The sequence below is a fragment of the Carassius gibelio genome, chromosome A19, assembly GCF_023724105.1.
Source record: "Carassius gibelio isolate Cgi1373 ecotype wild population from Czech Republic chromosome A19, carGib1.2-hapl.c, whole genome shotgun sequence".
Classification (NCBI taxonomy): domain Eukaryota; kingdom Metazoa; phylum Chordata; class Actinopteri; order Cypriniformes; family Cyprinidae; genus Carassius; species Carassius gibelio.
The window spans coordinates 7,804,405-8,092,762 of record NC_068389.1 but is presented as its reverse complement, the minus strand read 5'-3'; the positions used below and the strand labels follow the sequence as shown (position 1 = coordinate 8,092,762).

The 288,358-nt window shown below is 38.7% G+C and overlaps 14 protein-coding genes across 18 annotated transcripts in view; 6 read left to right on the top strand and 8 right to left on the bottom strand.

Moving 5' to 3' along the window:
- Nucleotides 1–15,150: 15,150 nt before the first annotated feature.
- Nucleotides 15,151–17,474, top strand: LOC127935579 (perforin-1). The gene is made up of 3 exons (XM_052533581.1): nt 15,151–15,307; nt 15,488–15,999; nt 16,119–17,474. The coding sequence occupies exons 1-3, from the start codon at nt 15,305–15,307 to the stop codon at nt 17,314–17,316; spliced, it is 1,713 nt and encodes a 570-aa protein (XP_052389541.1). The 5' UTR covers nt 15,151–15,304; the 3' UTR covers nt 17,317–17,474.
- A 29,753-nt stretch (nt 17,475–47,227) lies between these two features.
- LOC127935575 (uncharacterized) lies at nt 47,228–52,123 on the top strand. The gene is made up of 5 exons (XM_052533577.1): nt 47,228–47,386; nt 48,079–48,158; nt 48,653–48,808; nt 48,949–49,077; nt 50,424–52,123. Exons 2-5 carry the CDS (start codon nt 48,079–48,081, stop codon nt 51,934–51,936), a joined length of 1,878 nt encoding a protein of 625 aa, XP_052389537.1. The 5' UTR covers nt 47,228–47,386; the 3' UTR covers nt 51,937–52,123.
- Nucleotides 52,124–54,441: 2,318 nt separating this feature from the next.
- Nucleotides 54,442–56,481, top strand: zgc:64022 (Ras-related and estrogen-regulated growth inhibitor-like protein). Its single transcript, XM_052533688.1, has 4 exons — nt 54,442–54,627; nt 54,710–54,763; nt 54,854–54,930; nt 55,239–56,481. The coding sequence occupies exons 1-4, from the start codon at nt 54,513–54,515 to the stop codon at nt 55,653–55,655; spliced, it is 663 nt and encodes a 220-aa protein (XP_052389648.1). The 5' UTR covers nt 54,442–54,512; the 3' UTR covers nt 55,656–56,481.
- Nucleotides 56,482–82,106: 25,625 nt separating this feature from the next.
- Nucleotides 82,107–85,616, bottom strand: pex11b (peroxisomal biogenesis factor 11 beta). The gene is made up of 4 exons (XM_052534095.1): nt 85,332–85,616; nt 84,120–84,235; nt 83,719–83,920; nt 82,107–83,633 (listed from the first exon to the last, which is right to left on the bottom strand). The coding sequence occupies exons 1-4, from the start codon at nt 85,388–85,390 to the stop codon at nt 83,213–83,215; spliced, it is 798 nt and encodes a 265-aa protein (XP_052390055.1). The 5' UTR covers nt 85,391–85,616; the 3' UTR covers nt 82,107–83,212.
- Nucleotides 85,617–86,752: 1,136 nt separating this feature from the next.
- Nucleotides 86,753–99,395, bottom strand: LOC127935871 (GTP-binding protein Rit1-like). Its single transcript, XM_052534073.1, has 6 exons — nt 99,214–99,395; nt 96,085–96,174; nt 94,033–94,089; nt 92,714–92,787; nt 89,177–89,368; nt 86,753–87,592 (listed from the first exon to the last, which is right to left on the bottom strand). Exons 2-6 carry the CDS (start codon nt 96,164–96,166, stop codon nt 87,362–87,364), a joined length of 636 nt encoding a protein of 211 aa, XP_052390033.1. The 5' UTR covers nt 96,167–96,174; nt 99,214–99,395; the 3' UTR covers nt 86,753–87,361.
- A 1,779-nt stretch (nt 99,396–101,174) lies between these two features.
- Nucleotides 101,175–128,796, bottom strand: LOC127935899 (synaptotagmin-11-like). Its single transcript, XM_052534117.1, has 4 exons — nt 128,539–128,796; nt 114,137–115,026; nt 104,631–104,751; nt 101,175–104,516 (listed from the first exon to the last, which is right to left on the bottom strand). The coding sequence occupies exons 1-4, from the start codon at nt 128,570–128,572 to the stop codon at nt 104,206–104,208; spliced, it is 1,356 nt and encodes a 451-aa protein (XP_052390077.1). The 5' UTR covers nt 128,573–128,796; the 3' UTR covers nt 101,175–104,205.
- A 6,644-nt stretch (nt 128,797–135,440) lies between these two features.
- Nucleotides 135,441–156,920, bottom strand: smad10a (SMAD family member 10a). 2 transcript variants are annotated; one of them, XM_052533744.1, is made up of 12 exons: nt 156,582–156,920; nt 154,230–154,475; nt 149,897–150,071; nt 149,706–149,729; nt 147,500–147,718; nt 146,471–146,677; nt 144,922–145,017; nt 144,771–144,824; nt 144,355–144,538; nt 140,178–140,346; nt 139,026–139,164; nt 135,441–136,979 (listed from the first exon to the last, which is right to left on the bottom strand). In XM_052533744.1, exons 2-12 carry the CDS (start codon nt 154,464–154,466, stop codon nt 136,768–136,770), a joined length of 1,716 nt encoding a protein of 571 aa, XP_052389704.1. In that variant the 5' UTR covers nt 154,467–154,475; nt 156,582–156,920; the 3' UTR covers nt 135,441–136,767. The 2 variants fall into 2 exon arrangements, with proteins under 2 accessions (XP_052389704.1, XP_052389705.1); XM_052533745.1 differs by having other exon boundaries at nt 154,230–154,470.
- A 1,595-nt stretch (nt 156,921–158,515) lies between these two features.
- snapin (SNAP associated protein) lies at nt 158,516–160,266 on the bottom strand. Its single transcript, XM_052533746.1, has 4 exons — nt 160,093–160,266; nt 159,755–159,801; nt 158,906–159,024; nt 158,516–158,824 (listed from the first exon to the last, which is right to left on the bottom strand). Exons 1-4 carry the CDS (start codon nt 160,206–160,208, stop codon nt 158,717–158,719), a joined length of 390 nt encoding a protein of 129 aa, XP_052389706.1. The 5' UTR covers nt 160,209–160,266; the 3' UTR covers nt 158,516–158,716.
- Nucleotides 160,267–161,826: 1,560 nt separating this feature from the next.
- chtopa (chromatin target of PRMT1a) lies at nt 161,827–166,435 on the top strand. 2 transcript variants are annotated; one of them, XM_052533294.1, is made up of 6 exons: nt 161,827–162,125; nt 162,915–163,006; nt 163,968–164,118; nt 164,539–164,716; nt 165,337–165,471; nt 165,636–166,435. In XM_052533294.1, the coding sequence occupies exons 2-6, from the start codon at nt 162,942–162,944 to the stop codon at nt 165,833–165,835; spliced, it is 729 nt and encodes a 242-aa protein (XP_052389254.1). In that variant the 5' UTR covers nt 161,827–162,125; nt 162,915–162,941; the 3' UTR covers nt 165,836–166,435. The 2 variants fall into 2 exon arrangements, with proteins under 2 accessions (XP_052389254.1, XP_052389253.1); XM_052533293.1 differs by having other exon boundaries at nt 161,862–162,125; nt 162,915–163,287.
- Nucleotides 166,436–167,301: 866 nt separating this feature from the next.
- On the top strand, nt 167,302–178,222 carry matcap2 (microtubule associated tyrosine carboxypeptidase 2). The gene is made up of 7 exons (XM_052532642.1): nt 167,302–167,566; nt 170,672–171,339; nt 172,888–173,031; nt 173,414–173,546; nt 174,680–174,985; nt 175,342–175,439; nt 176,320–178,222. The coding sequence occupies exons 1-7, from the start codon at nt 167,539–167,541 to the stop codon at nt 176,476–176,478; spliced, it is 1,536 nt and encodes a 511-aa protein (XP_052388602.1). The 5' UTR covers nt 167,302–167,538; the 3' UTR covers nt 176,479–178,222.
- Nucleotides 178,223–181,433: 3,211 nt separating this feature from the next.
- On the bottom strand, nt 181,434–201,805 carry LOC127935838 (endonuclease/exonuclease/phosphatase family domain-containing protein 1). Its single transcript, XM_052534026.1, has 7 exons — nt 200,719–201,805; nt 191,699–191,750; nt 185,636–185,746; nt 183,202–183,336; nt 182,529–182,664; nt 182,188–182,382; nt 181,434–181,903 (listed from the first exon to the last, which is right to left on the bottom strand). Exons 1-7 carry the CDS (start codon nt 201,549–201,551, stop codon nt 181,707–181,709), a joined length of 1,659 nt encoding a protein of 552 aa, XP_052389986.1. The 5' UTR covers nt 201,552–201,805; the 3' UTR covers nt 181,434–181,706.
- A 4,302-nt stretch (nt 201,806–206,107) lies between these two features.
- On the bottom strand, nt 206,108–242,505 carry LOC127935588 (septin-7). Of its 2 annotated transcripts, XM_052533592.1 has the most exons (14): nt 242,473–242,505; nt 241,131–241,233; nt 232,307–232,413; nt 218,730–218,830; nt 218,447–218,581; nt 216,456–216,573; nt 216,106–216,198; nt 213,150–213,246; nt 210,329–210,380; nt 209,913–210,038; nt 209,551–209,571; nt 208,138–208,273; nt 207,907–208,052; nt 206,108–206,943 (listed from the first exon to the last, which is right to left on the bottom strand). In XM_052533592.1, the coding sequence occupies exons 1-14, from the start codon at nt 242,488–242,490 to the stop codon at nt 206,907–206,909; spliced, it is 1,290 nt and encodes a 429-aa protein (XP_052389552.1). In that variant the 5' UTR covers nt 242,491–242,505; the 3' UTR covers nt 206,108–206,906. The 2 variants fall into 2 exon arrangements, with proteins under 2 accessions (XP_052389552.1, XP_052389553.1); XM_052533593.1 differs by lacking the exon at nt 209,551–209,571.
- Nucleotides 242,506–248,925: 6,420 nt separating this feature from the next.
- Nucleotides 248,926–251,731, bottom strand: LOC127935526 (heat shock factor-binding protein 1). The gene is made up of 4 exons (XM_052533469.1): nt 251,499–251,731; nt 251,322–251,388; nt 249,218–249,308; nt 248,926–249,109 (listed from the first exon to the last, which is right to left on the bottom strand). The coding sequence occupies exons 1-4, from the start codon at nt 251,541–251,543 to the stop codon at nt 249,073–249,075; spliced, it is 240 nt and encodes a 79-aa protein (XP_052389429.1). The 5' UTR covers nt 251,544–251,731; the 3' UTR covers nt 248,926–249,072.
- Nucleotides 251,732–258,269: 6,538 nt separating this feature from the next.
- The window catches only part of LOC127935525 (solute carrier family 66 member 2), a 35,726-nt gene continuing 5,637 nt past the window's right edge, over nt 258,270–288,358 (top strand). Inside the window, exons 1-4 of one of the 2 annotated variants that reach the window (XM_052533466.1) lie at nt 258,270–259,215; nt 260,190–260,323; nt 261,915–261,965; nt 274,464–274,680. In XM_052533466.1, coding sequence (XP_052389426.1) covers nt 259,013–259,215; nt 260,190–260,323; nt 261,915–261,965; nt 274,464–274,680 — 605 coding nt within the window. In that variant the 5' untranslated portion in view covers nt 258,270–259,012. The remainder of the gene's footprint in view (nt 259,216–260,189; nt 260,324–261,914; nt 261,966–274,463; nt 274,681–288,358) is intronic. The other variant, XM_052533467.1, reaches the window with a different exon arrangement.

The following is a 288,358-nucleotide window of genomic DNA, read 5'->3' as shown; positions in this document are numbered from 1 at the left end:
CTCATTAAATTGAAAACATAGAGGTACGTTATTGAATTCTGCCGTAGTAGAGCGACCTCTGGAGTTTGAAGAGAGGCTTACATTTTCAGGACCATGGACAGCAGCTGGATCATTACTAGCAAACGCTTTAGGGCAAAATGAAGCCTTGTGACCGTGAGCGCTGCAAATGGCGCAAGTTAAGCTTTTTTGGCCTCCGAAATGGCGGACGAGCAGTTCGGTGTCGGTAACTGACCAGTCTAGTCTTGAATTAAAAAGTGAGATAAAGGAGGCAGATTTCGCTGAGAAGGACTTGTTGTACTCATAAAATAGAGTTCCCCCGTATCTTTGACTGAAGTCCGCCATCATTGATAGATAAAGATCTAGCTCTTCCCTTCTCTCGGGGTAGGTTTGACACAGAATGTCTCTGTAAATACTGAATGCAATGACGAATTCGCCAAACGAGAGATTTCGTTGTAAATGGGGATCGGAAGTTTTAAGAAGTACTGCCACGTCACCACAGTCAACCATTTTCCTGTCGGCGGCAGGCGAAGGAAGCAGTAAGGTAGCAAGATTGATGTCCTTACCTTGGATGATATTGCTTCTTAAATGGTTAGACACTGTTGCGGTGGCTGGTGGAACAAAACGCCTACCGAATGCTTGTGCTGGAGTTGCTGTGGAAAGGTTGAAGTTTGAGGAAGCCGGTGAAGCGGAGACATTTTGAAAATTGCCTATTATGCAAAAAAATTATTATTGGAGCTGGCTTCTGCCATCTATTTGGAGGATAAACTGCTTAGGATGATCTTTGGATAATTATGTTTTTTGGATATGTTTGGATGACCATTATATTCCATGTTACCATGGAATACTAACAACTGCTCATTGGAGCCTATTTACATATATGCCTATTTACATTTTTACTCAGTCAATCTGCTCTATCATAATACAGTGCAGGCTCAGCCGCTGACCAGAGTCAAGGGCAGGTTCAAAGCTGCCGACCATAGTCCAGTGCAGGCTCCAGCCACTGAGCACACTCCATATTTACCCTCACTCCAGAGCTCAGTCATGATCCCACTTTCACCCCAGAGTTCAGCCAGGAGTCCACTCCTGTCCATGAATCCATTCCAGAGCCTGCTCCAGTATGTAAATCCACTCCAAAGATTGCACCAATCATCTCTCACTCCAGAACCCGCTTCAGTTCCTCCCGAGGTGGTGGCTTGTACTGCAGAACCTCCCGAGGTGACAATGTCTGCTCCAGCTCCTCTCATGGTGGTGGCTATCAATTATGAAATCTCTGCCTCTCCTGTTATGGCCAAGAAGACCGTCTGTGAACTCTGTTTTTCCTGCCATGACCAAGGAGGCAGTTTGTGAACTTGCCTCGGCTAAGGTGGTTGTGTGTGAACTTTCTATGCTTCCCCTGCAAACATATCCTTGTGGGGCCCATGCTGGATTTTTGTGGGCACAGTGGGCTAGGGCCAGCCCACACCAAACCTAAACAGGCCTAGTCTGGGCTTGCCCAGGGGAGGCCCACAGCTTTGTGCTAACCACAAGCTCTTTGTTAGCAGCCTGCATCATGGCAGTTTACTTCCTTACCACTAGGGATGCTAGAGTGTTTTAGGTTTCTTTAAGCAAAGCCATGTGGTAGAGAGAGAGGTTTTGCAATAGCAAGCAGCCACACCCAGCATAGCTCACCTGCTGATCGCATTGTGCTGTTTCTTGGTTGGGAAATTTAATTTCAAGCCCTGTCTTACAGAGGGTTTTGTTCTATTCAAAAGTGTACATAGTCTGGACTATTTTGGATTGTTACTGGTGAGGAAGAGTCTGGTGTTTGTGAGCTTGTTTTCATTAAAAGAGGTTGGATTATTAATTTGCTATCAGCCAACTTCAGCTATGGACAGTGTTTGGGAATTGATGCACTACAGACTTTCACACATCAACTTTCACATGACGATATCTTGCAGTCTTACATTACTTTGTTAGCTTTTTTTGTTTTACTTTTGTATTTACATTTTTGGCTATATGTTGCTGTATTAACCTGAATTGGATGTTTTCTACGTTGTATCTAATTAATACACAATGATTTGAAATCCCTTTGACTGCTATATTTTTTACAACATAGACATTAGTTATGTGGTGACTGCATCCATTTCAGATGTATAATAATTGTTTTACCCAAAGACTTAAGTTATAGTACCTGAAAAGTATTCAAAAAGGAAGCAGATTGAAATTGTTATAGATCAGGGATGCATCCTGTTCCTAGCTATCTACCTTTCTAAATTCTACATTCTAATTCAGTTCCAATCCTGATTAAACAAACTTGTCTGTAATTAACAAGTGCTCCTTCAGATCCTAATTAGTTAGTTCTGTTGTATTTGATCAGGACCAGCTTGGGCACCAGCTTGTTGTAGATTGAGGGGGCTTTCACACTGGCAGTTTAGTGAGGAACAGGGCACGGTTCACATGAAAAATCACTAATGTGAACGCTGTCATTGGACACTGGTGCGCACTAGGGTGCCGAACCCGAGACTACCTGGAGAAGGTGGTCTGAGTTCAGTTGCTCCCGAACTGTGACACGGTTCACTTGAATGTGCAAGCAACACGGACTCAGGTGCGCACTTGTTCAGGAAGTAAAGTATCCTGCACATGCGTAACAATGTCGATATCATCGTCTCCTCAACACACAAGAGATTGTGGTTGGTTGATTCCACACACTCCTAAAAGTTAACATTCAATTAATTAAAATTAAATAATTAAAATGATTATGCTGTGCATAATAGCACCAAAATAACAAAAAAATGACAAATATGCTCAGTCACGTTGTGTTCTCCATCCGTTTTTTGTGTATGTTTGCGATGACGTAAGGTGACTGTCAGAAACTGTCAGGAAACCACAGAGAAAGATCCAATTGCGGGTACGTCTTTATTTAAGGGCAAATCCAAAGAATAAACAGTCCAGGCTGGGGTCAATACCAAACATATCCAAAACAAGTCATGGCCTAATGATTAGAGAGTCAGACTCTCAATCAAAAGGTTGTGAGTTCGAGTCCCGGGCCGGCAGGAATTGTGGGTGGGGGGAGTGCATGTACAGTGCTCTCTCCACCTTCAATACCACGACTAGGTGCCCTTGAGCAAGGCATCGAACCCCCAACTGCTCCCCGGGCGCCGCAGCATAAATGGCTGCCCACTGCTCCGGGTGTGTGTTCACAGTGTGTGTGTGTGTGTGCACTTCGGATGGGTTAAATGCAGAGCACAAATTCTGAGTATGGGTCACCATACTTGGCTGAATGTCACGTCACTTTCACTTTTTCACTTTCAACATCACCAAACAAGGAGACAAGGCTAGGACACGATAAATGATGGACGTGAATTAAACAAGGACTCCGTGACACATACTAAGACAGACCGGGTATAAATACACAGGGAGAGACAAACGCTAATGGGGAATTGACAGAGTGTGATGACTGATTACCAGTGACAGCTGGGTGCAATGATTTAGGCAGAGATGTGAGGAATGTGGTTAATGAAGTGACAGACACCATGGGGAAGGAAGACATCTAGTGGATACCCAGGGAACACAACCCAGACACTGTGACAATACCCCCCCCCCCCTTTACGGAGCGGCTCCCAGACGCTACAAGACACATAACAGAGACCAGGAGGAAGGCGGACAGGTGGAGGCTCAGGGGGAGGGACGGAGGGCCAGGAAAACAGAGAGGAACAGGGACAGGAGTGAACACAAAAACAAAAAGCAAAAAACAACAACCAAAACACAGGAGATCAGGATGTTCAGGCACACCGGGTGGAGCAGAAGACCAACACAGCCGTATGGTCAGGAAGAAAGCACCCCAGGGCAGAGCAGAATACCACCACAACCATGTAGTCGGGACGGACGCCCCCCAGGGCGGAGCAGAAGACCAACACAACCGTGTGGTCAGGGCGGAAACTCCCCAGGGTGGAGCAGAAGACCACCACATCCGTGTGGTGGTGACCGGAGTCCCCCAGGGCTGAGCAGAAGACCACCACATCCGTGCAGCCAGACCAACAGGAGGACGAGTCTGGTTGGGCAAGTCGGAAACAAAGAATCTGAACAAGTTAAGAGTAGCCTCCGTGGCCACAACAGGATCAGTCGAATGCTCATAGAGTTCAACTGGGACCTGACGAGGCTCTGGCAACCCTGTGGTGTTTAGACTGGATTCCAGAATATCAATGCTGACTTGACTTGATCTTTGGTGGTCTGACTCTGCTCATGAAGATCATTGGTGACTTGCATTTGTTCATGAAGATCATTTGGTGACTTGCATTTGTTCATGAAGATCATTGGTGACTTGCATTTGTTCATGAAGATCAATGTTGACTTGCCTTTGTCCTTGAAGATCACCGGTGACTTGACTCTGTCCTTGAAGATCACCGGTGACTTGACTCTGTCCCTGAAGATCACCGGTGACTTGACTTGACTCTGGAAGGTCAACGGTGACTAGTCTTGACTCTGGAAGGTCAGCGGTGACTAGCCCTGACTCTGGAAGGTCATCGGTGACTAGCCCTGACTCTGGAAGGTCATCGGTGACTGGCCCCAACTCTGGAGGGTCATCGGTGACTAGCCCTGACTCTGGAGGGTCATCGTTGACTAGCCCTGACTCTGGAGGGTCATCGGTGACTAGCCCTGAGTCTGGAAGGTCATCAGTGACTAGCCCTGACTCTGGAAGGTCATCGGTGAATAGCCCTGACTCTGGAAGGTCATCGGTGACTAGCCCTACCTCTGGAAGGTCAATGGTGACTAACCCTAACTCTGAAGGGTCCATGAACCCCTGACTCGACTCTGGATGGTCCACGAGCACCTGACTCAACTCTCGAGGGTCGACTGGAACCCGACTCAACTCTCGAGGGTTGACTGAAACCTGACTCGACTCTGGAGGGACAACTGGACCCTGACTCGACTCTGGAGGGTTAATAGGAACCTGACTCGACTCTGGAGGGTCAATAGGAACCTGACTCGACTCTGGAGGGTCAGCTGTGGCTGTCATCCTGTGCAGCGGCGCTGTGCAAGCAGCCATCTTGGGCCATGACTCTGGACAGGCAGCCATCTTGTGCTGTGGTGCTGGGCTGGCGACCATCTTGTGCTGTGGCGCTGGACTGGTGGCCAACTTTGGCATTGGCGCTGGGTTAGCGGCCATCTTGTGCTGTGGCACTGGGCTAGCGACCATCGCATGCTGCGGTGCTGGGCTTTTGTCCATCTTGCGTTGTGACGCTGAGCTGGCGGCCATCTTGTGCTGTGGTACTGGGCTGGCGGCCATCTTGTGCTGTGGCGCTGGATTGGCGGCCATCTTGGGCCATGACTCTGGACCAGTGGCCATCTTGGGCCGTGGCTCTGGACCAGTGGCTATCTTGGGCATTGGCGCTGGGTTAGCAGCCATCTTGTGCTGTGGTGCTGGGCTGGCGACCACCTGGTGCTGTGGCGCTGGGCTGGCGGGCATCTTGGGCTGTGGCGCTGGCTCAGCAGCCGTGACGTGAACAGTTTTGGGAATCTCTAGGATCTTTGACAGCATGGAGAATTAATCCAAAAACGTGTCAGCGGCCATTTTGGGCGTTGGCGCTGTGCTGGCGTCCATCCTGCCTCGTGGCGCTGGCCTAGCGGCCATCATGGGCAGTGGCGCCACCATGTCAGACGTGCGCTTCGTCTCCCCTCTCCGTCCGCCATGGTGAGACAGTGGCTCTGATCCATTCCACACGAGCCCCGGGTCGAAGGGAGGCCATGGTTGAGAACGATGCTGAGCCTCCTCTCGACCGCTCCCTCATCGTCGACCTCCCCTTGTCCCCCGCTCTGTGGCTGGGGAGGAGACATAAGCAGACATACCGCTGGTTCTTTGTGTGACGGAGTCCTTCTGTCACAGCCGGAATACAGGAAACCACAGAGAAAGATCCAATTGCGGGTACGTCTTTATTTAAGGGCAAATCCAAAGAATAAACAGTCCAGGCTGGGGTCAATACCAAACATATCCAAAACATCAACAAACAAGGAGACAAGGCTAGGACACGATAAGTGACCGACATGAATTAAACAAGGACTCCGTGTCACATACTAAGACAGACCGGGTATAAATACACAGACAACTACTTACAAACGCTAATGGGGAATTGACAGAGTGTGATGATTGATAACCAGTGACAGCTGGGTGCAGTAATTTAGCCAGAGACGTGAGGAATGTGGTTAATGAAGTGACAGACACCGTGGGGAAGGAGGACATCTAGTGGATACCCAGGGAACACAACCCAGACAAACGCTAATGGGGAATTGACAAAGTGTGATGACTGATAACCAGTGACAGCTGGGTGCAATGATTTAGGCAGAGACGTGACGAATGAGGTTAATGAAGTGACAGACACCGTGGGGAAGGAGGACATCTAGTGGATACCCAGGGAACACAACCCAGACACTGTGACAGTGACTGCAAACTCACCTGAGTTTGATACAACTATTGAGAGTGAAAGCAGACCAACACTGCCAGCGGCGCCGGAAATAATCGGGCTCGGACCGCAGCAAACCAGCCCAGTGTAAAAGCCCTTTGATAGTATGAGCTAAGTGAGGGCTGTCCATGCAGGGCCAGCATTTTGCCAATGAGGACAATTAGATTAGATTAGAGTAGATTCAACTTTGTCACTGCACATGTAAGGTACCAGGCAACGAAGTGCAGTTAGCATCTAACCAGATGTGCAATAAGCAGTAAGTACAGAATATACAAGGTCTACAATATGTACAATAACTATACAGATAAGTATTATGGACATACTTTACAGATTTTAAATACTATCAGCATGATATACAGAAAGGTTCTATGAACATACTATACAGATGGATTATGCAAAAGTATATGTACACTATAGGCAGAACTCTGAACATATGAACATAATTTACATAATATTTCAGTGTGCAAATTGATTATTCAGTGTTTCTGGATGAACAGACAGTAGTGCATGTAATAACAAGTTTACTGTTTTTAGCTTGTTGTAAATAAATAGTAATTCAGTCAGATGTAGTCATGAAGAGGGATGAAGAGTCTGTGTGTATGGTGTGGGGGGGGGGGGGGGGTGTCAGAGGGCAGAGTTCAGCAAGGAGACAGCTGCAGGGGAAAAGCTGTTCCTGAATCTTGTGGTCCTTGTCCGGAGTCTCCTGAAGTGCCTCCCGGAGGGCAGGAGGTTAAACAGTTCATGGTCAGGGTGAGAGGAGACCTTGAGTATGCTACGAGCTCGACATAGACAGCGTTTCCTCTGGATGTCCTCAATAGCACGAAGTGGTGTCCCTATGAAGCGTTGGGCAGTTTTTTACCACCCTCTGCAGTGCTTTGCAGTCAGCCACTGAGCAGTTCCCATACCAGACTGGGATGCAACTGGTCAGGATGCTATCACTAAGTCCTTTGTCTTACTGGTGTTAAGGATCAGGTTATTGTCAGCACATCATGTGGCCAGGTGCTGTACCTCTTCCCTGTAGGCAGTCTCATCGTTGTCACAGATAGGGCCTTCTCTTCCGGGCAGCATTTACATTTTATATTGATTTCAGTTATAATGCATATTACAGGTAAATACAAGTACACTGCAAATTTATGTTAACATTGTTTTATTTTACAGGTTTTTACAAGAGCTCATTAAATGGTTTCATATGCTTGGGTTATAGTCTACTTTTTCACATGGTAAGTTGTATTAAGTAATGTTCATAAAGGGTTAGTTACGCCAAAAATGAAAATTATGTCATTAATTACTTACCCTCATGTCATTCCAAATCTGTAAGACTTTCGTTCATCTTTGGAACACAAATGAAGATCTTTTTGATGAATTCTGAAAGATTTCTGTCCTTTCATGTACAGCGACACAACTGAGATTTTGATGCTTTAATAAGTTCGATGTTCGAGAGTATGATGAACAGATTTAATTTAGTCTTTTACTTGCATATAAACATTGATCAGCAAACATAAACGGAAGGTCAACTGAACCTGCTTGATGCCCAAAAACGGAAGCTCAAACGTGCTGCGTAACGAGAATGAACCTCATTGGTTCTCGCATGTCAAACAAACATGCTTGAGCTTCCGTTCACCACAACTGACGTGCGAGTTGATGAATGTTTATATGTGAATAAAACCCAAATCTAAATCTGTTCATAATATAAAGCGAGTCTTCAGAAAAATGTGACTAAACCACTCAATTTATATGGATTCATTTTATGATCTCTTTATGTACTTTTTGAGGTATCAAAGTCTCAGTTGCATAGCTGTTTATGGAGGGACAGAAAACTTTCAGAATTCATCAAAAAAATCTTCATTTGTGATCCAAATATGAATGAATGTCTTCCAGCATGATACGAGGGTGAGTAATTAATGATATAATTTTTATTATTGGGTGAACTTTCATACAGATGTATGTACTGTTATACTTGGTTATCGATATGCTATGGTCAAATAATCAATGTTTTTGTGCCCTTTTTTTACAGAATAACAGCATAGACATGGAAAGAGAATGCATCCTCAAAGCACTGTGTGTATACTTAAAGGAGGACCATCTACAACTGTTCAAGGAGTACAACGTAAGCAACTGCTTTCTCTTCTTTCCTTTCATGTTTACATTATGTTTTGTACACTTGTTACATTTTTCATACTAGGGGTGGAATGGTTCTCTGTAAAAAATCGAACCGTACCGTTCTATTTGCGGTTCGGCAAGCACTTGCACCACGGTCCACCTCTAATTCTGTAGGCTAATATGGTTTGTTTAAAATAACAACATGGAAAACATACAGGGCTCATATAAATGTATGTTTCAGTCGATGGCTGTGCATTCTGGCTTTCCAAAACGTTACAACACTCTTTGTAAACTTTGTTCAATACGAGTGCCGTATGCTGCTCTAATGTCCAGTCATGAATGCTGTTGCTATCTTTGTTTAAACGAAACTCATTTAAGCCTTGCTAACTTAAACATTCAGGAGCAAGACGCAAAAGAGAACTGTGAGATGATTTGTGAGCGCGCACATGCTTTTTTCAGAAAACATGCAAATACTGAGTTCTCTTTCAAGTCTTGTGCTTCAGAGGCCAAATTCATACAAAAATTATATCAACATGCCTGTCTTGGTGAGTATCCTAGCAAACATAGTCTGTAATGTCTTAAGTGAAGTTTTATTAAAAGAGAAAGACATTGTATGTGTAACAGTATGTACTGGATCGTGAAAAAAACTATTCTCGCTGCCTGTGTTTTAATGTTAAATCACACAAAAAATGTCAAAGAAATTACTAACTGCTCTTGACTGACTAGCTTATGTTACTTTAATAATGATTAATCTTTAATTTTTCAGTAAAAATAATATGCAGTGTTATTTTATATTTGATTTTCTGTACCTAAAAAAAAAAACTACCATTAGATACCTGAAAAAAACTGAAAAGCACTGTTTATTTTATTTGAATCTTTGATCTATTGTATTTATTTGTAATGTTGTTTGTAGTTTGATTATTTGTTATTTTCTTAATTTTTATTTTACAGTAGTCCTATTTTCCCTGAACATAGCACATACTGAACCGTACCGTGATACGAACTGAACCATGGGCATTTTGAACCGTTGCACCCCTAATGTTTACTGTCATTAATAAATATTGTTGTTTTATACATGAAACACATTTTATTTGTCTTGCCCAGGATTGCGACTGGATGAATGCTAAAGAAGCCATAGAGCAGATGGTAATGGGGATCTACATCGTCCAATCCGTAGACACCAACCAGGGGATAAACCTGTGGACGTTGGTATCCTGATTGAAGGGACTGAGGTTCTCTGTTTTTTGAAGAATGTAGCTGTAGCAGTGGCCATGCTGTTTGGACTTACTTACGCCTTGAACCTCAGCTACCCACAAACTCAAGGCTACATTTGACGTCATCCAGAAAGTGTTCTTTATCTTGGATGGACAAAAACTTTCACCAAAGGTACAAGCCCTCAAGAACAAGATACTGGAGTAAGTTACCTAATGTGTGTATTCTCAAAAGACTAACTCTTGACTCAAGAAGGTATTAGCTGTGCATATACATTGAAATATCAATATTGTTCATCTTGGATGATATTTTTTGTATTTTTTCACCTGAAAATTTGCCTTGAAATAAGAATAAAGAGAAACTTGTGACATTCACTTTGAGAACATTTTATTTGTGCATTAAATTAAATATTGATAGACATGTCAATAATTAAACATTTGTTTGATGTAAATAAAGTTGTACAATTAACTTAAAGGTAGTAGTTGACAAAATATTTCTGGTTTTCTAAATTAAGTGACTAAGATTAATTGGCTCAACAAGATTAAATAGTTTATAGTTTATAGTTTACAGATAAATTCCGAAATATGATTCAAATGAAAATTATTTGATCTTGTTGGTTCAAAATGAATTTTGCTCTTGGGTTCTATTTGCCTAAATTAAGTTGAGACAACACCATTCAAATATGTGGAAATAGGTGTCATAATTATATTAAGTTAGACCAACGATTTATTTTTTTGACTGTAACAACCACCCAATAAAGCATTACAATAGCCTAAACTTGCGGTCATAAATGAATGGATTAACATTCATGGATTAATGCAGAGTTTTTAGGTCCTATAATTTACAACTCTGCTTTTTCCAGAATTTAGCAGTAAGAAATTACTAATCATCCAGTTTTTTATATGGACTATGCATTCAATTCGTTTTCAAATAGGTGTGTTTCACCAGGCCACGAAGAAATATAGAGGTTAGTATCATCAGCATAACAGTGAAAGTTAACACCATGTTTCCTGATGATATCTCCCAAGGGTAACATATAAAGTGTGAAGAGTAGCGACCCTAGTACTGAGCCTTGAGGTACTCCATACTGCACTATGTGGCTCAGCACACAACCCTGTGGTACGCTGGTGTTAAGTGTGATGGTGGTAGAGTGGGTATGGCTTGACCTAACATGATGAGGCCTGTTGGTCAGAAAGTCCATAATACAGTCGCCGTGGGAGGTGTTAATGTCCAGGTCTCCAAGTTTTATGGTCAGCTTGGAGTAAATGACAGTGTTAAATGCTGAACTGAAGTCAACAAACAAAATCCTAAAATGCGTGTTGTTATTGTCCAGGTGTGCACTGTGCATACTGTATCCTCTGTGCTCCTATTTTTGCGGTAGGCAAATTGGTGTGGGTCTAGTTTGGGTGGGAGGCAGTCTTTGAGGTGTGCTAGGACCAGTGTGCTCAAAGCACTTCATCATGATGGGTGTGAGTGCTATGGGGCGATAGTCATTCAGGCACAATGGATGTGGACTTAAAACATGTTGGCACAGTTGCTTGGGTGAGGGACAGGTTCAAAATGTCTGTGAAGACCTCTGCAAGCTGCTCTGCACATGCCCTAAGCACACGTCCAGGAATGCCGTCCAGGCCAGCAGCCTTGCTTGTGTTGGTCTGGCTCAATGCAGTGTGCACATTTGTGGAGGTCAGTTTGAGGGTTCTCTGCTGAGTGTGTAATTTTGGTCGCCGTCTCCTTGCTGTCGCTGTTGAAATGAGCATAAAAGTCCTTTAGCTTGTTAAGGAAGGAGTTGTCCGTGACCGCTGGAGAGGAGTTGCTTGACTTGTAGTCACTGATGATCTGGATGCCCTGCCACATGCATCAGGGGTCAGAGTTGGAAAAGTGTCCTTCTACCTCCAGCTTGTAGCAGTACTGGGCCTTTTTGACACCCCTTTTCAGGTTTGCCTTGGATTTACTGTAGGCCTGAGCATCATCTAATATGAGGCAGTGTTGCGGGCTATCTGGCAGCCCACTAGGGGACCTTAGGCTAGCCCTGAGTGGGCCTGTAAAGGGTTGGTTCAGGCGTGTTTGCAAGGTCCTGTCCAAGAAGCTCATACTGAAATATCTGTTCCTTCCTTGGCCCTTGGGGCCATAAACTCAGTAAACATAAACTTCCATTCCTTTGGGATCTTTAAATTGGCCATGGTTTCCTGCTCCTCTTGTTCAACCCTCAGTCTGCTTGTTTGCTCAGTGCTGTCAATAAACACTCATTTCAATAAACACCCCTTTTGCTGTCTCCAAGTCTACAACAGTTTGGGGACAAGCATTGTTTTTACTGGCATATTTCAAAAAGATTAATGATGCAGAAACATTATAATATTAAAACATGATTTATTGTAATTCATAATTATAACACTGTCGTTTCTTTAGCTCCCTCTATTGACAGTATTACTTATATTTTTAGTTGGTTCAGTAATGATTATATTAATCAATGTTATTTGATGTTTTGAATAAAAAACAAAATAGTTAAAATTCAAAACAGTCAAACATGTCAAAAGATTTATGTCCTGTGTTAAAGTATCTGTGCACAAATCCGTTAAAATCAGTGAGAAAAAAAAAGAGCTTGTGTGCATTGCAAAACAAAAAATTCAGAGAAAATAACTGCATAATCATACACAGATTCAATAACAGGTGGGTTATGATATATGCTATTGCTAATAAAGAGCTCTTGATAATGAAATTTTAAAATTCAAAATTGCTGATTTTAAAGATTTTAATGCTAATTTGAAGGTCAATGGTCAAGTGCCCAAATCACTATGATGGTGATTTGAAACAGACCATATAAAATAAATGGTTTATAATAAGTTAACTGCAAGTGTCATCACTAATGGTCAATTTTGTAAAGGGAATCTTCTTTATTTCACTACCTTCTTCAGTGTTACTTCTAATGTATAGATATGAAAACTGAGCAGTGTTTATTTAACCCAGAGGGTTGTGCTATGCCATTAAACATGTAACCAGCATCATGTTTTTCTTATACTTCCTTAAAATTTATTTTAAGTTATTTAACTAAAAACACACAATAAGAAACATATTTAATAGATGCATGAGTTTTGTTGTTTTGCTGAGATCATGCCATCCCCCATGCCATGCAATTAACTAGTTCGCTCTGCAGATAATAAAGTGGGATAATTGGTATGCATATTTGGTGTGCTGTCTTGGGAAAGGGCTCCGAGCTCAGCAATTTCTCCTGAACCTGGGTACTCCCTTCCCCATTACTGATAAAGTATTGGCCCGGTGAATTATCTGTATGAGCTTCACCCAAACTTTATTAATACAACATCATTAGGTGAGAATTTTCCATATTTTCGCATCAACAAGATTATATGTCCACCTTGAGTTCTATCATCTCAAAGATTTTCCAATGACACATCATTAAAAACAACAAAAGAACTGTCTGTTCCCAAATTCTGAAATTTCTGAGCCACTTCTTTTGAATTTAGTTTCCTGGTAAGCTTGTTTGCATCATGCAATGACTGGATAGTAGCATGTTTTATGGTAGAAGCAAGGATAGATGTTTCACACATTATGTCTGGTCTTGTCTGTCTTGCAACTCTCAAAGTATGGCAAATCTTAGACCTCAGCATGTACATGAGTCTGAAATGATGCACATTAACATAAATACCTCTATGTTTCACAAAAATCACTGCTCTGTCCTGGCCGATGATGACACCTGGACCTTTACATTTTGCACAAAGTGCATGCTTGTAGTAAACTTTGTCCCCAGTCTTATATTTTTCATTCCCTGGTCATAATTATTTGCATAGAATATTTTGAATTCTTTCAGAAAATTCAGCTTATGTAAAAGCTCTTCTTGGCGGAAGGTGCTGTTCTACCCACATGTTAACATTACGTCCATAACCTTCCAGGGCTGCTGGCTCGAGCAAGCCGATATGACCAAAAGCCATGAACATTGCGCATATATTATTTTGCCATCAGAGCCCAATCTAGTGCAGTTTTCCAGTCACATCTACAGTCATCTTTCACTTTAATAGTATGGTTCCTGGTTGTGTCTCTCTAAAAACCCATCGCTCCATTGACTATATCCTGCTGTAGTCCTTACTTAAGTACAGAACTTTTCTGCCATGTCACCAATTTCTTCATTGTTAAATTCTCCACCATTGTCACTAAACAGTCTCATGGGAGGTCAATGCATGCTAATAGTAAATAGCAGTTTATGCAGTTTCAACAGGAATTATGTCATTGTGTTCTCTGTCAAAGTAAGAACTTCTTCAGCATCACATGACAGATCTTTGGATCTTAGATTCACACAATAATGCCCTGATGCGGTAAGCTCAAGAGTGACAGGGTGCTTGAACATTGTTGCTTTGTCATTCTTAAGTCTTACTCAAAATCAATGGAATATCTGCTAGAACTTGGGAAGTCGTGGCCTAATGGTTAGAGAGTTGGACTCACAATCGAAGGGTTTGAGTCTCAGGCCGGCAGGAATTGTAGGTGGGGGGAATGCATGTACAGTGCTCTCTCCACCTACAATACCATGACTTAGGTGCCCTTGAGCAAGGCATCAAACCCCCAACTGGTCCCCGGGCGCACTTCGGATGGGTTAAATGCAGAGCACAAATTCTGAGTATGGGTCACCATACTTGGCTGAATGTTACTTCACATTCAACTACTTCAGTCTGAAATCTTCACCCAGTGACGTGCTTTGCCAGTACACACATTTGTATTGTCTGCCTTATCTTATTCCTGCCCGAGTCTTTGTTTGCTTGTCAAGGATGACTTGTTCTCTTTCTAACTACAGTAAAATATACATAATCATCATTAACTTGACTTCAATGCATGTGGTTTCATCAAGCTGTGGTGGGAACTTGTAATTTTTAGCAACCATCATCTGCTATCATGCTAAGAACTGAACAATTACACATTTCTTCCATTTGAACACTTTAATAATGCTTAATGACTGAATACTATACACAACCATCTTCACCACACAACTTTGTGGTCACGAAGTAAATAAAAAACCATTAGTGCCCTCCAGATTCAAGCGATCCAAAACTTAACACACTTGGGCGTATTTGAAAGATTCTATGGAAACATTGCATATATTTTACATACTTTTGAAAATCCAGTGTTTAGATGTTACTGATTGTCACAGGTGTAAGCACAACAGCTTTCTTCTAACATGAGGGGATTTCTCAACAAGGCATCTTGGTTTCCAGGCAGAACGATAAAGAACATGCCACAAGTCTCCCAGAAATCCTGTATAATTCAACCATGACGACAAAGATAATGACTTTGAAACTCCCAAAGTGTTTCCATTTTGTGTGCCGTATGCATCATACATTCTGCCAATGGTCCATGGGCGTGATGTCTAAGACTGAGACAAGGGCGAACACATCTAGAAAAACTGATTAGAGTGGAACCCTAACACTCATAACAATGCATATCATTTGTAGCTTCTACAAGTCTTTAACACCCACAGCTACACAACCATCATATGAAATGAGCAGTTAGAGAGAAAACATATTTTATTTTGATCTGTTCACCTGTAAATTAAAATGGTAAGAAACTATTGAAAAAATAATCAAATTAATCATATGATTTAATTGAAACCATTAGTGTTTTACAAAAAAAAACATTTTTTTGATTTTAATCAATTGTATGAAGATGTTTATTGTTATGTAAAATCTGACAACATTAATGACTCAACATAAATATTGCATTTTCTTCTTTCATTACAGATCATGCAGGTTCACCTTGCTTTTTTCTGGACTTTACTTCTCATGACCATTTCTGGAGAGGATGAATTAGGTGCATCAAAAGAATGTAAGGATGCTCCCTTTGTTCCAGGATACAATCTTGCTGGAGAAGGATTTGATGTTGTAACCATGGAGCGAAAAGGTTCTTATGTGATCAACACAGAAAAATGGGATTTAGGAAAAGGCACTTGTAAAATTTCCAAAAACAAGTACATGAATGGAATGAAACAGAAGATACCAGTAGCAGTTGTAGATTGGGGGACCTTGCCAAAGTGTTCAATGAAAGTCTCCAGTCAGATCTTTGAATCATGTGAAGCACTGATCAATGATTCGTCATCAGCTCTCTCAGATGGCTGGAAAGTTGGTTTAGATATCAATGCAGGTGGATCTGTAGTTGGAAGCACTCATTCCAGGGAAGCAAAATTTGCAATGAAAAAATCAAAAGAAGATCAATACAGTTTCATCAAACATGATGCTCGGTGCAATTTTTACAGGTTGTTTTTCCTCACTCATTCTGTTAAAAAGTACAATGACTATGAAATTAAAACTTTAATTGCAAATTGTTTCTTCTTTGATTCCACTAAGTTTAAATGTATGTATTGTTTCTTTAAAGATATCGTATAGCTGAAAAGCCTCCTCTTCATGAAGATTTTCTTCAAGCAATCAAATCACTCCCTGCATCCTACGATCCAGACGCCTACCGCAACCTGATCACCACATATGGCACTCACTATACCACAAGTGTTAAGTTAGGAGGGCAAATGAAAGCCATAACCGCGATCAAATCCTGTCAGGCTGCAGTGAGTGGACTTACAGACACTGCGGTGAAGGATTGTTTGGATGTGGAAGCTTCTGGTTCACAGAGCACATCGACCGTGAGTGAAAAGAAAATGTTTTGTCGAGAACAGAAAAAAAAGATGCACACAAATGAAAAGTTCAGCTCCATGTTCAGTGAGCGTCAGACAGAGATTATTGGAGGAAACATCAATGGAGAAGATCTACTTTTTTCTGGTTCATCACACCCAAATTCCATAAAAAAATGGCTTGAGTCTTTGAAGAGTCTCCCTGACATTGTGCATTACTCTCTTAAACCGCTTCATTTCTTACTGAGTAATAAACACCCTGCAAGGAAAGGACTGAAGAAAGCTATTGAAGAATACATCATTCAAAATGCCCTCATGAAGGTTTGCTCTGGTCCTTGCAAGATTGGCAGGAAGTGCAGTGCAAGAGACCGATGTGTTTGTGTTTGTGAAAGTAGTGAAATTATAAAGTCTAATTGCTGTCCAGCTGGAATAGGACTTGCCACCCTGAAAGTTTACAATCTCAGTGCCAAAGGTCTGTATGGAGATGTAGCTAGTAAAACAGATGGTACTGTAACTGTTACATATGAGAAACAAATCAAGCGCACTGAGACCATTAATAATAATGATAATCCACGTTGGTCAGAAACATTTGAGTTTGGACCTATAAAGTTCAAAAAGACCAATAAACTAACTTTTAATGTATATGATGCAGACAATAACTGGAACAGTGATCTCCTTGGTTCATGCTCTTTTGATCTTAGAAGTGGAGTTGTGACTGATGCTTGTGTTTTCAAATATGGCACCTTCTTTTTTACCTATGAAGTGAAATGTGCACCCAGTCTGCAGGGCCCACAGTGTAAAGATCACAAACCTTCTCCAATGGCTGCCCATCAGGCTGATATTTTCAGCTCAAGAAATGGTGTTTTGGTTAAAGACCTACCGAGGCTTGTATTAGCTCTCAATAACTCAGATAAGTTCAATTTTAAGAGCACTTATGGAAAGCTGTGACCTGCATTTTGAATTCATCCTTTATGCTTGAAAAATAGACCTAATATAGCCCAACAGCACTTTCATCTGCTAGAAAAAAAGTATATCTATAACTTTTGCTTATGTATAATCCCATTTCCTCTCTGCGTTCTTGCATTAATAAAGCATTCACAAAGACAGATCTGTGTGTTTTTTTTTTGTTTGTTTGTTTTTAAATGCAAAACTTGTGCTGCAGGCAGTGCCTCAAATTATTTCATTTTGTACATTTGCCATCAACAGCTTCATTTGTGTCCTTTGCTGTAGTTAACCAGTATTTCAAAGTTCAATTGATGAACTGGCCATCTCTTCCTGAGATGGCTCCAGCATTCCTGTAACAAAACATGGGACAAGCAGTCCGGAGAATGGACACATAGTATCATATAGAATAGGTCAAAATAGCATACTGCCATAACTATCGGTGCAGTATAAATATGGGTAGTTTGCTAGAGTGCCATTTTCAATTCAGCTATAGACTCAAGAGTTCTAATGCTCAAAGAGTTCTAATACGATACTATCCATAATAATAAAACATCTTCTCATGGGATCATTCAAAACTGCACATTAAGCAAAGATGACAACCTTGTGCACCTCTCCTCCGATGCGTCACCCAAGAAATTGTTATTTAGATGCAATTGGAATGCTAAAATATGTCTCTCTTCAAATATTTTTAATTTCAAAGTGAAATACAAGAAGTTAATGTAAGGAATAATTGACAACTGGCTGCTGAATTATCGAAAAAATAATGCAAAAACAGACGTAATGCAACAGCACTAATAATTTGGACTGAAATCAATTATTCTGCCAATACCATTGTTACAAGCACTCAAGACATTGTTGAGATATTTTATTTCAAGGCATTTGCCAGGTTCTTACAAATCTCATTTCACGCCTCATTCCAAATAAAAAAAAAAATAAAAATAAAAAAATACATTTTAAAGCTAGTAACAGGCTTGAGCAATTCATATGCAGAGTGTAGTTATTAAAGAAAGATTAATTTTTTGAATTTACATAAACTTAAAATGTTTTGGCAATACTATAATACTGTAAGAACTCAGGTTGTAAAGCACACATACGATTAGGAAGATAAAGGTAATCCAAAACTATCTTAAATAAATCCACAAGTAAATCCAAATAGAGAGAGACAACCAAAGCATAGACACAAACAATACCTGACAAAGTGAAGGAGCTAATATACAGTAGGAACTTCAGTACTAATGATGACGAGTGTACACACCTATAAAAAATAACTAATCAACCAAGTAACCATGACAACAATTTTAAATTGCTTTCAAAAAAGATGGTCATTTTTAACATTCATCCTTTTTTTTTTGGAGTTTTGACTATCTTAACACATTTTGTGTTAAATGAGTGTTAAAAAGAAAAAATGCAACACAGTGTGTCAAACACAAAATGTGTTAATTATCAGTCAATCACATTGCTGCTTGCAAGTTTCGTCGTTCTTCAACTTTTCATAATTGGTTATATCTTCAATATGTGGAGGTAAGAAAAAATCTTTGTATTATAAACATTCCAATTGTCTTTTGTGATCATTTGTAGAGGTCATGGGGCATTTTACACATATACGAGGTTGCCAGAAAACTGCTTGATGAATGGCAGTGTGAGCTGCTCCCATGTTAACACCACAATTTTGGCAGTGGGAATTTATTTTAGCAAGCTTTACGGTTAATTTTGTTACATTATTGAGTGGAATCGCTTTTAATTAATCACTGACACATTGTAGTGTTTCACATAAGGAAATTCATGCTATTAACCTTTCTCTCATTTTTAAAATGAATAGGGCTAATGGTGCCTCATATTTTCTAAAATGCCCAAAGAGATTAACATTATCTCTGATGTTTACATTTGATTTGGCTTTCTAACCAACTGTAATGATCTCTAGCTGAGGTGCCTATGAACAACACCATAGGCACTCCACCTCTGACTCTTGCCAATCTACCCCAGACTACATTTCCCATAATCCTTTGCCGGAATCATCCTCACTGATTGCCTTCACCTGAATCTCATTACCTCATCAATCTCACCCTATCTAATCCTGGTTCTGCATACACACTCATTCCTTGGTATTGTTTGTCTGTGGTGTTTCATAGTTTCTTAGTTCCCTTTTGCCTTGCCACGACCTTTGTCCACGACTGTTTTCTTTGATCTGATTGTTTGCTGCCTGCTCTGACCTTCACCTGTTTTTTGGATTACTCTTTTGTCTCAACTTGAATTATACCGGTTTGCTGTTGATTGACCCTGTCTGTTTTGACCACTCTTGTAAATAAAGCCTGCACATGGATTCCCAACTCGGTTGTCACACATCCCATTACATCAACATAAGCTTTCTATATTCCTTCTGTGTAAAAATAAAGCTTTGAATGGAAGATGGCCCTAAAGCGCTTGTAACAGTTATTAGCTGGGTTTCCATCCAAAGGTGCGAATTTAACTTATGCACATAATTGGAATATCGCACATAACATTTTCATCTAACGATTTAAAGGGAACAAAATTGCCACTTCCTGATAAACTGGCACTATACATCACTAGAAGCTACTGAATATAATAATTTTCCTAAATCAGGGGTTCTCAAATCCAACCTTTTTTTTTCCTCGTCTCAAAGAATATCCGCGTCCAGATGAAACCACAAAACTACTTAGTATCATAGTATACATGCCAGACCAGCATCTCGCGCTGTAATTCTGCCACACAGATACACTTAAAACGGAGAAGAATACGATTAACCGAATATGCTGGTTCCCCTTCTAGGAGACGCGGCGTCGGGGGAACCGGAGTAGGCGGATTAATACGTGCATAAAACACGGGTTTAATTTTGGACACATGAAAGGCGGGGTGTAGTTTGAGGCGGACTGTCACCGGACTAATGATCTTGGTGATAGTGAACGGGCCGATAAATTTGGGAGCTAATTTGTTAGAAATGGATCGCAATGGAATGTTACTGGTAGAAAGCCACACTTTTTGACCCACGACGTAGATGGAAGTCTTTGACCGGTGGCGATCGGCCTTGGCCTTAGTGCGCTCCCTCACCCGGAGCAGAGTCTCACGGGCTCTGGTCCAGGTGCGGTGGCACCTCTGGACAAACGCGTGAGCGGAGGGGACCGTGACTTCAGATTCCAGACTGGGAAATGCTGGTGGCTGGTACCCTACACTACACTGGAACGGAGAGAGGCCCGTAGCTGACACTGGCAACGAATTGTGGGCGTACTCCACCATAGAGAGTTGTTGACTCCAGGAAGAAGGATTCTTGGAGACCAAACATCTCAACGTCCTCTCTAAATCTAAATATAAAAGCTTGAATATTTTATGTCTCCCTTTATTAATAAAACATGATGAAATCATTCAGAACTTTAGCCAGTTACAATAAAACTATAAAAATACTCTGTAAATGTATTTACAATCTGTAATTACTGTTATTATTTTTAGTTTAATTATTTATGTACATTAATAGGTATTGAATAGAATTATTACAGAAAATGAAATGCAACCATAAATTGTACCTTTTTTTATTTAATGAAAAATAAGACTTTACAACATTAATGTAACGCTGAGTCGGAGACGTTATGATCCATAAGCAGCTTTATTTCAATGATCCACAGAGTAAACAGAAACAGGTCAATCAGGGGCGTTAGATACAATGTAGACAGATCACAATCATAAACCTTGACAGAGCATAGAATCAGGGCTGGCGGCTGGCAGGCAGAGGCGAGAGAACAAGGCAGAGGTCGATAAGGCAGGCGGCAGAGAATCAGAGTCCAATGAACAGTCCAGGTCATACACGGAAGATCCAACAGTGGGAAAACGCTCGGTAATGTCTGCATGGGCAAAACAAGACTTCGCGTTTGAGTGAACAGGGTGAGTTCCTTAAATAGGGGATGAAGATGAGCGACACCTGTGCAGGTAATCAGCCCCAGGTACGGGGTGTATGGGAAATGTAGTTTGAAGGAGGTTAATACTCAGGTGACGGTTCCCTCTGGTGGTGATCGGAGAGAGCCACAGAGGCTGTGTTTGTGACAGAGCCCTCCCCCTGCGAGCGGCTCCTGACGCGATGAGGTGATCGTCGCCGGGGTCTTCCTCGGGGTCTAGGAGCGGGTCTGTCGGGATGATCTCGATGGAAGTCCGTGATAAGAGTGGGATCCAGTATGTCATCAGCATTGACCCAGGACCTTTCCTCCGGACCGTACCCCTCCCAATCAACCAGATACTGTAGGACTCGACCCCGGCGACGTGAATTCAGGATTTCGTGTACCTGATAGGCCTCCTGGCCATCGATGATGAGGGGAGGCGCTCTCTGGTCACCAGCCTCCTCTAGGTTCTCCGATCCTCTCGGTCCACCAGCGGGCTTGAGCAAGAAGACATGAAAAGTGGGTGAGATACGGTAATGAGATGGGAGAGATAGTCTAAATGATACTGGGGTGATTTGACGGAGGATTTTGAAAGGACCCACGTACCTGGGACTAAGTTTCTTGGATGGTAGCCTTAGGCGAAGATCCCGTGTGGACAGCCAAACCCATTGTCCGGGCTGGTAATTGGGATGAGCTCTGCGGTGTCGATTGGCCTGAGTTCTGGTCCGACGAACTGCTCGGAGAAGGTGAACATGAGCGCTGTTCCAGGTCTCCTCACAGCGTCTCAGCCAAGCATCCACTGCAGGTAATTCGGATGGTTCGCCAGACCATGGGAAGAGAGGAGGTTGGAATCCTAGGATGCACTGGAAGGGAGTCATGCCAGTGGAAGGTTTTTGAAGGGAATTTTGTGCGTACTCGGCCCAGAGCAGGAAGCGGCTCCAATCATTTTGATTCAGATTGCAGTAGGAGCGGAGGAAACGGGAGAGCTCTTGGTTCAGGCGTTCGACCTGTCCGTTGGATTGTGGGTGATAACCTGATGTGAGACTGACATTGATGCCCAACTGTTTGCAGAATGCCGACCATACCCTGGAGGTAAATTGGGGACCCCTATCGGAGACAATGTCCTCCGGGAGGCCATAGAACCGGAACACATTCTCACACAGTGCCTCTGCTGTTTCGAAGGCTGTTGGGAGTTTGGGTAATGGGATGAAGCGGCAGGCTTTGGAGAAGCGGTCGATCACGGATAGGATTGTGGTTTTACCCTGTGAGAGAGGCAGATCAGTCACGAAGTCGATGGCTATGTGGGACCAAGGACGTTGAGGAATGGGTAATGGTTGAAGAAGGCCAGCGGGTAATTGACGGGAGGATTTGTTAGTGTTGCAAGTGATACAGTTTCTAATGAAATTGATGGTGTCAGTTTGCATTGAGGACCACCAGAAGCGGTTAGATAGGAGCTGGATGGTGGCGGTTATACCCGGGTGTCCTGAGCTTGGGGTAGAGTGGACCTGGTGTAGTACTCGTTGTCTCAGTGTTTGAGGGACGAATGTGCGGTTCTGGGGAGTCTCAGGAGGTGGAGGTTCGATGCGTTGGGCCTCAATGATCTCTGTCATAATGTCCCATTGGATGGGTCCAAGAATGATCGTGGAAGGAATTATGGGTTCGTGGTCTGGAGTTTGGTTGTTGTATTCGTAGAGACGAGAGAGTGCATCTGCTTTGGTGTTCTGGGAACCCGGACGATAAGTGACTTGAAAATTAAATCTTGTGAAGAAGAGTGACCACCTGGCTTGTCGGTGATTCAAGCGTTTGGCAGACCGGAGGTATTCTAGGTTGCGGTGATCCGTAAGGACTGTGAAAGTGTGTTTAGCCCCCTTTAGCCAGTGCCTCCATTCCTCGAAAGCTGCTTTCATAGCCAGGAGCTCGCGATCTCCAACATCATAATTCCTCTCGGCTGCGTTTAGTTTTCGAGAATAAAAGGCACATGGGTATAATTTAGGTGGATCTCCCTGACGTTGTGAGAGTACAGCCCCGAGACCCGAACTTGAAGCGTCGACTTCCACAATGAATTCCTGCTCTGGGTCAGGATGATGTAAGATGGGTGCTGTGGTGAATCTATCCTTGAGGGCTTGGAAGGCGTTGAGGGCGGCGGAGGCCCAGTGGAGACGTTGAGAGCCCTTTTTAACCATCGAAGTCATAGGTGCTGCGATGGAGCTGAAGTCGCGGATGAACCTTCTATAGAAGTTAGCGAAACCCAGAAAGCGTTGTAGTTCCTTGAGAGTCTGGGGTAGGGGCCAATCGACTACAGCGCGAACCTTCCCCTCCTCCATGGCTACTCCTCCAGCGCTGATTACATAACCCAGGAAGGAGATAGTCTGCTTGTGGAACTCACATTTCTCCAGTTTAGCATATAGTTGGTGCTGGATTAGGCGTTGGAGGACGGCTTTGACCTGTTTAACATGTTCTGTATACGTTTCGGAGTAGATGAGGATATCGTCTATGTAGACTATGATCCAACGATTCAACATATCCCTGAATATGTCATTCACAAAGGCTTGAAACACGGAAGGACTGTTGGAAAGGCCGAACGGCATGACCCGGTATTCGTAATGCCCAGTGGTGGTTGAAAAGGCCGTCTTCCACTCATCCCCTTCTCGAATTCGGATCAGATTGTAGGCGCTTCGGAGGTCCAACTTCGTGAAGTACTTTGCTCGGCGTAGTTGTTCTAGAGCCGCCGGGACGAGTGGCAAGGGATATCGGTACTTCACCGTAACGTCGTTGAGGCCACGGTAATCTATACAAGGGCGGAGGCCTCCGTCCTTCTTTTTCACGAAGAAAAATCCTGCAGAAGCTGGTGAAGTGGAAGGTCGGATGAATCCCTTGGCTAATTCCTCCTCGATATATTCCTTCATGGCTGTGGCTTCGGGTTGAGATAACGGAAATACTCGGCCCTTGGGTGGTTGAGCGCCTGGTATCAGTTCAATGGCGCAATCGCCAGGTCGATGAGGAGGTAGCTGCGCAGCTTTGGTTTTACTGAAAGCCTCCTTGAGATCGTCATACTCTGGAGGCAGTGGAGAGGCCGATGGGGAAGTATGAGTGATCGTGGGTCGGGTGCAGGATTGGAGACAATGTTTTTTGCAATAATCTGACCATTGTGATATCTGTTTCGTGGACCAGGTGATGATTGGATTGTGTTTTTCCAGCCAGGGCAGTCCCAAGATGATGGGGTTATGAGGAGATTGGAAGCTGTAGAGGTGGATCTTTTCAGAATGGAGAGCCCCGACGGTGAGTTCTAACTCCTCAGTGATGGTTTGGATGCGACCGGAGCCCAGCGGTCGTCCATCTAGGGCTGCCACTGCCAAGTGAGAAGTACACGGGATACAAGGGATGTTATGAGTCTCCATGAAAGTGGTATCAATAAAATTTCCCGCAGCTCCAGAATCAATCAAAGCCCTCACCTCGATGTTCACTCCCTTAACATATACCCTGACTGGTATTTCTAACATAGAAGGAGAGTTAGAGGGATAACTCACCGCAGCTGGATTTAGCGACGGTCGAGTGGGGCATAAAGTCCGTAGATGTCCAGCCAAGCCACAGTATAAACACAGGTTGTGTTGTCGCCTGCGTGACCTTTCCTCCTCGCTTAATCGGGTAACTCCGATTTGCATGGGTTCTGGATCCGGATTTGAATTGTTGACCAGGGTGAATGATGAGGTGCGGTAACGTGGCCGACGTGCCCGAATCAGATCAATCAGATCGATGAGTTGTTCGAGGGTTTTGCCTTCGTCTCGGCAGGCTAGTTCGGTCTGCAGCTCAGCATCCAGTCCCCTCCTGAAGTGCAGGCGTAACGGGTCATCTGGCCAGCCAGTTTGTGCAGCTAGGGTGCGGAATGAGAGGGCATAATCTGCGGCCGATCTTCCTCCTTGACGGAGTGCGATAAGCTGTTCACCAACCTCCTTTCCTCCCGCGGGGTGGTCGAAAACCTCTCTGAATCGGAGTAGAAATGCTGAATAGGTGGTGAAAAGTGATCGATCACCGTTCCAGATAGCTGTGGCCCACTCTAGTGCTCTCCCCGTGAGCAAAGAACACACAAACGAGATTCGGCTGTCCTCCGTGGGATATAGCGAGGGCTGCTGGTTAACGAACATAGAACATTGTAATAGGAACCCCTTGCATCTGGCTGGTGAGCCATCGAACTTCTCTGGGAACGCCAAGCGCGGGCTTATTGAAGCGGGAGGTGTGACTACGGCGGCGGCCATTTGCTGAGGTTGAAGTGCGGCTGGAATGTTTCCCTCCGGGGCTTGCAGGCGGAGTGCTTGGAGGGTTCGGATCATCTCTTCGGTGAGAGAGGTGAGTCGATTCAGCTGCTGCTGATGTGCTGCCAGCGCCGCGGCTTGAGCGGATACTTCTGCCGTGATCTGGAAGAAAGCCGCTGGATCAATATCTGGCGAAGTCTTCTGTAACGCTGAGTCGGAGACGTTATGATCCATAAGCAGCTTTATTTCAATGATCCACAGAGTAAACAGAAACAGGTCAATCAGGGGCGTTAGATACAATGTAGACAGATCACAATCATAAACCTTGACAGAGCATAGAATCAGGGCTGGCGGCTGGCAGGCAGAGGCGAGAGAACAAGGCAGAGGTCGATAAGGCAGGCGGCAGAGAATCAGAGTCCAATGAACAGTCCAGGTCATACACGGAAGATCCAACAGTGGGAAAACGCTCGGTAATGTCTGCATGGGCAAAACAAGACTTCGCGTTTGAGTGAACAGGGTGAGTTCCTTAAATAGGGGATGAAGATGAGCGACACCTGTGCAGGTAATCAGCCCCAGGTACGGGGTGTATGGGAAATGTAGTTTGAAGGAGGTTAATACTCAGGTGACGGTTCCCTCTGGTGGTGATCGGAGAGAGCCACAGAGGCTGTGTTTGTGACAATTAAGAAGAGTAAATATTTGAGCAACATTTTTTTTGTTAACAGTTGTACTGCTTATTTTCTTTATTTTATTTTAGAAACTGGATTTCATTTAATTTTCTTTGAATAGAAAAATAAAAACAAGTTGATTCTTTGAATAAAAACAAAAACAATTAAAAAACATTTATCTAAAATAGTAACCTTGTACCTTTATTTTATTGTAACTGTTCAAAACACTGAAGGTAACAATGAAGCTCTGAAGAACTCTACTGCTGGGTGCTCACAGTGGGACGTTCCTTGAGCTTCCCCTATCAGCTGCCAGGCTGACCCACTGTATTGTGTGTTTTGTGATTTCTTCATCAGTGGCGGCACGTGATACATGGCTCTTTCTCACAGCACCTGTAATACACTAGCAGATTTTCATAAAAAAAAAAAAAAAAATCATTCACATTGAAGCTACCAGTTTTTTTTTTTTTTTTTAAAGGATACACATAACCACTGCCTTTAAAACAAAAGTGTACAACCTGCCATTTATTAGGTACAATATGCAACTTTTGGCGCTCTACAAACAATATTATATTGAAACAATATTATATTGAATTGCGATAAAATATGTCGATAATGAGGAGAAGCCCTAGGCATTTTTACCCAATCATACAGCAAAAATATGCGACAACAGCCAATCAGCATGCAGCTTTAAACGTTCATGTTGTAGGGGAATTTACAGTTAAAACCCAAGGACCAGATATTTGGCAATGAAGACCAGGAGTCAGAGATGAGTTCAATTAATAATAATAATTGTACTTGAAAAAAAAGAGTTTGCAATTTCATCAGCAGAAGTCAGCTTCAATACTCTCGACGGAGTTCGTAGGCCGCCCCCCGTGCAACTAAAAATCAACCACAGTTATACCCTAACAGAGGATACTCATTGCATCAATAAATAAGTCAACAAAATTCTGATTGGTTCCAAAACCTAGATTAACTCTCCAAAGACGTATATCTGATACGCTGGACACTGGCAGTTGATCGTTTGTCCTGGGACTGTCTGAGCTTCTCCCTGTACAGACAGATACTAACACACATACACAGAGAACTTATCTAAAATTCAAGGCTTTCTAGCACTGGCAAGTGTCTTATCATAACGGTTGGATACACACACATAATATGTGGACATTAATCTTGAGGAAAAGAAATACAGCACACATAAGGTTACACAATTCACTCTTGCTATAACTTGATTAATAGTCAAACAAGAAATCATGTAATAATCTCATTTCCAATAACAAACACAACCTAAGAAACAGCCTAAACTTTTAACCTTGTATGAATCTTTTGAAATCAAATGGCACGTGTATTACATGTTAAAAGTTGTAGTGTGGACCATTATAAGTAGGGCTGGACAATTATGACCTAAAATCAAAACCTCAATTAATTAAACATTTTACCTCAATTATTGAGCATGAGCACCGAGCTCGATATAATACACATCGGATCATATAATCGTTTGAATGTCTAAACTGGCAAACCATTGGCTAATACACATAAACCATAAAACACATACAACTGACAGTTTAGTGAAGACGCAAGGCTCACTGCTTGTGCGCCGTCTCTGTGTTTTACATAAATTGCGTCGGTTAGAGGTTCTGAATTTTGGGTTTCGAGTACTTTGATTAATCGTCCAGCCCTAATTATCAGTATTTGACAAAATAGCTGGCTAAATAAGTTTAAAACAGTTTTTAATCTTACTTTACTCAGATGTTCGTTTAAGATGAAATCGAAAAATGCAATACTCCAAAAACACACTGGTGGCACTTGAATGAGCTGTAAGCTGCAACAGAACACAAACACAAACAGTAACTTATTAATTCTGAATTAATATGGTAAGAAATAATGGTATGAATCTTTTGAAATGGCACATTTATTACACGTTAAAAGCTGTAGTTGAGGACCATTATCAGTATTTGACAAAATCAAGTTTAAAACAGTTTTTAATCTTACTTTCCTCAAATGAAGATGAAATAGAAAGAAGAAATACTCCAAAAACACACTGGTGGCACTTGAATGAGTTGTAAGCTGCAACAGAACACACACACACACACACACACACACACACACACTTATTCATTTTTATACACATGGTAACTTGTTAATTATGAATTAATATGATATGAAATAATGATCTGAAACAACATTACATTAGGTGGAGAATAGTCATAAAAATAGACTAAAACAACTAGAAGTTCAGTGAAAAAAACTGATAACTTTAGGCCTAACATTAGCTTGCCTGCTATTTTACTTGAAAGGAGTGAAAATGTGCGTTTAGGTCACACTGGACTGAAACCTTATTTAAAAAGCTTATTAAATCGCCCCCTCCCAAAAAGATAAAGAAATTATGTCCAAATAGCGTTTTACTCAAAAGGTTATTTGCCAAATTACTTTTTAATCAAATCTGAGTTAGCGCTAATGACTCTGAAGAGCTAACTTGGCCACAGTCATTTTTTTAAATTACAAACATTCAAAAAAATCAATTAACGGTAAAGTTACTGGATACAACTGTTCAAATAAAGTATATTTTAACTATTCTTACAGTGTTCAGTCTTCACCGACCTGTCGGCTCCAGCTTTTCCACGGTGAGGAGAAGGATTCAGTCAGTGACGACGATAATTGAAAAAGGCACGTCCGGTTAGTGAATCTGCCCAGCGTCTGTGACGAGTCCGCAAACTGACAGTGCGCTGAGCGGAGGCGGGGCATATTCTGTGCGCGTTGTCGAATTGAATCCGATCGTAGAGCGGAGCAGGCGACTTGAAAGCGGATTCGCCCCGGAGTCTGTTGCTATCTGGGATATCTCTCAACACGTCATTCACGAGTGCTTGGAAAACCCCGGGCGAGTTGGAAAGCCCGAACGGTATAACCAAATATTCAAAATGCCCTCTAGGGGTATTAAAGGCAGTTTTCCATTCATCCCCCTTCCTGATGCGGACCAAATGATAAGCGTTACGTAAATCCAATTTTGTGAATACCGATGCTCCCTGCAACCTCTCGAAAGCTGAAGACATGAGTGGTAATGGATAAGTATTCTTAATAGTAATGTTGTTCAGCTCCCGGTAATCAATACAAGGTCGCAGAGAACCATCCTTCTTACCCACAAAAAAGAACCCCGCCCCCGCTGGAGATGAGGAAGGACGGATGAATCCAGAGTCTAGGGAATCAGAAATGTATTTCTCCATGGCCTCCCTCTCAGGAATACAAAGAGAGTATAACTTGCCTTTAGGCGGAGATTTACCTGACACTAAGTCTATGGCACAGTCATAGGGACGATGCGGAGGAAGAGAAGCAGCCCGGGACTTACTGAACACTTCCTTCAGGTCCAGATACTCTACGGGCACGTTTGGCAACGCCATGGTCTACTTCTGAAAGACAGACACAGGAACAACAGGCAGAAACCAAACAAGACTCATGACAACTTTCACTCCACAATGTGATAGTGTTCGAACCCCATTCCACTCGTGGATTATGTTTGGACAACCAGGGGTGACCTAAAACAATGGGAGCAACAGGGGAGTCCATGAGAAAAAAGGATATGGTTTCTTGATGATTGCCGGATGTGATGAGTGTGATGGGTTCAGTATGATGGGTGACAGGAGGCAGTTCCTGGCCGTTGAGTGCGGTGACATGGATGGGGAGAGACACAGGAAGGACAGGAATGTTCAGGTGATGTGCAAGTGAAGAATCAATGAAATTACCTTCGGCTCCGGAGTCCAGAAGAGCTTGGCATTCATGATGTTGATTCCTCCACCTCAGTTTCACCGGAAGGAGGGTCGATGTTGTGGGTGAGGACTTCTCGGCGGAGATCCCACCCGATAGTAGCCTCAGGTTTACTATCGGGCTGACTCTTTTACCGGGCAAGAGTAGTTGTTATGATCAGCGCCTCCACAGTACAAACATAGTCCTTGGGACCTCCGCCGTTCCCTCTCCCTCCGGGACAGCCGAGCTCGACCCACCTGCATGGGCTCGTGATCGTCGACAGAACCGACCGTGTTCTCTCGACTCAAGCGCCCCCTACCGGAAGAGAAGGGTTGTCTGGAGGGACTGTGTTGACGGCCCAGGCGATTAAACCTGGCCTCCACCCGCAACGCCAGGTCAATGAGTTCGTTGAGGGTAGGAGGCAGCTCGAGGAGGTAGATCTCCTGCTGAACACGGTCGGATAACCCATGCAGGAATCTATCCCACTGCGCCACCTTGTTCCACTGGCACGCGGCCGCCAGGGTCCGGAACTCAATGGAGTATTCAGTGACAGATGAGTGTCCTTGTTGGAGTTCCGAGAGGCGATGGGCGGCCTCCCTGCCGGTCGCGGCCCAGTCGAAAACTCTCTTCATCTCTTCAGATAGGAGGTGGAACGAGGCACAGCACGGATGTTGATTCTCCCACACCGCCGTTCCCCATAAGGCAGCCTTGCCTGATAATAGTGTGAGCGTGAACGCTACCTTGGATTCTTCTGCGGCGAAAGTGCGGGGCTGCAGGGCAAGATGCATAGAGCACTTGTTAAGAAATGTTCTGCAATAAGTTGGCTCACCAGCGTAATTCTCCGGTGCCGGAAGTCGCGGCTCAGGCCGGAAGTGGTCCTGGGGAATCCCCGGGGGAACGGTCGGCGTAGGCGAGGCGATGGGCGCAGTGGGAGATGTGAGCTGATGGATCCGCTGGGTGAGCTCGGACACCTGTGCCACCAGCGCTTGGACAGCGCGTCCGGTGTTCGAGATGCTCTCCTGCTGCTGATCCATTCTCTTGACGCTATGGTGCATGAAATCGGTGAGGGTGTTGGTGCTCGCTGCTTCCATGTTGGGTGAGATCGTTCTGTGATGGCTGGTGAAAGACAGTCCGGAAACAAATGCGAGTTAACAGGATTTAATGAGATGAAGACAAGTAGAACAATGACACACAAACACGATGGGACGATAACACTCCAGGGAGACGGTGGTTGGTGAGAAATCCAGCCGGAAGTGGAGTGTAGGTGGGAAGTCCGGGTCTTGGTGGCGTGAGGCAGCAGGAGAGAGTGGCACAGGAACTGCGGGGAATAGAGCCGAAGGTAAGTGTCCGTGGCTGAGTGATCGTGCGGAGAGTGGATGAGGTTCTAGGGAAAAACACAGACATCCAAACGCAAACTAACACTAAAGCCAGACGGGGGTAACACAACGACATGAAACAACGATCTCACAAACACAAGACGTGAGACAAGCCATTATATAGGAGATGGGTAATGAGTGGCAGCTGTTGCTGATACAATTAACGGAGACGCCCACAACTAATCAGTGCAGACGCAGAACACACAGAATTCACCACAAAGTGTAAACAACCCGAGATCACGGTTTACCAACCGTGACAACATTGCTATATTGCCTTCTTTGCTGGTTTAGGTTTATTGATTTGATTGATGAAAAAAACATAGAAACTCACATGTACACAACATTTTTTGCTGAATTTTCTTTTCTGATATTACACATTAATGTAAGCTGAGCATTTGCTTTGATATTCTTGAGTATGCAGTGTGTTTAACACAGTCAGGTTCAAATGTGGGTGCAAAAAATCCATTAAAACTCCAGCAGAGGTTTGTCAGAGCATTGCCATTGTGCTATTGCCTTGTGGGCAAGTGAGAAATGTTAAATAAAGTAATGGTAAAAAGATGAAAATGACTTGATTTTACTTTCAATTCCTTTTACATTCTCCAAGGTATTAACATTTTTCATAACTCCATGTAGGACCATTCTGTACATAAATGTAAGCACTGGGGCAGTAGTAATGCAATATTTAGAAAATGTACTCTTGTACTCAAGTACTTTTAAAAACAAGTACTTCAGTATTTTTACTTAAGTACACGTTTGACTGTAGTACTTTTACTTGTACTTGAGTAAAATTTAGCAAGGGGTATCTGTACTTTTACTCAAGTAATGAAGCGGAGTACTCTGTCCACCTCTGATAATAATAATATCAAATGTTATTCCAATAAAGCAGTCAAGAGTGTTTCATATTAATTTATCTCCATTGGGATTTGCATTCAGTGGACATTTTGTTCAAATTGAGCTGAAGTGCTGTTTATGTGGTTAAAACATACTGTTTCCAAAAGATTTTTGGAGTGTAAGGTTTCTTTATATTTTTACCAGAATAAGTAAATCAGGATAAACTCAAATCATTCACAGATTATGATCATTCACAGATCTCAAGTTTCATGATTATTCTCTCTACACTGGCTGCAAGTGGCACAAAGCAAACAGAACCCATTACAATTAGTGAAACTGTTAATACAGGAAACAATGAAGGACTGCTGATTCATACATTTGCTTTGATGTGTCCAGTTGCTGTTGCCGTCTGGCATGGGGCAGCGGCAGAACCTGATTTTACCAAGTGAGACATGTTCCTGGGGCAACATTTTTGTTGTCCCTGGAACAACATTGTGATTAACCAATCAGATTTGAAGAACCAGTTAATAGATTTTGTGAAGTTTACGCTTAAAATCAATGTTTGGTGCTTGCACATCAGTGTCATTCATCTATCATTTCCTCTGATCTTAGGGATTACTAATGGTTAGGGTTAGGTTTAGGTGTAGGGATATGGTCAAGAATATATTTTTGGAGTAAAATGTTGTTCCAGGGTCAACAAATTATGTTGACCTAGGAACACATCTAACTCAGCAACACAACAGTAGTTCTCAGAGTAGACAAGATGTAATAAGACCTGCCACAATGACTGATTTTTTCTTTGAAAGCACAATCACAGTGACAAACATAGGACATAATACCATGTGTAATATCAAATATTGGCCCAAATGTCTATCAGTGATGGGTACCAGCCTCAGCATCACTGCAACGTGTACTGGGGTTTTGTGAATGGACAATGCAAATAAAAACCCAAATGCTGAAAAAAATGCATCTTTGCACTGATTTTGAATGCTGTCAAGTAACTTTTACAATCAAAAACTATTAAGTCTAATTCATATGAAACATTTTGATTAAGAGTTTTAACCAATAATATACTTATCTCTTGTTTTACGGACATTTAACTATCATTTGCATTGTATAAATATAAATTTTCCACTACACAGAATTAGAAACATTTTGTAACATCGCTATGATTTTGCCAAGTAAGACATATTCTTGGATCAACATATTTTGATGATTCTGAATCAACATTATTGTCCAAAAATATAGACTTAACCCAATCCCTACCCCTAAACCAAACCTTACCTATAATTAATTCTTAAAATCAGTGCGTGATGATAGCTGAGCACCTAACCCTGGTTTTAAATTTAAAACAGATATTTCCTGAAAAGTTATATCTGAATTCTGATTGGTTGATTGGAATGTTGTTCCAGGATCAATGAGAATGTTGATCCAGGAACATGCTGTACTTGGTGAAATCACGCTCTCCCATTTTGTAATACATTTAATTAATGTTATGAAAATGTTAATTTTAATGCTTTATAGATTGTTAGATTGACAGATCTGCCGATATCCACTCCTTATATCCACTCTCTAGGAAATGGTTGGCTGATGTGCTATACACTGGATATTGACATATCAATAGAAATGTACAGCACTTTTCCCTCTCTAGATTTTATTTGTGACATTGTTGAGCATCCACTGTGGGAAATCTTACCTTTTCACATTTCCTGAAGTCCCATTGGCTCACGTTCAATTGAGTAGCCAATTATTGCAAATTATGCAAATCGCATGCAAATACTGATGAGCTCAAGAGGCAGTATAAAATGCGATGCATGTTACAATTATGCCAGAATATCTTAATTCACGTTGGCTTCTGCATAGAGAATGAATATAACGTCCTACTGCAGTATTTGCGTGGGACCCACTAGTCCGCCAGACAAAAATGATTTGATGCATTGCCTGCATCAAGTCCAACTGCGCAAACCTGCCAGTGCCCATACTTAGGACTCATCGTTATGTGACTAATGGCCTTTTTGGAGTCTGCAATGTTAGTAATAATAACGTTACCTGCTTGACAGAAAGGGTTGTCAGGTGTTCACACTAGCCCAAACTAACCACGTTTCGAGGGGGCCCCCTCTGGTAAAAATCTCAACAAATGTTATATTTATTGTCCCAAAATGTTAAATGAAATTTTTGCCCCTTTACCAGAGGTGAGAGGGAATGGCCTGGCGTGAGGCCACCATCCTCCATGATCACCTTGATCCACAGTCACCTTCTCGGATGGTTCACCTCACTGTTTTTTTTAAAGCCATCTGGCCATCTTGCCAGCAATGCCTACTCCAAAGGCTGGGGAAGGAGCGTCCAGCACAAATATTTAAAGAAAATTTGTGTTTACATTAACAAATGTTTACATAACAAGTGGAAACCCAGCTGGAAGCCAGTGTGCCTGTAGCTTTCTCTATTTTTGTTTTATCATGTGATAGAAAGTCTGAGGCCTTCTCAAGCCGAAGGGATAACTCATTTACTATTATGCATCAAACTAAGATTGCTATAAAGACACAAAGCACTGCCATCGAGTTAGCATTTTTAAACATATTTCACTAAAGAATAAATTATTTTAATCATGACTTAATAACCACAAACAATCTGGATTTTATGTTTCTGAATGAAACATGGCAAGAAGCAGTGCAACACTCATTAATGAAGCAACCCTTCCTAATTTTATTAGTGTCTGCATGACTGTTATGAGAGGTGGAGGTTTAGCAATATCAATGCAAGCGTCATATGGTCAATACTTGTCTTTTGAATATATAGGGTTTGTGTTGAAAGGTGCTCCATGCTTTCTGTCTATTATTATTTACAGGCCTCCAAAATACTCCCCAGCCTTTGTTGAAGAGCACACAGAAATATTATCAATGATTTAATCAGAGTTTGACTGTATTGCAGGGGATTTTAATATTCACATAGATAAAAATGTGAAAAACAAAACTACAAAAGAAATTATAACTGTTTTAAACACTTTTGACCTGATTTAGCATGTGAATGGACCCACACACAAAGGTGGACACACTCTAGATTTAATCATCAGAAGGGGTCTAAACATTTCATCCATTGTTATTAAGGACGTAGCACTATCTGATCACTTCTGTATGTTCTTTGATATTTTGATCTCTGCTGCGACTGAATCTAGATCTGTCTCTGTCAGAAGGAGATGCATTAACGAGAACACTAGTGTGATATTTATAGAGGCTATATCTGTTACACTTTCTATGAAGCACATATTTATAATATATTATAAGGGTATTCTTAAGGCATTATAATGAATGCATAATGCATTATAAAAAAACTTAGAATATGTTATATCAACTCATGAATCATCATAACAACACTTATAATACATCATAATTCTCACGTATATGTGGTTATAAGTTTGAGAGTATGATTATTTATAACACACAATGAACACCATATTAAATCTACTTCATTTACAGTATAATGGACTGTATTATATCTTGTTTAAGATCTGCACAATATCTTACTACAGCTTGTGAGTGGTTAGATGTTGAGTGTTATTTGATTATTTCCTGTGAAGCTAATGTTAATTTATTCATGTGGGCTAAATACTACTGAAAAAATGCAATGTTTTGTATGGTTCCATTTTATTTTCATGATCCCCTTAATCAGTCGACTATAAGCAACTTTCCAACTACATGCCAACTAACTCTCATTAGATTATTAGTATGGTCAAGAGTGGTAGAATCTAGTATGATAGTAAAAAAAACATACATTTACAGTAGACATACTAATATGCTTATGACCGCTAGTTGATATGCACTTGCAGAGTTACTTAACAGTTGTCTAAAGGGTACCATCAAAATAATCAAATTGATATTGAGATTATACAACATGTTTGTAAAGATATTTAAAACTCCATATACATCGGGAAGAAGGAGGCGGGAACCGGCGCACAATCAAAACATAATTTTAATATTCAAAAATAAACAAAACAGCGCGTCAGCCCCTCACGGCGACTGACGCGCACAAATAAAAAGCAAACATAAAATAATGTCCCAGGCCTGGTCCTCTCTCGTCCTTCACGGTCGTCACTCCAGTTTTATATCCTTCCATCTCCTACGTGGGACTCGATACTGGCGGTGGGGCGCAGGTGCAGCTCATCTTCAATCACTACACCTGGCCTCACTCCTCGTTCCCACGCCTTTCGGCCCCGCCCCACTAGCCACATTCTCCCATCGCCCCTGGCAGGCCGGGGGTTACCCTCGAGACTGCGCTCTACTCCTCCACCCCCCACCCCCCCCCTTCCCTCCGGGGGGGACCGCTCACGGGGACCTGCAGGAACCTGGGGGTAGGACAGACGAGGCGAGAGAAAAGGAGATGGAAGGAGGAGCGACAAGGACGAGAGAGGGGAGAGAGAAAAAAAAAAAATCCGGTTCCCAGACGCACTGCTGCTCGGCCCTCCACCAGCTGGGTGATCTCCTCCGTGGTGCCTGGCGGTGGCACTGGACGCCCCTCGGCGGACGGCGCGACACTCCTCCGCCGCCCGATGGACGGCGACGGCTCCTCCGGTTTTGGGCAGCCGGCAGGAGTCCCCCGTTCCCTGCCCCTCCGGATTCCTTCGCGGAGGCGGCAGGCTCCGGCCCCCTGGCGAACGGCGCCGACTCCTCCGCTCCCTCACGGACGGCAGCCACCCCTCCATATCGTGGGCAGCCAGCAGCGAGCTCGCCCGTCCCCGGCAACTCGCTCCAGCCCACCGCCTCGAGCGTCCCTGGCGGCACATACCAGCTTGAGGGCACCGCGGATTCACCACAGTGGCGAGGGATCTTCAGCAGCGCGTCCCTCCTTCTCCCGGGTTTCGGCACCACTGTAAAGATATTTAAAACTCCATATACATCGGGAAGAAGGAGGCGGGAACCGGCGCACAATAAAAACATAATTTTAATATTCAAAAATAAACAAAACAGCGCGTCAGCCCCTCACGGCGACTGACGCGCACAAATAAAAAGCAAACATAAAATAATGTCCCAGGCCTGGTCCTCTCTCGTCCTTCACGGTCGTCACTCCAGTTTTATATCCTTCCATCTCCTACGTGGGACTCAAGACCGGCGGTGGGGCGCAGGTGTAGCTCATCTCCAATCACTACACCTGGCCTCACTCCTCGTTCCCACGCCTCTCGGCCCCGCCCCACTCGCCACAATGTTATAATGTTTTTTTATAATGCATTATGCATTCATTATAATGCCTTAAGAATACCCTTATAATGTATTATAAATACGGGCTTCATAAAAAAGTGTTACCACTATGGGCCCTATTTTAACGATCTGAAACGCAAGTGTCAAAGCGCGAAGCGCAAGTAACTTTGTGGGCGGGTCTCGGCGCTGTTGCTATTTTCCCGGCGGGATAAATGGCTCTTGCGCCCGGCGCAAATCTAAAATGGGTTGGTCTGAAGTAGCTTCATTATTCATAGGTGTGGTTTGGGCGTAACGTGAAATAAACCAATCAGAGCGTCATCCAACATTCCCTTTAAAAGCAGGTGCGCAAGTTCCATTATGGATTGCTATTATTATGGCGTATTTACCAGGCGCACGCCAGGAGCGGTTCACAGCCGAGGAGACTGATGTTCTTGTAAGAGCAGTGAAAGACAGAGAAGTTGTGTTGTATGGGGATGGGAGAAACCCACCCAAAATAGCGTCGGTTAAACAGGCGTGGGAGGAAATAGCCACAAATGTTTCATCGATTTTTTTTTTTCCTGGTTCTTGACGGACAAACCAATTTGTCAGATGTCCTTATACATATATGACCTCAAACAGGTCTGATCCTTAATTACTACAATTAGCCTGAATAATTTGTAAGCTAGATTTATGCCTATTTTTTCACATCTTCGTGGCACACCACAATGATTTCCGTCATCTCATGTGTTAATATTTTTTTAGTGTAACAATTTATGATTTGCAAAAATAACTGTTGCATCTGTTTAGATTACATGAGCAAAGTGTATGCGCGTTGTGCACGCTATACATTATGGTCAAGCATGCGCCCTTAAAATAGCATAATGAACAACGCGCAACGCGCCACTGACTTTAGACTAGGTTTTTTCTGGTCAGTGGCGTAATTGTTTAATGGAACAGCAAAATAGCACCAGGGATTGTTTGCGCCGGAACACGCCTCCTTTTTTGCGCTGAACCGCCCAGGGAGCGCAAGTTCATTCACTAGTTTAGCGACGTGCTTCTGTGGAGGGAAAAGTGCGCTTTGCGCGGGTGCAAAATAGGAATGACACATGCGTCGGTGTACAAAGTCAATTGCGCTGGGTGCAAGATAGGGCCCTATATCTTTAACACCAAGCATTTCTGCAGACTGTGTTGATTTTCTCCTTGATTCCTTTAACTCAAAAGTAAAAAAATTTATTGAAGATATTACTCCTGTAATAGTATGAACACTGGCAGACAGACACCAGATTGGAGAAAACCAACAGTAGTTCAGAGTATGAAATGAGAAAGTGCAGAGAAGCTGAGCAGATGTGCCGGAAGATGAAACTTGAAATTCACTTTATCATCTATAAAGATAGCCTTCATGCCTTCAGTGTGGAACTATAGATGGTTAGACAGGGTTTCTTCTCAAACCTTATAAAAAGTAACTTAAACAACACTCACACTCTTTTTGCTACTGTTGAGAGACTAACAAACCCCCCAAGTCAGATTCCCAGTGAAATGCTCTCTGACAGCAAATGCGATGAGTTTGCTTCCTTCTTTTCTGAGAAGATAGGAAGGCGATTAGCATATCCTCAAATTTTGCAAAGGTCAGACAGATTGGGCCGCAATATCAAAAAGAAGATACTATGTCTATTTTTGAAGTAATTGATAGCAAAAAAAAATTGAAGAAATAGAGCAGTACCTAAAATCCTCAACCTGCTATCTTGACACACTTCCCACATCTTATTTTTCAAAAATGTGCTTAACTGCATAGAAGCACATCTCTTAGAAGTGGTAAACACCTTACTTCTTTCTGGGACTTTTCCAAACTAGATGAAAACTGCAGTTGTTAAACCCCTTCTGAAAAAGAGAAATCTTGATGACACCTTTTTGAACAATTATAGACCAATAATATTAAATCTTTCTTTTTTGGGCAAACTTATAGAAAATATAGTTTTTAATCAGCAAAACAAATACTTAAACTGAAATATATACATGGACAAATTTGCTTAAATTCAGATTCTGGCAAAATATCAGTGCTGGTACCACTACATCTCAGTTCTGCATTCGACACTGTCGATCATAACATACTGCACTTCTACAGAGACTGGAAAACTGGGTCAGGCTTTCTGGGATGGTACTAAAATGGTTCAGGTCAAATAGTACTTAGAAGGGAGAGGCTATTATGTGAGTATAGGAGAGTCTAAGGCTAAGTGGACGTCCATGACATGCAGAGCCCCACAAGGCTCAATTCTTGCACCGCTCTTGTTTAGCCTGTATATGCTCCCACTAATTAAAATAATGAGAAAGAACTAAAATTGCCTATCACAGCTATGCTGATGATACCCAGATTTACCCAGCCTTATCGCCAAATGACTACAGCCCCATTGACTCCCTCTGCCAATGAACTGATAAAATTAACAGTTGGATGTGCCAGAACATTCTTCAGTTAAACAAGGAAAAAGCTGCATTGCATTTGGAAACAAAGTTTCTCAAGGTGAATGCATACCTTGACTCTAGGGGTCAAATAACTAAAAATCAAGTCAGGAATCTTGTTGTGATTCTGAAGCATACCTGTCAACCCTCTCTTTTTACCGGGATTCTCCCGTATTTTAGCTTGCTATCCCGCTATCATCCCATTTAAATATTTTCCCGTATTTCTCCCATATTTTTAATATTTCTATAAAATAAAAAAATAAATAATAAATAAATACTAATAATAAAAAACTGGGCGCAAAACAATTAAGCAGAAATCCCGCCCTGCAAGCTAATTTTATTGGTTAGGCTTACAATGATGGGTAGGTTTAGGGATCAGTGTTTGGTGTAGGCAATCAGTACTGTGATTCACATGACCAATAAAATCTTTACAATCGACTTCTGGGCGGCCCTGAAAATGTCCCTTATTTTCAAATCTCAATGTTGACAGTTATGTTCTGAAGACAGAGCTTAGTTTCAGTAGTCATGTCAAAGCAGTAACTAAAAAAACATTGCAAGAATTAGATGTTTTGTTTCCTGTCCATGCCTTTATCACCAGCAGGGTGGACTATTTTAATGGTATTCTCAACAACCTTCCCAAGAATACCATTAAAAAGCTGCAGCTCATCCAGAACTCTGCTGCCAGAATTCTGGCTAGAACCAGAAAATCTGAGCCAGTCCTCAGGTCTTTACAATGGCTTCCAGCCAACATTTAAGATTGATTTGAAAGTATTTAAATCTAACAGATCAGATCATTAGGATTGAGTCACACAAAACAAGGGGAATCTGCTTTTAGTTATTATGCCGCCTGCAGTTGGAATCAACTTCCAGAAGAGATCAAATGTGCTAAAACATTAGCCACTTTTATCTGTTTAGGTGTGCATTTATTGAATGAACACTGTGCAATTTCTGAACTGATTGCACTGTATTTGATTAATTGCACTGTATTTTATGCAACCCGAAATGATTGCACATTGCCTTATATTAATTTTAAATCGATTTTAAATCATTTTCAAAGTTTTAAAATTCCTTGTTTTATTTTTGTGATCATTTTTTTATAATTATTTTACTTTATGTAAGGCACTTCGAATTACCATTGTGTACCAGAGGCACCTGTGGTTAAACCTGACCTCAAGGACGCAGACCGTAAGGTGCTCCTTAATGCACTTATCACTCCCTCCGGCCTCTTTGGTGATGCTGTGGAGTCTGTCTTTGAGAGATGCTTTGAGGCTAAAAAGCGCACCAAAGCCATGAGCCACATCATGCCCCATTGTTTTATGTTCATCTTTTTACTTTTTTTTATTTTTTACTTTTTCTTTATTTTCAGTTTTAGTATTATGTTATATTTAAGATTATTTAATTTTGTATATTCTTTTGCTCAATACAATGTGAGTTTTTGTAGTTAACGTAGTCTTGTGTAGCACCATGGTCTGGGAGAAACGCTATTTGGTTTCACTGTGTACAAGCTGTATAGAGCTGAAATGATGACAAAGCCTCTCTGACTCTGACTCTGACTCTGAGTGACACCAGGCCACCCCTTGGTCTCCAAGTCATCTTCCTCTTCCTTTTCCTGTTGAGAGGAGGCTTCCATGTGCCACAGAATGCTGCCCCAAGTTCAACTGTGCAGTGTTCAAAATGTTTTTTATGTGTGACCGAGTCAATAGAAATTCTTACATCCTCACAGAAAGAAGTCTTTCCTCCTCACTCAATCAATATGGCTCCACTCGCCCTGCCTCAGAGCAGTGCAGAGCTGCCAACCAACACTAGCCCGTGCGTCCAGCAACCAAGCAGCTTTTATACTGCCTATCGCGCTCCTCACTATTTGCAAACGATTTGCATACTTTATGACAATTTCTGTATCTGAGAATGCATCTGGCCTCATATGCTACAGAGAGAGAAAGAGAGACCCTGAGACGTGATGTCACCCCCGCAACTCTGTCTAACAACACACAGGACAAGCCGAAAGTGTGGTTACATTTCTAGGGCCATATGGTTTCTGCAAAAACGCAGACGGGATATAGGCACTATGTATTGGCATGAACACAACAACTTAATCTCCAGCTGCTGTTAAAGCACCTTCGTGAGAATTTTACAGTTTAATTTGAGAAAACAAACAAACTCAAAAACTTAATGGCAACATGTCAAAATAAAGCAATGCAATCATATCTTCTTTCGGCTTCCCTCTACCAGCACTGGTCTCGGCCAATGTCGCTGCTTTAACAACAACAACCCTGGAAGAGCTCTGCAATTTCCATCCCCAGTTGCAAAGTCTTGTGTTTATGGTGTATGTGCTTTTGTTGCTGAGGTGTTTTTTCGGTTCCCATACTGTACTCCCAAAAGTACCATAGTCTGGGTGTTGTTTTTTTTCTCCTTACTTCCCTAATGTTATGCTGTATTTCTTCCTCAATTCCCTGTCTTCCTGTTCTGTCTACCCCATTGTATGTATGTTGTGTATGTATGGACAGGCTGATGGCTAATTTAGCTGGTATTAGTGACTAGTGACAATAAAGGGATACTACTACTACTACTACTAAATGTGTGTTGCATTAATAGATAGGAAGTCATCTACAAATGTGCAAGAAGTGATTTACATAAAGTAAGCCAGTAAGTAAGTAAGCCAGTTATTTGTGAAAGCCATAATTTTTTATTATTATTTTATAATGTTCTCTGAGGTTTACTTATAATGTTAGTGTTATTTTAAATAAACAACATCATGATTAAGAAGTCATAGGCTATTTTATATCCTGTATTTGGGCCTCTCTGCATAAACAGTCTGTTTATATATGCAGGGGGCATTTAGAACTCAACACCCTCTGCTATGATTGACTAACTGTTTCACTTATTAAAATAACAGATGGATGTTGCTGTGATGTACTCTGAAAACAACATCGTCAGTTGGGTTAAAAAACTTATTTAAAAGACGATGCAATAATGTTTAAAGCACGTTTACTCACACTTCTGTGTTACAACATTGGATCCACTCTAGTCAGACTCATTTGCTGCATCATCACTTACCTTTAGTTTCTCAGAGAAGCCTGCATCATACTGTCTCGTTTAAAAATGAATCCGTAGCAAAGTATGGACATGATCTGGAGCTCTTTGCTAATTTTACCCTGTGTTTACACCGGGCGTGACTATAGACAACAGAACCCATTATAATTTGGCTATTTTAACTGAAAGAGAAAATGATTCGAAACATGACGCAACAGAGCTCGCGTCCGATTCTAGATATGTTACGATCACAAGGAAGGCAATTCAACTATTTTTCACAACTTCTCTACACAGTGTCTTGTAATCTTGTAATGTCATCTGTATGGTTCTGTTGATGGATTAATCCTCTGTTTTCATCTCTCTAGTATTTCCTCTCCTCCTACTACAGGTACAAATAAATGGGCGGGGCTAAAGAGGAGTGATGTAGGAGCAGACGTTGATCTTCTCCTGCGGAGGCGGTGCTTAGCCACACTACTACATCATAAAGTGGCACATTCCAAAACATTCCATTTTCTGAGCTTGGTTTCAATTAAAGAAAATTTGGAGTTTTGAAACCTACAGGATGTGTTTATACATTGAACTATTAAATGTCAAAGGATTCTTTTCAGTTCATAACCCCTTTCATTCATGTTTATGTAACATATATTTGTGGATCTCATTCTATATATTTGTGAATTTGTTTAATTTTTGTGAATCTCTTTACATTTATTTGTGGATCATTATCTATTCATTTGGAATAATGGAACATCAATAACCCTGTAGTTATGGGTATTCTCTAACTGTTGAGTGCACAAGTAGTAGTACACTCGTTATTGCATTATGGGATTGAATGAGTGCACTCGATAACATCCACTTTCATTTCACAGCCATTGTCTTAAGCTTTTTTTAACACTCGTTGAGCATAAGAAAAAACATTTGTGGGACAGTTCATGTCAGATTGTGTTTCTCATTTGAAATATGTAATTTAAACATGAGAGTGGCAAGCAGTTTTTGAGATGTCAGTATTTCCCTATTCAAGCAGATAGGACTTGGTCTTGCAGGCCCTAAATAACTGCCCGGAGGCGTTGCAAATATTACCCAAGTGAGAGAGACAGAGAGACAGAGAGAGCTTTGCATAGATACAGAAAGGTAATTTTGTTGTGTTTTTTTATTGTATTGTTAATCATTGTCTTTGTTGGTTTTGGTTCTTTTGCTGCTGTAGGCTGTAAGGAACTTTGAAATAACTGAAATATTTTGGTATAGTTGTTGTGGCTGGCAGACCTGGAACTACTTAAACCTGTACTATAAACTGCATACCTTATAATGTTCTTCAACCAATCAAAACCAGCCCCTCTGGTATAAAAATGTATAATATCACAAATGTATAGATTATTGTATTTAAATCAATCAAGGACAGTAATGTGTAAACTGAAGCACCATTCAGTTCTTAAAGATCCATTCTCTTTGAAGCATCTGAATTTGAAAGGATGAGCATGGTTTGCTATCAAGAAGGGCTTTATTTGTTCCATTCCAGCATATAAATGTGTTTGCTTTATGATCTTTAATTTGTTTATCAATAGTCACATTAATATATTTAGTAAATTATGTTTTATAATTACGCTTAAGGCTTAAGACTAAATATATATAATATATAGCATATGACTTTGAATTTGTTTTATCATCAGTGCAAGAAAAATTTAACTGTCATGCAATTGATAGGCTACTGCTTGCTTATATTAAAGCTCCAGGAAACTACAGTATAGCCTACATTTCCTGTGCATTTCTTAGTAAGCCTATTGTTGTGATATATTAAAGTGTCTGTGGTTTGTAAGTATGTTTCTGAGCTTCAGCATTTCACACATCAGTTAAGATGAAGTGAAGGGCATTTAGCACTTTTCTCTACCATGCACACCATTTTGGGACTTATCTTATGAGAAAATCAAACATTCTTTAGCAATAACCACACCCTTGTGAACACATTACAACCAACAACATGTATGTTAGACCCTATACCATCTAAGCTTCTAAAAGAGGTGCTTCCAAAAGTCATAGATTCTCTTCTGACTATTATTAATTCCTCATTGGTGGAACAGTCAAACTGACTGTTAAGTCTCTCATCAAAAAACCACAACTTGACCCCAAAGAACTGTTAATTATAGACCAATCTTGAATCTCCCTTTTCTGTCCAAGAAACTTGAAAAAGTGGTATCCTCACAATTATATTCCTTCTTAGAGAAAAATGGTATATGTGAGGATTTCCAGTCAGGATTTAGACCATATCATAGTACTGAGACTGCTCCCAAATGATCTGCTCTTATCATCTAATCGTGGGTGTATCTCTCTATTAGTTTTATTGGATCTTAGTGCTGCGTTTGACACAATTGACCACAACATTCTTTTGCATAGACTTGAACACTTTGTTGTCATTAATGGAAGTGCATTAGCATGGTTTAAATCATACTTATATGACCGCCATCAGTTCGTAGCAGTGAATGAAGAGGTATCATATCGATCACAAGTGCAGAATGGAGTACCTCAAGGCTCAGTACTAGGGCCGCTACTCTTCATGCTCTATATGTTACCCTTGGGAGATATCATCAGGAAACATGGTGTTAGCTTTCCCTGTTATGCTGATGATACTCAGCTCTATATTTCTTCGTGGCCCAGTGAAACACACCAATTAGAAAAACTAATGGAATGCATAGTCGATATAAAAAACTGAATGACGAGTCATTTCTTACTGCTAAATTCTGAAAAAACAGAGGTGTTAAAAGGACCTAAAACTCTGCATTTAATAACCTAGAACACTGTCTAAGACTTAATGGCTGCTCTGTCAATTCTTCATCATCAGTTAGGAACCTAGGTGTGCTATTTGATCGCAATCTTTCCTTAGAAAGCCAAGTTTCTAGCATTTGTAAAACTGCATTTTTCCATCTCAAAAAATATATCTAAATTTTGGCTTATGCTCTCAATGTCAAATGCAGAAATGTTAATCCATGCATTTATGACCTCAAGGTTAGATTATTGTAATGCTTTATTGGGTGGTTGTTCTGCACGCTTAGTAAACAAACTACAGCTAGTCCAAAATGCAGCAAGAGTTCTTACTAGAACCAGGAAGTATGACCATATTACCCCGGTCCTGTCAACACTGCACTGGCTCCCTATCAAACATCATATACATTTTAAAATATTGCTTATTACTTATAAAGCCCTGAATGGTTAAGCACCTCAGTATTTGAATGAGCTCCTGTTACATTATAATCCTCTACGTCCGCTACGTTCTCAAAACTCAGGCAATTTGATAATACCTAGAATATCAAAATCAACTGCGGGCGGCAGATCCTTTTCCTATTTGGCGCCTAAACTCTGGAATAACCTACCTAATATTGTTCGGGAGGCAGACACACTCTTGCAGTGACCCATCTCTTTAAGCTGGCTTACACATTACATACTAATATGCTTTTAATATCCAAATTCGGATTTTTAGGCTGCATTAATTAGGTAAACCGGAACTGGGAAACACTTCCCATAACACCCTATGTACTTTCTACATCATTAGAAGAATGACATCTATGCTAATATTAGTCTGTTTCTTTCTTATTCCGAGGTCACCGTAGCCACAAGATCTAGTTTGTATCCAGATCAGAGGGTCACTGCAGTCACCCGGATCCAGTACGTATCCAGACCAGATGGTGCATCAGCACCTAGAAAGGAACTCTATTGCCCTGACAGCGGAGACCAGGATAACTAGAGCCCCAGACACAGATCCCCTGTAAAGACCTTGTCTCAGATGACCACCAGGACAAGACCACAGGAAACAGATGATTCTTTTGCACAATCTGACTTTGCTGCAGCCTGGAATTAAAATACTGGTTTCATCTGATCAGAGGAGAACTGGCCCCCCAACTGAGCTTGGTTTCTCCCAAAGTTTTTTTTCTCCATTTTGTCAACGATTGAGTATCGGTTTCTTGCCGCTGTCGCCTCTGGCTTCCTTAGTTGGGGTCACTTCATCTACAGCGATATCGTTGACTTGATTGCAAACAAATGCACAGACACTATTTAAACTGAACAGAGATGACATCACTGAATTCAATGATGAACTGCCTTTAACTATCATTTTGCATTATTGACACACTGTTTTCCTAATGAATGAAAACAGTGTGAATTCAATGATGAATTGCCTTTGACTGTCATTTTGCATTATTGACACACTGTTTTCCTAATGAATGTTGTTCAGTTGCTTGGACGCAATGTATTTTGTTTAAAGAGCTTTATAAATAAAGGTGACTTGACTTGACATTAATATTGCTATTAGTAGCCTAGCTATTAGGATTTGTTATTTTATATATAATATTTAATTGTTTGTTTGGTCATCGTTTTTGTTGTTGTTGTTGTTGTTTATTCATAATGCAAGCTATGATGGATTAGGCTATGCTTATATCTTCTTGCTAAAAGTGCACATTTTAAAACAACATTTAAAAATAACTTTTTTTTTCTTTTGTTTTGTTTATGTTAGGTTAGTGACTAAAGAAGTTATAAAACTAAGATATCAGCGTCATCCAACCCTTCCAAACATAAATTTGCGTCCTCTCGCGACGTCACTTTAATTCGCCGTTGTGATTGGCTGCTGCAGAAGGGCGGATCTAATCTACAGCGCCTAGGAAGAAGCAGACGGCCATCTTCGTGAGGTCGCAGGCCTTTGTGGTGAGTTTTAAGGGTGATTTTGAAGAGAGAAATCGCTGTATATTATTTTATAGAAATGTATTCAATAGCCTGGGTTTATATTGGTTTCAGATGCCCAGCTTGTTATTTCCCGCCGTAGGTATAGTCTGTTTTAGTAGCCTGATGTGTAGTCACCTAAAAACGACGCTGAGTTGAGATTAAATGCTATCGATATGAGCGATCGGGTGTTTGGGAAACTAACATCACAATATATGGCACTTTTACCATCATATGAACTGTCATTAAATAACTGCCACGCAATTTTAAATAAATCAACACGAAAACGTGTTCTGTCTGGAGGACCAGTCTGTCAAAATCTAAAATAAATAAATAATAAACAAATATATTTTTATTTATTTATTTAAGTTCTTTATTTAAATTATTATTATTGCAGTTGGTGTTTTTTTTTTTTTTTACATTATTACAATGTTAGTATATTATACAGAATTTCTATAATTTTTTTGTTTTATTTTCTTTTAGCTGGATCTTACTGACAAGTGATAATAAGATTTAATTTAAACTAATTTAATTCATTAATAGTACTGGGATGAATATGTGTGATTAAAGAAAGCATCTATGGAGGGGTGTGATAAAAATCAGCCACCCCTGTAGTGCGCATGTGGTGTTATTTTTTACAAATTTGATTAAAAATTTTTTTTTTTTTTTTGCCCTAGATGCCAAGACACTGCTCTGCTGTAGGTTGCAAGTCACGTGACACAAAGGACATTCGGAAATCTGGAATCACTTTTCACAGGTGCATACAGATATTTCCAAATCAGTAGTCAAATTTACTAATTACCAACATTTTATTATTTGCATTTAGCATTTTATTTCTCATGCTGTCCCTGACTGTATCAGAATAGACCCATGACCCATCAGATATGAACCACCATGCTACAGCATGTTCAGATTTCCACACGTTTAGGTGGTTTCATTATGATGAAGCATTAAGAAACTCATTTTCATAGTAATATAAAAGTTTATTTAATGACTCTATTCTACCATGCCCTCTGAATCAAAATGTGTTCTTTTGGTCAGCTCAAGACTACGGTGATTAATATCTGCCTCCTGGTGACCAATTCACTGAACTACTTGTTTATAATAATTTGCGCTGGTCTAAACACATTGACATAATTTGTGTTTTGTGTGATGAAAAGCAGTGTAAATTAAAAATGTGTCGCAGCAGTAGTTGCTGAGGGGGTTTTTAAATTATCTTAACTTGTTAATATTGTGTATTGTGTTTTCCAGATTGCCAAAGAAAGGAAACCCTCGACGCACAGCTTGGATTATCAACTCTCATCGCAAAGGCCCTGAGGGAAAAGGCCAGTGGGACCCCCAAAGTGGTTTCATCTATTTCTGCTCTAAACACTTCACCCCTGATAGCTTTGAACTCTCCGGTGTCAGGTCTGCAGATTATTACACGCTTAACATTTCCTTCAGAATCACCGAAGCAATGACCAAAACAGTTGTGGTTTTCAAACACAGTATGTTAGAAGGTGCAGATAAATATATAAAATCAGTCTTTTTTGTTTTTCTTTTTTTAGTGGCTATCGCAGACTGAAGGACGATGCGATTCCCACTGTATTTGAAAATCAGTCTCAGGAAAGAGGCGCTGCTGCGAAATGTGCAACAAAACGGAGAGGCAGACCTCGAAATGTGGACAAAGATATCAGGTATTTCACATAGAGCTGCAAAAAATCACCTCTTTCTCGTGTGCTTTCTCTTGTGATTCAGTGTGCACTTCGAACTGAAACATGACTAGCACACCTTCCAAAAAAAAGTGCACTTTGTAAAAAAGTCAAATTGAAAAGTTCACTTTAAAGTACGCTTTATATTACTGTGTGTTAATTTTTTGTTGTACTTTAAAGACTAATCTTTATGTGTTGTCAATTATACTAAAGCACATGTACTGGATTTTAACTGTAATGTTATTTGATATTACATTTAAAGTTCATTCAGTATATTTTAAACGAACTAAATTGGAACTTTGTCTTTACAATGTGTAATTACAGATATATTCAAATATATTTGAACTCTTTCCTCGCTAAAGTCGAGATTTTACAGGCTTACTGTGTTTCACTGTTATACGTTCGGGGTGCTTCTGAATGAGACCAGAATCTCCTGATCAAATCCACAGGGGAAAAATGAGTGATATCATATGTAAGCAGATGCATATGAAAAATAATGCGATTGTCAACAATAAACAGCATGTCAATCAAAATTGCCTGATGTTACAGAGTGAAATGTTGATCCTGAAAGTGGTAAAGGATTGTGAAGCTTTCTGGGTGTTGATGGAAGTGATCTACTAATAAGCATCTTTGCTTTGATCACATGACTGAATATGATCCAGATGTAGTCTTTGATAAAAATCTGATTTTCTTAGCTTTATTTTTCTTAGCAAGGTTTTTTTTTTTTCTTTTTTTTTTTAACTATAAATAAATTATGCTTGAAACTAGAATAAAATTGTTTATTATTATTATTATTATTTTAATTATTATTATTATTATTATTTAAAATAAAAGCTCTGATTTTTTTTATATTTCTATGCATTGCATATTCAGATATTAATACAACTAAATATTCTGTGGGTCATAAATATTTTGTGAAAATTGTCAAAAATGCCAATGGTGGCTGGCAATTTTTTTTTTTTTCAAAAACGCCGGCAGGAAAGGAGTTAATAGTTAAAAGTCGGACTTGTCAGTAAATTCATCAGTGCACCTCAACCATATTTCAAAGACTAAGTTATTAAAATTACTCATAAAGATATACTTAAGTACTGCTTAAATGGGTCAAAAAAGCATTCTTGAGGTGATCTAATTGTATTCAAACTATAATACATTTTCATTTCATTACAAATAACATGCAATTAAACGTAACATCTAACTGTATTCTATTAGTAGTTTATTTCCAGATACATACTGTTTTTAAAAAGTGTTTTATGTTTCTTTTTTGTAGCGTATGTATGTTTTTAACCTGTTTTAAATAATTAATGTCTATATTTTAAACCAATTCTCCCCAGTCTCAAGAACTCCACCAATAATGAAGCCTCAGAAAACCAGGAGATCTTCAACCGTGAGACTGTGGTGCAAAAAGTAGCAGAGAATGAGTGTGAAGAAGGCGAAGGGGAGGACAAGCATGGTCAGCCTCCATCTGAGGCTCCTCAGACCTCTGAAGAGACGTCAGTAGATGACCAACCGCCTGCCCCCTCTTCTCCTCAACCTCCTCCTCGTCCACCTTCTCCATCCTGCTACATGAGGCGTCTCCCCCCGCCTCCTGGCTTTTACTTGCCGAAAGAGCACAACTACGCTCAGCTGTGCCCTCTAGTGTGGCGCAGGCGCTACGACAAAGCCATCGACAGCTTGGAAAAAGCTCTGCGTCTTCTGAGTGCCGCCCGACGGCGGGAGAACCGCCTACGCCACGCGTTACTGCGCCTCAGAGAGAACCGACTCAGAAGTACCCTGTTACGCACACGAGACGGAGCCAAAGGGAAGGAGGCCCGAGGAGGCAGGTGTTCAAGCTGGGCTGCTCAAAAGGGACAGGGGGCGACCGTGGAGAGAGGTCGCAATCTTGAGGCTTTGGAGGAGAGCGCAGCTGATGAAATAGACCTTCTGGCCGAGGGCTGGACCGGACAGGTGCAGACAAAGGGAAAAGTCACTGGGGAAGAGGAAGAAGGCTGCTGCTTTTATTGCGGAAGAGACAATGAAGGAAACAAAGTAAGTGTGATGTACAAAGAAGCAACTGCAGGACCTGATGAGGCTCTAGGATCCCACACAAGACGTAAGCCTAACAGAATCCAGGAAATCAAAAGGAAAGCCAAAGTGCTCAAAGAACAAAAGTCAGAGACCTCGACGACTGATGTGGCACCTGTGGAGCAACAAAGCTACTATTTGTATTACTGCGAGAGCGCAGAGAACGAGGACATGATGCAGGTGGTCACCATGGAATTGCCCCCGCACCAGCTGAGCACCGAGCAGGAAACCTCTCTCGTGCTCCACAATAATGCTGAAGCAATCCAGCAGCTCGCTCTGCTGCATCCACAGACTGAGATGCAGACTGCGCCCGGGTCTGTTCAATACTCCACATCACTGCAGGAGACGTCTGCTCCATTCCAGCTGCAGCAACTCCAAGTGCTTGAGCCGCACCAGGGACTTCTGCTCTCTGACCTCGGCACAAAGGAAAAGAGCGGCACGGAGCAGGAGCAGCAGTTCTTCTGGGTTCAGGAAGGGACTGATGATCACGTCCTGCTGATGCCGGTTCCTGCCGAAGCGAGGGAAAGCAACGGGGTCGACGTCGAGACTGTGATCGAGACCGTGCAGCCTCAGGTGATACTGGAGAGATATCAGTCAAAGGACACTGAAGAAAGGGATGGACTGGCTGTGAAGTGTGATTCCACTGTGTTGACGGCTATGGCGTGGGAAAACGGTCCGCTCACACACCAGTCGGACCTGAGGCCCACGGCAGACGTCAGAGAGAGACTGAAGGAACATCTAGAGGGGTTTCAGCTTCAGCTCAGCAGCGAGTTTATTGACTGAACCGATCAAAACTACATATTTTAATTAGATTTTTTATCCTCCACTCACGCACAGACACTTCACTTGGCATTTTTCAAAGACATCAGCATCATTTTCATATTAAGGCCAGTCATGGTTAAAATGTATTATGTTGGTATTTTAATTGAAAAGCAAATTGAAATTCAATAAAACTCTTCAGTTACTAAAATGTGTTTGGATATGCAGTTTTTAGTTAAATGGATTCACTAATACAGAAATGCATCATCTGAAATCACAGTTAGACTATGTTCACAAATGCACACTGTAAATAATTGTAATTAAGTTTGAAACTTACTCCAACTTATCCTTCCCTGTCTATATACTCACAATTACTGGAGTGCTTTGAAGCAACTGTTCGTTCCCTCAACCGTGAGGATTGAGTTTTCCTTTCATAAAGAACAGACAAATATTATCTCCCTTGTCTTTTTAGAAAGTACTCCAAAGCTTCAAATCATTATCTTTATAATTTTTTTGTCCTACCAAAAGAATTGCAATAACACACATTGCGTAAGTTTATAAATAAAAACATGACTATTTTTGCACATATTATAAAACTAGTTCATGTTTTACATATGGACATAGTTTAAAATATGTCCAAAAATTGATGGCCTTCCCCTACTGAGTTCCTTTTTATACCATCTAACTGCACTACCTTCAGATGTTTGGAATCAGAAAGATTTTTTTTAAGGGATTAATTATTTTTTCAGCAAGGATGTATTAAATTGCTTGAAAGAAAATGGCGGAACAGCTGTTGTCAGCACTGAAAATAATAACAAGATATATAATGTTTCACCAAATCATCATATTAGAATGATTTCTGAAGGATGATGTGATTTGAGTAATGATGCTGAAAATTCAGCTTTGCATCACAGGAATAAAATACATTCAGATTGTAACATCATCAAATAAATGTCTGCAAGGGGAACATAAGAGACTTTTTTCAAAACATTTAAAACATTGTGTTTGGGCAATAATTTTGAGGGGGGAAACAGTTGTGCGAATATAGATTAGGGGGACTTTATTTTCAGGTGACTGTTTTAAGACTTTTGAAGATATATGTTGAATTAATTGATCTTCAGTTTATTCTTCTTTAAATTAAAGAAGGCTGTTGCAGGGGGCAACCATGGGCACTCCAGGAAATGTCAATTAAACATAGTACTGAGTGCTCCAAATAACAACACCATGATACTTTTGGGCGGGGGTTAGCTGAGTAATTGGAAGTGGAGTTTGATTCTGTCACTTTAGGATTCTGTGAATGCGTATCTCTATAATGTTCACCTGTGCTGGCTGGAAATGAATTGTAAAAGCGTTTTGTAAGGCTCAAAATGCATTTTTATTCGAAATGCAGCGTTTCCATCACTAGATTATGATGCGATACTTCAAAATGTTCTGTTTACGTAATTTGTAACCTGTGCTGGATTGGCCCTTCGGGGGGCGCAGTGCGATAGAGGCGAGAAAATGCATTTTAAAAACCTACAAAAAAAAAAGTCATTACAAAGAGATCCAGGAATCCATTAAAAGAGGTTTTGATGATGGTACGTGATTAATTGTCCATTTGTAAATTTCAAATTAGGCAATGTTGATGTCTTTTAATTTAGAGGGGACAAATGCCTTGGCCAGAATAAATGAAAAGGGTAGAAATGTTACCTGCGGCCACGAGGCGTCGCTCTTTGTTAATTAATAGAGTATGATGTCAAAAATGGACTCGGATTACAGCAGAACGATATCATTATGTATAATATGAACACAGCTGTGAAGTTTACAGCAGGATCTGAAGAACATGGTGCACAATTTAGCGGGAAAAATCAATGCAAATTTAAATCAGGAAGGCAAAGGCCTTTTGCATCTCGAGAATTACTGGAATACTACAGTATTGTCATGAAAAAACATTTGCCATGACAGCTCAAGAAGGCCTATATGTGTCAGTGTTGAATTGCTAATTTAATGTTGTGGTAAGTAGTTGCTAAAGACATCCTGTCATTTAGAGGAATTTGCAATGCATAGCCCTTCGCTGAATTGGTGTCATGCCTTGGCAAGACTGTGGGTCTTGCCAAGGCATGACACCAATTCAGCGAAGGGCTATGCAGGGAGTTACAACGTTACTAAAATGTGATAAACACTGAGCTTTTGTAGTAGTAATAATAATAATAATAATAACAATAAAAATTTTATTTGTGAAATAATCTAGCTTACACTATATTTTTGACATTTTAAGGAAATGTCACAATCCTTTTCCGCTTCATACAAATATTCCAAATATTTCCCAGAGTCATATCCCCATAGAAGAGTGTGGAAAAAAGATTTTTTTTTCTTCTATTTATTCATTTTAAATATTGAACTTAAATAAATAAATAATTATAAAAATGTTTTCCTGTGCGTTAAAAATGCACCGTGAATTAAAGCTCTACCAGCAGACGCTCGTCGCTCTGATTGGTCCAACTGAAGAAAGCCCCGCCCATAAATATCAAGCCTATTTAAACAGCTCTCTGTCTGCGCATCTCTATGTCCAACACTTGCTCACTGTGGGACTCTTAACCAACAGACTTTACTACCCACCAATGGTTGTTCAAGTGAAACCTCGCAATCGCTACAGCAGCAAAACCATGGAAGGCAACCAGCAGAAAGTGGAGGCTAACATTTTGTTACTTGGAGCTGTAAACGTTGGAAAGTCTGGTAAGTTCTTCGGCAAATGTTGCTTGTGGTCTTTATGCATCTAGCCTGAATTAGAGCAGTAACAATCTGTTCTTCTTCACAGCTCTCACCGTGCGCTTCCTAACCAGGCGCTTCATAGGAGAATATGGAGATATAGGTAAACGACATCACTTAACGATCTTGATCTCCATTGTGTTTTGCAGTAAAATAGCCTTCGTTTTCCTTAACGGTTTATTTTCATTTACAGAATCAATATACAGCCATACTGACAAGATCGACGGGCGTGATATTTGTTTCAACATATGGGACTCACTTTGCCCGCAGGTAAGCATCTTTTTGCACGTTTCGAGATAAAATAATGATTGAAAGTCATGTTTTGCATGACAATATGGCAAGCTATTTTAACATTACCTTTTATCTATTAAGAACATACATTTTATAAAGAAAAAGCCATTGTAATAAGTACTTAGAAAAATGAAAACTTCATACTAATAACATTTGGGGGGGTTTGCTAGCAACTAATAAGTACTGGTACCTCACGTGTAGTTGCTTGTATAGCACCAGCAACAATTGAAATGCATGCTTGTGAGAAGTGAATAGAAGCAGGCTAATGCATAAATGTCTTGTTTCAGAATGGAGAGGTGTCCAGATACATCAGCGACAGACAGCTGCAGTGGGCGGACGGTTATATCCTTGTTTACAGCATCTGTGACCGCGCCAGCTTCAACGTGGTGCGGCAACAAGTGCAGTGCATACGGCAAGCCAAGCAAAAACTGGCCAGCACAGCTCAGATCATGATTGTGGGGAATAAGAGAGACCTCCAGCACCGACGTACAGTGTCCAGTGAAGAGGGGCGGCTGCTGGCGCTCTCGACGGACTGTGGGTTTTTTGAGGTCTCCGCTGCCGAGACGTACCACGGTGTCCTGATGGTGTTTCACGAACTGTTTGAGCATATCAGAGAGGCGAGGGCGCTCAAGAAGGGCCCTGTGGGATTCAAAGGTATCGTGAGGAGCGTGTCAGCAGTATTTGGGAGGAAGCGGACTGAATAGTTTCACATTCCCCCTCAAAGCGGTGGAAGAATCAGGGATAAACCCTTTATGAAATCCATATTGGAGCAAAGACTGATTATTGATCTCAACTGGATTTTTGCAAGTTCAAAATCTTACAGGCTGTTCACATAGCAATCATCTGTGCTGTATTTATTTGTTGGAAAGACATCTTTGGCCATTGCATCGCTGTTTTTTATGGGGGGGGGGGCATCTGATGTCATGAGTATCGCTACTAAGGCACTAGTCAACGTATTCTTTGTGAACAGTCCATTATTCCTGAATGTCTTAAGAATGTTCAAATTAGATTTAAGTAGAAAAACAGTATTGTGTCTCATTGCTCACTGTTTTTCAGTATATTGTGAACTGTCAGTTCTCTCTTTGTACTACCATCAGTTTTACTGTAGCTAATAAGTGCAATTGGTGGCTCAATCCTTCTTAGTCCCTATGCAATTAAATGAGACTTGTCATGAGACTTGTCATTAATGAGATTTTAAAATATGGCCTCTAACACGCATGATTTATGAATATTGTAACAATGTAGCATTTCCTTGTGAAAATATTCATATTTAATTTGTTTTGCCTTAGTTAAAGACTTCTTTTTTTATTTACAGTCGTAAATTTATGTGGTAGAATGTTGCATTTCATAATGATGCCCACTTTTGCCTTGGTTGATCCTTAACTTTGCTGACAATAATGTGGTTTTAAAGTCCTTACTGTTTTATTTGATGCATTGGAGATATAAACTGTCAAACACAGATTGTTGTATATAATGTAAGTGTAAAATCATATGGTTATATTGTTTTATAATAAAACATGAGAGATTTTATTTTCTCTGTTGCTTGTTTAGGTACTTAAAGTCCAGTGAGCCATTTAAGTGTGTGACAAACAATACATTTTGTCAAATGCATTAAAAAGTAATACTAATAGCAGAAATGCAGCCATTCAAATTTGCATGTTGCCTGTGTTTTAGTTTTGGGATTGGCCTCGTTGCTCCCAACTAATAGTTCACTATTCAGACCACTGGCAATTGCATGTTTTACTATATTATTTATGTAAATTACTTTACTGTTCCCACAAGAAATATGACTGATCTACACATACATTGTGACTTCAACAAGTGAAAATGTGTATAATATATACCAGACTGTGGCCAGTGTATTGGCTCATATATCTGAAACCTTAAGCAAGTGCTTATGCAGATTTTCTACATTTCAGGTGATTTGAGGAGGCAAAACAGGACCATTTAGCTGGATAATTTGCAATTTTTACTAAACTGCATAAGAATAAATGAGAGTATGGCTATCTATCTAGGCTCATTCCTCAGTATTTTAAAACAGAAACAAAAGAATTAGAAAGGAAACAGACTGAGAAAGTGAAAGGGGCAGATGGGTCTTTCTGACAGTGGGCGCTTTGCGGGGGTTGCCATGCGCACCACAATGACCCTCGTCAGCGAGTAATGACATCAATCACACAGATGTGTCTCCGTCCACATATCGCCTCAGTGACACACCAGGCTGGATTCCTCCCACAGTCATGTGTACGCTAACGTTTACACACAAGCACACGCATGAATATTCATGATGGGCCATGGGGCAGAATAATCTGCCATATTTATCATGATTTCACAGCAGAGACAACAATAAAAGGGTCTTTCTCAGGAAACCATGCCATCTTTAACATTTAATGATCTCATCAGAAAAGGTTACAACAGAGTTTTCAGGAAATCATATTTCAACTCCTCAGGCATAAAATACCAGGGCTATAAATGCCACAGACATTGGAAGTTCAACTCAGGAGGCACAAAATGAAAATTCACCTGTAAATGTGTGTTATAGATTTTATTGTGAACCGTGCATATGTGTTTATCCATATATGTGTTTCTTTTTTTTTTTTAAAGACCTAAAATTTAAAGTAAAGTCCCCATCCTGTTATGCCTGGAATTTGCATACTAAGAATTGTGAATATGTAAAATAATGCTGGCCTATTAGTTTTATACTCAATCAAATTTTATCTGAGAAAAAAAGTTTGTAACATTTTATGTCAATCATCTCAGTGTTTTAGGGTTGAATGTCAGTGCAAAATCTAATATCATAGCAGACTATGATATTAGTCCGAAAATATAATTCCACCACACAAGATTGATTATTTTACTTTGTTCCAAGAGCAATGTTTTGTGTTTTCTAGTAAAAATCACTATGGTCACTGATGAACTTTCACAATATTTTAGTTATTGTTAAACTTGATGATAGTATCAATTTATACTGATAAAGATCATAAAAGGAACCTTTTTATTATTCAACAATAGTAAAATTGTTATTTTAATCAATATAACATAAGAAAATGGGGATACACAAATTGACTGATATTGGATAAAAAAAAACAAATATTTAAAAATAAAACCAATGCTTTATTTTGAAAATAGTTCAAAATAATTATCTAGTTAAACACTTCAATATTGTATTAATGATATATTAAAATAAATTCATAAAATATTATAAAGACCCATAATATAATGGAACCGCCCTTTTGATCAAAACAATATTCAATTAACTTACTTGTTAATGACTTTCTATTTATTTATTTATTTAGCATTTTGTCAGTGTGTTTAGGTTTTGACCTTAAACTGATAAAAGGAAATCTCTCTCTACTAAAGAAAATTCTCTATTACAAGGTCATGTCTGTCTCCTTATTTGCCTTTATGTGAGATAACATCTCGAGGTCTTGCAGAAGCAGGGGAACATGAAGATGTTTCTCCAACTCTATCTGTCTTTCTCTCTTTCTTTGTCCTTTTGATGCTCTTCCTAATTTCATTTGAAGAGATAAAGAGTGCCTTCAGGCTTTTGGTGGTCTGGTACCATACGGTGAAGTAGGTGAGGTGAGTCAGGGACATTGTGGGAACAGACAGGCTGTGAACGGTGCGTACATGTGGGATTCTTCACGTACGGATGTGATATACTCAGTTGCTGCATGTCAAGGGCTCTTCAACGAAGAGTGTTCAAATCGAGCACAACAGCTACTGCTCATAGAATGTAGAGTCTGTCACCATTTATTTGAGGATGATTCATCATACATGCAACAATCTAAAAGAAACATGATTGCACGAACATCTTACCAAATAAATAAGCAGTGCACAATGTAAAATAGTTTGTGTAAATTGCAACAAACCTGGCCAAGACTACAACGAGCCAATATTAAAACTCAGATTTTAGGGGAAGATGGGCTGAAGAAACGGGTTCATATAACTGTATAATCAAATATAACTATATGTTCATATAACACAACAGGATGCAGAAAAGATGTGTGCAGTGCAGATATTTGATTTGAACTGTTTGATTTAATTAGATTAATGAGATCCGAGAGTACTTTGGGTGACCAGCCACTGATTACAATGAGGCGTCATTACTGGATATTGTGCTCCAATATAAAATATCTTACCTAATGCTAAAGAGAGAGAACAATCTAAATAGATCAAGAAATTATGTGTGCATAATTTCCTTTACATGCTAATGAATAGGATGAGTAGGATAAGTAGGATGTGTTTTAAATGTCAGCTTGCCTGAAGGCAAAATTTTTGTCCCCATGAAATCAAAATGGAAGTTCTTTTTTTGGCTTTTAGCCTTATGGTTATCTTTATGCTGGTGTGCTCCAAAACAATGACAAAATTAAAATTTTTAAGATATCCACCAAATTTTTCAATAGGGAAGTAAGCTGGTTTTTGCAAATGTGTGAAAATGTTCTACTTTTTTATCTACCTTCTCTCGCTATCAATAGTCGATAAGCTAGTTCATCCTGTGCACTCACTTAGCGCTCTCTTTTCTCTTTCATTACTAGATACGTCCTTTACCCTTATGGCTGCAAGTTTGCTTTGGGACTTGCTTTTTAAATCTCTCAGTGCACCTTTAATTATATCACTCCTTGTTATTTTCCAGGTAGAACTATAATTGTTCCAACGACTAAAGATAGATTCACAAATAACCTGTTTCACTCTCCACTGATTTGTGTACCAATAAATGCACATGAACTAGATGAAATGACTAGCAATATGTGCAAGATGTGTCTTCTCTAATACATTAGAAGCTGTTGCCCGCGTCAAATTAAATAAGGTTACAAAAAAATGTACTGTGCCATGGAACAACAGTAATACCAAATCTCTCAAGAAAGAAACTCGTAATCTTGAGCACAAGTTTTTACTTGGAAGTTTTTAGAATTGCGTGGAAAAACAGTATTTCCAGCTATAGACAGGCTCTAAAAGCTGCCAGGGCCAAGCATATCCATAAACTCATAGAAAATAACCCAAACAATCCAAGGTTTTAATTTAGCACAGTGGCTAGATTAACAAATAATCAGATGTCACCCAAACAGAATATTATTTTACAGTTTAGTAGTAATGACTTCATGAATTCATTCACTGATAAAACAGATAACATCAGAAATACAATAACAAATGTAGAATCTTCAGTGTCTTGTAATTCAGCTTCATTCATTGCACCCAAAAATAAATTGCAGTGCTTTACAACAAAATATACTTATCACTGCATCTAAATCAACAACATATTTAGATATTGTACCCACTAAATTACTGAAATAGTTTGTTACCTGTAGCAGAAGAACCACTTCGTAATATTTTAAACTTTGTTATCTCTAGGTCAGGTCCCAAATCTCTTCAAACTTCAAGATTCTTCAAGCTTTAAAATGGTTTAGATCCTACCTGTTTGACAGTTACAATATTGTTTATTTAAAAGGGGAATCATCTCAACTAATCCTGGTAAAGTATGGAGTGCCTCAAGGATCTGTCTTAGGCCCTCTGCTATTTTCAATATATATGTTGCCCCTTGGTAATCCTTAGAAAATATGGGATTACAAATTTTTGAAAAGTGAAAGTGACATGATGTGTAGCCAAGTAGGGTGTTCAATTCTCAGAATTTGTGTTCTACATTTATCCCATCCAAGTTCACACACACAGCACTGAGTACTGAACAAACACATTCAAACAAACCATGAGCACACACCCAAAGCAGTGGGCCACCATTTTTGCTGCAGTGCCTGAGGAGCAGTTTTGGGGGTTTGGTGCCTTGCTCAAAGGTCTCACCTCAGTCCTGGTATTGATGGTGGAGGAGAGTGCTTGTCATTCATTCACCCACCATCATTTTTGACTTTCATGGCATGTCTTAGGATGGCATAATTACTCACATAACTGTGTACACGGTGTATAAAATCATGTCCTACACAGTTCTACTTTCTGTCTGAATCAGCTTCTCTCGCTGCAAAAAGTTTTTTTTATGTTTGAACCCCATTACACCACTTGGTTTATTGCACATCAAGTCTTGAAATAGTTATGTGCTGCTTCGATCTCCCAGGTGTGACTGTAGGAAACCTATTAACTCATTTACCATTGTCCTTATTTATCAGCATGTCCTTGAAAATGCTGGGCTTGATGATTTATAGTACACTTCTGGCATTCTCTCTGACGCCAGCATCCATTTGTCTGCATACATTGTTATATGCCTGAAGAGTGGTCGCCCTCGCAGGACTGAATATGTCCTGGATGGAAGTCCTACCATTGGAATGAACTGCCATGAGCTGTCTGCTGATGTCATTCAGTGTGGTGTGGAGGTGGGGGTGGAATGGTGTTCTCCTGTGCTGCACTATGGATAAGGTCAGTTTATCCGGTAGATGACATGTTCTCCTGCCAAGTTCTTCACTAGAAATGTAAGCATCAATATGCTCAAAACACACCTGACCTCACTGTCCTCAATGTCCAGTTCAGTTGTGTCATGTCCAGGTATTGTGGCTGTCATACAATATCAAAAGCAGCTTAGTTGTGATATGAAATAAAACGCTATTTGGCTATTTAAAAATGGTTGGTGCTGCTCAATATGTCCCGCCCTGTCTTCCTGTTTCAGTTAAAATTACATCAACACATAAAACACAGAGAGTTTCAAGGCACTTCAGTGAACATTTAATTTAATTTACAGTGTCCTTGTAAAGTTACATGTACTTAATATATTACTTAAAGTATATTATGCATAATTGCATGCAATAACCCTAAACCAAATCCTTATCTGACCCTAACCCATTAGTTAGAACATGTTGTTAATCAATAATACTTAAACGTACAATTGCACTGTAATAAGGACACTATAAAATAAAGTTTATCAAAACCTTCACTTGCAGATCATATTAATGGAATAAAAAGGTCACTTAAGTGCACTTAAGTAGAGTTCTCTTTTTTATGATTTTTACATACACTTTGAAATAATGTTAAACTAATTGCAACTACATTATAAATGCGCCCTGTATGGCAGCGGCTACTCCAGCTCCCAGTAACGATGTGCGTTTTATGTTAAATGTGTTGTCTGATTCGTCTCAGTCTTGTACAAGAAAAGTCTCTGAATATCTAGTTGTACTTGTTTAGTGGTGTCCTATGTTTAGTCGTATGTTTAGTTTATACTCAGTATGTGTCAAATCTTGTTTTAATATTGCACATTGGAGTATGGGAGAAACGCAATTTCAGTGTGCTGCGTAATGTACTGTTGCATGGTTGATTGACAATAAAGTTGACTTGAACTTGAACTTGAACTAAATATGTTTTTGAAAAGCACCTATAGTATATTATTTCCATAAAAGTAATCTTTTTAAAAGTATGCTAAAATGTTCTTTATAACAAGGGTTTAATTAATGGAGTAAACCATGCCCAAACTAGTCAAGTGTTTGCTTTATACCACTCCTGAGTGTTTAGGGTCATTGCCCTGTTGGTAGACCCATGACCTTTGACAGGCAAATGGCTTTGTGATGCCGGGTTTAACCTTGTGCTGCAAGGCTTCAGGCTTTATGAATGCCATCAATATATGAATGATGGCATTCATATATTCAAGGTAACAATAGCCGTGTCTTGATTCAGGGGTTGCATGCGTAGAAAGCCACAAAGATTGTACCGAGCTTTGTTAAATGGGACAGTCTGGTCTACAGAGGATTGCTCCTGTGGGTAGAAACTGTGACAGATGTCATTGAAAAGCACCAGTAACAAGTAAAGTAAGTTTGAAATGGGATGTCTTCGTTGTGCTGCTGTGATGTATTCAGGCTTCAGAAGTAGACTTAAAAGGATGCAGTCTCTGAACTGTGACACAACTAAGACTGTGTTTACACTTGGCATTAATAAGCAACCTGTATCTGGATGTTGTCCACACATTAAAAAGACAAGTTTTTACGCACTTCTGATCCGAATGTTATCCGATCAGTGTGTCCTGCTCCAGAGGTACTCAAGGACACATTGTGATCGGGTCTCAGTGCCAGTGTGTCTGCATTCGCAGGACGACGTCACACAAATCCCCACCCCCTCTCTCCCGAACTGTCAGAAGTGTGACAGTGCCATGTCCTGATTGACTGATGAGCCAGTCTGCACGATCGAATCACAGTGATCAAATGTTATTGCCAAGTGTAAATGCAGCCTAATATTTACTCAAAGAACTGGTAACTGAAGGTCACATTTAAAATATCGGCACCATTTCTAAATTAGCGATATTTGGAAGTCCTATATATGATCAAAATAACTGTTTGTGGAGTGTAAATCTGATCCTAGTTCTCTAAGAGGCTATGAGACTTTAGCCCTGACCTTTGAACCCAAGTGGGAGCCATACACATGTAAACCTTTTCACCTTTGCCTGACATGTAGCCTACATACCTTGACTCACAGGTATGTGACAGGAATTTTGACTGAAGCTGACCAAATCAATCGTTGTCACATCATTAGTGATGTACTTGGGCTTGGGTTTTTGCTTTGTAGTGGAAAAAAGTACTCAAAACTTGTGTGTAACTCATTAACATCCATCTGGGGGGGGGGGGGGGGGGTGTAATGGACTGGGGTGGCTTGGGAAAAAAACTTAAACTGATTTTGTAGGCAAAGAAAAACTATTTTAATTTATGAGTTAAGCTATATTTGAGTTTATTGTTGGTACTTGAATACACAGCTTTATGACTGTCTTTCTATGGTAATATTAACTGTTATCGTGGCTGCATTTCCTCGTTCCAGTTTGTTGCAAAGATTTTAGAAGCCCGATTAAAACACAAACGACTGAGGTAATCAGGAAATAAATATACATTTAAGGTCCCACAATAATGTTTCTGAATATAGGAAGTCATCTACTCAAAGCCATGGTAAATCACTGAAGTTCATTGTGCATGATTCAGCTCTAAATCTTGGCCTCCCGAGAGTGTGATGGACCTCAAGGAGCGTAAGCTAATGATTAAACTCCATGCTAAATCCTGAGGAATGCAGCAGTCAATACGCAAACACGGCACAATAGCAAGAAACAATTCAGTCAAAAAAATAGAACAATCTGCATACTATTAAATGCTACATAAATTCCTATTTCATCCCTTTGTTTATAATTAAAAACACAATTGCATGTACAGTTGGTAAAGCTTTAGACATATTTAAACTGGAACATTCTTTTAAGTTCTACAGTCTACTAATCATTTAATTGATTAAACTTTAAAACACAAATTTATTTGCAAATATATAAATTGGAACAAATCTGGGTATGCAAGAAAAAACATCATTACTAATGCCACAGTGGCCTTGTCACGGGTCACAAAGGATATACAAGTGTCTTCATAAGTCTCAAGCTTTCTATTTTAGATTTGATCCTTCCTCTGCATCAGTGTGGTGTCTATTCTTCAGGATTCCACTGGGAAATCAGACAGGTCTGAATGAAAAGAGGGATTTGGTTTCTTTATCTTTTAATACTAAATCTGCCCTCATACAATGTAACCAGCATTAACAGTGACCATCTCAGTGAGCTACTGTCAGGAGCCTCACAATGGGATCTCTGACACAGCAATATAGTCTTTATTTTTCAGTTAAGTTTGTGTAAATTGTTGTATTATTTTGGAAGTCTGATCAAATTATCAGTTAGGAATGAGATATTAAAGGATTAGTTCACCCAAAAAAAAAAAAAAAAAAAGCATTTTCTGAAAATATACCTGCTTGTCAGGCCATCCAAGATTTGTTTCTGCATCTGAACAAATCTTGAGAAATTTACTTGCTCACCATTGGATCTTCTGCAGGGAATGGGTGCCGTCATGAGAGTCCAAACAGCTGATAAAAACATCACAATAATGCTCAAGTAATGTAAGTTATCCACACAAGCTTCATGTTTGTAAGAAACAAACCCATTATTAAGACGTTTTTAACTTCAAAATGTTCTTTATGGCTAAAATAGGAGTCCTTTCTCCGTAATACTGATTTCTCCAGTGAAAATGTCTTATCTGAACTCAACCAGGAAGGAAATATACACAGAAAAACCACAGTTTGCAAGCAAAACAGTCTAAATCAGTTCTAAATTAATGTATTGGTGGATTTTGATGTGAAAGGACAACAGGGGATGGACTTTTTTTTACAAGAGGAAAATTGTTGTTGTTGTTGGATATGAACTGGAATTTTAGCCAGAAGCGATCATTTTAAGTTAAAAAATTATAGATTTGTTTCTTACAAACACGCAGCTCTCTTCTCACAAGACATTAACTGATGGACTGGAGTGGTGTGGATTACTTGAGGATTATTGTGATGTTTTTTATCAGCTGTTTGGACTCTCATTCTGACGGCACCCATTCACTGCAGAGGATCCACTGGTGAACAAGTGATGTACTGCTACATTTCTACAAATCTGTTCAGATATATCTGTTCTGGTAAACTTTTCACTTTTGGGGGAACTATTCTTTTAACATGAGATATTAACCATGGCTGATATTATTTCTTGGTCATTTATTGCACTGTAAAAGGAAGATTGCATCAAGCGCATTGCATCCTGACATACAGTATTGTGTGCAATTTCCTTTCTTGTTCAACTTGTCAAATTAGGCAGGTCATAGGTTTCTTTGCATACAGAAGACGTGCATACTGTAGTAACATAAACACAATTAAAACCTCCATACTTCATGAAAGAGAAGCTTCTCAACGAAGGCTCACCATGAGAAGACAACTTGAGTTGAACTAATTTTAGTGGGGGTTGGTCATTTAAATAAATTCAGCATATTCCTTGGTGTCCCCTTATTAGTTTGAACAGTGCTATTTTCTTTCCTATAAAATCTAAACATGGAACCTGTTGTCTATGATATAAAGTAGATAAGCTCCAGCTAACCGTTTAAGTGTTTTGTAAAGGAGTGACTCTTTTTGCCTCAAAGAGGTCATAATGATTTGACTTAAAATTGAAAACATTCCATTCATTCCATTCTCTGCTGCAATTCTGATGAAACGTCAAAGCCTTCATCTTCCTTTTGGCCAAGGGCTGCTGTATTTTGCCACCCTTTAAACTACGCAGGGGATCCAAACATTTAATGATTACAGTTTGACCAAGAGATTAATAACCAACTAAAAACAGACTCTCAGTCAAGGTTTAGCTCCCTGACCCTAACAAGGAATAACACCATTAAAACTACAGTTCCCTCCATATTATTAGCTTACACCAACACAATGAAATCAAAGTCCAGAGCAAACCAAATCTCAACCATACTTCCTTGCTGAGAAACAATGAGTATGACAAATATTAAAGTCCTAAACTGTGACTCATTGAGATGGCTTTATTGTACTTAAAATCTTAAAACTTGCATATGTAATAAATAAGATACATGTTAAAATCTTTTGCAGTGCTTTAAATTACACTAACTTCGATGTGTTGATTAACATGTAAAATACTTGATTATAAGTTTACTAAAGTGTGTTATTTGATATTGCATCTAAAGTTTATATATTTTAAATGTAATAAACTACAACTCATTACAAATCATTACAAATGTGCAGTTACAAATATATTTAGTTTATCATAAATGCTTGTCAGTACATTCAGCAGTACATTTTAATCGTATTCCACAGAAAATTGAAGTAATTATGAAATTACACATGATGATAAACGTAAGTCCTACTTGAGTGGTTCAAAAAAATCACTCTACATTTCAGCTTATTGTATTTAAAGGGGTCATATGATGCCATTACAATTTTTCCTTTCTCTTTGGAGTGTTTCAAGGTCTTGGTGCTTGAAGAAGATCTGTAAAGTTACAAAGACTAAATTCTCAAATCCAAAGAGATATTCTTTATCAAATTTAAGACTCTGCCATGCCCCCTAAAACTGCTCATTCAAACACACCCCCACATGTCTACGCCGCTGTGTGGAAATTTGTGGATGCACAAATGCTCACGCAAAGAAAGAAAGTGTGGTTTCAATAACCACTGTTGAAGCAGCCATGTCAGGAAGATGCTGTGTATCTAGCACTTTATTTGGTTTTCAGAAAGTAGATGCATTTAGGGATATTTAAGATCACTGACAACAGAACAGCAATGCATTTTGAACCTAAGAAAGGAGGTAATTCCGACTTTGCTATGACTATCTGGCGCCTCTGAATAAGCTATTGTAAGTATGTTTTGTTATTAATTTAATTAGTCCCGCGATAGGCAAACACAAAACCAAATGCCACTTCAGCACATGTTTACCAGGGTAAGACACACAGTAAACGAAAACGTAAGTGCTAGTAAGTAATAGTATTAGTTGGTTAAGTGTCGGCAGTCCTGTGGGCGAAAATGCCTTGTTGATGCTGGAGGTCAGAGGAGAATGGGCCGACTGATTCAAGCTGATAGAAGAGCAACTTTGACTGAAATAACCACTCGTTACAACCGAGGTATGCAGCAAAGCATTTGTGAAGCCACAACACACACAACCTGAGCATTGTTTCTGACCATGTCCATCCCTTTATGACCACCATGTACCCATCCTCTGATGGCTACTTGCAGCAGGATAATGCACCATGTCATAAAGCTCGAATCATTTCAAATTGGTTTCTTGAACATGACAATGAGTTCACTGAACTAAAATGGCCCCACAGTCACCAGATCTCAACCCAATAGAGCGTCTTTGGGATGTGGTGGAACGGGAGCTTCGTGTCCTGGATGTGCATCCCACAAATCTCCATCAACTGCAAGAAGCTCTCCTATCAGTATGGGCCAACATTTCTAAAGAATGCTTTCAGCACCTTGTTGAATCAATGCCACGTAGAATTAAGGCAGTTCTGAAGGCGAAAGGGGATCAAACACAGTATTAGTTTGGTGTTCCTAATAATCCTTTAGGTGAGTGTATATATATGTTCACAAATATATTATTTAAAAGTAATTATTTCTGCAATAAGTTCAATAAATGGTTCTCAAAGGCTAAATGGATGGCTATTTCAATTTTTTTAATTAACCTTTATGTTCTGTTTTGAACTGCTTTGATAAAAAAGACTAGAAAAATATATAGCTGGGAAAGAGCACAAAAATTATCCTCTGGGCTGTGACCTCCTCAATATTCACCGAAACCGAGATGTAATGTTACTGCAGATTAAAACACCCTACAGTAGGTGTTCTCACACAGGGGCACTGCAGGCAGGTGTGTGCTCAGATGGTATTTGAGAAGGGCATTCCTGGCATTCCACCGGGCACCTTGTCCCCCTCCAAACCTGGATTCCACTCACTTTAGTCCGAATGCAGTACAAGGAGAAGCAGAGCAGCACAGAGCTGCCTCTCACCGGCCCTTGCACCTGTTCAGCATGACAGCACACTCCTCCATGCACCTGTGCTGCAGATCGCTGCCGCTGATGGCTAAATTAAACTCACGTGCGAGATGTCCTCCTGCTGTCTGAGATTAATCTGAAAGAGAGTGACCTGTAACAGCTCAATCTGTACTAACTAATAAGCAACAGGCCAATATCAGCTCTCTGGAGAGGTAGACAAGTGAACCACATGGCTCCACGTGGTTGTTCTTGTGGCTCAGTGGTAGAGCATTGCGTTCGCATTACAAAAAATTGTGGGTTCAATTCCCAGGGAACATACACACTTAAAAAATAAATAAATATATAGCCTGAATGCACTGTAAGTTGCTTTGGATAAAAGTGTCTTCTAAATGTAGATATGGCTCTGGGGGTTAAATTGGGTCCCTCTGGCATTGGACGTCGCCTCCAGTTTATACGTGGCAAACTAAACACAACATGCAAAACGCTGCTCAACAGCGGAGAAAACTCAGGATCTTCAGTCAGGCAGGTGTGTGATGGGATACTGTCAATGTCCTCGTCGTCTTCGTCTTGTAGTTGTTCCATTCGTGACCACATTTGCTCTCCACTTCTGTTGGCATCTCACAACACTTGCTACTAAAACACCACCAATTTTGAAGAGATCCCTGTCTCTGAGGCTTGAAGAAGTGCTGCTGCAGCGGATCGCTCCTGAGTACTTGGTCTGTGTATTCTGGTTCAAATAAATATGGTTTGAAAAAAATTCAACACTGTTTGTTGATATATCGAAATCGTCTTCCATTGCGATTTCCTGTACGTCTAAATATGTTTAGATCTTCACAGTATAAGGTACACTTCCGAAATCTGTGTAAACAAGACAAAACGCATGCAAACGTCACACACAAGCGCACGCACCCTCAGATTACTTGGACGTGGTTGTGTACAAGACGTCCCCTTGGAATTATAAGGTTCTATCTGACATTTTTGTCAAAATTTAGTTATTCACACATTCTTATTCTGTGACAATTTATTTACATTATGTGATATTTTATTTTAAGTTGTGTACATTTTGGGATTTTTTTATTGAAAAAACAAAAAGGTTCTATCTACAGAAGTCTATGGAACACAAAAACTTTAAAGCTCAATATCTTAAAACTAATCAGAACGCAGATAGAACCTTATAATTCCAAGGGGACGAAGAGGTAAAAACAATATAAATACTGTTAGTTTTCTTACACAAACCACTCGTTTCGTGTCTTAGGTCATCAATGTGTACTTACAATGGGGAATTGTTTAATTTGGACTCCTCTGTGCATGCTCTTTTGAGGTGGTGACTATAGACCTGCATTATTGAGTCACAGACAAGAACGGTTTGACCAAAAAATATTAAAATGGGAAATACTGGGAAAACAAAGACACCTACATCTTGGATGCCCTTGAGGTAAGCTAAAACATACCAAAATTAAATTTGAAATTGAACTATCCCTTTAATAAAAACATTCTGAAGCTAATCAATGTGTAAGAAAAATATCCATATTTAAGACTTTAAACCATAATCTCCACCTTCCATTTACTGACACAGGATGTATCTTGCATTTTATGCTAAAGCTTAGTTGAGGCAAAGCTATTGTACATGACTCTTGATGAACAATAAGGAATCTATTCACTAAACTTGTCTCTGTCATACTTTGTGTGATTGTCTTCTGAATAAAATTGGCAGAGGCTATTTGCAGAAGTGAAAATAATGCATAAATGCTATATAGTTAAGGGACAGATTTACTAAACAGGGTAAATTAGTAAATATTTTACAAACATGGAGAGCCAATGATAATCAGGTGCATGTAGTATACTAACTGTGCATTCATATGGGGCGTCTCATTTAGTTTAAATGGGTGACGTAATGCGTTGCCAAACTGAATTGTTGTTATGCCAGTGACATTATGCAAATACCCTGCAAATTTGATTTTATGTGACACCCTATATGAAAATACGGGACCCACTTTATATTAAGTGGCTTTAACTACTATGTACTACATTTTAATTAATAATTTAGTACAATGTACTTATTGTGTACATACATGTTTTTACATTGTACTTATATTTAAAAAAACTACATGTAATTACATCTGTATTTAATTTCTGTAATTACATTTATAATTACACTTTTTACCCATACTTTACACCTTAACCCACCCTTAAACTTACCCATACCTCCAACCCTCTCCCTAACCTTATCCCTATCCCACCTCAATAGCAGCAAAAGTGTTTTACAAAACAATATGAACACAATAAGTACATTTAACTATTTTTTTATGCAAGTACATAGTAATTAAGGCCACCTAATATAAAGTGGGACCAAAATACGTTAACAGTACAAGTGCAAAATGGGTTTAGACATGCTTTTCTGGGCATCAAATAATGGTTCAATTACCAGTAAATTGACTAGCACAAACTTTGATTAATCACCTTGCATGATTCATTTAAAGGTTCCGTTCTTCATGATCGCATGTTTTAAACTTTAGTTCGTGTGTAATGTTGTTGTTAGAGAATAAATAATATCTGTAAAATGATAAAGCTCAAAGTAAAAAAAAAACGACCCGTTTGGACTACATCCCTCTAGATCCTGTAGTAATGACGTCACTAGAACAGGTTTTTGACTAACCTCCGCCCACATGAATACACAAAAGGGGGGCGTGGCCTTGTTGTGCTCCCACGGAGAAGAGGAACAGCTGCATTTGTAGAGTGTGTTTGTGGCCATGTTGTCGAAACGCTGTTAATTTCATCTCGTCCAATCATCTTTGTTTGGGCTTCACAGGGACGCTGTACTTGGAGATGTGTTACAATTTATGGTTAATGTGGTTCCCGAAAATTATAATCCACATGTAAAACTATGTGCAGCACATTTTGCTGAGGACAGCTTCCTCAATCTCAATCAGTTTAATGCCAGATTCGCACAAAGATTATTCTTGAAAGATGGAGCAGTTCCCTCTTTGTCTGGAGAAGGTGTTGTTCATGGACCACAACCGGTAAGTGTATTTTATTAAGTTTGTGCGTTGAACAGTTTCTGTAACTTATTACACAAAGGGCAACGCTGTTTAGCTTTGTTAACTAGATGTTAGGGCTGTGCAAAAAAATGTAATGTGATTTTCATGCGCATCTCATCAGTAAAAACGTTCCTGTGCTTATAAGTACATTTCCAGCGCATGCTCCTGCCCACTTGCTTCTCAAGACTAGTCCAATCACGTTACCAGGAGGGCAACGTGCACTAAGCTGGTGTCGAATCACAACACAGGAACCGCCGGCCCAATCAGAGCTCGTTACGTATTTCTGAAGGAGGGACTTTATAGAACAAGGAAGACATCAGCCCGTTTTTATGACAGTGAAAACAGCGGTATACAGATAGGTGAATTGTGTGAAAAATACTGTTTTTACACGTGAAACATGAACACATGTTATATTGCACACTGTAAACACAATCAAAGCTTTAAAAAAACACAAAAAATGGGACCTTTAAATACTCTCCCCCCATAAATTTTGCATCTGATATGGACACTCAAATTCAAAATGATCAGCCACAAAATTAACTGTCTATGGCTTTACACCGCTAATATTTCATTACGTGTCTTTAGCATATTCTGACATTAGTTTTTTAATGCCAAAAGATCAATGGTACAAAGTGATAGATATTAAATCTGGCCCTTAGTGTAGTACACTTAGTCTAGTAACAGACACTATTTGCACAGCAATATGCAATAAAATAGTATGCATACTTCATATACTGCACATTATATACTTAATTTTTATTTTTAAAAAATAATAATAATTTACTATCCTGTGCAGCTGCACTGCATTTGGACAGATATGTCTCAACGTGTCTCCAGCTGGAGAACAGAGATGGCAGAATTGATAAAGCAGTGGCTGGCAGATTTAACATTGCATTCTCTCTCTAGATTGACACTTTTGGTTTTCTCAGCGCGTCTTACAGGTGCACAACGTTCAGTGCCAGGCAAAATCAGAGCATACTGTCCTCGGTCTGAAGAGCTCTTGCAGTCCTCAAGAGAGAAGGGTCGTCTACTGCATGTGCTTGTTTTGCTCACCTAGGCTTGTTTAATATGTTTCTCTGCTGAACTCCCAATCTTTCCTCATTTCTTGTTAAGAAACCTTAGATGTACCTCCAGTCACTTTATTTCCCCATCCATGTGAAAAAAAATAATGATTACAGATATAATTTATATTGTTCCCATGGGTGTGGAAGCAGAGAAAACCTTTTGATTCAACAGGACGATATATATATCCCAAGGCATTCTTGCTGCTGTAATACTCCCAGCATAAGTTAAAGGAGAAAATGAAGGTAAAGAAGCAGTTTTTTAATTCTCTTAGATATCTAAGTGTTTCAGACATTTATCCAAATTAATAGCTCTGTATGCTCTGCTAAGCATCACATAATTTAATTCCATTTCATTTTTATTACATATTATTATAAATGTTGTAAAGCTGCTCATAGGGAAGATAAATTTGATGGGTGAAAGTTTTTAGCAAAAGCCTTGATTCGTTTTCTGGCTATTTCCCACACATACAATGTTTTGGCAAATCATAATTTTGTTGTAGAAATTATAATTATGACATGAAAAGTCATAATTCTAAGATCCTAAGTCAAAAGCATGTGATAAAAAGTCGTAATATAATTATGAGATCCTAAGTCACACTTATGAGATAAAAGGTTGAAATTAGGATATTCTAGTCAAAACTATGACAAAAAAAATGATTAAATACTGTCACATTTTTGAGAAAAAGTACAATCTATGAGATACAAATTGAAACATTATTACAAAGTCATAATTATAAGATAAGACAAGTTAAGTCAAATTTATTAGATAAAAGTCAAACTTAAAAAGTCAAAATTCTTGAAATAAAAAGACAAACTTAGGAATCTAAATTATGACATAAGTTAAATTCTGAGACAAAAAGATATATCTAATTATAATTTTGACTTTTTGTCAGTTTGTTACTAGTATGTCATAATGTTGACTTTTTTTATAATTCAATAAATTAAATTCCTCAAATATGAGTGTTCACTTGCTGTTTCTTGAAAATGGTCCCTGGATTTTAATAGATGTCAGCTTTGTTTAAACAAAATGTTTCCGTTCAAAAACAAATGGAAATGTAACATACAGTGAGTCATTTCTACTCTGGTGTGCTAATGCTATGTGATTAGTACAAAAAAATATTTCCACAAATGGGCGACATAACTCTCCCCATTAACACCAACTTCTTAAAATAGTTTCACAAACACATCAAAAAGATGTGTATAAGAATTGTAATCACTTTAGTCCATATTATACAGTATATGCCATTGTTGGATATCTTCAAATTCACACTACAGAAAAGGGTACAGAGCTCACAGGGTACAGAATCACCCAAATAAGCCTTGCAGGAAAATCTGGCATTGTATGACAGAAACAGGGTCAGGTAGGGCGACACTGGGAATCTGGGTTGAATAAGGGGGCAGCCTGGATCATGGGAAAGGAGCAGTTTTTGTGAGGTCACCCTGTGTTGCGATTAGAGTACAGGTTTACACTGCCTCTTAAAATATACACCAGTTTAGATCTAAGTAAATGACGCTGAGTCTGGAAGAGTGGAAAAAGGCACTTCATTCCCAGGAAACAGAAATACATCCCAACTAAAAATAATGGAGACGTGTGTGACGTTTGGGCACTATGAAGTACGTGTCTGCTGCCACTGCTGCCAGCGGAAATGAGCACTTGTTAGAAAGAACCCTGGACAAATATTTGTCAATTTAAAAGTCATTGGGGTCCAGTGTTGTTTTAGACTCGTTGTCTTATTGTATAGACAAAAACAAATTAGTAAGTTAGATTGATTGTGTGTGGAAAAATCAAGCATTGACAATAATCAGTCGTATTGGCCCCCAAATAAAACTCTGCTTAGGGCTCCATAAAGGAGTGTGCCAGCCCTGTATCAGCTGTTTGGACTCTCATTCTGACGGCACCCATTCACTTCAGAGGACCCACTGGTTACCAAGTGATGGAATGATACATTTCTTCAAATCTGCTCTGATGAAGAAACAAACTCATCTACATCTTGTTTGGCCTGAGTGCGAGCACATTTTCAGTAAATGTTCATTGTTGGGTGAACTGTTTCTGTAAGACATTTGTCTTGAGTTCTGAGTCTTAATGACCTCCATAGCTGGACCACCCTCATCTGAGCAGTCCTGTATAATGTAATCAGTGACACTCATTAGAGCCACCAGCCTCCTGACCTGCATCTCTTGGCTGGTTTTCATCGTTTTCATTACTGCTCCCAGGTGTCCAGTGGCTGCCAGCCTTGTTTTCTATAAGCTGAGCTCTGGAGAACAAGACAACAATGGCTTTTTCTGTGTCCCTGTGTAACACGGAGAACAGCAGGCAACAGCACATTCTCAAATTGCATGAGATTTTTTTGATTTGTGCTATACTGAGTGTATGTGTGTGTTACTGAGATCCAGACCTCTTTGCTGTTGGTCCTGTTAGGGCTTTCTGCCAAAGTATCTGTGCATTCAGTCGTGGTGAGGCTGAACCGTGTGGAGCTGAGTTAAGCAGACAAGAAAAAACAGCTATGAAACTAAGGAAGAAAGAAAGAGAAAATGAGAGAGAATGACATATAGGGCCCTATCGTACACCTGGCACAATGCTAGTACACATGCTAAAGTGTACTTCTTTTTTTCACAAGGGTTAATCAGTTTTGTATCCTCAAAATCAAGCAAACCCCTAGCATTTAATTGGGCCACTTTTATATTGTATCAAATGATCTAAGCTGCTGTTTTGTTAAATCAACAGTCATTGAGCATCTAAACAGCGTCTGTGTTCAGCTCAGCGTGTCAGTGGCTGTGGTCTGTTATCTCCACATCTCTCCTCTCCTGCTTTATCTCAGCGTCTCTGTTGGACAGCGCTGAGCCTCAGACCTCACGTAGGCCGAGAAGAGCTTCATATCGAGCAGTGGATCACTCTTCACCCTCACAGACCTGCGCTGTTTATCAAGATTAGTGACAAAGGCCAGCTGGATGCACAGAACAGCGAAGCATCCACTGCGAATATGACTGTATTTAAAGTCTATAGTAAAATCGACGGTGAAGCACATGAAAAACAAGATATTTATAGATAATATTCTGTTGTCTGTTTCCATGACCGTTTCTGCCCTTTGAAGTGCAGACACTGCGTCCAGCCCTACACAGTGTGTCCCAGAGGATTGTGGGACATGCTGCACTGGAGAAGGAGGCTTGGCGGGCAGCACGTAGCTGAAGTATTTTTACTCCCCACTGACAGGAGGACAAACAAGGCTGGGCATATTTGGTCTTCACTCCCTTTCTTCGGTCCCAGAGGGATCTGTACTGCAGACCCTGGCCCACACAGACACCCGAGGCCATTTCAGAAGACTGCTGCACTCGTAACACACCGAAAACACACATAACAGCGCTGTTAGTGTTTGAATGTTTCAGCTGAAAATATTCAGCATAATGACTCTGATGTAGTCCAAGAAATGAAGTGAAATGCTTGTTATGGTGATATATATTCAATAGGAAACAATTTGAAAGGTTTCTTTTGTTTCGGTCTAAACATGTCATGTTATGCCATTCAAAAGTGGCCCAAAAATGTCTGTAGAAGATGTTCACAGTTAATGCACTCAGCATGTTTTGTTTCCAGATGCAACTAAGCCTGATTATGTTTTATGTTTCTACTTTGAAATATCACTTTTATTTTAATGTGTTACTTTCTATTTATTTGCAATTATTTATGTAATTTACTAACAATTTCTGAGTCAAAGTAAATTCCACAGCAATTTTATTATTATTATTATAATTATTATTATTGTTTCCAGCGTAATGCAGTGAAATGCATACTGCATATTGTACGTGTGGAAACCCTTTTGGAACAACACTTGTAATCTATGTGGAGTAGTTACTTTAAAAAATATATAATAATAATAATCATAACAATACTGTGCTGTGTGCATCAATGTATAGTTTCGGATAATATTACTTTTTTCATATATGCTACTGTTCAAAAGATGCTCATCAAGGCTAAGTTTATTTGATCAAAAAATAAACAAACAAACAAAAAACAGTAATACTGTTAAATATTATTTACATTTTAAAATGACTATTGTCTGTTGTAATATATTTTATTAAGTAATTTATTTTTGGTATCAAAGTTGTATTTTCAGCATCATTCCTCCAGTCTTCAGTGTCACATGATCTTCAGAAATCAGTATAATATGTTGATTTGCTGCTTAAGAAACATTTATTATTGTCATCATTGTTGAGTTCTGTTGTGCTGCTTACTATGTGGGAAACGTGATTAATAAAACTTTATAAATGTATTTACTGTCACTTTAATACATTGCCACTGAATATACATTTTAATTTTCTTTGTAAAAAACAACAAGCTGAACAAACTTTTGAATGGTAGTGTACTGTACCTCATACACAACCTCATTTGGGACGCTGGAGCACAAAACCAGATTCCAGTATATTCCAATATAGTCCGATCCTAATGAACCATACATCAATGGAGCGCTTATTTATTCAGCTTTCAGATTATGAATAAATCTCCGTTTTGAAAAACTGACACTTAAGACTGGTTTGGTGGTCCAGGGTCACATATTAACTGCTCAAACTACATTATATAAACCCTAAACATGACATTTTGACCCTTCCAAGATGTTGATACTGTATCTGTTTGTAGATGAGCTGAATGTGGCAGGGATTCATGTCTATGCACTTGACCTCACGCTCTCTTTGTCATTCAGAGTTTTGTACAGTGCTGTCCTGATAAAGCCTTTTTATCTTCTGCATTGAGATGACAGAATGTCAACCGTGAGCTGTGCCCCCCCTCCTCCCGTATCCCATCAGCCCCACAGCTCGTATCTGGTTCATATGGCAGCACAGGACATGAGGGCCGATAATCACCGCACACATCTGATAGGATTGTGTGCATAATAAACACACATGATCCGTCTGCTGTATAACACTTTCTGTATGAATCATCTGTCCACAAAAGATAAACCACAGACCTCAGGGTGGATTATTGTTCAGAAGGGATGGATAATATGGCTTTATAGTACAATGTACGGTGTGTGATGGGGAAGTGCATCATCTCAGCAAGTCCCCTCTTGGGACTTCGCAGTGGTTCTATCAGCACTGCAGAGAGCTCCCTTCGAACCCTTGCTCTCAGTAGAGCTAAGGTTTTTATCTTTGAAAACTGCGCTCCTGACAGCTTTGGTTTCGGTGAAGAGGGTCGAGGACCTGCAGGCATTTTCAGTTGACGAGGCGTGCCTGGAATTCGGGCCGGCTAACTCTCACGTTATCTTGAGACCCCGGCCTGGGTACGTGCCCAAAGTGGTGAACTTGCAAGCGCTGCCCCTGGAGGAGGCAGACCCAGCCCTGGCGCTGCTCTGTCCAGTACGTGCGCTCCGCACCTACGTGGACAGAACTCGGTGCCTTAGGACCTCAGACCAGCTCTTTGTCTGTTATGGAGGCAAGCAAAAGGGAAAGGCTGTCTCCAAGCAGAGGTTATCCCACTGGATAGTGGATGCTATTGTCCTGGCTTATCAGGCTCGAGACCTGCCATGCCCCCTAGGGGTGAGAGCTCACTCAACTAGGAGTGTAGCTTCCTCCTGGGCGCTGGCGCATGGCGCCCCGCTAGCAGACATCTGTAGAGCTGCGGGCTGGGCAACACCTAACACATTCGCAAGATTTTATAATCTCCATGTAGAGCCCGTGTCCTCCCGGGTACTCGCCCCTTCGGGCCAGTAAGGACCTGCTCGGTGTCAATCCGCTTGCTGCGCCATTCCACTCCGCGGACTGGATGCGTGCGCTATTCCCCTCAGGTGAGTTCCTCAGTCAGAACCCTGGGTTCCTCCAGCACTGTTGATGTCCAAAACTTGCCTTCTGTAAGTCCTCCCACGGGCAGGCAGCCTGCTAGCATATGTCCAGCTGGAATATGCTACCCAGTGTATTCTGTGCGAACTATAAGCCCTCACTAGTGCTGGCCTCACGACAGGATGCTATCACTCACACGGGTTGCAGGAAGACAGCCATGTGGCGTTTTGAAAGGGAGCCCATTCGTAACGTCGAACGTGATTGACTGAAAGGGAACGTCTTGGTTACGTATGTAACCCTCGTTCCCTGAAGGAGGGAACGGAGACGTTACGTCCCCTTGCCACATCGCTGTTCCGCTGAATGGCCGGGTCACTGGCTCGCTCCTCAGCGAAGACTTGAATGCGAGTTGCTCACGTTGCTCCTTATATACCCGCTCTGCGGGGCGGAGCTCGCGATGCAAATTCCGCAGACCAAGGTACTTTGTGTACCATTGGCTCGTTTTGTACCATTCGAAGGTGATTGGGCTCTCGGGCGAGATCCCATTCGTAACGTCTCCATTCCCTCCTTCAGGGAACGAGGGTTACATATGTAACCAAGACGTTATTTGTGGTTACTGGAGAATTATTTTAAATAAATAAATAAATAATAATTGCATTGACAAAGCGCAATTTTCTAGATGATGAAATATTAAGTTCCGTAACTTCCGTAAAAAAGTTAAATATAAATTATTTTTATATTATAGATAGATAGATAGATAGATAGATAGATAGATAGATAGATAGATAGATAGATAGATAGATAGATAGATGAGTTCAGAGACAATCAGTTGTCTGTTAACACAGTGTTAAGCTTAGTTTGGCACAGACTCATGAAGAGACACGCTCTGTTGGGACGCACCAAACATTACTCATCCTCTGTGTCTCTTTCAGAAGTAGCGTGGGTCCTGGTATAATGTTACTGTCTGCAGCACCGTGTGTGTCCAGAGCTTTCTTGGTGGAGTCCAAACGTCTGAGACCACACTGAAAAATATCTCAGACCTGGAGCCACTGTCACAAAGCCATTCAGTATCTCCATGACTGCTAGATTTTGGGAGCCTTATAAAGAAGAAGAAGTTTCTGTTCCAGTAAAAAGAGAGTTGCTTGAAAAAAAAGGATTTCGAATAAGATATAAAGACAATCACAGGGAGTTGAGAAAGCCTCTGCTGTGGGTGAAACTTTCCCATCCTGCTCTTCATTTCTGTAATTCACTTCCTCCTGAATGCACTTGAGATTAATACAAAGCCCAACAGGCACGTATAACTAAAGCATTTCCTATTATAACTCCAACAATGGGCTCTCTTGAGAATCAGGTGCCCAGTATTGCAAACACTCTACTAGCAAACATGTGCTGGATAATTAAAAGTAACTTTGATCCTGACCGAGAGAAGAGAGAGGGCTGGGGGTAATGAAAACACATGTACCCGTGTGGGAGTGACACCGAGCATCTGAATCAGGGTGATGTAACTGTGATGAGAGAGTAAGAGGAGCACAGACCCCCAGCACTGCTCAGTCACAGCAGGAGATTATGTGCTCTCAATCTGTGCCATTAAACACATACAGTACAAATAAACTCAGGGTCCATGCACAAGCACGTCATGCTTTTTGATTTTTTTTTAGTTTTAATAACTAATAAGCTCAGTTCAGGACAGTGTTTGCCATTTATGAATGCAGGCTTTTCTTCCGGTGTCTTTACATGGCATGCACATGTCATCCGAGTACTTTTTGCCTACTCTTTTATGAGTACTGTGAATCTGGACATGCTTATTTTGTCACGTTCTGTTTTTCACTTTTTCTTTTTATTTGATGATTATAACTGACAACTAAGAAAAATCACAAATTCAGTATCTCAGACAATTAGAATATTGTGAAAGGGTTCAGTATTGAAGACACCTGGTGCCACACTCTAATCAGCTAATTAACTCAAAACACCTGCAAAGCCTTTAAATGGTCTCTCAGTCTAGTTCTGTAGGCTACACAATCCATAGGGAAGACTGCTGACTTGACAGTTGTCCAAAAGACGACCATTGAAACCTTGCACAAGGAGGGCAAGACACAAAAGGTCATTGCAAAAGAGGCTGGCTGTTCACAGAGCTCTGTGTCCAAGCACATTAATAGAGAGGCAAAGGGAAGGAAAAGATGTGGTAGAAAAAAAAAAAAGTGTACAAGCAATAGGGATAACCGCACCCTGGAGAGGATTGTGAAAAAACCCATTCAAAAATGTGGGGGAGATTCACAAAGAGTGGACTGCAGCTGGAGTCAGTGCTTCAAGAACCACTACACACAGACGTATGCAAGACATGGGTTTCAGCTGTTGCATTCCTTGTGTCAAGCCACTCTTGAACAACAGACAGTGTCAGAAGCGTCTCGCTTCAAAAAGGACTGGACTGCTGCTGAGTGTTCCAAAGTTATGTTCTCTGATGAAAGTAAATTTTGCATTTCCATTGTAAATCAGGGTCCCAGAGTCTGGAGGTAGAGAGGAGAGGCACACAGTCCACGTTGCTTGAGGTCCAGTGTAAAGTTTCCACAGTCAGTGATGGTTTGGGGTGCCGTGTCCACTGTGTTATCCAAGGTCCAAAGTCAACGCAGCTGTATACCAGGAAGTTTTAGAGCACTTCATGCTTCCTGCTGCTGACCAACTTTATGGAGATGCAGATTTTATTTTCCAACAGGACTTGGTACCTGCACACAGTGTCAAAGCTACCAGTACCTGGTTTAAGGATCATGGTATCCCTGTTCTTAATTGGCCATCAAACTCGCCTGACCTTAACCCCATAGAAAATCTATGTGGTATTGTGAAGAGGAAGATGTGATATGCCAGACCCAAGAATGCAGAAGAGCTGAAGGCCACTATCAGAGGAACCTGGTCTCTCATAACACCAGAGCAGTGCCACAGACTGATCGACTCCATGCCACGCCGCATTGCTGCAGTAATTCAGGCAAAAGGAGCCCCAACTAAGTATTGAGTGCTGTACATGCTCATACTTTTCATATTCATACTTTTCAGTTGGCCAAGATTTCTAAAAATCCTTTCTTTGTATTGGTCTTAAGCTATATTCTAATTTTCTGAGAAACTGAATTTGGGATTATCCTTAGTTCTGTTATAATCATCAAAATGAAAAGAAATAAACATTTGAAATATATCAGTCTGTGTGTAATGAATTCATATAACATACAAGTTTCACTTTTTGAATCGAATTAGTGAAATAAATCAACTTTTTAATGATATTCTAATTATATGTCCAGCACCTGTATATAGTGGAGAAGTATGCAAATTCAAATGCAGCCATCATAATCGATCTTAAGGTGGTCACATACTAACTTTAAATGTTAAATTAAAGTAATACTACTAAAGATCAGCTTATTAAACCATAAACATAAAATAACATATACGTATATTAAGTTTGTGAAAATGAAAATGTTCGCTAGCCTATAAGTAAAAAAAAAAATAAAAAATGTGAATTCAGTAATTTTTTTAATTGTTGTATTTTTTTGCGTTTGATATTTGCAATATTTACTATTTACATTTTTTTCACAGTTTTTTTTTTTTTTGGTATTGTATTAGCCTAAACCTAGGGTCAAATGTCATTGCAAATATGATTATAATTATTAATCATGATATTATATTCGATCCACAACAAAACTATCCCTCCTTTTTAATTCATAGATAACCACAAGTGAGATTTAAAGGTTATTTTATATTTATACACACACAAAGCTAGGATTTAATCATAGACAGTAAAAGAAAGGATTTAATTTTAGAAATCTGGTCACCTATACATATTCCCTTGTCAGAAAGATGCTGACAGGTAAATGTAGAGTCGTGTTTCCCTCTAGTGGTGAGATGCGGCACAGCAAGACAACATCCGCGCGCACTGACCAGAGAGACTGCAAATAACAGCCTTGATTCTTCACAGACGGTTTGACAAGTTTCTGATTTGATAACGTTATATAAAATGAGTGAGATCCTAATTAATGCACATGGAATATGATGAAAAATCAGAGTAGATATTCAAATCCAAGGCATTATTTATTAAGTTAGATTCACAGCTCCATCATGTCACCATTCAGTAACCCCAGAGATGCATAGCATTAACTTTCAATAAGTTGTTACATTAAACTCTATAGCTCATGTGTACACCCATTAAAAAAACTGCATTATAGCACTGTTAATGATGTAGTTTTGATTCAGTTATGAGATCAATTAAGCAAATATCAGTTGATAACGTTATCACTTAATTGTTTCCCCAAAACCTTTTTGGTTGATCATTTATTAATCATGGCAACAACAAAAAAAAGTAAAGTACTAGTTTTGAAATTATTTTGGTAACACATTACAGAAGTCCACATCTCAAGTAACTGAGAAACAAGAAACGGCTTCAAACATAGATTTAGATTTAAAAATATCAATTGACCATTAATCAGAACTAAACAGTACAATAACGTTTGATTAGCAAGTCTGACACACACACAAAAAAATGCTTTATGTTCAATAAAATGCTATAGTTTAAGATACAGCTTATGGAGAAAAAAAAGCATTATATATTTGTGTTTGTGTGTGTGTGTGCTTTGACATTTTTAATCTAGTAAAGCTATATTATAATTACTAAAATACAATTATTTATAAAGGTCTCATATTTGTTGTACATTTCAGTTTTTCCATTGATTTTAGGGTGAAATTTAACCCTGACATTTTCACCATCAGGAGAAAATTATGATTATAAAGTAAGTTTACCAGTAGCCCTGTGCTGAACTGCAAAAGCACTTGAACTCCCCCATTCTGAAAACTACTGCATTATATGGGGTAACATGAGAGGACAATCTTAAAATGTGGCCAGACTAGGACATTTTCAGACTTCAAAAAAACAATGAATTAAACAATCAGACTCGCACAATTACATTTGCAGAAAGCACATATTTTAACCTCAAAATGAGCCTAGAATGCAAAATAATAAGAGATTGGCTTACAGACTTAAATTACTGTTAAACAGAGCTTTTGTCTGTTTTTAATCAGATCAGGTGAATTAAACTGGAACGAGGAGCAAAAATTCTCCGTTCCACTCTCTACACAAGCTCAGGAGAGGACAGCCGCAGGACAGGGGTTCTCACCCTGGGACTCAGGGCTTGAGTTTGAGCCAGGGGTGAACTATAGTGAGGATGGACAGGACGGAGGACGTGAGGCCGCAGGCTCCCACAAAGCCTGAGCCGGTGGGGTACAGGCCCAGCCGGTCCAGCGGGATGAAGACGTCACACAGGTTCTTCAGCAGGTCCAGGAGCAGCGGAGGGTTGCTGCGCAGCACCGTGATCAGCAGCTGGAGCTGCTTGTTGAGTCCGGCGGAGATCATGGGGAGAGGAGACAGCGCTGAGGAGGGCGAGGGGGTCAGAGGGAACTCTCCTCCCATCTCTGGGCTCGGCGTGAGAGGAGACGGACTGGAGCCGACGCTCTTAGCTGCACTGCTGCGGGACTCTCTCTCCATCAGCAGATGGATCTCATACACGTCTCGGGTCAGATTCAGGATGAGTGCAAACAAGTAGTATCTGTTTACAGGAAGTGAGGGATTAGTAAGTGTATTAGTAAAACCTGCTGACTTCAGCGAAGAAAACTAATGAATCTAGCTCTCACCTAAAGGACCTCTGGCTCCATTTGTTCTGGTCCAGTTCGGGCAGCAGTCCCGTTTTGCCGGCCCACAGTACGTTATCGCAGGCAAAATACATGGCTCTGTTGAGATGGGCCACTGTGATGCAGAGCCGCAGCACACAGTCTGACAGATGCACGCTGCGTTTGGCTGCTTCCAGCGCTTCAGCCGAGTTCCCCAACCGCATCACTGACACAAAACACACAGTCAGACCGTCTTACGGTTTATACCGTCTATATTGCTCTGCAAAACCTGCGCTGGGCTTTCTCTTATGAAAATGTACCATTGTGCTGCTTTAAAATACAATTCAGTAAATTGTTCTCCTGCCATTCTCAGTTCATCATCCTTGTTAATTCAGACTGACTTCAGCAGAAGATCTTAAACGTACGTTTTCTGGTCAGGCTCATGTGAGCTTCCAGCTGTTTGATGGTGTTCAGCAGCTCTGCTCTCGCTCCTCCTCTCTGCAGCGTGTAGCCCAGCAGTGTGCAGGCGTACTGGGCCGCCCTGATCAAACACAGTCACATTACACACGTCTCTGAACACTTAGACTGACATCCGAAGGTTTGGGATCAGTTTGACTTGTAATGTTTATATAGTTTATAGTTTATATGAAGTCAAGAAGTCTCTTCGGCTCATCAAGGCACATTTATTTGATCAGAAAAAAAAACTCTAATATTGTGAAATAATATTGCTATTTCAAATAATAGTTTTCTATTTTAATAAACTTTAAAAAATTAATTTATTCCTGTGATCAAAGTTGTATTTTCAGCATCATTCGTACAGTCTTCAGTGCCACATGATCTTTCAGAAATCAGTATAATATATTGATTTAATATCAATGTTGGAAAGTTTTGCTGCTTAATATTTTAGAAATCTTTTGTACTGACCTCAAAATACTGATCCAAATTAGAATGATTTCTGAAAGATCATGTGACGCTGAAAACTGGAGTAATGATGCTAAAAAAATCAGCTTTGCTAACAGGAATAAATTACATTTTAAAGTATATTAAAAAGGGAAACTATTATTTGAAATTGCAATAATATTTCACAATATTACCGTTTTTTCTATATTTCTGATCATTGCAGACTTGAGCAAAATTGAGACTTCTTTAAAAACATAACAAATCTCACTGATTCTAAACTTTGAAATCCTTACAAATGAATGGATATTGATGCATCAAATCATAAAAACACACCAGAGCAAGAGACATCAGCGCTCAGATGTCTGGTTACTGAAAAATATGCTGGATCTATCCTAGTAAATGATGCTTTAATAACCAGACAATCCCTTTACATATTATTACACATATTGAAAGTATGTAAGGTGCTAATTTTGACATGGTACTGACTGAATGGGTTTGATACCCATAAACAATATTTACATGGTAAGTTGCTCAGAGGCACTTTAGTAAATACTATAAAACCTGAAACATGACTGATACTGTAATTTGTATTACTAACTGATTGTAAAGTAGCTGAAAACAAAAACACTGTCAATTAGCAAAAGTTCCAATACAGCACAGGCTGCAGAACTCATGCTGTCACGGACACTAACTAGTGAGCGAGTGTGTGAGTGCAGTGAGCGAGTAGTGTAGTGTACCTGAACACGCGCTCTTTAGCTTGACTCTGCGCGCTGAATCTCACCCATGACTCCATCATCACACACACTCGCTGGGCCTGCGCCTCCTTTACGCGCTTCTTCGCTCAGATTCACGGCCAGACACACGTTTAACAAGCTCACGGTGAATGTCCTTTATGTTTTCAAAGAAAACCCAGTTCTGTCTGTAGCCTGGTGCTGGAAATAAGTAGCATACTTGTTCTGTTCTGTTCTGTTGCACTTGATGTTTTTGTCGCTATGACGCTTGAATCCGCGTACGGCAGACGAAGAGGGACACGCCCGCGTGTTCGCGTTTGAATAAACTGGAATAGCGTCTTAAAATTTTCCCAACGAATCACGGTTTGACTGATGTGTTTCATTTGTAATGAGATTACACAAAAATAACAGAATATTGTCAGTTTATTTTGTAAGAGACTAGATAACTTTAATATGTAACGACGACATCATAAGTTCAGTGAACTGCAATAATGGAGACTAGCAATAAACAACCACCAGGGGTCGCCAATAAACTAAAAACTACAAATGTTATATTACTGAGAATAACTCCAGCTACAATAAATTATCAGGCTAATCATAATAATAATAATAATCAGACTGTTATAGATTGGTAAAGTGAATTTTATTTGAGAATCTCTGATGACAATAAATAAAGGAAAATAAAGAAAACCCATTATGCTTTAAAAAAAAAAAAAGAAAAAAAAATCTAATAATCACAAGAAAACCTATGCCATGAAGTTGCATGAAAGGCCAAACTGAACAGACATACGATTCAAAGTTGATTCATAGCGAGTGCACAGCATGTGTAAGAGAGGAAATCCACATCATTAGACAGATTAAGGTCTTCACTTCCTACACACTGACTTCAGAAAGCACTAGAACAGAAATCACCCTGTTTAAAAAAGAAAACTATTTTTTTTTTCTCATCATAATCAAGTTGGTCAGTCTGTTAATGTGCTTAAAGGTGGACCTGAATATTTCTCAGCAAGATTTTAAAAAATAAAAATCATTCATACAGTGTATTTTAACTAGTTCATACAGCTCAGTGTCCATCAAACACATCCTAGTTCACCTAATGTCACTTTCCCAAGTCATATTTCAGGTCAAAATATAATAAATCCTATTTTGATTTAAGAACAGCGCATTTTTAGGAGCATTTTCTTTTTGCATCATTTTCATGACAATAGAGCGACCCCACTGTTAAATCTGCATTACCATAAAACAAATTCCCATTACTGTTTAATGAAAAATATGTTAGTTAAATAGTAAAAATATTACTGTATTACAGTTACGATAATCTAATGAAAATGTGTGAATGACGAAAACTCAAAGGTAAAACATTCCATTATGTTTAAGAGAATCTGAGGGTGAAATGTGCTTCCAGTTATAATGAAAATATTTTCTTCTTATTTATTTTTAATGAAAAGAGGGGTGAAATATCACCTGGACATGTTATTCACTCCGTTTTTGAGAAGAGGCTAAAACATCTACATCAAGGGTTTTTAAAACCCGTCTGACAAATTGGTTTACAGTACTCATTATACCAGCAGATCGATATTTCTACTGTAAACCCTTGCCCTTTTCCCCACCCTGTGACACGTTTCTTTCTTTTCCTTCTCATGCTGTCTGCTCTCTTAAACTCATTCAACCTTCTTTTCTTTTTTTTTCAACAACAAATCTCTAAACCAGAGTCTGACGTGACCTTTTCACAAAAAACACATTTAGCCAATCCTTCTTACATTCCCCTCCTTTAAAACACGACATTCACAGAGTTCAACGTGGTCCAAAAATGAAACAAGAACTACTGTCAAGTTTAATAGTTCTTTCCTAATCCCTAACATCAGAAAATCAGCCCACGTCCCAAATGACGACAGCGAGCGTGTCCTGCACAGTGAGGGCTTAGTCGAACTCAAATGACTGGGAGACGATCAGACAGAAACTATAAATGCAGTTCTCACACCATCTGAGGGAGATGGGCCTAACAGAGCTGCGTGGTGTCCCATCATGCCCCTCTCTCAGTGCTCGGACTGCTGTTTCTTCTGGAAGGGGGCTTTGAGGCGTCTCCAGAAGGAATGGCTGCGTCTGGTCTTCCTCTCGCTGCCTCGCAGCACCTCGGCCTCGCGCTGGCGGATCTGACGCACCAGTGCAGCGAACACCTCGTCGATGTAATAGCGGAACGCCGCCGAGGTCTCGAAGAAGGGGCACTGGAACTCCCTCGCCAGCTGTTTGCCCTCCTCTACAGACACCTGGACGTGTGAAGACAAAACAAACAGCCCTTCAGTCCAAACGCCTTCAGTTAGCTTGTGCCTAGCGAGCCTCCAACATTAGATCATGATCAGACATGAACAAATAGTGGATTATTAATCAATAACATATAACATATATAACATATAAATCGCGATGGACTATAAGTCACATTTATTTAGAACAAAGAACCAAGAGAAAACATCACCGTCTCCAGCCGCGAGAGGGCGCTCTATGTCTTCAGTGTAGACTACAGGAGCACTGAGCAGCATAGAGCGCCCTCTGGCGGCTGGAGACAGTGATGTTTTCTCTTGGTTCATTTCTCTCGGTTCATTTCTCTAGGTTCATGTTAAATTTATTTTTTATAAATAAGTCGCACCTGACTATAAGTCGCAGGACCAGCCAAACTATGAAAAATAGTGTGACTTATAGTCCGGAAAATACAACTTTTGACCAAATGAATGCATCGTTGCTGAATAAATTTCTTAAACAGAATGAAATTCTCAATTTATATATATTTTTATAGGTTATCATTATATATTAAATATATTACATATGCATATTTAATTCATAATAATTATAGCAAAATATATATAATTAAGAAATATATGTAAAATTATAACAATAATTATAGCCTTTTGATGGACCTAAATAAAACGGCATCACGGTAACACACTCCAGTCAGGTTTAATTCATTAACATTAATTATTATGAGTTAACTAACAACCAAAACAGATTTTAATGCAATCTGCGTTAATGTTAATTTCCATAACCGCGATCTAGAACAAGGTACATAAAAAATATTTTCAAGACACTTTATATCTCCCAATGCACACACCCTGTGGCTAAAGAAATGTAGCACAACTCTGAATGTGAACGAATTGGGAGGCATCCTTCAAAATCATGTGTACAGCCAATGATAACCTTTGCAAGATCACCTACGGCGACTCTGAAGAAGTTACAGATCTCCATGACAGAGATGAGGACTTAAGATTGAGGAGCTTTGCATGAACCGAAGGCATGTGAAAGAGAGAAGGGAAATGAATGGAGCTTTAAATCGAAAAAAAAGACCTTAGGAGCAATGACTTTGAAAAATGACTTTCATGAAATGTATGTTTCATTCCACAACATAAAATACATCAGTGAAGTATAGCTTTCACATATCAAGCGTCTAAATGTGGTCACTTTCACAGCCTCATTGTGTTTATAATCCCGCTATTGCTAACTATTCTAACTCAAACCTTCAGGGAACAGGTTTTGGAATAAAGCTAGAGTAGAGCGTAGAGTTTCTTGATGTAGTTCATTTACAGCCTGCATTTAGCTTTTTACTGTGTTTAGACTTTAAAATAGGCTTCAAACATTTGTGGGTCACAGAGCTTATTTTCCACAGTAATCACAAATCCAGTTTAAGGGAATCAGGCTGATACTAAAGGTTGGCCTATAAAAATATATCATCACGGTGGTATAAAACTGCTTAAATGTCACATTATAGACTGTAGTACTTTGAATGGGATGCATCTTGGTTCAATAAGGTTATGCAATATAATGCAAAACATTGTTAATATTTCTGAGGTGAAGCGTCCCACCTGTCTGAGATGGACCAGGTCAGACTTGTTCCCCACCAGGACGACGGGGGTGTCGACGGTGCGCCGCACGCGGTAGATCAGCTGCTTGAAGTGGCGAGCCTCCTGGAAACTGCGGCGGTCCGTGATGGAGTATGAGATGATGAAGCCTTCACCCGCTCGCATGTACTGATCACGCATGGCTGTGAACTCCGCCTGGGGTCACACAAACAGATCGTTTTAACTAACTCACTACAGTTCTTACAGGATTTATCAGATTTAGTGAAAAAACAGCCAGTCAGTGCATATCTCTAATAAGTCTGCATGTTGTGTGTGTCTCTGTGTGAATGAATGGCTTGGATTCGTCTGATGAGTCTCATGAGTTGCTTAAAGCCTTCCACTTCCAACTGCTTAGGGGTTTTTTTGGCAATGAAATTGATTTTAATATTTTATCCATTCAAATAGCCTACAAAAGTAGGGCGACCATATGAGCCATTTTCCCAGGACGCTTAATCGACCAATCGTGGCGTGTAGGTGAGAAGGTGAGATCTACAGAAAACAATCAAAGCGATGCATATACACGTACATGTTAGGTGTTTGTTCGTTCATTCATCTTGAAGCGTCGCTGTGCACCGATCATTGTATGACACCAAAGTACCAATAGAGTGATTATAATGCATAAGGAGCCGTCTGCTCTGCTCTCTATAGCGCTTACAGCCAAACATCTGGAAATTTTAAACAATATAAAAATCCTGGCAAGGACGCGTCCTGGGAAAATGGCTCATATGGTCACCCTATACAAAAGTGATCCCAGTTCTCCACATAAATGCAGCATAATTGATAATAATAAAAAATATATGAATATTGAATTTAAATGCATTCATGCCATCACTTGTTAAACACTCTATAAATATTGCTTTTTGCCACATTTGTGTTCTTCTTTGCCACCTCTGTAGTGCAAAGATGAATTAAAAATTAAGTGACAAAAGTTGATATATATATATATATATTTTTTATATACACTTTTTAAAGAAAATGCAAATCACTTTAAGGAGTCAAATATCGCCTAAGGTTAATTTCTGTCATTGATCAGAAGGCCCTCCTAAATTTTTAATGTTTTTAAGTAAGAGCACTAGTGCTCCTGAAAAGAAACGTAAGTGTGGAGTTAATGTTACCTTTCACAAACTAATTGCAAATGTTTATGCAGAGTGTAAACTATTAAATATATTAAATAAAAAAGTGTTTTATGGAGGGCTTAGCTAATCAAACAATTACTAATCATTCACATTTTTTTACTAAATCATTCTTATATTTTATATTATTATTAGTAGTAGTAGTAGTAGTAGTAGTAGTATTAAAACACAATGTATCTTTAATTTGGACAGAACTGCAGGGTGCCTGTCTTTGTATCCAAGAAGTTTTAATGAAAATATAAAAAATTTAAATCCGTCCCTCGGGGGTCATTTTTTAAGATTTCTTTACTTTTGTCACACTTGCACTGGGAACACACAAAAGTGGATTCGAGGAGTAAAAAAGTAAAAAAAGTAACAAAAGTGTCCCTCGCAGGTCATAGGAATGAATGGAATTTACGAGAAAACTGATTTTATATATATATATATATATATATATATATATATATATATATATATATACACACACACACACACACACACACACACACACACGCGAAATCTAAGACAATCCAGTAGAAATTTACACCCAACGAAGGGCTGAGACTAGAGAATATCCCCAATGCTGAAAAAGCTCTCTCTCACACACACACACACACACACACACACACTCCCATAGAACACATTATAATATGTTTTTAGTTTGTTCTGGGATATGTCATTTTTCTTCTTTTCTGACTTAACAGTTAAATTTGAGAGATGTGGTGGAGAACATACCTATATTTTAAAAAAATATATTATTTCTTTCTTCCATATTGATGAAATTGTATGAAAATACATATGTTTAGGTTATAATTCAGTTATTTTTCTCTTTTTTTTTTTTTACAAAATATGGATTTTGTAATGTTTCAATATATATTTGAACCCATAAACAACCAAACTGAATCCTCAAAATGATCTAATTTCTCATGTTTCACTTGTTCTGCTCAGTTAAAAGTCTCCATAGGGCTCTATAGGCTCCTCTAGTGGCTGTAATCATAAAATACAATTTTATGTCATTTTTTTCCCACCAGATGGCATTAGAGACACTCAGTGACTCAGTTCCACTGCCATCTGTTGGTTTTTTATGAAAATGACAGAATTATTTTTTTTTTTTTGAAATAATTTACAAAAACTGCTCATTTGCTTATATATGTATATATATATATATATATATATAAAAGAAAATTCAGAATAAAAAGGTAAATATAATAAAAATCACCCAAATAGTATAACATAAATAGAATAATATAAAAACCTACATAAATATTTAGAAAAAAATAAAAAAATTATATATAACAATGGATCAATATAAGATTTCTGTCCAAAAAAAATAAAAATAAAAATGTATTAGTGTCATTATTAGCCTTTTGGTATTAACCCACGAGGGACACTTTTGTTATAGGTTTGGTGAGGGACGGATGAGGGATAAATACATCCGAAAGGTCATCTAAAATGACAAGCTTAAACTAATATATGATGATAAAAAAATATGACAAAAATTTATGACGAGTCTCCGTTAATAAGATTTATAGGTTATTGTCTTGTCCTTCAAAACATATGTCCCTGTCACTGCATTGCAGATCAATTTATTATTTAATATTTACAGATCAGTGTATCGTCACGAGCCACAGGGTTTAATATGGTTTTGTTTGTGTATGTTTTTATTTTATTTATTGTATGTTTTAGCCATTATTCCTATCCACTTACATTATAAAACTGATAAACCGCAAAGCTTTGAGCTAAAAAATCTTGATTTGTGTTCCACTGAAGAAACAAAGTGTAAGCAGATAAACATCATACTTTCATTTTCGGTGAACTATCCCTTTAATAAGTGATCTCACCACATTAGTCTCTTGTTCAAATACAATCTCACATATAGGTCTTGTGGCTATATTTCTGGTACCACAATGCATTCCTATAAACAAGGTTTTTGTTTGTTCTAAAAAAACAAGAGGTCAGTTTAGATTGGTCAATTTTTTTTTTTATGTCGTAATCAAAATTATACCACAGATGAATTATGAAACGCTCTTTGAATGGTTCAGCAATGCTCCCAAATGAACCTTAAACACTACATTATTATACTGTAGGCACATTTTCAGTAAACTCGTGATGAGATGACTAATGCATTTTATAACACTGCAGAGTGATCCAGTGACGGAAAAGCTGCTGATTAAGAGAGAGAAACATTGTGCCTGTTGCGTGTCTTGTGAAGTGACAACCGCAAAGACAGAGACAGGAAAAGGGAAGTGAGACACATTCGGCTGAAGAAGAAGGACCTTATTATAGTCTGCAGAATAAAGTGTTACGTTTACCACGGACAGATTTTTGCACTTCACTGTTTGTCTGACCCTTGTTGTGTTTTCCATGTGTCCTTCGTTAATCTGCCTACCTGTCCTGCTGTGTCCAAGATGTCCAGGTTCGCTGGCTCATCGTCAATGCGGATCTGTGTTTTATAGGCATCCTCTAAGAGCAGAAAAGTAAAGACACTGAAGATGCACTAGTATTCAAAGGCTTTTTAAGGAAACAAATCAATCAAAAGTAAAAGTGAAGACATTTATATTCTCATGAATTTTATTTCAAATAAATGCTGATCTTTCTATTCATTAAAGAATCCTGAAAAGAAAATTCCAAATATTAAGCTGCGCATCTTTTTTCAACATTGAGGACATTAGTAAATGTTTCTTGAGCAGCAAATCAGCATATTAAAATAATTTCTGAAGATCATGTGACACTGAAGACTCGAAACACCTGAGAGTCTCAAGAAAAATCAACGAAAACGGGTTAAAGAAAGACAGACAGAGAGCATGGCATGTAAAAAATAGATATTTACATAAAGACAAATTGTAAGATAATATTATTAGATCATTATTAAATAATATTATTATATGAGATAAATTCTACAATAGTAACTTAAAGTGTCATTTCTGTGCAACTACTGAAAAAAATGACTGTTTCCAAACAGGTTGCACATTAAAATTAGCTTTAAATGTCCTCACCCTCATTCAAGATTTAGAGGAGTTTGTTTCTTCATCTGAACAGATTTGGAAAAAATGTATCATTCCATCACTTGTTCACCAGTGGATGCTCTGTAGTGAATGGGTGCCGTCAGAATGAGAGTCCAAACAGCTGATAAAAACGTCACAATAATCCACACCACTCCAGTTCATCGGTTAATGTCTTGTGAAAAGAAAAGCTGCACATTTGTAAAAAACAAATCCATCATTAAGACGTTTAAATGTTTTCAACGTTTAATTTAAACGTTTGTTTCTTACAGAATGATGCTTTTCACTTCACAAGACATTAACTGATGGACTGGAGTGGTGTGGATTATTGTGATGTTTTTATCAGCTGTTTGAACTCTGATTCTGACGGCACCCATTCACTGCAGAGCATCCACTGGTGAGCAAGTGATGAACATTTCAACATTTCAACAAATCTGTTCAGCTGAAGAAATAAACTCATCTACATCTTAGATGGCATAAGGGGTGACTAAATTTCAATAATTTTCATTTTTGGATGAACTATTCTTTTAAATCTTGGATTGGAAAAATAATTAGACTAAGATTAACCGGGCCACATTTTGAAAGTCATCCTGAATTCACCCAAACTCTTTGGTCATCTATACTTGTGACACAAAATCACAAAAATGTAACGCAATATCAATCTAAAATGTAAAAGACTAGACTGATGAGTTAATAGTCTCCTTACCGATAGTGGGGTCATGATCCTCTGGAAATCTGTGACTTATAAACTGCATGATGATGGCTACGAGACAAAGAGAATAAGAGTTCTTACATAATTGTGGCACCATGAAATTCAATGAGAAGAGTGCAAGCATCTCCCCCTTCCTTCTCCCTCATGTGGAGTAAACACACCCTGCAGTCGGCGTGCATGTGCTCTGTGCTCTGTTCTCATGGAGACAGCCATATAAAGAGAGAGTATCAGTCACCTTAAAGAGCCTTCTGCAGTGAGCACCGAGCCAACACCCACACTTTTATTGTCAGCCTGTGACTGTACGTCTAAGGCTGAGAAACCAGCCCTCGGTCTGACCACAATAATGGGCTATGATGAAAGAAAACCGTGTGAACTATCCCTTTAAGGACATTTTGCATGGTGCCATTATTTCAAATTGCTTTAAATTAAGGTATATATAACCATCACATTTTCATGGGCAAATGGATCGTGCATTTTCTTTTTCTTTTTTCATTATACTACATGACGACTCGTGTTATGCTGTCATTAACATAGTATGCATGGATAAATATTAGTCAATCAGAGGTTGTGAAAACTGTGGTTTTGCAGTGCTTTTGACATTGCTGTCAGTCTGACCAAAGGGGTTCACAATCTGGAGAGAGTTATCCATTAGCATTCTCAATGACAGCTGCATCCCTGCAGGAGGATTTCCAATCTGCCGTCTTTGCTCATGGGAAACACTGATGGCACTACAAAAACACACACACCGTCCTAAACTCTATTATGAGCAGAAGGGACAAAGATTCCCACTTGATTGAGGACTGTGGGCCAAAAGTAAAATCTGCTTATTTAAAGCTATGTTCATTTTTTAATCAAATGTATTTTGTAATTCTCTACACCCTAGTGAATTATTATTTAATTGTGCATTTATTTTGTGCTATATTTCCATATTTATGTGCTTAATAAAAATACCCTGCAATTGTAACTTTAGTATACTAAACTGTTATACTTTAAGTCAGCTAAATAGGAACAACTAATTTTGTACTTAATGCACTTCAGTTGTGTGGAAGTAGTGCTGAGGCTAACTAAAGATATTCTGAAGTATATCTGATTGTGCTGAGGTGGAACTACTGCAAGTATACTTCAGGTACACTTTAAATATCTGGCATTTAAAGACTGATAGATCACACAATCCTTATTAATAGTGATATTAAAACACGTTTGTGGCGAGTGGGCGGGGCCGAGAGGCGTGGGAACGAGGAGTGAGGCCAGGTGTAGTGATTGGAGATGAGCTGCACCTGCGCCCCACTCCTCGTTCCCACGCCTCTCGGCCCCGCCCCACTCGCCACAACGTTTTATACATAATTTTAAGAAATATGCACTGTGCAATAAAGAAATACTCCAAATAAAGATTAATTATAATTTTATATCAGTAAGTCTTACGTGATATGTTAATGGGGTTGAAGTGGATGGTTTTTTACTAGGGCATTTCAACAAAACAAAAACAAGCATTAATGAAAGTAAAAGATAAATAAGACATGTAGATATTTATGTTATATGCGATATGTTATGGCAGGCCAAATCAGGTGATTAGAGGTGGACAATATGATCAAACTCTTTACCATGATATAAGTCATTTTCAACCGGTTTATAAAGACGGACATCATGTATAGTAATTATTTCTGAAATTTGCCTTGTTGTGACGTCACCAATCGAAATAAAGACTTTTCAACTGACTATACTTATTTGGGCAACAAAAATATCTTCTTTAATACTTTCTGAGAACTGCTCTTATAGTTGCATAAAATATAAATTTACTCTATGCATTCAGTAAATGCATGATATAACATCCAATACATGATTAATCCATGTCCATGTTAAAACCTTGGATGATCAATCCAAATTAAATCATTCAATCTTCTGTTGACAATGACAGATGCAGACTTGGGAATGGAAAACAATAAAACCAATAAAGTAACATTAACATCCGAGAGAGAGAGAGAGAGAGAGAGAGAGAAAGAGAGAGAAAGACAGAGAGAAAAAGAGAAAGTAAAGTACGTCACTCACCACTTTTGCCCACACCCCCCTCTCCTAACATCACCAATTTGTACTCGCGGGAGTGACCCCCTGTGCTCCGCGAGGACTCCATCCAAAGAACTGAAACACACACACCACCAAACAAAAGCAAAACCTGTTTACTATAGTTTTAAAAACGATTGTAAAAAGTTTTTAGTTTAGGTTTCAAGAATGATTGACAGACTGATGGATGAATGGATGGTGGACAGATGATTGGATGGACAGATGGATGGAGGGATGGATGGATGGATGGAGACATGGATGAATGGATGGTGGACAGATGATTGGATGGACAGATGGATGGAGGGATGGATGGATGGATGGAGACATGGATGAATGGATGGGTGGACAGATGGAGGGATGGACAGATGGATGGATGATGGGATGGACAGATGGGTGGGGGGAGGGATGGATGGGTGGACAGATGAAGACATGGACAGATGGAGGAATGGACAGATGGATGCAGGGATGAATAGATGGGTGGACAGATGGAGGGAAGGACAGATCGATGGAGGGATGGACGGATGGATGAATGGATGGGTGGACAGATGGAGGAATGGACAGATGGATGGATGGACAGATGGATGGAAGGATGGATGGATGGAGGGATGAACAGATGGATGGAGGGATGGACAGATGGATGAATGGATGGGTGGACAGATGGAGGGATGGACAGATGGATGGAGGGATGGATGATGGATGGACAGATGGAAGGACAGACGGATGGACAGATGGATGGATGGATGGGTGGACAGATGGTGACATGGAGAGATGGAGGGATGGACAGATGGATGGAGGGATGGGTGGACAGATGGAGGGATGGACAGATGGATGGAGGGATGGACGTATGGATGAATGGATGGGTGGACAGATGGTGACATGGACAGATGGAGGGATGGACGGATGGAACGATGGATGGAGGGATGGATGGACGGATGGATGAGTGATGGAGGGAGGGATGGACAGATGGATGGATGGATAAAATATGAAGCAGCACAACTTTTTTCAACATTGATAATATTAATAAATGTTTCTTGGGCAGCAAATCATCATATTATACTGATTTCTGAAGGATCATGTTACTTGGTCAACATTAGACACTTCTTTCAAAAAACATTGAAATATCTTAACTCTAAAACATGACAGTCTCAAGTAAAATCAATGAAAATAGATAGAAAATATCAATGAAAGAAAAATCTATGAAACAAGATTAAAGAACGAACGAAAGAAAGCATGTAATGTAAAAATAACAAAATTTACATAATAAAAATGGATGTTTACACAAAGACAAATTGTAAGATAATATTATTAGATAATTATTCAATAATATTATATGCGATAAATTATACAAATTATTACAAAGTGTCATTTCTGTGCAACTACCGGAAAAAAAATGACTGTTTTCAAACAGGTTGCACATTAAAGGAATAGATAGATAGCATAACTATAGATAGATAGATAGATAGATAGATAGATAGATAGATAGATCAGGCCTGCAGCTGAACACAGCAGTATGAGACTGACTGCACACAGAAACACAGCACTTGTCGAGGCTGTGTTAGACACCAGAGCTTCAGTTTGATGGAGAAGAGGAAGTGAGTCATGCTGTCGAGCTATTCATGTGACCGAGCGAAGCATCCACAGGGTGTGTTACATTAAACATGGTCAATATTAGATTATCTGCCAGTGTACCCCTGCCTGATGTGTTTTCCATTGTCACAGACTGTGATGCTGCATTAGATACTTCAGAGCAGCATATCTACGGGATTTTCAATGGAAACAATTTCAGACAATGAAACAGCAATGCTGAGTGGTGTTTTCAGTTATGAGCAGCTCTTTCTAATTATGTATCTTGTATGTGTGTTTTATATATAATAGTAAAATCATTTTAGTTTCTTTGATTTTTTTTTTTTTTGTTATTGTTTATGGGACACTTGAAGAAAATGTTCTTCACACAAATAAAAAAAAATTCCATTGTTTTTGTTTTGTTTTTGCAATAAATCACTGTTTGTTTGCAATAAATGGATTTATTAACAAATAAATAGCAAAGGGTTTAAATCATTCAAGCGGACACAATCATTTATTTATCATAAATATTCACAGTATTTATTTACTTCATGCTTATTGCTAGAAAAATAAGAGCTTTAAACAGTATTTAGACGTCACAAAATCTTCCAACACAAAAACTACAAGGTTGCAAAAATGATATAGCCCATATATATCATAGAAAATTGTAGTAAATAAAGCAGATAATATAAAATCTACTTTTACCTCTCGCTCAGCGTGTCCATTTGACAAACAATTTGTAGTAAGCATTTCAAAGTACTGTAAAATAATAATTAATGAGGGATCTTTTTTAAACATTGTCTAAAGCTTTCATAATATTTGTGACAATTTATTGTTAAGCTTAAACATATTTAAATGACAGTGTGGCTTTTATTTGGCCAATTCACCACACATTTAATGTACTTAACAGCATTACCTGTAATAAATAGGTCACTATGTTACAAGTTTAAAAGCCAGTTCTTTTAATATTAACGTAAGGCCTTGTGTCATTGCGTGGCAGCTGCACCGAGAAACCACTGATTTAAAAAAAGTGGAGAAGGAAAACTAGCATGACCTCAAGAAAAAGGATTTTACATCACCCGAATTGCAATAGAAGTGCATTATTATTTCATAGTTTGACACGAACAGACTGACAGAACTAGATTAACTGCAATTAAATTATAGTTTATGTTTTTAATAGACCGAACGCGTCGACGACATGCATTGAGTTAACTTCTGAGAATACATACAAAAAAAAAAAGATGTATAAGACTAACTTTATTAGTTATATAATCAAAGGATATTTTATAAACTTTTAGTGATCACCAAAAACCCTGCAAAAGTTTTAACACTCTTTTGAAACTGCCCGGTGTTCATCGATGTGAATGAGTATTGTTAGGCTTGTTTGTGAAGCGACAGAGTTGCATTAAAGCAAACACTCGAGTCGATAAAATCAAATAAACGGGAGAGACATAGTACCGCCGCCGTTACAGTCATTATATCAAAGAGTGTGATTCTGATTCTGTACGTGATAAAGCTATGGTTAGAAGCCGACTGAGTCACTTGATGGCTTACCTGTGTCACAGGATCTCTATCTCCATTGGGACTTTTGTGTCGATGCAAATGATGTTTAAATATTTGATGTTAGAAAATTCCTGCCATACAATTCTCACTGTAAACACACAGAGCCATGGAGGACTGGAGCAGCACGGGTCCTAAAGCCCGCGGGGTTACATTTAGCCCATGGACCTTTCCCTCTTTTCCGGGTTTCAGCAGCGGAAGTCGTCATAGTTGGGTTAACTTGGAGAGCAGTGAATGGGAGAGTACCACAAATATATATATATATTTTTTGCATTCCAATTAGCTTTAATAGCAAAATGAAAACTCCACGATAGTGTTTTCATGACTTTCAATAAAAGGGATTTTTTTTGAAAGAGACTGATAACTGCAATCAGAAGAGAGAACGATGTCAAATTTACGGTCCCTCCTGTAGACGCTGCATTTGAAACACCCTCGCATTAGCGGTAACTGTTTTGTGTGTGTGTGTGTGTGTGTGTGTGTGTGTGTGTCATTTGATGCAAAAGTGATATGATACAAAGAATACTGATTAAAGGTGCAAACATTTTTTTTAAATCCTTTCGAGGATTTACGATGATGATGACTATAAAACACGTCATCACAGTCTTGTGAAAAGGGTCCATTGAAGAACAATTACACTTACGATATATTACCAGAGTAACGTAAGCTATATAATTAAATACAAATATTAATATAATAAATACATTTACATAATTCACTTATATAGTTAGCACAGTTATTGTTTATTACTGTAAAATTACTGTAAAAGTGCATGTGTAAGAATGCAAAAAATAAATATATTGAGAAATACATGAATATTGTAGAATATCCATAGTAAGAAGTCTTCTGAATCTTTTTTATTTTGTATAATTTGATTTAATGGCTAAAATACTGTGTGGGTACCATGGATAATATAATTAACTACAGAGTTCACGTACCAACTTACGTCTATTTTGCTCTCTTGATATTCTAGTGTCACCATGTCTTTGCTGTACACTTTTTTTTTGCATCTTGAACGTTTTGTAGATTGTACACACACAAAAAAAAGAAAAAATCCTCTGTATTTTTGCGTATTTTTATATTTTACATTTGCATATTCATTTCCAATCATGGCATTTCTGACAGCGAACAACACAAATGTGGTTATTTCTTTTAGCTTTCTCAAATCAAGTCCATGATTTTATTTTATATTTATATTTTTTGTGTAAATTGAACGAAAACAGACAGAGCGTTGGTGGTAAAGCGACTATTTAGTTACTACAATACAAATTTCTAACCAGAAAAAAGTTGGTCAAAAACCTATATTTGGACACAAACTGACCAGTAACCACAACTTTCAGATGCCATTTTTATTTTTAGCACATGGAATTGAACAGACAGTATTGTGGGATATAGGATACATGCAGTGAAGGATACATCTATGCTGCCTTCAGACACCAATCAGATGAAGGCATCTCAGAAGTGAAGCTAACATGCAGAAGTTTGGAGGGGAGCGTGGAAAAGGAACAGAAGCCATTCGCCTTATTACAGTCAGTGTACCATCAGAATGATTCAAGGTAAAAATGTAGTTGCTTTAAGTGGTGCTCAAATGTAAATACCATAAATACCATGCATTATCATAGTGCTTATCCAAAAAAAAGCTGTGTCAAAAGAACTTGTCTTACCAACTGCTAAGGGGAAAACAGTACCAAGGGGTACTATTTTATGTATCTGGCTCAAAAAAGTTATGACCTTAAATGACTAACTTGCAAGACTAGTTTTAACAGTTTATGGAACCAGCCACAGTTCTGCTTGGCAAACTAGTCCTATTTTTGGATCTGTCACATTATCATGGAAAATTTGCAGATGGAAAATTGAGCAGGGGGGGGGGGGTGGGGTGGTAGGCAACAGCTTAAAGCTCAAGTTACAACTTGGTTTTAATTAATTTTCTGAGGAGAGAAAGAGGGGAAGGTCTGATCTAGTGTATCAGTTATTATTTTATTTGCACGTCCATTGTGTTAACAGTTTCAACATACAGTACAAGTCAGCATTAGTGTAACATACTGTATTTAGCGTAAACTCACAGCAGTATGCAGATATCTTGCCCTCAAAAGCATTACATCTCACACTTTATGTTAGATGTCCCTGAAGTTCACGTAGTGAAATGAGCAGTATTAACCTGGGCATATAAAGTAAATGTCATTCACTGTACTTACATTATACATAACTTGCTTGTACTTACAAATATTGAAAAGGCCAGGTCATCTAGGTACAGTGGTTTTAGGGACACCTAAAATAAAGCTGAAACACTGCACTTTAACCATATCAACACTGTGGTATCCAAATGGACTAATATATTCATTGCAATGATTTTCTTCTCATCTCATTTTGGTCTTTTTTAGCATTCAGTGTTTCTGTACAACATACAACAGCACAAAAAAAAAAACTGAGGGATTGTTAGGGACAAGTGGCAGGGCAGATAGCGCTCCAAAAGAGGAGGTTTACACAAAAGAAACCATTTCCATTTCCAAAGTTAAACAGTTAGATACAAGAAGAGCAGAAAGTGCTACTGCCCACCAGTGCATTGTGGAACAAACACTCATTTACAATTGGTTATATCCATCTTCATGTCTTTTGTTATTGATATAAGACAAGCTTTTTATGCCCAAAAGATCAAAAAAGTTCCAAGTAACACAAGGAGCTGAGGGTTAAAATAAAAGAAAAAAACACAAGTGTATCATTTCACTTAGGTTACATTTTGAAGTTTGTCGTTTTTACAAAATTGGGTTTTGCTGTCATATAAACCACTAAATCTGTAATATATACACCAGTTTTGAAGCAGAAATTTGAATAGTGAATCCATGCAGGGTAAAAAACATTACAGAGGGTGGAAGAGTTCACCGTTGGAAATGTATAGCTTGGAAGTGAAATAGCTAGATGATGGCCACATGGTTTCTTAATTTTCTTAAAAACGTGATTGGGATTTTTTTTTTTTGCTAATGAACAATAGTAAATCTCATTATGTGCACTTAATGACTCAAAATGAGCTTGACTGCAGATATCGTGGAGAGAAGGCTTACCATTTGCTGCTATATTAATTTCACGTTAAATATGAAATATCTCTAATGAGCCAGTCGTATCTTTTTTTCTCCTCTCCCCTTCCCACTTTCTGCCTTACCAACTAAATATGTGCCCATTCACACTGTGAATAATGCATGTAATCTGTCTCGGGCTGTGGGCACCAAATAACATCAGTGGGATCACATCCACACGCATTTTGCATGCCTTCAAACATGGACTCAGAGGCCTGTCTGAAGATGCAGTGTGAGCAGCTTCATCGTGGTCACCAAAACTAATTTCACTCAGGGGTGAGATATCCACAACAACAAAAAACGTTGGTCCATCTACTTTGGTTAGTTTTCGACAGCTGCCACTGATTGATGGTTACTGGCGCATGCCAAAATCCTAACTTTGATTTGGTCAGTTATTAGTCCTATCATAGATATTAGGTTTTTGATACATATATGTATATATATTTTTTTTTCTTTTGAACACAAATCATAAAAATAAATACAGTACTCTAAGAAAGTGCAAAAACTGGTCTGAATCTGCATATGTCTCAGCTATAAGTCCAAGAACAGACATGCTTAAAGCCAAACAGGTTATTGAAGTAACTATGATTTCTAAATTGGGGTGGCTAAATTAAGTTATTTCCATGACACCATTTGTGTCAAAAGTTCAAATGTATATCTGACGATATTCAATTGTACTACGAAAAAAGAAACTAGAAGAGTACTAGTGTTACGCCTTATGATACATTATGTACAGTACATATTGACCAAAGAAGTTAAGAATGAGTTTTATGGCCTTAGGAATTAAGTGTGGCCTTAAAAAACACATTTGATGGTAATAGAAACTGTGATGTTAGGTAAAGTACACTAAAAACGCACTAAATATGCTAATATATGTCACATTTGGCTTTGACTGTTATTTAAATGATGTTTCCCTCCAACTTTTTTGACCAAACCTTCCCTGATCTATATGCTATGGTAGCACAGCAACTGGGTCAAAACATCCTTTGTGGTTCAATGGAAATGTGCATAGATATGCATAAAAAAAAGGAAAAACCAAATTGAATTTGAATCTATGAATAATAGATATGTTGAGATGTGCCAACAACACGGAGAAATGAACAATAATGTATAAGTAGAGCTACAAATAAATAAACAGCTACAGCATAAAGACGGGGAAAGTGTAGACTGGCTTTATTATGTAGAACATCAGAGCGTTTTCATAAATCAAATTCATTTTTAATCCTTTAACTTTAATGTTCAGTTGGTGGTTGGCTGAAAACTTGGCCTTGACGCCAGGTTTTGTTTAACTGACATTTTTAACAGAATTCTAATCTCAGTTTCAGCTGGATATGAAAAATAGCCATATTTCAACCTTGTCTTCTGTGGTAAGTATTAGAATATTAGCAAAAATGCTCATGATGGTGTCCCCTTTCATCCATTTTTATCCTACACTATCAAAACATTATTTCTTTTTTTACAAATGAATTTAAAACTCACTTTTTCTTACAACCTTCCTTCATCCTAAAAATAAAAGTCTCTCAATTTCTAGCATGCGGCTAATTTAATGTAGTGTATGTATATTGTGAATATGGCGATATACTGATGAAAGGCTCTGAGGATACTGTGGTATAACTCTCATCCAGGTATAATTCGCTTATGATCGACTTTTGTCAGAGCCAAAAACCACACTGACTATCATTTATTTCTTTTTGCTATGATGTATAAGTCTTTTTTGCTATTAGTTTGTTAGAGAACTTTCTAAGTTTCTTTTCTATTAGACTGCTCCTGGTCCTACGTCCTGACACACACACATCCTCTCATTCACTTATCTGTACTGGGAAAAGGAGAGATTGTTAAATGGGCTTCTTTCTATAAAGGGGCTGACAGGAAGGAAGTGGTATAATAGATTTTGCTTTCCCGATGTGTTAGCCAGACACTAGTACTCTATAAGGTTATGCCACTTGGCGATCTGCCGCCTTGGGTTGTCACAGACTTCCCTCCAGTGAGTCACCCCTGATGGAATTGGGCTTTGACCACCCAGAACCAGGCGACCCACGACCTCATTCTTCGTGGTGCGGTCAAAATCGATGACCAGAAACTCCACAGAAATGTCTGCCATAAGCTCAGCGGGAACATCATAGATAAAAGATTCATTGAAAACGGGATTGAGTGTGCACTTCTTCACGTGCGTCTTCTTCTTGGCTATGCGCTTGCGGCCGTAGAAGACGTTTACTTTAACATAAGGGTCTGTAGAGGGAGAAGGGAAATAAAGACATGAGAATTTGGTTAGTGACAAGTTGTTGGCATCATAAACGGGATCATTTGAATATGTATATATTTGTAGGTGTGCTGTGTACTTACTGCCGGACAGGCCTGTTATGTCCATGGTTGGCAGGTGTTTGGCCTTAAGGACTACTGCATTAAGCCTGTGAGTAACAGGCTGGTAAGACAGAGAGACCAGCAACTCCCCACGACTTACACACTATGGAGAAACAGAACAGAAATTGAAGAAATGGCACACAGATGTTTATAAGCATGAACAAAAGTCTATCATGCAAATGACTAAGGTCATGATGATGAGCCACCCTGTGATCCTCTTTCAGACTCTCTTCAGAAGTAAAGAAAGTCCATGCATCACTTCCAAGAGTAGTGGCGGTAAGGGAAACAATACCCATCACCTAGTGTCTTAGTCGAGACCAGCTATTTAGAGTCGAGACCTGAGTAGAGTCAGAGTAATAATTTAGACCAGAAAAGGTCAAGAGGGTCCGAGTCAAGTCAAAGACCTGAAGAGCATGTGAGCAATTCACAAAGTGTAAAAAAGCTTTCCTTTTAGGGTGAATGAAGTATGGTTTTGCTTCAATTTCACACAAACCTCTGCAGCACACACACAGCGGGGGATCATATGAGCCCACAAAGTACCCACACTCTTGTAGTAATCAAGACTGGTCTGTCCAAATGCTCCCAAGGTTATTTAAAGATCAAGATTATCTTGTCGTGAGTACTACTGAGTACTGCTATCACTCTTGTCCAAGGGTCTGCAGTTGCCATTATAGCCAACTCTGTTTCAAAATGTTGAGGGACCTAATGGTATCCCTGATTCTGGGAAGGTGGGGTTTGCAAATTATAAGATTAAGAGCTGAGCAAGTCTTACAACACAACTCTGTTCTCCTGGCGCTCCTGGTTGCTGGGACAAAGCCTGACTAAAAGTAAGATAGTGGTGTGTTGTATACCTCGTTTTTGGAAATTATCTCTGGATTGTCCTTTGGCCAAGAACAGGGGTGTCCAATTCTTCTTGTGGAGAGCCAATGCCCTGGTCCATTTCCTGGTTGGAGTTTAGCTCCAACTAAATTAAACACACCTGAACCAAGGTAAACGTCCTGGCAGGTACTGTATGTTGGGATAAATTGCAGCTAAACTCTGCAACACCTCCTGGCCCTCCAGGACCTGTATTGAACACCCCTGGCCAAGAGGAACAACAGAATGACTGCGGGATACACTGCTGGTGTCCGAAATATTGTCAAGGCACCTTCTGGCATTAGCAAAGTCAAGGTCCTTTAACAATCCAGAAGCACTGGCAGTGCAGGGCCTTTCCTTTCGGTACGCATGGAAAACTTTCCTTGTCCCATCTGATGTAACTCAGACTACCTGGATGAAGTCATTATCCACTCGGGGCACTGGAGGAACATCTACTTTATCTCCTGGACAGTGAAATTGACCATAGAGGAGGAGAGAGCATTCACTCCATTTACACCACAGTCTGTCCTGCTCACATGGGACATTAAATCGCCACTTATTCCCCAGATGGACAAGTTTGAAGGAGAACTGCAATGGTGAGCCATCTGTGCACCTGTCAGTTCTCCCTGTTCAATTGTGATCATATGGTCATGAGGGTAAACAGGGGGGAATAATCAAAGGCACCTGTCCACTGTCACAAGAGAAGAGGACAAAAGGAGCGTTGGCATCTCTGCAAGTTATGGTTCAGCTCCCAAAGAACAGTGTTTTCTAACCGTCTCTTGTATCCTGACACACATGAGCACTGAAACCTTCAACAACCACTACCTAATACAACATAAGGTGACATTTAACCTGACTCTTCACAGGTTTTTTAATGTCTGTGAGGGTTTGTGGTTTTCTTTTTAGCTGTACATGGAGGTACAGTCTCTGCAGGTAACTGTGCTTCTCATATGCCTGTTGACTTGTGGAATTTGACCATAGATACATTGGACCAAGTTAATCAAATATTGTGTAACTCTTATGTTTAGGGACAGATTTTATATTACTTTCAGATATGAATAGCTTATTGGCTAATTATTAGTACAAATAAAGCACATGTTTAAAGCTGCAGTCGGTAACCTTTGACGCTCTAGCGGTTAATAAACAGAACTGCTTGTGTCTTGCGGAAGAACGTCGCAGCCGGATCTACTTCTCTCTGTTTATGTCTATGAAGAATCACAAAGGTACTGGGTTACTCCCTCGCGGTACCCCTGAAGCAATCTAAAATAGTCAGAATATAAACACTTATTATAGGTGCACCCTAGTGATTCAGGGCAAGCTAAAAACATGGTTTGGAAAATGGATTCATGGTGTACTCGCTTATTATATATATTTTTCTACATTTTGAACACAAACATAGTTACGGACCGCAGCTCTGATTGGTTGTTTCTTACCGGGAGCGATGGAGTTTCTGCAAATGGCAATAGGACACTGGGAGGAGCCAGAGGAGCTTGATTTTTTCACAGATTATCTGTCTCATATTCAGGGTTCTAAATTAACACCCGCCAAATGCGGGTTAAAATTCATTTTGGCGGGTGTTAATTAAAACTTACTAGCCAGTTTGGCTGGTGATGCATGACATGAGGTTCTGTTCTCGGTCATTTATCCCCCTGGCAGAACTTCCTACATTTCCCACGAACACTGTGCTGTAATGCTACGTGATGACGTTTCATATGCTCATTGGCTGCACGCAGTTTGCAGGGAAACCAGCGCGAAAAAACATGGAAACGAATAGCGTCCATCAGAAAACACAAGGAAAAAGAATGAATGGAGCCAGAGCAGGGAGCATAGACTGAAAGAGGAGGGAGTTAGCTATTAAAGAAAAAATTAAGATTAAACTAAATGCGGCGGTGGTTGGGACAGATTTCTGGGGGCGAAAAAGAAGAACGAGGCAGGGGATGAGGATATGACGGAGAGCCCCGCACGTCACCTGTAGGAGAAAAAAAAATCAATCCGTGACGACGGTTTTGCAATCCGTCCCCTCAGTTTATAAACCGTACTCACAAATTCATAAACTGTTCCCTCGGTTTAACAAATCGTACCCAAGGATTAACAAACCGTGCCCACGAATTCCCAATCCGTGCGCTCAGATTTTGTAAACCGTACCCTCGGTTTTTGAATCTGTACCCACGAATTCATAATCTGTGCGCACAGTTTCACAATCCGTTCCCTCGGATTTGTATTTTGTAAACTGACACGCATTTGTAGCTCCGCCCCCACCGGCAGATTCATTTCTGTTTATTAAACATTATTTTTCATAGTATCCAATGAGTCCACGATCAGCATTCACAAATAGTCTTCTTTTTAGCGTTTATTTTAATAGCGATTATTATATTAATCACCAATAGGATAAGACACAGCCGTCTGTGTTTTATGACCAAAAAAAATAAACACTAAAAAGAAAAAGAAAATAAGGGTAAAAAGCAATACAAAACAAATAATATGGCGGTTATGTTTTCATTCCTTTTCTCTCTAACTGAATGCAATGTTATTTTCGGCCTCATTATTTATTAATAACATTAACAGTGAAACATGCATCTAACTCAGGCAGGTGGGGTGGATGGAGCTTAGTATAATAAAATCACAAAAATAAGTCTTCAAGCATGTTAAGAAAGAATTGTACACAAGCATTTACAAAACTGTCAAAGTTTATTTAAAAATAAAGCAATTCATGAATTATTTTCTTGTACTAATTTATTTAGCCTACAAATTAAAATTATAAAAATAACTTTATTTTTATCATTATTATATATTGTTATACAGGTTATGCATAAGAATCTTTTATCCAAAACAATTTACAACAGAGGAAAAAATTACTCCAGAGTTAGTCACAATGACAGGTTTATTGTACAATAATAATCAGTTGCTATTATAAGATTATTCCTTTATTATTATTAAACCTATTCCACATAATAATATTCAATAAAACTGTGTGTTAACAGGAGCTTGCTGCATGAATCCGTGAGTACGGTTTACTGATCCGTGGGAACGGATTGCGAAAGCATGCGCATGGATTATGAATTTGTGGGTACGGATTCAAAAACCGAGGGTACAGTTTACAAAAACTGAGCGCACAGATTGGAAATTCGTGGGCACGTTTTGTTAAACCAAGGTAACAGTTTATGAATTCGTGAGTACGGTTTATAAACTGAGGGGACGGATTGCAAAACCATCGCCACAGATTTATTTTTTTCCTCCTACAGGTGACGTGCAGGGCTCCGTAGGATATCGACAGAGAAACAAAGAAAAGAAAATTAAATGCCAAATGGCTGACGGGTCATGAATGGCTTGTGTTTGATCACAAGAATGTCGTAGTGCTTTGTCAGGATTGCCGCATGTAAGTTACGCGAAAGAAAAAAAACAAAACAAGCAATTTCGTGGTGGGAACTAATAATTTTAAATTTAAGTCAGTGTATATTTTGTTGTATGCTTTGTACTTTATATGTGTTTTTCATGCCAACAATGTTAATAAAATGATCAAATGCATTCAGTGGCACTCATAATTTTTTATTTTTACCAGAAAAAAATGGCTAGTGGAAATTCTGATTGGCTGGTAACTTTAGAAAGTAACCAGCCACATTGGCTGGTGATCAAAAAAGTTAATTTAGAACCCTGCTCATATTCTACTGTCAGGACATAATGACAGGTTTAACAAATATGTAAAAAATATATTTTTACAAAGGTTCCCTACTGCATCTTTAAAGTCTTGTTGTGCATGACTATATTTGCGATCCCTTAATCCTACCCCATTACTACACTTAACAACTACCTTCCTAACTATTAATAAGCAGCAACTTAAGAGTTATTTAGGCATAGTTAATAGTGGGAATTCCTCCCCAAACTAAAGTGTGACCACATACTGAACACACGTGCATCTTTATATAGATTTATAAAGATACAAATGTTATTGTTACACCATGCTTCACTTGTATGTCATACTTGTAATCATCCAATTTACCCATGGCTGAATGTAATGTGTAAATAAATTATCTTTTTAAACAATATTTATCCATAATTTATGAGATTTGGAGGTAATGCTTGAGTAAATTTGAGGATTTGTTGTGCATCTCTAAAGATGCACGAGGGATTATGCTTTAGATACAGCCAAGCTTTTACATTTAAGAGTCTTTTCAAAAGTATAAAAATGCACATGAACACTTTAATACAGATACCTTTATATGAATGAGATCATTCTGTTTTCGCCTCTGCATTAACAAGGCTACTCTTATACCACATACACTCATTTTCTTCATCTTCCATGACAATGTTCTTGAAGAAGAGCTATAAGAAAGCGTAACGAGTATGGCGCTGCCGCAGTATGTCACTCACTCTTCATAATCACCCTTCTCTCTCTCCCAATCTCTCTCGACACACAGACTGCACCCCATCTGTTTCCTTCTCTCCCATAATCCTCTCTCTCTCTCTCTCTCTCTCTTTCTCTGTCTGTCTTTCTCTTAGCTGAATCAATTGTCCACCACTCCCAGCCAACACCCTAATGCTCCTGTCTTGTGGAGCCATAGGCACTGATTCGATTTAAGATGCTCTCTCTGTAGAAGAATATAAAGCAGAAAGGAAGTTCTTTGATTTGAACAAGCTTACTCTGCATATTTTCTATACTGATTTATAAAGCCATACACGAGAGGGAAAACAAGCTATATGGAAATATAGCAGCGTATTAGGCTATGATTACTTGTTATGCAACCACTTTTAACAGTGTTCAGCTTGTGTTTGAGAGCAAATGGATGCCTTCCTTATAACACTCTCTATTTCATTGGGTGTCATTTCAATATCTAGTATAAACAGGCGTAAGAACTACAGAAGCATAGCATTTTAAACTTTAAAAACTTAAAAAAATCTTAGTAACCACAAACATTTTGAACAGTAGTGTTGTTAAAGGTGTGGTTCACCATATATTGTTTTTCTAGGCTTGATTGTGTTTATGAGGTGCAGTCTAGCATGTTTATGCTTTAAAGGTTTTTTTAATTGTTGGGATATATTTTAGCAATAGCCAAAAAAACATTGCCTGGGTCAAAATTATAAATCTTTCTTTTTATGCCAAAAATCATTAGGATATTAAGTAAAGATCATGTTCCATGAAGATATTTAGTAAATTTCCTAATGTAAATACATCAAAACTTAATTTTTGATTACTAATATTCATTGCTAAGAATTTCATTTGAACAACTTCAAAGGCGTTTTTCTCAGTATTTAGATTCCAGATTCCAGGTTTTCAAATAGTTGTATCTCGGCCAAATATTTTCTGATCCTAATAAACCATACATCAATGGAAAGCTTTCAGATGATGTATAAATCTAAATTCATGGTCCATGGTCACATATGAACAGCGCAGCATGGCCTGGGTTCGTTATGTCACGACCCAGGAAATAACTTGTTGTAGTCCCTACCAACCGTTTTTGTAGGCATTAAACGGACAGAATTTTAAAAGAATATATCTCTGTTTGCTTTGGACTTACAGATTCGTAACTCTGCCGATACTGTGTATGCTCAAACAGCAACATTACACACTTTTGTTAAAAAAGTTCAATCGCAATCAACCACCCCTTTAAAAAAACAGATACAGTGCAGTATAGTTACAAAACCAGACTCTCCTGTTAAAAAACAACCACAAGTGGTTACAGGAGACACATTTCGCATCAACACAATTCCTCAATATCACGTGTAAACAGGCGTAAGAAACTACAGAAGCATAGCAAATATCAATCATTTTGATTGATTAACCCCTTTGCGTGCAAACATCGCTGACGGCCCCAGTTTATTATTGTTTCACTTTCACAGCACATTAAACATCACTGTCTTACTTCATCTGGACAAACTGTGCATCAATGGAAAGTTTAAAGACTCAAGCTTCGATATTTGACCAATATTTTGATAAAACATTGTTGCAGTGACAGATATTTAGTGATTTATGTCAGGAGTGCAAAATAATAAATCCGTATTATGCCACATTTTGAATAGAAATTCACAACTCACGTCAAGAGCGGTTTATTTGTGTTCACATAGACTCACTGAACAGCGTCAATAAGGATTTATAGACAAAAGATGCATATCTGCGGAGATATATGGATATATTTACTGATGTTTACTTCATATTTCTTCAGACAGAATCGTCATTTCTATTCATTTTCCACGGATTTACGCGATCAGATGATAAACAGCCTCTCCCAGCGATCTCTGTGTGCGTGCAGTAGTCACAGCTCGTGCGGTGTGTGACTCAGACTCTGATTGGGTCTTTCAAACATCAATCTTAGAGTTTCATATCTGGACACCGCCCCATCGTGTCACATGCTTCCTGCACACTTCCTGGTAGTTATCTGGCCAAAACAACACTGAAACACCTCTGTACACACAAAATATCCGAATAATAAAGCCGCTGAGAATTTCTTGAGATCTGGGGCGTTTTTATAAAAAAAATCGAAAATGTACATCGGAAATGCTAACTTGTGCAGCGATGAAAAAGGCTACAAATAACATATTTTTACAACAGTAAACGACCAAATTCCACCCCTGATCCCTAAAGGAAGTTATTATAAACACTCGATCGGGGTTTAAAGTGAGTTTTGAGTAAAAGTGTACTAATAATTTCATAAATTGTCAGATGTAGCTTGATGCTAACGTTAGCACCAATGCTACTAATAGCAGGTGCTTTTCTTCTTCATAATGCATTTTTGTCTCAATAATTCACGTAAGGTCGTAAGAAAATGTTTTGTTGTATTTTTATAGTAAGACTTTTGATAAATAAGGGCTAAATGCAAAGAGAGACTGAAGTGAGATCGCTGCTTTGTTGCTTTGTAAAGCCTGAAAAACCACAATCAAGGCTAATAAAGGTGGAATAAAAACAAAAGAATAATGATAAAAGAATAATGCGGATAATGTGTCATACTTGGCGGAGGTGTGAAAGAACCGTTTGGTGAGAACAATACAATCATGATTCGGGCAGTTTTCAACAGTGAAACATACACAAAGAGCACAGGAAAGTTTACATGTGAGATCTTACAGAGATGACAAGGGCCATAAATCAATCTGATTAGCCTTCTCTAAAAACACACATGACATGGCCTTAGAAAATATTTCATAAAATTCACAGTTTTACAGATTCGATTATGAAATTTTTTATGAAGTCTTGGAAGACTTGTGGCCTTAGCTACACTGTGTTTTCAAACTCATTTCCTACATCAACATTTTTTTAAATACATTTAAAACATATGTTTTTAATATTTTTATTTTTGTTTTTATGTTTGAGCTTATATATCTCTATTATCATAACAGTCTGAGTGATTCTGATTCCTGAACAGTAAACTTTAAAGTGTCAGCTTTGTGAACAAAGGTTGATTATGTATCTAGTCAGAAAGAATCATGAGCAGAAACCTTTTTATTTTGGGTATGTAATTTCGGTCTCCATGCCAAAAAAGGGGGGTTACTAGTAAGGGGTTAAATAACTGAAGAGATGTTTCTCGTTTGGTTTGTGTGTGTCACTGCTAATGATGTGAGAATAAGCACTAGTTTCCAGATGGATGTACTGATGGATGTCCCGTCTGCAGACAGTGGCCTTTATGGCTGCACTCTCTGTCTGCAATAATGCCACTTTAATGGCTCGTGGATCAATAGACGCTCTTACAGCCCAGACGTGCAAATAAATGTGGAACAATATGGTACACGGCTACATAATATAACATCTATATAATTAGAAAGAATGATTTCAGAAAAATATGATTGATATGTTTGAGGTATCATGTTATAACATTGTAGAACATGCCATTATTTAGTAACTTAGGGTTTTAGGGTAAGGGTGTTGCTCGTCTGAACTTGAATGCCACATAAAACAGTTTCCTCTAAAAACATATATTTGTAATCTCACAGTTAAAGCCTTAAAAATCACAAGTCGAGAGCTAATATATCATCTTAAATGCCAAAAAAGGTTCAAAATGTCAACAGTAATGTGCCTCGGTCTGGAGAAAAGCTGTGGGATAATAGCTTCACTGAGCTGGAAGTGATGCCAGCGCCGCTGCTCTGAAACTGCTCGTATCAATCACAGGAACGCTTAACCTGCGGCAAAAGAGCTCAAAATCTTTTCTTTTACCTCATTTCCTAGATCAGGTTTGTGTCTAGAGAAGCCGTAGGAAGCCTTTCGCCCACAACGGCTGCTGCTAACCATAAAACATCTTGGGAGACCCATAAAGGTTCGAGCAGCATCTCATGGGAATGATTATATTTAATGATCACTGTGGTGAATCACAGCAGAGGAATATGATGCTGTTCGCAGGCCCATGTTTTCAACATTAACGAATGATGTAAGCTGGTTTTATAAAGATTGTAGTGAGGCATTGAAATTTTAGCAACTGGAAATATTTGGTAGGAATAGTTTTGCATGGCTGAAATCATTGACCGAAACTGTGACGTGTAAGTATTTTTTTCAAAGGTGCACGCAAAGGTTTACTTGGTGCACGCAATGTGGATAAACGATATTGATTAACAATATTGATTTCTGATTTTTAATCTCGATAGAATTTTCCTTTCGCTGCATCACTAATGATAAGAAACCTCTAAGATCCTATGTAAGGTCAAACAACACTCACCTGCGGGTTCCTCTTGCTGATTTGCTGGGTCATGTGCGCACGTCCCGTACTGGGGTCCACACCCACCAACGGCACCACCGCCTCCCCGATCACATCATCCCGTGCGAAGCGATCGAAGCTGAGCACCAGGAAGTGCAGCGAGAGCTCGGGCAGCGAGCTGTAAGGGATGCCGTAGAAGGTGAACGTCTCATCGAACACGGGCTCCAGAGTCTTCCTCAGGACACGCGTCTTCACCCGGTGCTTCTTCTCGGGCAGGATGGTCATCTTCACATAGGGGTCAGAGCTGCCCGCCTGCTCGTCCACTGCAGGGAGCCCCTGTGCTCCTACAATGGTCACAACAAGGGCCTTCTTGGGGAAGTTGTAGTCGATGGCCAAACTGAGTGTTCCCAGAGAGGGGGAGTCGAGACTGTGGGGCGACGGCGTCTTACTGGGAGCCTCGCTGCTGCTTCCTGAGCTGCTCTCCATACAGCAGTAGTCAGCCCTGATGGGCAGCGCCCTCTCCAGTCTGGGAGGTCCCACAGGCGGTACCAGGTGGTTCATCTCTAGGTGTGGGGTACCACCTTCAGGATCCGCATCCACAAGAAGCACGTCACTGTTTGGGGACCCACGACCCCATTCTCTAAACAGGGAGCCCGATCCTGAGCGCCGGCCCACCCGTACGATCTTCTTGCTGTTGCTGAGGCTCTCGGGGTAGATGCTGATGCCTTTGAGCATGTGGATGAACTTGTAGGGAGGGTCAACGGGTGGGTCGTAGGGGCCGCTGGTCAGCTTGTACGCACCTGTCATTTGACGATATCGCCGCTGACAGCACGTCCACAGAAAAACAGTCACCGTCACAGAGACAACCAAGACCCCTGCACCCAGAAAACCTGCAAGTACTGGGGAGACATCTGAAAGAGACAGAGGCAGAGCATTAGTACACTTTACTAATCAGCATTTATGCTAATGTCAAAATGTCATTATACTGGAACTTGTATGTCAAGTATATACAGGGATGCACTGTATATAAAAAAATGCACTGAGTAAACAAGTTTGCGTACCGACATGGTTTAATGCACAATCACTGTTTTAGATCAACCAGCTGTAATACTGTATAAGATTTCCATTCCAATCGAAAGCATAAATCTAGGCTATGCGCTGCCAGTTTCAGAGCAAAATGCAAAACCGAGACATATTGTTTATGATATGCTCTACTATAACCTATATCGGCAACACGCCAAAATTGAAAGCTTTCTGATTTTAGGTTTGAACATGTTAAAAATTCAAAAAAAAAAAAAAAAAAGAATGAATATGTAAATATTTGCATTGTAATTTTTAAGTGTGCTATAAAATAATTGTATTTTTACTTAATAGTAATTTTTTTATATATAAAAAAATAGTAGTATTATAACACCTTTGTTATTATTTTATTTAAAGGAAAAATGCTAAATATAAATGTGCAATAATACTAATATAACTGTTATTATTATTATTAATGATTTTATTTCTTATAATTGCATTTAATAGGCCACATTATGTGCAGTGTGTGCTTAAAACAATGACAAACGATTTTGCCAATATTGCAAAGTCTCTCGACACTCTTTGTCATGATCACTTGATGCCATATTCTTTAGCATGGAGGACCATAGCACACAATAAGCACACAGCCTCATTCAAGGTAACGAAACATCTTTATACAACATACCACAGCAAACTGCTTTGTGTGACCTTGAACAAATACATAAAACTAGATCTCACAGCAAAGCACAGAAAGATTTTGCATGCACCCACTCATATAAAACGTCAGTTTCTGCCCTCAGGCTGCAGGTTTGAGTTGCCAGAATATTACAGAAATGGAGCAAAGGGATCATTCACACAGCAAGCGATTGAGTTGCAAAGTAAATAAACTTGGGAACAGTTTAAAGCCATCATCTTAATTTTTGTGTTTGCATACAGTAGTGTGTGGTTTGTACTTTTAAAATGTATTTTGGACATGCAATTATAGAAATTATTTGAATTTATTACGGATTTTCAAGTTGTCTTGCCTTTTTATCTATATATGCATTTTTATATACAAAATAAACATGCAGGGAACATCAAAAATTTTAACATGAATGAATAACCACAGAAACTAATTTCATGCAGAATCTTCAACAATCATTGCATATCAAAAAGAAAGTATTTTTACATTTAAAAATGTCTATTCTGTTGCATAACAAATACTTAACACTGCGCACAAGTCATTTTCTTCATAAATCAGTTTCATTTGGATGGCGACCCACATTCACTAATATGATACAGGATACAGGTTTAACTCTTTTGAAATACTTCTGCTAAATGTTACTCTGTCAGACATGCAAAAGAAATCTAATGTATCTCTTGCTCTGGCTACTGTGTATAGACCACCACAGTGGCTAAGTTAACAAATTACCAGACGCCACCTGATTCAAATATTCCACCAACGTTAAATAGTAATGACTTTATGAATTTCTTCACTGATAAAATAGATAACATTAGAAATACAATAGCGAATGTAGATTCTACAACATCTAACACTTCAGTTTCATCCATCGCACCCAAAGATAAACTGCAGTGCTTTACAACCATAGGACAGGAAGAGCTAAATAAACTTATCACTGTATCTAAACCAACAACATGTTTATTAGATCCTGTACCCACTAAATTACTGAAAGAGCTGTTACCTGTAGCCGAAGAACCGCTTCTCAATATCATAAACTCGTCGTTATCTTTAGGACACGTCCCAAAACCATTCAAGCTGGCGGTTATCAAGCCTCTTATTAAGAAACCAAAACTAGATCCTAGTGTACTGGCAAATTATAGGCCTATTTCAAATCTTCCATTTATGTCTAAAATTTTTGAGAAAGTTGTGTCTGCTCAATTGAGCACCTTCCTGCATAAAAATGATCTGTATGAAGAATTTCATTCAGGTTTTAGGCCCCACCATAACACAGAAACTGCACTTGTTAAAATTACAAATGACCTGCTCCTTGCGTCAGATCAAGGCTGCATCTCATTTCTAGTCTTACTTGATCTTAGTGCTGCGTTCAGCACCATACATCATGACATACTCATAGATCGATTACAAAACTATACAGGTATTCAAGGGCAGGCTCTAAGATGGTTTAGATCCTACCTGTCTGATCGCTACCATTTTGTTTACTTAAATGGGGAGTCATCTCATTTATCATCAGTAAAATATGGAGTGCCACAAGGATCTGTCCTAGGTCCTCTGCTATTTTCAATATACATGTTGCCCCAAGGTAATATTATTAGAAAATACGGGATTATTTTCCAGTTATGCTGATGATACTCAGCTATATATCTCAACGAGACCAGATGAAACTTCCCAATTATCTAAGCTAACAGAGTGTGTTAAAAATGTAAAAGATTGGATGACACACAATTTTCTCCAATTAAATTCGGATAAGACAGAGATACTAATTATTGTACCAAAAAACACTACAAAGAATCTTGTAGATTACAATCTGCAACTAGACGGATGTACTGTTACTTCCTCTACAGTCAGAAATCTGGGTGTTATATTAGACAGCAATTTGTCTTTTGAAAATCATATTTCCAATGTTACAAAAACTGCATTCTTCCATCTTAGAAACATTACCAAGCTACGAAACATGTTATCTGTTTCTGATGCAGAAAAGCTAGTTCATGCATTCATGACCTCTAGACTGGACTATTGTAATGCACTTCTAGGTGGTTGTCCTGCTTCTTCAATAAACAAGCTACAGGTAGTCCAAAATGCAGCAGCTAGAGTCCTTACGAGGTCAAGAAAATATGATCATATTACCCCAATTTTACAGTCTCTGCACTGGCTACCTATTAAGTTCTGTATCAGTTACAAATGATCATTACTTACCTATAAGGCCCTAAATGGTTTAGCTCCTGCGTACCTAACTAGCCTTATACCACGTTACAACCCATCACGCTCCCTAAGGTCACAAAACGCTGGACTTTTGGTCGTTCCTAGGATAGCAAAGTCCACTAAAGGAGGTAGAGCTTTCTCTCATTTGGCTCCCAAACTCTGGAATAGCCTTCCTGATAATGTTCGGGGCTCAGACACACTCTCTCTGTTTAAATCTAGATTAAAAACACATCTCTTTCGCCAAGCATACGAATAATGTATCTTTTAAATTGTGAGTATAGTTGCATCTGATCAAAGGTGCATTTTTATTCATTAGCTTGGGTTAAACTAATTTTACTTTGTTGGATCAGCAGCTATGCTAATGATGTCTGTATTTTGTTTCTATGTTTCGCCACGGTAGGATTTACACAAGCTCCAGTCTGGATCCAGAACACCTGAGAAGAGATGATGCTGACCCTCAGAGGACCTCAGATGATGCTAACCTTGAATCAACAAACAGAACTAACAATTATTGCTAAATGTGTGACTGAATCATATAATAACTTAATTATTAATATTGATAGTTCATCGTCTAGCTGACTACGTCTTGTATTATTATTATTATTTTTATTTTTTTTCCAAAATCCTGTCAAATGTGCACAAACTACTAGCTACTACTAAATATTGTAGAAACATAATTTTCTGTAAAGTTGCTTTGTAACGATTTATTTTGTAAAAAGCGCTATACAAATAAACTTGAATTGAATTGAATTGAATTCACAGAGCTGTGGGTGATAAAGAGTGGGATGATGTTTCTAGAGAAAAACATCTGGTTTCAAAGTGAATTTAACAGAACAAACACGGCCAGCGATGGGATCAAACTGAGGTAAGAGACTGACCCAGTTAGAAACAGAAGAGAGAGAAACATAAGAGAGAGCAGAAAAAAACCTCAGGTCAGTTCAGACGAAGGCAAAAAGGACAACTTGAAACATTCACAACTAACCCATCATACTTTAATAATGTCCTGCTTTGATGAGTGAAAGCGGATATTCAGCTACGAAAATGTGGAGTTTGGGTTGATTTTATTGATTGGTAATTGGTTTGAACATGAAAAATGGATGTTCAAAATAACTTGTATGGTGGGGGGGGGGGGGTGCGAATGCCAACCCTGGTTCTGACTGGTCAGTCGTGGCATTCAGTGGTCAAATATTTCACTGTTGTACGTCATAATGCTATATATCAGTCCACTCATCCAGTTAACTGAAGCCAGTGCTACATTCATAACTGCCTTCATCTAGAATCTCATGGTGAGATCAAGTTATGGCAGAAAGATTGTATTTGTATCAGTTGAACGCCCATGAACATCACTACAAAGTTGAGTGGAAATGAGTGGGAGTCTCATAACTCAAGAGTTTCTGAGTTGGGGGCATGTCAGTGATAAAACATGTCAGACTCAATAGACTCAGTGTGTGTTTTAATGGTAAATTCAATTTTTGTGCAGTAGAATATAGAACAATTTGATTTACAGCATCTTCATCATTTGAATAAAAACAAGCAAAATCTCACCCAATGCACATTCTTTATTAATCATTTTGTAAATGTACTGTAGAGTTTAAAAATGGTCGGATTTCAGGTAGAAAAGGTAAATTGCGATCTTGCTCTAATCAAAGTGATCTGAATGTGTCAAACGTATAATCATAAACTTCCCAGGAGGAAATCGTAGTAAATGACCTTCAGCCATTACTGGAGGATTGTTGCAGTATTTATCATATTTGTAGGTCAGTTGTTGTTGTTGTAGTTTTTCATTTAAAATAACACGTTTTAAGCTTATATACAGAAAACACTATAAAATTATAGATATTTCCCGGCCACGTATTCATTAATATGCATTTATTGTAGTAATTAGTTTTATGATGGCAAAAAGCAAATATATACAATATCACAACATTTAAAGATTTTAATTAATATATATATATATATATATATATATATATATATATATATATATATATATATATATATATATATATATATATATATATATATATATATATATCAATCAATCTCTGCAATGAAATTCATATTTATTTATATATTTATTTATATATTTTATATATTTTCTTTTTACATATTTCTATATTTACTAAAATAATAATTTAAATATCTGCAGGTGAATCAATGTGAAAACAAATATTTTAATTTGATTAAAATCTGTAATATAGATGCCCACTAGAAGATGTCTGTCAAAATAAAAGTCCCTCTTCCGAAACAAAAACTCATACAAATGTAAACAGCTGCTACGATAATTAAACAATTCCAAGTATCTGTAACGTGCTTCTCAGGAAAGACACAACATTATAAATAAACAGATAATTATTAACTGAAACAGAACAAGTGTCAACTAATTAGGAACCAAGGAAACTAAGGACGACAGGAACAGCACACAGAACACTAAAACCAAACCAGAACATAACAGAATATACATGTGATGGTAGCAGCTAATAGTGACCGCAATAACTATTGAACAGAATATTGAAAATATGAAAACATTAGCCTAAAACAAACAGCTATGTGGGAACTGATCAACCAATTAGCTCGCACGGCCTGGATGACATCATCAGAAAATGGAAGTTGTTTTAAAGATGAAGCATTTCATGTTGACTTTAAGAAACTTCTCATTGGTTCTGTGTGGAGCACAGTCAGTCCTTTCCACTGGCTCCATTTTCTTTGTCATTCCCTTTCTGTCTCATCCTCTTTCATTTCTCCATTTACTGACACTCTTCCCTATTCTCTCTTTGTTAAATTAATTTCACACCCTTCTTTCTTCGCCCCCTCTCTCCTCCCCTCTACTTCTCTCATCGCCTCTTTTCTCTCGCCAAACTCCAGGGCCCGGGTGGTGAAGTCCTCGGGTCGCGGTGGCAACAACAGGTCCCTCTCTTTGCTCACGGCAGCCAGAGCTGACTGGAATAATGAGTCGGGCCCAGCTTCAGTGAGCTGATGAGAACAGGATGTGCTCTCCTGCCCCGCACAACAGCCTCCTTAAGAAACGCCAGCCAATGGGAACGCAGAAACCAACCACATGCCCGAGTAACAACATACAACAATAACGTCTTGGGAGACAAGCCACCAAAAACACTTCCAGCTGAAAGTGTAACCTTAATGAAACAGTATGCCACAAAATAACAGCCAAATGTGTTCTTTGACAATATATTTAATATATTTAAACTGAAATATATTTCAGTTTAAATTCATGTTTTATGCATGTTAATAGTTTTTTTGACCCACTTAAGTAGGACTTCAGATCATCATTTTCTGTAATCGCTTCATTACGTCTGCTGTCTTTGAAATATTTGGTTTACTGTCCTTGTGGGGACTCTCTATAGGTTTAATGGTTTTTATATTGTACAAACCATATATTCTATTGACCCTACACCAACCCTACTGTACATCTAAACCTACCCCGACACAAAAATGTATACATTTTTACATTCTCAAAAACTAATTCTGTATGATCTATAAGCGTGTTTTTCACCTGGTGACCTCAATTTAGATCCCACGACTTCCCATGAGTCCCCACCGGGATAGAAAAACATGTACACACACAGAGACACACAGCATTAGCCACATTTCCGACAGCAAATTTAGCTGCTTTAGTGTAAAACATCAGTAACGCTCTGCTGTCTATTACTGCAGATCATCAAACACTCAAGAGTGACCCTACGGGTTTACTGAGACCTCAATTAAAATAATGTAATCTAGGTTGTTAGTTCATGAGTGAGGGTTGTTCATGAAACTCTTTTAATCTGACATTTAATCTAAAAGTGTATTTAAGTGTGTTAAGAAACATAGTCATGGAAGTGGACTTAAGTAGCCTTTTATTTCGTTAATATATAATCTGCAAGTTCTATTTATTATACATGTATTTTTAATATTTTAAGTACACTAAAAGTGCACATTTAATAAAATTAGATGCACTTATTTTTCACAAGTGTATTACTTTTCACAAGTCACAAGTATTGGTTTTTTAATGCATTTTATCAAAAATTGGATAGGAAATTAGTGGGACAAAACAATTTCCCACCTCTTCTCAATAAGTCACAGAATTTTGTATCTTCAGTATAGTTAAAATCCCTAAAGAAAGAGCAATAGTGATATTGATGCTTGCATTAAACATTAACGTTATCATTTCTGGTAGCATAAACCTGCTCTGCACTGAGAGTAGTAAGAAATATACAGCCATTTTAAGACAAAGAGATGAAAAAAGAAGGAATGATGTAAGGTGTAAGAATATATCATATAAAGATACCGTTTGACACAGAAAAAAGAGCAAGAAGTAATGCTAGGTTAAAAAGAACAGAGAGACATAAGACGTTTGAAACTCAGGTTTGAAAGCAGCATCTCTGATACTAAACTCAAAATAAATCCTTCATTTTTCAGTAATGCATTACTCTGACATCTGCCAGCACAGCTGTTTAATACTACACTTGAAAGTTCAACCCCATTGGCTTTATATTTCCTGTCATTTAACCTAAATTATTCTGGCTTTCTGTTTTTCCCTCTTTTATCTATATTTCCCCCAGCCTCGGACGACTCCACCCTGCTTCAGTCCACACAAAGGCCAGACCGTCCCCGACTGGACACTCTCGACCCCCGAGGGACTCACAATCACATGAGGTCTCTTTTGGCTACATGTTTAAAAGCCGGCTGCTTCGGTTGCTTAGGAACGACCCCACTGAGAGATGAAGAGCAGGGGAAAAATCATTTGGTCCAGCCGATACACTCAGCTCTCGCTCTGGTAATTGTTTTAAAAAAAGATAAATTAGTGTCAGTATTCAAACTGAAATCTGACATGGAAGTTACAAGGAAACAACTCTGAATACTGTAACTATTAGCAGTCGATGCTAGGGCTTTTACTATTGCTTATATTTATTATTATGGATTGAGCAAACATTTGACCATAAGTATTACATGTTTCTGCTACAAACATGAATGAGGCCTCAAATCAAGTGTGCTGTTACTTTTCAGTTATAGTAAAGTCATTCAACTTTTGTCGTGTGGATTAAAAAAGAAACTGGTACAAAAATCCTATAGACTTGCATAAAAACCATAACCTTATGTGAAACATAAGTGCACTTAATTGCATTGAACGTGCACTTTTAGTGTATATTTTATGTGTAAATAGTTTATATATAGTGTATATAAAAGTATATTATATATAATCCTCATATATAAAGTTAATTCAATAAAAAGCTAATCAAGAACACTTGAATAGAGACACTTTCTTAACACACTTAAGTGGACTTTTAAAATGTGCATAATGTCAGATTAAATTTACTTTAAAGCCCATTTTAAATCATTATATTTTAATATTTTGTCATTGTTAAAGAAGTACATTTATATTGATGTGTTGGCTAATATACTAACTAAAGCACTTCAAGTATTTGATTATAATTTTAACTGCAGTGCGTTATTTATTATTACATTTCAAGTTAACATTTAAAATGAACTAAGTTGTAACTTCATCTTTATAAATGTGTAATTACAAATACATAACACACAAGTTTCAATAGAAATTCCATTAAAGTAGATTTTAGTTAAAATAATACATTATTGCCAGTACATTCAGCAGTACACCATTTTTCAAAGACAATAGAAGAAATTGATACTTAAGTCCTACTTAAGTAGGTCAAAGATGGCTCTTAATTTCCACTAATTGTATATATATATATATATATATATATATATATAAAAAAGAAAGAAAATAACAACACATTTTCATTTAATTGCAATTAACTTTGTGTCACAGATTGTTTCATTTAGTTTGAACTTAAGTATATTTCTTTAAAGGTATATTATTTCCATAATTAGCGCTTTGAGTGTCTAGAAAAGCGCTATATAAATGTAAGGAATTATTATTATTATTATTATAATAAATACTCTTTTTAAACAAAAATACACTTAAGTGTACTTTTATTTCACAAAGGTCTACAATCCAGAATATCTGGCCTCTGATTGGTCAAAAATTCCACTTAGCAACAGACTAAAATAACTCTTAGCAACCAGCACAGCATAGTGAGAGCAAATCTCTTCTATTTTAAATGAGCCGTCTTTTAATGCTCACGAATGTGCACCGGTCATCTCGACACATATTAATGTACGTCAGCACAGCTCATTCCTCAAAATACCAATAATTATCTACGCCAAACGCACACCTCTGATTATGACACACCACATAATGTGCTCCAGACACACAACCGGGAGCCCAATAGGAGTGTGTATGCATGTGGGCACACATGATTAACAATAAGCAGGACTAAATGGCCCACAAATGAGAAACGATCCCATTGTCTGTAGTCACCGCTGAGCTGGACAGCAGGGTGGAGCTCATGGTGACTACAAATGAAGAGAAAGCAGAATGGGAAATCATGAAGTTAAGAAAAGATGATCACGGAGCGGACAGGTGTGAATAATGAGGCTCAGCACTGCGATGCTCTCGGCTTTCACTGGTTCTTTTGATTTCGCTAATATGCCGCCCGCAGTTTTGTTCTCTGTTCAGGATCACAAAGAGGTTTAGTTAGCTGCCATGTGAGGACGATATGACAGCTTCAGCTGAGTGAGAATGAGGATCAGCAGCAGTCGTGTTGTAGAGAGACACTGTGTGCTGGATTTCAGCGGGGACAGGGAAGACGTGTCACTCTGACACCAGTCACATGCATAAATCAGGCCATTGTTCAGTCACTGCAGCTTCACACACACACACACACACACACGAGAGAGAGAGAAAGAGAGAATGAGATGTATACATGTTGCTGATATGTGTGATAAACTGAGATCAAATATAGTCAAGGCTAGAAATTTACTTCAAAGCCTCTTCGGCTTCAAAACCAACTCTTGAACTGAATTATTAATAGTTTTTAACTCTGCAGTAAAAAGAGTTGGAAAAGGATCAGTTTTAATCACTTTCTAACAGTCATGTAATAAAATAAGATAAAATAAAAGTGACAAGCTGTTCCTTACACAAACACACACACAAACACACACACACAACTAAATCTGTCCACAAGACATAGTTGTGATCAATGAATCGATGAAACCTCCATCTAAAAATGTTAATATAAAAATGTGTTTCTTGTGTAAATACGTTTTTATACATTTAAGGAAAAACAACACAGAATCAAACTAAAGAATTTACTTACACAAATAAAACAAAGCAATATATCAATAATCTCTTTAAGATAAAAACCGCAGGAAACCAGAGAAAACACTACACTGCATAAAAGGCTATTTCAGTTTTTCTATACTTCAAACTTTCACATTTAACATTCATTTGTAATTGTGAAATTAACTAGCAGTTTTTGAGTGAAAATCTTTTTTTACCAAATTTGTTTTTGGTGAAACACATTGAATTAAAGATGACATTTTTAAGTAGAAATGCTAAGCTATTTTCGTGTAAAAAAGCTCCAATATTCGTTGTTTTATTTACTTTTTTTTTTTTTTTTTACAGTACGTTACAGTGTATAATGAAATTCTAAGATAATAATTACCAAATTTTACCAATAAAATGAGGTCATTTTTAATCGGACTCATTCAAGAAGCATGACGTCACCCTATCTTCTTCTGCTGCCAACATTAGATTCTCCATTAAACAAGCACAAGAGAGCTGCTAACGACATTTGAGACTTGACCTGGTCACCTCACTTCCTGAAAGCATTTTCTTGGTCCTATTTTGCTCATAAAAATGATGTCCTGCAAGCCCAGTCGACTCTTTGCTCAATCAATGACGTCACTGTTATCTGAGAGGACTTGACATTGGATTAATATTGATACAGACTCAGAAACCAGCTTCTAGGTTCACTATTTGCAATAACTGACACCCTTAACCAACTGTAAATTGTCTTTGCACACTGAAAGCTAAAATGATACAAAATCTGAGCATAATAGCTGTGAAACATACAGTATCATACAGTCATATTACAGCGTGGGTGTGGCTATACAGTGTAAATAGAAACATATCAGGCAGTGTGTGGCAGTAATATCTGTCTTTTTTTTTCTTCTTTTTTTATCATATGGCACCTGGTTAAGGTACAGTGATATGCAAACTTGTTTTATTTCATATATTAACATTCTGGTAAACAATTTGAAGTGTCATAACCAAGTTATTAATAAAATCAGCCCAATGCTTGTGAAGAAAATGTCACTTTAGAATTGTTAAGAAAGATTACGTATTATGGAAATAATATACTTAACTGAACTGCTTACTCAATATGTTTTTAACACTTTGTTGCAGTAGTATGTAGTATGTCAGCATATCAACTGCAGTTAAATGAACATTTAAATGAAGTTTACAGTGATTTTAGACCCATGTAACAGGAAGTACATGTAATTTCATAATTACTTTGAAATATGGTTAAAGTGGACTGCTGAATGTACTGACAAGCTTTATGGTAAAGTAAAATAATGTAATTTCTACTTTTTTATTGAAATTTGTATGTGTGTGTGTGTGTGTGTGTGTATATATATATATATATATATATATATATATATATATATATATATATTTGTAATTAGACATTTGTAATGAGAAAGTTGCAATTCAGTGTATTTAAAAATATATTACATTTAAATGTAATATTGAAAAACACACTACAGTTAAAATTATAATCTTTACTTGTGCTGTAGTATGTCAGTCAACACATCAAAATAAGGGCACTTCTTTGAAGCATGACAAAAGATCATTAAAACGTAATGGTTTTAAAATGTACTTTAAAGTGAAACTATTATTTTGATCATTTGACATACTTTATAAAAGTGTACTCAAGTGTGTACTCAAGAAACAGACTTGAATTGTCTTTTAATCGATTAATATTATATTATCTGCAACTAGAGTTTTATATATATTTTAAGGATTTGAAGTACACTACAAGTGCACATTTAATACAATTAAGTGCACTACATTTTGGTTGCATTCCATTCCATTTCTGTGCTGGATAGCTCCGCCCACAGTTAAATCTCATTGGCCAAAACCCCACTTCACATAACTGTACATGATGCACATACATCCAACATCGTCCTGGTTTTCTATTGTTCTGTCACATCAAACTGCATTTTCGCTTGAAGAGTAGACAAACAAATCACTTGTAATACTGAAGAAGCAAAGGGTTTAATCTTCCCTCACGGCTTCTGAAATCCCAAATCTGTGTTTATCTGGCTGACTGGTCCTGGTTATTTTCCTCTCGAGGGCACATCTTGCTGCTGATTCTGCTCCTACGCACTGAATTGTGATCCAAGATGCCTCAGACGTGTTCCTAAAATACCTGACCCAAACTACATCACACGCATTCACCAGGAAACGCGTCAAAACCGTACACCTCCCCCTGCGCATGACATAATCCCCATAAAGACGAACAGAAAACAGTGAATATATCCGACCGTTGATGAACAACTTATATTGGTTATAATTAGGAACTTGATGAGATAGCCCAAATAGCCAGTCCACTATTTACAGTATTTATATAGATATATATAATTCCTATATTATACTGAGTTGGCTACTCAGTAATAATCATTGACAATTTTTGCTATCCAAAAATGAGTGGTGTATTTGATCTATCACATCATACCCATTCATTTCTGTAAAAATCATCTATGCTCTGTGGTGTAAAAAAATAGGACCAATAATAAAACAGTGATATGAGATTGTCACAAATTCATATAAAGTGTATTATGCATAGATAATGTCTTATAATACACCCTATTATCACCACACTTATTATATATTAGCATGTAATAGGCTACTTATATAGTAATATACGGAATATAGTAGCTAATATATGATCAAAACGTGTTCATTATGCTATTTACAACTGAATAGCCTAGTTTGACTTTATTTTTAAAAAGATATCGGACTAATAACAATAATGCATGTTATATGGCATTAGAATGCAATGCTTATTATAATGCATGATATTTTGATGTTTCATGTAAAGTGTTATCTATGTGCCAATGGTGAGGAATACACTGAATAAAGCAGCAGCTGGTGCTCGTGCACTCAACAGACATGACGTCATGCACGCGGTGCCACAGCAGAGCGAGAGTTTAGTTGATCTAAACTTGCCTTTTCTATAACAAATGCATTTATTCCTGCTTTGGGAATCTATTTTAGATGAGACCAGTCATCAGCTGACACTGCTCGTGTGTAGATGAACACACTTCATGGTCTGTCAGGTCAAGCGTGGAGGCTTCATCTGCGCTTTTTACACTTCATTGGTGAATATTAAGATGTTCTGCTTATCTATTTTATACTAAGCCATTTCCATTTCCCATGTCCTATTCCTAACTATAATAGAATATATCATAAACTGATTTAAATAGTTAATACTGTAAACATAATGCGAATAAAATATTGCTCGGAATATTAAGTGGAAAAAAAATAATCCCATTAATCTAAAATATGATTCCAATATTAATAAAGTCCAAATATGCAAGTATCGAATCATTTATGCTAGTGATCTCGCTTAATGTAGGATCAAAGATGTTCACTCACCATAGCTTGGTTTTATATTAGTCATCTCAGCCATTTTGAAGTCCGGTGGCTTGGCTGTGATCAGAAAACAAAAAAATAAAAAGCCAAGGGAATGAATTTCTATTTTATTTCCATGAATTTCTCCAGAGCGATCCTCCAGCTGAAATGGGTGGCCGAGCTGTGGATGTTTTCTTCTGTGCCTGCGCGCTCCTTAAGGATGCGCTCGGTGACGCGCCCGCGCTCCCGCCTCCTCCTCCTCCTCCGCTCCAGATGCGCGTGTGATGATGAAGATGCTCAGGGCGGATGCAGCGCCTACTCAACCTAAAATCATATACAAACCCTTCAGCTCCACCTACAGTCCTACTCTATTCTTACATTATAGCCTAACATTATGTCATATTTAAATGTACATTATTTAAAATGGATAATATTTTTGTGAATAATTTAATTATTTATTTTAGAATAATAAGCACGTTTAAAATATACCATACTAGTTTTTTCATTGTATAAAACTAAATATTACTTGGATATTTATATAATTTTTTCCACGAATATAAATTTATAATTTTATAATTTAAATGCGAACTTTCACTAATGAATAAATTTCCAGGTCTTTTCCAGCTGCTTTTGATGACTTTTATTTATAAGTAAATGATTCGTAATTAAATTGAAAAATATTATTTTATATATATATATATATATATATATATATATATATATATATATATATATATATATATATACTATTTCATTTATGTAAATCACCTTTTTAATTAATTTACATGTCTTTTCCAGCTGTTTGATTGCTTTTAATTATAAGTGAATCAATATTATTATTATTATTAAAATTGAAAAATAAATGATATACTAATTGTTTTATTTTCATATATAAATATTTACTAATTAATGCATTTCCATATCTTCTCCAGCAGTTTGATTACTCTTATTTAAAAGTGAATTATTATTATTATTATTATTATTATTATTATTACTATAAAAAAATCTATATTCTAATTGTTTTATTTTTATATACTTAATAAAATATTAATTAATTTCCATGTCTTTTCCAGCTTTTTGATGACTTTTATTTACAAGTGAATTTATTTTTATTATTAAGACTGAAAAAGAAAATGATATGATAGTTTTATTTTTATATATCATGTTTTATTTATATAAATATGATTTTTTTTTTACTAATTAATGCATTTCCATGTCTTTTACAGCTGTTTTAGATTATTTTTATTTATAAGTAAATTTTTAATAATTAAATTGAAAATTTTAATAATTTACTAATTGTTTTCATTTCTTTATAAATCATATTTTAATATAAATATGAAATTATTAATTTCCATGTCTTCTCCAACTGTTTGATTAAGTGAATTATTGTTATTATAAAAAAACAAAGCTACATAATTATTGTTTTGTTTTTATATATCATGTTTTATTTATATGAATATGAACATTTTATAAATTAATAAATTTCCAGCGTTTCCAGGTGTTCATGATTACTGGATAAGAATTTTTTTTTAAACTCGTTTTATAGAGACTGCATTTGCTTAGAATTCCTTGATTTAATATTCTATTAATTCAAGGCATCTAAAGCACTATTTTGATATTTCTAGGTTTTCCGTGACTGCATAACCCTGTTTTTATTTACATGAATAAATACCATGTAAAAGCATAATTTGACACAAAGAAATACATCACAAAACATATCTGTATCAAAATGATTTTTTCTTCTTTTCTTTTTTTTACTTTGGTGTACAGTCAACATACAGGAGCAGAACGTCCTTTAACAATAGAATAATTATAATAACAACAAGAATTGAAGTGACAATATCAATAAAATAGTCAATTCAAATATATTCACACTGGATAACATACTGATAAATACTTGTAAGAAATAGTTTTCATATATGGAATGCTGTTGATCTGAATTCCAGTTGGGTGATTGTCATGTGACTGACACACATTATCCTCACACAATACAGTATGCGCCCATCAGTGGAAAAAAAAACACATTCTAGGCCACGTATTTTTGAGAAATGAAGTCATCCTTTGGAGTTGAACAAAAAGTATTTTCTAAATGAAAATCTAAATTACAGTGCAGAATACAGAGAAATAAAGTTACTCTACAATGGAAATAGTAACTGTACGTCTGTCACGATGACACATGGGCTTCATTGTAATATATTTTCATTTTTAAAGCAAAATAAGCTGCAAAATGACAGAGAACCATGTTATATAATTGGCGATCGGTTTTAAACCAGTAAAATGTTTTGAATTATACCTGTAAGTCTATCCACTGAAGTTGCTAATGACAATTAGTCACCTGCCTATATATCTATGTTATGAATGTTTCTATCTTTAAATACAACAAATATGTTTTAACACCACTAAGGTGTGTATGGGATGTGTAATGCGAGAGCTTAAATCCATTTCACCCAAAATAACCTCATGATAGCATACAGGTTTAACGATAACTCAACACTGATTGCGTACATTGCAAAGTGCCTTTGAAATCTGTATTAAAACTACAGCTTTACTTTAATTAGCATTATGTATGTATATGTAGCATGTATCCGATGAAATACAGCACAAAGGCACTCATCGAAACAATGAGTAAACCTGACATCTCAACTGAATGTTTTATAGCAACCGTCAGTCAAGAAAACTAAAGAAAACAAGGCATTATTCTTTACCCGAAAGGCTCATAAATCTCAACGTGACCTGAGCCGATATGAACAACCCTGCAGATGAAGAGTTTGCATCTTTTGCATCTCCCAATTTACAAACATCATGTGGGGTCAAAACGAAGCCTGAAAACACTCTATGACTGTAAGACGACTGAAACATCCCTGACATACTTCATTGCTTAAAACTACAGGAACATTTCAGACCAATAGAAGGTTTGCAATGTTCATAATCAACGTGAGAATAACTGGGAAGGGCTTTTTAGTAATTGCAGAATCTATCTATGAACAAAGGAGCACAAAGGAAAGGCACAAAGATTATTACCATGGAAACACTATTTGGAACGCAGAACATCATACAAGCCTCTACTAAATAAATTAACTTAAGTTGTGACTAATCACAGATAACACTCAAACACTGAAAATAGAGAGGATGTGATTAAAGTCAACATGAAATGGCATTTGCAAAGCATTTACTCCTGTCATATTTCAACATAACATATTTCACAGCCACATGCTGTAGTAAGTGTGTGTTCAGAAGTTTGGGGGATGGTAATATTTTGTAATGTATTTAAAATAAGTCTGCATTTCTTTGATAAAAAATGCTGTAAAACTACGGAGCCCCTATAGAGACATGCTGAATTGCTGATGGGAGGAAAAAAAAGATTTCAATGCTTTTTTAAATTTCTCTTGCTAAATTTCTGCAAATGTTTTGCGAGCAAAACCAAAATTTATCAGAGGAACATAATAGTTTGGCGGTACAACGCAAATGTTTTGTGGGGCGAAAGCAAAGTTTCTCAGGGGAACGCAATAGTTCGGGGATGTAACGCAAATGTTTTGCGAGCGAAAGCAAGGTTTCTCAGGGGAACGCAATAGTTCGGGGATATAACGCAAATGTTTCGCGAGCGAAAGCAAGGTTTCTCAGGGGAACGCAATAGTTCAGGGATGTAACGCAAATGTTTTGCCAGCGAAAGCAAAGTTTCTCAGGGGAACGCAATAGTTTGGGGATGTAACGGAAATGTTTTGCGAGCGAAAGCAAAGTTTCTCAGGGGAACGCAATAGTTCGGGATATAACGCAAATGTTTTGCGAGCGAAAGCAATGTTTCTCAGGGGAACGCAATAGTTTGGGGATGTAACGCAAATGTTTTGTGAGCGAAAGCAAAGTTTCTCAGGGGAACGCAATAGTTCGGGGATATAACGCAAATGTTTTGCGAGCGAAAGCAAGGTTTCTCAGGGGAACGCAATAGTTCGGGGATGTAACGCAAATGTTTTGCGAGCGAAAGCAATGTTTCTCAGGGGAACGCAATAGTTCGGGGATATAACGCAAATGTTTTGAGAGCGAAAGCAAAGTTTATCAGGGAAACGCAATAGTTTGTGAATATAATGCAAATGTTTTGAGAGCGAAAGCAAAGTTTATCAGGGAAACGCAATAGTTTGGGAATATAATGCAAATGTTTCTGAGTGAAAGCAAAGTTTTTCAGGGGAACTCAATAGTTTGGTGATATAACAAAATGTTTCGCGAGCGAAAGCAAAGTTTTTCAGGGGAACTCAATAGTTTGGTGATATAACGCAAATGTTTTGCGAGCGAAAGCAAGGTTTCTCAGGAGAGCGCAATAGTTCGGGGATATAACGCAAATGTTTTGCGAGCGAAAGCAAGGTTTCTCAGGGGAACGCAATAGTTCGGGGATATAACGCAAATGTTTTTCCAGCGAAAGCAAGGTTTCTCAGGGGAACGCAATAGTTCGGGGATATAACGCAAATGTTTTGCGAGCAAAAGCAAAGTTTCTCAGGGGAATGCAATGTTTAATGAGACATTGCAATTGCTCTATGAGATTGCAAATATTTTACAATAAATGGCAAATATTGTGCAAGAGACTGCAAATGTTGTGTGACAGATTGCAAACTTTTTACGAGATCACAAATGTTTTACGAGATTGAAAATGTTGTGCAAGAGATTGCATGTGTTACGAGAGATGGCAAATTTTGTGACATTGCAAATCTTTGCAAGAAATTGCAATTGTTTTACGAGAGATTGCAAATGTTTAACAAGATCACAAATATTTTGTGAGTTTGCACATTTTACGAGTTTTACGAGAGAACACAAATGTTGACCACAAATGTTTTTTCAAGGTTGCACATTTTTGCGAAAAATCTGTTGTTGTTTTTAAAGGGCAAATTTTGTGCAAGAAATTTCTATTTTTTTACAAGATCAAAATAGTTTTATTAGAGATTGCAAATGTTTTGTGAAACAATGCATGGTTTCTTGATGGAACGCAATTCTTTTGCAAAAATATAATTTTTCCTCCCATCTTCATATTTTCTTCCATATGCCCTGTGGCTCCATAAAACAAAAATAACAATTAAATATTTTTACAATTTAAAATAACTGTTTTCCATTAAAATATATTTGAAAATGTAAATTATTCCTGTGGTGTCAAAGCTGAATTTTCAGTCTTCATGCACAATAAGATCAGCAAGACGTGTTAAGAAAGTAAACAGGATAATTCTTGATTTCATGTTGACTTTAACATTCTATAATGACGTTCCACTTTTACTATTAGATTTACTAAATATTTGCATTTGTACTGGATGTACATATGAAAAAAAAATGAAGGGTCTTTCAATAATGCATAATTTCCTGTAAGTGTACAGTAAAATATAGACATTTCAATTTGGGAAGCCAGCAAAACATTAATGTTCATTGTTCGAAGCCTGATGTTTAGATGTTCTACCCGTTTGCAAAAGGTCATAGTGGTATGGGGCTGAATTTTGGTCACAATCCAGACATGAGTTTCTGGATGAGATAAAAGCTAAAGCTGAGTTAGTGGTGTTGGCAAAAACCCGTTGTTTGAAATCGGTCAGTCGGTGCATCAAGAGTCTACATTCGGTTCAAGACAGGCCCTGTTTTGATTTGGTTAAAGTATGAGGTGAGCATGACGTCCAGAAAGTAGAAGATTCCAGACACATTTTGGCATAAAGAAAAATCCACTGGGTTCATGCTTGATTATCATGAGGTAATCTGGCTTCGGTGAGTTACACCACATGGCAAATGATTTGGTTACAAACACCGAACTGCTTCACAATACTAATACCACCATTTTAAAGCTGAACAATTTTTTTTTCTTCTTTTTTTTGGTATGAAAATAAAAGAGCTGGAAGGCTATTGCAAGTCTAACTAATAAGATGCCTGGATAGTAAGCTGCATCATAGCTGAGTTGAGGTCCACATGTCGAGGAACACAGCACAAGCACAGAGATGATGAGCGTTTTGTTTTGACAGTGTGTCATGTTATCTGTACGGTTCAGTATGTCTCTCAGAGTCAGGTTTGCATCTACATCAGTTGCTCCTTTCCAACGCTTCCTGAAGTGACCAGCGGCAAAATAGAGATGTACATTTGCTCCGAGGCATTTAGTGCTACCAAACCCGTGGATCTCAAGATATTCTGAGTTTATGCAAAAAAACTTGGTTGGAGGTTGAACAGTCTCTTCCTCACTTGAGCGTGTTGTGTGTATGTGTGTGTGTTTGTGTAACACCAGAGCGTAATAGAGCACAACCATATGGTTCCAGGAGTAAAAATAACATTAATTTTCTCCACAGATATTTGAGTCAGTCTCTCTACCCAGTATTTGAACAAATCTTTTGCAATAAACTTCAAATATAGAGTATACAAACTCATTTAATTCAAAATGCATATTTTTTCTAATGCCGATCTTGTAGCTCAGAACTCTTGAATGAATGGAAAAATACTTCTGGAACCATTAGTTATTGTTGCCTTTTGTGTTATGTTCAGACATTGACCCATAAATTCTTGCAAGGACAAATTTTAAGCTTTTTCTACCAGTATTGCAAAACTATTAGGCCCTAATATTCTTAGTATAACTGCATGATGTGCAAAGCTAGAAAGGCATATGAACGATAAAGCTATTTCCCTGAACTTAATCTGCAATCAACCCTGTGTAAACTTGCATTCATTAGTAGACCTGTAGCGCTAAGGTATTTACATCTAATCTGAACGGATGAATCTCACAAATCCCATCAGCAACATTTCCAGGTCATATTTCACCATAAAAACAAGAAAAGAAAGAAATAGAAAATGAAATTCCGTATAAACAAAAAAGCTTTTTTTTAAATTGTACATAATATATCTAACCTAAAGTTTTTTTTATTATTCCTGTTAATTATATATATATATATATATATATATATATATATATATATATATACATAAAACACAAAATATTTAATGAAAAAACTACTGTTAAATAATACTTTAATTTAAAAAAAATATGAATTGTTTAATTGTAATTATTATGATATATGTTGGACCTCCTTTCATTTATGCTCAATTTATCAAAACAATTTTTTTTTTTTTTTTATAAAAATATACAGTAATCTATGAAAGAGGATTAGGGCTAATCATAAAAAAACAAAACCATCTTGAGATTAAATTCATTATTATGCAATATTAAAGATATAGAAAAATAGGGAAAAAAGCCTAAATAAAATGTTGAGAATAAAGTCATTGTTTCCTGAAGAAAAAAAAACAAACAAAAAAAAAAACACTGAAATTAAACATTTCAAGGAAAAAGAGTCCAAATAAAATGTTGAGAATAAACACACTTGTGTAATGTTCATTTGATCTCATGGGACAGTGTTATTTTTGCACCCTGTTAATGTACAACAATACTAAGGTGCAAAAGTATCCGTCACTAAGTATAAATATCATCTAATTACTATTTACACTTATTGCAAAGATCCTAAAGTAAAAGCTTTTTACTTCACAAACACAGACTCAAACTCAGAAACTACTCCCTTAACTTCTCAAAATCTACTGTTTATTCTCAATATTTTATTTCAAAATTTTCTCAAAGTTTTTTTCTCAAACACAAACACTTTATTCTCAAAATCTAATGATTGTATTCTCAACCTTTAAAAAATACATGTACGAGTTTAATTATGCATTACAATGACTTTCATCAAAATATGGTTTAATTTTTTTGTATTTTTGCTTGATCCACTTCTGTAGTAATCTGATAAGAATCACCTTTGCATAAACAAACTCAAAACATCTGGAAACAATTCAGTTATTGTGGCAGGAATTATTCTGAATTTTGCAGGAAAATATGCTTCATTAATTAAAATAAAAATGTCATAATTAGGGCCGCAAACGAACAGAAAATGTTAATTAAATTTCGAGAAACTTTCCAGACATTTTGTGAAATGTTTCCGCCGCTTTGCAACCCTAGTCATAATGCAAAAAATACTTTTAAAAAGATGTTGTTTTTTCCATTCTCTTTAAGCCTTTTTTTTTTTTAGAGCAAGATATGACCTAGACATGTTTTTGCGAGATTCACCCAAAAAGAAATGCAACATTTCACTACAGAACAATAAAAAGCACTGAATATCTTTCAGAAACATGAATTTTAGAGTAGTGTTTTCTGTGGTGTTTTCACTGGGATTCTAATGACTGCACACTGTAGCAGGTAATACGCCTCGCACGCTTACTGTCGTGAGTCCAGTATCTGTGTGGTGAGTGTTGGCTGTGTATTGTTGGCTCTCAGTTAGCTGGTCCAGGATCTGCCAGTGGCATAGTGTGCAGCACCTCGTCCAGCAGCTGCAGCGCCCGGTGCAAATGCACCTCCACCCAGCAGGGGGTGTGCTTGATGCTCTGCCGGGGGTAGTCAGGACCCCAGCCCTTCACGAAGCTCAAGCGCAGGATGCACAGCCTCCGGAGATCATCCACACCAATCCCTGCTGCTGCCGAGAGGCCTGGAATCAAACACTCCCAAAGTCAGCATACAGGACTGAAAAAGTCTATTAAAGAACTAAGTAAATCTGATAAAACTGGACAAAAGTAGTATTCTTTCCAGTAGTGTTGTCACGGTACCAAAATTTCGGTATTCGGTACTGATACCAGTGAAAATCCAGGGTTCTCGGTACCAATTTCGGTACCGAAGCAAAACACAAAAATATGCTAATTAAAAATAATTAATAATAAAAAATAAAACCAATGCCATTCTTTATTCTTCTTAACAATTGTTTTTAAAGTTTTTCTACAAGTAATATAATTATGAAAAACAGTAAACAAGTCTTTTAATTAATGAAATTTAAACATTTTATTTTTTGGTATATAAAGGGGATTTGCTATTAAAATTTAAACATGGAAGAAATATTGTGTGATTTATTTCTTTAAAAAATAAAGTTTTATGAATTTTTTTCAACAGTAGTAGCAGTATCACATACATTCTAGTAAATAATAGTATTTCTAGCATAATGCCTTTATGTAAAAACGAACTTTTATTTTGACGGGTTCCCGTGAATACCTTTAAATTGACACTGGTTTTACTCAAATGAAATGGTAAAATGCTTGTGAAGTGACTCAGAACAGTTCTGGTGATGTTGTTTATGTATTTATGTCCTCGTTCAGACGGCAGATGCTGAAATTACTGCAAGCGTCACGCTCGTAACTTTTTTTAGTACCGACTTGTTACCGAAGTACCGGGTCTTAGGACAACACTACTTTCCAGTATTGACTTATTTCCTGTTGAAACAGGAAGTCAGATGGATTTGATGACCTCAAAGCTAACAAACAAAGGCCATGTACACTATAAAGTTTCAGAAAAAAAACTATCAGTTACCTTGGACTCTTTATTGCCTCGTTTCCTTATCACACATTTTAGTAATCAGCAAAATTAAATATGAAAGCTTAAACATTCATCCTGAGAAAAACGCTTTGAAATCTGTTCATTTTACAAAATATGCTACATGTTTTGATCAAAACTTTTTCTAATCTTGAAAAAACACATGGTTAGAAACGTCTCCAGGTTCCATATTTGGTAGTTATTTTGTAACAGATTTTAATATTGTGACAGAAATGTATTAATTTGTGCCAGGAAAAAGCATTAAAAAGTTTAATAGATTTTGGGTGTCACCTGGTGGCTATTCTTGGTATAATGTCTGAAAAAAATCTCACAGGAACATCAATTGTTTTAATGTCAACTTCAAATTTGGAACATAATTTATTTAGACACATGGCTTTGATTTTATAGCCATTTTAGATTATAAAATATTTTGTGAAATATTTCTTTTATATATATATTTAAAAATGGTACAGTATATTTTCTTTACAGTAAACTTATTTACACTTAAATTTTTGTTTTAATGCTTTCACTTCAATAATAATATGCTAATTGTTCTTTAAATAATTATTTCAAAAGAGACAACCCTTTTCTTGATAATACATTGACTGTATGTTTGGAAAGCTTCTTCACAGAGCACGTTCTTGAAGGCTTGCCATGTTTACTTATTATAAGCAATGATTATTTAACATCTTCGGGATTGTTGTTTGGGCTCAAGTATAAAGCGACCCAGTTTATTGAGTTAACAGATGTGCAGGTTGAGATATTTTGGTATGTGGCGCATTTCCAAGATTTGGTTTATCATGAGCTTGTTCTTATTTGCTCTTTTGGTTCGACGGAGATCTGCCAACACTAATAAGCTGAAATGTACCACCGCACGCAACAAACAACACAACACAGATATGTGTTTAAATTCATCATGAACAACTAGTTGTCCAGTTTGGTTCTGTATGCACTGTCTAGAATTTCTGTAAATGCATTTTTCAGAAGTAATATCAGTTGTAGAAGGCAGTTGTCACTCTTATAAATTACTGAACCAGTACAGAACAGTATTATGTGTGTACGGAACAGAATTAAGCATTAAAAGGTGAATTCACAACCAAATTTAACTGCAATGTGTATGTGTGAGTCCCAAAACCCTCGTTCTGACTTCACAGTGAATACAGCAGACACTCACTGACTGCAGGAGCGATTCCACCAACACTTCCTGGTCCTGGGATATTCCCAGCCACCGCTGCGGCCTGTGCTGCCGCTGCCGCCTGCGCCGTAGCCGCCTGCTGCTGCATCTGCCTGTGGCACTGCCTGAGGTCAAAGACCTGCAGAAACCAAACAATGCTCACAGACAATGACAAACACAGACCTCGCTGCCGTGTCCTAAAACAACGGCTGACAAGAAGTCATTTGGACAGGCTTAAAAACAAGTCAAGCTCTGGATCAAGCAAATCTAATGTGACAGGAAGCAAAAATACACACAGAGCTTTCAAGTGCGTAAAGGTCTTCACTGCTCATCGAGGTTGATATTATAAGGGTCATAATAGTATAACTTTTCCTTGATTTATTTTTTTTAGATATGAGTAATTATAATAGCATGACTGCACTATCATGTACTATGAAAACATACTAGGGTGAATTCATTAAACACTGCAGCACAAAGCGGCATTTCAAAAGGAAAATAAGGAATTTAGTTTAAATATATCTATGATTTATTAAAAGTTTTAAAGGGGTGGTTGATTGCGATTTCACTTTTTTAACATTAGCTAGTGTGTGCTGTTGCTTTTTGAGCATAAACAGTATCTGCAAAGTTACGAAGCTGGAAGTTCAGCGCAAACGGAGATATCGTCTTGTACAAAAACGGCTGGTAGGGACTACAACAAGTTACTTCCTGGGTTTGTGATGATTATTGGCCGATCTATCGGTGCATTTCTATAAATTACTATTAACCATAAATTAAATATATTTATTTATTCTTCATTTGGAAAGTGATTTAAACAAGCGTTTTTAAATGTGTGTATTTAATTTTTTTTTATATACTTTTTTTTGTGATTTATTAACAATAAGATTTTTTTTATAACAAGTAAAATGTAGATAAAATACAATAAAATACGCAAATTTAAACTTTTATCAAAGATAAAAGACTTTTTCAAAAATATAGCCTTCATCTAATTCCTAGCCTAGTTTTCTACAGAAGTCGATGCTATTTGACTGGCACTATAAACGTTGCATAATTTCCTCCCATAAATAATTTTTTTAAATATGATGAACCCCTTAAATGCATTATTTCTGAAGTCTACAATCTGCATGGGTTTAAAGCAAAGCTGGTAACTTTTACCTTTATGTAGGCCCCTGGGTAGATTTTATGCACCGCATCACCTGGCGCTCGTCCTGCTTCTCTGTCCAGGTAATAACTCTGCACAAAGACGGCATGATCGCTCATGCAGCGCATCCATACATCCCCCTCTCCTCGACACTCCAGCTGCACTCCTTTACCAATGTGCAACCTGCAGACAGAGACACAACACAACTGGAGAATCAGTGACTGAATCTGCACTGCCTTTACAACATTTCTCCTTCCGTCAGATAGTAATGTAACACAAATAAACACATGCCACCAAGTGTCATAACCAAAGCCAGATGTGCCTTTAATGTCTTGCAGTCCACTTCATCAGTTTGTTAAAGCCAGCTTTTCCTGGCTGTTATTCTCACATAATCTGTTGTTTATTATTGTTCATCACAGTGTCAATCTGGCACAGTAACGTGTGTTAAAGCAAACATAAAACCTGTGAAATTCATTTAAACACAAATAAATAAATATAACAAATATAACGCCTCTATAGGGCCTGGAAAATATAGCTTGATATATTTCAGCCTTTTGATGATTTTCATCATTGCAATATTTAATGGTAAAAAGTATATATATATATGTCATGATTCTGCCCTCGTGTCCTTGATTTTTCCTAGTCTTGAGGCAGGATCATGACAGACCCGTGTTTTGTGTACAAGCACATGGCCTTGTCTTTGGGCCATGTGCTTGTGTTGTCTCGTTCCCTTGCCCCGCCCCCCTTGTTAACCTAGTCGTGTCTTGATTGTCCCATCTGTGCCACCTGTCGTGTCTTGATTGTTTCCCCTATTTAGGTCTCCAAGTGTGCTCTGTCTTGCGTCGGTTCATTGTGATTTGTGTACCTCATATGTGTTCATCGATTGTGAGTGTGTGTGAGATTGTGCTGTACCCGCTGAAGTCCTTGTATTACCGTGAGTGTTTATAGTTAGTATTTAGAGTCCTTGTTTATCTTGTTAGTCCAGTCCTGTTTTAGTTATTTAGTCTTTACCTTGCTCCGTGTTTTCCCCCTCGTGGGTTTTGTTTTCCCCTTTTTGTAATAAACCCTTTGTTTGAGAATCCCTGTCTGCACCTGAGTTCCTCCCTTACCAAGATCCTGACAGAATGAACCGACCAAGAAGGAACTCAGCAGGCAGGAGGTCCTCCGAGCTCCAACACCTGTTGGAGTTCCGGAGGCAGTGCTGGATGTCATCCCCCCACAGACAGGAAGGGGGTCACCCTCCCATACTCGCCCGAGGGGGAGTGGATCCTCCAGAATTATGCCCGGCTGTGGGAGAGCCTCTCCCAGGAGGAGCCACAGAGGTCCCCACCTACCCAGCTGCCGGCGATCCCGGAGGGTCGTGTCCTGGCCGTGGCAACCCTGGGGGGTCAGTCAAGCCCCTCCCAGAGTCCTGAGGTGCCCTCCTCAGCCAGCAGTCTCCCCATGAAACGAGGGAGACGGTTTTCATGGGAGTCAACTTCTGAGTCTTCGGCGTCCGAGACTGCCCTGCCCGAGACCAAACTCCCCCAACCCGCCTCTGACCCAGCTGTGGCCTCTGCACCGCGCCCAAGGAGGAAGAGGAGGAAGAGGGGGCCTGCCGGTCCTGTGACCCTGTCTCCTCCCGTGCCAGCAGCGGAGAGCGCTGGCGTGCCCGTGCCAGCAGCGGAGAGCGCTGGCGTGCCCGTGCCAGCAGCGGAGAGCGCTGGCGTGCCCGTGCCAGCAGCGGTGGGCGTGCCCGACCCAGCAGCGGTGAGCGTGCCCGTGCCAGCAGCGGAGAGAGCTGGCGTGCCCGTGCCAGCAGCGGTGAGCGCTGGCGTGCCCGAGTCAGCAGCGGTGAGCGCTGGCGTGCCCGAGCCGGCAAAGAAGAGGGCAGTATGCAAGTCGGCAGTCGTGAGAGCGCAGGAGAGTGCCGCGGCCGACTCTGCAGCAAAGACTTTAGTTCAGTGTATCTCATCTCGTAAGGAGATGCCAATTGTCTTAGCGGCTAAAGCCTTTTCTGATTATTTGTCTAGTCTTGTCCGTATCCTAGAAGTCCCCGTCAGTCCTGTCTTGTCCTCAGACCCTGTCCCCAGAAATCCCGAGTGTCCTGATGTCGTCTCCCCGTGTCCCGTAGATGTCGTCTCCCCGTGTCCCGTGAGTGTTGCCCCGTGTCCTGCTGATGTAGTCATGTATCCTGTTGATGTGGCCCCGTGTCCCGTAGATGTTCCGTGTCCTGTTGTCCCCCCGTGTCCAGTAGATGTTGCCCCGTGTCCCGTAGATGTCCCGTGTCCAGTAGATGTTGTCGTCCCGTGTCCAGTAGATGTTGTTCCCCCGTGTCCAGCTGTCGTCTCCCCGCGTCCCGTAAGTCTTGCCCCACGTCCCGTAAGTGTTGCCCCGCGTCCCTTGTCTGCTCCTATCATGTCCCCTGTCAGTTGTCCCGAGACCCCTCCCCGCCCCTCACCACCCAGACCTGCCCGTACCCCCCGTCGTCAGCCTTCGTCCTGTCCTCCTAAAACTCCTGCCCCACCCACTCACCCTGGTCTGTCCCCCATGAACTTTGTGGTCCCGCCTCCTCCCCTTCCCTGTTTGTTTTTTTTGATTTGTCACCCTAACCCTGCCGTCGTGTACTCATGTTTGCCTTTGTTGTTATTTGTCATGTCCTGTTGGTTTGTGTCTGTGTCCCAGTCTGTCATGTCAGTCGTGTCCCGTGTTTGATGTTCCCTTGAGGAGCGTCTGGAAGCCGCTCCTTAAGGGAGGGGTTCTGTCATGATTCTGCCCTCGTGTCCTTGATTTTTCCTAGTCTTGAGGCAGGATCATGACAGACCCATGTTTTGTGTACAAGCGCATGGCCTTGTCTTTGGGCCATGTGCTTGTGTTGTCTCGTTCCCTTGCCCCGCCCCCCTTGTTAACCTAGTCGTGTCTTGATTGTCCCATCTGTGCCACCTGTCGTGTCTTGATTGTTTCCCCTATTTAGGTCTCCAAGTGTGCTCTGTCTTGCGTCGGTTCATTGTGATTTGTGTACCTCATATGTGTTCATCGATTGTGATTGTGTGTGAGATTGTGCTGTACCCGCTGAAGTCCTTGTATTACCGTGAGTGTTTATAGTTAGTATTTAGAGTCCTTGTTTATCTTGTTAGTCCAGTCCTGTTTTAGTTATTTAGTCTTTACCTTGCTCCGTGTTTTCCCCCTCGTGGGTTTTGTTTTCCCCTTTTTGTAATAAACCCTTTGTTTGAGAATCCCTGTCTGCACCTGAGTTCCTCCCTTACCAAGATCCTGATATATATATATATATATATATATATATATATATACTTAATCTTTACAGATTTTAGTAGTCAGTATCATTTTAGCATGATTCACTTATTAATATTTTGAATGAGCTTTTGCTTCAGCTTTTTTTTAATGTAATTTTTTAAAAATTCGTTTAGGTTCTAGTCATTTTGTGATTTGCTTAAGTCCTTTCTATTAGCTTCAATAACGTTATTATTTTCAATTAGTTGCGAATGTAACAATTCTAATTTTTAGGTTTTAAATCTTATATTCATATTTTATTTTAGCTGTATAAAAAAAACTGTTAGTAATTTAACACCCCTATTCTAAATTATCCAGTGTTGTTATTGTCAGGTAAAACTAAAACTATTTATTTAATTGATTTCAATAAAGCTGAAATAAAATCTCAATATTAAATGAAAAAAATAAAGCTTAAAACACTGAATGAAAATAAGAAATGTTGCTTTGGATGTAACTGAAATGTTAAATAACCAAAATAACGAAAACTAATACAAATGACAAAAGCACTTAAAATTACTAAAACGTAAACTAGAAAAACGTCAAAAATGTAAAAATATAAGCTGATTCAAAACATCATTAAATTTATAAAATACTATAATTGTGTATAAAATAACACTGAAATAACACTTATTTCTCCTCCTTGCTCTAAAAACGTCTTTCTTCAACAGCTTGAAACTTTCTACATCTGCACCAAGAATCAGTGTCTGATGCCCTTAAAACTCTCATTTTAGCGCCTTCATTCAAGCTGTGATAAAAGAAGAAATATGAAACAAGTCTACTGGCATTGGTATTTAAAACTTAACAGCTGAATAAAAACAAGATTACAATCATTGTCATACACACAATGTTGGTTTTACATCTACTGAGTAAATGGTGGATGGCTCTGATAAGCACACAGAGCGCACACACACACACACATACCTGGCGCGCTCGCTGGCGTCTGTGCGGTGCACGTTACTGAGCTGACCCAGGCAGAAGCGGTCGCCTCCTGAGGGGTCCACATACCCGTCAATCGTCACCACCGGACAGCTGGACAGCACTTTAAACATCTCCCCCACCTGCACATCCATCTCGAAGTATGAGATGGAGCACCAAAACTCGGGACCTGTGGTTGCAGCGCAAACTGAGAACACGAGCAGACACTAAAATACATATTTACCATATTATGTGACTATTTCATGTTTTTGTTGGAAGTCTCTCATCTTCACCAAGGCTGCGTTTATTTAAAAACAGTACTATTGTGACATTTTATTACAATTTAAAGTAGCTGTTTTCGATTGTTATCTATTTTAAAATGCAATTTATTCCTGCAGCGTAAAGTTGAATTTTTTATAGACCTGGATGGTTGGAGACTGGAGGGGGGAAAGACGCTGAACTGTGATGTTGAGACCCTGATAGAGAAAGAAATAATAATGGATTAATTCAGTTCTATTAAGAATAATGGTATATTTGCATACATGTTTGTAGCAATGTTTAAGGCGAACATACAGAAGTGTGGGTGATGGAGAGGAGGCTGGTGACCGCGTCCGTTTTGCTGGGGTCCTACAGGAGTGTAGGAGGCTGTGCTGCTGCCTGTCCAGGCTGCTGCAGCAATTTAAGATTAGAAATGTTTAGTGTATGAAGCAATGAAAGTATCATAACAGCTAAACAGGCATGACATGACAGGTTTCCAGTGACAAGTATTTTATCTTTCAACACTGAAAAAGGAAATGCATGCCAAACATGCCCAAACCATGGCCAATAAATGTCATGTTAGATATACAGCTTTGAGGAGTGCAGTCAATGAGATTTCACTGTGGGCGGGGCTACAGAAACAGAAACCAAGATGTTATTATTAACTAATACTAAAATTATTTAGTATTATTAAAAGTTTTCATTAATTTAAATAAAGCTGAAGTAAAATCATAAATGTCGATGAAACTATCCTTGGCAACTAACTGAAACTAAATAAATGCTGACGTACTAAAATTACTAACACTAGAACAAAAAAAAACAAAAAAATCGAGCTAAAGAAAAATATTAAGTAATAATAAAATAACAATTTTTTCAAAAACACAAAACAAAATTACTAAAATGTAAACTAAATTTAAATATGAAAACTGTAGCCTACATTTAAAAAAAATCAAAGTTATAAAAATATACTTTAATGATACATTAAAATAAAATAATCATGATAACAACAATAATAATAACTGACAGAAACAGGTTTTATTTATCAAATAATACAATAGCATAAAAAAAAAACTCTTAAATAACTGATTACTTCAGGGTTACTACTACAGTTTTTTGCAAAATACAAAAGTTTTATTAAATGATAAACTTCACATTGAAAAAATTTTAAGAAAAGAGATGAGTCAAAATTATCATTTATAATATTAATATAAAAACAATTATAAATTAATTAATTATTTTATTAAAAAACATAAATATATCTTAGTGTCTTAATAATTTAGATTTGTATAATGATTTAGCATTAGCTTATTGTCGATCCACCAGTTCGAGTGTTTCGATTTTCACATTGGTCTGAACAAAAACAGCAGACGGGCTTATTAAAAATGCACATTCTTTCTGGAACCACAGAAATACAGCAGCAGCACAGCAGCTGAATTTGTGAGCATCCCAGTGCCCTCCTCCCTTTGAAGGGCAGGGCCATTGAAGTGTGTTCTTTTTAGGGGTGCAGGGCATTACTTTCCTCTCAATTCTCTTTTGGTTGGAGGGGTAGGGGAAAGGGGAAGGGCCTGATAGCTCTTCAAATGATTTTTCGGGACCACACTTCAAACTAAGGTGTATGAATGGAAACATGGCTGCTACAGCGAACAAAAAGACACATAAATGTAAGCTTTTTTGGCCTAAATAAAGATTTTAACGTAAAGTAATCATTTGTTTTATGTTACATTCAATTGTGAGTTAATATTAACAGTCATGTTAGTGCCACAGCATATGTCTGATCAGGGCGATAACTGCCGTAGACACTGATTTAGTCACAGGATTTATCACTAATCGTGTTGTGATTGTTTAGGTGATGGTGAATACTCACTGTGAAAGGAGCCTTGCGTCTGGGAGTGTTTGGAGCTGTTGTAGCCGTTCTGGTTGGGTGGAGGCTGGGGTGGGCCGGGGGTCTGTGGGGGTCCATGTGTGGGGGTGGAGGGGGGAGGTGTAGGGGTCATGACTTGACCCTGAGGAGACGCAATCTGAAGTAAGCCTTCACCGTGACCTCCCTGCATCGGCATCATAGAGCCAGAAGCTGAAAGACGACATTGGAATTACAACTAAGCCTGTCACAACTGCGTCGCGTAATCTGCAAATAACCGGAAGTAGCGCATTTCACAGACGAGAATCCATGGAAATCATTATTATTCCAGGGCTGCATGTTATATTAAACCCATTTTAAAATCACACATCAATTCACAAATGCTGCGATTCAATTAAATAAACATGTGAGGCCAGGTTCGATATATGCGCTTTAATCATTTACATGCGCGTAGATTATATACGTGTGTCTCAGAGCGGCTCCGTTCACAGTAAATGCTACTCCACACAAACTTCTAAATATTAATTTACATGCGTAGAGCATCTCAAACTCCATCTCTACATATATCTGAGAGTTTGAGTTATTATAACTTTTATCTGAAAACACAATGTGCACCATTTCATCAGATTTGTATGGTTAATCATTTATAAACCTACGCAAACAGGAGAACACATCAATATCTTAATCAAAATGTTAACTGTTCATCGCAATTTCTAAAATAAAACCCTCACGTTTTGATGTCCACATATTCAAGTAATTACAGTGGCTGTAGCTTTTCTTCGTAAAAGAAATGGGCAAATATAAAATGTTAAGTAGAAATTTGAACGAAATTTTGTATAGTCGATATTAAACAAGAATAAGATCTTAATGCTATATGTATTTAAAGTAATTTTTTATACCACAAAAAATGTTAGTATAATTATCCGATTACCCGGAAAGAATAATGGACTGATTACTCGATTACAAAAACAATCGTTAGTGACAGCCCTAATTACATCAGCTATGAGTGGTGCGTGTCCAGCGGTCAGCTCTTACCGGTGGGGGAGAGGGGTATGTTGGAGTAAAGGGAGACCGCTGGGGGCGCTCGGCTGGGCTCTGAAGGCAGCTGTAGAGGAGGCAGTGGCTGGCCGTAGTGGTCCGGAGGAGGGAGTTTCATCGCCCCCTGGTGGTCCTGCTGAGGAGGCAGTCCCGGGGGGACGTCCATCTGGATGCAGTCGTGGCTGTACTCTTCCTTTATCAGTCTGCCAGTGGGACCTAGATACCAGCCAGAAGACCAACTTTAATCATTTTACTGAATCCGTTAATATAAAAATAGATAAATAAAAAATACATCGTAAAAATATTATACAAAAAAAAAAAACGAATCAGAAAATAATTTTTGAACCTGGGAGGAATGGTAGTCTTTTGTATAAAAAAAACTTAAAATAACACTGTTTATCTTCATTTAATCACAATTTCGTAACTTTATCTGTTCATTAATAAAGATTTAAATAAATGAGATGTAGATGAGAGAACGTATGAAAAAAGTAATGCAAAAAAGAGTTCGAAATAATTACATTTTTAATCATCATATTTCTTGAAAAGCAGGAAACAAGATCAGCATATTAAAATGATTTCTGAAGTATTTCATTCAGCTTTGTATCACAGAAATGAATTTCATTTTAAAATATTTATTTAACAGTAACAGTTATTTAAAATTGTTATAATATTCAAAAATATTACTGTTTTACTGTGTTTCTGATTAAATAAATGAGGCCTTGGCGAGCATAAGAGACTTCTTTCAAAAACAAACAAAAATCATATTATTCCAAACATTTGAACCGTAGTGTATGTGTGTGTGTGTGTGTGTGTGTGTGTGTATATATATATATTAGGGTGACCACCCGTCCCACGTAGCGCGTGCGCGAACAGCGTTTGAAGCCCAATTCATGCGTCCCGCAAATTGAGACTGTGTCACGCATAATCAATGCTTGCTCAAAAAAGGTTGATGGCTATATCCTCGAGCCCCAGGCAGCCAAACGAACATTCCTTGACAGTTCAGCACTTCTGCGAGAGCGGGAGCGAGCGAGTTTGAATGAGAGATGAAGTTTACATCTTTATTATTTCTGTTTTAACGTTTTTCCTACATTATTTATATTAAAATATGTTATGTAGGCAATAACTCAGTTTACTATTTGACTAATTTACTGAGGTGGCATCGTTAACTTAAAAAAATGATGATAATTTGGTGGATAATTTAAATTTTTCCATTAATAACAGGTAGTGTATTGTGATGTAAAATTAACGGTCGCCTGAGGACGATCCACAACCATCTTATCTGAGCTCAAAACGCTGCTGGCAAGTGTCAAGATACTAAAAGTAATAGATACATAATTAACGTTTATGTGTGTTTATTTTTGTTCTCAGTACGTTATTTTAATAGCAATTAATGATTATGAACATAAAAGCATTACAAAAAAACATACATATATATATTATTATTGCAATACCATCGATGAAACCACAAAGCTGACGCGGAGGTATGTATAACTGCAATGTAAAATAATTTTGAGTATTATTGCTATTAGTTGCCTATTTTCTAAAATTAGGTACATGTAATATAAAGTACACATGGCAATGTTTTTGCAACAGCTCCAAGTCTCACGCGCAGTGTAGGCTATACGTCACTGTCTGAATCCGTTCACTTATTTATTTGTTCACTCCTTCCTTATATAGTGAACTGCCATACACTCTATATGGATTAGTGAATGAGTGAATTCCCTTCCCTTGAGTTGTGATGTTAGACTTTTTTTTAACTGTTCCTGTGGTGTTGAGCAACTACAATTCATTTTAATCCTATACATTTATATTATAATTTATTTAAAGTGTATAAATTGTAATGAAAAATAAATAAAATAGCTAAAGTAAATCGTAAGTGGAAGTGCATCTGTCAATTCTGTCATGAGCATACATCAGCAATAACACATGTTTAGGGGAATATGGCATTATTAATATACTGTACCATGTAAGGTGGTATGTGCTAGAAATGGGTAAACCACTATCAGTGAGTCTGCCCATGGGGTGGGGGCACCACCGCGCAAGGTGTCCCACATTGTACCTCAGAAACATACCCCTTGTCCCCCCTTGGGCTTATTAGCAGGTGGTCACCCTAATATACATATATATATACACACACACACACACACACACACACACACAAATATTTATATACATATACATATATATATGATTCTTTTCTTACCTGTGTTTTGAAGACTGAGACCAACTTGAGATGAGAGGGGAAAAAAAGACAAAATAGAAAAACATTTTACAATATGTTTTGCTGCAGTGATAAGAAAGCAAGAGACACTATTCTTCCAGACACAGGAAGTGCTGCACACAGCTCAGTAATGTCTCGGTTCATGCTGTTGAATGAAAGGACAGCAGACTCACCGATGCCTGGTGACACCACTCTCTCATAATGGTAAGGGTTCACACAGACATTATCGTATTTGAGGTCAAATGCGTACTGGCAGAACTTCACATGCTTGAGCTCGTTCTTGTGAAGGTCGGGCCAGCGCCACAACCGCGCGTAGATTACATGAGGAAAACCTTTCCGACCGGCAACCTGCGGGAAGAACACATGAGAAGAGAAGAAAGAGGATGACTCATACTGAAGGAAAAATAATCATGTGCCAAGCATTAATATTAAAACATTATTAGTGGTTTAAATATTTCTCACAGCTAAACACAGTTCAATTCAGGTAATTTTCTAAATTACTGACAAAACGATGCAGCATGAACACCATGATAGTGGGTCATAATTTGGTTTAATTTGATTATTTTGGTACATTATATACATATACATATATATATATATATATATATATATATATATATATATATATATATATATATATATATATATATATATATATATATATATATATATATATATATATATATATATAATTATAATCTATTACTAAATTATTGGATCACAACGGTGTTATTTTACTATTATTTATATACTACTAATTATAGTTTAGTAAATTAATAATAAACTATAATAAATTATAGTATTTTATATTTATATTTTTGGGCTTATGTCTTATTATTATTTTTTTCCGTTTATATATTTTATTGTTGTATATATTTATATGAATGAATTTCCGCTATTATTACATTTATTTCTACTTTTCTTACATTTCTCATCAAATATTTATATTTTATTTCAGCCTTCTTTCAATAACTTTCAAAGCTAAATTTCAAAGCTAGTTTTAGTTAACAATAATATTCCATTTAATGTATTTTAATTATGCATTTAGATATTTTAATCATATTAGAATATTTAAACTTTGTATATGCATTTTAAAAATCACAAATAAAAAACAGTTTTATATAATGCAAGTCATTCTGGTTGTCCATCGATTCCTCACACTCCTCAGCAAAGGCGTAGTTTTAAATGTAACTTTTGGCCTGTATGTCTATAAACGGATGGGAACTGAGATCAAAGTCCTGCTAAAGAAGCACCAAAATGACCCAAACGTTTGAACACAGCAGGTAGTGACAGGACTGCAGTAGTATGACAAAAGAGCGTCACATGATCCTGAACGCACGCGGAGCACAAGGTCCTGCGTTGAGTTTGAGAGGGCATCACAGCTGCAGGACGTGTGTGTGATATGATAATCCTCTGTAGATTAACACTAGAGGCACAGGGATACATCCAGCTGTCAGTGTCATTTATGCACACACAGACACTAATGTGCTGGGGCTGCTAACCTAAAGTCCCAGGGTTCGAACCCACTCAAATCAGGTGGACATCTCCTTTACATTATACAACTGCAGAAAATAACGCTGAAGTTGTTGTCTTTGAGCTTTTCTTTGTCTTTATAAAACCTACATATTAAAACACATCTGACAAACGCTGGATGAATAATATATCAAACATCTAACGCAATAACCATGAACTAGTGATTTTACTGTGGTTTTGGGATGTTGTTGCTTTACAGAGCGGCTTAACTTAGAGATATGTATCGGGAGGGAAAATCCACAGTATTCCTTATCCATTAATAGTATGAAACAGCTTGATAAATATTAAAATCAAAACCAGAAAGAGTCCAGAAAAAGTCCTTAATGTGGGAAAATCTGTGTAAAACATGCCCTTAAAATTTAGTGCAGTGTAAAAAAGTAGTACACTGTAAAATAAAATACAGTATCATATAATATAGTATTTGTAAAATATTGAATAATGTAACATTTTCAGATACTTTGTTGCATGTTAATTGCAATTAAATGAAAACATAGTTTTACTTTACATTAAATGCAATTAGCTGAATATTAGTTAATTAGGATCTTTATATGAAATTTCATAATTACTTCTATTGGCTTTGAAATACTGTTAAAAATTGAATAACATGCCACAGTTAAAATTATAATCAAGTACTTTCCGTGTGCTTTAGTATGTTAGTCAACACATCACAACAGGTGTTTTATATCATCTGCATCTACATTTTTTTAATATCCTTAATATTTGAAGTACACTTAAAGATTGTAAAGATACATACTTGGTGCCAGGTGAATTTTACAATAGTAACGTCATGTCTCTGTTTCTCCATGCTCTCTCTGTCTATGATAAGCTCAGTAAAGGTGACACATCATGTCTTCACTCAGTATTTCAGCTTTACTGCACCAGATCCTCTGTTACTGCACATTCATGGCTTTTTTCACTTGTGTTGCCTGTATATCATCACATCTCGTGTGTAAAGAATAGCATGTACCATCTACCAGCAGCCCATCTACACAGAGGAAAAAATAGACGGCCTTAAGTTAACCCGGCCCCTTTCCTGTGTTTTAGACAAAACAACCTTCCCAGCCTGTCCTCCACCCCTCCCTCTAAATCTGCCTGTACCAGAGGGTGGAGAAACTGTGCAGACGCCGTCCTTCTCCATATAAACCACCACTTTTACTTTGAGGTTGTTGAGGTTTACAGTCAAAGGCCTTGGCTGTCAATCATCTCGTGTCCATGCAGACCGATGCTCCAGGAGGGAAGCTGTCAGGATTGGCTGAAGCTGCGGCTAGATTGGTCTCCATCTGAAAGCCGTAGGTTCAGATGTGTGTGGTGTGGATGCGATGAGCGCCGGGCCTCAAAGAAACACCCAATCACTACGTTTATTCAACGGACAATGCCTTGATTATTTACATTGTCTAGCTTTATTTATCGCAGGATTCCCAAATAGATTAGAGGAAACACAATTGTGTGAACAATGCAGGAAAACACACTTTCCAAGGTTATTTTAGACTGGGGAAAGGGAGTTTATAGAGTGGCTGACCGATATGAGTTTTTAAAAGGGAGATGCCAAAGCCGATATCTAGAGAGCAGGACAGACGGTGAATTTCTACAATCTTTTTTGTATTTTCTAGGCTTGGGGAAAATCTGTGGTTTGGATTTAAACATGGTAGATGTGGTTACTACATAATCTATTAATTATAACTTGCATTAGCCATCGATATAAGTTATTTGAGTGGTTTTATGGAGGTCGGTGTGCTACTGATGAACAATATAATAAAATACACTATCGTTTAAAACGTTTGGGGTCAGTAAGACGTTTTTGAAAGAAATTAATACAATACAAAATACTGATTTATATTTCAAATAAACGCTGTTCTTTTCAACCTTCTATTCATCAAAGAATCTTAAAAACAGGTCTTTGAAGTCAGTTCAAGGAACGAAAACAACATTTTGACCGGAACATAACCAGAAATAAAAACAAAATCAAATTTAATATTTCCGAACAGAGACGCTTATTTGAAACGGTCATTACTGGTTAATCGTTTTGTTAATTTTGCAATCAACCAAAAATGAATTCAAATGTGACGTTGACGCATCAAATGAGTGACATCTTGCACCTGTGCATTATCAAAATAAAATACTGTTAATGAAACTAACTTTTGGTCCATAGTTCAAATAGAACATTATTATTTTAAACGGTAATATTTCAGAATATTACTCTTTATGTTGTCTTTTGCTCAAATAAATGCAGCCTTGTTGAGAAACGTCTTTCAAAAATATAAAAATATTCTACCAACCCCAACCTATTTAAGATATTAATGTACTGTATATATAATGCAATTTCTTAACACTAAATTAGATGGGAATTAAAGGGTTTATTTTACACATTGTTTACTCAGAAAACAGAATCATTCTGCCACAGCTTGCAACAAATTCAAAATCGTATTTTTTTGCTTGCATGCAAGTTTCATTCATGTGACATCTTTCGAAAAGGAATCACGACCTAATTGTTGCTATCGCCATAAAATATTGGATTTCTTTAAAGTCTGAAACAATCCAAGGGTTTGTTTATATTAATGCTATATTTACTCAAATCTCTGAAAACAAAAACAATCGTGCATTATGCATTGAGAGCACTCTTGGTAGATCTGACACTACCTATTCTCTCTCGTACAATACTGGACATGGTTACTGCACAATAATCCCAAAATTATCAATCTATCAGTCGACATCCTCACCGAACAGGTCCCATGAAACCCTTTAAACACATTTACCGTTGTGTCATGTCCAATCAAACCTTCACATTGACAGAATGACACCCTAAAACAGCAATCCGGTGCCTGTCTGAAGAAGCCATCTAACACAAAGTAAAGCAGACAAGAAAAAAGCCAACCAGAAATGACTCATCCATTCAGCATTAAAAAAAATTGGAGGGATTCCTGTAATACACTGCATTAAAGCAAATGAACGTGAGTTACTGTAAGCGTGGTTCACCTGCAGGCGTCCGTCCAGCGTCCTCTGGATGGTCACGCACTTGCTGGGATGGACTCCGTTGGTGGTGATGGCGGTGATGAGGGAGTCCAGCTCGTCCTTCTTCTCCTTCAGTTTCTTGACCAGGCTCTCGATGGCACGCTTGGCGAAGCCCTCGTTTTCACCGCCCTGCCTGTGACACATGAGGCTGTGCACGATGCTGAGGCAGGCGTCATTACTGTTGGGAGGGTTCACGGACATCCTGCTGCTCTGACAGATGGGAAAACAGAACAGCAGCATCAACACACGACTCTTACACGCTGCATCTAGTGTGCCAACACACTGTCAGGGCTGTAGTAATGCTTCATGGACATCAGTGGTAGTTTCCTAATAGTGTATATTTACTGGCATTAAAGGAGATAATTCATATTTCCAAACTGGTTTCCCAAGCACTCACCAGCTCTGTCGGACATGGTTTGGTCAAACAGGTTTCATTGATTAAGGCGAGGGTGTTATTTTGGAGCAGATACATTTAGATGGTAGACCAGTTGAATATGGAGCAGTAGCTATACAACTTACACTGCCTACTGTTTGCTTAATATGGATTTCACAAACAGTAGGCAAACCTGATGGCATCCAGTTTTTAGATTGCAAATAGACTGTTTGGTTATTTAAAAAAAATGTAAGTCTTTTGTCGTTCGATCAAATAATGAGGAAAAAAATGGGAATGGAAGTGGAGTGCATTGGCGTGTGCTTTTGTAAAATTACAGGACATTGTAATAGACCATCTTCTTCATGTATACAGAAAAACTGCTTGTTTGCACAGCACTAATACTGCAGAAATAGCAAATGGTTGTAGATTGGTATGCAATTCCAAATTGTTTTTAAAAAAAGCCAAAAAGCAATAAAACAGACAGTAAAAGGACGGCAAACAAATGGCTTTATTCTGCCTTCAAGTGCACCTGGGAAACTCGTCTCGTGCTCCCAAGTCAGGGACACGTTATTATGAATTTGCATTTATGTCACAAAGCCTGAACAAAACAAAACAGATGTGAACAACATAAGGTCCAATAAGTACATCCGAATTCACAATGATAACACAATTAAAATACAGCATGTCAAATTTAAGAGACTTGCTACATTTTTCAGTAGTCACTGCAGAATTCGATTTTCTGCCCTCATAAATATGGCTTACGATGATGAACATTTCTGACTTCACCTGAAGGCCACATACTCACAGTTTTCCATGCACAATGAACTGATATAGGGAGAAAAAAAATGTAACTTCATAAGCTGTAAGTGACTGAGTTGGTTTGAACAGCTGTGATGAATAAGTATTTGTGTTCTAGAAGAAGCAGAACTTCTCGCTGCTGTGATGAAAACCCCTGTGATCTTTGCATGAGATGCTGCAGGTGCGAAAGAGCAGGATTTCTAGAGCGCAGTGGTAACTGAGAGCTGGTGACGGATCCTGACACTTCAGATCTCTGAGCATCATCAGCTCTAATCTGTGAGGAGCGTCTCTGAGACTCAGCGATGCCCTCCATGTGTGCACAAGTGGCCCTTGAGGCAGAGCACCAGAGAAACAACTGTACATTAAGACAATATATATACACAATGCCATCAGAAGGAGTATCTGATATTATTTGAGAAAGAGGGTTCTTTTTAGTTTTTTTCTCAGTGACACACTCATGCATTATTCCTCCCTTGTTATCTGGGGTGTATTACTCGGTTATTTCATCATATATAGTACAGTGTATTTGACTAAAGCATGGCAGCCTGATTCAAAAGGACAATCAGATCCAACCCCAGCTTTAGACATCTCACAGTACGACGAAGCCACAAGCTTTAAGGTCATTAACAGGTTTAACACGCACTATTGCATGAAATAACAATGATATTAGGCCTAATTTAGAAGAAAGCCCTAATACCTTACCCAAGCAGGATAATACTGCAGCTCATATAATGTCATGCAAAGTTACAGACAAACTGTTGACTGCTCTGCAGGCAAACAAACGCATAATCGGTCACATGACGTCATCGAGTCCGTCGTCTAAAGACTTCACGAGCTCCCGCTGGACACGAGAGATGCAAACCGAGCACGCATTCCGACTAAATCAAGGCGAAGTGATGAATGAACACAAGAGGGGGGACATGCCAGGGTTTCGAGGCTCGCTATACAGTTACGGAATATTTCAAAGCTCAGACAAGGGTAAAGATGAGCTATTACGACACGGCCAGGCACACCTTCGGCGTAACATGCTTTTTGGCGAGCGAAATGTATCGCTGAATCCGCTCGGTTTCTTACACGGTCTCGAATGGTGCACCGTTGCATTTCAAAATTAATAAGAAAAAAACACCAAAAAAAATAATACTCACACATCGGTCGTATTGTTGCAGAATAGCGAAAAGCTGTCTTCTGGACAAGGACGGAGAGGTAGGAATCCGCGCCCCCTTCCCCCTCCAACATCTAATCTGAGTGTATGGGAGTCGATAGCGGACTATCAGGCTCTTCGTCTCCGTCCGCGCATCCTGACCGCTCGCTACAATAACAAAAGCGGGGAGACATTGTGCGCTGAGCGTCTCGCCCGGCTCCAGCCAATAGGAGAGCTAGTCTCAAAAGAACGGCGGCGCTCAGCCAATCAGGACGCGGCTCTCACGGCTGGGCCCCCGGGCCGAGGTCTGTCTGGGTCGCGTCTGGACTGACATATCGGCGCGACTGTTTTTTTAAGGTGGCGCCGCTGAGATTGCTCCGCCTCGTATCGGCTCACCCCGCCCCGTTCATCCCTCCTCAGTTTCCATCGATGATTGAAATCTACAACAGCCAGTGATGGCTACTTTTAGACTCGCACAGGAGAAACATGTATCATGCTCTTATTAATAAAGTACTCAAATGGTGCCCAAATGTCTGAAAAGCAGCTTGAAAATCTATGGTTTCGTTCATTTGAACCTTGAAATAAACAAAAGGTGTACGGTTATAAAAACAAAGAAGTGAATTTAAAAAAAAGATCAGAGGTTCTAGCATTTTTGGACACAAGATAGATATATTTGACAGGAACAACATACAGTAGCATGCATATTTCAGCCAAGTTTGCATATGTAGTGAGCATCAAATATGAACAGACTCCAAAAGCAGTCTTTAATCATCAATGGATGGACTTCTAAGAGGCCGGTCATATGATTCCAACTTCCTCCTTGATAGATTCCCTCCCTTGACCTTTCACCGGTACTGAAAACATTTTCTAACCCTCTCCCTTTCAGCTAAAACCAGAGGTCACCTTCATCTGCCCTTTCACCTATCCTCTTACAAAGCATCCATTATTTACATAAGACATGTGCATACCTAAGATTTTACTGCTGATTCAATTATAATGCAAAGCCATGCCGCAGATGCCAGGGGAACTTCACCTCCCCCCTAAAATTGTCATTTATGTCCACAAACCTGTATTGGCTTGATCTGTGACTTTTATATATAATTCTTTCACTCTTAAATTAATGAATGAAAAGTTTTGTTAATGAATATTATTCTGTCTTCCAAGGCTAAATATCTATATGTGAAAAGTAAAATGTATGTCTTTAAATGGATAGTGCACACAAAAATGAAAATTCTGTCTAGCTACCCTCTGTATGGCATTTTAAGCAGAAAAGACCTTGCGACATCACTTGTTCACCAGTTGTCCTCTGCAGTGAATGGGTGCCGTCAGAATGAGAGTCCAAACAGCTGATAAAATCATCACAATAATCTTCAAGTAATCTACATCACTCCATTCCATCAGTTAATACCTTGTGAAGAAATTAACTGATGGACTGGAGTGGTGCGGATTTTTAATCAGATGTTTGGACTCTCACTCTGACGGCACCCATTCACTGCAGAGGATCCTCTGGTGAGCAAATGATGTAATGCTACATTTCTCCAGATTTGTTCCCACGAAGAAACAAACTTGTCTGCATCTTGGGCGAGGAAATGTAAATTTTTTGGTGAATGATTCGTTTAAATACTTTATAAGTATATTTGTAAAAGAAAATAATTAGACAAAAATGTCTATAGAGCCTAAGCCTTAAATCTGGTAAGAAAATAATACTCTGTCTGTACTGTTAAGTGGTTAATTTCCACAGCTCAGCAAAAAAAACAAAAAACAATTACAACAATAATCTTTCACTAATTAGATCAAGACTGAAAGCTGATTATTATTGGCCAGGTACATTAGACTAGATATTTTCTTTGACACTTCTGATAAATAAGAATAATAATTCATATCCATTTCCAAACAATTAGCAAATCCACAGCGTTGCATTTTTCAGCAACAGTTAAATTCATACAGACAAATATTTTATTAAAAAGTCACATGTTCAGAAAAGAAATGAGTGTGTATTTAGACTTCTGTCCCCCTGTGAACAGACATGAACGCTGCAGTGTTCTGCTAGCAGTGCTTTAACGATGTGAGGAAGAGTCTGGTCCTTGGCATCGAGCACGGAGTAATGGTGCATCTCCATCCCATGTGAGATTTCAGACATCATGGTTTGCTGGGAGAGCGTGGGGGAAATGCTCCAGATGCCTCAAGCATGGTCTTCCTGCGTGCCGTCTCCTTAGCAACATTATGGTTCAGCCTTCGCAAACGCTCCTGACACAAAGATTGTAGAAGATGAAGAGGAAAACACCAAGCAGTACAGTGCACATTGACTGATGCTTAATATTCTCTTACCTGTGCGTTCTGGAGTATGTTGTTGACAAGCACCACTCTTCGCCTGGCATTAAGCAGTTTTTTAACATATGGGTCCAAGTCTTGTGCCACCTTCTGGTGTTCGTTGATCCTACTCAGCTCTGCAGAAAAAGTGCTCACGTGAGATAACAGTATTCATGAATTCTGCAGAAAGGAGTAGGAGAGTTGCATTATATATAGTTTGCAATGTCGACAGATTACTAAATACTTACTAACACTGCAAACAGACATACAGTCACCTTTTATATTCAATACCAAAAGAAGTTACAGTCATAACATGTTACTTTTTTCAATCTAGGAAGACAATATGTTCTATTTTTCTATTGGCTGGGTTTTCTAATTTGCCTTTGCATGCAGTGATTGGTTGATTATGTACAATGCATGCACACTATTGGTCAAGCTTCTTTTCAGATATTATCTTCTGCAAGTATTAAAACAATTGGCAATTTATAAATCCCAGCCAGGACAAATCTTGCAGAAAGAGGATGTATGGTCTTGTTTTTTAAAGAGTTGTAATGATCTGAAACTATTGCATCATCCAAAACATGCAATCTGTGCTTCAAATCCTAGTTGTGTCAGTAATTTGGCCAGTGCCACCTAAATAATGTTTTTCTCATTGGTGAGCTGTACTGATCAAAATTTTTGGGGTTCCACCACAAAAGTCCGTATATCCATATATATGCTTTGTTGATTGGTATAATTGTGATTCCTATTTTATTACTATGGCATGTCATTTGCCAATTTAGTAAACATCACAAATCTTCCGAATTAAGCTATTTGCGACTTTAAAAAACTATAAATGAATAAGTTAATCACGTCAGACCAACTTACCAGACGCCAAATTATCAATGTGCTCCCGAAGTTCCACTTGGCTTTCTCTGTGAAGACAAATATACGGTTTATAAACGATGTAGCAGTCCGTATTCATGCACGCTTTAAAATCCATGACAGTTTATCATATCTCAAACGCAAGAGTCGTGCAACACTGCGAAATGGTAAGAAAATAAATAAATAGATAAATAGTTATCGTTTGACATGACGCCGCATCTCTGAGTCACGAGACCTGTCATGTTGACAAGCATTAGCATTTTAGCAAACAGAACTGCTCGTTTTGCACGTTTCTCGGGTAAAAAAAAAGAAGAGAGAAAACGTTTCTCAAAATGCACTACCTGACTGAGTGCACATGTACGTCGAGCTGCTGTACAGCGGGTCTCAGGAGGTCCAGCAAACCCTCGGCGAGAGCATCTTTCCCTGATGGGGTTTCCACCACTGCTAGCGCGGCCATCTTCACTGAGCGCTGATTTAACAACACTAGCGTTATTCAGTGCGCGCTACAGATATTAGGACGAGCGATGTGCGATGATTTATAAATCAGCGAATCTCCAAACGCGCGCATGTTCTGCGTCACACATACGGCTGTGTTCGAGCAATGCTAGCGTACTGCATACCGTCTCCGACGCAGTATACATTGAATGTGAAACTAGCATATGAAAATATCTAATTTTTACTGTGAACAGCATGCATAATGCAGACCGTAGAAATAGTGAGTGCTTACACTAAGTGTAGAAAAAAATGTAAAAAATAAAATTAAATAAAACCAATGTAATAATGTTAAATTAAAATAAATCAATTTAAAAAGGGTTGAAGAAATTAATTAAAATAAATAATAAAAGATTAAAAGAAACAAACAATGCATCAAGTATATTTGCGAGTAAAAATGTGTAATTTACTGTAATAGAAACTAAATATTTTCAACATTATTATAATATACATTTTTCGCAGTATAAATTTGTGATTTATGCATGAAAATAGATAGAGTGGCTGTCTTTTTAAATTCAAAGGATCCTCAAATGAGGATGATCATATTTGATGGTCCATGGCATATTACCATTTTAATTTAAAAATATAATATAATATAATATAATATAATATAATATAATATAATATAATATAATATAATATAATATAATATAATATAGGCTGAGTTGAGCCTGTTTTTATTCATGCCATGTTTAAAGTGAGCACATGACAGTAATGGGTCCAACTTAAATACGTACATAAATTGTGGTGCATTCTTGGGAATAATCACTTTGGATAAACTGCCTTCAAAATATGGCTTTCTGAAAAGAAAAAAAAAGAAAGAAAGAAAAAAGTTGTCTCTTGGCTCAACTTGCCCCCACTGAGTGGTAAATTGAGCCTAGGGAGAGGGTAAGTTGAGCCACATGGAATTAAACTGTGCCACTGATTATGCTGAATTAAAACAAATTAACACCTCAAAAGAAGAGAAATTCAATAAAAATGACCTCTTAAAATCTATGTGCGAGTCCTGTGTTTTTCTCTACTTGTGACTCAAGACGCTCCCCATGACCCTTACAAGAATAAAGAGGTTCGGATAATAGAATGGATAGATGACTTCTTAAAAGTTGTATTTAAAGATAGATGTCACAACTTTGAAGGTTTTTATTTTTATTTTTTTATTTACAACAAAATAAAGTTCAAATTGAAGAATTTATTTAAAAAATAGACTGCAACTGATCTTACAGAAATGGGCAAACACTCTACATCCCACTTATGAATGTTGTAGTGAAATACAGTTTAATAAAACTTGAATGACCAATTTTCATAAACAAGGACTATTTAAAATGTTCAAACCGAAAGTGCAAAACGAAGAACAAAATCAAACATGTCTGGTCTAAAATTAATGAAATATAATGTAAAATGACAGTAAAATAATACTTTATAATCATAAAAAGGGGTGGGTCACTGGCTCAAATTACTTTTTTTATTATTATTATTATTTAAAGTACTTAAAATCTTAATCCATAGTGTTTACGCACGTGCCCTAGTCCTAGTATGGTAGTAGCTATTTTGGCACACAGCCTCTCACGATGAAATCTCGCGATATTTGAAGCAGTAAGTAGCGCTCCATTTTCCTAGCTCTCGTAGTTGTTAGCACCATTTTGTGATGAATGAGAGCAGTGAGGCCGACAGAGCTGCGGAGTAGAAGTAGATTGGTGTTTTTTTTTTAAACCAGTTTAGTTGGATATTGCTTTGTTTTTAAGTTCTAAGATATATTTGGAAGAGGGGCAGTAGTTGTACAGTTCTCGGGCGTCAAGTAGAGAAGTTTGAATTTGGTCGAGTCGAGCGTCGTCGAGCTAAAGCTACACGGCTAACAAATCTACACGAGTCTTTCAAAGAAAAGGTAAGGGTTCACATTTCAAATGTAACATTAGATTGGTGAATATGTAAATACGAGCGAGTTTTGTGTGAGTTACGGTGATACTGAAGTACAAGAGCGGCGAACAGTCAGACTCCGTTACGTAACGTAAAGTAAATCCATCTGCTAGCCGAAACCGGTCAATCTTGTTGTTTCTCCATTATGTTGACTCCTGGTATGAACAACATAATGTTTTAAAACCTACTGGGCATTTTTGGCCGTCGTTTTAGCAAGGATTTCCCTTACATTAAGAGGGTTCATGTTTGGGGGCCCGTGGTATCTAAAAGATTGAAAGCCCTGATTTAACCTGTCACTGTCCAAATGCCATTACATGTTTTAAACAGTAAAATCTTAGTCTGAACCTAAAGAAATCTTGACAAACTATATATCATTGGAAAGCCTAAAGACTGTAGTTTTGATATCTGGTGACTTATTTTTGTAAATATTTTACAAAGCAACTGTAACTTATTAATATGGAAGAAGAGTAGTCATCAGAGTCAGAGAGTGCGTTCTGGCCTTTACTTTGAAATAGTGATGTATTGATGAAATCATGAAAAATCTGTAAAAATCTTTATTCATTTTCATGGAGAGTGTTTCAAAAGATAACATCCACTGTATTTTTTGTCTAAAAGTGTTTTGAATATAGTGTGTATTGCCTTTTTTATTACATCAGATTTCTCCACTAACTTTCTTGTTTCTCTCTGTGAGACTTTCACTTTCGTTTCACGCAGTATAGATACCTAACATCTGTATTCTGCTGTTTCTCTCTTACAGAAGAGATCCCCGCAAGTCTGAAGAAACATGAGCGCCCCTTCTTCTCAAAAAGTCGTGCTGAAAAGCACCACCAAGGTGTCCCTGAATCAGCGGTGAGGCGCTACGCATCCTGACAGCATTATCTCAAGGCCAGGGGGAAAAGCATACAGAAATAACTAAGGCATCAAGCCTCAAGACGCGTGTACTATGGAGGTCATTGAGGGGGAGACATCAGACCTGACGCGGACGCTAGACCGCCCTCGCGGTGTGCGCCGCTCACCCAACATGACGGCGATTACATGATTGAATGTTACAGATCTGATCGCGTGCCGTGTTTGGTGAGGTGTCTCTTGTGTAAGCGGCGCACACCTGGAGGTGAGAGGGTAATGGTGAGGTAAGCCGACTGCACTGCAGAAGAGCATCCTCAGCCATGGGAATAAGATGATAATGCAGGATGGTGTGTGTGCCATCTGTTTCTCTTGCCCTCTCTAACACAAAAACACACACACTCTCGCTCTCTCTCTCTCTCTCTCAGATGAGTTTTCTGCTCCTCCTCTGCGTTTCTCTCTTTCTCTCTGGCTGTCTGTAGATTAAGGTGCTCAGTCCGTACCGAGACGTGACCTGCCCCCCCCCCCCAAAACCCCCTTCCCTTCTTCTCATCAGAAGCGTCTCTCAGAACAGTGTGTCGGGTCACGGTCTTGGTTGTAAGTGGCTGGGTGTCCAGACACCCCTCTCTAGCCCTGGGTCGACTCACCGCGTGGTGTATACATGTCGGATGATGGCGGCCCGTAAGTGGCAATCACTCAGAAATCTCCCCTGCCTCTTCTCTATCCCTGTCCTCTCTCTAAACCACATCGTAGACGTTAAAAGCAAAGCTAATATGTTGGGGTGTCTTCACATGTAACCGAGAGAGAGAGTAAATGAAAGCAGCTGTGGTCTAAGAAGGGCATTCTCTAGAGCTGCGTCCATGCTGTGTGAAATGATTTGATTTGGAACCCTCCTTTCCTCGTATCCCCCTTTCCCTCCTCTCTCTCTCTCTCTCTCTGTCCTCCTTCTTCTGTTGTGTCCCAAAAGCTTCACGAACATGCTGAAGAACAAGCAGCCGACAGTGAGTAGCATCCGGGCGAGCGTGCAGCAGCAGCACGCGGCCAGTGCGAGGAACCGTCGTCTCGCTCAGCAGATGGAGAACAGGCCCTCTGTGCAGGCTGCCCTGCAACACAAACAGGTAAGAGAGGAACATGTGCAAAGATGAAATCAGCTGACTGGGTGCGCGTGAAACAATTGTACTTTCAGCTGACGAGCACGAGCCTGTTGATTCATGTTATCCAAGAGTCTAGGAATTCGGTAGTTCAGCCGGACGTACTAAAGATTTGCAAATGGTTTGCATGGTTATTTAATGTTGGAGAACAATGTTATGTAACGTTCATGACAATAACAGTAAGACATTACAATCTAAAGACACAAAACTGCAGACTTGCAGGTCAGATCTGGCATCATTCTGGTATGAAACATACACTTTTCGGATGGGTAAAAACAAAGTTTCATGTTGCATATTGTTACAAGAGTTATTTCATGCTGACTTTATAAGTTAGGCGTACCACATTTAAGCCCAGAGAAACAATCACTTTATTTGACCCACCTGTAGAGCCTGAAGCAGCGACTCGGGAAGAGCAACATCCAGGCCAGGCTGGGTCGTCCCATCGGCCCGCTGATGCCGGGCAACGCCAGAGGACGGGGTTTTCCTGGAGGACTGCGTGGAGCTGGACGAGGACTGCGGGGAAGAGGGAGAGGTGGAGTCATGAGAGGAGCGCTCTCTCTTAGAGGTGACACTCTTTACATGTTCTCCAGTGTACTTCTCACACCACTGTCCTGCAATTAATAGAAACACAGGCTGCTGCAGTTCTAAATCAGAAGAAGAGATAATTAGATGCATTCCAGTGTATTTCTGCTGAAAGTACAGTGTGTGAGTTACTTAACATTTCAGAAGACGGCTGTGCTTCATCTGGAGTTGTCAATCACTGCAGTGTAGCTGGTGCGTTACACGGTTCTTTACACCTACCCTCTGGACTTCACAGTGTGCTGATTGGTCTAAGCTGTTGTTTTATGGCTTTTCGGAGACCCCTGGTGTGCTACAGGGCTTGTAGCTCCTGCACCTGTCGTGAAGCCTCTGGGTGATAACCGAACGAGACCGCCTTGGCCTGCCTTACTAGTCAACGAGTGCAGATGATCAAAGGGACCTCATATTGGCATTTACTCGGCTTCTTGTTGTTCCAAATATGTTTGACTTTATTCAGTGGTACATAAGTAGTAAAAAAATTTCTTGAATTATCTTTCAGTTATTGAGAGAAGTTAACCGTAAAAGAAAAGCCAGTTCTTTGCAAGTACTCTCTTGTGCATTAAGGAAGTGTTTTCCTCTGCTGAAAGCATTGTTTTGATGTGTTAGGTGCCGGTCAGATGAGAGGCAGGGGTGGTCCTGGACGCATGGGTCTCCGTCGAGGCATGCGTCAGCGTGGAGGAGGTGTAGGACGAGGTGCTCTGGGAGGCCGAGGAGCAGCACGTGGAGCAGCTGGAGGAAGAGGTGAGAAATACCACCAACAATTAATCAAGTACTGCCGTTTTGCTCCTATATACACACCTCAGTAAGGAAAAAAAGACTATTGAAACTTCTGTTTTAGTGAGACTTAAAAGTTAGGTTTTTCTGTTTTGTGCTTTCATGCTTAAGTTGATGTTTGTCTCTCTTAGGCCGCGGGGGTCTGAGAGGTCGTGGAGGGTTTGCAGGAAGGGGTCGTGGACGCGGCAGAGGCCGAGGAGCAGGACGTCCCATCGTCACACGAGAGCAGCTGGACAACCAGATTGATGCTTACATGTCCAAGACCAAGGGCCATCTGGACGCCGAGCTGGACGCGTACATGTCCCAGGCAGACCCTGAGAGCATGGAGTAACCAGAGACAACAGCCCCCCGAAGATCTGCAGATAATAGACTGATTGACAAGATGCACATTCAGTTCCATTAAAGCTGTTGCTCTTCCACACTCCCTGAGAAGACGTTTTAAACTTGAAGGTTGTACAAAGTTATGGTTCCATCCCCGTTATCTTCAAAGATTTGTGAGTCGCCACTCGCGTTTGTCTAAACTGAACTCTCTGTATCATCATAAAGCCTGACCACAGTTCTGAAACACAGGTCCTCTTAGAAAACACTGGGCAATAAAGTGAAGGGAAAAAAAAAAACATGTTTTCCATTGAACTATAAGAGAGATGGTGCGTGTTTTTATTGGCTGAAAATGTCCCAATGTAAGCAGAACTGTAAGCAGGGACATTTGATCGTCTGGTGTTAAAATGTGCTTTATAGAGATGAACAGACTGCCATAATGTTCTACAAATGAAACTGTATTTTTATTGTTTTAAAGGGGAACTTTTATTCAGTATACACAATCTTAAGGCTTTTTTTGTCTGTCATAAAAGATGTTTAAAAGTATATTGTAACCCACAGCCTTTTTTTTTTTTTTTTTTTTTTGCTTCAAATAAATCTTGGCCAAAAGATGCATATGTTTCCATTAACTCCTTGATCATTATCATCAACATTAACTTACTTACAAGCTTCAAATGTTCATTATTTCCACAAGAGGGAGATATAAAGCTGCGTGTGGCCCGGGTTTTATTTATTTATTTCTTAATCATTTAGATGTGTATAATTCTAATATAAATGTGTAGGATGAGTAATGAGAGCTGGGATGTCTGTGCTAGTGGCTAACGCTGTTCAATGGTCTATAAATATCAGAAATTATATTAAATGTTTCAATATGCTGAACAATACAAGGGGTTGAAACGTCAAAAACATGAACTCGGAGGTTGATCTAAAGTGTTTTTTTTTTATAGCATCGTTAAATAGTAATCATAAGGTCCTAATGCCTATGTTTTTTTTTATTATTAAAGATAAAAAAAAAGGTATTGCTTAATTTACAATAATAAAAAAAAAAAAACAAGGAGCAAGGATGAAACCAAAGTTGTAGTCGATTAAAACAAAGAAAAAATATTAAATAATAGATATTTCGACAGAGAAGCATAACTTTTCAGATTTTCTATTACATTTTTTGAAGCATTTGAAGCCCTGAAACCTTAATTATAGATACATTTAAGAGATGCAATATTAATATAACTGTAAATGTAAACATGCTTAACACATTTGGTCCGTTTTAAGCATTTAAATGCGTTAAATTATTTGGCGTGATGATGAAATGCATTCTTAAACAACTGAATTTACGGGTTACTTAAATATATCACTTGTATAAAAATAGCAATTCGCAGATTATAAAATTACAACGATAACTATTTCACGACTCGAGCCTCTTCGAAACGGAACTGACGTCTTGGGGGCTGACGTTGACAGAGCACCATGGAAACGCGCTTATGCGCTGACGCTCGCTCCAGCGTCCGGACAGAAGCAGTTGTGCGGCGGAGATTGAGCGCGTTCAGATCCTGCGAGCGGAGATTTGCAAATTACAACATTACTCTGCGCTGTACATATGTAAAATACTATAACCGCGTTACTGAGCATTTGTCGTTTCGTTCGTGCGTTTCATTATTTTATATAAAAAAAAACATTTGCTTCACGGCTGAAAAGTTGAGGCTGCACAGCGCGAGCGAGATGATGCTTGAATCCATTGAAGTTATAGGTGAGTGAGTCTGAGTATTCAGTTCTTCAGATTGCATAGACATAATAACCTACTGCGCCAGGGCACTGAAGTGGGTATTTAATTAAAACGAGACTCATTAGAACTAATTACTGAGACTTCATGCTTGCATCTAAGTTACTGCTATACTATTAAAACTAATTGTAAAAATGGCTCCAGGAAATAAAATGAGTTAACTTTTTCGTGTCCTATGCATTGGCATGTTTAGTGTATCCAATTGTACTTTATGCATGCTCCATTATAGAATGGAGCCCTAAAGATCTTAACATAGACAGACAGTTGTATGTGCTTCTTCACTTCTGTGGCTCTCTGGTGCTGAGGCTGTGGTGCTTCTACTTCAGTGCACCTGACAGAGCTGTTCTCTCTGATAAGGCCTTGGATCATTTCACACAGGCACGTGGACTAGTGGGGCCTTGTGTGCCACAGAGTTGCCTGACATAACACAGATATATTATATGTATCCTAAGTCTATCCTCCTGAGATGATGGAGTAACTAATTACAGTATTACAGTACATTTATTCATATAGCAGATGATTTCAGCGGATGACGGGATTACGAAAGCTTGCAGGATCATTCATTGCAGGGCATGACTGTCAAGCAGTACCTGTCATGCTGAATGGGGAATAGTATTTGTTTTGCTCTGAAAAAGGATTAGCCTGGTCTGTGAAGTGAACTCACTAGACTGCTTCCAGCATGCTTCATTTCACTGTGCAGTTCGGATCTGTTTCTCGTCTTTTGTTGGAGTCAAGGTTAAGTGGGTGAAGGATATTTTGTTTCCAGGGAAATGGGGACGCAACACTGAAATGACAATTGCGGGACTGGTCTCAAGTTTAAGAACAGCAGTATTTCCATTTCTTGAAATTCCACCTGGTGCACTGTTATCCCATCCTAATATATGTTGATATTGTCATGGCAAAAAGGTCTTTTTAGATTAGCAATATAGTATTATAGAGTAGTATAGAGGTCATAGTACTCAAGGCCGAACTCTAAAAACTTGATTTGAACGCAGCTCTCTTCTGGTCTCAAACTTGACTCGAACGCAGATCTCTTCTGGTCTCAAACTTGACTCGAACGCAGATCTCTTCTGGTCTCAAACTTGACTCAGATGCAACCTTCTTCTGGTCTCAAACTTGACTCGAACGCAGCTCTCTTCTGGTCTCAAACTTGACTCGAACGCAGCTCTCTTCTGGTCTCAAACTTGACTCAGATACAGCCCTCTTCTGGTCTCAAACTTGACTCGAACGCAGCTCTCTTCTGGTCTCAAACTTGACTCAGATGCAACCTTCTTCTGGTCTCAAACTTGACTCAGATGCAACCTTCTTCTGGTCTCAAACTTGACTCGAACGCAGCTCTCTTCTGGTCTCAAACTTGACTCAGATGCAACCTTCTTCTGGTCTCAAACTTGACTCAGATGCAACCTTCTTCTGGTCTCAAACTTGACTCGAACGCAGATCTCTTCTGGTCTCAAACTTGACTCGAACGCAGCTCTCTTCTGGTCTCAAACTTGACTCAAATATAGCCCTCTTCTGGTCTCAAACTTGACTCGAATGCAGCTCTCTTCTGGTCTCAAACTTGACTCGAATGCAGCTCTCTTCTGGTCTCAAACTTGACTCGAACGCAGCTCTCTTCTGGTCTCAAACTTGACTCGAACGCAGCTCTCTTCTGGTCTCAAACTTGACTCGAATGCAGCTCTCTTCTGGTCTCAAACTTGACTCGAATGCAGCTCTCTTCTGGTCTTAAACTTGACTCGAATGCAGCTCTCTTCTGGTCTCAAACTTGACTCGAACGCAGCTCTCTTCTGGTCTCAAACTTGACTCTGATGCAGCACTTTTCTAGCCTTAAACTTGACTCGAACGCAGCTCTCTTCTGGTCTCAAACTTCACTCAAACACATCCCTCTTCTAGTCTTGAACTTGACTCAGATGCAACCTTCTTCTGGTCTCAAACTTGACTCGAACGCAGCTCTCTTCTGGTCTCAAACTTGACTCAGATGCAGCCCTCTTCTGGTCTCAAACTTGACTCGAACGCAGCTCTCTTCTGGTCTCAAACTTGACTCAGATGCAACCTTCTTCTGGTCTCAAACTTGACTCAGATGCAACCTTCTTCTGGTCTCAAACTTGACTCGAACGCAGATCTCTTCTGGTCTCAAACTTGACTCGAACGCAGCTCTCTTCTGGTCTCAAACTTGACTCAAATACAGCCCTCTTCTGGTCTCAAACTTGACTCGAATGCAGCTCTCTTCTGGTCTCAAACTTGACTCGAACGCAGCTCTCTTCTGGTCTCAAACTTGACTCGAACGCAGCTCTCTTCTGGTCTCAAACTTGACTCGAATGCAGCTCTCTTCTGGTCTCAAACTTGACTCGAATGCAGCTCTCTTCTGGTCTCAAACTTGACTCGAACGCAGCTCTCTTCTGGTCTCAAACTTGACTCGAACGCAGCTCTCTTCTGGTCTCAAACTTGACTCGAATGCAGCTCTCTTCTGGTCTCAAACTTGACTCGAATGCAGCTCTCTTCTGGTCTTAAACTTGACTCGAATGCAGCTCTCTTCTGGTCTCAAACTTGACTCGAACGCAGCTCTCTTCTGGTCTCAAACTTGACTCTGATGCAGCACTTTTCTGGTCTCAAACTTGACTCGAACGCAGCTCTCTTCTGGTCTCAAACTTCACTCAAACACATCCCTCTTCTAGTCTTGAACTTGAATCAAACGCAGCTTTCTTCAAACTTGACTCCGATGTACCTTTCTTCTGGTCCTGTACTTGACCAGAATATGGCCCTCTTTTAGTCTCAAACTTGACTTAGACTTAACCTCTTCTTGTGTCAGACTCAAAGTGGCCCTCTTCTGGTCTCGGACTTGGCTCAAATGGCGCTTTTCCACTACGTGATATGACTTGGCTCGGTACGGCTCAGTACAGTACAAAAACCCTCCAAAAGTGAACCGTACCGTGTTGTACCATACAGTGGAAAAGTGCCAAAAGGCCTGGAATTGAATGAGCTATCCTCAACTACAAGACAGCAATTTACTGTGGTACATCCTTAAGTATAAATCCTATATGAATATTGTTTTTTTGTTGTTTCATTTCGTTCCAGAACGGCTCCATTGGCCAGAGATGGAAATGTCTAAGAGTTGTGTCCTAAGTCCGATGGAGAAGCCTGTGAGCCCCAGTCAGCTGCGTCTGGAGCACATATCCTCTGGTGTTCTGAAGGACCTGTTCAACACAGCCACCAGCAGCTACAACACACTGCTGCAGAAAGAGTCAGATGCTCAGGAGAGCCCTAAACACTCCTCCTACAAGTGCCCCAAAAGAGTCTCCACGGCAAGGCATCCCAACATGCCCTTGCCGACCCTTGCACCTCTAACGATGAGTGGCCTGGCGTTTGGTTGCAGAGACAGCAGGCATTCTCAGTCGGTGTTCTCCTGTTTCTCCACCAGCAGTTCCAAGCAAACTAACAGCATCACCGTGCTGGGGAGTGCCATCCGCCTGGCCCCCGGCCCCATCCCCAGACCAAAAAACTGCTACCCGGCCAGCACCAAACTCCCACAGCTGTCCAGAGTGTTCCCTGCTGCTCGTGATGGAGAGAACTCAATAAAGAAGCTCTGCATCCTCACTGCCATAAAACCGTCTAATGTGGAGAAAGAGAAGGCCAGGTTTTTCAAATCAGAATTTAAATGCAACCCTCAGTTTGAGTACAGCAACCCTTTGCCTCCACAAGTACTAGCAAAGCACAGCACCGCTTCAGACCGCTTCCTCACACAGGTGAGTGTCCATACCGGATGAGAAGCGCATTGCGTGTCTAGAACAATTCATAAAACATGTATAGCACGACTAAGCTTGGGGCCGCGGACAGATGGCGCCACTAGCATCAACATCTAGTAAATTCCATTATCCTAAAATTCACCCAAGACATACATTCATACTTTGCCACTGTTTACATCTTTATCATACAAGTGTTGTGATGCCCTTATACTACTCTATGTAACTGGATAGAATGCAAATTGGGGTGCAACCTATGAGTAATTAACAAATGCTTTTATGTCAAATTGTTTTGTTTACATTTTATTGCACACTGCATTGCTTTAAAAGGGACTTGGGAGAGAATTAGCAAATGTACATAGAGATTCGGCCATGTGTGTCTGAGAGCTGACCTGGCCTGAACCTGGTTTAAGAGCTTGAAGACACAGCAAATCTGCCCTCAAGGTTTCTATTTGATTCTCTCTCACGATTGCCCACATGTATCGTTCATTTGCCTTCATCATTTTTTGTGCTGAAATCTTCTCTATGGGTTTGTGTCAGTTATTTTCATTCACACCCCATAATCCAGCTCCTGGGGGGCTGCAGTTCCTATCCTCCTCTAACACACATACCAGTAGTTTGCAAATAACCCCTAAGAACTTGATTAGATGGATCAGATGTGTTTAATTAGGCTTGAAACTAAACTCTGCAGGGCCGTGGTCCTCGATAGAAACAGGTGCTTTACCTTTACCACACAGCTCAAAGCAATGTGCTAAAATTGTATGTGCTGCCAAAAACACAATCAGACAAATAAACCTCCTTGAAGGTTAAAGAGTTCATCAATTCAATTTAATTCAGTTCCCTGCTAGCTATTAACAGAGCCAACACTGTACAGAGCACTTTGTACAGGGCATCAGAGATCCCATAATAGTTTTCCTGGCCTAAAAAAGCCAACAAAAACAACATACCAAGTTATATTTTACCAGAGAGTTGGATAATGTTTAAATGAACATATAGCAGGATATAGTGGCTGTTTTAGAGCTTTATGTGCTGCAGCAAAGGAGAAATGCATTCATTTCAGTCCATTATATTGATTATCTCAGAGTGCCGAGCTCACTGTGGATCAGCCTCAAGCATATCCTGACATATCACAAATCAGTTTTCATACATCCACACCACACCAGAGCCCCAGCAATGGCCTAGTTATTCACTGAGGTCTGTACATTCATGACATAACAATTGAGTGTTAACTGAGCTATGCCTCTGCATTACACAGCCAGAGTTTATCTCAAAGCACAAACAGACCCAAATATCAGTCCTACTATCGTACATTTCTACACAAGGGAACCCTATTGGAATAATTGGGAAGCCAACATATACAAATACATGAGTTATTTAATATTGAAAGGATTGTAAAGTAAAACATTTATATTAGAATCAAAAATCTTAAATGCAATGGTATCTGTTTTAAAAAGAATGACCCCTGGCATAAACAAAAAATTTTTTTTGCTGTGCTGAATTTGTAAAAGTTGTGTTCTATTGCTCATCTTTGAGTGTTTGCTGTGGTCTCAGGCTGTGCGCATCATGGAGTTGGCCGTGCAGAAATACGGCTCCTATGAGAAGTTTGAACAGGCTACTGGAGGAAACCTCCTCACCAAGAGCCGCATCTGGTACCATGTCAAAAAATACATGGAGAAGGAAGGGTGCATGGGAGAGGTGAGACAGCGAAATCATCACAAAGAAGCATTATGTATATTATTCACATTTAACTCCTTTTAATTCAACCAAAGAGAATCTCATGAACATCAAAAAGTAGAGAAATATACAAAATAATGATATGTTTGTGGTCAGTAAGATTTGTTTAAGTCTGTTATGCTCACCAAACTTGCATTTATTTGATCAAAAATACGCTAAAATATTAAAAATATTATTACAAAATAAGCTGAATTTTCAGACAATCCTTCAGAAATCAGTATAATTTGATGATTTGCTGCCGTTACTGACCCCAGTCTTTTGAATAGTAGTGTAGTTGATTGATATTTTTATTATTGTGAGAGCTTTATGACAATTGAATGTAGAAATTCCTCTGTCTCTGCAGATTGTGGTTAATCTTACTGATGACCTCCTGTCCAGAGCGTCTATGACTGTGGTGAACGGCAGACCTACACTCACCATTAACATCTCTACTGCCAGAGAGCAGTGGCTGGAGGGGATGCTGAGGCACGAAATCGGTGCGTGTTTGTCTGTATCAGCATCTCACAGTCCGTTGAGTCTCGCATTAGAGAACTATTCAAGTCTTACACGATCCACCAGCTCCAGTCTCTTGTGTTCTGTACTTTGGATAATGTCTCGGTCACCCCAGGAAAATCAGCCGTCCGTGTCGGCAACAGCTTGTGTTCCTGCTGTCAGGGACTATTACACCCTGAGCGTATCAGAGCTCAGTGTCAGGCCCCCAGTAATTACACTCCCACGCTGTGTGTTCTCTCTCCTTCACTTTCTCTGTTTGTCTGTTCAGAAATCAGGGGTTGGCTGCTGGAGGCATGACCTGCCAACTATTTCCAATGTTTTGGTAAAGATATGTTCAGTAGTCACAAGCGAGTCCCTTGTGAAAAAGAAGTGTGGTTAAATGTATTATTAGTGCACTTGTAGTGTAATTCAAATATTAAAAGTGCATTTAAACTCTTCAAGTTTACTTAAAGAGAGACTTTCATGACTTTCTTAAAACTTAAGTACATTTTTCAAAAGGTCATTTTATAACCATGTCAAATTGCAAGTTTAATTTAAAGTGCATTTTAAATAATTGTTTTAAGAATCTTTTGTCATGCTTTAAATAAGTGCACTTATTTTGATGTGTTGACTAACAGACTAAAGCACATGTATATGAAATGACATAAAGTCCTATTTAAGTTGGGCAAAAAAAGCTAATTGCATTTGATACACATTTAAACTATTATACAATTTCATTTTTATTGTGGTTAGCATTCAGTTTAATAATCTTACATTTAGTTTATTCTTTTAAAGTATCTCATATTACAATATATTTAAATATATTTATATTTTTTCTGTAATGAGTACTGCTTTTTAAAAGTATTCTAAAGTGTATCTTTAGTGTGCTAAAAGGATATCATAAGAAGTGTGACAATGGCTTGTAATCGTGAATGAATTGAGCTGCTTTATTTAATTCATGCGTCATCTACACACCATTTCATTTATTTATTACAAATAACACATGAATCCACAAATTATTCATAGTTATTGTAGTGGTTATAAATTCTGATTGACTTTGATCTTCTGGTATGAAGTAATGAATCCATATTGTTGTGATTTGGTTGCTTAAGTAAACCCACCTTCATCTTTCGTGCAGGTACACACTACTTCCGTGGCATCAACAACAGTCACCAGCCGTGGAGCAGCGGTGGCGGCAGGAAGAAACACGGTCTGCGGCCCATCAACCCCACTGAGGAGGGTCTGGCCAGCATCCACAGCGTGCTCTTCCGCAAGGACCCCACCCTGTGGCGCGCCGCCCTGCTCTACTACACCGTCTACCAAGCCAGCCGCATGTCCTTCTCACAGCTGTTTCACAACCTAGGCCGGTTTGTCCACGACCCCAACACACGATGGGACTACTGCGTCAGAGCCAAACGAGGACAGACCGACACAGCACTGCCAGGTACAGCACTTCCTCCTGAGTACATTTGTAAATTATTAAAATTAAAACAATTTTTTTTTACTTGATAAATTAATCTGTGAAGTAAAAATATTCATTTAAATGGCAATGATTCTATATTACAGTATTTTTCACAAATAAAGCAATTGTTACAAATATGAATAAAAAGAAAGGAAAACAATGTAACCAGCAATTTCTAAACAGAGCTGATATTTTTAAAAAAATGCTGATTATCAACCGATATATCGGTATATCGGCAATATATCGGTCAACCATTATTCTTGATTCTCAGACTTAATGACTTACAGAGTGATCATTGTGTTTATGCATGTAAATAATCCAATATTTTTGTCATTAAGGTTGTTTCAGTAAAGACCAAGTTTATCTAGATGGCATCCTGAAGATCCTCAGGCACAGAGACAAGATTGACTTCCAGCTGCTTATGGCTCTGGGCAAGGTCAATTTGAAGTCAACATGTTTAAATGTTACTTTACTGACACACTTTATTTTTTTAGCTTTACTTTTTTGCTGCATAATGAATCGAATTGTAACCAAAATCACAATAAAAAATTTAGTATATCAAATTTTTTGACATGTAACTCTAGATGATGCAGACCAATCAGGGTTACCAGTAGCTTACCCAATAGCTTTCAGAGGATTTTTGAAAGGGGATCCTCCAGTAAAATTCACATTCCAGGGGATAAATTTTATGTCATTATGATTGCGTTAACCTGCAAAAATGAAAAACAACTCGTGGCAACAGTGTTAAAGTAACCCAGTTCTGCAGGAAAATCGTAGACTTGGCAACACATATGCCAACAGGTTCTAATTTAGTCTGATATAATCACATTATTATTCACACAGCACATCTGTTTGGTTTCTTTTTACATCAGCAGCCAATGAGCGTGCTGCTCAACATTATTGTATAACGTTATTATACTTGGCTAGTGCTCGCTGGAGCAGTTGCAGCGCACTTCAGAAACCCTCCACCTTCCCCAGCTCCACCTGTATAGATCTGCTACACGGTGATTTCACTTATATTATATGCGCAATTTATTTCATATATTTTATTTGAGCAGCAGGAGTATTTCCTACATGCTCACAACAGCATATATATTATCATGCTAAAATGACAAACAGAAAAAGGGCTGCATGATAAGACCCATGCAATATTTAATGCGCATCTTGTCAGTAAAGATGGTTCTGTAATCACCAGTAAATCTCCAACACCTGCACGCTTTCACATGGAGCAGCATTAACTACACAGACTTGCACACTAATCATGGAGCCCTGTTTTACTGTGTGTGTGTGTGTGTGTGTGTGTGTGTACTGTGCAGGTGTCATATGAGGACGTGGAGCGTCTGAAGAGTCTGGCTCTGCTGGAGCATGTGCGGATTCCTCACTTCCTGCAGGACCAAGCGCGCTACACAGAACAGCTTCATAAAATCATGGAGGTCAACCAGTTAACCGATGAGGAGCTGTGCACACTTATCTGAACTTATGTGACCTCCGACCAGCAGCATGATTCTCACAAAGCCTGTCCAGGTCATACATTACCATTCATAAATAAAAAAAAATTAAACATGTCCAGGTCATATTTCACTAAAAACGAAAGAAAGAAAGATTAAATTACTTTTTGCATAAAAAAATAAGCATTAAATATTTTTTTTAATTTTCTATTTATTTTAATGACACTTAGGTAGGGCTGCCCCCTAATAGTCAACTAACCATTAGAGGAATAGTCGATCAATATTTTCTAAGTGGCTTCGTTGGAACAAACGAAAACAAAAAAGGAACAAAAAAACCAAAAGAAGTGTTGAAGTCACGTAGTCTGTGACGGACAGATTGTTAACAGCTGGTCTATGTGGTAATTACAGTACATCGGTCAGGATATCCAAACGCTTGTTTCGTTTGGGACCTTAAATGTGGCTTATCATATGAAACATGTTATTAGTAGCATCGTTACATGGCTGCTCGCTTGTAGGTTTAGGAGTAGATGTGGGGGGTTAGGGTTAGGCAGTTAGCGACTTCAACGAGGGGTGCATAATCTGGCAGGGGTGCAGAATTCACAATATACAATCAACAAAACATTGTGCTTTTGTAAAATTCTGAAGTTAAACAGGGTGCACTTTCTGCCGTTTAGGTCTCTGTGAACTTGAACGTGTCAAAAAAAAAAAAAAAAGAGCCGATACTCTGTGAGATAACAAAGACAAAACAAAATGTCTACTTTTAAATGAACCAATTCAAATGGAAAATAAATATTCTCAAATGATGTAATCCGTATGAAACGTGAATGTCTGTGGAGATGACAAGTCAGTGTCGTAGACTTCATCACTGCAGCTGAAAATACAGAAAACACTAGTTTATCAATGAAGTATTATTATGTTAAGGCAGTCTTGCAGTTTTTTCCTAGACTCATTTATAATCATTACTTTTGTGGTGTGCTGTGGCAAGCTAGGCTATAGGCAATTAAAGACTCATTATTATGAATTATATGGTTTATAAATATAAATGTGCAATTAGCCGACTAATTTCTTTAAGTGAACAACTGTTAGTTGATCAGAAAAATTGTTAGTCGAGGGCAGTAATACACGTAGGGCCTCTCAGCTCAGATTTGTGTAATTCTTGTATCTCATTTAGTGTAAATTTACAAAAATCGTATTTTGATTACTGTAATGTGAAAATATATTATATTACAGTCATTAATCATTACCAATATTACAAAATGTAAAAACAAATGACCAAATTATAAAATGTTATGATGTAAAAAACCTTCATGGTTTTAAAACATTTTTTAAATTTTTTTAGCATTTAATTTTTGCTCTAAATGTTTTTGTTTTGTTTTTTCTCGTGTAGCAGGATTGGATAATATTCTGCACTCTATATAGGAGCCTATGGAGCTTTATTTGTTTTTCTCTGGTAAAACATAATTTTGAGGGGTTTTTTTTAGCCAGTGCAGTGCATTAAGCCCCCTGTAGTTCTCAGGACATGTGTGTTCTCTTTTGAGGGGATACTGAGGGGCCAACTTACCATCAGTTACAAATTGCCAAACATTCATATGTACTACAATTCCTTAAGCTGTTTATTTCCTGAATTTTTATAACACTTTAATCTGGATATTTTATAAACTGCTTAATACACACACACACACACACACACACACACACACACACACACACACGCACATACATATATATATTCTTATTTTTACTTCTTATATATATATATATATATATATATATATATATATATATATATATATATATATATATATATATATATATATATATATATATATATATATATATATGATGGCATGTTTTTAACAATATAACTTTTAAACCAGTGGTCCCCAACCATATTCCTGGAGCACTTTTGGGAAGCACTGTTAAGTGCCAAAATGTTAACCTTTGTTTAATAAGTGTCCTTTATGGAAGCAGACAATCATTTGTGTCTTAAATGTCACATACTATACTGCATATGAATAATGTCTCACTAGCACAACTACTTAACCTTGACTGTATTGTTGATATGTATGACCTTTGACCTTGCTCTGTTCTTGCCATTTTCCCATTGGTCAAAAAAAAACATTTTAAAAGTTGCCTATAAAATGTTTTCATGGCCCATGACAACAACTCAATATGATCTTTATATATCTAAATTAATCAAATATATGTATGCCTTGCATTCAGACAAGCTCTGTTTAGATGTTAATTTTAAAGCATGTTAAATTGAATTAAAATGAAATTATATCTGACATTTTTCAAATATATTGTATTATCTCTTGCATACAGTAAGCGTTTGGTTATGAATCATCTTCCTAATGACTCTTTCCTAAAGTTTGGTGAATTTTAGACTGAGCAGTTTTAAAAAATAATGTTTTAGTCTTATCTGAGAAGCACACTGATCAAGCTCAACATAATAATCCTTTCCAAATATTTCACATTCTAGCTAATATTTCCACTCTGTTACATGACATCTTTACAATGCAGTGTGTAAGTATGGTGGACACTAGCTAAAAAAGAACAACATGCTAGCAGATGATTTAACATTTAGGATGAATACTAATAGATATATGACATCTGTTTTCATGTCCAGTACAAATAAACACAACTGGATAGACATGTCATGTTTTAATGAGGAAAAGTTTATGACTACTACATGCTTTGTTCTTGGAGTTGCTTTTCCTTCAAGGAAATTATGTCACATCTAGCAAGTCATGTGATTCAGGGTGTGTGCTTAAGATTTGTAAAGGGTAAGCAGGACCAGTGTAAGATCTTCAGACTGGAAATTGAGAGACATAAACTAATGGCTTTACATAGCATTTTATGTAAAATATGTATTATTGATTCACGGGGAACATAAAATCCACTGAACCATAGAAATGACATCAAACTGCATGTAAGCGCAGGACACTCAATCTTTAATTATGTCCCTGACTTTCGTCAAAGTAAAGTATGCTCATGGTTTACAAGTGAGCAATGATCAAGCTCCAATCCCACAATGCCCTCTCAAACACACGGTAAGTGATCTTTTGGCAAACTCTTTCCACAGGTGTCTGTTCTCGCATGTCTTTGTAACCTGATCACCGGCTGATTGACACCTACAAGGACGGACAAGCAGGACAAAGGGTTTCTGTTTTCGCCTGTGCTTCCAACACACACACACACACACACACACACACAGGTGTGTGTCGAGGCTCAGTAATCTCTATGAGGTCTTAGCTTTCACACTTCCTGCAATCTGTAGGATTAAACTGGGATTGTGGTGTCATGTGGACATTCATCAAGCTGAACATTGCAATAAATGTTGACATGCAACATATTTTTATTGAGATTTAAGAGAACTTGATGAGGATGCGTGTGGAAATCTGAGCATTATATTTATCTGCCACTTCTGCTCTGCGTGGAGATGGGTTATACTCAAAATCACATAATAATAAAACTATAAAAGCATCCCGTCCTTGTTACATCAGCATTAATCAACGTTGTATAAAAATGCAAATGTAATCAAAGGCATTTGAACTGAATAGAGGATGAGTTCCACTTCAAGATAGCTGATTATTTTAATAAAGCAATTTTTATAAAGCTAAATGTAAATGTTAAAAGTTGTGTTTAACTATAATATTAAAAATCCTACATTAATAAATCACATATACATACATTTTATTAATTTGCCATTTAGTTCTGAAATGCACATTTAAGTTAAAGATAAGTGTCCACTAGAGGACACACACGGGCAGCTTTACTGAAAAGAAAAGAACAAATCATGAATCATTAAACAGGATAGCTACTGTATATTTGATTTGACCTGATTTACTGAAGATGGTCTTTTGATCATGTGTAGGCCTACATGAAAATCTGAAAGATAAATTAACCAAAAAGCAAAAGTGCTTGGACTCAGAGCAGTGCATGGATGACTGAGACGGTGTCCAACAGTGTTTTTGACTGTAGCTGTGAGGATCATCTGCTGAGCGTGTAACGTTCACTGATCATGTGTGTCTGAACCTGCCGTTGAGCAAACAGGTGAATGTTTGCTGGATAAACAGCAGAAGTCTAAAAGCAGATAGACAGAAGTATGAAAGAGGACTTTCATCTTTAGCCCGTTTTTCTCCTGCTACGCTACCAGTCAAAAGTTTCTGATTTCTGAAGGATCATGTGACACTGAAGACTGTAGGAATGATGCTGGAAATACAACTTTTATCACAGCAATGAATTCCATTTTTTTTATTTTAGATAGTAAAAATATTTCACGATAGTACTGCTTTTGCTGTATTCTGTACAAATAAATGCAGGCTTGTTGAGCAGAAGACTTATCAAAAAAAAAACAATAAAAATCTTACTGTATAAAACCTTTTGACTGGTAGTGTACATGCAACTTCTCTAGGCTTGTGAGGTTCTGTTTAAAACTAAAACTTGAATACAAAAATACAAACTCATTTAATAAATAATAAGTAAATCAGTGTCTATGCCAATACAATAACACTGGTCCTAACCCCAGTTTGATTGAAAAAAGTTCACCTAACTTTAAACACTAAAGCAGAAAAAACTTGTTGTCTTATAAAAGAATTATTAAATGAATATAATAATAATAATACAGAGAGAGTCACAGTTTTAGAAGCATGTCAACCTGTTTTTCTTGCTAAGCTTTATAACCTGAGTCATGATGTGACCGAGCCAATCCAGCACATGAAAGAGGAAACAGGTTTGATGACAGCCGGACCTTATTGTGTTAAAAGGGGAAGCATTCGGTCTACACAAATCCACAATCCTCCGACAAGATGCCAACACAGTGACAAGACACGTGCAATCGAGAGTACAGGGGAATGGATGGGGAAATTAGCCTCTGTTCCTTGAACACTGGGACAAAACAGCCAACAGCACAGCAGAAATAAAGGGCACACTTGGGTTATACCAAGAGATTATTCTGAAATTCGAGACACAAACTCAGGTTACTGATAAATATCGATTTATTGTTCTCACTTAAAAAGTCCTGGCACACTTGTCATTTGTTTCTCATTGCACTTCATTGTATGTACACGTTTAATAAATCAGCGTTTAAATATGTCTCATTATATAGCTCTATATTAAAATCAACAGTCTCTTGCTATAGGATCTCTACTGTGAGACAAGACAAAGGCAATCATGGTGCACTTCTCGCTCTCTTCATCTGTATTCAGACAGTCTTTGTGTTAGTCCACGGTGGCCATATAAAAGGTCGGAGGTCACCGCTCGTGTTTGGACATGGTGTCTCCTCTCTCCACCACCGCCAGTCCGTTCCCTCCGCCCGGGTGCTCCTTCAGCATGACGTCCACGAAGAGCTCGGCCACGACGGGACAGTGTTCAGACGCCACCCCGCCCCACGACCAGTTATCAGGGATCCAGGGGTTGGTCAGGCCCTCGCGCACCACCCAGCAGTGACCTGCAGGGGGCACCACAAACACATGCAGGTATAGCCAACAGCACTAAACTGAGCAAACACGCCAGGAAACTTGACCTTTCTATTCAGGAATAAATTACATTTTATAATATATTTACATAAGAAACTGTTTTTTTAAATTGTAATAATATTATACAATATTGCTGTTTTTTATTTAAAAAAAAATAATAATAAATGCAGAGCAGAAGAGACTTCTTTCAAAAGAAAGTAAAGTATGTACATTAAAAAAATGTATATTTCTCCAGCCCTAATGTGTTCAATCTTACCTGTGTAGATCTTCTTGAGGGAGCGACTGGTCCAGATGTTGTCCAGACAGCGGGATCCCTGCGGGGCGCGGGTGCTGATGTTGGTAAAGACGGACGGCGCGAGGAGGGCGCACAGTTTCTCTTTCCTCAGGCACTCCATCTCAGGGCTGTCCGGAGCCATGCCAAAGTGTCCCAGCACCAGCAGCTCTCTCTCACCTACATCAGCAACACCGACACAGAAACATTCAGGGCTGCTGACATCACGTTCAGTGTTATTTCATTTCTGAACGCACAGAATCAGTCCGGACACAGCACAAACACGTCAGCACAGAAGATGAGTCCTGCAGTGATGGTGGACAGACCTTTGAGAGTGTCCTGGAGAGCGGCGCTCAGTCTGTGAGCCTTGAGCTCATCACATGAGCCTTTTCTCTTCTGTTCTGCCGGCGACGGTGCTGCCGTCAGGTGCAGACTGACCAGCGTGAGCTCAGACGAGCCAATCTAAATACAGAGACAAGCCAGAATTATCATTTGCATTATTAAACGTGAACACAAAACCTGTCATACAATCAGAGGAGACGAAAGAGACTTATGATGAGATGTTGGGAGTCAGTAAGAATGTTTTCATGTTTTCAATCATCAAGGCTGCATTTTTTAATAGTTAAAAATACAGTAAAATTGTGAAATATTATTACAATTTAAAATAACGGTTTTCTATTGTAATATATTGTCAAATGTAATTTATTCCTGTGACGAAAAGCTGAATTTTCAGTCTTCAGTGTCACATGATCCTTCAGAAATCAGTCTAATATGATGATCAATGTTCAAAGCATTTTTTTCAGGATGATTTATGAACAGAAAGTTCACCGTCTATTATCATCAATTTAATTAATCTTTTATGAATAAAAGTAAAAATTCCTGATCACAAAAGTATTGTATGTGTAACTTAAATAGCACAAATAAAACCGTATCATGAAACAACTCTATAAAACAATAAGCTTGGCATCAATCACAGATACTAGAGAGCTGTTTTCTTACGTAAAAATGTCCCATGTACGGCTGAGTGTGAGGATGCTTTCCATTTCCATTAGTCGCAGGGTTTTCCAAGACAGTGGCATCCTTCATTTCGATCCCAGAAGAGCTGTCCCACAGGAAACCTGAGTATTCGGTAGCCTACAGGAATACAGCACAGCCTCAATAATGACCAGGATCTGATCAATAACATTAATAACATAATGATAACTTGGGTACCCTTTCTTTCTGAGAGTTTAAGAGCCTGGACTCTTCTGAACAGACTGAATTTAAGTCTTAAGGCCTGTTCACTCCCAGAACAATATCATTAATAATGACTGTTATGACAGTTATATCCGCATCCAGAACGCACACTTTTGTTTGGTTTATTATAGTCCGGTTAAATGCTCAAGCTTTTTAAAAGCAGGATGGATACTGATTGGCTGGCACAGTTTTTGTCGTTCATCAGCTGGAAAAAGAATCCGTTTGAAAGTGATTCCACAGATGTAGTTCCTCTGTGTCGTCATCATTACAGTTGTGACGTTCTATTAATTTAAATATAAAATGGAATGTTCCAGCTCTTGATTCTGATTGGTTGAGCCGTGTTTGAAGCTGTTCTTAATGACTCTACAAACATTCAGCTTTGTTTACTTCTGTGTGTTGCCCGGCAAGCACATTGTTGGAACCACAACTGTCTCTGAGGAACTACATTGTTTGGTGGAAGAATACTGTTTTTAATAATACCATTACGTCTGTAATTTTATGAAACTATGTATGTGGGATAACCGTTTTATAAAAGCAATAAGCACCGTGAAGCCGTGGTTTACAGTGAATTTATAACAGCTAACGGGGTCGTGCCTAAAAATGCTCCTCAGCTGTTATAAATTCACTGTAAACCACGGCTTCTCGGGGCTTATTGCTTTAATTTAGAATCATTTTTCAAATTATATGGAAAAGCAGAGCCAAGACATTCTGCTAAATATCTCCTTCTGTGTCTAAGGAAATAATATAAATCACACGGGTATGGGGCTAATAATAGCTGTATTTCCTTAATTTAATTAATCCAATACAATACAAACTATTGAAACCTGAATTCTATTAACTAGTTAAACTATTTACATTTGAATTCTATTAACTAGTTAAAATAAAGCAGAAATCAAATATAAATATTAGAGGAAAAACGTAAGCTTAAAAAAACGTTTATTTCAGTTAGTTTTCAAGGCAACATTTCTAAACTTTTGCATTTCATTATTTTATTTTATTTTTTACAAATAAAAGCTAAACAGAAATATAAACAAACAAAAATTCAATCACAAATGCACATGACAAAATTACAAAAAATAAATAAAATTAAAACGGGAATTGAAAATCTAAAAATAAAAACTCATTCACATGTACACAAGTACTATAATAGTAAATAACAACACTAAAATAACTCTGATCCATGAAAGAGAATACTTTTAATTAAATTAAATTGATTAAAATATTGTGTTAAGTTTTTTATGTAAAAAATACAGTAAAATTGTAAAATATTACTACAATATAAATTTTAAAATGAAAATGAGAAGCTAATTCAAAATGTTATTAAACAACATGGTGGCAAAGTACAACACTCCAGAGCTCTTTGAAACAATGGTTGCCAGATCGGACAAGTGAAGCGTTTCCCAGCAGCACAAGACACAGAGCCTGCAGATTTGCATAGATAGAGAGCGTATGAATTGGGGTTTGTTCATGTGACTGTGCGTGTTCAGCTAAAGGCCACTGGATCCTTGTGTATCAGTTTAGTTTTTACCCTTTGTGTCTGATGTCCATTGATATGTGCAGAGAAAGTGCAGATAAGAGATCAGGGGGAAAGTACACACCGCTCGTGTGCATTACAACAGATCTCTATTGAAAATGTCATCAGGTGCAGGTATTGAAAATGAATGCTGATTGCGCTCACTGAGGTGGAAATGATTCAGGATTCAGCCCACACAAACTTCTAAAAACAGGAACCTGAACCTGAAACTTTCTTTCTCTGAAAACCCATTGCGGTAATAAGTTATCACCCATTATTCAACTAGAGGAATATATCCGGTCTAATACATCCCTCGATTCTTCTTTATATTTACAGTAGTGCTCTGTGATGAAGAGCAGGCCTGTGTGAGTGGAGACGTGCGAAATCTCTTTCATTTGTCCTACATGACAGCTCAGTTTCAGTGGTGTTTATATCTGCCACATGTTTCCTGTGTGGGTAAACAGCACTATCCAGAGAGCAGCTAGTGTTCAGACTCCTCCAGACATGGCCAAGATCTTGAACTATTGGTGAAGTGCTTTGGCTTCATTCATGTTCTTCATCCTTAAAAGGCAAGTAAGTGTTGCACGGACTGTCTGTATGCTGTAGCAGCAGATATTTGCTACTTAAATATTTGTACGTTTGCGTATATGTGTGTGTATAGGTGTTGCAGGGAGCCAAGCTTACGTTACTGGACTGTCCGGTGGGTTTCTCTGATACGGCACATTTCCACAGGCCTCTGGCGCTCTTCCACTTGCGTACGCTGCAGAGAGACGGCTGATTCAGCTCTGCACAAAACTGACACAAACAAACACAACGCACAGCTGATTAGCAGTGAAACATGATAGAGCCTTACACTTCCTTGTGGGGATGCCCCTGTAAGCAGCTTTGGCCCAAAACTAGGAAAAATACATACTTGATATTGCATTTTATGATGATTTATGTCGTATTTTTTTTTAAGACATCTGTAAAATAATACTGCAATTGAAACCTTTGTTATTCACGCATGTATTTCTTTGGTTTTCAAGGGGTCAAAACAGAAAAGTCAAATAAAATATGAAATAACTTTTCTATTATTACACACATAGAAAATCTTTTTTTTTTAAATGTACAACATGGCTTTTAGATATTATAACTGGTATTCAGTGCTTCAATAGCCCTCAATGACACTCCTACTGAAAATGCATGATACATATTGCATACTTATCTATTCAATAATCATGTTTAAAAGCTGAATTTGTGTTAAAAACTACATTTCCAATGATGCTGTACAAAAAAATCCATCAATCCGAGTGGCGGAGAGTAAATCTAAATGAATGTTTTGCAATCAACTTAAAATATATTGTTTCTATGGACATAATCAACACATTTAAAATAATATTTTTGTTTTTTGTTTTTGATGAGATCGTCATTCTCAGTGCTTCCTGGGATTGTAGTTATTTCTACCCTCACTAAAGCTTTTAAGTACACCGTTTTATACCATTCTCTTTTGTCCATGTCCCAACTGATGACAGAATTATAATTTTTCTGTGAGCTAATCTTTTCTGTGGGGTTTAGATCTGCAGTTATTTCTAACCACCTCCGTCAAATGATTGTGAAACATTCCTGGAGTTTATGGTCACCTCCTGCTGGAGGACCTGAAGAATCAGCTTTCTGGTGCTGGGCCTTACATTTTGGGCACCATTTAGACCTGGTATTACAAAGTGGTTTGGTGGATCCGATCGAAGTGGACAACGCTATAAAGGTGTGAATGTGGTGCAAGACCTTTTCCACTTCCGACCACTTTCAGAAGTAGTCAAAAATGCGAATGTGAATGCGTTGGAAAGTCCACTTCCACTCCACTGACTGAGCTAATTCCCAAACGTTACGAGGTTCACTTCCTATCAGTTACTTGACAAAATTTGAATGTTAAATTATATCTAAATTCAATTACAATGGTAAGTAAGTGTATGTGGCCCATTAAAAAATTATGCATAAACAACAGGAGAAAACTGAGAAAAACGGAATAAAATGACAAATGATAGAAATAGAATAAACAGGCCAACAAAAAATAAATGTTTCAGCTAAATAATTAAATAAAATAAAAAAAGTCTGACTGGTTTCATTTTTATGGCTGCACCATAAGGAAACAGAGATGGGTGAAAGTGCATCCTGTTTGTTTTCTATATTTTACAAAAGCACAGTTTTGTTCATGTTGTGAGTACACATCAATAAAAGCCTCTCTTGTGCACACATTTTGATGTTTATAGGCTTTTATTGTTGAAAAAGGAATGCCATTAAATATAATTTTTCAGCACAATCTTTTCTGATTACACAATATTTCCTGATTTTTATCTTATTCTTTGTGAATACTGGTGAAATATAAAGGATTTGCTGACAAATTATAGGTGAATATAACTTATTGTTTTTTTCTCTCCTTGTCTCTCTGTCCATCTCTTTCAAAGCATAGTTTTGACTGACTTGTGTAGCAGATTTTTATCCACGCATTAAACATCTTAAAATAGCTTTAAGTATATATATATAAATGTAAATTGCACAGTGGACAGAAGAGACAGATTAAAACACCAGGTGTGAATGGGAATGTCTCTCCCTCGTCTACTTGTGATCCATTTGACCAAAACACACCTTAAATTCAGGTATAAACAGTGCCTTGATCACCTCACTTCAGAGAAGCCAAACCCTTGGTAAGATTTTAAACAGATCTGTGAATCTTCTAGCAAACCCAAGCTGGCGTTATTCTAGCAAAGAGTATGTGTCCACATGAGCTGGGAAATCTGATAACTACATCTGACATTCCCATTACCTCCTGTTCTGTTCTATAATTAACCAGGAGAGTTTCCTGCAGGACACCAGGGGACGGAGCCAGAGCGTCATTATCATCAGCTGATCGGTAAAGAGCGCCGGAGGAATGTGGGCTCAACAAACCTCTTCACTGATGTCAAAACAAACCAAAATCAAAACAAAACCCTCCAAAAATGACCAGCGGATGTCTATGCGGTGCCTTGTCTGTTGTGTTCTGCTGGGGATCTTGTTTAACAGTAACTCTGTAAACAGCACAATGAGGCACAGGTGTGCATAAGTTACTGTGACTAAAGACAGGTGATGACTGGGCTTTGGCGCTGTGTTCATCAATGACTGGTACAATCTCATTCACACTGAGAGCTAACCAAGTGAAGCAATCGATTCCCACACATGATGATGATGAAGATGGTGAACACTAGTGAACATGAATCATCTGTGTTTACACTAAAAGCTGCCACTCTTAAACTCTGAACGCTGCACAAATAACAGTTCTAGTGCTAAAGTGGGTTTTAATAGTTTGAGTATTGGTGAAAACATCTACACTAACTAAAATCCTGAAGAGAGAACCTGCTTATTTATTATTATTTAAATGCTGTTATAAAAATATTTATATTCAGATTTCCAAATATAATCGTAGTATTTATTAATATTCTGAACCAGCTTTTATTCACTGCAAAAGAGGTCAGCAGGAATCGGTCAAGGCCTAGTGAAAAATGTTATTGAATCATTCTCCCTACACTCTGCTAAAATATTATATAATATATATATATATATATATATATATATATATATATATATATATATATATATATATATATATATATATATATATATATATATATATATATATTATATACCTTTGCAATGAACTATAATAAATACATAAATATATATAAAACATTTAAAAAGTTCTTATTTTTAGTTTCTTGTTCATATCATTCAAAGAAATTAATTCACTCCTAGAAAGAAAGTTATCATTTTTCCCCCATATATAATATGTATTTTAATGCTGTTATTCTTCTCAGAGTAGGTTAGTATGGTTCATGATTTTTTTTTTCATAAGTTTTTAATAAAGTATCTTTCCTCAAATGTTTATTTCTGAGAGAAAAAGAAAAAAATAAAGAAATAAAATTAATAAAAAGGTAAACTTCCAAACCAACTATTGAAATTAATGATTGAATAGATTCATTTAGATTTTAATTTTGATTTAACTATTTATATAAATAGCTTTTAGCACTCCATGAAACATTTTTATAATCTGCATTGTTTTCAAAGTGAAGGTGTCACATGGATCAATTGAGGGAACTTACTTTGAGATATTTTGGGGAAGTCTTCTGATAATGCTTGATAGATTGGGACCATAATATTTCTATATTACTGAGAGAGACATGCAATTACAGTCTAGATATAAAAATATTGATGGTGTCTCTGAGTCATTGGTTCTTTATGCCACCTACACATTGACCTCAACCAGGACACAAGGATCAATACTGTTCTCATACCTTTAGAAAGAGAGAGAAGGAGACCTACAACAGATTGTGGCTGATGCAAAGAGCTGCAAATGATTGACCGTTTCCATGAGAGCACGCAGCGCAATATTGTGAAATATTGTGATCTAACTGAGAGAAAGAGACACAAGCTTTGCTGGTCTTTCAAGGTTTTTTTTTTTTTTTACGAGAGGTCTGATTTGCCCTCTTATAAACTCAATGATGACTCACAGCTACGATGTCTGAGGGAAATCGCTTTGGTCACGAGTAGTTTAGTGGAAATGTGCATTTATAGCAGAGCAACAGCTAAACCACTAACTCCATGGAAACCAAGGCAAGCTATAAACAAACAGCACAACAATCACCCGGCGCTCTTCAGATCGAAATCTACTTGCTCAAGTCTGTATGCTTCAGCTTTAGCAGTAGCTGTAAGATGATGGGTTTGTTAGGCTGTGGCCTAAAACTAGATATTTATCAAAAAATAAATAAATAAGACGAGCCTTCACTAGGTCCCAACTTCCTGTTTCAACAAGAAATATTGATATCAGTTCCTCAGTCCATTCCATGGATACCGCCTGTAATACCATCATTTCACAACAAGAGTTAATGTCAGACTGAGTACAGAGAGGCAACAAGCCCATGCCATTTCATTCTGGGTCGAGTTAGAGAAATGTGCCTTTCCGTCTCTGTCCATCCAGTCAGCACTTGCAGAAAACAGTCTAGAGGAAAGAACATCACGTCGAGTTCAGACAGCAACAGCAGTGCTGTTAACATCGTTCATTCATGCCCCATATGACTCGCAGCCGGGAGAAAGAGAAACAAGCTAAGAGAAGGAATAAACATGAAGGATGCAAACAGAGCACCAGGCACTTTTATCCGAAAGCATTCTACACTGTCATTTTTGTTCTTTATATAAACCCATTAAAATTAGTTCCCAGACGTTTACTTACCCACCTTGTTTTGCAACATGGAAGTAAGCTGTTTTCTGTGAATGTGCAAGACTTCTGACTCTTTAGCTGCTTTAGACACATAACTAGAAGTGCATTTCATGTTATTGCTATTAGAACAAAACATTAACATAATATGATAACAAATCTTTTGTACAGCCAAAAATAATTGATGAGATCAGAAGTCTCTGCGCTGGAAAAATAGGGTGGACAGCAACTATTTACATTTTACAGACTGAACTTAAACATACACTTACATTTTTTTTTACAGAAATATATATTTTTTCACTGAAAAAACACTAAATGTGAGCTTTTACACAAAGAATTAAAATTTATGTTTCCACTAAATTATTAGATAAGTTTTTGTTTTTTACTTCCAAACTGCACTTTTTAATGTATTTTACTGTTTAATTACACTACATTTCCCATTAAATATATTACAGTTTTGCCATTAACCAATTAACAGGTTTACACTGTCGTATCTTTTACAATGCTTTACCATTAAATTTATGCTCATTTAAATATTTTTTACTGAATGATTAAATTACTGTGCATTTCCATGAAAGCTGATCTCAGGTTAGTAGCACTGATAACAGTTACTCATGTCACCTCATATTGCCTACTGTCATTAAAACGATTATTTTAGGGCAAGTTGTTATTGATAATGGCAGTCGGTGCCTATGCACCCCTCACAGGGATAACCGCCCTGGACCTCAAGGGCCCAGTGGTGATCAGGTTCACAGCTCGCACCCTGCGAGGATTGAACCAGCAACCTTCCAATCACCAGCCCTAAGGTTAAACCACTATGTCACACCAAATCAGTATGGCGTGTCCCAGAAAGACGAGCAGGACGGTAAGAAGCTCTCTCTACTCTGCAGTGAGAGAAAGAGAACAGAAATAGAGTGTGATTGAAAGAGGAGACGGTAGAAATATGGGTCGACTCTCACTGAATAACTGCTGCTCTGCTAACCTATTTTACTAGTCTATAACCAGCATCAGGCAGTGCGGAGAAGACCCCAAACACAGCACACACACACACATCTTAAAATAGAAAAGAATCATGATTTTAATAGGTTAGGTAGAAACGAAAGGAGAGGGAGGATGACGTAAAAAATCTGGTTTATAAGTTATTGCTAAAAATCAGTTCCCCAGTGGTGAAAATGAATGGGATTTTTACCTCCGGAAACAGAAAGTTGAACATTATTCGGACATCTGGTCTATGTAATTGTCAGTTTGAACGTCTTTAACAGCCAGCATCAAGTTTTCCAAAACATTTGCGTGCCAACTTGCACCGAACTGCCAAAATGACTTCAAAGCGCCAGAATGAGTTTGAAATGATGTCACACGTTTCATTCTTCGATCTGAAGTATAATGGGGCTTTTTAACCACTAAACCACACAAAATTAACAAGGAGGATCAGGTGGTTCTTATAGAGACAAAGCGGACACATACGGATGTGAAACACCAGGCTAGTGTGTAAAAGTGAAGAGGTGTGTGTAGAAATCTGACACTACCTTGTCTAAAGCCTCCCGATCCACCAAGTCTTGAACCGCTAGCAGCTTGATGCTGGAGAGAGAGAGAGAAACAAGGCATGTGAGACTCAGTTTACACCGGGTGACGACAGCTGAGGTAATGACAATGCTCTGTTTTCAGTCCTAATAACCGTTGAGCTGTTTGTAAATGATTTCTCAAACACACAAGTAGAAATGTCAGAGCTGCTCTTTTCATTAAACGATTGTGTAAAGTTAAGATGACAGATGATATGAAAACCCCACACTTCCCTCAGTAGTGCTCTTGTGCATCGGGGTCCTCTGGGAGCAATGCTAACAAAATGTTCAAGAAGGTCAGCTCCATCACTGGACTCATCTTTGACAAAGTCAAGATCTGCCTGTCCTCGGGACTCCCCGAATATCTCTGCTCCGGCACACTGAGAACAATATGCCTAGGTTTTGTTTCATGCCATATGGACTACACAGACTACTCTCACTTCACCTTTATTATATTTGCATCTAAATACGTATAAGCCTTTCTGAGGAATTGTTTTGACCAGGACAGTGTTATTTTATTATTATTATTATTATTATAGCATTTACTAATATTTTCAATTAGCTTCTATTTTATTTCCAGTTTTCATTTTAATTTAGCTTCAGTTTTAGTCATTTAAAAAATAAAAAATGGTTTGTTCTTAAATATTCTTAAAATATTTAAATAAATACAAATCTGGCAATGGAATAATTCATCTTAATCTTATAATTAATTTAATAATTACCAAAACAATTAACCAATTATAGTATTAGTTTTGGTTAACGAGATCAACACTGGTTCTGGAGGACTAAGAGCAATGTTTTAATTAAATCTAATAAAAATGTACAATGATGAAGCAGACACTACATATTCTGGACTCTATAATAGGCCATCTCACAATGTTTGGAGACACTCTTGACAGAAGTCATTAGAAAGCCCTGCTAAACTCTTCTTCGCACCCCAGCAGTCCCTCATGAATATTCACGAGCAGACTGAAGCTCTGCTCTCGGTGGAGGACTGGAAATGTGGCAGAGTGTATAAGACATACACATTCATTTTCTGTTCCAAACACACACTGTATATTCCAGCGGACATTACTGCCGTGCATAGCTTCATTTTGACCTCTTGTGAGGTGAACTGGAGAAAATGAAAGCCATCCTCTCGACGGGGATGTTTATCTACACTGGAGCTTTACAACTTCAGACTGGAGCCACGAAGTCGGCGTGAAATAGAAGAGCTCAGAGAGCGACTATAAACACAAATCAATTGTACTGTACTGTCAGGAGGAACAGAACAGTCCTGCAGGTTTCCCAGAGTTCACAGCATCTCACTACACGGCAAAACTGCTGAAGGGAGTCACTTTCTCCATGTTAAAATACCTTATTCCTACTCTAACTTATGCAGCCCTAAAACAAGGTTTTGTGGTGAAAAATCCTATTGGCCTTTTGTTCAGGGAATCAGGGTGATATGTTGTCTTACAAAATACATCACACAGCACTTTTTTTCCATTCAATTTGTGTATTTTAGGTCCATATTAAAAATAGTTAGAATAGCAGAATCAAGTTGTGTGTCTCTGATCAACAGTAAAGGAGTCAATAGCCCATTTCTCACTAAACTGCCTTAAAATGGGTGGAACACCTTTACCGGTAAATACAAAAGTGCACTGTTCACACAGGCGTTTTACACATAAAGCACCCTTCACACATCAGTTTGTAAACACCAGGACATTCTGTGACATCACTGACCGGAAGTGACCTCATGTAAACATGAAGGGGTAAACACGCTCAGTGTTTTTGTTGGTGTTTCATTCTTGTGCCAAGAGTTAACAATCATGCAGCTGTTTTTTTTTTTGCCCGAAGACATCATATTAGACGACTTTAGACATTTCTTTGACTTCCGTAAACAGCGTCATCAGCGTCAGAGTCTTATGATCGGCTCAGAGCAGATATTTGACATCAGTGTGTTCATACACGTACTCATACTGCTCATCTAGTTCTGCGTTCACACAGAGCACATTACTGCGTGTTTACTGGTAATGTTGCAACATATCATACTGGTAAATTACTGGAACAAATTTACCATTGTTTTTAAAAAGGTCCAGTTCACACGTGATCTCTTTACGGTAATTCACCTGTAACGACTGCATGTGTGAAAGGGGCGTAAAGTCTCTCACTTTTACCCACTGGGTTAACAATGTAACCTGCAGAAAAAGTTTATTGAAAAATGAAGATATCAGAACTCTGACAGACTTTTAAAGATTTAAAGATGTCTATAGTAAAACTGTTTCAGTGGTCTGTTAGTTTCGGGTTAGTTTCCTGATCATCTCCACACAGTAACACAGGCTCAACCAACGCAGTGGATTGGGGGCGGGACTAGCTGTTTTTAAACCAATGGGAGACAGGGGGAGGGTTCATTAAACCTAGCTGAAAACTCTTATACTTGCCATTCTGATGCTGCTAGTGAAGAGATGACACGCTTCACTTTATCTCTGATAATAAAACCTTCCTGGCCTGTGGACACAAGTTGATTTCAGCTCAAAAACCGTTCAAGAAAGACAAACAGAAAGATAGAGGAGAGAATCCATCCTTATTTTTACAGCTAAGGCTGAAACTGAGGACACAGATCCTGTTTACAAAACAAACAGTCAGCCACCACCCTACGTGTGTGTGTGTGTGTGTGTGTGTGTGTGTTCATTTGATTAGTTGGTGTTTATATATGTGTGTGTGTTATTAAAATTGGGATCAATACGCTTCAACACTGAAAGCCAAGCAGCTGCTCCCTCATAAAATAATAATAATAAAACCCCATAAACATTAATAGACATTAAACAAACACAGAGTTAAATGATTATATAAGCACCACAGACAACGTTCTCCACAATCACGAACCCTCACGTGAACCTTTTATCAATCTATGTTAATATAAACGTATAAATATAACTTGTTCAACAGCCTGAAATGTTACAATAGTATAAAAGGACATTAACAAACATTAATAAACGGTGAGAAGGTGTTGTTCTTTGTTAGTTCGTGTTAGCTATTGCATTAATTGATGTCTGTGCAGAACGTCACGGCTAAGTGTTATCATAGTGAGCTTTCTTTCACTTAAAAGAGTCTTTATGTAGTTCAACAAGACCATAAACATGATGAAGAAGTATGTTATTGAGTATATGACTCAGATGGCATGGGAAGAGAACCTACTGTAGATTAGCATACAGTAATAAAGCCTGTGTTAACCAGAGAAGGAACGACCTCGAACTATTGGTCATCCAGCAATCAAACAACAGCCTGATCTCCATTATCTGCCAATAAACTCCTCACATCATCTCATCATCAATCTGTGTGGCACTGGGAGCAGATTGTGATCATCCTGAATGCTTCATTCAATCAAGCTCAAATGTCTTCCAAGCTGAAGCACATTGTTCTTCAATCTAACTGATGGATTTATTCTTGTTTTGTTTTGCAGAAGTACTGTAGATGTTTATCATTGAAATACAAATGAGAAGTGGTTTCTATTGTATATTTCTGAGCAGCGTTGACTAAATCTAAAGAGAATCTAAAATATATGACTAAATAAAAAAAATAAGAAACAAAAAAACTGGAAAATGTGTCAGATATTGTCAATTAAGTACTAAAATCACTGTAACTGAAAATTAAAGGCTAATTTTAAAGATTAATAAACAGTGCATTTATAGCTGGTCTCGTTTGGTCAGTTTGCCATCGACACATACTTTCTTCTGTTTTCTTAAATCCGTTATTTACACATATGATCAAATTAGCATATTTTCACATAAGCAAACAACTCTGTTCCTCAATTTTTTGCATGTTACAGACAGGGTCAAAAGTTAAAGCAACCACAGCCAGGGGTGGACTTATAAACAACGTAAGCGGCTCTTAGGGCCCCGGCGAATCTGATATTGGCAAAACTGGAGATCTTTTTGTCCTGCGCTGAGTTCTGCAAGTTTGCACATCCTCTCATTATAATATCGTGCATGGTATGATCTATTTCAGACAAACCCACCAACCAAGATTTCATTTTCCTTTGGTGCCGGATTACTTTCATCTGAAAGATTTCAAATCTCCTTCTTCAGAGGAGTTCCTGCGTCAGCCGAGCATCTTCCATTGAGAAGAATGGCTTTCACATTCCCCAAGCATTATAAACAGTTCTGAAGACTACAAGTGCAAAACACAAACTGCAAATAAACGGCTCAGCGCTAACACAGCTGTAGTTATGTTTCAATCAATGAGAGAGTGAACCTTGAGGGAAAAAAACAGACAAGGTCCAACTCTGTCAAAATGTAACTGGTGAGTCTGCAGTTCTGCATGTGTTCGGCAGTTTATTACAGCGCTAAAGGATGGACAAATGATCTATAGACACAACAACAAACAGGTCCACATATCCTGTCCCATTGTGTCACTTCCTGCACTTGTTTCTATATAATAACTTTCAACGGGGCGCTGTGTCAGCAGAAAAGTAAAGGTTTGCAGAGAATTGAAAACAACGACTTCGATCCAGCCTCAGTCTTAGGAATAAATCAACAGCATCTGCCTCTTTCTCGCAGTCTCTCATTCGTGTCAGTCAGCCCAAACTGTTGCAAGGAAACCTTTCGAAATCCAATTTTGCAATAAAAATTAAACCTCTTGCAAAATGACCATGACAATACGCATCCTATGTAGGGCGATATTACTAAAGGTTTGCTGAGGACAGCTGGTCCTCACTACGACTGGTGCTCACGCTTGAGTTAAAGGGGTCATACGATGAGATTTCATGTTTTTCTTTCTCTTTGGAGTGTTACAAGCTGCTCGTGCAAACAGGAGATCTGTAACGTCGCAAAGATTCAATTCTCAAGCCCAAAGAGATATATCTTTATAAAAGTTAAGACTCCTCCAAGCCTTCCTAAAACACCTCGTTTAAACACGCCCCACATGTCTACATCACTGTGTGGAAAGATTTGCATAACGCCGCCCAAATGTTCACGTGTATTAATGCTGATGTCGCGGAGATGCTGTTTATTTCGTCGTGAAAGCGAAACTACTTTGTTTGGTCTTCCAAAAGAGGACACAGCTAGAAATCAGTGGTTACGTTGTGTTTACAACACTGTTCCCGAACAGAACAACTCATATATTCGAGTGTGTGCAGCACATTTCATGAAGGAAAGTTTCCTGAACCTGGTAAAGGGTTTTACATTTCCGTCACACGCTTGAGGTGTTCAGCCAATCACAACGCACTGGATAACTGGCCAATCAGAGCACACCTCGCTTTTCAGAACGATGAGCTTTGTAAAAAATCAACACGCTTCAGAAAAAACAATAATGTACAGTATGTGGAAAATAATATTTTTTTTTTTTACCTTAAAACGCACAAACACATTGCATTACACCAAATACACAAAATAATGTTCTTTTTAGCAACGTCATATGCCCCTTTAAAGATATGGACAAACTAGCTATTATTACAGAGTAATAATAAACCATTTGTGCAACAGATATTGGGTCTCATGCACCAACCATGCATTACATAAGAATTTGTGTGTGAAAAAAATATAAAATATAATATATAAAATTATATCAATGTATTAAAAAAAAAGAACTAAAACCACACGTAAGCAAAACTCATTTTAAATGTGTTAAGATGAAACTTTAAAGACTTATTTAATAATATATTTTTAATTATACATATTTAATTTAGTATTATATAATATTATACACATGCGGCATGTCTTTAGAAAACGTTGTTTGCAGAGAACGACCAAAATCTGTTACGAAAAAAAGATTGTGTGGACATTTCTTGGTGAGAAGTTCTCCTGATTCAATTCTGATTTAATCTGTCTTATCAAATTTGGCCAATTTCTAGACTTGCTTTTCACTTGATGGACAAAAAAAAATTAAAAAAAAACAAGATCCAGATCCAGTCCTAAAAATGGACTTTACAGTAGAACAGGAATTTGGCTGAATGATGTTTAAAGCAAGGCCGTGCACTTCATCAAACTGCGATATGGACTAAAGTCAAGGAATAATAAACTTTAAAAAGACTGATTTTGAAATATGTTCTGCATCCAAAACGTGGATTTTTGTGGAAGAAATGAAACTGTAAAAATGACACATGAGGTCAAATGCTGATCTTCTGCACCGGCAAGCACAGAAAATGTCAAATATAGTTTCAGAACAAGAAGCCGATCCTTTCAGAGATCTGAAACTGTCTCTGTGCACATGGCTCATCATAATGTAGTACAGCACCATGGAGACCGCACTCACAAAAGCCAGCTGAAGTTGACAGATACGGAGATGAGTCAGATAGTTTGGCTCGGTGCTCTCTGTGCACGCTTCTTCTTTTCTCCGGAGTGAACTACAGTAACCTCTGATCATGCCGTCTGCTGGTTTCCTCCACTCTGTGTGTGTTTAACAAACCAGATTGGTCACGGCGTTTCAAGCAAACATCTCAAGCGCTGTGGGTTTTAATGTGTCCTTTTACATCGATATGATATCACACATCAACCAGATTGCCATTCATTTACAGAGAAAACACATCAAGTATGTCTGAGACGTGCAAGTATTACACTTGTGTGCCGTTTGGCTGTACATAAATGATACTGCTTCTAATACAACAACATAAGGACATTATAAATACATCTTGAAAAGTTTGCCTATTTATGTCAGTGCCTATGCATTTAGTATATCATTATGGGCAACATTTGAGCATATTGTAGACCTTCACTCTTTAAATCCAATCAGACGGTTAAGTGAGTTTTCATGGTTATCTAGTCAAAAGGTCAAAGCGTCACGAGGCTGTATTGATTCTCGGGTTTCTCAAGGGTTGTCACACACTAGACTGCATTCATCAACCGATAATGGCATTTCTGCTGTAAATCATTGCTATTTTAATCAATATTTCCTCCCGTTTCAGGTTAGACCTCACGTCTTCATGAGTGCAGGAGATCTCAGGTTACCCACAGTCATGTGAGCGGGAGTGTAGTGGAAACAAACATCTGACGGGACGTTTGATTTCGGGTTTCAAGAAAGCAGTCATTTCCAGGACAGGGTTGGTTTTGAGATGGCTGAATCTGATGCCGTTTGATTTACTCTGTAACTCAAGTGAGTTCTCCAAAAAAAAAAAAAAAAGAGGAATGAGTTTGTAAAGTGATAAAGTGCCCTTGAGAGACGCTTGCTGCTGTTTTGTAAGCTGACGTGAGCTTTTAAATGCAGCAATATGCTGCTGTGTCAAAATGAATATTTCTAACACAGCAGAATTTGTCCAGTATCTGCATATGACCTTCTGTGATAGAACGATGAACGAGGGGCTTCTTAAGAAATAAGTTAAGAAACGCCTTAAGATAAATCCCAAGAAATTCTGTGCAATTCTTGACAAACTCTTGAATATGTTCTTGAGAAAAATATATTATTATTATTATTATTATTATTGTAAGAAAATGTCTCTATCTGAATAAATGATGGTTCTTGATGAAGCTTGCTAACAAGAGACAAGATAAGAAAATTCCCAAGAAGAGCATTTTATTCTAATGTTTCGATTTATTTCAGCTTTATTTTATACTTTTTAGAGTAAAGAACACTTATACTTATAAAGAATAGTTTTAGTGAATAACTCTGCTTCATCAACACAAAACCAGAAAGCTTTTCCTTTAATTTAACCCCTTATACACCAGATATCATTTATCATTAAAGTCACTCTTAAACATGAAAACAATAACTGATCTTTATGCATTCAAGCGGCACATATATTCTGCTACAACTGTCATCTTTGCTAATGTTTAAACTATAACTAGTTATTTTGAATTTACTAATAATTCTGTTTAATAGGTCTAACAAAGCAGAATCGAAATCTTTCTAAATGCCCTCTGAACACGTTACACGAGCCTCTTGGTTGGGAATCACTGCTTTACAGAGACAGTTGCATTGCATGCATAGCTGTTACAGCATTCAGCACCGATGTTATTCATAACACTGTAGTCTCTCTGCCAATGAGAATACTACTATTTCAACCCTCTTCAACACACACACACACTCAGGCTTATGTAACAACCCTCCCTGAGTCATGACAAGAATGAGGGCACGTAGATCAGCAACACCCCTGAGTGAATTACAGTGTGTGTGTGTGTGTGTGTGTGTGTGTGTGTGTGCCATAAAACAACTAACAGTATAAACATTTGTCTTAGAATCCACCAATGCAATAAAACCTGGGCGGATCCTGCTGCGATGTGATAAGGTGCAGTCGACTCAGATGTGGCTTTATCATGTTCTTCCCTGCTGGCAGTCAGCGCACTAAGTTCTTAAAAGCTGCGAAAAACATCTGGTCTGTGATTTAGAAAATAATGAAACCATCAGACAACGCAGACTGCAAAAATCACGTCATTAATAATTAGAAAGACTTTGAGTGTGACAGTCTTACAATGCAATCCTCTATTGTAATCCTTAAAAAAATTAAAAAGAAATAAATAAATACACTTGATCTATTTGTGCCAGTAGCGCTTACACCAAACTGTCCAGTTTCATTCCTATCTATAATCTGAAAGTTTTCACCGAGGGGTTTGTTCATATATTATTTACCAGATTTACATAACATTTTAATCCTAAAATATTTTTACTATTATTATTATTATTACAGGCTGTTCACAATATTTTATGTTTTACTGAATGATAAAAAAATAGATATTTAAAAACTCTGTCTGTAAAAAAAAAAACCTCTAATGTGCTAATAAAAGGTGTGCATAAGTGCATTTTTAATTAGATAAAGCCTCATATGCATATTCAAAGAACATTTCAGAAATCCTCTAATATAAGACATTGTGCATGTCCATAAGCATGGTGCTATAAGGGTACTCGGATTGTACATCCAAAAATATGGTATTATCATGGTAGATGCGCACAAACCAAGGTAATACCATGGTAAAGTGTCAAAAAATGGTAACGTAATTATGATATTTTAAAGGTACTATTCTAAAAAGATCATAGAGCATGCAGAAGAACTTGTTAGCTCTGGAATAGAGTGCACTCACTCGTTTTCTAGGAGGGTCATACAGATGACCTCTCTGACCCCAGGGTTGTTGGCCTTCTCGCTGGAGCAGCGCTGCAGGTTCCAGGTGGCCACGCGCACCACGGGCTTCCCGTCGCGCGTGCCCGGCGGAGGCTCCACGCAGGGGCGCGCAGAGGTGACCAGAGGTGGTCCTCCGAGCGGAGCGTCCGGCTCCTCGCTGCCCTCACTGAAGGACACGGGGCTCGGCTGCGTGAAGCCTCCGTTGGTGTTAGTGGAAGGAGTCCTGGAGCGCTCCACGAACACCTGGAAGCGGATGCGGTCCAGCAGGGACGAGCTGATGCTGGGCACTTTGACCAGGTCCTCGATGCTTCGGAACGGACCGTGCGCGGACCGGAACTCCACGATGCTCTTGGCGAGTTTCTCGGTGATGCCGCGGACGCTCACGAGCTGCGGCGGCGTGGCGGTGTTTATGTTGACGCCGGTGCACGGCAGGTGCTCGTGCTCTTTGCGCAGAGACGAGGGCGACTGATTAGACGAGCTGTTCTTGCTCGACACGCAGATCTCTAGTTTAATAGCCTCTAGTTTCGTGGCACCGACCCCGCTGACCAGCGCCAGGTCTTCGACTTTCTTGAATCCGCCGATGCATTCGCGGTACTCCACGATGTTGCGAGCCACCCCGCGGTTGACGCCCGGGAGAGTCATGAGCTCCTCCTCGGTGGCGGTGTTGATGTTCAGCCGCTCCTGGTTCACCAGGATGTGGCTGAAGTTGCATGCCGCGCTGAACTTGCGCTTGCCCTGGCAGAAATCCGTGGGGTCCTTGGGAATGGAGCGGTGGCACCCGAGATTCCCACCCATGTGTCCCGGTGAATCTGAAATGAAAGAGAATGAAACCCGTCCGGACCGCTACGCACTGAGCGCATATACTAATCCTGATATTTGAACTTGATATTTAACGCCGACACTTCACCAGCGATCTCTCGTTAAACATGACACGCTGTAAACACGTATCCCCGTCGGTTCTCGCCAAATTCGCCGTGTTGTCTGAGTCTCGGAGCAGAACGAACAGCGTCCAGACAGACAGACTGAACTGAAGTGAACTCCAGCGCGGTTTCTACTGTACTGTATGTCGAGGTATCCGATTCACGGACGACTCGTTCTTTTGAACCGACTCTTTTTCATGATTCGATCGAATCAATTCCCTCAGCGTTCCTGAATCACTGGACTCTAAGGAGAGCTATCCGTGAGAAAACTGTAAAGGTCGGTGATAGGTTGGAACCATAAACAACATAATAACTGGAAGATAAGAAAGTAGGATAATTTATTCAGAAAAAAAAAACACTATTCGTGTATACAAATTAATAGAAAACAGTGATAACAGACGAACATATATATATATATATATATATATATATATATATATATATATATATATATATATATATATATATAAAATAAAATGATGCGCGTGTAATGCAGGGAACTTTTGAGCGACAACTCAAACGAACCGATCCGTTCGAAGGAACCGACTCTCTCAAATGAATCGGACTTCCCAAAGGTATTTCAAAGCACTAATCAAACATCAGAAGCGCTGGCGTCCAGTCGACGGGGGCGTGGCCTCCTGTCATTATTGCTGGCCATTGTCTCCGGACTCTCCCAGTGTGACACTTGATAGAGACACGGAGCTATTGTGATTAGCTAACATTTTGTTCCCAAAATGTGACGTAGCCTAATTGTTTCCTGCTCTTCCCATAAGGAGCCATAAGGAGTTTTTTTTTTCTCCCAATTATACCCTGAATAGCCTAGGAGAGATGAGGACGACATTTATAACCCTAAACCTTAATTATCACAGTGCACATGGAGCTGCAGTCAGTTCATTGCCATCATGTATTTGATCTGAATGAATGCCAGATGATTCATCTGAGTTGTGATTGCAGCTGAAAGAAGATCAAATCTGCCTCAAGATTCAAAATAGTTTCTTATCAGCGATCTAGCTGTTCAGTAAAAATAAAAGATTAAAGTAAAGCTATTCAAAGTCCAAACTATTCTCGCAATAATCTTAAACATTTATGACTACAATTCTTTGTGCTATAAAACAATAGCGATGGATTATTTTGCCTAATGTGTTTAAATGTTCCCAGCTGAACTATTTCTGGAACGAGGTGTGCTGGTGGTCTGATAGCACTGTGTTCACATCTGTTCAGTTCACATATCTGGCATGTTGACTAGTTCAGGTAATGTGGCAATGATCCGGCACCAATTCCTCACAACTAATAGTCTGAGATGTGTATAAGAGGTCTGACGAATAAGAGTTAATGTGCAAATACTGACTTGATGCTACAGTCATGTATAGATGGATCAGATTCATTGGCTGATGAATCTACAGGTTTGTCTGCGAGCCGGCCGTGTTGCCCAGAGTCTGGTGGGAATGAGGTCACCATGCAGCAGGACTTTAGGATTGGCTCAATCTGATGGCTTTGTGTTTGGCAGGACATGTTCAGCCCTGGCATCAAATCATCCACTATTGTGTTGGTTACATAAGAGTGTCCTCTGATCGGCCCGAGTGCTGAGGGACCCCATTAACAAGCTCTCACACTGTACAGCCTCCAGCCAACACGGACAGCAGCCTGATCAGACATGAAGCTGCACTTTAGAGAGCATTACTACATGCTCTGCTGTGTGCCAGAGACATGATACTGTGTGCATCGATGTAGCTGTATTTTCAGGACACAATGCCATTTATCTCCATGACCTAAACCACTGCATGCACAATGCATTCAAGGTGCGCTTTTTATCAGTTCATGCATTGCCTGGGATTCAAACCCATGACCTTTGGCAGTGTTACAGCGATATTATGTAGTTGTACAGAAACATGAAAATGCATAGAAATAGTACGCCAAATAAAAATGAAAACTCATGGTATTGATATGAAACAAAACACCAAAACATATAACTACAAAACAAAACAAACAACATATAACTACAAAACAAGCAAAACATAACTACAAAAAACAAACAACATATAACTACAAAACAAACAACATATAACTACAAAACAAGCAAAACACCAAAACATATAACTACAAAACAAAGAAACAAAACATATAACTACAAAACAAAAACAACATATAACTACAAAACAAACAAAACATAACTACAAAACAAAACAAACAACATATAACTACTAAACAAACAACATATAACTACAAAACAAAACAAACAAAACATAACTACAAAACAAAAACAACATATAACTACAAAACAAAACAAACAAAACATAACTACAAAACAAAAACAACATATAACTACAAAACAAAACAAACAAAACATAACTACAAAACAAAACAAACAACATATGACTACAAAACAAAACAAACAACATATGACTACAAAACAAACAACATATAACTACAAAACAAACAAAACACCAAAACATATAACTACAAAACAAAGAAACAAAACATATAACTACAAAACAAAAACAACATATAACTACAAAACAAAACAAACAACATATGACTACAAAACAAAAACAACATATAACTACAAAACAAAACAAACAACATATGACTACAAAACAAACAACATATAACTACAAAACAAACAAAACACCAAAACATATAACTACAAAACAAAGAAACAAAACATATAACTACAAAACAAAAACAACATATAACTACAAAACAAAACAAACAACATATAACTACAAAACAAAAACAACATATAACTACAAAACAAAACAAACAACATATGACTACAAAACAAACAACATATAACTACAAAACAAACAAAACACCAAAACATATAACTACAAAACAAACAACATATAACTACAAAACAAACAAAACACCAAAACATATAACTACAAAACAAAGAAACAAAACATATAACTACAAAACAAAAACAACATATAACTACAAAACAAAACAAACAAAACATAACTACAAAACAAAACAAACAACATATAACTACAAAACAAACAACATATAACTACAAAACAAACAAAACATATAACTACAAAACAAAACAAAGCATACCTACAAAACAAACAAAACATATAACTACAAAAAAAAACACATAAAAACAAACAAACAAGAAAACACAACCCAAACATTATAACTGAACATGATGTGATGTAAGCACAGTGCTCTTGTTTGCAGAGCTAGTCATTTGAGAGGGTCTGTTTCTGTGTAGGTGTCGATCTGTGAACCTTCGGCACACTGACTTCTCTTTGAAAGCTTTACCACACATCTTCTGAGAGCACCTATTCCAGCCTGGGCTTCCTATGATGTGAAAAATGGGATTGAGCACTGATTGGCTGAAGCAGCATGTATCTTGATGATCAGGGATAACGGTGGGCCAATCGCAGGATCAACAGGAGTCACATCACCTGATGAGCGAGTCCACCGCTGATTACTGCAAGACCACATTAGTTCAAAGGTCGACATTTGTTTGAGGGTTACACTTAAAATGGGGACAGAGGTTACAGATAAACAGACCAAACACACACAAATGGCATGCATTGGTGCACATCTCACAGCACTGAGATCCCATGACTGAAATTAAACCGTTTCTGGATAAGAACTGGGTTCAGTATGAGTGAAACTCTACACTAGATATGCTGATTAACACAGAAAACCCAGACTCAGCCCTCAGTATACGGGACTAGATTTAAAAACAAAAGCTGTAATAGTGTATATTAACATTTACTCCAGTGCATTCTCCAACCCTAAACTTTCATTTATGTGTGTGTATTAACATTAACTGAACAGCACTGTAACAGCACTTCATCGCACAAATATGAAAACACAACAAAAAACACACTTCAAACGGGAAGCTGTATTTATTTATTTTTGCAAGATTGTTGCTTTCAGCAAAATATTTTAAATAAAATTATCTTTTTTAGCAATAAATAATAACAATAAAATAATAATTGTATATTTTTTAATAATATAAATAAAAATAAAATTTTTATTTAAATATATTTGTATAAATAAGTTATAATCATAACACACTTCATAGGAGAATTTGTAAATATTTTTTTTGATTAGTGGTAGCTGAAAAATAAAAATCACAAAACAAAGCTTCAAATGTAGTTTGTGTAGACACATTTTTTAATAGAGTTTAAGACAATTATCCAAAAGTCTAATATTTAACGGTTAAAAAAAAGGGATGATAATGAATGTAAAGTTTAAGAGGAAGCTCACCCAGAATTGACTGAGTGTTTGCTGCCCCCTTCCGGTCAAATCTGTTCCTGAACTTCATGTTCTGGTCTTTATAAAGCTGCATTCAATGATTACCACAATAGCCCTGACTCCTCGGTATGAAATACCACATACAGACAATAAACATCAGTGGCCCCGCATTGTATCTCTTCCCCTTAGAGGAAAAAACAACAACTCGTACTATTAAAATGGCATCATCACAATTTTATTATGTGACTTTGTACAATAAAAATGGAAAAGCAAAACAAAAAGAAACGAAATGATAAAAAAGTTGCAGAAGTACATGACCGAGAGCTGAGTGTGTCAGCTCTTACAGAGAGAGAAACACACATCCACTGTTCCTGAATCAGTTTACCCGCACGAGGAGGAGCAGGAAACACTCATCAAATCACTGACAAACACACATCGTGTGTGATGAATCCTGCATTTGCATAATGTCCTACAGCACTTCACTACAGGAGGATCCATGGACACATCATGTGACACTCGTAAAGGACGTGTAAATACACAAGCACTTAAAACAAACTGTGAACTGGAAATTTATCAAATAAATTGTAACTAAAAGACAAAAAAAAAAATTCATGAATGGCTAAGGTCCATGGCTAAATAATTTAAATTAGACAAATATTGGAAGCTTAACATTTCAGGAAGGGAAAAGAAGAAGCCACAGAAAAGGTTGCCGTTTAAAGGCCAGAAATGCCTGAGGTAAGATTCAGCCTTTATTGAGAGGAGCAGGAAGTGACCTCACTAAACAAACCCGCGTCGCAGGAGGGGAATCTGACGCATTAACCAATTCAAAGTCATTTCAAACAGTATTGCATATCTGTGAGGAGTTTGTCTGTTTTTCAGTTTCGGTGAGGTCAGGAGAATGAACCGATGCTTTAGTCTGATGGAGAGGAGTGTTTCCAGCGTCCCACACAAACACTCATCAAACACAACACCTTAGATTTCGGTCGACAGACGATGATGTGGTGACGGTCCGAGCGCTTTAAAAGATCTTCTTCTTCTTGTTCTTTTCCAGGGTCCTTTAGGATTTTAAATAACAATAATAATAATAAACAACGATATTAGAGGAAATAAACACTGACCGATTAATATAAAATGCTACACAATATCTTTTAATTACACTATCAGTCAAAAGTTTGGTATAAGTCATATTTTCATGCTTAGACTGTTTTTATTTGATCAAAAATACAGCTACAGTAATATTGTATAGTATTATTAAAATGTGCAGCTGTATTTCCAGCATCATTCCTCCAGTCTTCAGTGTCTCATGATCCTTCAGAAATCAGTCTAATATGATGATTTATTATCGATGTTAGAAACCGTTTTCGTGGCTTCATTTATTTATTGTTTTTGGAACCTGTGATTTTTTTTTTCCAGGATTCTTTGATGAATAAAAAGTTCAAAAGAACAGCATTTCCTTAAAATATAAATCTTTTGAAACAATCTACACACTAGGTTTGGGGTCTGCAGATTTTTATTTTCTTTTTTGAAAGAAATTAATAATTGTATGTATGTATTTATCTTTTTTTCATTCAAAAATAAGTTTAGAATAAGACTTCAAAATTTATTCAGCAAGGATGCATTTCTCAAAAGTGACAGTAAGGAATATAATAATGTTACCAAACATTTCTACTCCAGTTAAAGGTTATTGTTTCTCACTTTCTATTTATCAAAGAATCCTGAAAAAAATATTAAGCAACAAAAACACTGAAAATAATTATTATAATAAGTAACTGAGCACCAAAAATAACTGAGCAGCACGTCAGCATATAATAATGATTTCTGAAAGATCATGTGACACTGAAGACTGGAGGAATGATGCTGAAAATACAGCTTTGATCACAGGAATAAATTACATTTTATATATTCAGAAAGAAAAGTGTGATGTCATGCATTCTGGGATTTCCTTATGCATAAAGGATGCATGCAGTTGTGCCTTGGACAGCTCACTATGTTCCTCATGAGAGCTCTGGTGTGTGTACCTGGAAGCGTCCAGCTTCTGCTGCTCCAGCACGCGCTGCTGCGCCTCCCAGCTGACCTTCTCCTCCTCTAACTGACGTCTCTTCTCCTCCAGCTCCTTGTGCTGGGCCTCCAGGTTCTTCCTCATCTGTTCATGACGCCGCTGCAGCTGAACAGACCAAACCACAGCAGCAGCACAGTGAGCTCAGACTCAACAACACAACGGTCAATTCAGAAGAAATCTCTGCTGCTACCTCTGCCTCAGAGTCTTTGAGCTTCTGGATCTTCTCCTTGACCTTCATCTCAAACACCTGCTCCATCTCCATCTCCATCTTCTTCATCTTGGTCACATGTTCTCTCCTCTCCTCCTCCATCTGTGCCAGCGGGCTCCTGCTCACATCCACACACACATTCATTAGACCGAGCTTTAGAGACAAACAGACACGTGATGCAGGAGCAGAAGGGAAGAGAGGAGCCTGATGGGAAGACTCGAGGACCCAGTGTGAGTTAGTGAGCTGGTCTGAAGCGCTGTTAGTGTGCAGCCGCTCACGAAGCACAAAGACAACATCACGAATCAAACACTCACAGAAAATTAACTCGTCGAGACTATATACAGAGAATCAGGAGGTGGATGGTGGAGGACTGAAAGCCTGTACACACCAAATCTAATGAGAATATACAGTATGGAGCAAAAGTTTGCAGAATAATATTATTCCAATTATTCATTTTGTTCTGAGTTTAATGCAAGTTAGCATTACTCTCTGAAAAACACATCTGGACGAAAGAAAAATGCATGTTTTTCCATGATTCAGTTTAAAAATACAAGACAAACTGAAACAAAACCCAAATCACAGTCCGCAAAAAACAAACAAAAATGACCCACTCAATAAAAAAACAAACAAAACAGATCACCTGTGTTAATTTTCATGAAGCTAAATGTGAGTTTAGTTTGAGCAAACTGTTTGTTTTAATAAGACCGATATAACATTAATAAGACCGAATAAACATTGTTTTTAGATGTTTTCAAACTAAAAAGTCCAGGGAAAAAAACAAACTTAAAAACAATGAGTACAAAGAAAAAATTATCACACAAAGCAAAAAAATGAAAATAAAATAATGACCGAATCTGCAAAAAACAAACAAACAAACAAACAAAAAATAACCACATAAACCAAAAATGCTAACAAAATAATGAAAATAAATAAATAAATAAATAAATAACTGATCGCAAAAACAAACCAACATACTAATTTGATATAAAAAAATAAAAATAAACGTTGTGTGAAAGTGTTTATAAGGACACTGCTTTATTTCAAAATGATGCTGTGTCCAGATATTGGTGTGTACAGGCCTTTACTCCAATCAGGCAGCATCCAAAATACTTCACCATGAACATGTCCTGAGTTGCCTAGCTTCTTAAGAAACACATTTGATTGACTTTCAAGTCTTCCAGCAGACATACAGCAGGATAAACGTCCTTAAATTGGCTAAAGCAGGACAGCAGTTTGACAATGTCCCTAACACAAATCTGGAAGTGCAGTTACACACACTAGTGAACATCGATCAGGACAGACGACTCCGACCGTGAACAGACGAGGAGAAAGAGAGAACAACAGAGAGCGGAGGAGAGAGGACAGGACAAACGTGAACTTGTGCAGGACACTTACATGCCATCGGCTGTGTCAGATCTAAAATCAGAAGAACACAAACACTTAGCATGCTCACACTGCATGGACAGTTAGCAGCTGAATCATGTACTTCTTTAGTTAAGATGAGGCTCTTTTCTACACTGTACAGTGTGTGAGGGTTAGTGACAGGTCTGTGCTGTTAGGAAGCCTGGATGTGTCGACTGTGTTGACTTATTATCAGCATTACTAGCATGTGTCAGTCTAGCGGTGGGCTCCAGGTTTAGACGTCTCTACACTGATCCTTTATAGTGAGGCGATCTGCTTCATGTGCAGTGAAACGACATCAGGAAATCAGGTTTGTGTGCACTTGTTGAAGTGTGGCTTGAATTGAAAACACTCACTTTGTGAGTTGGCCGCTGTTCTTGTTGTTGTCTGCGCTGTTGTACGTGACAGCGGCCAGCTTCCCGCTGCGATAGTTCTCGTAATGGACGTTGTTGGTCACGTCCTTCAGGTCCTGCATGTGAGTTCTGTGATTGAGGAGGACAAATAAACGACAGATCTACATCACAGCCTGTACAACTCGGTCTTATAGAATCAGAGATGTTTCCTGAGCAGCGAATCATCATATTATACTGACACTGAAGACTCGAGTAATGATGCTTTACATCACAGGGATAAATCCACTCACATAGGAAACAGGTATTTTAAATTGTAATATTATTTCACATGATTGCTGCACTTCTAATCAAATAAATGCAGCTTTGGTTGAGCAGAAGAGACTTCTTTCATCGTAAGGTATTAGTGCTGGTGTATGTACCTGATGAGCATGTTTCGGAGGATTGTGAAGTCACAGTGCTCTCCATTCTCCACTGAAAACAAAATCAGATTAAAGTGAATCAGTATGGCAGTTGGCATACTATTAATCATATCTAATGACATATCATTTTAATACATTACAGACATTGGCTTACTTTATACTTAATACCATTTCTTCATTGTTAGACACAGTACACACCTTACATATTGACTATTCTCATAAAAAAGTATGCAAAACTGCATTGAGAATATGCAACTGGGATTATATACAGATCATCTGAAAAGCAGACTGAAAGCCTATACACGCTAAATCTGAAGTGATTCAATATATTGAGCAGAAGATTGCAGAAAAAATAATTCACTCAAGCTAATGCAAAATATCAATCTCTGAAAATAAATAAATGTTATACACCTACTAGATGAAAGGGAGAATGATTGCTTGTACATGGTCTAATGCAATTGAAACAATTCACAGATTAAACAAAACAAATAAAACTTAAAAAACTAAAGCAAAAATCTGTGCAAACACAAAAATAAAGTAAAAAACAAAAATCAACTGCATCAATAAAGATTTTTTCTGTTGAAAACACACACAACCAAAAACAAAATTTAAACTAAGCTAAACAAAAATAACCTACTCATTGAAAAATGCAAACTGTGATCAATTTTTTGCAAAACACACACACACACACACTAAAGATAAATTGTTCCAAGAAAACTAAAAATTAAGCAAAGCTAAGCACAAATTAAGACGAAAATAAGCTACTTGTTGAAAACAAAATAATGTGCAAAACACACACAACCAAAAAAAAACAAAACACAAACTACACTCAGCTAAACAAAAATAATCTGCTTGTTGAAAACAAAACAATAGTTACAAAAAAACAAACATTAAACCAAGCTAAACAACAAATTAATAAGCAAATAACCTACACATTGAAAAGGGAAACATGACAAAACCAAAGTAGCCAAACTAGCTGCTTTGCTCGCTGAAGCTCTCCTGACAGTGAGACACTCACTCCTCTGCTGCTGTAGTGTGTGAACTGACCAGCAGGGGGCAGACCTCTCCCTCCTTCTCAACCACATGCCATCTGTGTGCTCACATGCTGCTGAAAGCATCTCAAGCATTCAAACCTAGCCTCTTAAAACACAGATAACCACTGGATCCAAATACAGCCATCAAACCCACAGCCCTCCTGATCACATCAGCCTAGAGCTGACAAACGCTGAGCTCAGACACAATAACCCTGCTCTCAGCACGGCTCGCTCCAGATGGTGTTATCAGAGGTCAAAGGTCTTTCATGCAGGCATCAGCTCCAGCCAAACCTGAGCAGATGTGACGAATCGAACCAGCATCTGATCTTCTGCTTCACTGATGACTCCAGCAAGGCTCATATTTCGTACTGTATGTATATGTGCACGGTGGATCATGTGACCGGCTCTACAGGAGCTCTCGATCAAACGATACACACACTTCCTGTTAGCAGATCACTTGGAGGACAATCACTTCATTATGCCTTTCATTTAGAAGATAGCACTTGTTTATTCTTTCATTTCTATAAAAATGCCTGTATTTAATTAAATAGCTTAAATAGTGTTGTTTTGATTAATTACAACTATTAAAAACACTTTTGCTAATTAAAATAAAGAAAGATACGGAAAAAAAATTAGATGAATGTTTTCTGGATTGCTGCCTCGGAAAGTAAATGAAAAAAGCTGAAACCGAAGTAATTACAAAATGAACTAAAAAAAAAAGAGAAATGTTTAAAAAAAAAAGCAAGACAAAATTACTCAAAACTACAATAAAATTAAAATGAACTAAAAATATAAAATAAAAGCTAACTTAAAAAACAACAGTAAATAAATTATGCTAAAATAACAGTGGCTTGTCCCTGAAAATGCTTCATTTCTTTATTACATCAAAAACAAGGCATTAGTTATGAACAGAAAAGTCATTTCTGACACGAGTAAAGTGATTATTTTATTGCTTATACTTGCTTTTTATTGTATTCTAATTAGTCTGTGCTGTGCTAATCATAATTGTCAATTTATTAATTCAGAACTTACCAAACAGTCAGCTGAACCCCTTTGGCCTAAAATGTTCAAGTTAATATTTGTGTTAAATAACAGTTCTCTCACCTGTATGTCATGTGATCATTAAATGACATTAAATAAATGAAAGCTTTGATTTTAAAACTATTTGTATCAATTGTACATTTCGTTTTTTAATAATTATTAGCTTTTCATCAAATCATGTACCGCCTGCCGTTCCCTCATGAAACCCAGTTTGGGAAGCCCTGAATTATCACAAAGAAAATTCTTATTGCTAGTATTCACTGATTAATTATTAATGATGAATTAATGCTCTTAGGACAAGAACAGATGTATATTTTCTCTTCCGAGGGTGTTTCTACACTGTTAGAGGGCACTGGATACATGATATCCTGTCCTCCGGCTTTGGTTTGGCCATTTAAAACATAACCTGACTGATGTTCACAGTCCTGAATGATTCACTGGAGGCTAGACGTCTTCTGGGGAACATTTCACAAGCTTTTTGTCCCGTCACTGGTCAAATTGTTTTATCATATTCAAACTGCACAATAAGAGCTACATTTCTGTCTGGATCACAAAGCCTTAGCACACATCGCTAATAAAACTGAACAAATATATTCAGATCTACACACATCCGTCAGACTCCGGTCTGTTGTGTACTAGAGAACATCAACAGCCTCAGGGTCCGTCCTACCCTACAGACACACACACACACACACACATATATATATATATATATATGAAGGGGGAGGTGACCTTTCACCCCTTACCTTCTGCCACGCCCCATGGGTACTGCCTGCCCCGTACACGCTTCCCATTGACCTCAATGATGGTGTTACTGCCCACCACAGCCAGCGGCAGACGGTCCTGAGAGAGACAGAGAGAGAGAGAGAGAGAGAGAGAGAGAGAGAGAGAGAGAGAGAGAGAGAGAGAGAGAGAGAGAGAGCGCATCAGGTGACTGATATTGACTCTCGGTGTGTGTGTCTCTGTTTGACCCATTTCCCTGATGGGTAATTTAGGGAGCCAATATTTGAGTAGTTGATGCACTCTGAATAAGGTTACTATTGTTAACTATAACTAAAAGCATTTCAATAGCTGACAAAAGAAAAGATGAGATGAGATGTAAATTTATTCTACAGAGACATTTTAAAAAATGAATAAAAATGACAACAAAATTCCTAACACTTTAGGAAATTAAAATTGAAAACGTAAAAATACAATTCATAATATTAACAAGAACTATAAGAATATGTTGATGCTAAAATGACTGACTCTTTCCACAATATCAGTCCATGTGATATGGATAATCCAGTCGATTTGTGAGCTTCACTAGAGCGTATATCTCATTTTTATTTATTTATTTATTTCCATTCATTCATTTTAATTAATTCAATCAAGCAGCAGTGCTTTATCATTTAGTCCAGTTCCAGTACTTCTTAAAAAAACTGATCCGCTCCTAACCAGGTGTGACATCCAGTGTTTAGTATTATTTAGAAACTATTATAGTTTTTTATCAATATTTTTATATTTTCAGGTTTTGTTTAATTTTTTTTAGTAATTTGTTCTGTGCTTCTTAAAATGTATAATAGTTTTTAATTTATTTTATTATTTATTTTTTAAGTATTTAGAATTCTTTTATATTTCAGTTTTATTTTATTTAGTCATTTTAGTAAATCAACTTACACATAGCACAAAACGTCTCAGTTACGTATGGTAACCCTCGTTCCCTGAAGGAGGGAACAGAGACGTCACGTCGATGACCGACTAATAGGGATATCGCTTTGATAGATCAGTCTACTTCGAGTTTAAACTAAACAAGCCAATGCACATTGGCATGCAATTATTGCATCCAGCTGCCGCTGATAACTGCGTGAGTATAATAAGGCAGCAGGTGCAATGCATAACAGGTTTTCGCTGAGGAGCCGAGCCAGTGACCCGGCGGCTCAGCGGTGGTACTGCAACCGTTGCGACGGGATGTGATGTCTCCGTTCCCTCTTTCAGGGAACGAGGGTTACCATACATAACAGAGACTTTCCCTTTCAGTCAGTCACTCTCGATGTCATGTTGATGAACGACTAATTTGGATCCCTACCAAAGCGCCATGGGTGCTTCCCCTTCCAGTGCCCTCTGCGAGCTGCCGGGGCCGGGGCTTGGAACAAGTAGCTCCACTCACCGTTGTCAAAGCACTACCTCACTGGGTGAGATTGGATAACACTGGGAAAACGTACCCGTTCCACTTAGAATAGGGACGCTGTGGAAGCCCCATCCTTCCCAAAGGAGTTTACAGGAGCAAATACACATATAACATCCGTTTAGGTGTATATGGAGAAACTTGAGGTGATTAAAACCCTCTTGGGAAGGCAGAAGTCTGCCGGGGAAACACAGACTCTAAGGTTATACCGTGGACTATACACATACGAGTACCGCTTAGGTCTCAATATGGAACCCAGCCTTCCATGGTTCTCACGGATTCATCATGAAGGCCTGGCACTGGACGTTCTGCCGCGTCAAGCTGCCTAGGGTGATGGAGGATCTCAACAGGGTCTACAGTACGGACACTCTGGAGCAGTTTTAGCAAGCTGACAGTAGCCAGGACCTCTTGGTGCCACTGTGAGAACAAAGGAGCATACCGGCTCTACACGAAGGCTATAGAACCTAGCGAACATGTAAAGGGGTTGCCCAGCCCACAGCTCAAAATATCTGTTAGCGAGGTGCCACGAGCCAGTGCCCAGGAGGATGCAACACTTTTAGTTGAGTGAGCTCAAAACCTGAATGGGTAGGGCACACGCTGTGCTTTATAAGCCAGGGTTATGGTGTCCACAATCCAGTGGGCCATGCTCTGCTTAGAGATGGCATTCCCCTTCTGCCAGCCTCCATAACAGACAAAGAGCTGGTCTGAGTTCCTGAAACTTTGTGTCCTGTCTACGTAGCAATTCAATGCTCGTATGGGACAGAGCAAAGCCAGGGCTGGGTCTGCCTCCTCCAGGGGCAGTGCTTGCAGGTTCACCACTTGTTCTTTGAAGGGTGTAGTGGGAACCTTGGGCACCTGGGAGTCAGCCATCCCAAACTCTAAGCACGAATCGTCGACCGAAAATGCATGCGGGTCTAGCTTTCAGACGATGTATAAATCTAAATTTCGGGAAAAAAAAAAGAAATGTGGTCCAGGGTCACATATTTCACATATTTCAATGAGTAAACCTGGATCAAATACCTGGCACTGTGTACAAATACCAGGCTCCAGCATCCTCTCAGGGCTACACTGAAGATAGTCGGGAAATAACATACTGTTAGCAAACCTTCTGATGCTGCCATTGCTCCTGGTAGCAGTGTTTGGATGAGTATTTCAATATGTGCTGTACAATTGTTTCAATAGCACAACAAACACTCTGCAATTTGGCACAATTTATGTTTTTACTTCTGTCACACCTTGACAAAAACTGATTTCCAGAGGACTGCCAGCTATTAGATAATCATCATGGACCGATGGCAACTGATGGTTGAACAGCTAGCAGTAAGTTTTCCGGATGGTTCATGCTGGTGAGCTCATCTGAACCACTGAAACTACAAAACACCTCCGTTTTGTTTGAAATCACACCCATAGATTTCATTTGAAATCTATCGGGGTCTTAACGTCATTCGGACTTCCCATCTATTAGTCAATTTTGAAAATATTCCCTAGTGTCGGTACAAAACAAATCATTCATTAACTATTGTGAAGACACAAACCTTAATCTTCTTGACTAGCTTGCTCTCCTCCTCGTCATCAGTCTCTGGGAACTCATAGATTTTGATCTTGTGTTCCTGGATCTCTCTCATTATCTGGGCAAAGAGCAAAACAAAAAGGACAAAGTGAAAAAACTATTGGTGCTGACAAGTAAAAAGACCTGCTAGCTCCCAGCAGGCTCTGTGGGCTCTCAGTGTCACCGGTTTGGGATTGCATTTACTCTCTAAGGAGTCAGCGTGAAAACCTTGTGCAGACAGATTTTTCTCTAGTGTTTTTGGGGCAAGAAACCTTGTTATAAGTGGACGTAAATCTACAAGCAGACAGTTTGGCATCAGCACATGATCACCCTCACCTGCTTCTTGAACTGTTGGCACTCCTCTGGAGTCAGTGTGTCTGCTTTGGCGATGAGTGGAATGATGTTCACTTTTTCATGTAACCGTTTCATGAACTCAATATCCAGTGGTTTCAGTCTGACAGATAGAGAGAGAAAGAGAGAGAATGTGAGGGTTTAATGTTTCAAACCAAACACTGAGCGTAGGTCCAAAAGCAGGTGCAAAGGTCTCCTCTGTAGAGCAGGAGTGAAGGATCACGTTCACACTGATGCTTGACAGCTTGGCTGAACTTATAACTCGGCTCGTAGTAAAGCCACCTGTGCTGCAAGAGGAGCAATAAATAAACGGCAGGAAAATGATTTGTGCCTGTCCACTCACAGCCACTGACTACACACACACTGGATTCACATCAGCAGGAGAAAAGCTTTTTTTTTTATTTTGGGTCTTGACTAAATCAAGCTTTAATTATACGTTTCAAATAGACAGTGAACTGTGACATTTTATCAGATTGACATCCTGAGGAACTGAGAGGAGGATTTCAAAGGAAGGGTTAGTGATTTTTGGCATACATGCTCTTACAAAAACACTTAAATATAAATGTGTGACATTTGCATTTTCTGAAAACGTAACCTGCACTTTCCCAGGCAAAACCTACCACCAATGTGCTGTAGGTCTCTGAGTGGTTGCCAATTGTTTTGGAGTTGCTGTGTGGTTTCTGGAGTGTTAAAAGCAGTTCTTAACTGTGCTACAGTGGTTTGCAGCTACTGTATGTGATTATGTAATAGCCCAAGTCAAAAGAGTTCACCTGCAGGTCTCTTTAAAATTCTTATCCCTAGGTTCTAATTTTTGCCTCTTTTGAAACAGAGCCACAAAAACAATTTCAAAAACCGTGAAACAAAACACCAGACAAGTAACCCAAATCAACCAAACCAGACAAAAAACCCCCAACCAAAACAGCGTTAGAAGTTGTTCCTCAAGTATTGGCAACAGTATGGGTAGAGATGCACCGATTGCAATTTTCTTGGCCGATTCCGACTGTTTTGTAAGTGTGAATTGCCAATTCTGAAGATCTATAAAATGACATATGCATATGCAAAAAAAGCTACTTTTACTTCAATGCAAAAAATTATTTACATAAAAAAATAAATGATTAAACTCTCAAAGGTATCAACTCTCTCCATCTTTCCACCGCAGAGGAAACAGAAGCTGCGTCTGCATTTACACAGACTGTTTAACAAAACTGAGGTGCGTTAAATGCTTTTACACCAAAAAATGTCAAATGCATAAATAATGTTGCAAGATTAATGTTTTAAATCTTTTTTTGAACAACCAAATAATATGCTGGAGAAAATGCAATAATAGTTTTAAATGTGATACCAAGTCACCAGTAGGTGGCGGTAAATTAATGAGCAAGTTGTTTAGTCTTTCATTCAACCGATTCGTTCAAATGTCTGATTCATTCAGAAACATGTGACTGTCTTTAGGAACAGGTCACTTCTTCGCTCCATTCTTTCAAAAAAAAGTGGATTCATTCAGTAATGAAACACAGAGACACAACAGTACTGCACTGGCTTGATTGATATATTTTTTTCTTTGCGAATTTGAGCAAAATCAGTGTCACATTGCAATCATATAGATGCTTTAATCAGGCTTCTTGTCCGATCTTTCCCTAACTTTGCAGTATTCCCTGACTTCTGGATGTGCAGACAAAAGCAGTCAGAGCACGACTTTGAGCCACAGAAATAATCGGTGTGAGAGAAAAGAAAGAGATTCACACACATGGCAAAAATGACACCTGGCAGAGAACTTTTAGTTGGACGTGTATGAGATTTAGCTTGCAACAACACTTGCATCTGACAACAACTTGGACTGGAAATGCTGAAAGTGCAATAAATCCTGATGTACTTGGCATCACTTTAGAGCTCACCTCTAAAAGCTCATCCACAGCAGAATTACAAGCCAAAAATACAAACGGTCTGAGTGCATTTAATGCTTGAAAAAGAGTGCCTACCCATGACCAGAGGGGGCGATGAAGTACAGACAGCAGTGCACTCGGCTGTCAGGCATCAGGCGCCGATTGACCCGTGACTCCGCGTTGAGGTAATCCTCAAACTTGCTGTCGATGTGATCGATGACGGGCTGCCAGCTACAGGACACACAACCGGCATTTCAGAGTCAACAACATGCAAACCTAATATAAACAAATCAGCCAGCCCTCATTTACTAAACACCAATGTCAGGAGGCTTCAAGCTATTTACACGTGACATGCAGAAAATAAAGAAATCACGCTTACCAGTTACTGTTATCCACAGCATCTCCGAACCCTGGCGTGTCCACGATGGTGAGCAGCAGCTGAACTCCTCCCTCTTTAATCAGCACCTTGGACTGCTCCACCTGAAACAAACGTGACCACAAAACTAAATAAATAATTAACTAACACACAAACAAACACAAACGCGTTGATTTAGAAGTTCATTTAGGACTAAATAAATTAAAATAAAATAAAACAATTGCAAGAGGGTCATCACAATATTGTTGCTTGAACTAGGGCTGGACGATCTAACGATATGATCATGCGCATCTAGTCAGTAAATCTGGATCCGTGATTACCGCTAAATCTCCATCACCTGCTTATAATTGGAGCGGAATTTAATAGACAGAGCCGCAGATCATGTACAAGCTATGCAATATCACGTTCATTATCTTAGATGAATCGCCTTCGATAATGAACACGATATTGCGTAGCTTGTAAGTGATCTACGTCTCTGTCTATTAAATGCCACTCCAATTATAAGCAGGTAATGTCATATCGTTAGATATATCGCCCAGCCCTACCTTGAACTTATAATAATAATAATAATAACGTTAAAAAATTTTTAAACACAAGATAAAATAAATAAACACACAAAAAAAAATACTATAATGAAAAAAATCAAATCAAATCAAGGATTAAAGCCTGTTCACATGAAATCACACCAAATGTGACCAAAAGACACTCAAATTCTGATGCAAATTTGTATTCTTTTCTGGAGAAAGTTTGAATTCAGTTACTTGCAAATGCCAACTACATCTCATAACACTGATTTCACTTACATACTAATTTCAACTAAATATAGTGAGCAATTAATTGTCATAGTTAAATCACTTATTTTCACTGCAATTGTATGTAGCGATATTGTACAAAAAAAACCCCAACAGTTCAACTTAATGTCTTTTTTTGGATGCCAGTTTTAAACAGATAGGATATGTGCACATATAGGAACAGCTCAAAAGGGAAAGCAAAGACGTTCTGCTTCTGTTATGAGCCATTATACATTATACATTAGTTTGGAACAGTTAATTGGTATTCTACATTCTAAAACCAAAAGTATTAAACTTTGGCATGTAACTTGCTCTGTGCACATGAATGATACCTCAAGACACGTTGAGAAACTCTTCTATCAATACTAGAGGCTTTACATTTATCGATCACATTTTCTAAGCCTTTAAACGTACTGTGAAGCAGAACAGATTCAGCCCACATGTGTGCAACCACAGCTAAAACGAGCTCAAGCCCTATGTGCAGCATAAAGCAGCTGTGGTCTGAGACCGTGGCTTCTGGGTTTGGGTTGTGCATTTTATGATTTCCTCCTAAACAGCCCTCAGCGTTCCACAGCTCAGACGGACACCACCGAGCCCAGCGCAGGACATTCATTTCATGAAGCACACCCCCCAAAAAAGAAACTTGGCCTCCGACGTCTATCAAACAGCTGGGATGGAGGAGCTACACATCCTGCTTTTAGCGAGCGTGCAAGTTCAAACTGATGACTTGTGTCAACTTGTGGGCCGTTCACGGTGACTGCCAAAGATGTTCCATGGTAAAGGTAACGTAGGCGATTTCGGAGAGGATAGCAATAGCAAGCTAGTTTTAAAAGCATAAGATTGAATGCAGGGTTGTCAGATTTGCTCATGTCTAATTCACTGGTGAGAAAACATTAACAAAGTGCATTATATCACTATAATAACGCCTTCCATTCAAAATTGAAATCGGTCATCATTTATTTTCCTGTTTTGTTGTGCCAAACTCATTATGGCTATCTTTCTTCCACAGGATACTCAAGAAGGTATTTTGCAGATCTTTCATACAACAAAACTGCACATGCATTAAAAATGGCCTATATTTCTAATAAGTGATTGACCAAAATATTGGCCAGGACATTGCCATATCGGCTGATAAGTAGTTTAAGCAGGATGTTTATTTTGTCAGCTTGTTTGCTATGTCATATTAATGGAGTATTGCATGTACATTTTGTGTTGCATGGTCTTTAGATGAGGCTAAGTGATTCTGATTTAACAGATCTCACATACTGATCATCACACTGGTTTGAGTGCTTACTTCCTTTTCATTCATGTTTTTAACCATTTCTTTGTTTTGTAAATGCCATAATATGATTACAAAATAAAGAACTTGAAATCTGATGTGCAAATATTTTTTTAATTTTATTTTAGAAATGCAAATTCATCAATTGACTTGCATTATAAAAATTCAAACGCATTCTACTAGTATGAAATGTGCTGATCTGATCCTCAAAGCATCAAATGTCTTTTTTTTTAATTGAATGGAAAGGTACAACGTGAACATTCTTTAAAATACAATTTTTTTGTGTTAAATAGAAAAAGGAAATCCATACCAAGGAGGAGTTTGGAACACCAAAAAGGCCAAGAAAAGAAAAAACAAGTAACCTGAGAACACATTGGCAAATCCTGCTACATTTCTTTCTTTTCAGTGGAAGTGTTGTTTTCAAAACCATTAGCCCTAGCTGAGAGGCCATGGGGATGTTTTGGAAACATGAGCGAGACGACGTACGTGCAGCCACCGCAGATCTGTCATTCTGTAAATTACCAACTCCACAGAAACAGAAAAAAGAAAAAAAGAAACAAGCCAACAAATGATGCCAAGAATGCCGGAGAAATGGCTCCATCAGGAGTTGGCCGGCTGTGGAATGCAAACATTCGTTCTGCAGGAGAGCGTGAGGATCCCTGCTGCCTCACACTTGCTGCGGGACATGTGGAGGATTCATGTGTGCTTTACTGTCTGCGCTGAGCAGGTGATCTCAGATTCCACTCAAGTCTGACTGTGAGCACTCGCCAACATATATCACACTCCTGACCTCTGACCTTTAATGCCGACTGCTGGCAATGTGCAGAGACCTGGGGCTGGATTCACCAAACATTCTTAAGCATACATTTCTTCTTAACTGGCATTTTATTCTTATATTCTAACCTAAGAAAACACTTAAGGATTTTTTGTATTAAAATCATTCTTATTGTTCTATGTTCTTAAAGGGTTACTCCACCCCAAAATGAATTTTGTCATTAATCACTTACCTCCATGACGTTCCAAACCCGTAAATGCTTAGATCCTCTTCAGAATACAATTTAAGATATTTTGGATGAAATTGCCATTCAAACAAATAACGCAGAAATGCCACTAATTTGAATGTGTACAGGCATTTAAAAGTGAAGGAAAGTGAAGAAGAGAGGGAAAACTCCAACGAACTCCCCAGCGTAGTAACCATCCACAACTATTGTTGCAGTTTTCTCCAGAAAATTTACAAATTCTGAGAAAATGTCCATTTCAGATTACTATTATGCATTACATTACAGCATATTAGTATACTTGCAACTATGTTCTTGAGACAATTTCATCAGCCACTAAAAAAACTGCACCGGCACGTTCAGAGGTGCACCGCAGCACATCTGGGGTGATGTTTGGGTTGGCACGTCAAACACTGAGTTTATAATGGCAAGTGCAAAGACAGAAAGCACTTTAAGTGTGCTATATCATCCAGCAAGATACCATGCTCACCAAACAACACACCTTGCCCCGGTTACAAACCCATAACGTCTTCTCTAACTTCCTCCGTCTGTACAGCAGACCACAATGGTTTCCATCAGACGCATGCTACTCATTTCAACACTGTTTGCCCCGAAATTAGAAAAAAAGCAACCACACTGAAGTAGCTAAATGTCTGAGAAATTAGCAAAAGTTGTACACTTTGCACTTTCTCTAAAGAAAATAAATGCAATAGTCTTCATAATAAAATCTACAACCGATTTTCTTACACTTGCATTTACCAACTGATGCTTATAGCACAAAAAAAGGCAAAATCTGGAGAAAACTGATTAGTGTACTGATTTCCAATTAGTCCAGTGTTCATAGGTTTTCTTAGCAGTTAGCAGGCTGTGAGACAACGAGAACAACAGAGGTAAACACTAGTCACTGAAATTGACAAAGCTTGTGAAGTTCCTAGCCTTAAATCTTTGAAAGGCATTTAAGAGAAGTGACTCAAGACTGATTTGAGTTTCCCTGTGCACTGAAGTAAATATCAAAGCAGAAGCTGTGGTCCTGAATTTGGTTCAAGCAAATCATTTCAAAAAGGGTCCACTTCCCTATGCATGATCTAATTCCTCTCAATAAAGTGTGCCTTCAGGTGTTTTGGTTCGCACAATACTGTAAAGACCCAAGTATGCTTGTACGTGTAGCCTTTTAAAGCATGGTCGATTTGAGGTGTATGTGAAATCAGGTGGTCGACAAACGTGCTCTAGAAAACTTAATCCTTAACTTAAAACTTAGTACGGTGTCTGCTTTATTTTTCTCCGGAAGTTATGACAGTTACTTTTTACTCTTTTAAACTTAAGTTGTGGCTATCTCATAATAACCCTGTTGTTGTTGTGGTCTCCACTATTTTGTTGTTCCGTCTCTTCGGTTTCATTGTCTAGTTTGGGAAAAAAGGACGCATGGTTTCAAGATGCACTTTTTCAAGTTTAACCAATTTTAAATTGTGTGCCGTGTTTTTAGAGCGGAGTGTATTGTGTGAGATGCTGCAAAAGACACAAGCGCAGCCTACTGAAAAAGAAATAGTAAAATGTATTTAAAATTCATTTATTTTGTGCTAATTATACTACAAATATATTTATATTTATAGTGGCAGTCGCACAGAAATGTCTAACTGGGGCTGGCTGCATAAACTGCTGAGACTAGTCTTAAAAAGTTATCTAATTGGTTTTCTTCTAGACTGGTCATAACTAGGGATGTAATGAATAACTGCGAGCCGGTTGAAAATCTATTCAATAAGTGACGTTTCATACCAGTTGAGATGCTAAACAAATCGTGATTTAACTAGGGGTAGGAGTTTTTATGAATGTATGTCTGAGGAGAATTTACGGTCTTTAGATGGTATTTTTTCTTTTCATCTTGGCTCTGTATAATGCATATTAAAGTTCATAAGGGCAGCACTGTTTTGTTAACATCAGAAACCAAGGAAACGCTTTAAGCGCCACCTGCTGGCAGAGAGAGAATTTACGTTAAATGCAAAGAGCACACAAAGCATTATTTTGTTTATATCAAGAGATTTCTTTTATGTAATTTATTTGATTTGGGGCTCGTTGTAAAATTTCTATTTCATTTAGTTATTTACATCTACATTATATTTAAATTTGGTTATTTAGCAGATGCTTTTATCCAAAGCAACTTACTGTACAAATTAGCACAATACAAGCAATGAAAACCAACAAAAAAGCAATCATATGGAAGTGCTATATTATTATTGTGTTATATTTCATTTTTACAAAGAAGCATGCAGCATTTTGTCCAAAAAGATTGCTAAATAGGAACAAGTAATTTTGCACTTAATGCACAGTTGTGTGGAAGTAGTGCTGAGGCTAACTAAAGATATTCGGAAGTATATCTGATTGTGCTGAAGTGGAACTACTGCAAGTATACTTCAGGTACACTTTAAATATCTTGCATTTAAAGACTGATATTAAAGAGAGCTAAAGCTGCGGTAGGTAACTTTTGACGCTCTAGCGGTTAATAAACAGAACTGCTTGCGTCTTGCGGAAGAACATCGTAGCCGGATCTACTTCTCTCTGTTTATGTCTATGAAGAATCACAAAGGTACTGGGTTACTCCGCCTTGGTACCCCCGAAGCAATCTAAAATAGTCAGAATATAAACACTTATTATAGGTGTACCCTAGTGATTCAGGACAAGCTAAAAACACTGTTTGGAAAACTGATTTGAACACAAACAAAGTTACGGACCGCAGCTCTGATTGGTTGATTCCTTACCGGGAGCGATGTATTCCTGCAAATGGCAATAGGACACTGGGAGGAGCCAGAGGAGCTTGATTTTTCACAGATTATCTGTCTCATATTCTACTGTCAGGACATAATGACAGGTTTAACAAATATGTAAAAAATATATTTTTACAAAAGTTACCTACTGCAGCTTTAATGTTACAAATTCGGTTTTGTTTTTATTTATTCTTTTTTTCTAACATTGTAAACAGCGCAAACCAAGCTAACTTCTAAACCTAACTTAAAAGCGCTAACCTCCATCTTTACATCCAGGGTCAGTTCAGGACCGTGATCAGTTCACACTTTAATCTGATATTGGTCAACTTTATATATATATATATATATATATATATATATATATATATATATATATATATATATATATATATATATATATATATATATATATATATATATATATATATATATATATATATATATATATATACACAAATATTAGTAATTAGTAAATTGTGCACACAATTTAGCAATTCGAGGGAACGAATGAGTTAAATTCAAATTTGTAAATCGTGTGCATGATTTATATATTTTTTTCTTGCATGTCATGTGAGGGGCTCCATAAAATAGAGCACTAAGGCTTGCATAAATATAGCTTAAGTTTCCTGGACACTGAAGTAACCAATGCAAAATCTGTTGTCCTGAATTTGGTTCAAGCTAGTTTGTAAGGCTTCACGAACAAAAGGGTGACCAAAAGCTTTGCTGCGATGTAGTTTGGCATTTGTTGATCATTGAGACTTGCAGACAGGCGGGTCCAGTTGAGCTTTTGGAGATCCAACTGGCGCTTATTCTCACTTTCCTTCCACACCCTTCAGAAAGGATCACACTCATTCCTGTGCTCAGTCTGTAGAAATAATATTTTGGTAATATGTAGTATAGTTTCTGATGAATTTGAAAGCTGAAGTGTTAATCATGGGTCCTATATGGAAGCGTGCAGTGACATGTAGATGATGAAGCAGCGCTGTTATCCAGCTATGCTGAGAAACCAGAAAGACAGCGTTTCCTCTCCAGCTCTCCGACTGCTCTGCATATAGATAAGTGAAGACACATGCTGCAGGCAACAACTGAAAAACATTTAGCTGGGTTTGACACAGAGGAACGTCTGACAGAAACTGTGATGTCCATTCAAGCATGAGCTGCTGTATTAATGATCCTTTTGTGAAGACTTGAATCATTTATTCATGTGACCATGAGTGACAATGTTTGGAAAGGGAGAAAGAACAGAAATAACTACATGGGCTTGATATTTACCTTGTCATAACCTGCCTTTGCCAAGAAACCGCAAGACTAGCACAGTCAAAGGTACTTCCTCGCAACTCTTCCTGTGTGAGATTTTTATCACCCCTCTACAGACCTGCCAGCCCGAAACAACACTCCACACAGTAACTCCAGACAGAGCTGCTTTTGCAAACATCCCTAGTTAACACAAGCACTGTATTCTTGAGCTACACCCATTTAGTTTAAAACAATGAAGTTATAGATGAATGGTTGAATAATTGACAATAAGACCAAGAACATTGGTGAAATTCATTGTCACGCCAAATTCAGGTTTTATGAACTTTGGCTCGACTTTTAGCCCTACAACACTAAAACCAAAACTAAACAAAGAAAGATAAAAAAAAATAAAACCTTAAATAAATAATGTCCAATTGTTGATTCCTAGACAGATAACTCATTTTCATGACTTTGAGACCTGGAAATCCTTTTCCTTTCCTAACAAAAAATATCAGAAATAATAATTCAGCAAAAAGAGAGTGACTGTGCACGTGGCTTAAGAAACAATTAATCAGCATGTGTTTGTTTCTTGAGATTAAAGTCTGTGCAAACACACCTCTTCATGTGTATTTGCAGTTTCACGAAAAACTCCGAAGTGTGGGTTAAGACAGAAACAGTCACATGTAAACAGGTCAATCTGTTGGATTTCTCTTTAAGAAGTGTGCAGAATCTACAGTCGTGGCCAAAAATCCTTTTGATCTTTTTTTAAAGAATTCACAAAAATGTATCCTTTCATTGGATAATAAGAATTTCAAATGGGGGAAATATCATTATGTCACTAGTCTTCTAAAACTAATTCCTTGTATACGCAAGCATACTTGGCAACAAAGCTCTTTCTGATTCGGATTATGAAATAAAGTTTTTCTCAAATACTCGTTGGACACAATTATTGGCATCCCTAGAAGTTCTTATGAGTAAAATATCTCTGAAATTTTTTCATATTCAATTTTTTTGAGCACACCAGCATGATTATAAACATTAAATTATCCAGCCATGGCTTCCTGTTTCACAGAAATTAAAAAGGTGGGGGGGGGGGGGGGCAAAAGCCCAAATTCATCCATCAAAATGAGAAAAACCAAAGAATATATTTCTAATGTGCAGCAAAAGATAATTGAAGTTGTTTATGTCAATGTTTAAGTTGGACTCATGTGTTGTGATTTTGACAGATGATGACCAGTTGTTGTTTTCTTCATTCCAGGCATTAGCTGGAACAACAGATGATCTGAGGTAATGTGAGGGGGTGTGCGCACCCATCCCGTATCTTCTGTCTTACCAAACAATTCCACATCCATGACATCACCCTGATTATTACACCACACCAGAGTAATCACTCAGCAAACGTCTACAAACCATGAGAACACACTGATTTTATTACCGTCTAAAATTCCTTCTGTGTCCGCACACCCAACAGGTGGAGTAGAAATAAACCAAAACTGCTTTTGATCGGCTTTTCTGTGTTCATGGATTCTGTCGTCCTCTTCTCATCTGACCTGATGCAGTCAACTGAGGAGGTGAGATTATCTGGTTAAACATTTCAAGCCACTAGCAGACATATAGTCACCAATGGTAGCTCAAACCAAGCAACTTAATCAGCAGCAGCATCAGTCCCAATGAAATTACTAAATTGGGATGCGTTTTAAAGTCAACACTAAAGAGTCTGATACCTGTGTGGGCCGTCGCGGCAGATATCCACAGGTTTGAAGGTCTGGACAAATCACTGCTCTGCCAAAGCCTCAGCTTTCAACACACAAGTCTGCAGTCCTATGTTTAATACTAGTATTTCATTCCAATCATTGCCAAAGACATGTCCACTTACTGACGATTAGCAGTAATGACGGACTACTTGAGTTTATTACAAACAGACAAATTGTTGTACTGAGGGATTGAACAGACACACTTACACTCCTCTTTCAGCCTGTCACAACAGATTCACATCTCAATGGCTAACATATGCAGTTAAAAAGCTGCCAACACTTTACATAAACAACATAACTACACTGAATGAGCACTTACAAACACACACAGGCCTGAAATAGTCAGGACACTGGTGCCAGACCACAGAGTGTGTGTGTGGTTAGTGTGTGCCATCACCGTATCCTAATCACAGCTATTAAACACACACACATACAGAGCCTGATCTCTTCATTTGGAGTAATGCAACACAGTGATTAACATCAGTGATGAAGCTTCTTTTCTTTCTCAAGCACAAATCACATTGTCACATACTGATTATCTGACTCACTTCCCAGAATTCTCAGAGGCAACAACAGCACAGGAGTTCAGTGTTACTGTGCAGGACAGAACAGAGACCAGAGATACGATCAGATTGAGCTGACAGCAGAGGCTTCAGATTCTTACATCAGCACGTAAACTCATTTCACTTGCTGTCAAAGAGATATGAATACTGACTGCTGGGTTGTTTCAACCCAACTTTGGGTCAAATATGGACTAACCCAACTGTTCATTTGTACATTCAAATCTTAACCCAAAGGTTGGGTTGAAACAGTCCAGCGTTTTTTAGAGTATGGAGCTACACTACACAAGAGCATTAACAGATAAATGTTTAATTTCAAATGTTCTGAATTAGTCTGCATGACATTAATTACTATTTAAAATAACTGTGATGTAATATCTTGTAAAATTCAATTTATTCCTGTGATCAAAGTTGAATTTCCAGCATTGCTCCAGTCTTCAGAGTCACAAGATCCTTCAGAGATCATGAAAATATGCTGATTTGCTGCCCAAGAGACTATTAAAACGTTGAAAACACAATGTTGTGCTGCTTCACATTTTTTTTTGCAGAAAGTCCATTTTTTCAAGATTTTTGTTAAATAGAACGTGTATATATTTTGAACATTCATTTGAAATAGAAATCTTTTATAGCATGACACATTTATGGCAATTTTTAATCAGTTTGAAGCAAACTTACTTTTATTTCACCCAGAATTGAAAGTGATTGTTTTTTTAGTGATTGATTAATGCAGTTTTTTCTCTCTTCAGAACGGTGTTGAAATCAAGGCTATTATTCTCCATCAATCTGCACATTCAGTAATCATTTAATTTAGATGGTTACCACTTTTATAATAACCACTTTTATTTTATAATAACACACTGCGTCTGTCAATTTGCTTCTATGTGTCATGTTATTCATGTTATGTTAGCATCTTCAGACGTGTGGCTGCAGTGACCACTGCTCTAGACAGAAGGGAGGCTCTCATCTCATCACTGGAAACCATGTTTCTCTGAGATTAATCCAGATATAAACCTAATCCTTCCCCTGATAAGAGCCATGAGAAACACATCATCAGAACTGACCTGCTTCTACTGAAGTACCACTGAAAGATCTATCAGACCTATCAGCATAGACATAATCAAGCTCAAGAGAGATATTCTGATTAGACAAGGGCAACAAGATTAATCAAAACAAAACTGAAATCACTATATGGCTCAGTCGGTGTGACTATTAAATCACAAAGATCGCAGTGTTTCAGAGTGAAGTGTGGTACTGTGTTCATTTACACATGAGCAGCTCATTATTAGCGGTTTCTTCGTCTACTCTGAGGTTTCAATCAAAATAAAAGTTTGATTGCTTAACATTTGAAAAAAAAAAAATAATAATTTAGACAGCAGTAAATATAAGTGTTGCAATTTTGGTTGTGTAATGTAAAGTAAAAAATATTATTACTATATATGTGACCCGTGCTGGCAAAATGAGTCTATGCACACAGGCTCATTTTGAGACCCCGTCTAGTGATTCCAATGTCCCAAATAGTAATTAAACCTCTAAAATGATCTTTATTTGTATGTTTTCTGAGAAGAGTACTAGGGATGCACTATATTTTTGGACTGATATCAGCCGATAATGGCTTTAAGTGTAAATATCGGCATCAGCCGATATGAAAAATTATGCCGATATGTCTTGCCGATAAGAGGAATACGTTAACTCACATGTGCTCTAGGTGTGCTAGTGATTAGATCACGTCAGTAGTGTGACTCATTTTTGAAGCTAAGTTTTGCCTGAATGATGATTAGATTCACTGCTTTGGATCACTGCATTTAAATTGAGAATGCACCTACAGAATGAAGTATTCGGTGTATGAAAACGTAAACAGTTAAAGAAAACTTTGAACAATCAAAACCAAACTTGGTACACTTCATCAACACCATGATCTAAGGGTCCATGCCAGTTGGGAACAGCCACCTTTTAAATTTTTTTTATGATAACTTTTTAACATTTAGTCAGGAAAGCATGATGGTGTCTATGGGCTCTTTGGGTCATGCCAAATCTGTGGATGTCAATTGTGCCAATATTGGCTGAACCATTTGTCCGCCATAGTGAAATTTAACATAAATTGCATGAACCATAAATCTTTTGAACCATTTGGCATATCTGCAAAAAACGTATGAAAACGCTAACATACCCCTACTGTGCATGGGTAAAGCCTCAACCCGCGTCATTTCTGCTAGGCGTTTATTTATTTTCCGGCTCTTTGAAACTTTGCGGCAATGTCGAGGAAAGGAACGGAGTTTGTGAGGTGGAGTTGTTGCTGCGAGTAACTCAGGAGTATAAAGTGGCCAAAGCAAGCGTGAACGTAGACTGGGAGATGTGCCAAAACAAATATCATCTTGGCTGAATTGGTCATATGACTGATTCACATGACTAAAAATGTGTCATCGTTCTCAAAAGCCTCCGTTTTCACAGTCAACACTATGACATGAAGACGGCATTTTTAAATGTATCCGATTTGGAGAGTGTTCCAAAGGCTACATTTTCATTTACTTAAAATGCCGTCTAAGTGTGGACGGAAGGCCAAAACGAAGGAAAAATATACGTTTTCAAACGAAAATGTATTAGTGTGGACATGGCCATAAAGAATTGGAATACTATGGAATACTATTGGAATACTCTGCTAAACCACTGGCCCAGAAGCTCTCAGGTTGTGGGTTCAAATCCAGCATGGTTAAAGTTGCTTCTATTTCAGACATTGTATTATTTGTATTGAGTCAGAAACGTGTTTTTGTTCATTTTGCTCATCTCAACTTCAGTTCAATTTCGAACTTCTCTACTTCTGAACCAATCTGCTTTCCTAATGTACATTCTATTTCTGCCATTTTTGTTCTTCCCGCCCTGCACTGTGCTATGGCCCTTCTCGGGCTTGGCCTCGGAAATGCTGTTTGCAGCTATATTTAATTATTATTATTCCCAACCATTTGCTTTATTTTACTGTAATATTAAAAAAGTCATTTTTATGGTATTATAATTATTTAGCCATTTTGGTATGTAAATAAGTGTTCCTGTAGCTCAATTGGCAGAGCATTGCGTTATCAACCGCAAGGTTGGGGGTTCGATTCCCCGGGATCACATGATAGGTAAAAATTGATAGCCTGAATGCACTGTAAGTCGCTTTGGATAAAAGAGTCTGCTAAATGCATCAATTTAAATATATAAGCAATATATCACAAAAAAAATTGCCAAATTGCGCAACCTTACAAAAAAGCGCAGCAAACCTGGAGTTTTTCTTTTAATCACTTTTAAAAATTGCAATTGAAATTTAGTATCAGAAAAATCACAATTAGACTTTTTCCTCAAACCGTTCACCACTAGTTTATCCTCATGGCTGATCTCATAATTCCATCTGGGACTGTTGAACATCAAACTAGATGAACTGATTTCTGCAAGATCACTAAGGATTCCAGTGCATCATGTGCAAAAACATATGATTGCACAGTTATGTAATGTATCACACTCATCTCAATCAAGATAACTTTTGCATAGTGCTTCAGACAGCTGTACCAACCAACAGATGATAAGATAAGAAAGTACCTCATGAAAGTGGTCCACACAACCCCCAAGACCTACTGAATGCAAAAGACCTGAAATATGTCTTTGTGGAGAACAGCGTGGCATTGTAATCACTGCATTCTTTACGACAGCTGACGAACCGCATACCACAAAAGCCAGTGAGGGATGATGGGACACACTGGTGTTTGATGATTGACACCGCCTGTCAATCCAGTTTGAATGCTCATTTGATTGACAGCTGCTGGCCATATCACAAGTGCCTTCCCTTAGAGCAATGGGAAGCCATCTTTAACAGCTCCTAAGTAACTGAAGCATATGTGATCCAGCTGCCAGAACCACAGCCCTCTGTAGAGTGCAGCATGCAATTATTAAGTGCTTTTCATTCAAAACCCATAAACGAGTTGATTCATAAAGGCTGTGTTCATTTGTGAAGATTATCATGATTAAGAAAACATGTGAAAAATGAATCAATGAATCAAACTCTTCTTGGTCACTAAGCTTATTTTCTGCAATAATCCTAAAACCAATGGAGAAATCTGGCTGGGTTTTTGATGAGGGAATCAGGGTGACAAAAATACAGATCACTGCTGCGCTCTATGGTGACCTCTTGGTAAAAGCAGGAAGAGATACAGCCGTACGCCGAGTGGATCTTACCTGAACAGTTTTCTTGATTCTGTTAGAGGGTCCGGGATACTCCGGAGAATACAAGTCTGTCAGAAACAGGGAGTTGATGAGTGTAGACTTCCCCAAACCTGATTCTCCTGCAGGACAGAGAACGAGAGAGTTTACGTCAGAGATTTCAGCAGATGACTCACTCATCACCTCTGTTGGCTGGTGAACAATGACTGTGTGGAATTTGAGTCTAGAGATTTACGCAGAATCTGAAAAGCCCTAATTCACATCGTCTTCCAATTGCATGCCTGTTCATTAAACTTTTTTTTCCCTATATTTTTTGTTTTCCATTTTAATGCTCTCTGAATTCCATTTTAATAGCATCGAAAAGCATTTCATAAAGGTAATATGGCCCTTTTTCTCATCTGCAAAATCTGCTTAAATTCTTCTGGATTTTATACAAATAAAAAACAACAACTGGTAATTAAATGAATACATGAAACAATCTTGTATAATGTATAAAAATATCCTTTACAATAAGTCATTGCTTTTGTGTCAAATAAAGTTCTGCAAAACAGAGGTTGGATAAATTAAATACAGCCCAAATTTTGATTTCTTAATCCAATCTGACAAATTCAATCACATTCAGCATTATACAACAATTTTAATAACTGGATACCATGATTCTCTCCATGCTTTTATATATATATATATATATATATATATATATATATATATATATAAAAAAATAAAAAATCAAAGGTCCCTATAAGGCCCAACATTGCAGATCTACCAAACCTGGTGCTCTTAACACCTGACACTCTGAATTGATATGGGGTTGGTCACGAGTCTGGGAAATGCTGACGACATCTGAAATGTGTGGAATTCCATAAAGCACAAGAGATTACTATTTAGCTGGACATATGTAGGGAAATCTAAAGAGTCAGAAACTCAAGACTATATGATGAAGTACAATTCAGGAGAAGAAACAGAGGGTGTGCGAACCAAGATAAACAAAGAGGATGTTCACAAGCCATTCTAAACTTTGCCACGACAAACTTCAGTATTGCCACTGCTCATACTTAACCTTTAACTCTAAGGCCCCATTTACACTGCATGGTTCAAGTGACCCAATGAAATTGGGTCAGATCGGATCTGACCGGTGAACGTGTAAGCAGGAAAAAACTGCATGGGTTCCGATATTCTCAGATCGGATTCAGGCCTCATTCATATGTGGCAATAAATTGGATATGAATCGGATAAATGCATTTGCGTGCACCATGTAAGCAGACAAATCGGATATTCCCCAGTAAATGCGAGTTGTACGTCATTAAAAAAGTGACGTCAATTCAGGTGGACAGCACCAGCTGAGATCACATGACTTATTATATGCGCGAAATTCGCCCAGGATGCAACAAGGGCTCCTCTTTTTTTCTCCGCCGTACGAGACCAATGTTTTGCTGATTTTTTTGTCGACTTTTCAAAATATTGTGGAAAGCAAAACACTGTATAATTTTATTTGCATCTGCATCCATTGTATTTCATGCTGTTTTACTTCCTTTTCCAGGTCAGAACGTCTACGTTTGGTAGTTTCAGCAAGTGTATAGTGTAAATGCAAAAATCAGATATGGGACACTTTGTGCTTTTCCAGCACAGTTTGTGCTACAATACCTCAGATTGCCTGCTTGTTTGGAAAAGGAGTAGTTACATTAGTCACACGATCATAGAGACTTGAGGATGAGCTCTTTTGACTAGCACTACTGTTCAAAAGTTTAGGATAGGTAAGTTTAAAAAAAATATATTTCTGAATGAAGCATCTTCTACTTACCAAGACTGCATTTAATTGACCAATAATACAGTAAAAACAGTAAAATTGTGAAACATTACTACAATTTAAAATAATTGTTTCTATTGTAATATATTTCAAAATGCAATTTATTCCTGTGATCAAAGCTAAATTACTCCAGTCTTCAATTTTATTTTATTTTTTTACGTTTATTGTCCCCCTTAAACTAGTTTTGCATAACACATACACATACAATGTCACATGATCCTTCAGAAATCAATAAAAACTAATCTATGATATTTGGCCACTGGCCATTTATAAAGACAATGTTTCATTAAATTTGCCATTTGCATTTTCTAGCATTGGTAACAAGCTTCCACAAGCTTTTCCACAAAAACAACAACTTTTGAACAAAAGTGCATGTCAGAACACCTTAGCATTTACCTAGAAAATTCCTTGGCAACCCTAAAAACTGCTCAGAGCACATACAGTAAGCAAGTGCACAGCAACATTACTGAACCCTCCAGTATTGTGTAAACTACTTTTTTTTTTCTTCTGAAACTGTATAAATCTAGTTTATAATAGACTAAAAAGGTAACTCATCCCACTGTTAAACAAATATATTGCTGACATTTGATGCCTCCCCATAATGCATAGGTCTCCAACAACAATTGACTTTTTTCCCAGATCAATTCCTCCAAGCATCCGAGAGTGATCTATTAGCTGGATGCATGGCAATGTGGTTCCTGTAAGGCCTGGAACAAAGAGGAAAGTGTGAAGAGAAATGGGTGCATGTTGGCACAGAGCAACGCTGGGCTTTTCTCCTGACCTTTAACAAGTGCCCAATCCAGCGTTACTTCCATAAAACGCAAAACACGGAGAGAACCTTCAAACAAACAAAAGCTTCTTTCAAATCCTAAATGTTTTCCAGAAGGGCAGAACAACAGTGACCTCCCCATCACAGCAGATACGTCTTCCACTCGCAAAAGCAACTGCTCTCATTGAGCAGAATGAGGAAAAACCCCACAGGATTTATTGTGCTTGCTGAATGTGGTTTTTGAAACAGGCCCGTGGTCTTGGGAAAACAGTGAGTGAATTACGGTCTTCTTTAAAATGTCATTATGAATTAGGGAAACAATAAAAGCAGGCAGCGGGTGGCAGAGCGAAGCAGGCACTGGGATGCACTTCTGCTGTTCTCTGGAGTGAAACCAGCACAGCAGAGAGAGCAGAAAAACTGCTGGGAGACACATGATACTGAATACAGGCCTGCCAGAGAGAAGAATTTCCCCGCTGGAAGAAACTCACATAAAAAGCAGAAGATCTTGTGGAATCCTAGCTTGCAGGAGTTTTTATAGTATCGTAACTTGCAGCTGTTCAAGGAAACTCATTTAGTACAAACGTTTTAAAGGGACGGTTGGACAAAACTCGTTCATGTCACGCCAAACATGTATGAACATTTTTACTACAGTGATTTATACATTTTGAATTCATTGTTGTGAATGACTGTTATATGTTGAATTTATGTTTAAGGCATCACATCATATCATGGCTGTTGCAGTGTCCAGAAAAAATGATATGCTGAAAGTCTAGTGTGACCGTGACTTCAAGAAAACTTGCTAGTTGTCTATAACTTTATTTGGATCTGTCAAAGCCTGGTCAAACCAAGGACAAGTACTGGCATACTTACCTTTTCTGCAGTACTGCTAGCAGATCGATCTGGTACATGCTTACAAAAATACAGTACGTTTATAGAGAACGTCATCCTCCATTGTTGTGGATGCTAGTATAGTTATCGTTCTTTGTGTGAACCGACCTGGTTTAGATTAAGAATGTTAGTCTGACTGAGTTGGGTCTACTAGTTAAGAAATTAATTTGACTTTTTCTATAGGTGCACTTCACTTTGTGTGACTAAAACAATAAACCTATGTCGCCTGCAAATATGCAAGAAAAAACAGATAATTAATGTGAAATACTGTTTATGGTTGGGCAGTTTTTTCTGTTTACTTGCCATTGACCGATTTGGCAGAAAAGTACATTTTAGAAACCAGTTCTATGTAGAAAGAAAGCTGTAGGGGTTTGGAGCAACATGAGGGTGAGTAAATGACAGATTTTTGGGTGAACTTTTCATTTCAGTAGTTAAGCGAGATCTGAGTGTGCATGCAGAGTTTAGGACTGAGGAAAGAGAGAGAGACATTGACAGATGAACAGAAAGGTGACTATTGGCAGAAGGTTTGTCATATTAACACCAGATATAATTACAGATTCCTTCATTGAACTCAAGAATGATGACAGATCAGGGCTTTCCTGTCACCCGCCCAAAATTGCCAAGCTGCGGTATCTGTAACCCGCCCTGTCTCTGTGCATTATGAAACTCACTGATTGTGTTGTGTCAAATCCTTACAGGCCTGCCCTGAGCAGATGAATAAAAAACAACACACAACACGTATCCATCTAACCAGCTGTATTTCACAACATTAGCCATTAATGAACACTCTTCAGACACAGCAAACTCTACATTAAGTCCAAACTACTGCAATCAGGGAAATCTAAACAAGATGCATTAAGTGTTATGGAAAAGACAGAGACAAAGAGCAAGGTGAGAGTCCTTCAACTGAAGCGGTTCAGCCCAAAGCCCACCACGAGGATCGGTGAGAGTCCAGCTCGCTTCCTTTAAAGGAAATATGCCACAGCTGTGTAAACCAGGGGGCTTATTCCAGAGGAACTCCTCATCTCATGACAGGGCCAGGGTGAGCTGGGAAGCAGGAAAAGCTTGGAACTGCACTGGGAGGGACAGCGTTTACTACGAACTCTCAAAGAACTTTCACAGGCATAGATGAAACAAGAATGTGGGAAAAAGACCTACAGGAGGAATTGCATAAACTTGTCAAATCATTAAAACCAGCAACATGGATCTTAGACCCTATTCCATCTAAGCTACTAAAAGAGGTGTTTCCAGAAGTCATAGATCCTTTTCTGAGTAATATTAATTTGTCAGTGTCATTAGGATATGTTCCAAATCCTTCAAACTGGGTGTTATTAAGCCTCTCATTTAAAAAAAAAAAAACCTAAACTAAGTTCTAGAGAATTAGTTAATTACAGACATCTCAAATCTCCATTTTCAATCAAAAAAATACTAGAAAAAGGCAGTATCCTCTCAGCTATGTTCTTTCTTCGAGAGAAATGGTATCTATGAGGATTTCCAGTCAGGATTTTGACTGTATCAAAGTACAGAGACTGCTCTCATTAGAGTTACAAATCACCTGCTCTTATCATCTGATCTTGGCTGCATTTCTATTAGTGCTACTGGATTCATAGTGCTGCGTTTGACACTATCGACCACAACATTCATTGGATTGGCACAGTTCAAATCTTACTTATCTGACAATCATTAATTCATAGCAGTGATTAAGAGGTATCATTTCCATTACAAGTACAATATGGAATGCCACAAGGCTCAGTAGTAGGACCGCAGCTCGAGATATCATCAGGAAACATGGTGTTAGCTTTCACTGCTATGTTGATGATACTCAGCACTATATTTCTTTGCAGCCTGGCGAAGCACTGCAATTCGAAAAAAATAACGGAATGCATAGTTGATTTAAAAAAAACTGGGTGACTAGTAATATTGTACTGCTAAATTCTGAAAAAAAAAAAAAAGTATGACTATATTAACCCGGTTCTGTCAACTTTGGCTCCCTAATGAACATCGAATACATTTCAAAATCTTGCTAATAACTTATAAAGCCCTGAATGGTATAGTTACTCAGTACTTGAGCGAGCTCATATTGCATTATAGTTCTTCACATCCGCTGTGATCTCAAATCTCTGGTCATTTGATAATACGTAGAATATCAAAATCAACTGCTTTTCCTATTTAGCACCCAAAAAATAATCTATCTAACACTGTTTGGGAGGCAGACACACTCTTTCGGTTTAAATCTAAATGAAAAACCTCTTTAACCTGGCATACACTAGCATCTATACTAATGTTTCATTCTTATTCTTATATCCAGATCAGATGGTAGATCAGCACCTAGTTTTGTTTTAAAGTTTTACACTTTACACTTTTTTTGTCCTTGTAAGTACTGAACTGAGAATTGAGTAATATTAATAATAGGGTTTGGTTTAGGGTTAGTTGCATGTAATTATGCACAATTTCTGCTATAAATCTTGGTGCTGCGGATTATACCTAATCATACTTCAGTATGCAAAAAATTGAAGGACAGAAGAATAATCATAATTCATGTATGCAAATATATAAGACACAAACCAATTGCTATTCAGCATGCAATTCAGAAGACAAATAATAGTTCGATATGCAAGTATTAGTGAGCAAATTGTATTTATATACCACATTTAAACATATGCTGAATGAAGTAAAGGAAATTTAAATAAAGACAGAATAAAACCAAACAAAACAGACAATAATTTTTTTTTTTACTTATCTTACATATATATGCTTCCTTAAAATTCAAGTTTTACACTTATAAAATAAAAACACAGAAATGGCTAGCATACTGTACCTAAATGTGAAATATCCAAAATATTTAAGGATTACAAGTATATTGTTCCTTTACAAGCACTGTAAAAACTTAAACTTGTGGTAGAAAATCCATAATTTTTCAGCAATCATAATGAGGTCAAGATTAACAAACCAAATAATCCTTAACACTGATAATAAACTAATCTGAACAAGTAAAAAGAAAGAGGAATAAACTCTATACCAGCCAAGATCATGGATAAACCTTACAAGTGGCTGGTAAACAGGTTAATTAATGTTAAATATTGCCTCAGTCATTACTCTATTCTACTGTCAGGCAACACCTCTGAAACCATAGACGAGCCCAACATACATCCCACCGAGAAGAGACGGGTGGTCTTAACAACAACAACAACAACATCTGTGCTTTTATCATCCACAGAGAGAGAGAGAGAGCTGGAAGTGTTTGACAGCACGGCACTTCTTCAATTATTATGTGATTCTAATCACACGCTGTACACTAAATTGCCATCTAAAAGCTTGTTTCTTGCACACCGTGCAGCAGTGGGGGAAACTCCAGGGCCTAGCCACTACCACACTCCTCCCGAACACTTACATTCCAGAAACGCGGTTCTGGCTCTGGATGGTGAGCAGGACGTGAGGTGACCCCAGGTGGGTGTTTCAGGTTGTGTTGTGTTTGAAGGCTGAAGAGCTGAAGGTGGAGGTAGAGTCCACACAGACCAGGTGAATGAATGGGATTACAGGAAACTTCCCACACACACACTAGGCCACGCTCTCTCTCTCTCTCTCTCTCTCTCTCCCTCTCTCTCCCTCTCTCTCTCCCTCTCTCTCTCACACACACACACACACACACACACGTCTGGTCAGCTATCCTTGTGGGGACTCTCCATAGGCGTAATGGTTTTTACCGTATTTTCTATCCCCCTACACCTAACCCTAACAGGAAACTTTCTGCATTTTTAGATTTTCAAGAAACTTCATTCAATGTAATTTATTAGCTTGTTTACACTTGGGGATTTTAGGTCCCCACCGTGACACGAGTCCCCATGAGTCTGTGTGTATTCAGGTTTAAGGCCCCACCAGAATAGAAAAACAACACACACACACACACACACACATTCCAAAGGAAGGGGAAAAACCCAGGTCCATGGGAGAATGGGAAGCACATTTGTTTTGAATGCTCACTTCTTCAAGCCCTGTTCTCTCGTTCTGTTCTGCCATGTGAAATCCATCACTGATGCATTTCAGCGCACAGCTGCCAGCGCCTGGCATGAAGCGGCCTGCGAGAAACCGAATACCGCTAGACACATGAGTGCGCGTAATCCACATAGCTCTGCATGCTGGGTCAACCACCCTCTTTCATTGAAGCTTTTTTTACACATCGCTAACCACAGAAAGACACACAATTTATTTTATAAAGGGATAGTTTCATTTATTTGCCACTTTCCAACCTTTCCAAAGGCAATTGTGACTATCTCACACTTCTAGCTTTTTTTCTCCCAACTGCAAGTTTACTTCTCGCAATTCTGACTTTTTTTTTCTCTGAATTGTGTGAGGGTTCTGTTTTGGGGCCCATACTATTTAGCATTTGTATGCTTCCTCAGGGGCAAATCATTAGAAAACACGGTCTCGGATATCATTTTTATGCTGACATCACCCAAATATACATTAGTTCAAGGTCTGATGTTACGGTTTGTTCTGCAATCCTTTCTGAATGTTTGCAGGACATAAAAGTATGGATGCTTCACAACTTTCTAAAATTAAATAGCACTAAGACTGAGCTTCTTCTTATTGGCACACCAGAAGCCATCCAAAAAAGTAGCAGTTTTAATTTGAGCTCTGCACTGCAGTCTATACAAGCTCGTAACCTTGGTGTGATATCTGATGTTAATTTGCCATTGGAGGCTCACATTAGGAGTGGTACTAAATCAGCATTTTATCATCTCAGAAATATTGCTAGGATTTCCGTTCTACACCTGATAATGAAAGGCTCATCCATGCTTTTTACTTTTTCTTCACAATTTGGACTTTTTTCTACCTCACAATTAAGGGTTTATATTTCACAATTCTCACTGCTTTGAGTTATAAAGCCAAATTATGGAAGAAGAAAAAAAAAAACGACTACTTTCTTACAGTTGTGGGTTTATTTCATGCATTCAAGAAAAAAATAATAATTGTGAGATTATTAGTAGAGTCACAATTACCTTTTTTTTTTCAGTGGCAGAAACGGGCTTCCATACTTTCCTGCTTTTGTTGAACACAGAAGAAAGTTTACACTCCTTTCTATGCACTGAAAGGGAATGAGGACTGTCCAGCTATTACATTTTATTGTGTGATCCACGGAAGAAGTTTGGGCGAGTAAATTGATTACCAATTTCTTTTTTTGGGTGAACTATTTCATTTAAAAGTCTGTAAAACGCTCAAAACTTTGAAAATAAAGATAAGGTCTAATAGATATAGCAAAAACGCTGTTGAAGGTTTGGTTTTCATTGCCCTCAAGTGACACAAGAGTTTTTCACTTAAGGAAAAGAGACAAATTCAACGCCAGCGGTGGGATCAACGGGACAGAAGATACTCACCGACGACCATGAGAGTGAACTCGAAGCCCCTCTTCACAGACTTTCTGTACACTTGGTTGGGGAGATTGGCAAATCCCACGTACCCCTCAAGGTTTTTCTGTTGCTGTAGACCAAAACCAAACACAGTTAATGTCGTCAGCAGGCATGACTGACAAAACACGTAAAAACACGTAGACGGCCATCCGTCATGACCGCAGACAGTTAATGAATCTTCAGAAATATTTGATTTGACACTCATATGGCTATAATAAAAAAAGGGCTTTTTTCAAGACAAATAATCATTTAAAAACTTTCTTTTTTTTTGCATTTTCTGAAGAAAATGACTACCGTATTTTTCGGACTATAAGTCGCACTTCAGTATAAGTCGCATCAGTCCAAAAATACGTCATGATGAGGAAAAAAACATAAGTCGCACTGGACTATAAGTCGCATTTATTTAGAACCAAGAACCAAGAGAAAAATACGGTAATTGCTTACTGGACAACTTTATTATTTCCTTTTAGCAAAGTAAAGAACTTTGCACACCAATGTACAAATGTTTATCACACCAAACAGCTATTAATGTATATGTTCAGACTGACACAAAATTGATAAAACCCTTTTTATTCTGGTGTTCGAAACTCTTTTGTATCGCACTACGAAAAAACACTAGCCAACTAGTCAACCAATAGGATTGGCACTTTTGGTCACATGCCCAAAAAGTGTTAAACGAATCGCGACAGTGAACCGCAAAGGAAGAATCTAGTAGTGGCTCTTAAATTGTTCTCTGATTGATTTCAGAAACACAATTTTGCACACTTTGCACACTCTATTTTTTCATAAGCGCCACCAACTGGCATACTGACTCTGGATATAAATCGCTCATTTAAACTGGATCAAATTTCACACATTTTTTGCACTGAACATTCAAGTTGGTGTGACCAGCCCTATGGGTTTTCCTTCATCAAGTTACTTAACATGCTATCACACAAACCACATGATCTGAGGTATAATTCATGTTTGTAGCATGAATAATGTGGGATGCACAGTGTGGAACACTAAAGCTTAATACTTATAATTAGGGACCTGAACAACCATTGACCATAGTGGTGGACGATATACTGGTAGACACTATTAACCACGTGGTTAAGTGGTAGAGATGTTGGACTATCGTCGGTATCGCGGTTACACACTCATGTGATGTACCACGTGGTCACGAAAACGTATCGTTTGCGTGCCATTTTCAAGCATTGCGATTCTGAGCTGATTTGCAGGGCAGGCTCCAGATTTGAGAGATCTTTTGGGGAGCTGAACCACACATGCGTTTGTAGTTTGTCGAGGTGTTTGAAATGACTGTACTTACTGCTACTTTGGAGAGCATTCAGATCAGGTTGTTCCACAGATCGATGGATGAACAGATGAAGAAGAGATGATCAGATTCCAGCAGGCAGGGAGAGAGACATCCACATACACAGAATAAAACACAAAGAGACAGAATGAGACAAAGAAAGATAGCAGCTGAAGTGCATTAAGAGGTGTGTCCTCTGCTAGAATTCACAGCCCTAGCACAAAGGCTTTGTTTATATCTGACATTAACATCCAAATGGTCACATTACTACCATATGTAAATGCCAATAAGATAGACACACATCTGTGGAAGATCCTGTAAATATCTGTCTATTTTAGTCCTAATACCAAAAATGTACAGCCTGTAGTGTTTTCCTAATGCTGCACAACCATACCACTTCTCTAAACATACAGAGTTACAGGAAGGTCAGAAATGGGGCTTTAGTAATTGTCAGTAACTTCACCGAAAAATCATCTCACTGAATAAACCAGGCCTTTTGTTTCTGCTGAAAACAGCAACTCATCAAATGCACTGATCTGTGACTGCAGCACATATAAACCCAACTCATTTGACTATCAAAACCTTCATGTTATTCTTCTTACACCACAAAAGGAAACGTCCTGGAGGAACACGTGACTGACACAAGCCTGAGATGATGATTCAGAAAGTCGTAAGTCAACTTTATGTGAGGAATAGCCCAGCATTTATATTGAAAGTAAGTAGTTATTCAGTGCTAATAACATTTCACATCACAATCACACTTGACGCAGACACAATCATGAATCCAGTCTGCCAAGTCAGACAAAAGTTTCCTTTTCAGGTGAACGACCTCTTTAAGATGAACCATTGCATATATTTTGTGTGTCTGAGAAATGTTGTCCTCTCTTACTTTATTTTCACCAGCACCCACACAATGGATAAGCAATGCTCGATCTTGACACTACAAATGAAAGTAACGAATATCCTGCTCAACTTCCTGCTGATGTTATCACCGGGTGTTCTTCTAGAAGGCAGGTGTGAAGCGTGAACACACGAGTACACGCAGAAGTCGTCTGAAAAGATAAACGGAGGTTCCTTCTTCCAGACTAAAACCATGTCAAAGACGAGACGCTCAGTATATCTAAAGAGGAACATCTCAATATACCAATACGGTAAATGCTCTGATGCAAATTTGAGATGGTCTCAACCACACACACCAGCAAAAACTACCCCAGACCGCCATGAGGAACAAGCCGAAGGCCCAAAAAAACACAAATGGATTTCCCTGCAGGGGTGAAGCATCAACAGAAATAGACCAGAAGGACTCACACAAGCAAAACTTTAACATGCCAGGGCTTTCATACATATATGACCTCAAAGTCACTGATGTGAGTTATTATGGGATAGACGGATGCCTTCATCCATTATATGAACATGAATGCAAAGGCTTAACCGAGACGTGCTAAGATTCACTGTGTGTCAAGCAGCTTGTATATACATATATACATTTACATAGACATACATGCGTTCCATAGAATAGATAAGGTATGAAACATCACGAGGGTGAGAATACGATGACAGAACTTTCATTTTTGGGTCATCCATTCCTTTAGGGATTTTTTAGATGACACTTAACCAAAACCATTACCGTGCAGAGATCTAAAGTGACTGCTGTCCAGAAACAATGACGTGTTTTTGTATGTGGCTTAACTGCCGGAAGAGATGTGGTAGCCTAAACCTAAAGCAGTAAAGAAAGACACAAAGGCAAAGCAATAAGAAGGAGTAAATGAGATGCAGCGTTACGCATTTTTTACACGACACATTTTCAACAAGTACTTCACAGGATGTGACCAACTCACAAGTCAGACAGTCCAGAATTGAGAGCAAAGCGCACAATTCATAATTCCGCCATGATCCCAGTTCCAAGGGAACGAAAAGGCATTAAAGTGCACGAGACGTGAATTTATATTGTATCTATTTACAGAGGTATATTATGTCACACTTCACACTTCTCTAGTAAGTTTCGTCTGTATGTGAAGACAGTAGCGCACATCTGTGGATGAAGGTTCCGAAGTGAACGGAATAAAGTTAAATTGAACTGAATTGAACTGTTCAGTGCAGTGATGTCAGATTCATTTTGGATAATAAAGTTTGTTAAATTATTAAATGCCTTGCCCCCATTACATATCTTTGTCACGTCATTAAGTGTTTGATCACCACATTTGAGTGATCATTGCAAAATATGTGTTTATGTATATATATATATATATATATATATATAGGGCTGTGCAAAAAATCAAATGCCATTTCATGCACATCTCATCAGTAAAGATGCTCCTATGATTAGAAGTATATCTCCAGCACATGTGTTCAGATCAGGGTTGCCAGGTTTTCACAATAAATCCTGCCCAGTTGCTTCTTAAAACTAGACCAAAACTAGCCCAATGGCGCTTCCAGAAGGTTCCCCGATAAAAAATTGCTTCCAGGGGTTAAAATTTACGGGTTTTTTTAGCTGGGTTGCCTTGGTAAAATTCGCATTTTAGGTGCTAAATATCACGTTATTTGTATTGGAGTCGCTTTGACCCACGGACATGAAAAACAACCACAGACCTGGCAACACCGGTTGGCATTTACTACACCGAGCCATAATTCACTGACAATCTACACAAAATCTCAGGCGAATCTTTGTTGATTTTGAAAGCGATTTTGTGTTAGTTGTCGGTAGACTACGGCTCTGTGTAGTAACTGCCGCTCCACCTGAACCAGTGTTGCCAAGTCTGCGGTTGATTTTCATGTCCGCGGTTAGAAGCAATACCAACAGCGTGATATTTAGTCCCTAAAATGTGAATTTTACCAGGGCAACCCTTCCAAAAAAATTATATTTTAACCCCGGGAAGCAATTTTTATCGGGGAACCTCCTGGAAACGCGATTGGGCTATTTTTTGACTAGTTTTAAGAAGCAACTGGGCAGGATTTGTTGTGAAACCCTGGCAACCCTGATCTGAACGCACAGGCTGGAGATATACTTCTAATTACAGGAGCATCTTTACTGATGAGATGCGCATGAAAATCGCATTCGATTTTTTGCACAGCCCTATATATATATATATGTGGAAGTGCCCAAACTTTTGATTGGTACTGTACTATAATATAAACAAAGAATATCGGCTAATATATAGATATCGGCCCTTTCTTACTCCATAATATCGGTATCGGCCCCCCGAAAAACACAATATCGGTTGGGGCTCTAATCATTTCTTAAAGTAAATCAATCTTTTTGCAGCTCTGGAGATGAACTTTATGTGTTCTTGTCCTCATATATTGAGACGGCAGATGCTGAAACCACACGCATCTGGTTTGCTTTAGTATACTGCGATTTAAGACTCACACCGCACTTTTGATCTTTTCATTCAAACCTCTCTAAATTCCCTGACACTGCACATTATACAGTAAATTACGTTTTTATGACTCGATTCCATGATTCCATCCGCATTTAGTGCATCAAGGAACTCGTAGGGCTCTGGCAGGATCTTGTTGACTCATTGCAACAGCACGCGAGTAAAACAAGCAGTCTTCTCGGTCTGGTTTTCTCATCACACACCCAATGAAACAGTCAGACAATATGACCCATAAAGTCTATTCTGACCACCCGCAGTTCAGACTCACATTCTCTTTTAGGGTTTCAGTTGATTTAAAGGGATAGTTGGCCCAAACATTTTATTTACCCTTTATTAACCCCTCTGGAGCCATTTTGGACACTTTTTATGATGAATGGATGCACTTTATTGGACTTATTTTATACGATTAAAAAATAACACCCAAGTTTGGAAGAGCCAGGACATTTTAATAGGGTAAATCATGGGCTAATTTCCATTTTTGGATGAACTAGCCTATCCCTTTAACATCCTACTCAAGGGCTGTAAAGCACTACCACAATCTGCATCCAGGACCAAAATAGGTTTCACATTCAAAAGAGAGGCAAATCCTAGCTGTTTCATCCTGATTTCTTTCATTCTGACATAGGAAGAAATTCATGGGATACAGGATCAAATCTGACTAGTTGTGTTTTAGAAATGAGGCCTAAGGACTTTGCCGAGGATTAAAACACACTGTCCCATGTGAACGGACAGAACCGATTCAAGCAGTAGCCATGTGATCCAAACATGACGGGAATAAAGGAGGATTTCTCCTTTAATGAACAAGAGTCCAACAAGTTCTTCAGCCACACCAGAGATCTCACTCATAGATGATCATGCAGTGTGCTGCTATAGGACACATTTATTTGTGTAATATATCAATGTATTGTATCTGTATAATGCTTTACACGTGTCTGTGCATTTCTTGTCAAATGTGTACAAGTAAGATGGACAAATCAATCTGTTTACAGATCCATACACCCATTCGTCCCTCCATCTATCCATCCCCCAATCCATGAATCTGTCCGTCCCTCTTTCCATCCATACCTCTATCTGTCTGTATATCTGTCGCCTCTGTCTGTATATCTTCCTGAAAGGGCCACTTTCAGGTGTTCGGCTATGACACACCTGCATGAAAGTTTCTAAACAGCCTGATTAGACAGTTCACAAGATAAAATAGATAAATAAAATGATGTGCGTTTAATTAGTGCTGGAGTGAAGCTCCATGAGCAGGATCCTCCACCCCTGACCTACTGAAACGCACACATTTGACTATTTCTACAAAGCTGAGAGAGGACAGACACAAGAAGGTGTTACTTCAAACAGACAGACTACAGCTGTAAATGTCTGGCCACGGAACATCTTCACTGCTTAAAATGGTTTTCTGTACTAAATATTAAGGTAATGCCATATTTTGTTTATTGTGTCATTCTTTATACTAGTACAATGAACATACCATAGCACTATTACTGAGTACAACGGCAGTACTATCTGATACCATTATTATACCACCCACAGTACATTTTTTGTTTGTAATCGTAACTATTAAAGTCAAATACTTATATTAGAAAATAGACAGTGACGTTAATTGTTATGACAATGACACAGAGAGTGAAGATTAGAACGAAAAAGGAGCTCGAGTAGATCTATTAGTCTTTTTAACGTTCAGAGAACACATCTGTTCACAACACACTGCCCAAACAAAGCTATAAATCAGCTTACAGAAGAGTTTGACTTCAAAAAAGCGCCAGGGACTAAACACTCACCCATTCTGCTGACGCTCCCGGCCGCCTCTGTAACCGAGCTCTCGCCGATCGACACTGCCTTTCTCCGACTCACGGCGTACGTCACATTTCTTGCGTAGTCTCCCTTGACAACCACTGCAGCTACGGCGGTGGCGTATCTTTGGTGAATAGCGCCGGCACAAATCTCGCGATAATTTATGCAAGCCACAAGTGTGGGGGGGATTTGTATTCAAATACGGGTAGGTGTTTTTAAACAAGTTTTTGGAAGATTTGGCGAGCTTTATTTTTTAAGTGAATTAAAAATAATAATAAAAAAACTGCAAATTAAAGTAAGATAAATAAAAACAAACAATATAATTCTAATTGACACAAGAAATGAGGCGGTGATAATGAAGAATGTTTCAAAAAATACCTAAATATTAGTAAATACAAGTGTACATAATAACAATAATGTACAATTTAAAGATACGATATATATATATAGGAGGCTGTTCCATACTTGAAGGGCCTCTGTTTCTTTATCTTTTATTTCTAATAATGTAAAAATGCTTTAAATTCCGTTCTTTGTTGATGGACCGACTGAAAACACACATTTTTCTCCCATTCCGTTGATTTTATTGCCTTGATGATTTTCTGCAATGGAGGAAGCAGTGAGAAGAGAGAAACAATGCTGCCACTTGGTGGCTATAGAGTATAGCACCTTAACACCTTGTTAACAGTGTTGGGTAGATTAGTTAGGAATTATAGTACATTACTGATTACAAATTGCATGACTAAAACTGTAGTTAGAAACATCATCTGGATTGCACATATTTAGTAATATAGTTTTTGATTACTTTTAGATTATTTTTAATCTTATAAACTTGCATGGGATTGTTTATGGAATGCAGATTACATCATGATTACTACAAAGCACGGTTTCTTAATATGAAACACTAAACACTATAGTTCTATTCAACTTAATATTATAAATTCTAATATATACAAATGTACTTTTAATGCCAGCCAGCATCAGTTAATGTTGCACCATGGTGTAGTGTTGCATAATGGTTCATTCTGAACAAACCCCATAACTAATAAACACTAGGATGCTTAAATATAATAAAATCATTCTAAATGAAATCAAAATTCAATAAGAATTCCCTTAAGTTCAGTTATGTGTTGCTACAAAGTTAGTTGCAAGTATTTCACATTAAAACAGGACCAGTGTAGTCTTCTTTGCTCAATTTATATTTTATGACAGCTTTCAAAGATGGTTGAAGTTTTATTGCACGTTTACATATTTGCTTATATTGTATCCTGGAAAAGAAAGATTTAACACAAGAAGCTAAACAAGTTCATTTATTGCTTTATAGGTACAAGATCCAGATTTTCAGACCTAAACCATATATAGAAAACAAGGCACTAGTGAATTATACATGCATAGATTATCACACAAATATTGTGTTGATCTCAAGCTTCTCCAACATTTCTGCTCAGTGCTTTGGCCAGCTTGGTCTCTCTTCAAAACCACTGCACAGAAGAAATAAAACAGCGATGTTAAATATCATGACTCATGATTGTGGTTATTATTGACCGAACTTTAATTCGTTGACAATCGAATAAATCCAATGCACTTGCTTTGCTTTATAATGATTCTCAGCTCCTGCTTGTGTCATGAGATCACCGACGTTCTTCTCCAGGTCATCTATGCGTGTTCCCATCTCATCCAGTTCAGGCATTAAGGAAAACCCTCAGTTCTTTGTGTAGCAGAGAGGTTATACTGTATAATGCTATGCGTTTCTATCACCACTATCAATGCCTAAATTAATCTACTGTGGTCAGGTGGTACAAGTAGGAGCTCTCAGAAAAGTCCCATCTTTTTACACATTGAAACTAGAGATGTTCCGATACCCTTTTTCTCTTCCCGATACCGATTCCGATACCTGGGCTCAGGGTATCGGCCGATACCGAGTACTGATCCGATACCTGGGTGTATATCTGTATATACAGCTGTATATACTACTAGCCCTGTGTAAATTGCTAGAATTTTTTTATGGTGTGCTTCAGACAGATCCCTCAATAAAACATGAACAAATACATGGTGAACTACTGTATTTATTACAGTATTTTTATTATCTAACATGAATTTGACAGTATTATTTATTTTCTTATGCAAAAAAGAACTTCAAATGCAGCCAAAAATCTAACACCGCAAACTAAAAAAGGTATTTAAGTTTTACAATATAACTGTATAAAAAAACTGCAACAAATAAGTCTAGGAATATAAAAAAAGATCTATTAATCAGATAATCTCTAACAAGTAAAAAACAAGTAAAAAAACAAGCAACCATAGGCATAATTATTATTATTATAGAGATGTATTATTATTACTGTAGGCTACAACAGTAGCTTTATATATTGTCAATTTACTCATGTAAACCAAACATTTATTTTAATGGGCTGCCATGAAGATCTTTGAGTGTCTGTGTTTATGATATGACAGTATTCTCAAATGAAACGGTAAATTCTCATGAAGTGACGGTTTATGCGTTCGTGTCCTCATGACACACAGCAGAGACTACAAAACAGCGAGCTCTCGCGCATCTGTGCCAGTCACCCACAGAGATGTAGATTTTGCGGGAGTAATATTTAAATAGTATTTTGCAGTTTAATATTCACAGACACTAGTATATATTCGGCTACTGTCTGGAGCCCTGCGTTTTGACTTACACGGAAGCGACTGAACGCAGTTGCCGGTACTGAATATACTCGAGAGTCTGTAACTACCGGTACTACAGAGACATACTGCTAACCACTGATCTATAATATAGTAGCGGCTTCACTGTCTTTTGGCAGTTTAGAATGTGATGAGTGATCCAGTCATATATAGATAAGGGCTGCTAACGCGTTTTCATTTCTTCTTCGCTGCTCTAAACAGGGGTTGCTTGTGGCAACACAGCACAACTTCCTGTGTTTTCAATGCATTTTGAGCAGCGAAGAAGAACCGTGCAGCGGTTAGGCAAAGCTTGCGGTCATAACTAGGTCTTTTTTAAGAAAATGGTATCGGATCGGTATATGGGTTCATGTACTCGCCGATGCCGATGCCAGAATTTGTTGTGGTATCGGAGATATTTCCGATACTAGTATCGGAATCGGAACAACTCTAATTGAAACCTCAAAGCTGCAGTATTTTCGATAGGGTGTGAACGCACCTTTAGTTCCAACCCTGCCTCAACACACATAGTTCTCAAATAACCCTGAAGGACTTGATTAGCTGGATCAGGTGTGTTTAATTGGGGTTAAAGCTAAGCTCTGCAGGGCTGTGGTCCTCCAGGAACTGAGTTTGACACCCATCAAGATCAATAAAACTAAATGTCTAATGTTAGAATGACTCGAGCACTGTTCAAAAGTTTGGGGTTGGTGTGATTTTTAAGGGTTTTAGCTGCATTTATTTGGTCTAAAGTACAGTACAAACATGTACATGTAGTGACACCATGATTATAAGAGTGGTACTGAGTGATTTTCATATTTACATGGTACTCAAAGGTACGTAAAGAACACCATGGCATTTGCTCACAAGTGTGTGATATTGGCATTGTATTCTGTCTGAAAAATGATTTTACTGTTGTAGCAATTCAAATACATTTGAATAAAAATTTTATGCTAGTGCTATAGTAAAAAAAATCTTTAATCTAAGCATGCCGAGCTTCTATAATTTGAGATTTTGCATCTGAAAAGATATTTTTGGAGATGATTTGCTCAGATAAATTCTGAAACCTGCTCTGGAGTTGTTGCATTGTCGTCTCCATCTGTTTGAAGAAATGAATTGAACAGATTTGTCAAACTTTAAAACAGTAGGCTATCCCGCAAATGCAATTATACTATCTATCTTCACTGTCGAATTAAAAAGCTCACCTACCATTGCAGTCAGCTCTTTAGCTGCTTTTGACTCGGATCCTGCCATAAGGTTTGTTTGGGTTTGTTTATGTTGGGTTAGTTGATAGTTCTCAGCTCTAGGCAACGTTAAAACAGCACGTGTGCTTCAATCTCTGAGATATTTGATCATATCTATACATCAGAATAAAAGGATTCTGTAACTTTTCCACTCTCTTTCATTGTTTACTCATAAAAACTTCCTCTTTCGTGTGTAGAGGGCATACATGTGTAAGGTTTAGAAGTGGAGGTCATATTTCATGTTGGAAAGTTGTAATGTTTAGAATTTAATATGATTTATATTTGAGTTAATATACTAGAAGTATATTTACAATGTTTAGTCAGTTAATTATTTACACCTTTATGTGTTTACATATTTAATGCAGTAAGGATATTCTGCTGAATCTGCCTATCTGATTCACTCACGTTTATCTCAGTTTAAGTCCTTGCTTCTGATTGGTTAGTGATGTCACGTGAAAGGCCGTGTGGAAGGAAGTGTTGTTGTTGTGACGGTGTTCAGTAAAAGTGCCGCTTGACTGAAGTCTTCTGTCTCCATTCTGCTGTTCATTATTATAAAGAGTGATCTACCACCACATAACGAACCCTCACGTTACATTTGGTGGCAGTGTGGTGTTATTTTGGTGGTTTTATTCCTACGAACTGTGGATGCGGTCTTTTTTTTTTTTTTTTTTTTGTGCGCTATCTGGATTTTACACTCTTTGTGAACAGTGGATTTACTAACAACTACTGTGGAGATATTAAGGGACTATTGCGGTATTTGTTTACTTATTTATTTTTCCACTTTACGTGCTTTTTGTGAGTTTTGGGACTGGATATTTTGTCACCATGTCGGCTGATGAAAGTGAAACTGGGCTGCAGTCTTCCCCCACGCGACGACGGCGCGATGCTAACGTTACATCAACAGGTGCTGTTTCTCTAGCCACATGTGCTGTCTCCAGTGCCCTAAAAATTGATCTTCCACCTGCTTTTAAAGGAGATGGGACTGAATCATTCACAAGTTGGTCTCGACGTTTTGAAGTGGCAGTGCAGGCTATGAGTTCAACTGATACAGATCTGTATACGGTGATGGCTTCTGTCCTCCCTACTCGCCTAGCAGATGCTGCATTTCTGTATTGGGACAGCCTTCCTTCTTCTATCCAGAAGGACTATGATTCAGTAAAGGAGAAACTCAGGGACGTTTTTGGACCAATATACTCCCTGCCATTCTTCCAGACACATGTGAATGCTCGACCTCGTCGACCAGGTGAAAGTTTGGATGTGTACAGTGCTGACATCACTCGTCTTGTATTAGAAGCCTTTCCAAACTATGACCACAATGCACTGGAAGGTGAAAAATTTCGCCGCTTTGTTGCTGGCTTGGACCCAAATCTTCAGTCGAAAGTCCATGAGATGGGTGCAGAGGATCTTGAGGATGCCCTGCGTATCGCCAGCCGGTGTGAGAGGGCGCGTGCAGCACTCCAACTGACAACTGTAGGGTCTCCACACTCTCACGCTTCAGAGCAGGTAGCTATGGTTCGTCCTAAATCTACTGATGATAAGCTTCTGCATGCAGTTGAGCAGCTGACTCTTACTGTCAACAGTTTACAAAGTGAAGTACACCTATTAAGAGAGAAACACAGCCACCTAGCTCAGCGTCTGGACTCCCAAACTGAAAGGTTTTCCTCTGATGATGCTCGATACAGTGCACGCAGTGTCTCTCCACAACCCTATTATAACAGACAACACCGCAGAGACAATTACTCACCTGAGCAGTATCATGGTCGTGATCCAGGGTCCTGCTATGACCGTTGTCCTCCTTCCCCTGTTACTCAGAGAGACCGTCAATGGCATGACAATGACAGACGTGACCGTCATCGCTCTCCCTCACGCCAGTCCTATCAGTACTCCAGGTATGGTCGCCATGACAAGGATGATACGAACAGATACAGACGCAGCCCTAGTCCTGCTCCACAGGGAAACAGGGATGCCAGTCCACATGCTAGAGGTAGTGTTCGCTTCAAGTCTCCTGAACGATATTCGCACTCTGATTCCAACCGTCAGGGAAACTTCCATTAGCTGCTGTTGAGGGGCAAACATCAGCTACTGTCTCACTGCCCCAAAAGGATTTTCCCAAGTTAATGCCTGACAAAAATGACTCACACTCTGATGATTCTGTCTCTTCTACAATCTTGGCTATTGTTGAGGGCATTGAAGTGTGCACTTTAATTGACTCTGGTTCTACTGTTTCCATTGTGAGCGAAGATTTTCGTAACTCTCACCCAGCATTGAAAAAACGCCCCATGACACCCTCCTCTCTGCCAGCTCGCTCAGTCGATGGACAGTGCCTGGACATTTTAGGCAAGTTAACGATTGGTATCAGACTTGGACATCAGGTATGGCAACAGGACTTTGAAATTCTCAGAGGTGCTTGCCAGCCAGTCATTCTTGGGTTTGATTTTCTACGGAAACACCATGCCCTCCTTGACATAAACAACAAAATGCTGCAACTTTGGGACATGAAAATTCCTCTCCTGCCCAAAGGACATGAAGTGGCCGCCTGCTGTAATGTATCTGTGCTAGCGCCCACTAAGATTCCAGCTATGAGTGAAACTCTCATCACAGCCTGTGTGTCAGCAGCTACACCTGCTTCTCCCATGCCAACTGACTATTATGGTGTTCTCATGCCCAACCCATTGTGTGACATCATTGTGGCACATTCTCTCAGTGAGGTTCAGAATGGTACTACTGTGGTTCGAATCTTAAATCCCTCCCGAGATGACGTTGAGCTGCATTCAGGTCAACACCTGGGTGAGTTTCATTCAGTTTCATCTGTTGACGTCGTATCAGGGGAAGGGACAGGGTGTGCAACCTCCCCTGTGCATGATATAGCTCCACCTGTCCAGATAAATGACAGCGACCTGTCCCCTTCCCAAGTTCAGTCTCTGAAATCACTGCTTCAGAAATACTCAGCAGTATTCAGTAAACACTCAGAGGACAGAGGTCGCACGAGCATCATCAAGCATCAAATCCGCACTGGTGAGGCCACACCAATTAAACAGAGAGCCTACAGAGTGACACCAGAACAGAGAGCTGAAATACAGACTCAAGTTGACAACCTGTTAAAGGCAGATGTCATTGAAGAAAGCTACAGTCCCTGGGCTGCGCCAGTTGTTTTGGTGCGCAAGAAAAATGGCACATGGCGTTTCTGCCTGGACTATAGAAAACTTAATACAGTGACAATCAAAGATTCCCACCCTCTTCCGAGAGTCGATGACGCACTGGATGCTTTGTCGGGCTCTGCCTGGTTCTCCACAATGGACCTACAACATGGCTATTGGCAAGTCGAGCTGCAGGAAGAAGACCGTGAAAAAACAGCATTCACAACAGGTAGTGGCCTTTATCACTTTAAAGTTATGCCAATGGGTCTCACCAACGCTCCAGCCACATGCCAGCGTTTGATGGAAATGGTACTTCGTGGCCTCCCATGGAGAACATGTCTAGTGTATTTGGATGATGTCCTCATCTACAGCCGCTCTTTCAGTGAACATCTCCAGCACCTGGAAGAAATACTCTCCAGATTCCAGTCAAGTGGCCTGAAGCTGAATCCCTCAAAATGCTGTTTTGCCAGGGATCAAGTACAGTTTCTGGGTCATGTTGTATCCAAAGACGGCATTCAGCCTGACCCGCGGAATGTGAAAAGTGTCCAAGACTGGCCTACTCCACGGTCAGCTACAGAAGTAAGAGCATTTCTGGGACTTTGTTCATATTACCGCAAATTCATCCGAAGCTTTGCACATCACAGTGTTCCTCTACATGCTCTCACAGAGAAGAATGCACCTTTCCAATGGACTTCTCAATGTCAGGATGCATTCACTTATCTGAAACATGCACTCACAAACCCTCCAGTGGTTTCTTTCCCTGACTTCACTGTGCCATTCTCCCTCTACACAGATGCTTCAGGCTCTGCAATTGGTGCTGTGCTTGCTCAGAGGCAAGGGGATCAAGAAAAAGTGGTTGCTTATGCTAGTCATGTTCTCACAAAAGCAGAAAGAAAATGGTCAACATATGACAGAGAACTCTGGGCCATTGTCTGGGCCGTGCGACATTTTCGCCACTACCTTTACAAACAGCCCTTTGTTATTGTAACTGATCACAAACCTCTCCTGGGTCTCAGGAAAATACCGATTGACAATGACAGAACTGGTCGCCGTGCACGCTGGGCCCTTGAACTTGATCCTTTTGAATGGACTGTAATTTACAAGGATGGCCACAGTCACCTCAATGCAGATGCAATGTCACGTCGCCCTGCTGACATCAGACCAACTGAGCAGAGCACCTCCTCCAGTGCTTTTGGTAATCCGCACTCTGACAAGAGACATTCTAATCTGAGTCCTGTGAGTCTGTCTAGTCCGTTCAGTTTTGTACATCACAGCCTCTGCAGTACTGATACAAAGCCAGTTTGCTGTAACCTGACTGGACCACAATCTCCTCCGACCTCCTCACAGTGTGTTCAACAGTCTGTCTCCTCCACATTTGTGCTGCAGTTCCCTGAAGAGGATTTTAAAAGGGAACAACAGCGAGACCCCGTACTGTTAGAGGTTATTAGCTGGACAGTTAAGGGACAGAAACCCCCATACTGGCGCATGAAAAAACGCACACTTGTTGAGAAAGCATTTTGGCAAGAATTCCACAGACTTACTTTTCATAATGGTGTGCTCTGCCGTAAAGTTTTCAACCCATCCACAACATCAGTGCTCCATCAACTGATTGTCCCTCATGCTTTGAAAGACACTGTTCTTCAGATGCTGCATGGAAATCCTGTAACTGGTCATTCATCTGCTGATAAGGTCCTGAAACGTGCTCAACAGCTGTGCTACTGGCCCTTTATGTCACGTGACATCAAGATGTGGTGCAAGCAATGTACTCCATGTGACGCCAGACGGAGTCCCACACCTTATCAGAGAGCTCCAATGAAAACAATTGTTGCTACTGAGCCATTCCAAAAGGTCGCAGCTGACATACTTGAGCTCCCCATCACGAGTCGTGGCAACAGGTATGTGCTTGTTGTCCAAGATTATTTCTCCAAGTATGTCAACCTCTATGCCATTCCAGACCAGCGCGCCATAACAGTAGCGAAATGTCTGTTTGAAAACTTCATCTGTGAGCATGGTATTCCGGAAATGCTTCACACTGATCAGGGACGTCAGTTTGAGTCTGACCTGATGAAACATCTGTGTGACCTGCTGTGCGTGCAGAAAACACGAACCAGCCCATATCATCCTCAGTGTGACGGCATGATTGAGAGGTTCAACAGGACACTTATTGATCAGTTAGCCAAGACACTTCTTCAGCAGTCTGGGGAATGGGATGACTGCCTCAACCAAGTTGCTTTGGCTTACAATACCAACCCACACTCTACAACAGGATTCACACCATTCTTCCTCACACATGGTCATGAAGCCAGGATGCCTGTCAACATGCTGTTACCTAACAACACACCATCTTTGTCTATTACGGGTTCTCCTGCTGACTATGTTGCACAATTGACACAGAAACTTCAGTCCGCTTTCAGTTCTGCTGCATGGAACAGAGATTATGCCCACAATCAGCAGAAACGACAGTATGACAAGAGTGTTAAGCACACTCCCTATGTTCCGGGAGACCTTGTCTGGTTAAATGACCCCACTACAGCAAAACAAAAACTTGCTCCTCACTGGAAAGGCCCCTTTGAAATATTAGAGTGCCTAGGATCTGATGTGGATTCTCCTGGAGTGACATACAGGATTCACTATCTCCTGGATCAGTCTGATAAGTCCCAGATTGTCCACTACAACCGTCTCAGACCCTACTATGCTCCTGTGCCAGATTGTGGACATGAGACACCTACACGTGACTTTTTGCAGTCTCAACTCCCTCATTTGACTGCATTATCAGGTGCTTTGCCCTTTAAGCCTTTAAAGTTTGCAGCCACGAGGAGTTACACCTTATCTGGCCAGGGCAATACTCCCTCATTAGTCCCTCCCACTGGCCATCCACAACCCCGACCACAGCCCCAATCCCGCTCTCCCCTGACTCAGTCTTGCTCAGCTCCCTCCTTTGGCCCAGTAAGCCAGTTTGACACTGCCCCCTCCACTCCTCAGGCGTCTGGTTCTTTGCTACGCCCTGGGAAACGTTCAGTTAGACCTCCAAGATTCCTTAAGGACTATGTTCTGAACTGATACAGTTGGTTTATTGCTGTGGTGAATGTTACTTGTTTATTTGATGGGAAACGGGGACGTTTCTTTTGTGGGTGGGGGAGGAAATGTAAGGTTTAGAAGTGGAGGTCATATTTCATGTTGGAAAGTTGTAATGTTTAGAATTTAATATGATTTATATTTGAGTTAATATACTAGAAGTATATTTACAATGTTTAGTCAGTTAATTATTTACACCTTTATGTGTTTACATATTTAATGCAGTAAGGATATTCTGCTGAATCTGCCTATCTGATTCACTCACGTTTATCTCAGTTTAAGTCCTTGCTTCTGATTGGTTAGTGATGTCACGTGAAAGGCCGTGTGGAAGGAAGTGTTGTTGTTGTGACGGTGTTCAGTAAAAGTGCCGCTTGACTGAAGTCTTCTGTCTCCATTCTGCTGTTCATTATTATAAAGAGTGATCTACCACCACATAACGAACCCTCACGTTACACATGTGTCCACATTTAACCCTTTAGTCACTTAGCTAAACGATATTAATGTGATTTCCAGTGCCCTGGAGGATAAATCTTTCGAATTACAGATTGCTAATAATAGCTATTTCATTTTGATACCATGCATTATGTATCATGAGGTTTGCATGTAGCTTCATCTGGATTTCGAGGGGATTAAACGACACTAAAAGTATGTCACACATATGAAACATTTTGAGGTCACGTCTGAGTCTATTATGTAAATTTAAATGTGATCCCCACATTTAAAAAATGCCTAAATACAGGGTTTTATCGATGACAAATGGTTGTATATTTAGTTTTCTTTCAAACGCGCGTCAAGGAAAGCGACTGGCGACGGGACCGCGCGTGTCATGAATATGTAATGAGCGGATTGTGACGTATGCAACACGGAAGTACTGTTTTGAGCTGTAGCAGTAGCAGAGAGGATCACAGTGGCTTTAAAATGTTTTACAGCACTCTGCTTTTCTTTGCACGGAGAAGATACACGTCATCTTATATGGACCCACGCTGAGGATCTGTTCCCCTCGATTTAGCAAGTACTTCTTCGCTGGAAATAGGAATATCTTGAATGAATTAGATCTATTGAATCAGTGGATGTTGACTGGGACAATGAAAGTACACTTACTGCTGTTTTTCCGAGTATTAAATATCCAGTAATCGCCAAGAAATGGTATTTTATAATGTAAACAGAACAGAAAAATCGTAATTATTTATGTTTCGTGACATTAGTGGGCTAGTCATTGCATTGAGTTGATTTTAATTGTAAGAGACAGCAGCTGCATCTCTCAGAGATGGATGAAGTGGTTATGGATCAGATCATGTATGCTGTTTATCAAGCGGTGTCTTGGATCGCATCTGTTGCCATCATATTTGGAGGGGTGGTGCCATACATCCCTCAGTACAGGGACATCCGCAGGACCCAGAATGCAGAGGGGTTCTCCACATATGTGTGTCTGGTGCTGCTGGTGGCCAACATACTGAGAATACTCTTTAGGTGAGTTATTATATCTCATCCTTCATGTCTGGAGACACCATATCTGACTACAGGACAGCTACATGAGGAAACACATGGCACGTCATCCACTGATCTGCCATAATCCACTTTAATGTGTATTTATAAAGAGGCATTTATAAGACAACAGTCTTTAAAACATGTCATACTGGATCATGTGTGTGTGTGTGTGTGTGTGTGTGTGTGTGATATATCTTCAGTGTTTCTTCTTCATATGTCTTCAAACTCTTCATATCACATTTAAGTTTCTGTAATGATTTGGGTTTCCACAGTAATAGAAATCTTGAGAATCTTTAAATTGACATTTACAGGCCTGAAAAATGGAATAATATAATATAAAAATAACAAATTAAATGTAAAATATAGTATATTTCACTAGGAACTTTGAACAGTTGTTCCATTTAGCCATATATTTACATATATGTAAATAAACACACAAACAAGCACACACAAACAAACACACACACACACACACACAAATATTTTTATATATGTTTATTTTCCTGAAAGATATTTAATTTAATGAAGGATACCTAAATTATTTGGATTAATCAAATATCTTTCAGATATTACATAACTAAAAATGCAGTGGCTAAATGGGAGAACTGCTCAAAATATATAATAATAATAATAATAATAAAACTTAAGTGTATAAATTTCAAGGCCTGGTGGTGTCAAATGGAAATCTCTGTAAAATGATTGTTTACAGTCATACCACAATTTCAGTTCGAAGCTTGCTGATTTGCATAAACGAAGGGGAAAGAGCTGCTTAGCTCTTGGTGAAATTAGATAGTCTAGAACAAGACAAGAAATGCAGTCTGAAGAGAAATGTCCAGTGTGTGATGAAAGTGTATTGGTCAGAAGATCATGTAATAATATTTGGTGCTTTTCTCTGAACTGTGTGTGTGTGTGTGTGTGTGTGTGTGTGTGTGTGTGTGTGTGTTGTTGTTTTTCAGGTTTGGACGTTACTTTGAGACTCCGCTGCTTTGGCAGAGTATAATCATGATCATGACGATGTTAATCATGCTGAACCTGTGCACCAGCGTCCGCATGGCCACTGAACTCAGCACCAAACGCCGCTCCTTCTCAGGTGCCAAACTCTCTTCAGTGTGTGTGTGTGTGTGTGTGTGTGTGTGGAGCAGCACACGGATGTTGTTTCAGCACTCACAGCTTTTTTTATTCCCACATCAATGAATCAATTATCAATTTTTTCCTATGTGTCTTTCTTTAAAGTTTTATGAAATTCTCTTGCTCAGTCCGTTGGTTTAAGGCCTATTGAATTCAGTCACATGATCGGGGGCTTTCTTTGAGGTTGCCTCTGAGGAGGATGAACTTTGATCGGCTGGCTGCTTGGTCAACATCAGTCTCAGGTTTATTTACACTGGGGGTGTGTGACAAACTTACCAGAAGATTCATTTGTTCCCTCTAGCCGAGTTTGGAATGTAATATGTATGTATTAAGTGCTGTGTTAAGTATGTCATAGTTTTAATTTTTCAAACTAAGTGTACATACTGCTGAAGTGCTATGCTTATCTGGAAGCACTCCTTGGACACATTTGTCAAGGCTCATAGTCTCCCACTCTTCTGTTTGCACAGGACATCCTGTTTGAATGGTTTTTATCCTTTGGTGTGAAGTCATAGCCATGTCTGTCTTTATGGGTCGACTGTTGTCTTTAGATCTTGTCACTGATGTAAAGACAACAGCGTGACAGCCAGAGACTTCACATACAAACTCTCCAGCTTCTCGACAGATGGAGCATGTTTAAAAGTAGCAGATGAATCAAGAAACGGCTGTAAAATGAAGCCACGTCTTAAGGTTGTCATGTTCTCATTTTGAACTGACCTCTGAATTGACAGACGTCTGTCATTGTTGCCAAGGCTGCATTTATTTGACCCCCAAAAATACAGTAAAAAATAATATTGTGAAATATTATTTGAGTTTAGAAGAACTGTTTTCCTTTTGGATGTATTGTAAAATGTAATTTATTCCTTTGATGCAAAGCTGAATTTTCAGTATCGTTCCTCCAGGCTTAAGTGTCACATGATCCAAGAAACATTATCATCGGTTGAAAACAGCTTTGCTTTATATTTTTGAGGGAAACGTCTCATTCAGAAGACTGAGTATGATTTATAATTAAAATGGTCATAAAAAATCAGCTGAGCGATTTCTGAAGGACCGTGCACAATGCAATTTTTAAATGTGTTGAAATAGAAAAGTTATTTAAAATTGTAGTAATATTTTACAACATTACTTATTTTACTGTAATGGATAAAAGCAGCCTTGGTAAGTATAAGACACTTCTTTCAATAAAATGTTCAATGATAAATATGATTTGATTTCAAACGCTTGACTTGTAGTGCATCTGACTCATAATATTTCAACCCAAACTCTAGTGAAAAATGATAACGTTTTGCTTAAGAAAAATGAAACTAATTATCATGAAAATAATGATACGCTGCCACACATCACAATGCTCTTAATAATATGTTGTTGTCTTTTTCTTGTTCGTTATAAAAAGAGTTCCTTAACTGTTGGTTTTAGGTAGAAATATGACTTGTTTTCATGAGTTTCATCCCTTCAGGGCTTTTTGTGTCCTGGAGAAGATGGAGCGTTGCAATCTATTTTCTCTCTCTCTCTCTCCCAGTTCTTATTTTGTGTTTATTTGTCTTATTTGTCTGAAGCAACAGACAGTAAGGATGAAGATATCAAAGTTCCTAAGAGGCTCTTTCTGGGTATGTACTGATGTGTTGCCCACAAAACACCAGTCTGGTATTATAGATGTTTTCCCCTTCCCATCATCCTCCACTCATTTCCTCCCAGTATGACCTGGACAGAAGCATACGCTCCTCTAATCCACTCATTAACCTCCATTAACCCTGAAGTTTCACTTGCATGTATCTATAACACACATAAGTGTATAAGAATGAATGCATGTGTTGTTAGTGAGTGATAGAGGCAGTTTTGCATGTATTCTGTTGATTTGGATGCTGAAATTGCAGTGTTGCATGCAAACAGATGAACATGAATTGCTTTTTAATTGATATCAGTTTGTGTATGGCTCACTTGAACTAATCCGACAAAGCATTTTTGAAATAATACAGTTTTCATGGTTTTAACAGCTCATTTGACTGATTGTCATATCGCTGCTTTGTGATTTAACCCTGTAACTCTCAGAAGAGCGTCATGTGGCTTTGGCTGCTGATAACATTTGCATTGTCACGTGATTCACGACACAGACATGTTTCACTGTACTGAAGCTCTTGGCACCCTGCTCTACACGAACAGCAGGTGGCGATACTGGTTTATTCCTGAGATCTGATCTTGTACAGTCGGATTGATGCACTCTGCAGCTTTCTGGTGACTTTTTGCACATGTGCACCGATTTTATTTTTACTGGCCCTTCAAGACACTGAGCCTCAGGTTTCTCCAGCAGGGATTTCCCTGTAATAAGTGTACTGCAGATCAGTACTAAATCGAATTCCTCTATTAGTGTGCCCATAAATATACAGTTACATATAATTGTTTTTAATTTTAGTTCTTATTTTATTTCAGTTTTGTTTGCCAAGCAACTTTTCCATTCATTGTTTTTTGCTCACTCTCTCTCTCTCTCTCTCTCTCTCTCTCTCTCTCTCTCTCCCTCTCTCTCTCCCTCACGCTCCTCATTAGAAGTGTGTTCAGATCTCAGTCTGAGAGGTGTTTGCTAATTGCTGCTTTGCTCGTAAGCGCATTGATCCAGTGGAAACGAATAATGAAGGTGTGCTCCGATCCATCCAGAGGTCAAAGTTCAAGCAGGAACGGAGAGTTTAGTTGTTGAGAGCAGGTCTGATATGATATCCGAGCACTCGATAAGTCCGAGTTTTTATCGCAGTGCTGTCAGTGCTTTCAGATCGCAATTTCTCTGTCCATATCTGTAAACCTGGTGCTGTCCGTCGTTCAGGTTTGAAGCAGGTGAACGTCTGTAATCCAGTCTGGTCTTTTTTCTCGTGGTCGTGCAGTAATGGACATAAATGTAATGGACGCTGGCCCTTCCTCTCACAGTCTCGCTCTGCTACGTTCTCTCTACTATAGGCTTCAGTTAGCATCCAGTCGCTACTATCAGAGAACCGGGTGTTTCAACTAAACATGTTTTCTCTTAAACTTCCCAAAAACAGCTCAGTCTGCCTGACTGACTGCGAGATTCAAATATGTGACGATTCAAACCAGTTGAGATGCTAAACAAATCGTGATTTAATTAGGGGTAGGTGTTTATATGAATGTATGTCTGAGGAGAATTTATGGTCTTTAGATGGTATTTTTTCTTTTCATCTTGGCTCTGTATAATGCATATTAAAGTTCATAAGTGCAGCACTGTTTTGTTAACAGCAGAAACTGAGGAAACGCTTGAAGCTCCACCTGCTGGCGGAGAGAGAATCTGCGTCTCGTTCAGCTCGTCTGCTGTTTCTGCAGTGTTAATTTATGAACTCACTTTCATGTTCAAGAAACCAGTTTGAAATGATTCGAGCTTTGTGACGGTGCATTATCCTGCTGGAAGTAGCCTTCAGAGGATGGGTATATGGTGGTCATAAAGGGATGGACATGGTCAGAAACAATGCTCAGGTAGGCCGTGGCATTTAAACAATGGCTAACTGGCACTAAGGGGCCTAAAGTGTGCCAAGAAAACATCCCCCACACCATTACACCACCAGCACCAGCCTGAACAGTGGTAACAAGGCATGAGGGATCCAAGTTCTCATTCTGTTTACGCCAAATTCTGACTTACTTAGCTTGTAAAAAGAGACTAAAATATGGGTGTTTAGTTGCACTTGGTTGGCCAGCTTGCCCTGAAGTCCTGCTTCAACAGTGGAAGGAGTGTCTCCAGCGCTCTCCTCTGTTTGTGGTGTAGTATCGGTGTTGTACAGTTGTGCTTGTGCCTGTGAGCTGAAAAACAGGACCAGCTTGGTGGGGTTGCTGTTTAAAAGCCGTGGCAGCCTGTTCCCACACACTGCCCCGCTGGCAGCTGCGATACGCACATACACAGCGGGGTATAGCAGTGCCTCGACGCTCAATACACACCGTACAGTGTGACACACGCTCAACTGACGCTTTGATCCGGCCCTTTCCACACGCACAGCCTCCAGCTCCACACAGCCTTTTACCTGAGCCCTCTGCACACACACACACACACACACACACACACACTTATACACATATACAGGATCTGTGCACGTGTGTGTGTGTGTGTGCATGGCTTTTCTTCCACTGCATTCAGAGAATATTATTATTGTATTACACCAACAACTGGCGAAACACACATACACACACACACACTTTTTTCTTTCTTTCTTTCTTTTTGAAAATCCATTAAAAAGCAATTCATACATCCATTGACTTGAATACAACCCTCCTATGAAGAAGAAAGAAGCAGAGCATCATGACTGTGTGCCAAGGTCAATAAATCTCTTAAAATATTAGATAATTTGACATTTTTATGATAAGGCAAACTTAGTTCATGTTGTAAAATTATGTCAGTGATACTTTTGTATTTTAACTCCCCCAAAATTGAGCATTTATGACATAAAAATACATGATTATAATACTTGATGAATGCATGATATTGGTATTGTTAAAATACTGATATTAGTTCAGACAAAGCCTGATTAGTTCATATCATCATAAGTGATGTTGTCGGGTTGTAAAATGTCATGTGGTTAAATTCCTCTAAAACATAATGCTATTAAAATAAGAAATTCATGATGTAACCAAATAAAAACGTTCGTAGTATGGGAAGAAGGAGGCGGGAACCGGCAAACATTCAAATCAAACTTTAAAAATAAAATAAACACAAAATAGATCACTCATCACACATGATATTTGTAAACATTTCTGAAATTTAGTTCAAATTATAAATGTAATTTTACTCACTTGTAAAATTTCATGTGGTCTGACTCCTAAAAAACAGTAGTTGATGAAATAGTAATACATATTTGTAAAAAAAAAAAAAAAAAATTAATTAAGGTAAAATTACTTCACAAACTTATGTCATGTTTGGTTTTTAAAATGTCATGGTTCAAGTCCTTAAAAATGTAACAATAAATTGTAATAAAATACTGTTTTTAGTTCAAGCCATGTGGCTTGTTTTCCCAAAAGCGTAATGATATTTATGAAATATTAATACATTATTTCTATTTATATATTTTTTTTAATGTGATATTTGTTCAGGTAAAGTTAGTTGACAGAGTAAAAAAGTCATATGGATCAACCCCTCAAAAACATATTTTTAAGAAATAATTTATGAAATTTCAAGATAATTGTAAAAACCATTAATGCAAATTATATACTCTTATGTTGTTTGTTTGTTGTATTTCTCCCCTTGTCTCCCTAAAAAACGTTATATTTCTGAAATCGTAATACCGTACATGATACTTGTAAAAATATGCTGATATTAGTTCAGGCAAAGTTAGTTCACAGTATAAATTGTGATGTTTTCCTGTAAAATGTCATGTGGTTTGACTCTATAATGTAATTATGTTTATAAAAGAAAGAAACAATCATGATATTTGTTAAAAAAAAATCTGAAATTAGTTCAGGCAGTTCAAATTATAATATGTCACATTTCAGTTGTAAAACATCATGTGGTTCAACTCTTCAATAATTCATGATATTTGTAATGTATTTGTAAGTTAATACATACATAAATACAATGAAATACTGATAGTTCATTTAAAGTTGATTGAAGTTATGTTGTTTGGTGGTATAATGTCAAGGCAAGGTAAGTTTATTTACATAGCATATTTCATACACAGTGGTAATTTAAAGTGCTTTACATAAAAAATGAATGTAAATACCGTAATTCCTCAAATAAAAGCCGGGGCCTTTATTTACCTGAACTGCAGAAGGTAACAGGCTTTTATTTGAAGCAGGCTTTTATTAGAGGCAGAATCTCTGCTTCACGCTAAATCACACATGCGCAGTCCGACAGAAACTGTCCTCGTTTCAGTGTACTGGTGATCCGAAAACCGATGGAACCGGTTCTTGACTCGAGAACGAGAAACCCTCCGGCAGTGGGCATGTACGTTCATCCCCAGCCCTTTATTTAAGACCCGCCTTTTTTGTCTGAGTTGACCCCGGCCACTATAAGAGGCCCGGCGTCTATTTGACTACTGGTTTTTATTTGAGGAATTACAGTAATCATAAAAATAATCACAACAATATAAACAAAGAATAAATATTTACAACTATTAAAAAAAAATTTAGTGATAAAATGTCATGAGGTTTGACTCCCAAAATTAAAAAAAAAATTAGAAGAAACAATAATTCCAAATATTTATAAAAATAAACTTTTTACTTCATGCCAACTTGCAGTAACAGACATTTCTATTACATACCGCAAGCTTGTTAGAAATCAGAATAGAGTTTAAATCTTACCACTTCGATCCAGTCTGTTCCCAATGGATAAAATCAAGTTTCTATTCAACTTCAGCTTTCCAGGTTCTTATTGAATATACCACAGTATTTCACTTGAAAGTGAAATTGACAGCATCTGCTGGTGTCTGATTAACTGCTGGTTGGCGTCTGGCCTGTGCTGGTGTCTGATTAACTGCTGGTTGGCGTCTGGCTGCGCTGGTGTCTGGCTCCTTGTTGGCGTCTGGCCTGTGCTGGTGTCTGATTGGCTGCTGGTTGGCGTCTGGCCTGTGCTGGTGTCTGATTGGCTCCTGGTTGGCGTCTGGTGTGTGTTGGTGTCTGATTGGCTCCTGGTTGGCGTCTGGCCTGCGCTGGTGTCTGATTGGCTCCTGGTTGGCGTCTGGCCTGTGCTGGTGTCTGATTGGCTCCTGGTTGGCGTCTGGTGTGTGTTGGTGTCTGATTGGCTCCTGGTTGGCGTCTGGCCTGTGCTGGTGTCTGATTGGCTCCTGGTTGGCGTCTGGTGTGTTCTGGTATCTGATTGGCTCCTGGTTGGCGTCTGGCTGCGCTGGTGTCTGATTGGCTCCTGGTTGGTGTCTGGCCTGTGTTGGTGTCTGATTGGCTCCTGGTTGGCGTCTGGCCTGTGCTGGTGTCTGATTGGCTCCTGGTTGGCGTCTGGTGTGTCCTGGTTTCTGATTGGCTGCGCTGGTGTCTGATTGGCTCCTGGTTGGCGTCTGGCCTGTGCTGGTGTCTGATTGGCTCCTGGTTGGCGTCTGGCGTGTGTTGGTGTCTGATTGGCTGCTGGTTGGCGTCTGGCGTGTGCGGTGTCTGATTGGCTCCTGGTTGGCGTCTGGCCTGTGCTGGTGTCTGATTGACTCCTGGTTGGCGTCTGGCGTGTGCGGTGTCTGATTGACTCCTGGTTGGCGTCTGGCTGCGCTGGTGTCTGATTGGCTCCTGGTTGGCGTCTGGCTGCGCTGGTGTCTGATTGGCTCCTGGTTGGCGTCTGGCATGTGCGATGTCTGATTGGCTCCTGGTTGGCGTCTGGTTTGTGTTGGTGTCTGATTTGCTCCTGGTTGGCGTCTGGTGTGTGTTGGTGTCTGACTGGCTCCTGGTTGGCGTCTGGCATGTGCGATGTCTGATTGGCTGCTGTTTGGCATCTGGTTTGTGTTGGTGTCTGATTTGCTCCTGGTTGGTGTCTGGTGTGTTCTGGTATATGATTGGCTCCTGGTTGGCGTCTGGCATGTGCGATGTCTGATTGGCTGCTGTTTGGCATCTGGTGTCTGATTGGCTGCTGGTTGGCGTCTGCGAGTGCTGGTATCTCCAGTATCATGGCCCTCCAGTTGCATCACAGCCAAGCTGTAGGTGTTGCTGGTTTCTTCCAGGTTGCTGCTGTAATCAGTGTTTTCCAGACGATCCTGTTCCCTTCAGCGATGCCTGCCACATGGAAAGCTATTAACAGACACATAATTCTTACATACACAAGTACTGTATAGTCAACTACGGGCGAGAGACAGTGATGCTCTCGTTATATTAAGGCATTGAACTGTAGAAGGTGTAGCATGACAGTCGTGATACAGACACAGAGCACTTGGCACAATTTGAAGGAGATCTATAAATATCCTACCAAAGGCTTCTCTTTGAGCAGCTTCCTGTGAAAGGACAGCTTGAGACTGTGTGCGGTTTTCTTTTCGGCAGGTGTCCCTCCAGAGTGTGAATACTCCTTACAGAGACAAGATGTAGTAGGACATCAATACATAATAATATTGATGCAAAGCATTGCAAAGAATGTAGCAGCTGAGGAAGTGTGACGTTTTTACATCATGCATAACTGAAATGAGAGAACTTGACCCCATTTGTTTTCTAAATAAACTGTCCTGATCTTAGTGTGCGCAACTGATCAGTGCGCTTTATTCCAAAGATAAATTATGTCCAATACATAATACAATACATAATACACAAAAATCTTTCTTTTTTTTTAACTGATATCACACATACTTTACAGAAAAAAATAATTCTAATTAAAAACCAAGTAGTATAATAGTAGTTTTTAAATTGAAATAATTATTTTATTTTAAAAAGTAAAAATGTAATTAAATGTGTAATTATTTGTTTTAATTAATTTAATAATTAAACTTAATTTAAATACATTAAATAGTTTTTATTAATTGAATTTATTTAAAATAAAGTAAAATTGTATTAAATAAAAATACTTTTATAATTTTTTATTAAATACAATTTTATTTTTTTTACTTGAAAGGCCTCCCAAAAACCCCAATTGTGTCTTTCCACCCCACCCTGTCTTCCATTGTTCAACAAACAGGTTTGGCCAGTAGTTGACTATTTAGCCGTTCATACAGAGCAGTATTTTTCTCTTCAGTATACTTGTGAATTCCTCTTAGTTATCTGCATATTAAACTGGAGAAGGAGGAAGTGCTGATACACGAGAAGGTATTTAAAAAAATTAAAGATGCATTTTATGGACCGTTATGTTGACACTATAGTTACTGATAACATCATTCATCTCCCATATTTGAAACACTGACTGAATCCTAAGCAGTCTTCCTATTAAAATATCACAGAAGTCATTTTCTTGAGATTTCTCTTTTCTGTTGGAAAATGTTTTCTGCTCTTTCATAATCTTTCTGTCAAGCTAGAATATGTTCTGTTGCACACAGACTTCCCTCACTCCTGTGTTCTCCATCACGAAGCAGACAAAAGCACAGTAACTGATCTGATTGTAAAATGTCATCTGAAATGCCACTGTCATTAAATATCAATAATTCAATAAATCCATTTGAAAAGTCATAAACCGGCCCTGGTTCTCCTCCGATGGTGCAGATTAGATAGCAGTCTGCCAGGCTTGAATCAACGGCTCTCATATTGTCAAACTGATTTCTCCAGAGCAATAACATTTTACCACTCAGACAATAGCTGGTTATCACCGTTTTATTCAGTCAAAAATAAAGACTATTTATTTTAGTACCATTAGGATTTTTTTTCTACATAATTTTCATGACAATTAAGCACATAAAATAAAATATAATAAAATTAAATAAAATTTAAATAAATGAAATGAAATAAAATAATAGTGATTTTTTTTAACTTTATGGTAATATTTGTTGTATTGCCTTTTATGCAAAATTTTATAGAAAATAACCATGGCATGGTAATTAATAACAACAGTGTCACCATTGATAATAATGATAAACTACACACACACACACACACACACACACACACACACACATAATATACATACATTAAAGGTACAATTTGTAAGATATTTGCAGTAAAATTTCCAAAAACCACTAGGATAGTGTTATATATTTTGTCCGGCTGATTACTAATAATATTTCTAATGTTTTCAACTACTTGTAAATCATGAGAAAATTCCCATTCTAAACAGTGACACGGGGCAGTGCAGTCGGCTGTCAATGACATTAGTTACCCTTTGTTACCGCCCAAACTGACGTAGAAACGACATGACAACAGTGTCGTGGACAAATGCAGAAGTAGTGTCTAGCGTCCAGCAAACCACTAGCTTGCTTCAAGCAGTTCCTTATTTACTTCTTCTTGTTTTATGGTGGATTGTGTTACTTATTTATGGAACATAATTACTGTTTACCATCTGCCGATGGTTCTGTCGACAAGGACAGATCCCGTAAACGTAAGCGTACGGCCAACCAAATGACCCAAGAAGAGTTTAGGACAAGAAGAGAAAAAGAGCGAGGATTAATATCGGTGTTGCATTTCCTAGATGGAGAGTGCTTCGCGACAAACTTCAACTAGAAAGAGATGTCGATTTCGCTTGGGTTTTACTCGACAGGCGAGTTGTTTTGATTCGTATCTTTACAGAAAATTTATGCTATTATAACGATCAACAAGATTAGTATCATGGGGCATACACGCTAAACGCGGGGCATCACGTCTCTAGACCCCTGCAAGGACGCGTCTGATCCATAGTCTTTGCATTGACTTTGTATGTAATCTACTCGTGCAAATTGTTGAACTCGCGTTTATTATGAATTGAGTTGTAAACCTTCCATTACTCGGGTCTAATTCAATATAATAAAATTATGACATCAAAAACAACATTTATAAAACTTTACCTCATCCGTTAAATCCATGATTTATCTTTCCGTCTGATTGATGGTCGTCAGCGGTTGGTTAGAAAACAACAAATCCCATCATTCCACGCTCCTTCTTAGCATCATCAAACCACATGATTGTTATTGTTTTGGTAGTGCGCCCTCTAGCGGCAGGTCCTACAACCTGTACCTTTAAGTAAATTAAGTAGATTTTTGCATTGACAATTACAGTTCTCAAAAGGAATCTAAATTCATTATGAGAGCTAATTTTATATATATATATATATATATATATATATATATATATATATATATATATATATATATATATATATATATATGTAATTTACTTTTTTACATAGACATGAACATGATGTAATTTCACAAGATTCATCGTAAAGCAAAAACTTAAGAAAAATGTGAATGTCTCTTCATATGGTTGAACCTAATATCTTTCTCTCAAGGCAAGTGGAAACTTTCTCAAACTCAGACTGAAAAAAAATCATAATCCTGACATGCCTCATAAATCCTTTTCAAAATTGAATGTGCCATTTCTTTCACTTTTTACGCAGATCAGATTTGCTGCTTCTGTTACCCATAATGCACATTTAGACAGGGAAAGCGTTGACCTCACTTTCTTTCTCTCTCATTATCCATTTATCGTTGTCTGTGCATCAGATATTAAAAATGTTTTCCGGTCTTGCATCATGGGAATTAACGCCGAGTTGATTTTCCAGAATTGCTTGTGAGGAGCGTTTAAGATAATTCGTCATGACAGAGAGTGGTAAAGTTACTCATGTCTGTTCTCTGTGTGAGCTGTGAAGACACAACAGCTCTCTGAGAGTCCCACACCGGCTCCGTGCCTTAGAGTAATACAGCTGACCTCATATATGATGCGAAACACAACTAGTCATGCCTTCTCTAAATGCTTCCTACAGGTGTGTCACTTCTTATTGTTCGATATTTCCGTAATGCCCTTTTGCCTCAAGCGACTGATTTTATTAGAAAACTAGATTTGTTTTGGTGTTTTGGGTGGCTGCCAGGGCATAGATGTGCAGTTGCTAAGACATTAAACCCTAGAATATTTGATACTGGAATTTCTAAGGCCTCTAAACCTCTAGGTACTAACCCTGAACCTAACCTTTACCCATGAAGTTATCGGTTGCACTTTATTTTACAGTACGTGTACTAACATGTACTTATACTGTACTTACAGTGTACTTATCTAAGAAAGTTCTGGTAACACAAGGTAACTACATGGGGTAGGGTTAGGCTTAGGGGTGGGTTCAGGGTTAGTACCTAGTTATTACATAGTTATTGTAATTACTATAATAAATACATAGTATGTACATGGGGAACAAGACTGTAAAATAAAGTGCTGCCAAGTTATCTTATATTACCTTTATATAACTTTCTTAGGTAAGTACATTATAAGTACACATACTGTAAAATAAAGTGCAACCAAAAGAACTTTTATATTTTTAGTAATGTCTTAATGTGGCACTTACTGGACTGATTCTACTTAGGTTTACTTGATTATTCAGACATCATTGTAAATTATGCTGTTTTGCATTGTGTTAAATGCTTTGCCCCAACAAAACAAAACTAAACAAAATATTTAAATATGTTTCATTTTTTTTTCAATGAAATTGGGAGATATAGAGTGACAACTGATATATATGTACTTATATAAGTTATCAGAATTGTATCTTACTTTTGGCCCTATAAATATCAGTTATTGCACCAAATTGCATATTTTGCTCCTCCGAATAAATTTGAGTTGATTTTTCATTGAGTTTAGCTCCATATTCTCCTGTATCATATTATATAAGCCTTAAAATGTTGTATCAAATATGTTACTCCACAAAATGTACCTGTGTTAAATTGCTGTTTATGGTGCAGTCGTATTTGCATGACAAAATTCAGCAACAAAATATAGTCTTCTCGATGGACTTTTCTCCATCCGGATTTCCCATTGGCTTCTAGTTTAATGAATTTGGGCACATGATTTTGTTGTGTAGATCAGTAAGAGACAGCTTGTTTTGGCAGCTTCATACATCATACATCGCTACTCTAGGGTTAGTGGTTTGTTCAAACTTTGTTTGAAAGCAAATATTGCAAGTAATGGAGCAAACCACAATTGCAGATACTGAGGCAGAGTTTTGGATGTAAACCGTTCTACCCAAACAAACAGATTACCCAAACACACTTGTATCTAAGCCATACTGCCCCCTCTTCAGCAGGTTTTGTGTGCACATCTGGCAACCAAAGAGATAGGCACACAAGCAATGAATTGCTGGGATCATGTTTGAATAAAAGCTCTGCATTTATTCACTGAATATGTGTGTTTTTCCCTGCTTCAGTCCATTTAGACCCGTCATAGCAGTGCTTTGGACTCTGTTCTTTTGTGTCATTCTCTTCTCTTTCAACTTTGTCCCACATGCCCTGACATTTTCATGACACTCTGGATGTCACTGTGGTCCTCGTGCTTCGGTTTTGGCCTCTGCTTGTACTTTGTGGCTTCGACATTTCCAGTGGCGCTTTATGAGAGTAACCGTTGTTGAAGCTCCCAGAGTGATTTGATTAGATATGCTCTTCTCATCCACCGACGGATAGACGGAGAGCTGACTTACAGGCTTATGAGTTCTCTGAGTTCAACCTTCATCGACGAGGCCTAAATAATTGGCAGAAGTAGATTATTATAGGTCAGAATCCAGTCAGATTCATCCCTGCTGATTGCCTTGATTATTTTTAAAGGGGGACTTACAGTCTTACAACTGGTTGTAATTCAGGATCCAGATTTCATTCTGGGTGTGTGGTCCCCAACGCAGAACCTAGATTGCAGATTTGGGTACTTCATTTTGTAATTTGTCAATAATTCACTGCACAAAAAAAATAAATATGTGCAATGCACGTCTCATACTGTAGCTTGAGAGGTTTTGTTAATTGTTCAGTTTCCACAGAAACATGAAGCCGCACAACTGCTTTTAAAAAATGATAATAAATAAGAATTGTTTCTTGAGCAGCAAATCAGCTTATAATACTGATTTCTGAAGTGAAGACTGGAGTAATTTCAGCACTTTCCATCACATGAATAAATGACATTTTTAAACGTATTGCTGTATTAAACTGTTATTTGAAATGTTAATCATATTTCACAATATTACTGTTTTTACTGTATTTTTCATCATATAAATGCAGTTTTGGTGAGCATAAGAGACCTGAAAATCATTTCAAAATTCTTACCAACCCCAAATTTTGAATAATGTAATTATTGAATTGCTACTTTGTTTATTTGTCTATTTTCATGTATTTGTTTGTTTTGAATTTAGCATTGTTTCCCTTGATTTATCTGACAATGATTCAACCCTTCATCCCTACTAATACACTCCTAAGCATAATTCATGCATATTGTGTATATATGTATATGTGTTACAATGTTCTATAAAATGTATTGTTGGAAAAAAATAAATAAATTGGTTAAATGATTACATTTGTTAATATCTAAAAAAAAAAAAAAAAAAAAAATTATGCAATTTTTTTTTTTTTTTTTTTTCACAAAGTTTTTAATTAAAAAAAAAATGTATATTGAAAATACTGCCTATAAGTGCTCAAAATGTTCCCCTAAAGCTTTTCATTAACCTATACCACCGATGGTGTACAAAAGTCCCCTTGGGTGTCTAGTTGACACATTTCAACCAGTATGAGTAGTAGTATTTCATGCACATATTTTTAATGCACACTTTCTTTCTTTCTGAATTGTAGACTTTGACTGGAACTACTTCTGGTCTTGGAGTCGTTTTGTGGATTACCTGCAGTGTGTGCTGGCGTTCACAGTGCTGGCCGCCTATGTGACGTATCTGCTTCTGGACTCAGTTCTGTTCGTAGAGAGCCTGGGTTTCCTGGCCGTATTCACAGAGGCCATGCTGGGAACTCCACAGCTCTACTGCAACTACCAGAACAAATCTACTGAAGGCATGAGGTTTGTATTGCCAATGTTTTTGCCCCATCAATGGATTCATCAAACGTTCTTCTGTGGTATTTATATTTTAACCTAAAAGTTTATCTACCTGAAGACCGCTTTTATGCTGAAGTGGTGCAAACTAATGAAGAACAATAATAAAGAAACTAAGAAAATGGTTTCCTGAAACACTCTGTCCCAAACTTGTGCCATTGGTTGAGCAAACTGATAGTGTTGCATCAGACTCATGGTGCCCCAAAACTCAAACTGTTGGTTGGACAACTGATATTGTTGCCTCAATCTCACACAGTTTTTTTTTGGACAAAATGGCCGTTCAAACTTAAGCCATTGAGTGGACAAAATGATTGGGTCTCCCAAATCTTACACTGTTGGTTGGACAACACAATACAGATGAAAAATCTTTTGCTACATATGTTTTGTGTCTAAATCTAAGGCTCAGAGGGGGAGGAAATGGGGAAAAATTGTGACAGAGAACTTCATTAACCTTATAAGTGGACCTTGGGGAAGAAAAGTTACTTATAAATAATTAGTTTACGACCACCTTGACATTTCTACTCCCACTCAATCTTGCTCTGGTGAGTGAGTCCAGAATCATCTGCACTTGAACAGAGGAACATGGGAAGTGAAATGTGGCAGCTCAGTCACTTCCTGCTCATCTGGTTTATGAAATACTGTTGCTAAACTACAGGTATCAATATAGATACCTTAGATATATATACGTTAACTGGTTTAGTGGACTTTTTTATTTATGAATGTTTTATTTTGCTGGACATGTGATTGTATGACCGCACATTAACCAAAGCTCCAATTAAGTAATAAAATGGGACTCAGTAGCAGAAACTGAACTCAAAATAGATGAATAAGACACAAACAGTAATCCGGTAATGTTTCAGAGTGGCTGTTAGATTGTATAAGATGCATTTTGTGTGAGAGAGAGAGGCAGATTATCTTGCATTACCTTTTGAGAGCTACAGTGTGTGTGCTGTAAAGACACGTCCTGTCAGTGTGACTTAGTGTGTTTGGTAGCGTCTCACAATGTGAGATGCTATCCTGCGCTCTGTTTCCAGCATTTGAGTGTGGGCATAGATTATTTTTTTTAATCTGGATTAATCTCACTGTAATCTTGGAATTAATCTAGATTAAAATGGCTCATTTGAGTGCTCATCAGTGCATTCCAGGAGCGTTGCGTCTGCAGCAGTGCAGCGATTGTTCACGTACCGAGTACCAGCGTGCGTCTTGTTGAGGTTTCCATTGGGAAGCTTCTTAAAAAATTAAATAAAAATCCCCTGAAGCAAACCCGGCAGCTTCAGCTCATAGACAGTAAAAGAAATGGACACAGCGACCCCATTGGAACTCAATTGAGACAAGTGAAGCCCAATTTTAATGTTTTTTAGCACTTCCGTTTCTGACGCGCAGACTCAAACGAAGCTTGACGACGTCAGCAACCTGTCTGACAGATGTAAATCTTCTAGTAGCTGTGCGTGCAAACTGCCATCGTTAATCTTGCAGAGACGGCGAGCTTGAGCGGGGAGTTCTTTGGCGTGAATGAGCAGGAGTAATTATTCTGATTAATTATTTTGTATAGTATTTTAAAATGTAACGCCATATTAAGTTAATTGCCTGCGAGCTTCTCCTCCTGTCTGTACGGTAATGCGACAGAGAGTCGAGTGGTTGTGACGCAAGCGTTAGCCTATTTTTACAAAAACAGTTTCTACGGGGCCATAATGTAACATAGAAGGTAATGGAGCCCTTTATACATTGTTTGTCCATTATTTATTTCCAAAGATACACGACAGAGTCTTTAAATGCCTCAGATGTAAAGTTATTCGCTGTCAAAGTGACGACAAAATGAATGGAAGTCAATGGGATGCTAACGCAAGTGAAGTTCTGCTACAAGATGGCAGCACGCAGCCGACTTCAACTTCCGTTCGACTTCCTTGCCGCCTGCTTCAGCTGCATCCATGTTAGCACGTCACGTTTGATGTGTTAATTTCACAGTAGGCATACACACAGGTTTAAAGACTCGTTCTCGCCCCCTACAGATTCGGCTAGGTATACATCCACGCTAAAATATCAAGGTGAAAGTCATCATAGCTCGCAGCTCTCAACCCAACTTTGAGAATAGATTAACGGCTATATTTTTTTTTATCGCCCAATAAGAGTCTCACTTTAACGCAGCACGCTAACGGCCCACCACTAATATATACATATATATACTTCTGTTTACCAAGGCTGCATTTATTTGATCAAAAATACGGTTAAACTGTAAAATAATATTATATACAAATTAGGCTTAGTAAATGAGTAAAAACATGTAAGCGTAAGGCAATGAATTTTAATCAGTAAGTGATGATGAGCTACCGCAGTAAGCAGTTTTATAGGTTTGTCTTTCCATCGTTGAGGCCAGAGACCTTCTAAAACTTCCATCTGACTTAAAGACAGCACTGTTCTGCTGCTTTATCTTGTTTATGTTCACTGAATGTCACATTGAACCTAAAGTAATTTATGTTCACTTCCACTGCATGGGAAGCCATCATATCAGATTCAGATCCACACAGTGTTCAGTGTAGACCCTCCACAATCTCTCACGATTTATCTTCTGGACACAGCCTTGTATTGCAAGACTAAATTAAATTAAGCTTTGCTTTTATTTATTTTTTTGCACTGATCAAAACAAATGGTAAAATGTTCCGTCTAATTCCCTGTCTTGTTTTTCCCCCATTCTTTTTTTTTTTTCTTCTCCTTTTTTGTAGTTATTCAGCCATTGTTAGTTGTTTCAGAGTGAGCTGTTTACCTGGTAACTGTTGTTGTGAATGAATCTCTGGCATCATGTAACTCTATTTTGTTGTCCATCAGTTAAACGTTAATGAATCACTATGGGAGGGAAAGCGGAGACCCCCACAGCCGGCGTTATAAGGTTCACCACCAGATTCATGTTAGTTGGAGGACCCTCAGTGCCTTATTTAGTCGTTTTAATTATCCTGCAGCCGCCCTGCAATAGCACCCAGCTCTCATTTCATATATGTGTTTACTGAGAAACAGGCTGACTTGTATCAATGGGCTACAAACAAACCATTCATTAAGTTGTGCATTCCTGTAGATTTGAGGCTGGGTGAATTGAACGCTTCCACAAAATGAAGTTGCCCTCGACACTTCTGTCAGGAGAAGCTGTGCAGGTGAACCGTGTTTGTGTTGACGGCTGTTGGTGGTGTGTTCATGCTGTTGACATCTGACACATCCTCTCAGCTAGCGATGCTCTGGCAGGACTTTTGATTGCCTTCTGTTGTCCACCCTGCTACTGCCATTGATTGCCCAAGGTCTGAAGCCTTTACAGTACACAACACTTTCATTTATTTTAGTAAACGTCACTTTTTAAATAATTTTTTTTTTGTTGTTGTTTGTTTTTAATTTTGTTTAGTTTTGTTCTCTGGTTTGTTTCTGTTTTGTGATTTAATTTTGTGTTTTCTTTTCCATTTAGTTTGCTTCGGTAATTATTGTTTTTTGTTTGGATTATTCTTTGTTTAGTTTGATTTTGTTTTGTTTTGGTCTGGTTGTTTTTTGTTTTGTTATTTTGGTTGTGTGATTTTTGTTTGAGGTGGGAATTTTTTTTTTAAACCGTCAAAAAAAAGTAAAAAGTTGGGCCCATATTAGGAAGAGAGTGGAAATTAGGGTCTGACTGAAATCTTTATAAAAAAGAATCACTAGATAGTACTTTTAACAGTACATTCATTTTGCACAGAGATGTGGTGATAATTAATCATCACAGATGCATGAAAATGAAATCTCACTCACAAAAAGAATATTAGCAGTAGACTTAGGCCTAGCAGCAAAAACATCAAAAATATTTTTTTTAACTATTGCACAATTCAGAGAGAGAGTCTTTTTACAGGGCTGCCATTGCCTTGGGCAGGGGTCTCCAAACTGCAGAGTTTAGCAGGACACCGGCCCTCCAGGTCAGAGTTTGGAGACCTCTGGCCTAGGGCCTTAGGCTTTGAGGCTAGGCCTCCATAAACATAACAGCTGCTATATGCTAGTCCACCATTCAAGACAGGCAGCAAAATACTGGCCTCATTGTTCATTGGATATAGCTGAATCGGTACTCACCTCAATCAGTGTAATTTTTGGAGTGATCATATATGGCTTTATTACCAGTTTAAAAAAAATACACTTTGAATTTCAGAGTACAATAAACGAAATCGCATCAGGAGCCGACTAGTAAAATAGCTACAAAAGTAAAAGCAAAGAAGTTTGTATTCAGTCAAAAAAAGAAAGAAAAACATCTTGGGTTACTTATGTATCCATGGTTCCCTGAGTGGGGAATGAGACACTGCATCCTCTAGGGCAGTGGTTCTCAAACTTTTTTGGTCATTCCCCACTTTAGACAAGGGGGGATTTTAAAGCCCCACCTACCCCCATCGCCCCAACACAATGCTAATGAAATGCGCAACAAGCTTAACATGTTCCAATTTATTGAACTAACAAGTATTATCAGAGTTACAAGTTGTATCTAAAATACAAACTATATACATAAAATAACAGAATGTTCAAAAATAAAGAAAATAAAAGTGCTTTTGTTATTGTTTTTTTCAAGGCGACTGTTATTTTAGAACATTCCCGCTTAATGTTTCCATAGCGACACGTAATTTGTCACGTGACACACCGCAGCCACAATAACAGATCGCCTTAATTTCCTTTTTCCTTTTTTATTTTCAAAATATTCACAAACTTGCTTACAATGGCATCTACTATCTGATATTCCGATTCTCAAACATTTGTGAGTGTGTGTGTGTGTGTGTGTGTGTGTTTGGTCGTTTAAAAACCTTTATAAATAATCTTGATAAATAACGTGAGATGGGCGCAATGTTTCTTTGCGACGCAGTTCAGAGAATCCTGTCTGCCATCAGTTTCTCCCGACATACATGCAAGAAAGTGGCCGGTGAACTCCGAGAAGAATATAGTTAACTTTATAGTTACTTCCATTATGTTTGTTTGATGTAAATAACACACGTCGGCAAATTATATTTGAATAGATTGTTATTGCTGCTTCCACAGACATCAGTGTGTATTACAACCTCCAAATGTATTGTTTCACTAGTGCTTATGTGTATTAAAATGGCTGAAACCTAAAACAAACATTATGAGGTTGAAAACACTGCATGGTTGTGATATATGACAGCGCTGAACACACACACACACCGCGCAGTCACTCTTTAGTCTAGTGCGTGGTCTTGCTCCAGATTCCGGAAGATTTGATCTCACGTTACCATAAAAGGCATAAAAAGGAAAATTTCCTCCCGTTTGGCGCACCCCACCTGTCACGTCTCTATTCCCCACCAGTGGGGCGCGCCCCACAGTTTGAGAAACGCTGCTCTAGGGGAATGCCTTGTCATGACCCGTGTCTGAAGCATACATTGAAAAACACCAACAATACATTGACCGGCGATAGCCCATGACGTCACTACCGGTGCGACTATAGTATAAATAAGCTCCGGGAGAACATGAAGCTAGAGGACACAGTGTCTAGTTTCCTACTCAGGGAACTATGGTTAACAAATAACCTGAGTTGTTCCCTTTCAGGGGAACTTCGAACTGCGTCCTCTTTCGGTAGCTATGGGGAACGGTATACCCACGTGAGGGGAGTGCAGGCAAGTACCAACTCTACCATTTCCATGGGAGTTGACCATGGGACGTGAGATGCCTGTCCATTACATTATTCCTTACGGCCAAAGGCCTAGGCTTCATACCCAAACTTGCCTGTTAGGGCCAGACTCCTGGGCCCAGGGTAGATCTCAAGGCTTGGAATCAAGAATAGATTCCTTTAAAGGGATATGACCAAGAGCCTAGCATCATACTAAGTCTTGGTCTGTCACACAGGGGCTATCGCTTGCTCTCATATAAGCTTGCTAAAGGAACTGTCTCAACAGATCCCTAGTAGCAACAGAATGCAGAGTACTAGCGTGCAAACTTACCAGTGTGGATTTTAGAAAGTGCGCAAAGACTTCACATGCACACTTACAATAACAAATATCTAGCAGAGGGGGCAAACACCCAGCTCTCAACCCAAGAGGGGAGCTCGACCTACCGCTGCTCTGGGAAAACAGAGAACTCAACCTCACGTGAGAGGAGAACTCCGAATTCAACAAGGGAATAGCACGCTCTGAAGCACTGCTAATACTACCATGAGAACAGCCCACGGAGTGAGAAATCCAACTCCTCAGAAGGGGAGAGAACTTGAGCGCTCGACAAGACAGATTACCCCTAAACCAGGTTCAACCACAGATGACTCTTCATTACCACCATAGCTGCCATGTACCTGGCATAGCCAAGGTGACCTGAATAGTAGCACGGACAGCCAGATCTGTGGTGTGGCGCAACTCAGCTACCTCATCGGGAGAAAGGCCCTCACCTTTAACCAGGTCTTTCAGCAGAACAGCCTGATATGCCTGAAGCACCACCATTGTGTGCAATAAAGCGACAGCCTGACATGCTGCTGCTGCTGCGTATACCCTGCCATTAAAGCGTGATGTATCCTAAAAGGCTTACATGGCAAGGAGGAAGTCTTAAGAGAAGATGCCTCTCCCATGGAGAGATAGCAGCTTCTCTTCAACAGATGGCATCTTCTCATAACCATTCTCACGCATTTCCTTTCTATGTTAGCATAACTAGTTTGCTGGAATCTGTGGCTGCGGGATGAGAATGGATTTTATTTATTATTTTAATTTATTTCTATATTAACTAGGGCTGTAGTACTCGAGTCCGGTCTTGGACTCGAAACATTTTTCTGTCGTCTCGGACTTGTCTCGGACTCGTTGAATTTGCACTCGGACTTGTCTCGGACTTGGCCATTGGACTCGCCAAGTCTTCTAGTTGGTCTCGATCAAGTCCAGCAAAAAAATAAAAGAAAAAATTTCTCCTTCAAAACAAAACCACATTTGCATGATGTCGCGTCTGAAAACGTGTGGAAAACGCTAGGCGCGCCGCTCTCCTTATTTCCAAAGCACTCTGTAGCCTGCGCTTGCGCTCCAGTGGCGTCTGCTGTTGCTGGGCAACCATGACCCGCTCTCCATGATGACGCAGAAGTTTCAGCAAAGAATAAATGGAATTCCAGCACTTAAAATCACTTGCTGTAGCTCTGCTAATATATTCATTTACAAAATGGCTATCATTGTACAGCTATGATCATCTATTTCTCCATCTTAGCTTTCAGTATTGTTCCGGGAAAGGATGTGCATGACCAGCGGTGCACTTACTGCGACCTGAAAAGTTTAGATGTTTCTAATTTAATTTTCTACCTGTTAGATTGTGTTTTATTTACGTCTACACCTAGATAGCCTTTTTTTTAAATCAATAAACGCGTATTAATGTACAGCCTTATGCAACAATTACATATGTAAATTTTAAAAACGTTATATATGACATTACATATTTACATTTTCATGTAACAGCCAGTATTTGTATCTGTAACAATCACAAAATTTTTCCTATCTGCATTCGGATACAACATCGTACAGTTACTTGATAAGACTGTTATGACTTTTTATATATTTTTTTGTATTTATCACTGAACAAGTATGTCGTGTTAAACTGAAATAATTATTAATTTCTAAAATAATATTTATCATGCAAGCAGAGATATGTCATGACAAACGTTAAGTGATCATTTGAACACGACTGAATCCATTCAATGCACACATTCTCATTACGCAGAACACTTTGAGCGAGTCTTAATGTTAATGAACTTCACTAAACAGATGTGTGTGTTCCGCGCAAACCAGCAAAAGGTAAATATGCAAACATGTAGGACAAGTAGACAATGTATCCGTATCTAAGCTGATTATTAGCCTACTCTTGAGAGAGAACTGATTTGGTTTTTGAGAGACTGAGACGCGCAGCGCGGCTGTTTGATTGGTGAGCGCGCTGTGCTTATTCCATTCATTCGTATCATGGTAGCCTAAGCTTTCAATATTTGCCTTTTAAATATATACAAATAATATAACGTGTAGCTATGATGTATTATTATAGGTAAAATTACTCTTGCAACGCTCTGATTTCTGAGAGATGCACAGAGAGGCGACAACAATGCGGTGTTTGATTTGCTCTCTTTTCTCTCATAAAGTTTACATTCATTCACTTCTGGCGCTGATGCCCTGGCTCACCTGTTATCTAGCAAACACCAGACTCTGTCAGCTTTAGCCGAGTATTCAGGCAGAATTATTCCTTGAGCGTTATTCGTTTTTTAAGCCATTATCCGTGCCATTCCGACAACCCTAATTATTACATTACATATTTTATTTTTACATGCAACATAGATAAGGTCGTATAGTAACAGCTACACGCAATATTGTAATTCTAAAATTCACGTCGTACTTGCAAACACTGTATGCATTATGGTTAATGCATGCTGGAGTAGTCGATTGTTTCCGACAGAGCTCGACTAGTCTATGCAAGCACAAGCACAGTATGACAAAAATTTCGCTGTATTTATGTGCGCATGTCCAGTAGAGCCAAACGTATCCATTCTAGCTTTGCTGCGCACATTTGTCATATATCCCGAGCTTTGCGTGTGTCTGTGCACTGTGCCAATTAGGCATAGTCATATACATTTTTGACCACAGATATAATGTCAACAAAAAATAAAGTACATACAAATTATTTGACCTTACAGTTCCAAACTTTGTTTGTTTATCCAAGTTTAGCTCCCAGGGTCGGACTGCGGATAAAACCAGTACTCATTAGCAAGGCCCCAAAGGAAGAGAGGGCCCTTGAAAAGTATAAATCTGAAATATATTTTATTTTACCTGGATATTTTCATGGGTGGGGGGCATGGGGGCCCATCAGGACTGCCTATGCATAGGGCCCAGGATCTTGTTTAACGCCCCTGTTAGCTTTAACCCTAATTATACACACTTGAACCAGCTAATCAAGCTCTCACTAGACACACTAATCTTCCAGGTGTTTTAAGGCCAGTTGGAGCTAAACTTTTCAGGACATTGGCCATCCAGGATGTAGTTTGGAGACCCCTGTCCTACAGAGTTGTTACTTTGCACATGCTTTTTGATCATTACAAATAATAATGTACAATTATTTTCTTAAAATAGGAGATATGCTTTCTCTCGCATCACAAACATTATCAGTAGTTAAGTATGTGGTCTTGAAGAGGACCCTTTTTTCTTTCATTTAGACTAGGTCTTGGACTTGGACTCGAAACTTTTGGACTTGGACTTGACTTGGACTCGAACCTCTTTGGACTCGGTCTTGACTCGGTCTCGACTAGTCCTGGACTTGGACTTGACTTGGACTCGACAAAGCCGGACTTGACTACAGCTCTAATATTAACAAAAGGAAATTACAGATTTAATTTCCTAAACTCGGGTAAATGGTGAAATACTCACATCCCCCTCAGTAGTCCCGCGAATGCATCACAATGAGCACTCCCTCGAGAGCTGAACGCGCTTGCTCTTCAGTACACACACACACACACAACCACAGCATGCAAGCTGTGTGAACTGCAGATATCAGAGAAAAGCCTCTGCCGAGAAACATGCACTTCTAAATGCTGTATGCTTCAAACAAAAGTCAATGAAGATGAAGAAGAGGATGGCGTGTTCTCCTATTTAAACTATATTCGCAACGGTTGTGACGTCATGGGCTGTCGTTGGCCAACGTGTTGTTGATGTTTTTCAATGTATGCTTCAGACACTGGTTACAACGAGGCATTCCCCATAGCGACCCCTAGAGGATGCAGTTCAAAGCTCCCTTGAAAGGGAACAGTAATATTCAGCAAGGGGGCAGCTGTGGCTTAATGGTTAGAGACTTGGACTAGTTACCTGAAGGTCGCCGGTTTGAGTCTCTGTGCTGGCAGGAGTTGTAGGTGGGAGAGTGTGAATGAACAGCGCTCTCTTCCACCCTCAATACCCATAGCTGAAGTGCCCTTGAGCAAGGCACTGAACCCCCAGTTGCTCCCCGGGCGCTGGATATATAGCTGCCCGCTGCTCCAGGTGTGTGTTCACTTCTCACTGCTGTGTGTGTGCACTTGGATGGGTTAAATGCAGAGCACCAATTCAGAGTATGGGCTACCATCCTTGGCAATTGTCACGACTTTCACTTCGAGGATGTGTTAAACTTATTTGGAAAAAAGACATTGTTATAAAAAAAACTATTTTTTTATCAAATGAATAATCATCAAATGAAAATTAATCTGAAAAATGTTGCTTTGATCACAGAAATAGTTTATATTTTAAAGTATAGTGAAATAGAAAAATAAATGCAGCCTTAAGCATAATAGACTTCATTCAAAAACATTAAAATAGTAGGCTTATGTGTTCAAATAAGCAAAATTTAAAATGAAATGTTGTATAAATAAAAAGGTTAGGAATCATATTTTTTTCATGTTCTTTTTACTGGGGGTGGAGGGCTTCCATGTGTCTAGAACCGGCTCTTATACTGTATATACCATACATGAAGACATATCCTGTTCTTTGTGTCATTCACACAAAATGCCAAAGTCATTTAACTCGATTGTCTCTTGGATGGTAATGTGTGGGTGTTAGTGTGGCTTTACCGGCCTCATGTTTCTCTATAGGGTTTGTCAACCAGGCGTTGTTTGTTGTGCCAACCAACATAATGTTACAGTGCTGCTGCACTTACAGTATTTGTTGTGATGCTCTGATAAAGTTGCAGGAGTCTGGCTGCTAGGATGTTAGGATTTGTTTATTCTCTTATCGTGAAAACCATGGCAACCCTCAGCCTCCTCGATTCCTGACAGTTTCCATGGCAGCTGGTAAAATTGATTACTGCGTTTATATTATAATTTTATAATTTCATTTTAGCACAATTGTTTGATGGCATGCACCAGCATTGCCCACATCCAAAACTTTGTTTCTGTACAGTTAACCAAATTTTTAGTTAATCTTATGGTTATTATACAAACATTAAAGTTATACAGACATTAGAGAAACATTAAATAAATCTTATATTAGAAAATAAATCTTTTTAGTTTCACCTTCTCTTTTTATTCATATTCTCTGACTATCACGCTTAAAAATTACGGTGTGATGAGTCTTTTATCACCTTGTACACTAACGTGCATATTAAATTATCACACTTATTACACCGCTACTTACCAAATTTATAAACACCTGGGTATGAAATGTTAATTTGATTTTAAATTATTTGAAAAGAACAGAGAAGAGACATGAAACTAGCACTGCATTTCATTGCAATAAAATGTTCATTTTTAATTGATTTTAACTGTTTTCTTTCAATACTTGCATTCTTTGATGGAAAGGGGGCATGCTTTTGTCAGTAGTGCAACTATGGTGCAAAACCAGATCTCCAGCGGCTCCTGAGCATTAGAGGTGTTTAGGAAATATGTTGGGAACAATCTTTATTTTTTCCAGTGGTTTGGTGTCGCTAGTGTGGTAAACCTACATATTTCACCTTTAATGATGTAACTGATCCTGAGCCTGTGCACATCATCGCTCACACTGTGTGGAGTGTGCAGTGGATTATTACTGTATCACGGGGACGATCGCTGTGGCCCGGCGGCACTGAGAGCACTCTTTCATCTCTTTAAGCTCTCAGAATGGCCTTTTATCAGACGCTGTTGATCTCAGCTCTGCTTTGAGTCTAACACAGAGCCAAACAAAGAAGAGAAAACCGTGTTTACCTGCCTGAATCCATTTCTTTTGGGCAAGAAAAGATATGTTCAGTTTTTTTTATACTCCGATTTCTTTTCTCCAGTTTTTGTTTGTTGTTCACACCCAGCGGTTTAGTCTACACATCCTTTTGAGACTGTTGCTTGAAAGTAGAGATCGACCGATATGGCTTTTTCTATAGCCGATGTTTAGAGGTCAGGGTTAGGCGATTTTTAGGGCCGATATCTTGAAGTTTTCCCCTTCATTTGCATGCTAAAATGTCACACTAATAATAACTGGATGCACAACATTTCTAAACTTATTTATTGAGCACTGACTTGAACCATCTCTCGAATCTTCATTTTGTGCACTGCACGGTATTAAAATAAAAAAAATATTCAAAGTTAACCAAACATATCAATAAACTGACCAAGCATTAAATATATAAAACAGGTAATCTATATATATATGTATGTGTTTGTGTTTGTGTGTGTGTGTGTGTGTGTGTGTGCGTATAGTCAATCATTTACATAACAGTTTTAGAGCATTTATCAAGCAGAATTTTTCAAGTTTGTTGGAACATAAGTGTAAACTTAAATAAACATGAAAATAAAATAAACGTGCCTGACTTTAAATCGGCGCTACTAAACACGGATATCGGCCGATGCCGATATATATATAAAAAAAGACAAATATCAGCCGACCGATATATCAGTCGACCTCTACTTGACAAGAAACACCACAGTAATCGTCATTGCATTCGATTTTTAAACTCTACTAAGTTTCCGTGTGCATATACCCTATCATTCAAGTTTAGTCAAGTCACCTTTACTTATATAGTGCTTTTAACAATACAGATTGTGTCAAAGCAACTGAACAGCATTAAGTAGGAAAATATTGTGTCAGTAATGCAAAGAGGCAGTTAATCATTGAATTCAATGATGTCATCATTCAGCTCAGTTCAGTTTAAATAGTATTTGTGCAATCAAGTCGACGAAATCACTGCTAATGAAGTGATCCCAACTAAGCAAGCCAGAGGCGACAGGAGCAAGGAAACAAAACTCCATCGGTGACAGATTGGAGAAAAAAACATTGGGAGAAACCAGGCTCATGCTGCGTTCAAGTCCTCCTGGGAAGTTCATACTTACGAGTTACTTACCAGTAATTAAGACGTCGGGTTCAAGTCAGTTTAGTCGGCACAAGATGGTGGTGTACCTTCTTTTAATAAATTACAAGAAAATACAACAGGGTTTGTTAACTCTCCTTGTAGAAAATGGAAAAGCAAAGAATTTGCATCAGGTGTGTTTTAATCTGTATCTATGTTTGTTAAGGTGCATTTTAATCTGTATCACATAAAAACGTATTAATTTTTATATTGCAATCATGTTTGTCAACTTCAACTAAAGAATTACCGTCAACAACAGACGTTGCATCCATCGATTCTGTCATGTTTTCTAATTGACACACCTCGGAAACTCAGAGCTTAAAGAAAATTCAGTTTCCCACTCGTAAGTACGACTTTGTGGTGGCGTTCATGTACGTTTAACTCGTAAATACGATTTATCTGACATGATTTGAACACACCATCCATTGGGGGCCAGTTCTCTGACCAAACGAAACCAGCAGGTCAATTCCAGGCTGCAGCAAAGTCATATTGTGCAGAAGAATCATCTGTTTCCTGTGGTCTTGTCCTGGTGGTCGTCTGAGACCAGGTTTTTACAGGGGATCTGTATCTGGGGCTCTAGTTGTCCTGGTCTCCGCTGTCTTTCAGGGCAGTAGAGGTCCTTTCTAGGTGCTGATCCACCATCTGGTCTGGATACGTACTGGATCCGGGCGACTGCAGTGACCCTCTGATCTGGATACAGACTGGATCTGGTGGCCACGATGACCTCGGAACAAGAGAGAAACAGACAAATATTAGCGTAGATGCCATTCTTCTAATGATGTAGCAAGTACATCGGGTGTTATGGGAAGTGTTTTCCATATTTCCATATATTTTATATTCATAATTTAATTTGTATTTATTCCTTTAATGCAAAGCT

Excerpts from the sequence above, each read along its gene's own strand:
- LOC127935579 (XM_052533581.1), top strand. Across the intron at positions 16,000-16,118 it reads GCTCGGTGCAATTTTTACAG|ATATCGTATAGCTGAAAAGC; the intron begins GTTGTTTTTCCT and ends GTTTCTTTAAAG.
- LOC127935575 (XM_052533577.1), top strand. The coding sequence starts at position 48,079 with ATGCCAAGACACTGCTCTGCTGTAGGTTGCAAGTCACGTGACACAAAG. Across the intron at positions 48,159-48,652 it reads TCTGGAATCACTTTTCACAG|ATTGCCAAAGAAAGGAAACC; the intron begins GTGCATACAGAT and ends TGTGTTTTCCAG. Across the intron at positions 48,809-48,948 it reads TTTGAACTCTCCGGTGTCAG|TGGCTATCGCAGACTGAAGG; the intron begins GTCTGCAGATTA and ends TTCTTTTTTTAG.
- zgc:64022 (XM_052533688.1), top strand. The coding sequence starts at position 54,513 with ATGGTTGTTCAAGTGAAACCTCGCAATCGCTACAGCAGCAAAACCATG. Across the intron at positions 54,764-54,853 it reads AGGAGAATATGGAGATATAG|AATCAATATACAGCCATACT; the intron begins GTAAACGACATC and ends TTTCATTTACAG. Across the intron at positions 54,931-55,238 it reads GGGACTCACTTTGCCCGCAG|AATGGAGAGGTGTCCAGATA; the intron begins GTAAGCATCTTT and ends GTCTTGTTTCAG.
- pex11b (XM_052534095.1), bottom strand. The coding sequence starts at position 85,390 with ATGATGGAGTCATGGGTGAGATTCAGCGCGCAGAGTCAAGCTAAAGAG. Across the intron at positions 83,921-84,119 it reads CATGAGCCTGACCAGAAAAC|TGATGCGGTTGGGGAACTCG; the intron begins GTACGTTTAAGA and ends GTTTTGTGTCAG. Across the intron at positions 83,634-83,718 it reads TGGAGCCAGAGGTCCTTTAG|ATACTACTTGTTTGCACTCA; the intron begins GTGAGAGCTAGA and ends TCCTGTAAACAG.
- LOC127935871 (XM_052534073.1), bottom strand. The coding sequence starts at position 96,166 with ATGGAGTCCTCGCGGAGCACAGGGGGTCACTCCCGCGAGTACAAATTG. Across the intron at positions 94,090-96,084 it reads GGGGGGTGTGGGCAAAAGTG|CCATCATCATGCAGTTTATA; the intron begins GTGAGTGACGTA and ends TTTGTCTCGTAG. Across the intron at positions 92,788-94,032 it reads GGATCATGACCCCACTATCG|AGGATGCCTATAAAACACAG; the intron begins GTAAGGAGACTA and ends TTCTGCTCTTAG.
- LOC127935899 (XM_052534117.1), bottom strand. The coding sequence starts at position 128,572 with ATGGCTGAGATGACTAATATAAAACCAAGCTATG. Across the intron at positions 115,027-128,538 it reads TAATATAAAACCAAGCTATG|ATGTCTCCCCAGTACTTGCA; the intron begins GTGAGTGAACAT and ends TGTCTCTTTCAG. Across the intron at positions 104,752-114,136 it reads TCAGCAAGAGGAACCCGCAG|TGTGTAAGTCGTGGGGAGTT; the intron begins GTGAGTGTTGTT and ends GTTTCTCCATAG.
- smad10a (XM_052533744.1), bottom strand. The coding sequence starts at position 154,466 with ATGTCCGTGAACCCTCCCAACAGTAATGACGCCTGCCTCAGCATCGTG. Across the intron at positions 150,072-154,229 it reads CGCTGGACGGACGCCTGCAG|GTTGCCGGTCGGAAAGGTTT; the intron begins GTGAACCACGCT and ends TTCTTCCCGCAG. Across the intron at positions 140,347-144,354 it reads GACGCCAGCGAGCGCGCCAG|GTTGCACATTGGTAAAGGAG; the intron begins GTATGTGTGTGT and ends CTCTGTCTGCAG.
- snapin (XM_052533746.1), bottom strand. The coding sequence starts at position 160,208 with ATGGCCGCGCTAGCAGTGGTGGAAACCCCATCAGGGAAAGATGCTCTC. Across the intron at positions 159,802-160,092 it reads GTACATGTGCACTCAGTCAG|AGAAAGCCAAGTGGAACTTC; the intron begins GTAGTGCATTTT and ends TTGTCTTCACAG. Across the intron at positions 159,025-159,754 it reads CATTGATAATTTGGCGTCTG|AGCTGAGTAGGATCAACGAA; the intron begins GTAAGTTGGTCT and ends CTTTTTCTGCAG.
- chtopa (XM_052533293.1), top strand. The coding sequence starts at position 163,193 with ATGATTGAATGTTACAGATCTGATCGCGTGCCGTGTTTGGTGAGGTGT. Across the intron at positions 163,288-163,967 it reads GGTGAGAGGGTAATGGTGAG|CTTCACGAACATGCTGAAGA; the intron begins GTAAGCCGACTG and ends GTGTCCCAAAAG. Across the intron at positions 164,119-164,538 it reads CTGCCCTGCAACACAAACAG|AGCCTGAAGCAGCGACTCGG; the intron begins GTAAGAGAGGAA and ends ACCCACCTGTAG.
- matcap2 (XM_052532642.1), top strand. The coding sequence starts at position 167,539 with ATGATGCTTGAATCCATTGAAGTTATAG. Across the intron at positions 173,547-174,679 it reads GATGCTGAGGCACGAAATCG|GTACACACTACTTCCGTGGC; the intron begins GTGCGTGTTTGT and ends TCTTTCGTGCAG. Across the intron at positions 174,986-175,341 it reads GACCGACACAGCACTGCCAG|GTTGTTTCAGTAAAGACCAA; the intron begins GTACAGCACTTC and ends TTTGTCATTAAG.
- LOC127935838 (XM_052534026.1), bottom strand. The coding sequence starts at position 201,551 with ATGGGTGGGAATCTCGGGTGCCACCGCTCCATTCCCAAGGACCCCACG. Across the intron at positions 185,747-191,698 it reads ATCGGGAGGCTTTAGACAAG|TTTTGTGCAGAGCTGAATCA; the intron begins GTAGTGTCAGAT and ends TGTTTGTGTCAG. Across the intron at positions 183,337-185,635 it reads CCACCGGACAGTCCAGTAAC|GCTACCGAATACTCAGGTTT; the intron begins GTAAGCTTGGCT and ends GTATTCCTGTAG.
- LOC127935588 (XM_052533592.1), bottom strand. Across the intron at positions 213,247-216,105 it reads AGCTAGTCAAGAAGATTAAG|GACCGTCTGCCGCTGGCTGT; the intron begins GTTTGTGTCTTC and ends TGTCTCTCTCAG. Across the intron at positions 208,274-209,550 it reads TCTGACACAGCCGATGGCAT|GAGCCCGCTGGCACAGATGG; the intron begins GTAAGTGTCCTG and ends GGATGTGAGCAG.
- LOC127935526 (XM_052533469.1), bottom strand. The coding sequence starts at position 251,543 with ATGGCAGGATCCGAGTCAAAAGCAGCTAAAGAGCTGACTGCAATG. Across the intron at positions 249,309-251,321 it reads TGAGCAAATCATCTCCAAAA|TGGATGAGATGGGAACACGC; the intron begins ATATCTTTTCAG and ends TAATGCCTGAAC. Across the intron at positions 249,110-249,217 it reads GAGAATCATTATAAAGCAAA|TGGTTTTGAAGAGAGACCAA; the intron begins GCAAGTGCATTG and ends TCTTCTGTGCAG.